At 37.1% G+C, this 288,358-nt stretch overlaps 2 protein-coding genes and 1 long non-coding RNA gene across 5 annotated transcripts; all 3 read right to left on the bottom strand.

Moving 5' to 3' along the window:
* Window positions 1-129,788: 129,788 nt before the first annotated feature.
* LOC149196983 (uncharacterized) lies at window positions 129,789-277,927 on the bottom strand. 2 transcript variants are annotated; one of them, XR_016254698.1, is made up of 3 exons: window positions 277,656-277,927; window positions 277,446-277,531; window positions 129,789-130,199 (listed from the first exon to the last, which is right to left on the bottom strand). It is a non-coding gene; the product is annotated as an uncharacterized LOC149196983 (long non-coding RNA). The 2 variants fall into 2 exon arrangements; XR_016254699.1 differs by lacking the exon at window positions 129,789-130,199 and adding an exon at window positions 276,489-277,292.
* Window positions 151,276-187,790, bottom strand: LOC149196985 (jacalin-related lectin 19-like). The gene is made up of 5 exons (XM_089406191.1): window positions 187,785-187,790; window positions 187,651-187,701; window positions 187,301-187,438; window positions 151,644-151,838; window positions 151,276-151,545 (listed from the first exon to the last, which is right to left on the bottom strand). The coding sequence occupies exons 1-5, from the start codon at window positions 187,788-187,790 to the stop codon at window positions 151,276-151,278; spliced, it is 660 nt and encodes a 219-aa protein (XP_089262317.1).
* Window positions 259,113-259,967, bottom strand: LOC149196984 (uncharacterized). 2 transcript variants are annotated; one of them, XM_089403820.1, is made up of 3 exons: window positions 259,791-259,967; window positions 259,558-259,641; window positions 259,113-259,438 (listed from the first exon to the last, which is right to left on the bottom strand). In XM_089403820.1, the coding sequence occupies exons 1-3, from the start codon at window positions 259,965-259,967 to the stop codon at window positions 259,379-259,381; spliced, it is 321 nt and encodes a 106-aa protein (XP_089259946.1). In that variant the 3' UTR covers window positions 259,113-259,378. The 2 variants fall into 2 exon arrangements, with proteins under 2 accessions (XP_089259946.1, XP_089259945.1); XM_089403819.1 differs by having other exon boundaries at window positions 259,113-259,433.
* Window positions 277,928-288,358: the final 10,431 nt, after the last annotated feature.

The following is a 288,358-nucleotide window of genomic DNA, read 5'->3' as shown; positions in this document are numbered from 1 at the left end:
TTTAATTGAGTGAATAATATATTTTTTTCAATTATTATTTTAATATAATATTTTATGTCATTTTAATTTATTTTTCTTATTAAATTGGAGAGAGCCTCTTTTCCCATAACACCTTTAATACAAAATCCAAGAAATTATTGTAAATTTAAGGTATATTAATATGTGAACCTAATACCTCTAAACCAAAATGTTCAAAAACTTAAGATATGCAATTTTTTATTAATGATATTCCTATATTAATTTACATTTCCTATATTAGTTTACTAATTACAAGAGTTTGTTATGCAATTTTTGGTTAGAAATATCCTAGGATACCTATTTATATATTTCCCTAATTGTAAGAATTAAAATAAATAAATAAATACCTCCATGAATTATTTACCCCTTAAACACACTTAAAAAAGTTGCTAATGTTTGGCACTTCCGATGCTTTGCGGGTACAACATCAACTAATTTGCTCATGACCCTGAGAAAGTTGTTATAATAACATGTAAGCCCGGTGGACATGTATATAACAATCTTCATCTATAATGGTAGTTGATGGGGCTTTCTCTAGACTAGCCATTAATTTCATCCATATGAATGGTTGTCCAGCTGGGAGGGTAGTTTTCACAACAGTGGTTTTTTTGTTAAGTAGAAAAACACTAACAAACTTTATATTAAAAAAATAAGAGGTTGTTTACATATTTGACATGCCATATAATAGGCATCATATGGAAAGAAAAAATAAAATTGTTCTCTCATCACGAGTATTCCAACTAATTATTTCAACATAGCTCCAAATAAAATAGAAATCAATTTTCATCATCAGTTTAATATCGGTCGAACAAGTATTGAAGTAAACCAAAATAACAACCACATAAACAACATAATATAAAAGAAAATAAGTAATTATAAAAATTTTAGTTCCTTGTAAAATAGGCATAGTTGATCTCTTTCAGGTTGAAAATATGTCTTATGTTTTATAATTTATCTGCCATGCCATTTTGCTCCATCTAAATGTGTGTGAAGGGCACTTGGTTGAAGTGTTCAATTAGCTTCCCAGTTTTCCTCATCCAACACAAAAGTGAAGGAGGTGAAAATAAAAAATGCTTTAGTACCAAATCAATCACCATTCTAGAGTCACCAAAAATATCCAACTTTGTGAGAGAAAGCCATTTAGCACAATATAATATACCCCATATTGCAATGACTTCAACCCTAAAATTTGTACCACTGCCACCAAACTAGTTGAAATGGAAGTATTGACGAGGTCTAAGGAAAACGAACACCCCACATCCACAAGAGTTATTGCATGAAGCTCCATTAAAAAAACCCCACACGGAAACTTCCCCAAATGTTCACATGATGGATGTTCCGCATGGAACCTGAAATTGCCACAGGGAAAATTTCATTAAAATATGAAAAGAAGAGTAGTTGAGTGGTAGGGTAGTTGATTTCATTTTTTTTCCTTTCTTTCTTTTTTCCCAATATCCCTAGGTGGGTCCATCCAAAGGGGATTTAATGCTTAGTCGGAGCTCTAATGGTCCTAATGAGAAGTGAACTCGCACCTCATGACATGACAGAGGGAGCTCCTAATGAGAAGTGAACTTGCACCTCATGACATGACAGACGACCAATGACTTGGCAAAGAGGGCTTCAACCAACTGGGCTACCCATCAAGACTAGGGTAGTTGATTTCATGAATGCTCACTTTTGAGTTTTTATCATATTAGTAGTCCCTGCCAAGGTAGAACTCTAGGAATTGATTTGGTTGTAGTCCATTATTAGTTTATCATTGACCAATCCAACTTATAATGTTTAACTTTGAAGAAAAAAAAAATCAACATTATTACAAAAAAAAAATTCAAACATTTGATTGGGCCATAATTTGAAGGTCTTATTCCTTTTCGCTATGTTAATAACTACCTCAGATTTAATTTTTGGATGAAGTTGCAATATTTATGCCATGAATTTTATATATTTATAGAGTACTTTTTCATTGTTAACCTTCATATGAAAACTAACCAAAATTAAAAACTTTGAAAATAGCTCATACTCCAGTAAACATATTTACCATACCATATTTTAAGAAAGTATTTACATAAAAAAATGGATAAGAATAAGATGTAAATTAATATACTTAAGAGTAAAATGTAAATGTGCAGAATTACTAATGGTCACTACCTACCAAATTGATTTTTCCATTTCATATTTAATTTGCAATTTTTATGAAAGCATAATTTCCACTTAAGTGGTAAGAACTAAGCTACCTTGCACCTTATAATTGTTGGTATAGAAGAACAAAACAATGAGGACACATTAGAAATAGTAAAAGAACAATTAAAAACAAAATCTCAAGCTCAAACAACTTATATCATCGAAGCAATTAGGGTAGGAAAGTTACTTGAGAATAAACATAGACTAATACGTATCAACGTAAGTTTCAATGACCACAAATTGCATATACTCAAGAAATCCCTAAGCCTAAAGGGAGCCAGAATCTTTATAAATGAAGCTCTTATTCCAGAATACCAAGTTGAAGTGAGGAAAGAAGTCCAAAAGGTCAGGGACGCAAGAAAAGAAGGGAAATGGGCTATTATTAGTAGTAGGATAGAGTCGAAACTACAAACGATAAATAGGGATTATGATCACTCGGGATCCTCTTCTCGGACTGTTGTGGTTTTCCATGGTGTAAAGGTCTTATGTTAAGTTGGATCCCCTCTGATATTGATCTTATTTTTCTAGTTGAAACTTTGGAGCATGATGAATCTAGGCTTCATCACCTTGACAAATTCATTCTTTGGTCTGCTTGGAATAAGAAATCCTCTCGAAGGGGGCTCAGTGGTATAGAATGCTTTATTAAGAAAAATATTTCTTCTCACATCCATCTTCAAACTATTGATCCCTTCAATCAATATATTTGGATCGAAATCTCTTATTCTTCCTCCAATAGGATTTTTTTTGCAATCTGGTATTTCACTCCTATCAACTCTACGTCCTATAAGAAAAATAAGTTATATAAGAATTGATCTTTCACTACCTTAGAAAAATAAATTCACAACGTGAGGAATGAAGGTAATATCCATTTTATTGGGGACTTCAATCCTAGAACTGCTACCAACCAAGCTATTATGTGAAGTAACCACTCTAGCCTTGACCCCTTGTGGCTTGATGATGATGATGTCATAGCTACTAGACTCAAGAGGACCTCTAGAGACATCACCGAGAACTTATTTGGCATCGAAATCCTCAAGCTTTGTAGTGTTGAGGGTGTGTAATATTATTTCTAAGACTAGTCACACATGCAGGGGGCGATAGCCCCCACTATTCGTTGCGTCGGGCGCAGCGTGGGGGTGACAAGGGGGTGTAGCCTCCCTGACAGGGACGGGGTCTGGGGAAGCGCCTTGGAATTTTTTTTGGATCCTATATTAGGTGGGTAGACCTACCTATGGTTTTGTGCATGGGTTTTGCACATGGTTTTATGCATGATTTTTTTTGTCTGCCCATGGTATTTTGTAGATCCAGTCGAGGGAACTATGGTTATGTTCTAATCCAGGGTTAATGGATTGGGGTTTATGAATGTTTCGGCATGCATATATACGTATTGTAACATTGAAAATAATATAATCAAAAATCAATCTGGTAGTCTCAATTTTGGGATCGAGGGGAAAATCTTTTTGTATATATGTTTTGTGTTTTATGTTCTCGCCATTGTTTATTTTCTATTTTTTAGAACTCGTATGTAGATAATTTATGTACAGGGTTAAAACATACATTTGGTATCGTAGTTTCTTCCACTTCAAGGGGACGCCTTTGCTACTGAGGGGCTTTCCTTGGGCTTGTGGTAGATCCCGTTCAGTGGGAGATCTACAGGATTGATTCTTGTGGTGAAAGAATATGGCGGGCAGTGGAACGATAGAGATCGAGAAATTTAATGGTCATAGTTTTGAGTTGTGGAAGCTCAAGATGGAGGATTTGTTGGTGGATAAAGGTCAGTGGATCGCGGCATATCTAGGTACTAAACCAATGGAAATGTCAGCTGAAGACTGGGCGAAGTTGGATTGGAAAGAAAAGAGAACAATACGGTTGTGTATCTCAGATTCAGTATTGTTGAATGTATCAGGGGAAGCTATTGCGAAGGCTTTGTGAGACAAGTTAGGGACTTTGTACCAATCTAAGTCTCTGGTGAACAAACTTTTCCTATGGAAAAATATGTATAACCTGAGGATGAAGGATGGAGACTCGGTGACAAAGCATTTGAACGCCTTTAATATTGTGGTAAGCCAATTGTTATTTATTGATATTAAAATTTCAGATGAACACAAGTGCATCAATATCATGTTTTCTCTACCCGATTTGTGAGATAATTGTTTGTTGCAATAGGTAGCAATACAACTACCTTGAAGTTTGATGAAATAGTCTCATCCTTTCTATCGGAGGAGATGAGATGGAAAAATATGGAGGGCCGGAATGGAGATGCCTTGTCTATACGAGGACGGTCCCAAAACAGAAACAAAAATAAGTCCTTGAGTGAGAGATCTAAATCTCCAGGAAAACCTGTAAAGGTGTGCTAGAAATGCGAAAAGGAAGGACACATCAAAAAGGACTGTAGATTTAGAACTCCTGAGAAAGGAAAGGGATTTGATGATGCTCTTTCTGCAGAGGTGAAAACCACCTCAAATGAAGGTGGGGATGTGTACCTGGCTTCTTCTTCAAGTACACATGTAGATCATGAGGCATGGTTGATTGACTCAGTTGCATCCTTTCATTTCAGTCCCCATAGGGAGTGTTTCTGCAAGTATGAGAAATGTGATGGTGGTGGTGTCTTCTTAGGGGAAGAAAGGAAGGCTATAATCATTAGAGTGGAAAATTAAACTTGAAGTTGCAAGGTGGAAGGATTAGAACACTTTCTAGGTATTTTGCATATTCCTGCGTTGGCCAAAAATATGATTTATGTAAACAAGATGGATGATGCAGGTGTAAAAATAATGTTCAAGAAAGATACCTGCAAGATCGTTCGGGGAGCACTGGCATTGACGCAGGGAGTTCATATTAGAACTCTATACAATCTTCCAGGTAGTATTGATATTGATGGGTGCAACATTTCTATGGTCTCCGAAAGTGAAGCAAAAAATCTAGTGGTCTCTGGAGAAAAGACCATGTTATAAAATCAAAGGCTTGGACATATTGGAGAGAAGGGCCTTCGAATACTTCATGATAATGGTATGGTAGAAGGTATGTCTAATTTCTCTCTGGATTTCGACTTCTGTCAATGTTGTGTATATGGGAAGCAAAATCGAGTCAGTTTCCCCTCTCATGCTAAGAGGCCGAAAGGGATATTAGAGCTTGTGCACATTGATGTCTTTGGACCCGTGTCGGTTCCATCACTGGGTAATTCTGTGTAATATGTGTCATTTACATATGAATTTTCAAGGAATACATGGATACATTTCCTTAGTTAGATATATGAAGTATTTGACAGGTTTAAAGAATTTAAGGCTTTGGTGGAAAACGAGATAGAGAAGAAGATAAATTTGTTGAGGACAGATAATGGTGGAGAGTTATGCAAGAAGGAATTTGAAGAGTTCTGTAAGAATTGTGGCATAACGCAGTTAAAGACGAATCCTTACGCACCTCAACAAAATGGAGTTGTAGAAAGAATGAATATGACGTTGATGGAAAAGGCATGAAGCATGCTCAGTGGTGCTGGGTTAGGACAGGAATTATGGGCAGAGGCAGTGGAGAGTACATGTTACGTAGTTAATAGGTCACCTTCATCAGCGTTGGAGGATAAGACTCCACATGAGGTATGGACTGGTAAGAAACCCTCTCTTTCACATTTGAGGGTATTTCGTTGTGGTGCATATGTACATGTTCCAAAGGAGAAAAGAACCAAGTGGGATACTAAATCTGAAAGGTTCATCTTTATTGGGTAAAAGGATTTTATCAAATTTATAATCTTTGAAACCCAGAAATAAGGAAGGTTGTGTACAACTGAGATGTGGTGTTTAGAGAGGTGAAAGATGTTATTAAACATGAAGTCCTATAAAAGTAATATGAGAAGATAGATTTTGAGCTAAAGGAGGAAGAATCAAACTCTACAACAGAACATGAATCAGAAGATGAAGATCCATAAACTTCAGCTATGAGAAGATCAATTAGAGAAAGAAGGCATCCTGAAAGGTATAGTCCATTTGCTTTCTATTGAGTATTTTCTTTATCTATTACTAATGATGATCCCAGAACTGTCAGGGAGGCAGTAGATTTAGAGGATCGTAAACTCTCGAAAGAGGCCATGGTTGATGAAATGGCATCTTTGGACAAAAATGATGCTTGGGATCTGGTGGAGTTGCCAAATGGACGAAAACCCATTGGAAGAAAATGGTTGTTTAAGAAGAATATGAATGCAAAAGGCAAGGTGGAGAAATACAAAGCTCGGTTGGTAGCAAAAGGTTATTCCCAAGTGTCAGGAATTGATTTTGGTGATATTTTTTCTCCTATTGCCAAGGTAGCTACTATTAGATTATTGTTATCTGTTGCTGCTTCTTTTGATTTTGAGGTAGAAGAGATGGTTGTGAACACAACGTTTTTTCATGGGGATCTAGAAGAAGAGATCTACATGAAGCAACCTGAAGGATTTGCGATGAAGGGAAAGAAAGAAATGGCATGCAGGTTAAAAAATTCTCTAAATGGGTTAAAACAGTCACCAAGGCTGTGGTATCAAAAATTTAATACATTTATACGGGGACTTGGCTTCACCAGGAGAAAAATGGATCATTCTATGTATTTTAAATTATTTGGTGACCGTGTTATTTATCTCATCTTGTATGTGGATGATATGTTGCTGATTGGAAATGACAAAGAAATTATCAAGGATTTGAAGACCCAATTGTCTTCCAAATTTGGCATGAAAGATATTGGTGTTGGAACCTATATTTTGGGCATGGAAATTAAACGAGATTAGGAAAAGAGGAAGCTCTGGTTAAACCAAAGGAAGTATGTTGAGACAATACTACAAAGCTTTAATATGCAGCATACTAAACCGGTGAACGTTCCTATTCCTGTAGGTGTACAGTTATTTGTTGAACAGTGTCCCAAGACCCAAGATGATCCAGGTGGATATTGGTGGCCACCCACCTATTCCACTTGGACCCCCACCACCATCTCTTTTAGGTTTTCAGTTTCCTTAATTGTAGCACATTTTACTATTTTTGGCAGTTTTTCAGGTCCTGAACTTCCAGAGCCGTTTTAAGGCCATAAACAATTTTTTTGGGAAAACCGGGGTGAGCTTGAGGCATTGAATAACTTATTCTACGTGAAATTTGTAGTCCTCAGATATATCTTTCTAACGATCTATTGTGCACGTTAAACGGAGATCGTATGCCAAAGTTACGACCTGAGGAAGTTGATGTACCAATTTACCCAAACGGGGCCTATAGTTTTGGTGTTTCATCTCCTAGGGTTACATTTTTGGATGTTTAGGGTTTTCCATTTTTTGTCAATAATAAATAGGACTTTTAGCCTCATTGTAACACAGTTCAGAGGCTTGTAGCCACCACATCTCTTCTCAGAGATAAGCTACCATCCCCCAAGCTAGTTTATCTCCATTCTGTTTGTAAGCTTATTTCAGTTTTAGATATTAATGAAATGAAGTGTTATTTATATTGAATATCTGTATTTATGGTTATATATGTAATTTTTTGCATCCCTATTTAAGTTTGGATCATTGGTATTAGAGCGATCTGCTCTTTCTCAGTTTTTGTTTTCATGTCCCCAACGAGGTCGAGATATAAGGAGTTAGGGCTTGAATTGGTCGAACTTTTGCAAGACCAACCTCACAAACCACGACGACCTCCCATGGCGAAAGAGAAGAAAGACTAGGGGGTATGATATCCTTTCAAAATGTTTCTCAAAGAAGACCTTGAGCGAAAAAGGAACGCAATGATGGACAACTTTGCCCATATCCTTCAGCGGCTACCCAAAGGCGACGCATCTCCCTCTAGCAGCCACTCTGGAAGCGTCACACCCTTCAAGGTACAATTTAACTTTGACATCCCCATATTTGAAGGTCAAATAGATGCAGATAGAAGGACATTTTTCTGTTCATGATTTTTCCAGTCGGAAAAATATTACCTTTGAGCTTCTCAAAGTCCCCCCCATGTCAAGGACTCGTGGGAAACCTATTATGAGAAGAAGGACGAAATTAGACCCTCACTATTTTCAGCTACACCCACTTGGAATTCATTTCGGGATGCCATCAAGGAGCACTACTACCCTGTCGAGAGCTATGAGGATAAATACATAAAGTGGATCACGCTACGGCAGAGAAGGGCCAAGACGTCCGAGCGTTTACCAATGTTTTGCATACCCTTTGCACAAAGTTGGGTATAAAGGATTCTGAGCAGCATTTCATACTAAAGTACAACTTTTTTCTACACAGGTACATCGAGGACAAGATGGAGTTCTTGGATATCTCCTCGCTCATCATGACGTACCGATACGTTGTTAAGATTGAGCAGAAGTTTAAACACAAAAAATGAGACTTTGGATCTACGAACTTGAAGCAAGGTAAAGGCACCCCCAAACCGCAGAGAAAAGGATAAATCCAAAGCAGGACAACCCAGGATAACCCATCGAATCTGCAAACAAATAACAACACCATGAAGAAAAAGAAGGAAATTGGAAAGTGGTGTGATTTCCATAAGAGCTCCACTCACAACACAAGTGAGTGTGGGGCCAAGCAGTCACTAGTGGACGAGCTGAAGGCTTCCGAATCAGATGCATGTTCCGACTCTGAGGAAGAATCCGATAAGGGGAATGATAAAGGGAAGAAAATCATTGATGTGGATCCCAGTTCCACTTTGTCCACCACCAATATCTAGAAGATTGAGACTGAAGATCCAAATGAGGGGAAACACCTCTTCGACTCACATATGTGGGTGAAGGGTTCTATATTGCAGTTCATTGTAGACAATGAGAGCCAAAAGAACCTCATTTCAACAGAGGTCATGAAGGAGCTAGGACTACCGATTACAACATATCTTCAACCATACACCACTGGGTGGCTTCACCAAGGACGAGATTTTTGCGTCAACCAACATTGTCGCCTTCCCTACAACATCAAGACCTTCATAGATGAGGTACTGTGTGATGTTTCTCCTCTTAAAGTTTGTGATTTATTATTAGGAAAACCATAGATGTGGGAGAGACATGCTATATATGAGTCTAGACCTTGCTATGTTATTATTTCTTTGAGTAATAAGTTATACAAGATACCGAAGGTAGCCCCGCCTACCGCCATCTCTTTGATCTCTGATAAGAAATGCAGTAAGATCATCTTCCAGACTAGGAAATTTGTTTCCCTCCAGATTCGCTCTCAAAGTAAGGGAAATATTGTAGCCACATTCATGGCTCCCGGAAAAGGTTCTCCATGCAACAACACCAGGTGGATACGGTCGTGGAAGAATACGGGGACATCTTCTCCTCACCCACAGGGGTACCCTTGCACTGTCAGGTCAAGCATTCGATCGATTTGACTCCTGAAGAATCTCTATCCAACGGGCCATTATATCGTCACTCCATTTAGAAAAATGAAGAGATCAAGCAGTGAATCCAGGAGTTGTTGTAAAAAGGGCACATCTGACCAAGTTCCTTCCCTTATGGGAGCCCGATTGTACTTGTACAAAAGAACGATGGGACTTGGAGGCTCTGCATTGATTACCGAGCACTAAACAAAATTAATGTCAAGAATAGGTATCCAATATCACGGATTGATGACCTTCGGGACCAACTCAAGGGGGCTAAGTATTTCAGAAAGATCGATCTGAAGTCTGACTAGCACCAGTTTCCAATAGAGACCACAAATATATGGAAGACCACCTTCGAATCCAAGGAAGGCCTTTTTTAATGTTTTATTATGCCCTTTGGGTTGACAAATGCCCCTGCTACTTTTATGAGGCTAATGGATGACATCTTATAGCCTGTTGCCAACTCATTCGTGGTTGTTTATCTGGATGACGTCCTCATCTTCAACAAGAGTTGGGAAGAATACTTGTAACACATTTGGCAGGTCCTTCAAACCCTTTGGAAGAAGAATTTGTGTGCCAACTTGTAGAAATGCACCTTTGGCATGAGGCAGGTCCAATATCTGGGTTACATCATAGATGAGAGTGGCGTGCATGTGGATCCGACTAAGATCAGATTCATTTGAGATTGGCTAGCGCCGACCACTCTAACAGAGATTCACAACCTTTTTGGACTTGTAATTTTTATCGTGTTGGGATTCTCCCATAATACTTGGCCTTTGAGTTGGGTTACTAAGGGAGGGGCGAAAGCAAAGTTTTCTTGGTTTGAGTCCCAATAGAAGGTGTTCGTTGAGTTGAAGCACTGCCTCTGCTCTGCACCGGTACTCACACTTCCAGACCTACAACGGTCATTTTAAATTGAGACAGGCGCCTCCGGCTATGATATTGGTGCAGCCATCACCCAACATGGGCATCTAGTGGCCTATCATAGTGAGACACTTTCCGATACAATTCGGAAGTAACCCACCTATGACAGAGAGATGCATTCCATTGTGCAGGCTTACCGAAAATGGAAAAATTACATTCTGGGGAAGGAGATGGTCAACCACACCGATCACCGACCTCTTCAATTTATACAGACACAAGGGAAGTTGCATAATGATCACCATCATAGATGGTCTTCATATCTGCAACAATTCCATTTGAACATTAAATACAAAAAGGAAAGCACCAATCATGTTGATGCCTGCCTCAGCGAGCCCCCAGTTCCAGCACTGACTACTGTTCTCAACTCTTGTGGCCATGAGTCCTCTGGATGGCCACAACTATACAAAATGATTTAGGGTTCACCTCCACATACCAGATGCTAGTAGATGGGAAGAAAGTTCTTGATTTCCACCTCCAAGACGCATTATTATACCACCCAGGCCACCTTTGTGTTCCTTCAAGCGAGAGTGCCAACCTGATTTGGGAGGCCCACTACAGTCAGGTTGCAGGACACTTTGGTGTGGAGAAAATTGTGGTTGTACTACAAAAGTACTTTGATTGGCCAAAACTCCAATTGGATGTTTAGAAATATATCATATCCTGCACTACCTGCATCATCGCAAATTCAACCATCTGGAAGCAAGGCCTGTACACTCCTTTGCCTACTCCCAACCAATCGTGGGAATCCATACCCATGGACTATATGTCTGGCCTCCCTTCTACCAAGAATGGTAATGACCATGTATTCATGTTCGTGGAAATATTTTCTAAGATGACTATATTTGCGGCCTGCAAGAAGATGTCACAGCAGAGGACACTGCCAAACTCTTCTTTGAACGAGTATGGGTACATTTTGGGAGCTCTCAGACCATTATATCATATCATGATAGCGGGTTCCTGAGCACATTCTGGTCGAACCTTTGGACACTATTGGACACCAAGCTCACCAAGTCGACTGCCTTTCATCCCTTGACGGATGGCCAAATGGAGGTTGTCAATAGGATGACAATGCACATACTCTACATGTACAACTCCAAGAACCCACTAACCCTGGATGAGCTTCTTCCCTATGTGCAACACAATTATAAGAGAGTTCTCCATAGCTGGACTGGTCACATCCCCTTTCAAGTGGGTCTAGGATTTCAACCATTGTGTGTAATTAATGTTGCCATGCCTCATGAGACTACAAAGACAAAATCCACACATGTATTGTCTGAGGATGATAAAGCGACCAGATTTATTCAACACATCCAACACATCCACTAGTAGGTTCAATACATCTCTGAGAAGTCAAATGCTAAGTACAAGCAGTGACACAATCAACATTAGGTGCCACACAAGTTTCAAGTCAGCAACAAAGTTTGGTTGCATTTGTAGAAAGAACGCCTTTTCAGAGCCCATCGTATGCTCAGAACACTCTAATATGGTCATTACATTATTACCAAGGTTGTGGGAGACAATTATTTTGAGCTCAACATCCCCCCATCTCTTAGTCTGCACCAAGTGTTCAATGTGGACCACCTTTGATCATATTTCCCACCATTGCTAGACACATCAGACATTGTAGAACAACTCACACAAATAGAGTTAAATCCAGAATGCATGGAACAATCCAAAACTGATCGGATTATGGAAACGCGTATGAAGAAAACTTTCCAGTAGAAGATACAACTATATCGGGTTGTCAAAGCTGGCCAACTCCTACACCAAGGCAAGTGGCTCACTAGGGACCAAGTTCAACAGAAGTTTCCCCATCTCATGGAGGAACTCAACACAATGGGGACCATTGCATGCTACGGGGGGGACTAATCTAGGAGGATGTTGGTGGCCACCCGCATATTCCAATTGGGCCCCCACCACTATCTCTTTCAGTTTTTCAATTTCCTTAATTGTAGCAAAGTTTACTATTTTTGGTATTTTTTCAGGTCCTGGACTTCCAGAGCTGTTTTGAGGCCCTAAACAACATTTTTGGGGAAAAGTGGGGAAAATGACAAACCTTTAGCAGATGTTTGCCATGAAAAAGTTGTATTCCTCGGATAAATATTTCTAACGAGGTATTGTACATGTCAAATGGAGATCTTATGGCAAAGTTACGACCTTGAGAAGTTGACGTACCAATTTACCTAAACGGGGCCCATATTTTTAGCGCTTCATCTGCTAGGGTTAGTTTTTGTATGTTTAAGGTTTTCCATTGTTTCTTAACAATGAATAGGCCTTCAAGCCTCATTGTAACATAGTTCAGAGGCATGTAGCCGCCACATCTCTTCTCAAAGATAAGCTACCATCACTCGAGCTAGTTTATTTCCATTATGTTTGTAAGCTTATTTCAATATTTGATATTAATGAAATGAAGTGTTATTTTTGTTGCGTCTCTGTATTTATGGTTATATCTGTTAATTTTTTGTGTTCCTATTTAAGTTCATCACAAGAAGAGGAAGAGGGCATGTCCTTTGTTCCATACGCAAGTGTAGCCGGTAGCCTGATGTATGCAATGGTTTGTACTAGACCAGAGATTACACTTGTAGTGGGAGTATTGAGTAGGTTTATGTCAAAACCAGGGAAGGAGCATTGGATAGTAGTGAAGTGTTTTTTTAGGTATTTATGTGGAACTAGTGATTATGGTTTGTGCTACCAAGGAAGATGAGGATTGGACAGAGTTTTGGACGTCTGTGGCTTTGTTGATGCAGAATGGGTTGGAGATCTGGATCGGAGAATATCTACAAGTGGGTATGTGTTTAACTTATTTGGAGGTGCAGTCAATTGGATGAGCAAGAGAGAGTCTGTAGTGGTACTTTCAACTACAGAGGAAAAATACATGGCATCCACTCATGCAAGAAAGGAATCAATTTGGTTACAGAGGTTGTGTTCAAGTATGGGATTAGTGCAACGAGTTATAAGGAGAGACTCTGATAGCCAAAGTGAAGTTTTCTTGGCAAAGAACCCTGCTTTTCATTCAAAGACAAAGCACATTGATGTTCAGTATCACTTTGTGAGGTATATGGTTGACGAAAAAAAGGTGTTGCTCGTAAAGGTGGACACTTTGAAGAATGTTGTAGATGCATTGAGGAAGTCTGTGAGCACTGAGAAGTTTTCTTGGTATATAGAAACAATGGGCATTCCATGGCTAGACCAATGTGTTGATGGTGCTGGACCCACCAACATCCAGGGGATCACCTCGGTGTGAAGTCCCAACTAGACCTCGCATTGTTTGGTGTGGGAGTCCCATCTGGTATGATGGCACGGTTGCCATTATCTTAAGGATTTGCCTCAACTCTTTCTTGTCAGCACATGAGAGTGGTTCATTTTGTCTTCGAGAAGTGAGGTTCACATGCCTCGTGAGTGTAAGTGTACTTGTGTCAATGGTTCTTTCACTGTGAGGGGAAGAAGGTGAAGGTGAGTTCTAGGTTGAAATGGATCAGACCCAACTCGGCTAGGATCACACAACACAAAGGACATACATAGCTTCTGGCGAAGCAGTCCACTCGGATGCGACAGTCACAACATACAATGTAGGATAACACATACAACACTCACGGATCAGTCCGAATGAGTGCAACGGTTGTTACAGCAAGGTTCATGTGAAAGGTCTATCTGATGTCCGACAGAGCAGTCAACACGGATGGGACAACATTAACAACATATACAACACATTTCCATTAATAGATTATGCATTACAACAAATGAATCAGTTCATATATAGAACACTTGGTTAAAGAAGCATGCATTGCAAGTGTTAAAGATCAGTCTTACAACAAATACAATACATGTGTGAAAATGTGATGGCTTGTTGACAGGCTTTTGAATTAAGCGAAAATTCCAAGACACATCGTTACACCATACATCACTAATCCCGTCAGCGGGGCATTGGAGCCACTACTTACTCCTCAAAGAAAAGATTACAAACTCTCTTGGCTATGTGGGAGGAGTTGAGGTGAAAAGTCCTTTCATGTACAAATGAGGGGGTATTTATAGCCATGACCTTTTGACTTACATGACTCTATGTTCAAAAAGTGGGTCTCTTGGACTTCCACGTTACATCACATTGATTGATAACAAGGCCGTAGTGGAGATATGGGCAACATGACTCATGACTTGACTCTACATGACTTGACATGACAATGATGGTACATTCGTGCTGCTGCTGGAGTGCATGTCGAGCTACAGTGTTGCTAAGTGATGGATGTCTTCATGGCGTATCATAGCTTCACCTCCGCATGGCGAAATGCGCAGAGTCTTCGATGGTCCTTGGTTCACTTAATGGAGCTTTAGCATGTTGTTCCTTGCTTTCATGCTAGAAGGCTTGACAGGATCACTTGTTCACGAAGGTGCATGTTCGTCGCGCTCTTCTGCTTCGCATGTTTCATTCGTTCTTCCATTGGTGAACCTGTCCATTTGCATGTGCTCCCTTCCTTCATCTCGTTCATCTTCTTGACATGTTTGTTGGTGTACCTGTACTTGCAGTCACTCATGACGAGATGACATCAAATCCAAAACCTCCTAGTCTACCATGACACATGATCATTCGGATGCAGGTGACCGGGAGAGGCAGCAGGGCTGTGATACGAGATGATGGCTCTGGACAAGTGCTGATGAAAACTGTGCAAGATTCACTAAGAGATGGAGACAGACAATCTGAGTCGACAGTGACTGTCTCCAATGTCTGGCTCGGCTGGGAGACAAAATTGCACAAATTTTGGGAGGGACAGTCAGGGCTTCAAGACGGCAAGGTAGGCATGCTCTGTACTTTTTTTGGAACAAACAATCAGCAGGGGCTGGATAGCCAAATTTGTGCAATTTTCCAGAGGAACGGGTCAGGTTGCATGAAGGGTTAGCAATCCGGGATTGCACAGTTTTTTTGGGGAACTTCCCAGGAGACTGGCAGCCAAAACTGTGCAATTCCTAGAGGGAACTTCCAGTTGGCTGTTGGGGTCACTGGCAGCCAGAACTGTTCAATTCCCAGAGGGAACTGTTAGTTGGCTGGTGGGTCACTGGTAGCCGAAACTACACAATTCCCAGAGGGAACTTCCAGTTGGCTGATGGGTGACTGACAGACAGAACTACTCAATTCCCAGAGGGAATTGGCAGTTGGCTGCTTAGTCACTGGCAACAGAAACTACGCAATCCCTGGAGGGAACAGGTAGTCTACTTCTCGGAGCTGCTAGCTGGGAAAATTGCACTGAGGCTGGGAGGCTAGCCTGCTAATCATCTCTGCACAATTTCTGAGCTAAGCTGACTGATGGGCAGTGGAAGGCCTTCTCATGAGCACTACGCAATTTCTGAGATGAACAGTTTGTCGACTATCTGAATCACTGACTAGGAAAACTACGCAGTTTTCTGAAGGAGACAGGGACGAGCACTTGGTGTCTGTGTGGTCTGTCTATGCAATTTCCTTAGTCAGTTGAATGGGTGAGGTCAATGGCCTCTACGCAAATTTTGAGGGGAGTTAGTCCCGAGGTGACTGTCAGGTCCGACTGTCTGGGTGGCCAGCATGAGAGTTGATTGAGTTGCTTGCGAGCATCACAACTTGAAAGTACTAGCTTGGTGTTTCTGCGATGTTCTGGTTGACATTCAATCGAGTCAAAAGTAGGGTGATGGTCCGGCTATCAGTGAGGAGTCTGGTCGTCAGAACTTTAGAAAAAATGACTAAGTGTGTGAACAGTCGAAAGATGCATAGGTGATCATACGAACACACACTCGCATGACTTGATGACAAAACAACCAAACCATCCAGATACACATGTTCAACATGACTAATCGACAATGAAGGCAACAAGCGTGACACTCATGATTGATTGTTCATGATCAAGATGATGCTTGCGTGATAGTGAATGTGACTCTGTGTGTAAGTGTAACAGATGCTTTCATAGGAAACACAACAAGTACACATGAAGTGAAGACTTTGAGCACAACCAGAACATGGTCTCAAGCATGAATTAGACACCAACATGCAGAAACTTGAATGAAATGAACAAGCAAGGCAGATGTGAGGACTCACACGAGCTCACGAAGTGAAACTGAGTGAGTGCAGTCATTAAGTGAAACTCTCAAGGGAGGCTCCTAAATTGGGTGCAGGCAAAAATTTTGGAGGGTGGTTATAGCCGCTACAACACTTGGCGACACACTGTTAGAACTCCAACTTCTCTGTTTCGGTTCATTGCTAGCACAGGGCCTTGGTATTTCGGGGAGTATTGAAGCGTTGTGTGGGTTACTTCAGCTTCCTCACTTACCGCATGGACATACATGATTTACCCTTTATCCAACTCAGTCAAACACAATCAAAATTTCAGCTTGATCACATTGTTTCGAATTCGGGAAGGGTAGTTTAGCTTGCGAGTTGAAATTTTTCAAAGTATAAGTTTTCATCTCTGGTGTTGCTCCGCTGCCAGTAGGCCTAGACAGTACCCCGATGGATTCACGCAAGAACACACACATTTCTCCACTTCTAGCAAGCCTAGTCAGTACCCCGGTGGAGTTATATGCTTCACCTCTCTGCGTAGGAAGCATTTCTCTTCTTTCACCTTCGTAATTTTTAAGAGGACTGTGCATAGGCGCTTATTTATTTTTGGGGTGGAAGAGGGATCCCCACTTCTTGACACTTCTTGAGAGTAGAAGAGGTTGTTCCTTCAAAGAAGCATGTAAGACCTCTGACATAGGTTTTCTTGTTTAGATTTTCCCCTTCTCCGTTTCTACTAGTTGGATGAGCTTGAACACACAAAGCAGAAAACTGAGTATAGGCATGGGGCTTCCTAGTGTGGACACAGGTTCATGGTTGGGCCAAAAAATCCCTTGCAGACGGTTTGTATTTTCTGTCAAGACTTCATCGGTTGAAGGTTGTAACCAAGCACAAAGAAGACAGACACAAGATTGGCCAAGTGCTGCAGTGTCACAAGTCTCTTCCTATCTCAGCCACATACTCTATTCAAAATCCAGAACGTAGTAGTTGGCAGCACATATTTCCGAAAACAAAAATAGTAATATATCAAGCAAACAAAACAAACGTAAACAATAATAGCAATAAAAACAAACAAAGCAAAGTAGAAGCAAAAGTAAAAGCAAAAGCAAAGTGAGTAAGAAAACATACAAGCAAGTAAACAAACAAATATGCAAAGAAAGAAAGAAAATAAGCATGCAGCAAGCAAACTGAAAGCAAACACTACTCCTACTCCTAAGCTACCGTGCATAGGCCCGATAACGTGAAGTGATATTTCCAATGCAGCCACCAACTTATTGGTTAACCCATGTTGATGAAGGCTTGGTCCGCGAGCAACCTAGTTGTGCGAACCAGTAGGCAAGAAAGATATAACAATGAAGACAAACACACTTCGTATGTCAAAGTCCCCATAGGACATAAGTGAGTAAGTGAAAGAAAGGCAGTCTGTGGACTTGTCATTGTGCTGTGTGACACTATGTGAAACTTTGAAGCATAAGCACACTCTTGACTATGACATGCAAGCAAATGAAACAAACAAAGATAACTTGCATCGCGAACAAGTGCTTGCAATGTAAGATTCCTCCAATTAATGAGAAATGGATCGTGCAGTTCGAGTGGAGAAAGTGTGATCTGTGTGTGAGATGGATATTCAATGCATACATATGGGTGATGAGGAGCCTTGGATGATTGAACAATTTCCTAATTAGAAGTGAAACCAACCTCGGGACAGCAAGAGCCTGACATAACCATCAGCTTAGGCTGAAGTGCCTCAATAGTTTATGGGGTTTCAACTTCGTTGACAAATGGATCTTCGTAGACCAGTGGCTTAAATGGATTAACAACGAGTGAATCAACATCGTGATCGGATGATGAGGTGAAGATATCACGACAACCAAGATCATAAAATTCAGGATGTTGGTCGGCAACCACATGGTTTGATGAATGACACAGAGGGGTAGATGAGAAGGAATGATTTTCACCCTCTTTGTTTCCGAAAAGAGCAGATGAAAGATCAAGTGGATTTTCAATGAATGACTTATCCTCTCTGTTGTCGAATGATGGACTAACATCCGGTGAGTCCTGCAAGTGATCAACAATGGGTGCATCTGTGGATGAAGACACACATGAAAAATCATGGATGGCAAGTTCACCAAAGAGGTTAGGAAAGAACAAAGGGGGCTCGGACGAAAGGGAGTCATCCTTCGTCGAGTGTTGATGCTCAAGCTCCCACTCATACTCTTCATGAATGACAGTGCATGTTGGTTGTGCAAAACCAACTCCGTCAGTGGGTTGTTCCTCGTTCACAACAAGTGAAGAGTCCGGAATGGATGAACACATGACAACATCATCCGGAGGAACACTTGAGTGCGAAGACGAAGGTTGTAGAAAAGGCAGCATATGAGAACTCGAAGGACTTGTTATCACCCCAAGAAACTCTCCTAGGTTGTATCTCGGAGATGCTCGGGAACATTATAAACTCAACAAAAATGTTGGAAATAGGTGGATGAATGAAAGAAATGCTGCATATTCAAGCCAGATAACCACCTCTACTATGCTTGACCCCAGACATGGGTGAGCACCCCCAGACTACAAGGATTTAGACCACCAATTACTCACAATTTTAAGGAAAATGTGATGATGGCGAATACTGATCACGCCAGCAAATGCACAGGACCCTGTGATGGCCGGCTACAACCAGTAAAGAGGTTTGCAAATCTATTTCTTAACACACAGACAAGATGACAACTCTCTGGCATTAAACAAACAGAAACCTGCATACAAATTCAATGATACATACTAGATTATAACACAGAGGTGGGATGACAGCCCCTCTAATGCTAAACATCAAAAGCACATGAAAAATGTATAACAGGCACAGCCTGGAACAAAGAAGAAGTGGAAAGTGAGCAATTAACAACAAAAGAAGCTTGTATTAGCTGAAAATGAAGACCAGACGCTGCAAGTGTCACAGTAGCTATAGTCTCCAGAAGTTGAACTTTACATCAGAATAACATTCATCAACCTCATTACATCTTCTTTGTGGGTATATATGGAGGTTGACTACAAAATTGCTCTGCATAACCTATGCGTGGAGGGGTCATAACTGACCACCAACCACATTTACTATCAGATATGGTCTTTGATACCATCTGTGTGTTTTAATGAACAAAATCGGCCTTTCTGCTGCTCTGTTGTACTTCCTGAGTAGGTGGAATGAACAAAGGATGAAATCCCATGCCTAATAAATGCTCAAACTGCTTGAGGGTGTCCTTTTTGTCCTTGGCCGTGTTGTTCTTTGAATGTGGTAGCTGAGGATTTAATGCACAGAGTGCTGGATCATCTCTTCTTTCTTCGCACGCACAAAACAGGCCGAAGACACTGAAAAATACATTGAAAATGGACGATGAACTGGGCATGAATGCTGACAGTTGGATAGCTCAGATGGACGGCCTAGATCTCTTGGATGGCAGCTTTGGGAGGAAACAAAAGCGCAATGGAATATTAGCCGTTAGATCTGGTAAATCGAATGGTGGAGATTGGATTACGGAACCCATCGGAAGACATATGCGTGAGAAGAATGTGGACCGTTGGATCATGGTTGGGCAGATCCGACGGTTGACGGGCAGCAAAGATACGAGAGAGTTAGCAGGTGGGGACCATACTGGATGAGCGGTAAGCGGTTTCCCCGCACCACTCACGGGAGGTGGGTGGTTTACGTACCGCGGGGTGCGATGTAATCAGGGTGAGGCATGTGGCCGACGGGCAACTACTTCCCCCTGGGCTATCGGACGTGCAGGTTCACGGAGCGAGGGTTGCGAACGCCGTCAGATCTTGTGGCGGATGATCTGACGGTCCGGGTTTAATTCACAGGTTTAGAGTGATGATGTGACAGGTGAGGGCGGTACAGGTGCGTGGTTATATGTGTTAAAGCCTTAGCGCCTCGGGCTAAACAAAAATGAGTTTATTCAGGCTTTAAACAGGTTATCGGGTTTTATAGGTTTTAAACAAAAAGAAGCCGGGAGCCCGAAAAAGGGTTTAGGCAGGGTTTACAAAGGACTATAGAGAAACATGGAAATAATGGGTTAGGGGAGAAATAGGAGAATGGAAGAGGTGGTGGAAACGAAGGTGGTGGGAGTTATAAGGGAATAATGCAAATGAAGGGGAAGGATAAAATAAACAACTGCAAACCCTCTGCAACCCAAACCAGCACTGTCTAACCTGATTTAATCCATCAAATGTTGCAGCATGTAGCAGAGCTAACACTGGCTCCTTCTGGGGATGAGATCCTCCCTGTGAGGTCTTAAGAACCTGCAGATCAATGCCTTTCTGATGAAAAAAAGATTAACAAAATTCCTAGTGTTCCATTGGGCATGGAGTCTGACTGAACCTACACTAAGACTGATGAAACAAAATATCTACAACTTTAAGGCCAAGAGACCCTAAATCACATAAACTTTCAAAAACCGCCCATTAACTGGGCCATCAAAAACTGCTTCTCCCCCCATACTTTTCAGTATGAAGGTGTTGTTCCCTTGAATCTGTGAAATGATGAAAGGCCCTGTCTAGAAAGCATCAAATTTCCCATGATTGCCTTTCTTTTCTTTTAATGCATCCCATTTCAAAACCAAATCACCAACTTGAAAATTATTTGTTTTTGCCTTCTTGTCATAGGCATCCTTGATCTTTTTCTAATGTGCTGCAGCCTTTTCTACCAGCTATTCTCTAATCTGATGTACCTTCGCTAAATCAGTGATCCTCTTTGCCATGTATTCTTCCTCATCCTGCTCTTCTTGAAGGAATTTTTCCACAGGGAGAATTAATTGAATTGGGAATACAACATCAGTGCCATATACCAGCTTGAAAGGAGAATTCCCTGTGGATTTCTTAATGGTTACTCTGTCAGCCCACAGTGCATACTTGAGCTTTGAATCCCAATTCTTTTACTGTCCTCTAACAGCGTCTTAATTTTCCTTATCAGGTTTTTATTAGAGGATTCTGCCAGACCATTTCCTTGAGGATAATACGAGGTGGAATGAACAAGTTTAATACCCATTGAATCACACATTTCCACCAATTCTTTTGCCCTGAAGGCTGCTGCATTATCTGTTATTAATTTATGTGGACAACCAAATCCGCTGAAGATATTTTCTGTCAAAAAGTTCATGACCACATTATGATCAGCCTTCCTTGTAGGGATTGCTTCAATCCACTTTGTAAAATAATCAATGGCTACTAATATCCATTTATGGTGGCCACTGGAATGCGGATTTATTTCACCAATGAAATCCAAACCCCACTGCTGAAAAGGTCCTTTTTCCTGAATTGGTTTTAGAGGCAGGGATTTCAACTGTTGTTTTCCTTCACATCTTTGGCACCTATCACAAGATTTAACAAAAGAAAATACATCAAAAAATAAAGTGGGCCAATAGTACCCAGCTCTGAGAATTTTATGGGCTATAGTTTTCCAATAATGGTGTCCTCCACACATGCTGGAATGAAACTGCTGCATGACCTCTATTGATTGTTCTTTGTCCAGACACCTTAAAAATATTCCAGATGGATCCCTCCAGTAGAGCAGATTTTCCATAATGCAATACTTTGCTGCTCTAAGTTTTAAAGTTCTAGCCTGACTTTGAGTAAATCCTGAAGGGATCTCTAGCTTCAGCAAGAAATTAATTATTTCAAAGTACCAATCACATGAAGCTAGATTCTCGACCACTGACTGTTTTCTGTCTGGTTCAGCTGCTTCCTCTTCTTCTGCCTAACCACTTTCTGCAATTGTGCTCAGGAAATCAATATCCAAAGATCTGCAATTTTCTTCAGCTAACAACTTGGCAAAACCCCGACCTCTGACCAGCTTAGTGGGCTTCAGCTCTATATTAAATTCAATTAACTTTGCAATCCATTTAGCCTTTCTTCCATCAGCATGAGGTTGTGTCAAGACATCGTTTATTGCAGCAGAGGGTACATACACAATTATCTTTGAATGCAAGATATAAACTCTAAAAGCTTTCAAGGATTTGATAAGAGCATATGCCTGTTTTTCAATAATATCATACCTCAGTTCGACATCCCTCAAGTTTTTGCTGAAAAATGCTACCGGATGCTCTGAGCCTTCTTCATCTGGCTACAATAAAACTGCTGCAATAGTGTCTTCAGAGGCAAATGAAAATATATGAAACTCCCTGCTATAATCAAGACTTATTAAAGTGGGAGCCTCCATAATAGCTTTCTTGATGGAATCAAATGATTTTCTTGCTGCATCAGTCCATCTTACCTCTGACCCTTTTCTCAACATGGAGGTAATATGCTTCACATATTCAGCAAAATTCGGAATAAACCTCCTCACAAAATTTATTTTACCCAGAAAGGACTGGATATCTTTCTTTGATCTAGGGACAGACAAAGTCTGTATTGCTTTTACTCTTTCTGGATCAATCTGAACACCTGCAGTAGACACAATATGTCCTAACAGCTTGCCTTCTTCTAAAGAAAATTGTGACTTTTTAAGATTTATTGAAATCCCAAACCTCCTACATTTCAGGAACACCATTTTCAAATGCTGCAAATGATCTTGATGGCTGCTGGAGTAAACTATTATATCATCAAGGTAGATGAGGACAAATTTATCCTTCTCTCCTAAAAATGTTATATCCACAGCTCTCTGAAAGGTTTCTCCAGCATTCTTCAATCCAAAAGGCATCTTGGCATACATAAAAGTGCCCCAAGGAGTGTTGAATGCAGTCTTTTATTGATCATCTGGGTGCAAAACAATCTAATTAAAGCCTGAAAAACCATCCAAGAAAGACATTACTTTGGCTCCTGAGACTTTTTGCAGCAAATGCTCCATCTTTGGTAGGGGATATTTATCTTTCTTTGAGCATTTTTTTAAATTTCTGAAATCAACACACAGTCTAATTTCTCCACTTTTCTTCCTCACCACCACTAGATTGGCTACCCATTTGGAATATCTAAGAGGAACTATAATCTTGGCAGCCAACAATTTTTTAATTTCTTTTTCAATTAGAGGAAGAAGCATAGGATTTATTGGTCTCAGCTTCTGTTTGAAAGGAATGGTGTCTTTCTCTAGAGGGATTTTATGTTGAATAATCTTTTTATCATACGTTTTCAGGTCACTATACTCCCAGGCAAACACATCAGCAAATTTCTTCATTAAATTGTAGTATTCAGCATTTTGGTCAGCAGACAAATGAGAAGACAAATTTATGTATCTAGGCTGACCTGGACTTCTTATATCATGCTTACAGACTGCAGATTGGTCTTCTTTTTGGGCAGCCTTGTAAGGCACATCATTTTGGTCAAACAGTCTTTCAAGAGGAATTAGACCCTTTGGAATATGATTAGTAGGAAGCTGGACAATGCTATTTTTTCCAATTTTGTTTCTAAGCTGGGATTGGGGGCTTTCTTGCAAGGCTTCATTTTCTTGATCAATTTGCATTTTAGAAAACTCATCAATGACTTGAAGGAACCTATTTATCTCATCATCATCATCAAAAACTTTCCAATGCTGGACATTGTCAGGCAAGGATGGTCTATATTTCATTTGGACTTCATACACCAGTCTAGGAGGCATTGGAGGGATAAATAGACTAGCAGAAACAGCAAGGGAATCAGCAAGCTGATTTTGGGCTCTAGGAATGTATGAAATACAAAAATAATCAAAAGAATCTCTGATTCTCCATAAAAAATCTCTGTATGCTTTCAGCCTTGGGTGCTTTGCTTGAAATGTTTTATTTACTTGTTGAATGATCAAATTAGCATCTCCAAACACCTTTATGCTTCTAATTCCTTTGTCTTTTGCTGCATTAAGGCCCAATAGTAAAGCCTCATACTCTGTTATGTTATTTGTAACTTGAAAAGCCAACTTAAAAGATAACTGAATGCTTTCTTGTTTTGGAGATACTAGCACCACCCCTGCTCCTGTAGTCTCCCTGGAACATGCTCCATCAAAGAACATCTCCCAAACCTGACTTCCTTGCTCTTCTTCGACCTAAACTGTTGGTTTTCTGATCTGCATTGAGGCCTTCTGAGATTCTTCTATTTGGAGAATACATGCTCCAAAAATAGGGTCCACTGCATATATGGGATGATTAGTAGGATTCTCCTCATCATTGATGATGTATGCCAGTTGTGCTTCTCTATACAATCTCCTGCTTTCTCCTCCAAAAACTGGGACGGTAGCATAAGATAGGTCATTCTGTAATGTCCCACCTAGTCTCTTAATCCATCCTCTGGACAACAGCATGCCAAACTTAGGAGGGACATCTGCTACCACAATATCCATCATCATACTCTTCATGGGCAGCTGAGTTAGGGTAATGGCCAGATCTTTAATCAATCCTAGGCATTTCACTTTCCTTGAATCAAAATAGAATAAATCATGATATGGTCTAGTGATATCAAGGCCTAACTCTTCCATGATAGCTTTAGGCATCAGATTGTGGCTGGCCCCTGTGTCTAGCAGGCAATTGTGGAGGATTTTGTCATGAATGGTCAAGGAGACATAAAAAGATGGGGAATTACTATCGGCAGGTTCAATCATGGGACTAAGCACAATGGCAGGCTTATCATCTTGCAAATTGACAGAGTCAGTGGAGGTTTGTGTGGTTTCTAGCTCAAGGGCTTCAAGGATAGGCTTTCTAAACACTTCACTCTTTACCAACTCTATCAGAGGCACATATATTTTCAATTTCTGAACTTTTGACTCAAAGCTGAAAGAAGAAGATAACTTATCAGAACCATTTACCTCTTGAACTGGAGCTTTGAGTATGACTGGCTCAGCTGCTGGTCTTCTCTGTTTGATGTTTTGTGGCTCTGTTTGGACACCAACTCTTTGGGCAGGATTCTCCTTGACATTTTTTACATTTGACCTCAAATTATATCTTCGCTGCTGCTCAGTTTGTAGAACAGCTCCTCTGTCCCACTCCTGACTGTTTTGTTCTTGCAGCAAAGATTCTTCATAAGCAGCCAATGTAAAAAATGCAGCGCTGCCTTTATCTTCCATGCAGTGAATTTCATCCTCATCTTCTTCAAATTGTTCCTCCTCCATGACTACATTTTGGAAAGGAGCTTTAACTTTCTATTCTTCTTTTGATTCTTCACCCCTCTGCATAATTTGTAACTACTCATTTGCTCTTCTGAAAGGATTGGGATTTCTTGGAGCAAATGTGTTTTGTTGCCTTGTTTTTCCTGAATTTTGCTCAACCTTTAGCTTAGAAATTTCAGTAGCCAATGACTCTATCATCTTAGTCATTTTGTCTAATTTAGGCTCTGAAGATGATGTAGAGGAGGTAGAAGCCTGGCCTCTCTGCCTCCTTCTGTCAGCATGACTCTTTAGCTTTTCTGCAACCATAATATTGGACTCCACCTCTAGTGCTACATCCTGCATGTCAGCTAGAGTGGCACATCTTCTTTCTCTCAACAATAGTCAGAAATCAAAGTCAAAAGCATTGGCATAAGTGAGTTTGGCAGAGATGGGGGTAGGCCTTACCTCAGCTGGTATCTTACTATACATACGATTGAATCTTTTATTAAAATCAGGCAAAGATTCCCCATTTTCTCTCTTCAGGTTACCAAACTCTATATGGTAATATAGCAAGTCCTTTTTGTCTCCCCATTGCTTCAAAAATGCATCATCTAATGCTTCAATATTTGTTATAGATCTCTGGGGTAATTCTCTGAACCACTTCCTGGCCTCTCCATCAAGGCTCTGGACAAAAACTCTCATCCATACATCATTTTCACTTATATCTAAATTATCAGCATAACTGTAAAAAGCTTCAAGGTGTTATTCTGTTGTTACTCCCTCTGTGCCAGTGAACTTAGGCATATATTTCTGATATTCTCCCATAGGCATAGGATTTAAAGGAACAGGCAAGACTAAAGGTCCATATCTAGCAGCAACAATTCTTTCTATCTTCGTAGGTGCTTGTTGTCTTACCATGACTGGGATATGCAGAGGAACACTAGCAGATTGAGCAGTATGAAACAATGAAATGGATGGCAAAGACAAAGGGATGTTTTGGATTGTATGGGAAATTCTCTTTGGACTGAGATTCAAAGGAGAACTAACTGAACAAGGGGTTGTATCAATCTCTGAAGGAAATTCCTTATTAACAACGTTGGGCTCTAAATCTTCAAACTGAAAATCCTCAGCTATAACTTTATCTTTCAGAGATGCATGAGATTTCTTAGGCTTACCTGATCCTGATTCCCCTTTCTGTAATTCTTTTTTTGATCTGACAGTCCTCTTAGGTTCAGGCACTGGTTCAGCTGGTGATTTCTAAGGATTTCTTCGAGTATGTCTCACAAACTGAGCCAGAACTTCAATGTGGAGTCGCCAAAGGTTGGTCTTCCTCCAATGGAGTCGCCAGATATATGATTACAACCAGAAATGTGTCCAGACCTTGTCTATCATCAAAATCTGGAACTCTGTCGTCTCCCAGGGAAGCTGAGCTACAATCTCCTTCCCGGCAACGACGCCAATTAATGTTATCACCCCAAGAAACTCTCCTAGGTTGTATCTTGGAGATGCTCGGGAACATTATAAACTCAACAAAAATGTTGGAAATAGGTGGATGAGTGAAAGAAATGCTGCATATTCAAGCCAGATAACCACTTCTACTATGCTTGAACCCAGACATGGGTGAGCACCCTCAGACTACAAGGCTTTAGACCACCAATTACTCAGAGTTTTAAGGAAAATGTGATGATGGAGAATACTGATCACGCCAGTAGATGCACAGGACCCTGTGATGGCCAGCTGCAACCAGTAAAGAGGTCGGTAAATCTATTTCTTAACACACAGACAGGATGACAGCTCTCTGGCATTAAACAAACATAAACCTGCATACAAATTCAATGATACATACTAGATTCTAACACAGAGGTGGGATGACAGCCCCTCTAATACTAAACATCAAGAGCACATGAAAATTGTATAACAGGCACAGCCTGGAACAAAGAAGAAGTGGAAAGTGAGCAAGTAACAACAAAAGAAGCTTGTATTAGCTGAAAATGAAGACCAGATGTTGCAGGTTTCACAATAGCTATAGTCTCCAAAAGTTGAACTTTACATCAGAATAACATTCATCAACCTCAGTACATCTTCTTTGTGGGTATATATGGAGGTTGAATACAACATTGCTCTGCATAACCTATGTGTGGAGGGGTCATAATGGACCACCAACCACATTTACTATCAGATATGGTCTTTGATACCATCTGTGTGTTTTAATGAACAAAATCAGCCTTTCTGTTGCTCTGTTGTACTTCCTGAGCAAGTGGAATGAACAAAGGATGAAATTCCATGCCTAATAAATGCTCAAACTGCTTGAGGGTGTCTTTTTTGTCATTGGCCATGCTGTTCTTTGAATGTGGTAGCTGAGGATTTAATGCGCAGAGTGCTGGATCATCTCTTCTTTCTTCGCACGCACAAAACAGGCTGAAGACACTGAAAAATACATTGAAAATGGATGATGAACTGGGCATGAATGCTGACCGTTGGATAGCTCAGATGGACGGCCTAGATCTCTTGGATGGCAGCTTCGGGAGGAAACATAAGCGCGATGGAATATTAGTCGTTAGATCTGGCAAATCGGACGGCAGAGATTGGATTACAGAAGCCATTGGAAGACATATGCGTGAGAAGAATGTGGACCGTCAGATCATGGTTGGGAAAATCCGACAGTTGACGGGCGGCAAAGATACGAGAGAGTTAGCGGGCGGGGACCGTACTGGATGAGCGGTAAGCGGTTTCCGCGCACTGCTCACGGGAGGTGGGTGGTTTACGTACCACGGGGCGCGATGCAATCAGGGGGAGGCACGTGGCCGGCGGGCTATCGGACATGCAGGTTCATGGAGCGGGCGCTGCGAACGCCATCAGATCTTGTGGCGGATGATCGGACGGCCCAGGTTTAATACACAGGTTTAGAGTGATGATGTGACAGGTGAGGGCGTTACAGGTGCGCGGTTATATGTGTTAAAGCCTTAGCGCCTGGGGCTAAACAAAAATGAGTTTATTCGGGGTTTAAACAGGTTATCGGGTTTTATAGGTTTTAAACAAAAAGAAGCCCGGGAGCCCGAAAAAGGGTTTAGGCGGGGTTTACAAAGGACTATAGAGAAACATGGAAATAATGGGTTAGGGGAGAAATAGGAGAATGGAAGAGGAGGTGGAAACGGAGGTGGTGGGAGTTATAAGGGAATAATGCAAATGAAGGGGAAGGATAAAATAAACAACTGCAAACCCTCTGCAACCCAAACCAGCACTGTCTGACCTGATTTAATCCATCAAATGTTGCAGCATGTAGCAGAGCTAACAGGACTCACAACCAAATCTTCGCGAAAGTTGAGTGAAGTGATGTTGGGAGAGTGTGAAAGATGAACCAGTGTGTGAGCATGATCTTCAACATCGATGGGTAGTGGTGGAGTTGTTGAATGAGAGGAAAGTGGAGAGTCAGTTGAGACAGTGTCCACATCCACATGAGATTGCGCAGCTCCATCAATGAAGAATGTTGAGCGAGGCTTGATTTCAAGCTTTCTCTTGGGACGTGAAGATTTCTTAAGGCAATACTTGAACCGGTCCTAAAGATAAGAAAATTTCATTTGGCTCCTCAGAGCTTGAAAATGCAAGTCACGGAAATGCTGCCAAAAATCAATAACTGATTCATGCATAGCCCTCCATTGTTGTAACAGTTTCCGGTCAAGATGGTATGGGTCAAAATGATAAAACTTGTCTTCAATAAGATCACAGAAGTTCTCAAATGAGTGCATGGTGTCATCTGCTAGGCTGAGCACCCAACGAAATGGAGATTCGTTAAGTGTGTATGCAAACAGCAAACCTGCCTATTTGTCAGAAAACTCATCTTCCTCATGAATCATGGAAAGAAAGTTATGTAAGTGCTCAGGCCAGGCCACTTCACCTTCACCATCATACGTGTGAGTGGACAAGAGATTGAAAAGCTTTGTCATGATGGAGACATCTTCACGATACGAAAAACACCACTGGGGAAGAAGAGTGCAAGACTCCATGAAAGATATGCAAAGGTTCAAAACTAGATGAGAGGACACAGCATGCCATCAGGCCCTCCTTCTAGCGCCAGAAATGTTGATGGTTCTGGACCCACCAACATTCAGGGGATCACCCCGGTATGAAGTCCCAACTAGACCTCACACTATTTGGTGTGGGAGTCCCATCCGGTATGATGGCTCGATTGCCATTATCTTAAGGATTTGGCTCAACTCTTGCTTATCAGCACAGGAGAGTGGTTCGCTTTGTATTTGAGAAGTGAAGTTCGCGTGTCTGGTGAGTGTAAGTGTACTTGTGTCAATGGTTCTTTCACTGTGAGGGGAAGAAGGTGAAGGTGAGTTCCAGGTTGAAAGGGATCAGTCCCAACTCGACTAGGAACACACAACACAAAGTACATACACAGTTTCTGATGGAGCAGTCCACTAGGATGCAGGTCACAACATACAAGGTAAGATAACACGTACAACACTCACAGATCAGTCCAAACGAGTGCAACGGTTGTTACAGCAAGGTTCATGTGAAAGGTCTGTTTGATGTCCGGCAGAGTAGTCGAGACAAACGGGACATCAAATGATAGCATATGAGAACTCGAAGGACATACAACACATTTCCATTAATATATTATGCATTACAACAAATGAATCAATTCATATGTAGAATACATGGTTAAAGCAACATGCATTACAAGTGTTAAAGATCATTCTTACAACAAATATAATACATGTGTGAAAACGTGTTGGCCTGTTGACAGGCTTCTGAATTAAGCAAAAGTTCCAAGACACATCGTTACAACATACATCACTAACCCCGTCAGCGGGGCGTTGGAGCCACTAATTACTCCTCAAATAAAAGATTACAGACTCTCTTGGCTATGTGGGAGGAATTGAGGTGAAAAGTCATTTCATGTACAAATGAGGGGGGTATTTATAGGCAAGGGTGAAATTGACCCTTGTAGTTGTTCGAATACCCTCATGACCGTTTGACTTCCATGACTTTTCGACTTACATGACTGCATTTTCAACAAGTGGGTCTCTTGGACTTCCATGTTACATCAGATTGATTGACAACAAGCCCATAGTGGAGATGTGGGCAGCATGACTCATGAATTGACTCGACATGTCTTGACATGACAATGATGGTACCTTCGTGCTATTGCTGGAGTGCATGTCGAGCTACAATGTTGTTGAGTGATGGATGTCTTCATGGTGTATTATATCTTCACCTCCGCATGGTGAAGTGCGTGAAGTCTTGGATGGTCCTTGGTTCGCTTGATGAAGCTTTAGCATGTTGTTCCTTGCTTTCATGCTGGAAGGCTTGACAGGCTCACTTGTTCGCAAAGGTGCATGTTCGTTGCGTTCGTTTGCTTCGCATGCTTCGTTCGTTTGTCCGTTGGTGAACATGTCCATCTACATGTGCTTCGTTCATTCATCTCGTTCTTTGTCTTGACATGTTTGTTGGTGTGCCTGTACCTGCAGCCACTCATGAAGAGACAACATCAAATCCAAAACCTCCTAGTCTACCATGACACATGATCATTCGGATGTAGGTGACTGGGACAGGCAGGAGGGCTATGATGCGGGATGACGGCTCCGGGCAACTGCCCATGAAAACTGCGCAAGAGTCACTGAGAGATGGATATAAACAATCTGAGTCAACAGTGATTGTTTGCAAGGTCTAGCTCGGCTGGGAGGCAAAATTGCGCAAATTTTGGGAGGGACAGTCCGGGCTGCAGGAGGGCAAGGCAGGCATGCTCTGCACATTTTCTGGAACGAACAGTCAGCAGGGGTTGGACAACCAGATTTTCGCAATTTTCCAGAGGAATGGGTCGAGCTACATGAAGGGTTAGCAAGCAGGGATTGTGCAGTTTTTCTGGGGAACTGCCCGGGAGACTGGCAGCGAGAACTACGCAATTCCCAAAGGGAACTGCTAGTTGGCTGCTGGAGTCATTGGCAGCCAGAACTGCGAAATTCCCAAAGGGAACTGCCAGTTGGCTGTTGGGTCACTAGCAGCCAAAACTGTACAATTCCCAAAGGGAACTGGCAGTTGGCTGCTCAGTCACTGGCAGCAGAAACTACACAATTCTTGGAGGGAACAGGCAGTCTGCTGCTAGGAGCTGCTGGCTGGGAAAACTGCATTGAGGTCGGGAGGCTGGCCTGCTGATCATCTCTACGCAATTTCTGAGCTGAGCTGACTAATTGGAAGCGGAAGGCCTGCTCATGAGCACTGCGTAATTTCTAAGATGAACAATCGATCGACTGTCTGGATGACTAACTGGGAAAACTGCGCAATTTTCTGAAGGAGACAAGGACGGGCACTTGGTGTCTGTCCGGCCTGTCTGTGCAATTTCCTCAGTTAGTTGAATGGGTGAGGTCAATGGCCTCTGCACAAATTTTTAGGGGAGTCAGTCCTGGGGTGACTGTCGGGTCCGACTGTCCGGGTGGCCAACATGAGAGTTGATTGAGTTTCTTGCGGGCAACGCAACTTGAAAGGACTAGCTTGGTGCTTCTACGCTGTTCTAGTTGACAGTTGATCGAGTCGAAAGTAGGGTGATGGTCCGGCTATCAGTGAGGAGTCTGGTCGTCAGAACTTCAGCAAAAATGACTAAGTGTGTGAATAGTCAAAAGATGCATAGGTGATCATATGAACACACACTCGCATGACTTGACGATGAAACGACCAAACCATCCAGATACACATGTTCAACATGACTGACCGATGGTGCAAGCGACAAGCGCGACACTCGTGATTGATCGTTCATGATCAAGACGACGCTTGCATGACAATGAATGTGACTCTGTGTGTGAGTGTGACAGATGCTTTCATAACGAATGTTATCACCCTAAAATCTTTGTCTCTAAGCTTTGGAGAGTTGCCTTGTTTCTAGTCATAGTCTTATAATTTTTGAGTCATCTCATCACAATTAGTGTCATTCTCATTTACAAACCCTTCTTCTAGTCATGGTGTTAAAGGGTCTCTAGGTCATTTCATGCTTTAAGGGTTAGGTCATAAGGTTAGAAGTCTTTCAGGGTCATATCTCTTTTCCAAATAAAGTTTGACAGCCTCATTCCATGTCCTAGAAGCCTCACCATGAGTTTAGAAGTCATATCTCACATCATTTTGGAGAAATTTTCAAACTAGCTACGAATCCACGTTTTCATAGCGCAGACAGTGTAAAAATCTTGTTTTGCCCTACGAAATCAGTGTTTTCGTAGCGCGCTACAAAACCCCTGAAGCAGCCTGTTTTAGCAGAAAACTGTTTTTACTAGTTAACTTCCAAAAGCTTTCCTGAGCAGTTGAAAACTCAATTTTGCAAACTGAAAGAGGCTTTTCTTCCTAACATGCTGAACTACTAAAACGTCTTTCAGTTTCTTCAAATCCATTCTGAGGTGGGAGGAATTTATGGTTAAACTTGTGCTACGAAACTGCTGAAAGTCAAGCTTGGTCTTCTAGTTTTAGCAGTCTTTTTCAAGATCAGTTTCTGGTCACATGCAAAGGTATTTTGGAATTTGGAAAGATTTTTATCTTCATCAACTCTCCAGCTACAATAACCTATCTCACTTTCTTCATAAGTGTTTTCAGTTGGAAGATAATAAGCTTTAATTGAGACCCTAATTTCAGAAAATGGATTTTTCCTGTTTGACACGTGTTTTTCAAGGACAGATTTTAGACAGCTGGAGGAATGTTTTAAAAAACCAGGAGAGGTTTTTGTTCTAGACAACATGGGCTACAAAAACCTCCTTCAGTTTTGTAAAATGTGTCATGGGTGAGGAGATAAAGGCTCTGTCCCACGTGCCAATTTTCAAGGATCTAAACCTAAAAACAGGGAAACATGTTCCCTAATTTCTAGGGTTTGTCATCAGCAGTTGGGTGACCACGTGGGAGGCTTCATCAAATTCGACTTCATGAGGTTGAAGCTATCAAAGAATGCATTTAAATGTTTAGATAAGGTTGTTGTAATCATAATAAGGAGTTACACTCCTAGTTGTATTAGGTCTCTAGGACTGCTAGTTAGCTGTCAAATGCATTTAAAGGTTTGTTTTATGGTTAGAATAGGTGTCACTGATGGAAAATTCGAATTCTCTTGATGAGGAATGATGGAAACCTAATTGTAAATGTTATATATAGAGCAAGAGGTCGAATTAGCAAGGGGTTGGAGACTTTTTGGCTCAGCTGCTGCTCTATGTGCAGACTATGTATATTTTTAACCTAATGCAGATTTCTACTTAGACAACTCAAGATTCATGAAGAGTTCTTGTGTTCTTGTTATGATGGCATCTTCCAATACTTACATTGCAGTGGTTTTTACTTATGATACTCAGAACTCATCAATGATGCTCTGACTTCCTTCATAGATAAACTAAATATGTTTCATTGTTTTGTATTTTCATTTCTGCACTTGAACTCTATAATGCCTTGACTTCCATGCTAAGTAGAATGTTTTGGCTTCACTACTCAGGATTCAAAGAGAGTTTTTAATGTAATATTGTCTCATGGCTTTCCTCTTTCACTTACTTGCAGTGGTATGAATACATGTTACTTAGAACTCATCAATCATGCTCTAACTTCCTTCATGTATTTATAAACTGTGTTTCCTTGCATTGTATCTTTGTTTTGTTGATGCATAAAAACTCTCTATGCCCTGACTTCATGTTAAGCTGATCTTGTTGTGATACTGAAACATAATTTGACTCCATCACCCAATGGTAGCCAGCCTTCATCTTTCAACCTATAAACATATACAATTACAAACCATAGAGTTAGCCATCTATTCATGTCTTTAATCTAAATCATTAACCCTTTGAGAGAGCCCTCTGAGGCTGAGGAGGCTAAGTCTCAACCAAAAGTTGGTTTGAAAGAGTTACATAAGGTCTACCTGATCAGCAGCCTATCAGGGGTCTGATTTTGTGATAACATTTTGGTGCCTCTGCCGGGAGTCTGAAGATTATTCATTCCCGAAATCAAGAGGCTAAACTTCTGAAGGTAGCAGGAGCTCAGACATCTTTTTGAGGCTGCAAAACTACCTTGGCGACTCCACACATCAAATAATAAATTGGAAGGTGACTCCACTGCTAGAAGATCAGTAGCTTGATGAAGTTTCAATATGAGTTCCACTACAAGAATGAATGCCAAGTATGTTCCTATGAATCGGTCTCATATCCCTGGTTTTCCAAATCCTATGCCAAAGGTTGATTGGTTAGAGGATCTTCCGATATTCAAAGATGAAAGGAAAGACAATGCTGCTCTTCATTTGGTTAGGTTTCATATGCATGTACGCAATCTTAAGGTTCAGTTTCCTGAGGATTGTCTCATGAGGATGTTTATGACCACTTTAGAAGGAAAAGCATGGTCTTGGTATAAAAGTTTGGAAAATGGTTCAATATATTCGCTTGCTAATTTTCATGATGAATTCTATGAGATGTATAAAGAATGTCATCCTTCCTTATTGTTGCTCAAAGATTGTTGTAGACATTCTTTAAGTCTTATTCAATATTTTGAGGATTGTTATGATGATGATGAATTTATGGATGAAGAAATTTTAGAGGCTCTTCATAACAATGCATTTCAACACCAAGAAGAAAGTATAACATCTCATGAAATGCAGCATGAAGATCAGCAGGGGTTTACTTATGAAAACCATGTTTCATCCTTTGATATAAATGAGAAGATGCAGAAAACTTGCCAAGATTTTGATCACAATGAGTATGAAATTGATTTCAAACACCAAGGAAAAGTACTGGAAGATAGCTTTTATAACCCTCAGGCAGAGGAAAAGGTTGTTCATTTTTGTAATTCCTTGCAGCAGCTTGCATCAAAGAATGATCTTTATAATGAAGAAAATTACATTGTCTATGGGAATCATGCAGCAAGGCAGTTGGATAGCACATCAAAGGAATTTTGTGTGGCTGAGGATCAGTTGTCTGAAGAGATAGAATGTTATGATGATTATCAAAATAACCATGTTTTCTTTGACCCTATAAATGAATACATGGCAAAGTTTTTCACATCAGTATTTCATTTTCATTTGCATTATGAAGATCATATACATTATAAGTTGATTTGGTCATCTCACTATCATGGTTATTTTGAGGTTGAATGCAGTCAAGAGCCTCCAATATTAGAAAGGACAATTGATTGGCTTTATTGGAAATATCATGTTGCTTGACCTAAAGTGGAAATTGCAGCTAGTAGGTAGGTAGGAAAATGCAAATAAGCTCAAGGTTGACTGAGCATCTGTTTCAGTAGGTGCAGTTTGAATTCTTCATTCAGAAATCATTAAAGGCTTGAGGAGCAAATTGGGCAGAGGTTCAGAGTTTTATTCTAGAGGATGGATAGCGGCACTGGAGCTACAAGTTCTTAGTATACCACAAGGGCACACTATCCCTAGTGGAGCCACTGTTATCACCCTAAAATCTTTGTCTCTAAGCTTTGGAGAGTTGCCTTGTTTCTAGTCATAGTCTTATAAGTTTTGAGTCATCTCATCACAATTAGTGTCATTCTCATTTACAAACCCTTCTTCTAGTCATGGTGTTAAAGGGTCTCTAGGTCATTTCATGCTTTAAGGGTTAGGTCATAAGGTTAGAAGTCTTTCAAGGTCATATCTCTTTTCCAAATAAAGTTTGACAGCCTCATTCCATGTCCTAGAAGCCTCACCATGAGTTTAGAAGTCATATCTCACATCATTTTGGAGAAATTTTCAAACTAGCTACGAATCCACGTTTTCGTAGCGCAGACAGTGTAAAAATCCTGTTTTGTGCTACGAAATCAGTGTTTTCGTAGCGCGCTACGAAACCCCTGAAGCAGCCTGTTTTAGCAGAAAAACTGTTTTTACTAGTTAACTTCCAGAAGCTTTCCTGAGCAGTTGAGAACTCAATTTTGCAAACTGAAAGAGGCTTTTCTTCCTAACATGCTGAACTACAAAAACCTCTTTCAGTTTCTTCAAATCCATTCTGAGGTGGGAGGAATTTATGGTTAAACTTGCGCTACGAAACTGCTGAAAGTCAAGCTTGGTCTTCTAGTTTTAGCAGTCTTTTTCAAGATCAGTTTCTGGTCACATGCAAAGGTATTTTGGAATTTGGAAAGAGTTTTATCTTCATCAACTCTCCATCTACAATAACCTATCTCACTTTCTTCATAAGTGTTTTCAGTTGGAAGATAATAAGCTTTAATTGAGACCCTAATTTCAGAAAATGGATTTTTCCTGTTTGACACGTGTTTTTCAAGGACAGATTTTGTACAGCTGGAGGAATGTTTTAAAAAACCAGGAGAGGTTTTTGTTCTAGACAATATGGGCTACAAAAACCTCCTTCTGTTTCGTAAAATGTGTCATGGGTGAGGAGATAAAGTCTATGTCCCACGTGCCAATTTTCAAGGATCTAAACCTAAAAACAGGGAAACATGTTCCCTAATTTCTAGGGTTTGTCATCAGCAGTTGGGTGACCACGTGGGAGGCTTCATCAAATTCGACTTCATGAGGTTGTAGCTGTCAAAGAATGCATTTAAATGTTTAGATAAGGTTGTTGTAATCATAATAAGGAGTTACACTCCTAGTTGTATTAGGTCTCTAGGACTGCTAGTTAGCTGTCAAATGCATTTAAAGGTTTGTTTTATGGTTAGAATAGGTGTCACTGATGGAAAATTCGAATTCTCTTGATGAGGGATGATGGAATCCTAATTTTAAATGTTATATATAGAGCAAGAGGTCGAATTAGCAAGGGTTGGAGACTTTTTGGCTCAGCTACTGCTCTATGTGCAGACTGTGTATATTTTTTTACCTAATGCATATTTCTACTTAGACAACTCAAGATTCATGAAGAGTTCTTGTATGTTCTTGTTATGATGGCATCTTCATATACTTACATTGCAGTGGTGTTTACTTATGATACTCATAACTCATCAATGATGCTTTGACTTCCTTCATAGATAAACTAACTATGTTTCACTGTTTTGTATTTTCATTTCTGCACTTGAACTCTATAATGCCTTGACTTCCATGCTAGGTAGAATGTTTTGGCTTCACTACTCAGGATTCAAAGAGAGTTTTTAATGTAATATTGTCTCATGGCTTTCCTCTTTCACTTACTTGCAGTGGTATGAATACATGTTACTTAGAACTCATCAATCATGCTCTAACTTCCTTCATGTATTTATAAACTGTGTTTCCTTGCATTGTATCTTTGTTTTGTTGATGCATAAAAACTCTCTATGCCCTGACTTCATGTTAAGCTGATCTTGTTGTGGTACTGAAACATACTTTGACTCCATCACCCAATGGTAGCCAGCCTTCATCTTTCAACCTATAAACATATACAATTACAAACCATAGAGTTAGCCATCTATTCATGTCTTTAATCTAAATCATTAACCCTTTGAGAGAGCCCTCTCAGGCTGAGGAGGCTAAGCCTCAACCAAAAGTTGGTTTGAAAGAGTTACACAAGGTCTACCTGATCAGCAGCCTATCATGGGTCTGATTTTGTGATAACAGCGAACATAACAAGTACACACAAAGTAGAGACTTTGAGCACATACAGAACATGATCGCAAGCATGACTTAGACACCAAAATGCAGAAACTTGAATGAAATGAACAAGCAAGGTGGATACGAGGACTCACACGAGCTCATGGAGTGAACATGAGTGCGTGTAGTCATCAAGTGAAACTCTCATGGGAGGCTCCGAAATTGGGTGGAGGCCAAAATTTTGGAGGGTGGTTGTAGCTGCTACAACACAATGACTAAGCTCTCCTGTGGCCCCCTGTGTGGAAAACAAAAAAAGAAGTTGGAGAATGTTGGGTGTGTTTTATATTCCTTCCATGACTAGTCGCACATGCTGGGGGGTTTCAAGGGGGCGGTAGCCCCCATACATAGGGTTTGGGGTAGCACCCCGGGAAATTTTATTTTGGACCCTATATTAGGTGGACAGACCTACGTGTGGTTTTGTGCATGGGTTCTGCACATGGCGTTGGGCATGATGGTTTTCTTCCCATGGTATTTTGTAGATCTGATCAAGGGAATTACGGTTATGTTCTAATCCAGGGATAATGGATTGGGGTTTATGAATGCTTCAACATGCATATATATGTATTGTAACATTGAAAGGAATATAATAAAAAGTCAATCTGGCAGCCCTAATTTTGGGATCCAAGGGAAAGTCTCTCTGTATATTTGTTTTATGTTCTCGCCATTGTTTATTTTCTCTTTTTAGAGTTTGTGTGTAGGTAATTTCTGTATAGGGTTAAAACCTACATGTATTTCCCATGACTTGATTATCTGTAATGGTATTAGGAAGTGGCCTTCCTACAACCAGATGACTTGTTTACATGGTTTGGGCAGTAGTGTTGTGGTCTATGTGATTTAGGCCACCCATGTCCTTAACCATATTACCAACTTTGAGCTTCTTAACGATTTTGAGCCTGACTCTGACCACATACCTTTGTCTTTAACCCTCAATCTAGTTATGCATACCAACCACATGCAGGATACTAATGAAATCCAAAGACACACTCATTTCAATCGTAGTAATATAGACCTTTTCTTAAATGAGTTAAATAGAGATTTAAGTTACCTCACTTATAATAACTATATTGATCAAATTTATCACAATTTTACTACTACCCTTTCCACTACCATTAACAAGTTCTCTATTGAGGTTTCATATAAGAAGATTAATAGAACTTCCAACCCTTGGTATGATGAGGACTGTAAAAGTTCCATGAAAACTATTTGTGGCACTCCTAACGAAATTGTAAAGCTCTGAAATATTAGTATATACAAAGTCGTCATTAAAGAGAAGAAGCAGTCAAATATTAATAAGAGACAAGAGCATCTTCTTCACCTTTCTAAAGTTACACCCAAAAAAAATTTGCCGAATTTGCTTGTTCCTAAATCTAAAGATAATCATTCGATCCCCTTAGAAAAGTGGGACAACTATCTTAAGAAGATGTATGACTCCCTGGACACCATGAACAACATCATTAGCACTCCTATTAAGGAAGATATATTTTCTCTTGAGGACGTTGAGTTTGGGATTAATAAGCTCACTAGGGGGGAAGCTAAAGACATTGAAGGATACCAAGCTGAGATCTTAAAGTTGGGAGGATCTATCCTCATTCCTCATCTCCACAAGCTTCTCAATTTTGCTGTAAAGCATGGCTCCCCTAAGCCTTGAATGCAAATCTTTATTGTGCCTATCTTTAAAAGTGGGGACAAAACCCTCCCCACTAATTACAGGACCATTATGATTAGCCACATCTTAGCTAAGCTTTATGCTCTCATTTTGGAAAAGAAGATTAGCCATTGGCTTGAAAGCCCCGGTAAAAGAGGTAAAGGGCAAGCTGGTTTTAAGAGATACCAGTCAACTATCGACCATCTTGTCACTCTCAGGATCATTGCCAAGGAATGTCGCAATAGTAAAGTTGATCTATTTTGTTGCTTTGTGGACTTTAGAAAAGCCTTTGAAGTTGTTCCTCGGGATAAGCTTTGGAAAAGACTTGATGAGATCATGATTCCTCTTGAGTTGAAGGTTGTTGTGATTCGCCTCTACGAGATGGTTTTTTCCAAGATTAAAACCACCAAAGGGTCATCCAAAGATATTAAATGCAATATCGGGGTTAAGCAAGGGTGTCCCATTTCCCCTACCCTTTTTGGTATTTACATCGATATGTTAGAGGAGTGTTTGGAAATCACGGGGTGCAAAGGCACTGAGCTTGTTTGTATTATCATCACTCTTCTCCTCTACGTCGATGATATCGTTCTTCTTGCTAGAAGCGATGAGGACTTGGACAAGAAACTTAAGAATCTTCATGACTATTGTTCCAAGATGGGTATGATAGTTAATACCGACAAGACTAAAATCATGATAATTAAATCCAAAAATATCAACCATGGAAATTATGCGCTTGAAAACAATTGTAAGGTTGTCGATCTTTGTATTTGGAGTAAAAAAAGGTTCCTCTTTGAGACCCTCGTCACCCCTGTTGTCCTATATGGTTGTGAAGTTTGGGGTTGCAGTATATCCAGAGAGTCTTGGATAAAGATTGAGATGATTCAAAAGTAATTCATAACCTACAACCTCAAGATCAAGGGAAATACCCGTTATCCTATCCTCCTGGTCGAAGTTGGCCTCTCCCCTATTGAAAGTAGGGATATGTTTAAATATCTAATGTATAAGAAGAAGCTTTACAACATGGAATCTAAGAGGCTTCCTAAAATTGCTTCTAACTTTAGTAAAAACCCCCACCTTCACCTCAAGCGTGGATGACATAAGGATGCCCAGTCTTGGCTCAACCACTGGGGGATAAATGAGGAGATCATCCTGGGAAGCAAGGATAGTGTCAAAGATACTATCACCTCCAAATTTAAGGATAAGCTATGGGATGATAAAGAGATGGAGGGTAAAAGGAAGCTAAGATATTATAAGGAGGTGATCAACCCCACCCTTGAGAACCAAAATTATCTTTCTATTTTGACCAGCTCGAAGAAAAAGATGAACATTGCTAAGATTAGAACTAACTCTTATGAACTTTAGAGTGAAACCGAGTGGTGGTTTACTCCCAAGACTCCTTGGGATGATAGAATTTGTCAGCTTTGCGATACTAAGAAAGTGGATGATGAAAAACACTTTCTTTTAGATTGTCTGACCCTTACTCGCATCCGCTCTCATTTGTCTAACATACATGTCACACTTCCAATCCTCTTGACTTACTAAGTCAACTATAGTCATCTTGGTGCGCTTCTTTCCCTTCTTTTTAAGTAGAGAAATAAGATTCTAAAGAATTACAATTAGATTCTCCTTCTTAGACAGACCTTATTTGTCTTAGTGAACCTTAATCATCATCATTATCATCATAAATTTTATTGTAATTATAATTATAATTTATTTTAATTTTTTTAGTTATTGAAATTATAACTAGATAGTTTCAAATAAATTATTACATTTTGTATAATACATAATTAAATATTTTTATTTTTCATTAATTTATAGTGTTTTTAATTTTATTAAAACTATAAAATATCATATATAAAAATTAATTTTAAATAATTTGTTATGTGGTATTTATGATAAAACTGCGTAAGGATAAAGTACTCTGTCGTAAAATGATTATTTATTTGAAATTGAACGTAAATACAAATTGGTATGTCCACACGTGATGTTAAATTTATGAACAAACTAATCAACTAAAATAAATTTTATAATAAAGCTAATTTTATATAATTTTAAATATAAGTACCATATTTAAAAATAATCTAAAATCTAAGATAAAAAAATTCCATCACGATCAATAGCAATATCTATTAATGGTGCCCCTAAATAACTAAATAGGAATCCGTATAAAATTACAAGATATCGATACAGGGGCCGTTGAAAAGTTTACCAACCGTGAGGGTTCAAGTTCCGATACTGACATTGTTTTTCCGGAGAGCCATCAATATCAATATCTATATGTCCTTATTTGGGGAGTAGTCTATACTGCGACTTTTTGAACTTGACGTGACCTCCTTATGGATGGTTATACATGCATTCCATAACATGTGTTCAACATCACATCCAATATCTCCGACGTCTTTGCCTAATTTTCTGATGACCGCGGAAACAGGCCCATACGGTCCACGTCTCCATCGCCGCCAACGTCCTGTCCAGACCGTGCATGCAATTAAAGCATGGATGGACCAGCTACCATGTGAAATCTAAATTTTGAATTTTCAACCTGCCGCGCCATTGGCTTATCGTCCCTTCAGTGTCTCTATTTGAAATTTGAATTTGGATTTTGTGGGCGCGTACATGAATGTCCATGTCTCGGAGGTTGGCTTCCTGGTGTGTTTCTTCCTCTTTTGGGCTGGGTGCTGCTGGACAATGGCCTTGCTTTGCTTTGCTTGTGCAAATCCTCACATCTCATTGAAATTTTTAGTGAGATAGAATTGGCAAGCATCAACAGGAATGTTCCCTCTGGTCATTTCAACGACCCCTATCAACGATGGGATCGCATGAGTGGTAGGATTCATTTGGCAGGTTTCAAAACTCACAAGAATCAAACAATGAAAGAGAGTGTAAAGCTTTGTTTACTCTCCTTAATGTGCAATGAAAAAAAATTGAAAATTTCTTGACTTGCAGGTTTCGAGAGACTTATATCTCACTATGTAGTGGATGAACGATCAAATCCAGGCGACAAACTTTGGCCCTTCTACAAATTGCTCATCAATTAAAACTGGTAGAAAATCAGATTTATCAAATTAGTTTTACTCATTTATTTTTTTGGAATTATATGTTGCTAACTCTCTCTCTCATTTTCCTATAATAATCCTATTCACTAATTTTTTTGTCGTCCAGCAAGATATTTTGATAGAGCAGCAAACACAATGAGCCGTGGATATGGGGTGCACATCGTTCTACAGGTTCACATACATCTTTTCCAAAGAGTTAAGTTCATTTGCGCTCTACAGTTCAGGGAATTGCGATAGATCCAGATCGGTGCAAGTTGTGAACCAATTCCAGTTTCCGGTTAGAACCCACTCGGAAGTGAAGCACCAGCAACAGATGAAACGAATTAGGCAGCGTCTGAGAGGAAGCCGGAGGCAAATGGAATAATTTTTTTTTTTGGTTATTAGACTAATTAATTAATGGATAAGACGCTGGTCTATGAAACCAGAGATTCTGGGTTCCATCCGCAATATGGTCGTTTGTTCCAATTTCACCTTTCCTGTTGTTTAATGGCTTCCGATCTTTCATCGATTGGTAATGCTTATAGTTCCAAATTGACCTTGGAACAATGGTTAATACAAAATATCATTCTGGGTAATCAATTTCAAGACTTTTGAAAGATTCTTGATGATGAGACCAGAGTCTCATTGGAGGAACAAGAAGTTGAGATAAACAAACTATAATTAGTCTTTTCTATTGTGAATTTTCTCCTCATATTTAGTCACATTTTCTTTACTTGAGTAGATGGTGAAGCTCAAATTTCCAATTCAGTACTTTATTTTTTTTATTATTAAATTAAATATACCTTACTTTTTATTATTAGATTAAATTTTTTTCTTAGTTACATTATTTTTACTTGAGTAGATGGTGAATCACATTGAAATTTAATTATATAGTTAATATTTAGTTACATAATTTTTATTTGAGTAGATGGTGAATCACATTGAAATTTAGTTATATAGTTATTTTTGTTTTAAGATTTTACACATTGTATATATAATTAGTTTTCTTATAAACTAGTTATAAAAGAATTTGCTACTAGAGGAAAAATCTCTCAAAGAGAATGCAACTAAATTTTCTAGAAATATAACGAGTGCTACTTTGCCTCTACTCTTGTTTTGCTAGTTCAATTTTTTTTGGTAGCTTTGACAATCTCTCGTTGATCTAGTGATGGATATAGTGTGTATATTGGTTTTGAGGTAAAGAATGTATTCCATTTTCAATTAAGATAGTGATGCAAGTGCAATACACCTAAGGGGTTCATTTTTTAACTAAATAAGTGAGTATATTTTTTTGACAAAAAATATTATGAACTTTAGTAAAAATAAGTATCTGGAATAGATAATGTCAACATTATGTGCTTTCTCTTTAATGACATGCAAAGAGTACGGTTATTGATTTTTCTCAATAATTTCTATGTGCAAAATAATTACATTCAACAATATTGGCATCCATGGTGAGAGTCAATGTTTTTTTTAATTACATTCTTTGTAGGACTCAAGCATTGAGAAGCATCAACATTTTGGTTAAGGTTTTTTAATGACAGAGAAAGGTTATTTCTTTTTCATAATAGCTTTTATGTGAGAAATAATTACATTCGACAATATCAACATTCAATGTGAGAGTCAATGTTTCTTTAATTACATTCTATGTATGATTCAAGTAGTGAGAAGCATCAACATTTTAATTAGAGGTTTTTGACATTGTTTTCTATTTCAATAAAGATTGAAACACATTAAGAATATAGTCAAAGAATTTCTCAAATTATGAATTTAAATGATATTTACAAACATAAACCATTTAAAATTTCAACTATGGGTAACAAATTTACCTATAATATTATGTCTCCTAAATCCAACTCTTTATAAAAAAAATTAGGATTGCTTTCTTTCATGTGAATGGATTTTAAAACATGGAAATAAACTTTGTCAATGCACATGTTAAAAGTATTTACTCATTGTCCAAAAACAAATTCCATAAACATTAATTAATAGGTGTGAAATCATATTAACACACTAAAATTGTGATTATAGACACTTAATGATGTGAATGGATTTTAAAACATGGAAATGAACTTTTTCAATGCACATGTTAAAAGTATTTACTCATTATCCAAAAAAAAATCCATAAACATCTATTAATAGGTGTGAAATTATATTAAGCCCCACGGGGGTAGGCGAGTTGGTAATCACATCGCGGGAAGTCGTTAGAAAGGCGGCTCCGCACTGAAGGTCACGAGTTCAAATCCCCCGGACTAAAACGGAGCTGTGGAGAGGGGCGGGCGCATGCTCCCAGTGGTTATATAGGTAGCGGTCAGAATCGACCCCGTGTAACGCGAGTCGCGAGGCTGCCCCTGTTGCCGATTCCACTGTAAAAAAAAAAAAAAAAAAAAAAAAAAAAATCAATTAAGTGAAATATGTGAAGGGAAAAAATTAAATAAAATAAAATAATCACAATAACCAGTAAAAATTTGCAAATTGCTACAATTTTCATTAACTTTCAATATATATATTGAAATATCAAAAATCCGTCATCAAATGTAGTAATGAGTATATTCAATGTTGATTTTCTTTTTCTCTGAAAATAAAAATTGTCATTCTTTTTTTCCAAAAAAAGTAGTTGATGTAGAATTTCAGTCCCTAAATCCAAAATATGCATGAAGTAGCTCTTACATATAAGTTGTAGAAAATAAGATTATGATTTATTTTTGTATGACATTAGAATGCAAAAGTATTATGATGTAGATTTTTTTTTTAACAAATTCCAATTTATTATAAAACAATTACACTTTAGAAATTCAACCATAAAAGCACAAGGATAGTAGAGATCACAATGCACAAAGAAAACACATTTACCCTAAAAAATCTCACTTGGGGAAGAACCCAACAACATTTAATGTAGTTAGTCAACTATGAGATTAAATTTTCCAACACTTTATGGTCAAACTTGGTCAAAGAACTCTCTATAGTCAAGTCAAACTTTTGCCCTTCAATATTTGACCCCTTTTTACTTGCCTGGGCTGAATTTTGGCCTCCCATAATATGCCTAGAATTTGGACCTCCCTAGAATATGGCACCTGAAAACTTCCTAGAATTATTGCTTATGTGTGTTTGAATGGTGCCTTGATGAGGTCGAATGCTCTTTATATATTGTTTTGCCTTTGTGAATGAGTGTCTCTACATTGGGCTGACTTGACTTGAGGGAGGGTCGACTTGACTAGTTTGAAGCTAAAACTTCAAAATTCGAATTTTGAAATTTCCTTTTAAATCTAACATGAAGAACATGTCTCATGTTAATTCTTCAATGGACTAATCAATGAAAATGAATATTTTTAATTCAATATTCAAAATTTAAGTGCCCATGGCTACACAAATTCAATATATATAAAAAAAACCAATAGACTTTCATATCAATAACACCATTCTCTAGAGAAGACCTTGTGAATAATATAGTCCATGTATCCCATGTAGCATATGTTATAAAGACATTCCAAAACAATAGAAATCACATATATGTTCACTACAACTTAAAGAGAAATATGTTAGTTCTAATTATGGAAATAAAAACAAAAAGGTCCTCATTCTGCAAAAACGTACTCATGGAAATTAGATTTTCCCAGTCGCATGATAATTGTCATTGATGAAAGCAGAGTAGATGATCTTCTCAGGATGATATCTATGGCCAACTTTAGATAGAGCATCAACAATTGCATTATGTTCTTGGAAAATATGGGTGAATGTCAACCCACCAAACAAGCCAATCATGTTCCTAATCATTTTCATCTAATAGGAAAACATAGGAGGATCAAAGGAAATCTTCTCCACATCCCATTTAATAATCTCTTTGGAGACACCAAATACATCGATCACCTTAATGGATAACCATTTAGTGCAATATAATACACCCCAGAGTGCAATGATCTCCACCTTGGTGTTGGAGCCCACCCCACTATTCCAACAAAAATAAAACTATTGACTAGACTTTAAAATAATGTATGCCCCGCTATGACATATATTCATATTTGCAGCGCTGTCGAAAAACCCTTCCGAGTATCTGCGCTAGATATCCACAAGTTTTGCAAACAAACTAGTATTCCATACTAGGCAGTTTATTGAGCCTTCCATACTAGTTTGTTTGTAAAACTCAATAAACTGTCTGTAGTCCTGAAAAGGAAGAGACCCATATTGTGTTATAGTTTTTATCTCGAGCTGCAACCAACGTTCTTTGAGGAAGTGAGCATAAGATTTTGATGGTTTCCTGTGTTAAAAATAACAACAAGTAATCCTAATTTAATTTGTCCTTGAATTAAATTAGGAATTAAATCGAAATTCTATTTTCATAGCAAATAGTTAACTAAGTTAATTTGACCTAGTTGGCTCAGAAAATTCGAGTTGGAAGTCTATCTAGAGTCATGTAGAGTGATTCCTAAATTTGAGGGGTCTAAGTTCAGTTCCTTTGAGTTGTAATGATTTAATTCAGATTAACTGATTTAAATTCAGTTAAACTAGTTCAAAGAGTTGAAGGAACTAGTAGGAGGTCTAGTAGTAGGGATCAACTTCAGTGCAGCTTCACAACTCCACCAATTAACAGCGCAGGCAGAGGAGGTCACCAGAGAGGAACACTAGCTACATGGCTCTGATGAGCGAGAGAGTAGAGATTGAGTCATCCTCTTTTGAGGAAGCAGTGCAACAACTAGTTTGGGTTGATGACATGGTTAAGGAGTATGACTCAATTATCAACAACAATGTTTGGGAAGTGGTCCCAAGACTAACATACAAGTCATTGGTGAGTTCGACATGACTTTACAAGGTAAAACAAGCAGCTGATGGTAGTGTGGAGAAACAAAAGGCCAAGTTTGTGGTGAGAGGATTCTCTCAGGTGGAGGGGATTGATTACGATGATACTTTTGCTCCAATATCAAGGTACTCATCAATCGGATCCATTCTAGCACTGTCAGTGTAGATGGGATGGAAGATACATTAGATGGATTTACAGACAACATTCCTCAACGACATGATTGAGGAAGAGCTGTATATTGAGCAGCATGAAGGATTTGAGACCTTCTGTTATCACTCAGGTTGTCCCTTTTGACTCCTAAAGGGATACGGCCGAGGTAACCACAAACCAACTTTGGACTGCAGGCCCTAGCCTGCCTGCAGTCAGAGAGGGCTCTCTCTTTATGATTTAGCTTTGTTGAAGGGGGTGATTTTAGGCTAGATATGATGCACAGGGGTTTGATTGAGTTTTGGTGGGAAAACTGACACTTTCAGGTAGAGAGGCTGAGTATAGTCTGAATGTTTCAAACCATTGGGCGTGGAGTCGAGGAGGGGAGCTGCTGGTGCGTTTCCTTAATAACAGTGAGGGAACATGGAGCAAGATAACTGAGGTTGAAGCAATTTTCAGGTTTAAGGGATGGAATGAATGCTAAAGAAAGAGAGGCAGTTAAGAATCTCTCCAACAGATTAGCAAAGAAAATAACAAGGCGCTACCTAGGAGCAGTTAAGAATTCCTAGATAATTGGCCAACACAGGTGAATTGGGGTAAACATGAGCCAGAAGGAATTTGATGTTCATAACCTATTCATTCAGAAGAAAACATCAAGAAACAACAGGAATTGAGCATAGAGAGTATTTAAACTAATTCTAGGCTATTCTTTCTTCCTGCTATTTAGATGATGGCAAACACATAAACAGAGATAAGAGGCACTTATTGCTTCAGGCCGCAGCGCAGGAATTCCATCTTCAACTCTTCAACACATTCATCAACAACAGACAGTTCGCTCTCCAAGCTTTAAGCAATCTTTGATTACAGAAAAGTCCAGGTATACACAACGAGTCTCTAGTGAAAATTATCAATTAACCAACCCTTAGAACTATACAGAGGGTGGTATATCTAGGGCAAAAACTCTCTGCAGAGTTCCTTTATTACATCTTGACCTAATTAGGTCATAAAAAATGACTACTTGACCTAATCCTATCCTAAAATAAATACAAAAATATCTCGGGCCGTGCTCAGGGCCGATGTGTCAAAACTGAATAAATGATGCTGTCCTTGGTGGCTTGCTGCAGCGTTTTCTGCAATAAATGAGTATGGGTTTCTGCCTTATTGCTGTCCTGGTGCTTTGAATGCTTTAACGGTGATTTGAAGGCAAGGATGGGCTGATGCTTATCGATTTGACTTTCTAGGGGCTTCATCAATGTTCAGGTGCCTCGAGCCCCTAAAAAATCATGACTGATACTCTCTGGCATCTTTTCTTCCACTGATACTCTCTGACAAAATCTGGACTGCGGATCTGAAGTGCTGCGGGTCTAATCACCAGTAAATGGCCGCTGTTCGACCTCTGTATCATCTGGAATTGTCTTCTGATCCTTTTGATATGCTCTGTGAAGAAAACAGATCATTTTTGTGCCTTTTCGGGCTTCCTGGGGCTGCATGGAGCGAAGATTCCTTAAAGATTCCCTGAAGATTCTCCATTTTGGCCCAAAAAATCCTGCGATGAGGCGCAAATCGCTCATCAAAAAGTGCCTCAGAATTCAATTCCGGGGCTCCGAAGTGCGACTTTTGCGCCTCTGCGCCCAAAAAAAGTGCTGATGACGTCATCACGTACGATCGATGACGTGGCAGGTATGGTGGCGGGGACACGTGGCAGTGACGTGGCAGGGCGCCACGCAGGTAGGTGACTCATCGGGTGACTGGACAGGGGGGTGACGTGGTGGTGACGTCACCTGGCAGAAGGCGGTAAGCGGTATGTGGCGCACCGCTTATGGGGGATGGCGGTTTCGGAGGGAGGGGCTCCGCCACAGCCTGGCGCCTGACGCGTGGCGGGAGTACGGCGGCAAAACCGCCGAACTCCCGGACGTTAAAGGCCGGGCGCGTCGGGGATGAGGATGCCCGCCAGCCGTTGATCTGTGGGGCGGGCGATCGGACGACTGGCGGTGGACGCGAGGGGATAGGGGGTTAACGGGCGGGAATATTCACAGGAATATTCCGAATTTAATATGCGCGGCGGGTTTAGACTTAGGTTTGAGTGGGTTATGGGGTTTATATGCGGCGGGGGTTAATTTTTATGCATAGGAACTTTGGGTTAGGGGCGGAATGTGGGTTTTTACAGCGTTAGGGTGAAGTTTTACAAGGGGGAAGGTGAAAACATGGGTTTCTTGGGGGTTTTTAGGGTTAAGGGAGAGGTTACTAGCTGACCAGGTGTCAAACCAGTTCCTCAATGACGCGGATGGGCTAAAAACAGTCCCAAATGGACTGAGATTTCCCGGACTTAGTAGAATTATGGCTATAGTGCCAGGGAGGGGTATTTACATAGGGGAGTATTATATACATGATTTTAATAGGGGAAGGGAAGCTGATAGGGAGTTATATAATAAAGTTATAAGTTAATATGGAGATGAAGAGAGGGCGCTAAGGTGTGAGACCTTATGCCATTTTGGGGAAAAGAAGGCTCACAGATGATGAGTGAGCAATCCTTGAGTGAAGCAGATGTTCACCAAGGAAAATGTCATGGAGATGGTGAAACTGAGAGGCTCAAGCAGATCTTGACCTCTTGGGGGATGTTAGTGAGTGACTTGGGGGAAATGAGAAGAAGGGGGAGGTTAGTGAATTCCAGCCTGAGTACCTCCAACTGAAAAACTGCCTCAAACCAAAAAATGGATTGCTTATCAAAATTGGAACACAGCAGTGGCACTTGGAGTAGCACAATCCTATGGAGACTTCTTTTGGCCATCTGTAGCAAATATGGAGCATTGCATCATGCATAGCACGACACATTTGGCATGTAAAAATGCCGATCATGAAAGATGATTAACCTGCTGCAGCAGGAGGCTAACAGTGGCTCCACTTGGGGATGGCTTTTCCTTGTGAAAAGTCAAGAACAACAGGTCAGACTGCCTTGTATTCAATTGTTGCTGTGTTTTGCAAATTTCCCTTGGCTGGCTGCCTTATTGATCCTACCTACCTACCTACCCTAACCAGCACTTACTTTGCTATTAGGTGAAGTGAAATAGCCAATGCAGCCACTTAAGCAATAATACCATGAGTGGGCTTTGCTGCTTGTGCTTGCTAGTGAGACCAACTGAGATTTTGCAATTTGTTATGGCTTTGTCAATCTTTGAGAAGATCAGGAAGCTACTGACCTCCTTTGCGGTGTTTAAATACTGTACAAAACTGTCCTGCAACATATATATACAATTTTTTGGCTGAATTAAAGAACTGTACAAAGGTTCAGGATCACTACCATGCCTTGGAGTCGGGAGATCATTGACAACTAGATACTTAGCTTTGCAGCCTGTTGATGGCGACGTGCACTGATCTCTTTCATCATTCTGCCTGCCAGTGGATAGGTCATTTAGTACTTGCAGAGGTGCTTGTAATTTATTACAATCTGGCTCGAATAGGGCCTGACTGATCTGTGCGGGCTGCTGGTCTTCTTCTTCTTTGAACAACTCAGATGGTTGAAAACAAAGAGGCAGGGGATCCACTTGAATCATTTGGTCATATGCTGCTGCTTCTGGGTCCTCCTCAATCTGATATTCAATGGCTCTTTGGGGCTGCAAAACTAGAGGCAATACTTTTGGAACAATATTTTGATTAACCTCCAGACGGTCAATGGCAACATGCGGTGACCTTTGATCATATATAGCATGATAGTTATCCTTGATAAATTGAAAAGATTCAAAACAAAAGGGTAAAGTTCCTTCACTGAAATCAACACACTCTGCGTTTTCTTCCTTTTCTTCATAGCTGAGATGGACACACTGATCATTGGTTTCAGGTTGCTGAACCTGAACACTGCTTCCTGCCAAAATAGGATCTGATTCCTCTGCAAGGCTGATTTGGTCGTTAGGCTCATAATCATCATCATACAGATCATACTTGGGCAGACAGTTGAAAGAAGAGAAGCTATTATATTCACACAGTATATCAGGAGACTGCTCAATCATGTATGGCTGGATGAATATGTCATCTGTTTTGTGGCAGGTTTGTTCGTGAATGTCACTACTTTCCTGTTGTGAAACAGATCTGTTCTGGTGCTCTAAACATTCCACTTTCATTGTGATCAGCTACATCATTTCCTCTGTCTTTTGTAACACACTATGAAGTTTTTCTTCTTGCTCTGCTTTGCGCTGTTCCTCCCTCCTTTTTAGATTTGCTTCTACGTCCACAGCTATGTCCTGCATCTGTTTCAAAGTGGACGGGCATCTTTCTCTCAAACAGAATTCCATCTCTGTGTCAAATGCTCTGGGATATTGCAATAGAGCTAGATCAAGGGGAGGTCTTATATTTAGAGGCATGGCTTGATAAACTTGATTGAATCTGTCTGAAAACTGCTGAACAGATTCATCTGGATGCCTTTCTAAATGATTGTATTATTCGATGAGCAAGAAGAGATTACCTCTGATCATCCATCTATCAATGAAAAGCTTGGCACACTGCTGAAACTTAGAGATGCTCGCCTCAGGCAACGCTTTAAACCAAGTCCTAGCTTCGCTTTGCAAAGAAAGGGAAAATAGTCTAAGACTGACATCTTCATCTTCCACTTCAAATGTATTAAGATAATCTTCAAAAGCCTGGATATGTTTCTGGGCAGTAGTGCCATTCTCTCCATCAAATCTAGGGAGATATTCAGGATGATTTGCCGGAAGAGGACCAAGTACAGGAGGCAAAATGAGCGGCTTATATCTTTCAGGAACTTTACGAGGCACGGGAGTATGTACAGGAACTAGACGACTGGACTCTATTTTTGTTTCCTCCTTGGCTGTATGATGATCTTCCACAGCATTTGAAAGCTGCCGCTCTGATGTGCAAGGAGGCTTTTCAACAACCTTTTCAAAAGGAAAAACACAAAAATCTGACATAAAATCGCTTTTAAAGTACAATATGCACAGCAAAATCTGGTGCAAGAGAAAGAACATGATTTCTTGGATGATAGTCCAAGTCGAGAGCCTGATCTGCTTATATAATTCCTTTGGGTTCATTTCTCCAGCGGAGTCTTTATTATGCGGATGATGTGGAGTCGCCAGGTGGATGAATCAACCTTGAAGTGCCTGATCTCTATCCACCGTCACAGATCAGAGCTGAACATGAAAAACCCTGAAGAAAAGGAACCTTTTCTCCAGAAAACGAGGCGAACTTGTCAAAATTGAGGATTTGCACTAATAAACATATGATTCACTTCCCCAGTGGAGTCGCCATTATGTTATCACTCAGGTTGTCCCTTTTGACTCCTAAAGGGATACGGCCGAGGTAACCACAAACCAACTTTGGACTGCAGGCCCTAGCCTGCCTGCAGTCAGAGAGGGCTCTCTCTTTATGATTTAGCTTTGTTGAAGGGGGTGATTTTAGGCTAGATATGGTACAGGGGTTTGATTGAGTTTTGGTGGGAAAACTGACACTTTCAGGTAGAGAGGCTGAGTATAGTCTGAATGTTTCAAACCATTGGGCGTGGAGTCGAGGAGGGGAACTGCTGGTGCGTTTCCTTAATAACAGTGAGGGAACATGGAGCAAGATAACTGAGGTTGAAGCAATTTTCAGGTTTAAGGGATGGAATGAATGCTAAAGAAAGAGAGGCAGTTAAGAATCTCTCCAACAGATTAGCAGAGAAAATAACAAGGCGCTACCTAGGAGCAGTTAAGAATTCCTAGATAATTGGCCAACACAGGTGAATTGGCGTAAACATGAGCCAGAAGGAATTCGATGTTCATAACCAATTCATTCAGAAGAAAACATCAAGAAACAGCAGGAATTGAGCATAGAGAGTATTTAAACTAATTCTAGGCTATTCTTTCTTCCTGCTATTTAGATGATGGCAAACACATAAACAGAGATAAGAGGCACTTATTGCTTCAGGCCGCAGCACAGGAATTCCATCTTCAACTCTTCAACACATTCATCAACAACAGAAAGTTCGCTCTCCAAGCTTTAAGCAATCTTTGATTACAGAAAAGTTCAGGTATACACAGCGAGTCTCTAGTGAAAATTATCAATTAACCAACCCTTAGAACTATACAGAGGGTGGTATATATAGGGCAAAAACTCTCTGCAGAGTTCCTTGATTACATCTTGACCTAATTAGGTCATAAAAAATGACTACTTGACCTAATCCTATCCTAAAATAAATACAAAAATATCTTGGGCCGTGCGATGTGTCAAAACTGAATAAATGATGTTGTCCTTGGTGGCTTGCTGCAGCGTTTTCTGCAATAAATGAGTATGGGTTTCTGCTTTCTTGCTGTCCTGGTGCTTTGAATGCTTTAACGGTGATTTGAAGGCAAGGATGGGCTAATGCTTATCGATTTGACTTTCTGGGGGCTTCATCAATGTTCAGGTGCCTCGAGCCCCTAAAAAATCATGACTGATACTCTCTGGCGTCTTTTCTTCCACTGATACTCTCTGACAAAATCTGGACTGCGGATCTGATGTGCTGCGGGTCTAATCACCAGTAAATGGCCGCTGTTCGGCCTCTGTATCATCTGGAATTGTCTTCTGATCCTTTTGATATGCTCTGTGAAGAAAACAGATCATTTTTGCGCCTTTTCGGGCTTCCTGGGGCTGCATGGAGCGAAGATTCCTTAAAGATTCCTTGAAGATTCTCCATTCTGGCCCAAAAAATCCTGCGATGAGGCGCAAATTGCTCATCAAAAACTGCCTCAGAATTCGATTCCGGGGCTCCGAAGTGCGACTTTTGTGCCTCTGCGCCCAAAAAAAGTGCTGATGACGTCAGCATTGTACGGCGGGTGACGTCAGCATGACGTCAGCAGGGCGACGTGGCGGGATGACGTCAGCATGACGTCATCACGTACGGTCGATGACATGGCAGGTACGGTGGCGGGGACACGTGGCAGTGACGTGGCAGGGGGCCACGCAGGCAGGTGACTCATCGGGTGACTGGACAGGGGGGTGACGTGGTGGTGACGTCACCTGGCAGAAGGCGGTAAGCGGTATGTGGCGCACCGCTTATGGGGGATGGCGGTTTCGGAGGGAGGGGCTCCGCCACAGCCCGGCGCCTGACGCGTGGCGGGAGTACGGTGACAAAACCGCCGAACTCCCGGACGTTAAAGGCCGGGCGCGTCGGGGATTAGGGTGCCAGCCAGCCGTTGACCTGTGGGGCGGGCGATCGGACGACTGGCGGTGGACGCGAGGGGATAGGGGGTTAACGGGCGGGAATATTCGCAGGAATATTCGAAATTTAATATGCGCGGCGGGTTTAGACTTAGGTTTGAGTGGGTTATGGGGTTTATATGCGGCAGGGGTTAATTTTTATGCACATGAACTTTGGGTTAGGGGCGGAATGTGGGTTTTTACAGCGTTAGGGTGAAGTTTTACAAGGGGGAAGGTGAAAACATGGGTTTCTTGGGGGTTTTTAGGGTTAAGGGAGAGGTTACTAGCTGACCAGGTGTCAAACCAGTTCCTCAATGACGCGGATGGGCTAAAAACAGTCCCAGATGGACTAAGATTTCCCGGACTTAGTAGAATTATGGCTATAGTGCCAGGGAGGGGTATTTACATAGGGGAGTATTATATACATGATTTTAATAGGGGAAGGGAAACTGATAGGGAGTTATATAATAAAGTTATAAGTTAATATGGAGATGAAGAGAGGGCGCTAAGGTGTGAGACCTTATGCCATTTTGGGGAAAAGAAGGCTCACAGACGATGAGCGAGCAATCCTTGAGTGAAGCAGATGTTCACCAAGGCAAATGTCATGGAGATGGTGAAACTGAGAGGCTCAAGCAGATCTTGACCTCTTGGGGGATGTTAGTGAGTGACTTGGGGGAAATGAGAAGAAGGGGGAGGTTAGTGAATTCCAGCCTGAGTACCTCCAACTGAAAAACTGCCTCAAACCAAAAAATGGGTTGCTTATCAAAATTGGAACACAGCAGTGGCACTTGGAGTAGCACAATCCTATGGAGACTTCTTTTGGCCATTTGTAGCAAATATGGAGCATTGCAGCATGCATAGCACGACACATTTGGCATGTAAAAATGTCGATCATGAAAGATGATTAACCTGCTGCAGCAGGAGGCTAACACCTTCAACAGAGAGTCACATGTGTGTAGACTCAAGCGATCATTGTATGGACTGAAATAAGCACCTCGTCCTTGGTACACCAAGATCGATAGCTATTTCACCAGGATAGGCTTCACCAAAAGTGAAGCAGATGCGAACCTTTACCATATTGTGGTTGAAGGTAAATTGTTGATTATTGTTTTATATGTCGACGATTTGATTCTGATAGGTGATGATAAGTTGATCAAGTCTTGCAAAGAGGATCTTGCAAGAGAGTTCGAAATGAAGGACTTGGGTCTCATGCACTACTTTCTAGGGATAGAAGTATGGCAAGGAGATGAGGAAGTGTTTGTCTCTTAGGGAAGGTATTCCAATGAGATACTGAAGAAGTTCCACATGGAGAGCAGTAAACCCATGGAGACTCCTCTAGCTGGTAACTGGAGGAAGGAGGATGCTACTTCAGGTGAAGTAGTGGAGGCTACTATTTATAGACAACTTGTGGGTTCACTCATGTATTTAGTGAACACACGGGCATACATGTTTTATGCTGTTAACCAGCTTAGTCAAGCTATGGTTAAGCCTACCAAATTGTATTGGAAGGTAGCCAAACATGTGTTGAGATACCTCAAAGGCACCACTCAGTTTGGTCTTTGGTAGAGATGCATAGAGGGAGTGAAGCTTCAAGGCTTCACTGATGCAGATTGGGTAGGGAGTCCATTTGACATGAAGAGCACATCAGGGGGGATCTTGAGTATTGGGTCAACAATTGTTTCTTGGTACAAGAAGTAACAAATATCAATTGCACTCAGTTCAACAGAAGAAAAGTACATGGATGCCAGTCAAGCATATTGTGAGGCTATCTAAATGAGGAAGATTCTAGTTGGTTTGTTTTGTCAACAGAGGGTTCCAACATTGATTTATTGTGACAATCAGAGTTGTATCAAACTCCCTGAGAATCCAGTTTTTCATGATCGGTCCAAGCATATTGATATCCAGTATCATCACCTTCGAGATTGTGTGTAGGGGAGAATCATATTGCTGGAGTACATTCCCGCAGAGGAGCGAGATGCATATATTTTGACAAAGACATTGTCAAGATGAAAATTTGATTTTCATGGAGGCATGATCAGGGTAGCAGATAATCCCCTTCTTGTTGAGAGGGAGTGTTAAAAATAGTAACAAGAAATCCTAATTTAATTTTTCCTTGAATTAAATTAGGAATTAAATCTAAATTCTATTCTCATAGCAACTTGTAATAATTAACTATGTTAATTTGACTTAGTTGGATCAATAAGTTCGAGTTTAAATTATATCTAGAGTCATGTAGAGTGATTCCTAAATTTTAGGGGCCTAAGTTGAGTTCTTTTGAGTTGTAATTATTTAATTTAGTTTAACTAAGTTAAATTAAGTTAAACTAGTTCAAACAGTTGGAGGAACTAGTAGGAGGTCTTGTAGTTGGGATCAACATTATTGCAGCTTCACTAATCCACCAGTTAACTGAAGATTCACTCATAAATAACTCATGCATGTTAGTTCAAAGGAAGACCCAGTTGAGATTAGAGTACAGGGAAAACATACTATCAATTGTATAATTTTCTGAGTTGTACATATGGTTCATGCAATCAATAGAAGGCCTATGATGGATTGCAAAGTTGTGGTGAGGCATTTTCCCAATTAAATATGGGCTAGTTCTCTTGGGAATTGCACAAGGAAGCTAGGGATTGGCAGGCAGCAAAATTGGCTAAGTGCTGGCTTGAGCTGGTTTGTGAAGTAGAGAGATAGATTGTACTTGTGTAGGAATTGTTCGGGTTGAAAAAGTATTTTATTTTCTTCTCAAATCTTCTCCTTAATGCAATATATATAGTTGAGGATTTGAGCAGTTGCTTTCCCCAGAAAAATATTGTGTTATGTGTGATTGAAATTATTCCTTTTCTTCTTAGTGTTTTCATCGATCAGTTTTGGTTTCCGCTGATGAGTAGATTACATTATTGTCTTTTATTTTAGCATATCACATAAGCTATTGAATCTACAAGTAAAAATATACATCCTACATTGCAGGGCTTCCATAGAGAGACTCAGCATGGTGGAAAGTTGTGTTTATTTCTCATGCAACCTCTCTCTCAACCTTGTTTTTTATGCCTGTAGATTCTCCTTCATAATAGACTCCCTTTGTCTCAAATCACTCAATTCCTTTCTTATTTCAATGACTTTCTCCTCCATGAGGCCCACATATTTTACATTCTTGGATTTGGCAATTTGCATCCACCTATGGGTTCTGACCCCCTCTCTCTCTAGCTCATAGAGGACTGGGATTGCAAAATTTCCAAGGATAATCCTTCCTCCAATAAATTTGTAGTAGGACACCAAGCTAGGCTGTTGATCAGGCTCTTGGAGCTCTTGGAGGTCCTTTCCAACTGACCTTGAGGTGGCTTCTTCTTTTTGTAGTTCATTTTTCTCCTCTTTTAGCTTCCCATGTTCCTCCTATAGCGAACTATTCCTCTCCTGTAGCAAACCTTATCTCTCATATAGCTTCTCTTCTTTTGCTTGCTAAAAGGCAACATGTATCCTGGGTTTCTTGAAGGTCACTGACCTAGTGGTGGGCCTACCCACATATGCTACACGTGACTTAGTTTTGGTTTTAGGAGAAGTGACCTCCTCAATATTTCCCTCACTGGGTCCTACTTCTTCTTTTTTACTTGGTCATTCATCAATAATGATAGTGTCCCTTGTGGGAGTTTGTGATTTCCCTTGTCTAATTCTGGTGCATTTCCTAGTTCTGAAATACAAGGGACCTTTCCAACTATTGGGCTTGAAAGGTGTGCCCAATGTAGCCAATGTTTCAACTTCTTCTTGTTCAGTGTCCCCTAGATATAGACTTGTTTGATGTGGTTGTTTCTCTACTTCTTGGGGTTTAGAAGTATACTTAGGGCTTACTTTTCCTTATACTTGTTTCTTCCCCTCTTCTCGTTTAATTTATGATTCTCTTTCCTCTGTCTTTGTTTCCTCCTCTTCCTCTTTTTTTCTTTCCTGTTCTTCTATTTTTGCTGCCTCTTCCTCTCTTTTTTCTCCTTCTTCTTCCTCTGTTTTTCCTTCTTTATCACCAGTGCTAGAGGCTGGGGTTTCTCGAGGTGTGATGGCTTGGGTTTTTATGAAAATTTCCCTATCCATGTCCACAAATTTAGTCCATAGAACAAGGTTCCTTAAGTGGCTCAAAAAATCCATCACAATTAACTTGATGAGGCCACGGTGAGCTAAGTGTTAGTGCTTTCCTTCCCTCAACTGACTCATCTCCATGATTAGCTGTAGGACGAAATGGGGAACATTAAGTCTTTGAGGGAGAGGCAATTATGACTTGAATCTCAACTCATGGAGAAATATGAAGTGGTAGGCATAAATCACACTCAATCTTCCTTCACAAGATATATACGAATCAAGGGTCTTGTTTAAGATATTTGGTGCTAGAAACTCTATGTTTATTGATTTTGGTGCTATAAACTCCATGTTTATTGCTTTGATTTCTAAAGTATCATTGGAAAAATCCTTTATGGATTATAGGAAAATTTCACTGTGCAATATTTCCTACAAAATGATCTCGGATTAGTGCAATGTCGCTAAAGGATACCCTGTCAAAATATATTGCACCAGAACAATTTGGGTTCTTAAAAAAATGACAAATACAAGATGTAGTGCTGATTGCACATAAATCTATGCACTCCATTTAGGTGAAAAAGAAGAATTCTTTATTATTAAAATTAGACCTGATTAAAGCTTATGAATGTGTTGACTTGTGTTTTCTACAAGTGATCCTACACAAGATTAGTCTCTGGGTGGAGATAGTCAATTGGATTACGGCTTGTATCACCTTTGTAAACTTTGTAGTATTGATTAGTGGGGTGCCTTATTGGATTTTCAAGGCCTCTAGGGGTTTGAGACAAGGATTTTCTTTATCCCCTCTTTTATTTTTACTAGTTATTGATGGAATGAGCATAATGATTTCTGAGGTTCATCTCCAGGGTTATTTCTCGGGGTTGCAGATCACCAAAAATATTTCCATCACACACTTAATATTTGTGGATGATCTCTTATTTCTTGGGAAGGCTTCTACTGGGGAATGGAAATATTTATACCAGATTATCTCTTCTTTTGGTCATGCCTTTGGATTTTATACAATCCATGTAAAATCTATGTTAATCGATGCAACATTGGAGTTGAACATTGTTGATATATTTGTTGTTGAGGTAGTCCCAATAGATTTGGTATTCAAATACATCGATTTCCATCTGAAATCAAATAATTATGACAATAGAGACTGGGGTTGGCTAATTGAATTTTTTGATTGGAGATTATAAAATTGGTCTCTAAAGTGGTGGACACTAAGTGGCAAGTTGATTCCAGTTCATTCGGTCTTGTAGAGTATCATTTCTTATTAGATGCATATATATTTATTGCCTCGCAATATCATCAAGTGGATTAATTCTATTATTTCTAATTTCATCTAGGTTGGTTCCAACATCATAAAAAAAAATCATATGGTTCAATTGGAAGATATATCCAAGATGAAAGAGGATGGTGGATAGGGTATAATTAATATTGAGAAGTTTAGTTGGGCTTTGGGGGTGAAGAGCATATGGCATGCATTATGCAAAAATGGCATCTGAAAACGTATTATAAAGGAGATATATCAAAGGAATATGTCGATAACTGAGTCGATAAAGGCAGAGGCTCGAGAACCTTGCTCAGTTTCATATATATGGAATGGTTTGATGAAAATTAAACATTGGTTGATTGGGAACTTAAGATGGGAGATTGAATCAGGCACACTATTGGAGATTGGGCTGGAATATCCCGTTCGAGGATTCAATGGTGATCATACATTGCCTATAACACTCATTCGACATATCCATAATACGGGAATATATTATTTAAATCATATCCAAGTGGCATATGATCCTATTTTTCAATATCCATCTTGGATATGCTCTCAAGATTTGGGTCTTTTTGGGGAAATGGTTGTGTGTTGGTACATGTACATACAAAACTTATCTATGGAGTGTATGATCATATTAAGGGACAAGGAAGACATTTTCACGTGGGATAGCAAGATTGAATAGGGGTTGATCTTTGTAAAGGAGGCTTATAGGTATATCACGCATGTTCAATAGTGTCCTATAGATTGCGGGTGGTTTAGAAAATATTGGGATTGGAAACTTTCTCTAAAGCTAAAATGTTTTGGTTGGCCAGTCAGGCGAAATAAATATTAACCTGAGATAATTTATGTCACAGGGTTTTATTGGACTGGGCAGGTGTGTATTATGTAGGGTTGCACTTGAGGGCATGACACATCTTATTGCTAAATTGTCCATTTGCGGTATCCATATGGATTGCAGTGTTGAACATTTTAAATATATTTGTTGGTTGCAATACAACATTTGTGGATTCTTGTATTTAGGACTATAAGATGGGCTACAATTACCATCTATCTCTTACTTTCTATCTTATGTTGGACATTTGGAGGTGTAGAGATGCGTTTTTTAAAATATTTCACTGGACATAAAGTGAATATGCATTATGATTTGTTCATACTTCAACGTGATTGGATCTGTGGCCAACAAGGGATCACTGAGATGCATCAAACTTATGGACATCTAGTGAAAATACTCATAAGGGTTTTTCGATAGTGATGCAAATATGAATATATATCGCAGCGGGGCATACATTATTTTAAAGTCTAGTCAATACTTTTATTTTTGTTGGAATATTGGGGTGGGCTCCAACGCTAGGGCAGAGATCATTGCACTTTGGGGTGTATTATATTGCACTAAATGGTTATCCATTAAGTTGATCGATGTATTTGGTGATGCCAAAGTGATTATTGAATGGCCTACAGAGAATATTCCCTTTGATCCTCCTATGTTTTCCTATTAGATGAAAAGGATTAGGAAGATGATTGGTTTGTTTGGTGGGTTGACATTCACCCATATTTTCCAAGATCATAATGGAATTGTTGATGCTCTATCTAAATTTGGCCATAGATAACATCCTGAGAAGATCATCTACTCTGCTTTCATCAATGACAATTATCATGTGACTGGGAAAATCCACTTTCCATGAGTACTTTTTTTGCTAAATGAGGACCCTTTTGTTTTTATTTCCATAATCAGAACTAACTATTTCACTTTAAGTTGTAGTGAACATATATGTAATTTCTATTATTTTGGAATGTCTTTATAACATATGCTACATGGGATACATGGACTATATTATTAACAAGGTCTTCTCTAGAGAATGGTGTTATTGATATGAAAGTCTATTGGTTTTTTTTTTATATATATATTGAATTTGTGTAGCTATGGTCACCTAAATTTTGAATATTGAATTAAAAATATTCATTTTCATTGATTAGTTCTTGGAAGAATTAATATGAGACATGTTCTTCATGTTAGATTTGAAAGAGAATTTCAAAATTCTAATTTTGAATTTTTAGCTTCAAACTAGTCAAGTCGACCGTCCCTCAAGTCAAGTCGGCCCCAGTGTAGAGACACCTCGCAAAGGCAGAACAATATATAAAGATCATTCGACCTCATCAAGGCATAATTCAACCACACATAAGCAAGAATTCTAGGAAGTTTTCCGGTGGCATATTCAGGGAATGCCCAAATTCTAGGCATATTATGGGAGGCCAAAATTCAACCTAGGCAAATAAAAAATGGTCAAATATTGAAGGGAAATTTTTTGACTTGAGTGGATAGTTCTTTGACCAAGTTTGACCATAACTTGTTGGACAATTTAATCTCATAGTTGACTAACTACATTAAAAGGGTCAAATATTGAAGGGCAGAATTTTGACTTGAGTAGAGAGTTCTTTGACCAAGTTTGACCATAACTTGTTGGACAATTTAATCTCATAGTTGACTAACTACATTAAAAAATTATTGAAGGAAAAAGTTGTTGGGTTTTTCCCCAAATGGTTTTTTTAGGGTAAATGTGTTTTCTTTGTGCATTGTGGTCTCTACTATCCTTGTGCTTTTATGGTTGAATTTCTAAAGTGTAATTATTTAATAATAAATTTGTTAAAAGTTGTTGGGTTTTCCAAATGGCTTTTTTAGGGTAAATGTGTTTTCTTTGTGCATTATGGTCTACATCATAATACTTTTGTATTCTAATGTCATACAAAAATAAATCATAATCTTATTTTCTACAACTTATACAACTTATATGTAATGGCTACTTCATGCATATTTTGGATTTAGGGCCTGAAATTCTACATCAACTACTTTTTTTGGAAAAAAAAGAATTACAATTTTTATTTTAGAGAAAAAATTAGATATTGAATATACTCATTACTACATTTGATTATAGATTTTTGATATTTCAATATATAAAAGTTAATGAAAATTGTAGCAATTTGTAAATTTTTATTGGTTATTGTGATTATTTTATTTTATTTAATTTTTTCCCTTTACAAATTTCGCTTAATTGATATTTCAAGAAAAACATGAGTTAAGAGACATTTAATACATCTCTTAATAAACATTCAATGTTTATAATCACAATTTTAGCATTTAATTTAATTTAATTTTTTCCCTTGACAAATTTCACTTAATTGATATTTTAAGAAAAACACTGGTTAAGAAACAATGAGTGTCTATAATCACAATTTTAGTGTGCTAATATGATACACCTATTAATAGATGTTTATGGAATTTTTTTTGGGCAATGAGTAAATACTTTTATAATGTGGGTTGAAAAAGTTCATTTCCATGTTTTAAAATCCATTCACATCATTCACTGTCTATAATCACAATTTTAGTGTGCTAATATGATTTCACACCTATTAATAGATGTTTATGGATTTTTTTTTTGGACAATGAGTAAATACTTTTAACATGTGCGTTGACAAATTTCATTCCATGTTTTAAAATCCATTCACATGAAAGAAAGCAATCCCAATTTTTTTATAGAGAGTTGGATTTAGGAGACATAATATTATAGGTAAATTTTGTTACCCATGGTCGAAATTTTAAGTGTTTTAAATTTTTAAGTATCATTTAAATTCAGAATTTGTGAAATTATTTGACTATATTCTTAATGTGTTTCAATCTTTGGTGAAATAGAAAACAATGTCAAATAACCCAAATTAAAATGTTGATGCTTCTCACTACTTGAGTCATACATAGAATGTAATTAAAGAAACAATGACTCTCACATTGAATGTTAATATTGTTGAATGTAATTATTCGCAAATAAAAGCCATTGTGAAAAAGAAATAACCTTTCTCTATCATTAAAAAAGCGTAATCAAAGTGTTGATGCTTCTCACTGCTTGAGTCCTACATAGAATTTAATTAAAAAAACATTGACTCTCACCATGGATGCCAATATTGTTGAGTGTAATTATTTTGCACGTAGAAATTATTGAGAAAAATCAATAACCCTACTTTTTGCATGTCGTTAAAGAGAAAGCACATAATGTTGACATTATCTATTCCAGATATTTATTTTTACGAATGTTCATAATATTTTTTTGTCAAAAAAATATACTCAATATTTTAGTTTGAAAAATGAACTCGTTAAGTGTTTGCATCACTATCTTAATTGAAAATGAATACATTGTTTACCTCAAAAACCAATATACACACTATATCCATCATTAGATCAACGATGAATTGTCAAAGCTACCAAAAAAAATTGAACTAGCCAAACAAGAGTAGACACCAAAGTAGTGCTCATTACATTTTTAGAAAGTATAGTTGCATTCTCTTCGAGAGATTATTCCTCTAGTAGCAAATTCGTTTCTAACTAATTTATAAGAAAACTAATTATATATACCATGTGTAAAATCTTAAAACAAAAATAACTATATAACTAAATTTCAATGTGATTTAAAAATAAATTTGCATTTCTCATAGGGTCGACTTGAGTTCCCTTTCTTAAAATTATTTTCAAAGATAAATACTCCATTTTTAGGCCGACTTGGCTAACGAATAGTAACAACCATGACCCAACAAAATATATCAAAGATCACCCAATAAAATATATTAAATATTGTGGCAATCTTTGGACCAAGTCATTAAATAGATTTGGGCACCATGACTAGACATTTTGGGCTTCAAATTTGAGAAGGCATATCTCCTTAACCATGAGGAGTTACATGGCGTGCCACCTATTGTTAGAAATGACATGACAAGTACTATCATCTGATGATGGTCTTGTTAGCATATTCACTGATCTTCCCTTTCATTTACCTCAACAAATGCGGGGCTTCTTCTAGTTGTTTCTTAAGTTGACATCAATGGCAACCAATTTCCAACAAGAAGTTGTTATCCCAAGGATAAAATGTGTTGCGAGGGATGTTGCCCCCAACCCCTTAGACAATCCAAGGAAATTTAGTATTCCCTTGAACAGGTGACCATCCGTAAAGGTTGACTTCCCCATGGATTTGCGAACCCATGACAAACATTTGTGCCCCCAATTATGTGGGAATTGCATGGACCTAATATTAGCATTCCAACCAAAAGGGAACCCAACAATGGGTGTGAATGAATACCAACAGAGGCACTAGGGCCAACAGATGGACGCAAAGACCCATATATAGATATAAGATTTGAACCTCTTGAAGTGGACGTGGGTATACTACTTGTAGTGGGACTAGAGCCTCTGCTAAATTTAAATGGAGGGACCATGGTGGATGATGTTGAGGCACCTATACTTGATAGGTCAAATGGTGGAAAGACTGATCTAGGATGAGTTTTTTAATAGAAGATAGTGTTGAAGAATGTAACTATTATCGGTCTTAATAATTGTACTTGAGTCATGATGTAATATATTTGTCAAAATAAATTTTATTATTATTATTAAATTGACTTATTAAAACATGGGTTTCATGCTTGGGTCAATGGTCAATAGGTCAAAGCACTCATTATGTGCTCTAGGATTTTGTGAGTCAAAGTCAAATTTAATAATGTAAACCCTTCTTGGGATCATTGTATTAAAGAAAGAAAATTGTTTGAATTCTTGTTATCTCCTCCACAATCAAGTCGTCCTCAAGCAAATTTGGCTTCAATATCAAGTCAGCTTCTCCTACTAGACATGTTGGCTCAATGTATAGCGAAAAACCACTATATATACCCCAGTGAAGTCGACCCAAAGAGGTAGTAGTCAACAAGTTCGTATGGACTACAGTCAACAAAGTTACAGTCAGCGAAGTTTTGATCAAATACAGGACAACAAAGTATTGAAGCAAGACATAAATTCAAGATCGAAATTCTTCACAATTACAGAGGTCAAAATTTTCTATCATTGCAGGGCCAAAGTTAAATTGCAGGACCAAAGTTTCTTCTTATAATTGTAGAAGCCGAAGTTGGTTAAAGAAGGACCGAAACTCTTATTCTTGAATATTAGTATTGGAAGAAGACTACTTCAACTGAAAGGATGACTTGATGGATGGAGAGAGGTTTAGGTCAAGAGTCTTGGTTGTCTCACTATGATTTGAATCTACTGAAGAAAGATTTCTTGACTGGGTTTTCCCTTACCTAGGGGTTTTGCCTTGGCTGAGCGCCTATATCTTGTGTTCTCTTGTGTTTTTGTGCTTTGGCAATTGTCTTGATGATAATAATGTAATAACAAAGAAGAAGAAGAAATACCTAATCGCAAGAAATTGTCAAGTAATAGAGAAATCAAATTAATAAGCAACCCTATCAGTATTGCCCTAGATTTCTCAACATGGAATCAAAGCATGGGTCATTTGCATAAGTGTAGGAAAGAGATCACAAAGGCTACAAGTCATGGCAAAGAAGTCTGGTCAACTAAAATAAGTGAATCAAAAATTCTGGGGACTATAAACTAGCCCTAACCACTATAATATGGCTACAGAAAGAGTGAAGGAATAAAAATGTTTTGTTTGGAGGACTGAAAAAGGCCAAGCCATTCAAAAAGGATGAACCAAACTATTTCAACACATATTAGGCATAAAATATGAATCTATACCTCTGCAACTAGGCCACAGAACTGGGTGTTTTGGGCCACAGATAAAAAATTAAAGAAAGGAGTTGATAGGCACTATTTCTAATCACTGAAACGCTAGGCATCTAGCCTAGACAAGGCCAAGTTCTTTGCACAAGAAAGCGAGAGTCTGGGCGTAAAACTTAATATTTGAAATTTCTTGAAATCCGAAGTTATAGTACTTTGTAACATGAGGGTGACCAAATTATACTACTTATGGATTAAAGATAGTTCTTACAACTAGCAAATAGCTTAATTGAAGATAACAACCATAACTAAGCTATATAAAGTTTTAAAGACCTATATGTATGACCTGTTGTGAAGTATTAGTCACTATGGAAGAAGTCGAAACTCTTGGGAAAAAGGTCACAGTCCTACAAATATATATAAGGAGTTTGAGCCCTTACAGTAACAAAAAGAGTCGACCTGGAAGTATCACATATGAAGTTTGATTTAGTAAGATATAGTCAATCTTGCAATTTGTAAAAGGTCTACATATTTATTGGAATTGGTATCTAGCAAAGTGAATGAAGATCTTTGAGCATAGCCTATAATTGAGCAAGCAAAAACAACCAATCTATATCCGTGTGAAGAGGAATATATTTGAAGAACAGTAGCAGCTCATTTGTGGAAGCCTCTACTATAGTCAAGAAAAACATCCAGCATTTTGGAACAACTTGAAGTCCTCATCTAAATCAAGTAAGTATTGATATTACTCTTTGTGTTTTTAGTCATTTAATATATGTTTTTCAAGTTTGCAAGAAAAGGCATCAAGCTCAATAGAACTTCAAGGATGAAGGTATGTAATCTTAAGGTATGAAATGTTTAGTTGCATATGTTGGCAAATACTCATTGTATTAAAAAGTTGTTAATATCTAGGGTTGTAAAACATAGTTAGTATATATATGAAATCCTCATTCGTTTGTTTAAAAACTCTATTTCACATTTGTCTAAGGTTTATAGACAATTCATGATTTATAACAATTCTTGGCAATAGTAAAGGTGTCACGATTTTGTAACTCAAAACCTTAGAAACTCTCTTCAGATTCTAGATAATCATCGCACTATTGTACTTGCATATTTTGGTCGTACTTGATAAGAAATATTGCAAGGACATATCAAGAATGATGACTTGAAAGTACAATTTGACAAATGAAGATGCTATCATATTTAAGAGGGAGCCCTTTTTTTTAAAGGAAAACCTACTAGGTTTGTATAAAGTGTAACTCAAGGTATGTATAAAGATTTATAATTCTTATTCATATTACAAGTTGGGGTCATTTTAAAATTTGTTACTAACTCTTTCATGTCTAGGATTTTTGGACCATAATGATCCTTGATAGGGTGATTAATCATTAGATTGAATCTATTCTCATCATATTATCTTTTGCTATTTTGTTTATGAAACCCTAACCTTTAGGGTTCACTGTAAAACCCTAACCTAAGGGTATGTCGATGAAACCCTAATCTACTTAGGGTTTGCACACTGAAATCCTTGCTTAAGATATGTTAACAATATTGTTGAAACCCTAGTCCTCTTAGGGTTGTTAGTAAAGAACCAATTCTTGTAATGTTTAGGGTTTTGATATTGATATAACAAAATCCTAGACTTTTAGGGTTTGTTGTTGTTGTCCTTAAATCGAAACCTTAGATCATTAAGACTGTGATAAGTTAGGGTTTGCTGCTAATAAGTCAAAACCCTAGACTCTTAGGGTTTGGTGGATTAGGGTTTATAAGCAAGACCCTTGGAATGAAACTCTAAATGTATTCTTCTGCTTAATCAAAACCCTAGCTTGATCAAGATTGTTGTGTATCTATTGATGTCTGTTTCTAGGGTTTACCTAAGTATTGATATAAGTTTCAATGATGAAACCTTAGATATGCATATGCTAGTAAGATAACTTGATTATCAATGTATCTAGGGTTTATAACAAAAACCATAGCAAAATCTATCTTGAAAGTATATTGTAATTGAAGTCTAGGGCTTATGACAAAAACCCTAGCAAGAAGTTGAAGTCTAGAATGTAAAAAGATGAGTCTCCTGCTGATTATGAACCTAACTAGGTTTAGGTATCCAATGTCTTAAGTTTAATTGTTTTGATGCTTCCATTATATTGATATGATTTTGATATAGTTAACTTCATGCTCCCATATATATTTGTATTTTGGTTGTACTTGCTATTAAAGTTTTACAAGTACGTGATCTTCAAGATGTTGAGGATGAGCATGATGAAGGAAGCTATAAGAATGATGATGATCAAGATGACCTTGAGAAAGAAATGAAGCCTTGAAAGATTGTAAGTCTCTTCTATGTTATAAAGGAAGTAAGTTGTTGCATTGAGAGGGAGCTTGGATGAAGGAAAAGAAAAAGTATATCTCCCCAATTGAGAGGGAGGGCATAGCATGAAAAGAATAAAAAGAATGAAGCCGGAGAATGAATGAAAGTACTACTGTTGGCTTTGCAAAAATAAAAAGACTTAAGTAATGAGGCTGTATTTGGTGCTCTTGAAAAAAAAAAGAGAAAGCTTCATACAAGAGGTAGTTCATAGCATGATGATACAAGCAAACCTTGTGTAGTTATCCTTAGAAAGGCTAAACCCCCTAGGAACAACCTTAAAAAACCTGAATTCAAAGCTCTTTAATCCTTGAACAAAAACAAGGACATTGTTGTTCTTAAAGTTGACAAAGGAGGTGCAGTTGTTATCCTTAACAGGGAGGATTACCGCAATAAAATGTTAGATCACCTTTGTAATAGCGGGAGCTATAGGAAGCTGGCTAAAAATCTCTTGAAAATGGTTTCTAAGACAATCGCACTAGCCATAAAATCTAGTTGCACGGTTAGCTCTCTGAGTAAGAAACTTATTGAGAGCAACCCTCTCACTCCTAGGATTTATGGTCTTCCCAAAATCCATAAGGAAGGGGCTCCCCTGCCCCCCATAGTCAACACTATAGGAGGGACGACTTATCTTCTCGCTAAATTTCTTGCTAATAAAGCTTAAGCCTCTTGTTGGTTGGACCAAGTCCTTCGTTAAAGATTCGTCCTCCTTTATTAATGAATTAAAGGATATTAGAATTGATCCAAGTGATATATATGTTAGTTTCGATGTGGTCTCATTATTCACTAATATTCCTATTAATGAGGCCATTGATGTCGTTAGTCCTATCACAGATCCTGATACTACGTTTTTAGTCAAGATTTGCCTTACCTCTACTTTCTTTAGTTTTGAGGGAGAATTTTATGAACAAACCTATGGTGTTGCTATGGGTTCCCCCTTTCCCCTGTGGTTGCTAATCTATTTATGGAATTCTTTGAATCCAAAGCCTTGTCATCGGCACTTTTCCAACCTAAGCTGTGGAAAAGGTTTGTGGATGACATGTGTACCGTTTGGTCTCATGGTAAAGAGAAGTTAGAGTTATTTTTCCATCACCTTAACAATCAGTCAGATTCCATAAAGTTCCCCATGGAAATTGAGGTTGACGGTAGCCTTCCTTTCCTTGACGTTCTCATTTCAAAAAAGGAGGACGGTTATTTCTCTCACCAAGTTTTTCGGAAGAAAACTCACACAGAGCAATATCTTCATGCAAATTCCCATCATTTCCCGGCTCAGAAACTAGGTGTTCTCAACGCCTTAGCCACTAGGGCTTTACGAGTTTCCGATGATAATCATTTTGATGATGAAAAGACCCACCTCCTTAAGGTCTTTAAAAAGAATGGTTATAGCAAATCCCAGGGTCTGAGAGATTTCCATAATGCAGAAAGAGGACCTAAGAAGAGGATCGATCCCAAGGATCGAACTTATGGGGTTCATCTTTCTTTTATTCAGGGGACCACGAACAAAATCACAAAGATCCTGAAGAAATATAATATTCCTTCTTCCTTCAAACCCCTTCACACTATTCGAAGTTCCCTTCGTTCTGTCAAGGACCCGGTTAATGTTGGAAATAATACTGAGAGGGGGGGGTGAATCAGTGTTATCAAGTCAAATATTCCTTTTTCAAATCCAAATGATATACGCTACTTCAGTTAATTAAACCTGCGTATATACGCAACTATGTAGAAGGAAACCCGCGTATACTATGCAAACTTATAATTTACTTTATCTTTCAGATGTTGATTGTTAATCTGTGTATCAGAATCAAATAACCAGTAACCAGAAACAGTAAAACAGAGCAGAAGACAATCACACACAAGAACACAAGATATAAGGTGGAAACCCAATGTGGGTGAAAACCACCTGCTGCAATTCGTCTCTATCTTCTTTTAATTAGAAACTTCTTTTTACAAAGTACTGGTGCAGTCCTTTACAAATATGCAGGCTGCAACCTACAGAGAGCTACAACCCTCTCTCGTTCTCCAGCTTCTCCTGGAAGGGAGCTACAACCCCCTTAGCTCTTGCACTAGCCAAGATACTAGTACGTAGGTGCTGGCCTACAGAAGGCTACAACCTTCTGTTTCTTCCAGAGACCACGTTTCATAAATTTTCAGACTGGATCCATGAACATCAATCAATCATCAAGAATTTCTGCATCAAACAATCTCCTTTTCACCAATTAGCACTGAATCAAGTAGACACTTCTCTGACAGTTGTACCCAAATCACAATAACAGTAACTACATACCAAATTCTGAACCCAGAACACTGCAGCAATAAACAGAAGCAGCAAGATCACAATTCAAAAGATATACGCTACTTTAATGGCCTGAAACCTACGTGCATACGCTTCTGTGTTTGGAACAACCTGCGTATACGTTGTTTGCATTCACTGAACCAGCGTGTATACACACCTTCGCTTCACTGAACCTGCGTACAGATCTATAAAGGATAATTCACTCTTTCAAATATTCAGACACTAAATAACCCAGATTATCAGATTTATAGATCAAGTATGCGCCACATATAACAGGTCAAAATCATAGAAAGATACTACCATTCAAGCCTTAAGATTATGACCCATCAATAGAACTTATCTTTCTCTTTGCGCTAAGGTTCCTCCTTCATTCAGATCCAGATCTGCACCATAACCTCCATCACCAATATTTCAGATCTAGCACATATTAGATATTCAATAATAATTCAGATGATCCTTTGCCAAATGATCTCCTTCCTCTTTTATAGCCTTAGGCCTTTCACAATACCACGGTCCAAAACCATAATAACACAATACCATGGACCCAATACTTGGGATCAACACTTCTGACGAGATACCATGGTCCAAAACCATAGGTTCAAATACCAAGGACTAACTCCCACGGACCAAAGGTAAGTTATCCAACATATACGCACTTTTCCTTGCGTGAAAGTGCGTGTATACGCATACGCGCCTTTGTAACGTCTAACCCGCGTGTATACACGTCTTCGTCTAGATGAACCTGCGTATAAGTTTTTTCCTTCATTCTGAAAGCCTGAACTGAGATCTGTCTCCAAAGTGAGTTGCCATCAAGGACAACACCTGTGCCATAGCTCCAAACCTGTGCCATAATGCCAACAATCTCCCCCTTTGGACTTTATAGCAACCCCAAGATCCTCAAAGTCATTCTCCCCCTTTGTCATCAAGGGAAAAAGGGTTGTGCTCCCCCTGAGTACATGCTGAAATCTCTGCCCTGCTGTGATGACCATGCTCCCCCTAACTGTAGGCAAGATCTGCAAATCTCTGCCCTGCTGTGCTGACCATGCTCCCCCTAACTGTAGGCAAGATCTGTAAAAAGATATCCTTCAAGAAGAACCATGACTTATACATCATAAATTACCTTCCTATCACCAAAAGACTCAATACATACATCCATCACCCAACCAAGTGGGGATCATCCACCCAACCAAGTGGGGATACATAAGAAATTTACATATGTCAACCAAATACATTACATCTTCATCCCAGGCATAGTGGGAAAACCAAAATAGGTCGTTACATGACCTTGACACCATAAAAGAAATACATGACATAGAGACGAAATATCTAGAACAAGACTTATGAAAGTCACCAGCAACATTTGTCAATCACCATTCAGATCAGCAACCATGTTTTCCTTCTGTTCTCCCTCTACATTCGTTCCACCTGAAACCAACAACAGCTATGAACTAGAACCAAAAGCTTCTAAGATAATGCCAACAATGCATCATTAGAAGTTTATCTGCTCCCCCTGAACCTGTGCCAGATGGTCTCTGTCAGACCCAAATCAGACTAACTTCAACCAGAGCCTGTCCCTACAGATATCCATCAAACCTCCATATACGCGACTGTCTCTGCACAAACCGGCGTATGTACGCGGATCCTCCTCAGGAAACTCGCGTACACCACTTTTTCTCTAAAACAGACAAGTTTAACAGCAAGATGATGCATCAACTACTCCCAGCTTCTGTCTGAGGTATTCAAAAGTGTCCCTGGGTAGTGGCTTGGTGAGTATATCAGCAACTTGTTCCTTAGAGGGAACATACTCCAATTTGACCTTTTGTTCCAACACTTGTTCCTGGAGAAAGTGATACTTGATTGGTATGTGCTTGGTCTTTGAATGCATGACTGGGTTCTTTGAAATGCTGATTGCACTTGTATTATCACATAAGATGGAGATAGGTGGAGTACAAGTGATTTGAAAGTCCTGCAAAGTTTGCATCATCCAAAGGAGCTGTGTGCAACAAGATGCAACAGCCACATGTTCTGCTTCAGCTGTAGATAGAGAAATTGAACTTTGTTTCTTGCTGAACCAAGATACTAATCTGGAACCCATAAAGAATGCACCACCACTTGTGCTTTTTCTGTCATCCACGCTTCCAGCCCAATCTGCATCTGTATAAGCATGAAGAGTGAGATCTGTATCTCTTGGATACCATAAGCCATAGTTTTGAGTTCCTTGAAGATACTTGAAAATTCTCTTTACTTCCTGAAGATGGGTTTCCTTAGGATTTGCCTGAAATCTTCCAACTATTCCCACTGCATGCATGATGTCTGGTCGGGTACCTGTCAAATAAAGTAGAATTCCAATCATGGATCTATAGGTTGGTTGATGCACTGTTGTTGATTCATCATTTGCACTGAGACTGCATCCTGTAACCATAGGGGTACATACTGGTTTCGAATCTTCCATGCCATACTTCTTCAGAATCTGCTTGAGGTACTTGGTTTGAGACAAGAAAATACCGCCTTCATTTTGTTGGATTTGTAGACCAAGAAAATATGTCAGCTCTCCAAGTAATGACATTTCGAATTCTTTCTGCATCACCAAGGCAAAGTTTTGACTCATAGCTTCTTCATTGCTGCCAAAGATAATATCATCTACATACACAACAAGTATTAGCAATTTGTCATTTTCAATTTTTATATAAAGATTGCTATCTGCTGATCCTTTTGTAAAACCTTGTTGATGAAGGTATTTGTCCAAACGATAGTACCAAGCCCTTGGAGCTTGTTTAAGACCATAGAGAGCCTTTTTTAGTCTGCATACAAGATTTGGATCATTCCCAAGAATGAAACCATCTGGTTGCTCAATGTACACTTCTTCTTCTAAGTCTCCATTCAGAAAGGCTGATTTCACGTCCATTTGAAATACTTTGAACTTCTGAAAGCTAGAGAGAGCAAGGAACATTCAGATGGCCTCAAGTCTAGCAACGGGATCAAAAGTTTCTTCAAAGTCTATTCCTTCTTGTTGAGCATACCCTTTACAAACAAGTCTGGCCTTGTTTCTAATCACTTCCCCATTTTCATTTAACTTTTTCTTGAAGATCCATTTTGTTCCTATGACATTCTTATCTTTTGGTCTACGGACCAACTCCCAAGTGTTGTTCTTCTCGATCTGCTCAAGTTCTTCATCCATTGCCTTGACCCAGCATTCATCTTTGCATGACTCATTTACATTTTGTGGTTCAGTGGAGAAGGGCAATGCCAAATAGCTTGAGGCTTCTGCAATTGTTCTTCTTGTTTGTATACCTGCCTCTTTCTTCCCCAAAATTTGAGATTCTGGATGATTCTTCTGAACGTACCTGGATGGAGTCTTCTCTTCTATCCTTATCTGTTCCTCTGGTGCCTCTTGAGGTTCCTCTTCATCATCAGTCTGATTTGAAGGATGGTCTTCATCCTCTTCGATATTTTCATAATTTACTTGCCTAGGAATGTTTCCTTCTTCATCAACCACTACATCAATGCTGTCAACAATTCTTCCAAGTCTTTTATTATAACACTTATATGCTTTGCTGTGGGGAGAATAACCAAGGAGAATGCCTTCATCTGCTATAGGTTCAAACTTGCCAAGATGTTCATCATTATTCTTAATATAGCATTTGCTTCCAAAAATTTTAAAATGTTTTACCGAAGGAGTCTCACCATACCAGAGCTCATGAGCAGTTTGAGTGTTGTTCACCCGGACATTTGTTTTGTTGAGAATAACAACCGCAGCAAATGCAGCTTCACCCCAGAAAGTTGCGGGAGTTCCAGACTCATCAAGCATTGCATGAGCCATTTGTTGAACCATTCTGTTCATCCTTTCCACTACTCCATTTTGCTGAGGAGTCCTAGCTGTAGAGAATTCCCTTCTTATTCCATGTTCTTCACAAAAATCGAAAAATTCATTTGAGGTAAACTCCCCACCTCTATCAGACCTGAGGCACTTAATCTTGTGATCTGATTCGTTTTCTACCAAGGCTTTGAAAGATTTGAATTTTTCGAAGGCTTCGTCTTTGTGCTTCATAAGTCCTATCCAAACCATCCTGGAGAAGTCGTCAATGAATAATATAAAGTATTCTTCTCCTCGAGGTGACCTTTTCCTAGATGGACCACATACATCTGTATGGACTAGTTCAAGAGGCCTGCTAGTTGATCCTTCCTTCTCAGGGAAGTTAGTTCTGGTTTGCTTACCAAACTGACATGATTTGCATATTGTATTGTCTGGAATTCTGATGTCTGGAAGACCACGAATTGCCTGGTATTTGCATGCTTTCCTTATCTGTGAAAAGCTTAGATGCCCCAACCTTCGATGCCATAACCAGTGTTCATCATTCTTGCTCAAATAGCATTGTTGTTGTCCTTCTTCAAATATGTATAAATTATTTGGAGTTCTTATGCCTTTGATCACTATTTTTCCTGTATCAAGATCACGAACACTACATCCATTTGATCGAAATATTACCTCAGTTCCTTGATCGCACATCTGACTGACACTCAGTAGATTATGCTTCAAGCCATCAACATACAAAATATTTCCATCTTTGACTTTTTCTTTCAATTGAACATTGCCTTTTCCTTTTATGACTGCAGAGGTATCATTTCCAAAAGAAACTTTCTTTCCTTTTTCTAAAGCACTATATGATTGAAATTTTTCTTTATCACCTGTCATATGCTTCGAACATCCACTGTCGATGTACCATTGATTTTCATGTCCTTCTGCATATAAAGCTATCCCACATATTTCTGGTTGTGGTTCCTTCATTCTCCATGTTCTGACACTTGATGCTTGTTCCTTTTGAGTTGTCTGCCGAAACCTGCTCCTGCATCCAGAATCTTCATGACCGAAATTGTTACAAATAGAACATTTTATTTCATTTTCAAGAGCAGAGAAGTTGTTGTAAGTCCTTTTCATGATCCCAGTCATACTCCTCTGTTTATGAGCTTCTCTAGTCATTGTTGTGGGGAAAAGTGTCTATTCAGAACGACCCTATCCCACTAAGGTGTGACAGTGCCTTAGCAACAAACAGAGAAAACTACTTTTGTATTCTTCTTTATGAACTATAAACGAAGAGGAATAGGATGAACCAACCTGTGTCTTGCGCTAGTCCTTTGATCCAATCTCTCTCCTCTTTGACAGCTTCCAGCTACCTGCTCCTTACTTGCCCAGCTTCACCAAGTTCCTGTAAGATCACAGAAGAAGAAAACTACACAAAGAGATGGATTTATATTCATAAATAGCTTAGGATCAGATTTAAGCTAAACATACAAATGTAACAAACATCAATGATACACAAGCATGTAGGAGAAACTCAAATAGTTTTTATTGATATAACAAGAAGATCCAGGAGGAGTTACAACTGATGATTCCTGATCCAGCATCAACCTCCTAGCAAAGGAAATCCCCTCTTCACCTCCAACAAAGCATAAATCACCCAATACTATGATATCAATCTCAAAACCAACAGCAATTCTCTGCAATGTACAAAATTCCAGCCTTTGGATCTCTGGGATGAGAGATCCATATATAGATGTATGCAAAGAGGATGAATCAGCTTGTCATCTGACTAGTGTCTTCTCTCTGTCAGTTCTTGCTTCCACTTGGAGACTGAGAGCCTCTTACTCATCCTTGGTCAAACTCAGAGAGGCAAGTGTCATAGGGGAAGATTCTGGAAGCTTCCATTGTCTTTCCACCTCGTGGAATGGAACTTCCATTTGTTATTTCCCGCTCAACGCACCCTGGTAGTGCATTTAGGTGCGTTGCAACGCACCTAGCTAGTGTACTTGGGTGCTATGCAACGCAGGTAGCTAGTGGAGCAGCTGAAATGATCCTGATTTGACTGATTCTGAGCAATTTCTGGTGGAGAACTTCTGGGAGAAGCTGTAATTTGTTGACCTTGTTCATTTAGGGGCAGGAACAACACTTTTAGGGACTTAGGATCCCTTGGTTTATGGACATTTCATGCTTAGAGCTGTAAGGCACAAAAATGTCTATAACAGTTGCCCCCTAAAGTATGAGGCCGTTTATCGGGTGAAATGCTTTATTAGGAGGATCCGAAGTTCTTTCAATGTTGGGAGGAGACCTGTAATAAGATACAATACAATACATTATCTTCATATTACTTTTCATGATCTAGCTGAGGCGGGCATTCCCATGCTCAGCTTTATAAATTCATTTTCATGTACATAGGACAGACAATCGTCTGTTGGTAGACTGATGATTCTGATAGAGCCATCATCCTTTTGGTAGGATGATTATCTGTGCTGCAATGATGTACATTTCAATGTCTTTATTTTCCTGAATATATATCGCAGCCCGGATGGATGAAACTAGATCCGGGGTCTTCAATCTCGTCCGATCTTCACTCGAAGTACAAGTCGATCCATGTGAGAAATGTTCTGAAGTCGAACATGGAAAGACATCGCTTGATTACCAGTCAATGATGTAAACTGTTAACAAGCGCGAGAGGAATCACCGATAATGATGATGACCCTCAAGGTACTGCAGTACAATTCACGTGGTGTGAATAAAGGACTTGGCGTCGAACACCACGCAAAATCTTTCGGTCGAAGGTCATTGATGTATACCTGTCGCTAGAAGTGAGAAACTTGCCATTGAGGCATGCAAGCTTCAAAGTACTGAAGGGGGTGTTCCTAGATCAACTTCTTGGATAATGAGCTGATGTCAACAAGAAGCGATCCATCAAAGGAGGGCCTTAATGAATCCCACATCAATGACACGGAATGGAGCAAATGATTTTGATGGAGGTGAAAACGATCTGATGATATATGGTTCAGGATGGCGGTCATGAAAGAATGAAGTATAATGTATGGTAGTGGATGGGACACAGGTGACTTCTCTTGAACATATCGGCGACACTTATGTGATGGATTGGTAGCATTTACACCAAATGTGGATGGTATGGCGTGAACATGGTGATGTGACCAGTGAATGAAACAACCCAACCCGACTCAGGCACGGAGTGGAAGTGTCATGTTCAAGAGCGACTTGCTACCAATAAAGATTCTTTGAGTTTTTCCCAATTTTTCCCCAGTCATTGCTGACCAGTACCTCTTTATTTTTTTCAAGCTTGAGGAGGATAACATATGCTTTTTCTATAATTTTCCCTTCGGGCAAACCCATCGCTATGTTTTAACGAGCCTAGCGATAGTGAAACTCATTCTCGTCTAAAGACAAGTTTGTTGCTATCAATCTTTTTAACGAGTCTAACGACAAAGATAACTCGGTCCTTTTCATTTTTAGAGAGTCTGAAAAGGTATGTAAAGTTAACTCCGAAATTCCTTTTTTGTCATCTAATCCCTTAAGTCCGAAAAAGTATAAAATAATACAGAAGGGATGAATTTTCGATAGTTTTAACGAGCCGAACAACACAAGCGCTCGATCTTTTTATGCAATAATCCCTCAGGTCCAAAAAGATTAAAATCTAGAGGAGGGATAGCACTTCCTATCGCTTTAACGAGCTGGAAGGCCAAAACTCGGCAATCTTTTCATATTTTACGAGTCAGATGAAAAGAGCTTAAAGAAGACTCGTCTTTTGAGGAAGGAGTGATAAAATGGGTAGCAGCTGATTCCAGGTAAGGTTTGGAATTTTCCAATCATGGCAGTGTCACAAGGATGGCTAGTGAAATCACTCTTCGCAGCTGTTCCTCAAAATGGGTAAACAATCAAATGGAGGTGAATGATCGGCCAATGGAAAAGTGGAGGTGACAGTGCAAACACGACCAAGGCTTTAATGGCTGAAGTACTACATTCACGACGGTTATTTACCGGAGAATAGTTCATTTTTTAACGAGCTTAAACGCGGGTTGAAACACTTGCTCATGTCTTATGTTTATTTTTTAACGAGCTTGAACTATGTGCTAAAACTGCTCAATTGAATGGTCTTGTTTTGATTTTACCATAAATAGCTTTGTTCTTTCAAAGATCGTACTGTATTTTCAACTGCTTCATCACACTAGTCAGAAATGAACAATATTTGCTTGAAAATGAGTTTAAAACGCTATTACTTTACTTTGAACTACGTAAAAGTAATGAAAAAGTGTTTTTTACCTCTCATTTTACCATTTCATTTGAACTTGGTGTGTTGGAACTTTGGAGGTGCTTTTCCCCCTCGATTTTCATCAGTTGATTTCGGGAGATTCTGTGGACAATTCTCGGTGCTGTCTAGACCAGGTAGGAGCTAACCCAGAGCTCTTTCATTTTATGGTTTCCATTTTGCTTTTTGACCCTGATTCCCTGCTTTTCTGAGCCCCTTGGGTTTGAGGAACTCGTTTTGTCATCAACGCACCCTTAGTGTATCGAAACCTGCACTGAATGTTGGCCTGTATGAAGGCAGTTTGACATTCAACACACCTAGAACACTGTTGCAGGTGCATTGGGCGCAGAAAGGGAATTTGATGCACAAATTTTAATGGAATTTTTGCCTGTTTCTCACCAAAATTAGGATCTAACTCCTCTCTTGTTTGTTTTTCAGAGGTCTTTGGAGCAAGATGACTCTTACATGGCGAGAACGTGAGCATGAAGAAGAGGACATGATTGCCCTACATGATCCAGTTACAGTTAACGCGCTACGGAATTGTGGCTTGCTGAAGTTCTTCCGCATTTCTAGCATGAGACAGCAGATTAACTTACTGTAGTATTTGCTCGATGCTTGGGATCCTATCAATCAGGTTTTCCGAATTAGGGGCAAATCTATCCCCTTGACTGTAATAGAAATCTATTTCTTGACTGGCTTGTCGAGGCGAGGTGCCCCCATCTCTTTGTCAGGTTCGGCTCGAGGAGGCGATTCTATGAGAGATTATGTCCGCCGGTACTGTAGAGAGGGATCTCAGCCGAGTAAAGACGGCAAGATCATCATCCGTGATGTCACTGACAGGTCCCTTAGGACTATCCTGTTTACTTTTGGTAGGATGGCCGGTAGTGCGTCTCTTCACGTAGCCAACAGATCCTACATGCAGCATGCCTTGGAATGCCTCCAACCGAAAGTGTTCAACTGGTGTGACGCAGTACTTCTTGTGATGAAAGAACAGTTGACCAAGATAAAGAACAGGAGGTTGAAGAACTTTGGGTTCGGTTCTATTTTGACCGCCTTTGCCTTGGAGAAGATACCACTGCAGCCGCAGTACATTGCCCTCGATTTACCTTCTCCTACTGAACCACGTATGCAGAGATGGGTTGACCATATGTCTAGGCATGCTGGTCAGTCTCAGATTGCATTTTCTGATACCTTCTTCAGGTGGTTTGATCGTCAGGAGATGGTTTATTCCGAGTATCCATATGTTGGCATGGACTTCCGCGGTGATCCAGATTTAGTACTGCTGGATGGCAAATAGTGGGGCGCCATAGGTAAAATTTTGACCATATTGTTGTTTATCGTTTTTTGCTTGTAATGTTCTTGTGCTTTATTCTATCAAGACTTTAATCAAACTCATGTGTACATGCAGATGTTGGTCCTGTTCGTCCAGTAGTTCACCTGAGAGTACCATCTGCCACCCCAGCAGGGGAGGCCGTCGGAAGAGCTGTTCTTCGTGACCTTGATGTGGCCGAGACTCTCACAGCTTTGCAGGAGCAGGTTGAGGGCCTCACTCTCGGTATTCCGGATGTGAGGACCGATGAGCTACCTTTGCGGTTACAGCGACATACTACTGGTGTGCCCAGACGATGGACTCGTCTCCTACGCATGATCGCACAGGCTGTGACTTGCTATCACGAGCATCATTAGACTAGGGTGCCACCTAGCATTTTGAGTTTTGGGTCATTTGACCGATTTTGTCTTGGTTACAGAACATTATGTGTAAACCGTAAACAGCTATATATATTTTTGATTTTCGGAGTTTTATTTTGGTTGAGTTACATGATCCTCATACGAAACATTGATGACGTGCTTCTTTTTATAAATGCTGCAAATGTCTATCTAACACATAGTTTTCTAATGAGTCAGTTAATGTGTTTAAGTTTCTGGAAATATGTTGATATTGAATAAGATCAAATTGTCTTTCCAAAATCTTAACCCTTAGGAACATGCGATAAATAGCTGGATTTCAGACAGAATAGATACCAGTGAGTTGTAGTATTACGAGTTGTGAGTCTAGCCTGACAATTAGTCGGCGTATACCATGAGTGATGGCATCAGAGAGAAGTTCTATCAACGCGCTATACTCAGCGATCTTATTCGTTGATCGACCAATACATACACCTCTGAAACTTACTAACTCGCCGCTTGGATCAAAAATGGCCCAGGCTGCGGAGGACAGGTTCCGCGAACTACGACTCGCCCCGTCGGCATATCCAACACATGATTCCAATAGGTTTGACATATGCAACAAATGTAAAAATTGGATTACTTGACCAAAATAAACACTTTAGCGAAAACAAAAACATAACAAAAGCATACAGGTTACTATTAGGCATAGTAACGCTTAAGATACAACCCATTACAAGGTTGCTCCAGTGGAATTTCGTCATAATCCATTAACTCGTAGGCTCCTTTCGCTAACACTCGTTTAACAATATAGGGGCCCATCCATAAAGACTTAAATTTACCAGCTCCCAATTTATCGGATTCTTGGTCGTAAAGCAAGACCAAGTCACCTTCCGAGAAGACACGGGGTTTGACATTTTTGTCGAACTGTGCCTTGACTCGTTTCTTATGGGCTTCGTTAGCCAAAGCGGCGTCACGACGAGTTTCATCCAATTGGATTAATTCCAAGAAACGAGCCTCTTCTTCTGAAGTTCCGGGGAGGAGATCAATTGCGAGTTTGAGAGACGAGATTTCACACTGTATTGGTAAGACTGCTTCGAGGCCATACACCAGTTAGAAGGGTGTGAATCCGGTTGCATTCCTTACCGATGTTCGGTAGGCCCACAAGGCTGAGTACAGGATTAGGTGCCATCTTCTCTTGTGAACTCCAATCATCCTTTGCAACATGCGCTTTAGAACCTTGTTGATCGCTTCAACTTGTCCGTTGGCTTGCGGATAATATGGAGTAGAGCTGTCGTGAGACAACCCTAGTTTGGCAGCTAATTCGACCATCATGTGATTGCGAAAATGCGATCCATGATTTGTGACTATGGCCTGTGGTACACTGAATCTTGCGACTACATGATTGAAAAAGAATAGGGCAGCTGTTTCACCAGTATTATCTAATGTAGGCATCGCCTCAGCCCATTTGGTAAAATAGTCAACTGTGACTATGATATACCCATGCCCCCCGGTCGAGGTGGGGTTGCATGTCATGAAATCGATGCCCCATTTGGCGAATGGCCCAACAACAACTATTGGCTGTAGAGGTGCGGGTGGTCTTCTGGTTTTGCTATCAAAAATTTGACAAGCATGGCAACTTCTGACTGCGGTTATGCAATCTTTTAACATTGTTGGCCATAAGTATCCTGCTCGTAAGATTTTTCGTGCTGTAGCATATCCAGATTGATGCCCCCCACAGGCGCCTGAATGACACTCATTCAGGGCTTTTTCGGCCTCCTCATGGGTGAGGCACCTTCTCAGAACTGTATCGATACCACGACGGTAAAGTGTATCACCGACGATCATGTAGTCTTTTGCTTGGTATCGAATACGTTTTTGTTCGGAGTGGGAGGTGTTTGGCCGAAATTTTTGGGTTTGGAGATAAACGATTATATCTCCATACCACTCATTGCTTGTAGATATCAGAAACAAACTTTCATCCACGATTGATTCTTCGGATGTTTCATCGTTGGACGACGATGGGAGATCGCATAATAATTCTGCGAAAACTAGAGCTTTCTTTGATTTGGATTTTACAAATTCCAGATCAAACTCTTGAAGGATTGCTATCCATTTTGAATATTTTCCCCCCAACAACTTTCGTGACAATATATAAGTCATGGGGTTGCAATCTGATAGAATGGTAGTTTTCCGAAAGAGGACATAGTGTCGAAATCTCTGTATCGCTTGAACAGCCGCGAGTGCTAGCATTTCAACGTAAGAGTATTTGCTTTCTGTATCATTTAAGTTTTTACTTAAATAATATATAGGATGTTCAATTCCATCGACTTCTTGAACTAAAACCATCGCAATGGTCGTATCTGCTGTATCCAGATACAGGTTAAAGTCTTTTTGATAATCAGGGGCATACATTAATGATGCTTTCATTAGGGAATCTTTCAAAGCATCAAAGGAAGCTTGCGCAACCTGATCCCAGACAAAGGGCACTTCCTTTTTCAAAAGACGTGTATAACCTTTAGCAAGTTCTGTGTAATTTGGAATGAACCTCCCATTTTGTTGTGGGGAAAAGTGTCTATTCAGAACGACCCTATCCCACTAAGGTGTGACAGTGTCTTAGCAAAAAACAGAGAAAACTACTTTTGTATTCTTCTTTATGAACTATAAACGAAGAGGAATAGGATGAACCAACCTGTCTCTTGCGCTAGTCCTTTGATCCAATCTCTCTCCTCTTTGACAGCTTCCAGCTATCTGCTCCCTTACTTTCCCAGGTTCACCAAGTTCCTGTAAGATCACAGAAGAAGAAAACTACACAAAGACATGGATTTATATTCATAAATAGCTTAGGATCAGATTTAAGCTAAACATACAAATGTAACAAACATCAATGATACACAAGCATGTAGGAGAAACTCAAATAGTTTTTATTGATATAACAAGAAGATCCAGGAGGAGTTACAACCGATGATTCCTGATCCAGCATCAACCTCCCAGCAAAGGAAATCCCCTCTTCACCTCCAACAAAGCATAAATCACCCAATACTCTGATGTCAATCTCAAAACCAACAACAATTCTCTGCAATGTACAAAATTCCAGCCTTTGGATCTCTGGGATGAGAGATCCATATATAAATGTATGCAAAGAGGATGAGTCATCTTGTCATCTGACTAGTGTCTTCTCTCTGTCAGTTCTTGCTTCCACTTGGAGACTGAGAGCCTCTTACTCATCCTTGGTCGAACTTAGTGAGGCAAGTGTCATAGGGGAAGATTCTGGAAGCTTCCATTGTCTTTCCACCTCGCGGAATGGCACTGCCATTTGTCATTTCCCGCTCAACGCACCCTGGTAGTGCATTTAGGTGCGTTGCAACGCACCTAGCTAGTGTACTTGGGTGCTATGCAACGCAGGTAGCTAGTGGAGCAGCTGAAATGATCCTGATTTGACTGATTCTGAGCAGTTTCTGGTGGAGAACTTCTGGGAGAAGCTGTAATTTGTTGACCTTGTTCCTTTAGGGGCAGGAACAACACTTTTAGGGACTTAGGATCCTTTGGTTTATGGACATTTCATGCTTAGAGCTGTAAGGCACAAAGATGTCTATAACAGTCATGATTGTCTTATAGGCAACACATTGAGCTGCTTTGTGACCAAAGTTATGACAAGAAAAACATTGGCCATTGAAGAAACTCCTATGATTATCAAATCTACCAGTCAAATGATTGTAGTTCCTACTGGCATCCATTCTTGAGGCAAATTGAGAAGGTTTTACCTGTGGCTAGTTGTAGCTTCTATTTGTCCTTAAAGTAGTTTGTCCCCGATTTTCCTGATAGTCTTTGTTCATTCTTGAGGTAAACTGTCCCTGATTTACCTGATGATTTCTATTAGGCCTTTGCTCGCTCCTCCTTGCTGCATCAAGATAACTTTTGGACGTGGATGCTTATGATGCTTCTCCATTATATCCCAGACCTGTCTTGATTAGTGGAGAACGTTGCACATTGATAATCTCATCCAGAGTTTCAGATCCTTTAACAAATTTAAGATTAAGAGATTTTGTTTTCTCAATCTCTTTTCTAAGACCAACAATTTCACATTCCAATTTTTCATGATATTTTACCCTTTTAGCCAATTGACATTGCAGAGAATCAATAATCATATTTTTCTCTTCTAAACAGACTTTGAGTTTAGAAATTTCTTCATAAAAATCTTCTTCATCTATAGCATCCACGTAATCATCACCTTCAAAAGCCATTAAAAGTTTATAATTATTACCTCGTTCATCTTCATCACTATTTGAAAGTCCATCACTATCTTCATGAGTGTAATAGATTTTCTTATTTGCATTCTGTTTCTTGTTCCATCTAACAGGTTCCTTCCCCTTGTCAATCTTATCCTTATGAGGACATTTGGCAGCATAGTGACCGACTCTTCCACAAGCAAAGCATTTGAAAGGTAACTTACCTTGGAATCTTCCAGCACCCCGTTGAAGGTTCTTGACAAAATTTGATTCTTCTTCTTCTTCTGACACGTGTCCTGACTCATAGTAGTCTCCTTTGCCTGAAGCCTTGAAGGCAGCTTCTCTCCTGTCTGATGGTCCTCCTTTCCTCATTTCATAAGCAGTTAGAATTCCGTGTAGCTGTGACATGGTAAGGTTTCGTAGATTCTCTTTTTCTTCTATTGCATAAACTTTAGATTCAAACCTAGGGGACAAAGATCTTAGAACTTTTTCAACTACAACAGCCTCTTTTATTTCTTCACCCAAATTTTTCATACAATCAACAATCTCATCTACACGAAGGAAATAGTTAGCCACACTTTCATCATTGTGCATTCTGAGATTTTCATACTGAATTCTAAGGGTTTGAAGTTTTGCTCGTTTTACCTGATCATCTCCTTCATAGATTAGAACAATCTTGTACCATATTTCTTTTGCGGATTTATACTGCATAACCTTGACGAATTCTAATTGGGATAGACATCCTAATAGAGTGTTGACAGCCTTTGCATTTGTTTCATATTTCTTCTTCTCAGCGGGATCTGCAGGAGTCGCTGATGGAAAAGTGTACCCTGTATCTATGATATCCCAGACTTTTGTACCAAGAGATTGAAGATAGGCAGTAACTCTTACCTTCCAATATACGAAGTTTGTCCCATCAAAAATCGGTGGCCTGATCGATGCTTCTCTCTCATAGTTTCTCATGATGATGGATCTTCCTTCAAGCGATCAAGCTTCTTCAGAAGGACCTGCTCTGATACCAATTGTTGGAAATAATACTGAGAGGGGGGGTGAATCAATATTATCAAGTCAAATATTCCATTTTCAAATCCAAATGATATACGCTACTTCATTTAATTAAACCTGCATATATACGCAACTATGTAGAAGGAAACCCGTGTATACTATGCAAACTTATAATTTACTTTATCTTTCAGATGTTGATTGTTAATCTGTGTATCAAAATCAAATAACCAGTAACCAGAAACAGTAAAATAGAGCAGAAGACAATCACACACAAGAACACAAGATATAAGGTGGAAACCCAATGTGGGTGAAAACCACCTGCTGCAATTCGTCTCTATCTTCTTTTAATTAGAAACTTCTTTTTACAAAGTACTGGTGCAGTCCTTTACAAATATGCAGGCTGCAACCTACAGAGAGCTACAACCCTCTCTCGTTCTCCAGCTTCTCCTGGAAGGGAGCTACAACCCCCTTATATCTTGCACTAGCCAAGATACTAGTACGTAGGTGCTGGCCTACAGAAGGCTACAACCTTCTCTTTCTTCCAGGGACCATGTTTCATAAATTTTCAGACTGGATCCATGAACATCAATCAATCATCAAGAATTTCTGCATCAAACAATCTCCTTTTCACCAATTAGCACTGAATCAAGTAGACACTTCTCTGACAGTTGTACCCAAATCACAGTAACAGTAACTACACACCAAATTCTGAACCCAGAACACTGCAGCAATAAACAGAAGCAGCAAGATCACAACTCAAAAGATATATGCTACTTTAATAGCCTGAAACCTGCGTGCATACGCTTCTGTGTTTGGAACAACCTGCGTATACGCTGTTTGCATTCACTGAACCAGCGTGTATACGCGCCTTCGCTTCACTGAACCTGCGTACAAATCTATAAAGGATAATTCACTCTTTCAAATATTCAGACACTAATTAACCCAAATTATCAGATTTATAGATCAAGTATGCGCCACATATAACAGATCAAAATCATACAAAGATACTATCATTCAAGCCTTAAGATTATGACCCATCAATAGAACTTATCCTTCTCTTTGCGCTAAGGTTCCTCCTTCATTCAGATCCAGATCTGCACCATAACCTCAATCACCAATATTTCAGATCTAACACATATTATATATTCAATAATAATTCAGATGATCCTTTGCCAAATGATCTCCTTCCTCTTTTATAGCCTTAGGCCTTTCACAATACCACGGTCCAAAACCATAATAACACAATAACATGGACCCAGTACTTGGGATCAACACTTCTGACGAGATACCATGGTCCAAAACCATAGGTTCAAATACCAAGGACTAACTACCACAGACCAAAGGTAAGTTCTCCAACATATACGCGCTTTTCCTTTCGTGAAAGTGCGTGTATACACATACGTGCCTTTGTAACGTCTAACCCGCGTGTATACGCGTCTTTGTCTAGATGAACCTGCGTATAAGTCTTTTCCTTCATTCTAAAAGCCTGAACTGAGATCTGTCTCCAAAGTGAGTTGCCATCAAGGACAACACCTGTGCCATAATGCCAACAGTTAACCCCAAGGATGTGAAGGGAGTTTATATTATTCCTTGTTCTTGTCGGACTCCTTACATTGGAGAGACTGGTCGATCAATAAATCAGAGGATTTGTGAACATGCTGCGGACATCAAACATGGGAGGTCTCGCTCCTCAGCCTTGGCAGAACATGCAGAAAAGACCAATCATCACATATGTATAGAAGAGGCTAAAGTCATAGCTCAGGTTGACCATTTTCATCATCGTAAATTCAGAGAGGCCTTAGAAATTGAAAAAATGCCCATTAATCTTAACAGAGACGATGGTTGGAGAATCAATAGGTGTTGGATCCCTGCCCTGATCTCTTATATATATATATATATATATATATATATATATATATATATATATATATATATATATGTTTTGTTGTTGTTGTTTCCTTTAATATCTATATTAAATAATATAGATAGTAATTTAAATTAATATCTATACTATAATAATAAAATTAATAATGTCTACATTATAATTTTATTAAATTAAATAAAATCTATATTATATTAAATTAAATAATATCTGTATTATGATTTTATTAGATAAATAATATCTATATTACAATAATAATTAATATTAATAAAGGGCTAAATTCATTATTTTGTTTTTATAATTATTATTTGTTTTTATACATTTTATTTATTTATTTTATTATAGCATTTTATATATATATATATATATATATATATATATATATATATATATATATATATATATATATATATTAAAATCCTTTTTAATTAAAATTAAACAAATTTAAAAAACAAATAAATAAATATATAGTCATACTAGCTGTTTTTTCTAACTGCTAGTTAGTTGCTCTCTTCATCTATTTATTTCAATGCCTGGATCTGATTCATCATCTTGTCCTGAAGATGAACCACACTGGATGGTTCGAAACGCGTCGACGAAATTGCTCCTATGTGATTGTTTCTGAAAGAATTTGTTATGATTAACATCAAAATGATTGAAGACCCCGAAGGTTTGCGTTTACTTGTATGTATATTTAAAAGTTTATTACTGATTGGGGTTGTGTTTGTACAGGTAAATCTCTCCATAAGAAGTTTTAACACTTTGAAGCATGCTTGGACAAATGGATATATCTAGTTTAGGGAGAGATGAAGCATCTAATGGCGGATGCTTGGGAGGACATCTGGCTGACTTATGTTAATGATGTCTAGATCCCGAAGAGGGAGGGTGGCGTTGGTCATGGAGCTCTAACCTTGGATACACACCTAGATCCCTGGGTTGATGGTTAGTAAGTAAGATTGATGGTACCTAGACTGGCTGAAAGCTTGAGTCCATCGTAGTCCCACCTGAATAGAATACCCTGGTCAGGTATCTGGTCCGCAACACTGAGTGTGTTAGAACTCTTCGTAGTCCATTTCATTTTGAGATCTTCCATAAACCTTCATATATATGTAATTATGAATACCTCCCTCGTTAAGAGGGAGTGTTGAAGAATGTAACTAGTATTGGTCTTCATAATTGTACGAGTCACGATTTAATATATTTGTCAAAAGAAATCTTATTATTATTCTTAATAAATTGACTTATTAAAGCATAGGTTTCATGCTTGGGTCAATAGTCAATAGGTCAAAGCACTCATTATGTGCTCTAGGATTTTGTTGAGTCAAAGTCAAAGTTAACTAGGTAAACCCTACTTGGGATCATTGTATTAAAAAAAGAAAATTGTTTGAGGCATGTTATCACCTCCACCATCAAGTTGGCCTCAATCAAATTTGCCTTCAATCTCAAGTCGACTTCTCCTACTAGACATGTCGGCTCAATGTACAAACAAAAACCACTATATATACCCCAGTGAAGTCGACCCAAAGAGGTAGTAGTCAACAAGTTTGTATGGACTTGATCTGGATTTAAACAGGAACACAACAAATTACATATATAACCATAAATACAGAGATGCAACAGAAATAACACTTCATTTCATTAATATCAAACACTGAAATATGCTTACAAACAAAATGGAAATAAGACTAGCTTGGGCGATAGTAGCTTATCTCTGAGAAGAGATGTGGCGACTACATGCCTCTAAACTGAGTTACAATGAGGCTCAAGGGAATTTTTATTATTGAACAATAAGAGAAAACCCTAAACAACCAAAACCCTAACCCGAGGAGATGTAACACCAAGAGTTTATAGGCCCTGTTGGGGTTAGTTAGGCAACCAACTTCCCAGGGTTGTAACTTGGTCATATTATCTTCGTTTGACGCGTATGATACCTCGTTGGAAATATCTCTCCGAGTACTACAACGATCAATGCAATTTCCATAACAATTGCCTCAAAACAGCTCTGGAAGTTCAGGACCCGAAAAACTGCCAAAAATAGTAAATTGTGCTACAATTAAGGAAATTGAAAAATTGAAAGAGACAGTGGTAGGGGTCCAAGTGGGATAGGCGGGTGGCCACCAACATCCACCTGGATTAGGACTAGAGTTAAGGAAGTTACAATACATAAATTACAGTCAACGAAGTTACAATACAAAAATTATAGTGAGCAAAGTTACAGTACATAAATTACAGTGAGCGAAGTTACAATACAAAAATTGCAGTGAGCGAAGTTACATTCAACAAAGTTTTGATCATATACAGGACAACAAAGTACTGAAGCAAGACATAAATTCGAGATCAAAATTCTCCACAATTACAGAGGTCGAAATTTTATATCATTGCAGGGCTAGAGTTAAATTGCAAGACCAAAGTTCTTCCTATAATTGCAGAAGCCGAGTTGGTTAAAGAAAGATCGAAACTCTTATTCTTGAAGAAAAATACTAGAAGAAGACTACTTCAATTGAAAGGTTAATAGGTCAAGAGTCTTGGTTGTCTCATTGTGATTTGAATCCACTGAAGGAAGAGTTCTTGATTGGGTTTTTGGCTGAGCGCCTATATCTTGTGTTCTCTTGTGTTTTTGTGCTTTGGCAATTGTCCTGATGATAGTAGTGTAATAACAAAGAAGAATAAATACCTAATCACAAGAAATTGTCAAGTAATAGAGAAATCAAATTAATAAGAAGCCCTATTAGTGTTTCCCTAGATTTCTCAACAAATAGGTTGAGTAGGTGTGGTGGAAACAATACCTATGGTAGAGGAAGAAGGTATGGAAGTTGTCTCGAGGGCAACTCTAGTGAGACTCGATGTGGATACAAGGTTTTGCTTGGTGTAAACCAATTGCAGTAGACTCTTGGTAAACTCTGTTTGATTGAAAAGATTAGGTCAAATTTGCGCCCGCACCTAGATTAGATGGGTGAAGAAGTATGTACTATGGGTCATAAGGAGATGAGAACAAAGTGGCAAAGTTTTGTCAACCACTTCTTGAAGTATGGGTTTGATCCTTGGAGAACCAACGATGATTGCCTGTGAGGTAGGTAAGTCTAAGTTGTTAGCGGGGTAAATCTTACATCTACGAATAGGTGGACCCTCCTCTTTGGTTGGAATTCCCTTGAGACGATGAGAATGACGTGGACTATACTCAACCATGGTGATAATAAAAGATGTATGCATTAAAATAAAGCAACATCTCAGGCCAACTAGACTCAACCAAACAACACACATCTAACAAATCTAAGAGATAAGCAAGCAAACCAATTGTATCAAACAGATCTCTCCTTGGTTGGAGTTTGTTTGATTAGGGCCCAATTCAACTGCGAAGATATGGATAGGACAGTTACCTTGGCCTCCTGCTTAACAACTCAATGCCTAGTGAAAATGCCCTTCATTATGCATGGGTACCTTAGGGGATTTGAGTGAGTATAGACCAACATTTTTCCTAGTTACAGTAAGCATGCTCCACTTACTGTCCCCTGTGTAAGGTCCCTAAGATTATGGCCACTATGGTTACCACCTACAACCAGACGACCTGGGGAAACAATTGTGGGTTGGATCCACACATAAAGGAAGGATATCAAGCACACAACCTCTAGAAAGAGATCCTCATATGTGCATAGACCACACCAATGAGACCAAATGAACTGGGGCTATCACTCCATTGATGCTAATGTGACCTAGTGCTTAACCCTTGTGTTAGATGGGCTTCCTAAGCAACATTCGATTGCAAATGGATTTTGCACTCCCCAACTCAAGATTCTAGTGTTTGTTTTATAGGCTAGGAGAATGTCCTCTCCAAACTATTCCAAGGACCTAAAATCTTAAGGTAATGTTGGCGTGCTACTAGGGAAAATAACAATATGTTTTATGAATTTTATTAATGTTGGCTTTTAGTGGCTATTATTAAGTCATGGGTTATGGTATGAAACTTGTATGGTGTGATTGACTTAATTTTATATAAAAGAATGCAAGAGATGAAGGTGAAATTTATCACTTTAAATGAAAACTAACTAAGGTAAGGTGAGATCTTTCCAATGCAAAGACAAATGCAGATCCTTACCACACTTTCCTTTACCGCTTTGAACATTCAGAAGTAGATTTGGTTTGAAATAGATTAACAAGCGAAGAAAATCCAAAAGAAACAACAACGAAAGATGCACCCAAAACTTAAAACCCTACCTACAAGCAAGCGTGCATTAAAAATATGAGTATGATGACTCAACACACTCACTATAGCGGGCACAAACAAAAGGGTTACAAGACCATGGCAATAGAGTTGTGTTCCACTCTAATGTCTTTGTAGTGAATCAAACCCAAGATTGGATTCAAGACCCTTTAAATGAATTCAAACCCCCTTATTTGAAGTGAATTTGAGGGCGACTGACTTAGTAGAATCTTTGGTGGGTAAGACTCCACACTGACCTTAGGAGCTTGCAACAAATATGAAAAAATTATAGGGAAAACCACAAAAAACCCTCTCATAAGTGTTCCAATGCTCTGTCAAAGGCTTGACAAAGAGTTGAACGCTTTGTGATGGTCCGATCAAGGCATTGAACAGGGATCCATTGCTTTGCCATGGCTAGGCAAGAAAGTTGAAGTAATTTTAAACCCAAATACTTAGTTTTCAGGCAGAAATTTTTGAGGCATGATCTTCTCGGAATTCGTAATGAAGACTCAAAAGAAATAAAAACGAAACAAAGCAAAAGAACCAAAAGAAACCTTTTGGGGTACTCCTCGAAATCACTGCCAATTATGTTTAGCCAAACATTCCTCTGTGGCCAGAGTACCAATTCCCACAAGTCTGCCCAAGACTCATGACAAACAATTCCTATGACCTACTTTATCCCTCTAGACATGCATGCACAACAAAATTCAAATGAACAAGAGAAGAGATGGAAGACACGCTTGACATGAAAGCTAGATCACTGATTGCTTTCGGTGGTTGGACCTTGAGATCCAACTTTTTGCTCCTTGCACCATTGACCTACAAAATAGACAATTAAAAGCTACCAAACTCTACTACCTACAACTATGTTAATGTTAGCACATAAAAAACCAAAATGCATATATTCAAAAATCACATGAAATACATGTAAGTGGGCGGGAAGTAGTATTTTCTTATTATGTCAAAGCACTTACATAGATGTAGGTCCTTTTTCCCTTTGTCCTTAGCTCCTTCTCTAACCAAAACTCACAATCAGGTTGATTGCTAACCTTAGTTTATCTCAAGGCGCAAATGGGTTCTCAATTCGACAATATGTACCTATGTTTACTTCTCTCCCTTTTGCTCCATGGAGATCTTTGCTTTCATAGATGAGTTAACAAAGTGATTAAATGAATTTGGACATCTTTTTGATTGAGCTTGATTTGGTCATTTCATCCTTATCTTGAATTTATGGTCATTTTTTACCTTGTCAACCCTTCTCCATGCACTTTAGCAACCTTGGCCGCTTCAGTGCTCTGTGCTAGAGGAATTAGGGCATTCAACTCTCCTTGTTAGGTCATCTGGGGCATTGGAACTCTTTTTGACAATGTTTAGGGGGTGTTGAAGAGGCAAAATTGGACTCTTTTAGGGTTTCTATGAAGCTTTTTCTACATCTCAACCTTCCCCCTGTGTTGCTTCTCTTGTACACTTAAGGGTGTGTCATTTCAAGCTATAGCACTAGGAGCAAATGATAACCACCAAGGTAAAATAAGGAAACAAGTATACATGCCAAGCATCATGGTGATTCATACTAGAATGCCAACAAAGTTAACTGAAATCAATTGCAAGCAATAATGGTCAAAGTACCTCACAAGAGTTGACCCCACCTTCATTAGATGCAAAGGTTAGGCGAATGAATATATTGGCCAAAGAATGGGTGACATACATCTGAGACTGGCTTTCTGTGGATAAGGTAGGGGTTGCTAGCTAACGAGTTGCATTATAGGAGATTTTTTCTCCTAGGATTACCCATGTATGTAAATGGGTAATAGGAACTAAGCAACCTTTCGCAATGAATCTGTTCGTTGTTTACTTGACATTTTTGTTGTTTTTGGATATTGAAGGATTTGGTTTGAACTGTCGAACCTATTCATTGTTGTCTACAATTGTATGCCAACAGTGTGATCTTTAAGATTCATTGAATGTGCTAAAGAACTCCAATGGAGAATACTTGACTCCATAGCACAACAATCATGGTACCAATGCATTGTAGCTTTATTTGTCCAAGGGTTTTATCTTTGGTGTCCATACTTTCATTTCCACTATAGAAACCTTTGTGCTTAATTGCAAATTGAGAGTAAGAGAGTATTCATTGGAAGATCAAATAAATTTTAGGGTTACCATTCTTGGCTTGGAAATGTACTATTCCTAAAATGAGAGTAGACAATATTGAGGTCAGAGTGGGTATTGCTCCATGTAGTATTTTCTTATTATGTCAAAGAACTTACCTAATTGCAGTTCCTTTTGGCCCTTTGTCCTCAGCTCCTTCTCTAACCAAAGCTCACAATCAAGCTCATTGCTAACCTTAGTTTATCTCAAGGCATAACTGGGTTCTCAATTTGGCAGTATGTACTTTTGTTCACTTCTCTCTGTTTTGTTCCATGGAGTTCTTTGCTTTTATAGATGAGTTAACAAAGTGATTAAATGAATTTGGACATCTTTTTGATTGAGTTTGATTTAGTCATTTCATCCTTATCTTGAATTTATGATCATTTTTTACCTTATCAACCCTTCCCCATGCACTTTAGCAACCTTGTCCACTTCAATACTTTGTGCTAGAGGAATTAGGGCATTCAACTCTCCTTGCTAGATCATCTGGGGCATTGGACAATGTTTAGGGGGGTGTTAAAGAGGCAAAATTGGACTTTTTTAGGGTTTCCATGAAGATTTTTTCTGCATCTCAACCTTCCCCCTATGTTGCTTCGCTTGTAGACTTAGGAGAGTGTCATTTTGAGTTATAACACTAGGAGCAAATGATAACCACCAAGGTGAAATGAGGAAACAAGTATACATGCCAAGCATCATGGTGATCCATACTAGAATGCCAATGATCCATACTAGGGGAGTGTCATTTTGAGCAACCTTTTGCAATGAATCTGTTCATTGTTTACTTGACATTTTTGTTGTTATTGGATATTGGAGGATTTGGTTTGAACTTTTGAACCTATTCATGGTTGTCTACAATTGTATGCCAAGAGAGTGATCTTTAAGATTCATTGAATGTGATAAAGAACCCCAATGAAGAATACTTGACTCCATAGCCCAACAGTCATGGTACCAATGCATTTTAGCTTGGTTCCTCCAAGGGTTTTACCTTTGGTGTCCATACTTTCATTTCCACTATAGAAATTTGTGCTTAATCATTAAATTATGTAATAATGGTCAATAATAAATTAGACTTAGGGATTTAACTTTATGTTATATTTTTTCTTTATGTCTTATTGATCAATCCCACATTCATAAAGTGGACTGACTCAGTGTTAATGTAACCTATATAAGAAAGTGTTTGCTCTCTTATTATAAAATTGAATACAAAGAACTCTTTCGAGTTATTTCTTGGCTTTCTCTATGCTTGTGTTTTCTTTATATGGTATCAGAGCGAGGTTATCGAGCCACGAAATTGTAATAGTGTGAAGATTCGAGGGACTGCTGCTGGCAGTGAAGCATCGAGGGATCGCCATCGTAGCACAGTGGAGAACCAAAATCTTTTCGGGTCAATTGAGTGATTTTACGGTTTAAAAACCAGTCGTACGGAATTGTACGGAACATCAGTCAATTCTTGTGCTATTATTTTTTCCGTACAAATAGCTACCATTTTCCCGCTGCTAAAACCAGCTGTCAAACTACTGCCGTATAGCCGTCAAACAACCGCCAAGCAGCGATATGGTTGTATGATCTGTAGTTTTTTAAATTGCTTGTTGTAATTTTCGAAATTAAGGGTCAATTTTCGAAATTGAAGATCAATTTTTGAAATTAAATCTGAATTGAGCTGTTTTTTATTCGAAATTGGACTGTAATCATCAAATTTGGGCCACAATTTTTCCAAATTGGGTGTCAATTTTTTGAAATTTCGCTGTAAATTCTGCAATTTCTCTCAAATTGTGACAAATCAAATTGTTATATAGCAGATTGGATATGATTATACCTGATTTGTGGACCAGATTTGCGGATCTGGTGTTTTTAGTGGCCAGTCTATTATTTTTTAGCATTTTTGAAGCGCTTTTGATTAGTTTGGTGGAAGATTTCCCAAATTTGACTTGCAGAGATGGCTTCATTGAACAATATCATGTTGGAAAACAATTAGAAGTTCTCTAGCAAGAAGTACAACACGTGGAAACAACGGATTTTTGCAATCTTTGAGTACTGTTGCTTGGATGAGGTGGTTCTAAGCAAAACTACCTGACCCACAATTGCGGGTAAATATCAGGACAAGTTTGATGGCTATGATAGAGAGGCCATGATGCTTATAAAACTATAAGTTACTAATGAGATGCTTCCTGAAGTTCAAACAGGGAAAACTTCAACTGCAGTTTGGACGCATTTGAAATATCTTCATGAGACATTTGACAAAGGGCGAACATTCTTTCTGAATAACTTGTTATTGATCACGATGAGTGAAGGTGCCTCATTGCAAGAGCACTTGCTCAAGATCAAAGACATCCGAGATCAGTTGCTAGCCATTGGTCTGAGGATGGAGGAAGAGGACATGGTGGTTATCACGCTAAAAAGCTTACCACAAGCCTATGAGCATTTCATTGAAACCCTCAACATTACTACTACGAATGTTGACCTGAAGTTCGAAGAGATTTGCAATAAACTCTTACAACAAAACAAATGGAAGAAACCATTCAGCAGCAGCACTGAGACAAATGGTTTTGAGCAGGCCTTTGCAGCTAATTACAAAGGCAAAGGAAATGGGGCCAAGAAGAAAGGCCAGCAAAGTGGGGAGGATGGTCCCTAGGGACAGAAGACCATCACTTGTCATTATTGTGGCAACACTGCCCATGTGAAGAAATAATGCAGGAAAAGGTTAGCTGACCAAAAAGCCAACCAGGGAGGGTCTCATCCAAAGGCTCATGTTGTACAGCACATCGAGGAGAAGGAATCAACCTTCTATGCCTTCATAGCCACAACCCAAGCAGACTAGTCCAAATCATCTGCTTGGTATATTTATTTTGGAGCATCCCGACATTTCACCAACATGCAGGAGGAGTTCGGGGCATGTTCATCCAAGGATTCATTAATCTTTGGTGGTGGGGTCGAGTATAAGGTCGTTGGTAAAGGAAATATTCAACTTTCCTTTGGAGAAAAAACATTACTCTTTCTCAATGTCTACCATGTGCCAGGCATGAAACTCAATCTGCTAGCAGTTAGTCAAATTATGTGACATTGTCCAAATCTAGATATCAACTTTAGCAATCATAAATGCTATATAGTTGAAAGGAACACCAAGAAGACTGTTGCTCTTGGTGTAGAAGATCATGATTTGTTTAGGTTGGTAGACATTGGTCAGGTAAAAGAGCATGCATTAGCAGCCAAATCTGCATCAGATATGCGTACACTATGGCATCTGAGGTATGGGGACCTCAATATGACTTACCTCTCTCAGTTGGCTCGAGAGAAACTAGTTAATGGACTTTTAGATGTATCACTGAAGATCCAGGGAGTTTGTGAAGCTTTCCAAGTTGGCAAGCAACATCGATCACCATTTGATGAAGGACAGGCTTGGAGAGCACAAAGGGTCCTTCAGCTGGGTCATGCAGATGTTTTTGGACCAATGAGTAAGACAGCAATCATCGGTGCCAAGTATTTTCTGCTATTTGTTGATGATTTTAGTAGAAAAATGTGGGTGTATTTTCTCAAATTAAAACCTGAAGTGTTTAATGAATTTCAAAAGTTCAAAGCATTAGTAGAAAAATAGTCAGGTTGTCACATAACCACTCTTAGGTCTGATAATGGTGGAGAATTATGTTCCAAAGAATTCCAAAAATTTTGTACTAAGCATGGCATAAAGAGACAATGCACCACACCCTACACTCCACAACACCATGCAGTTGTTGAAAGAAGACACTGCACCATCACGAAGATGGCCAAATGTATGCTGCAGAACAACTCTATTCCACAGAGGTTTGTGCTGAAGTAGTATACACAACAATTTACCTGCAGAATAGATCTCCAACGATGCCGATAAAGAAGAAGACACCAGAGGAAGCATGGTTTGGTGGAAAGCCTAAAGTGAGTCATTTGAAAGTCTAACAATGTAAACTTTGAAACGGGAACTGATACTGTTACCCGTTTCGTAGAGATAGCAAAAAAGTGACCTGATTTTGAAAAGAGGTGATGTAGAACACACATTTTTTTTTTAGAGCATAGTTTTTGGCACTTTAATTTTTTTATGTACATTATGTTTTAGAATGGTAGTGATTTTCATGCTGATTTAAAAAAGTGGGTATTCTGCTTCAAACCCTTTTTTTAAAAGACCTATTTTTTGACTTTAAATTTTATAATGTATGAAATGTAAATAATTATTTTGTAAATTTAATAATTTTTGAAGTTGTCGTTTTCTTCATATTTTCTTATTTTTTATTTTGATTTTAATTTTTTTGTAGTGAGGTTTTTATTGTTTTGCATTTTTAAATTAGAAGGTCGATATTTTGAGTTTTCGATATTCTACATATTTATACATCCTTAATTAATTTTTCAATCCACATGAAATAATTGTTTCTAAAAAACCATATTTTTTAACAATGGACATAAAAATAACCATTTTTAACATAAATATAACTAAAAAACTATACATTTTTAAATTAGAAGGTCGATATTTTGAGTTTTCGATATTCTACATATTTATACATCCTTAATTAATTTTTCAATCCACATGAAATAATTGTTTCTAAAAAACAATATTTTTTAACAATGGACATAAAAATAACCATTTTTAACATAAATATAACTAAAAAACTACAAGTTTTTAAAGATGTATCATGAAATAAGTGTTATGATGCTTATTATAGATTGATCTGCACGATTTAATTTACATAGTTGAGCTAGTAATATATCCAAATTCGCATGTCAACTCATATCTTATTAATTTTGAACTTAATATATATAACTTATACCTAATAGTATTTGTGTCACTCACAAAGTCAATTTTTTAATAAAATCAATAAGGTTAAAGATGTAGTAACAAAAAAACATAAAATGATAAAAAATGTTTATGTTTTTTCAAATGTAGTACCTTAATTTTAAATATATTCATTCATAATATTTTTTTTATACAAGTACCAACTAGCACAACCACATTAATAAAGTGGTTGATATACTTTCATAAATTACATTTTCTATGTCAATTGCCATATGAAAAGTAAGGTGTAAATCAACCACTTTATTAATGTGAGTAAGATTAATAAACTATAATAAATTATGATGAAATATGATCAAACTATACGTAATGACCATTAATCATAACTAACTACAACTAATAAAAATTAAACTATAACAAATTATGGTTAATTACCAATAACTATACTCAATAAAAATTAAATTATAATTAATAAACACTTCTATTTAAATATGACAACTTACTTCTATTTAAATTGATATATCAACTTTTTTTTTCTATTGATCTTAAACTTAATGTATAAAGCATATAAAAATAGTTAAAAAATTATATCTAATAGTAACATGCCATTCACAAAGTTAATCTCCTTACCCAAAAATCAATAAAGTTAAAAACATGATAACTAAAATAAATATATTTAGATATGCCAACTTACTTCTATTTATATTAATATGCCAACTTTTTTTTAATTGATTTTGAACTTAATATATAAGACATATAAAAATAGTTAAAAAATATACCTAATTGTAACAACGCCATTCACAAAGTTAATCTCCTTACACAAAAATCAATAAGGTTAAAATCAATGAAGTTAAAAGCATGATAGCTAAAAATAAATGCATTTTTAAACGAGTGAACATTAATTTTAAAATATACCTTCAAAATATATGTTAATATTTCAGCACAAATATCAACAAGGTTAAAGGCACAATAATGAACGAAAGCAAATAAATTAAACTGTGAAAATTTGGACATTCTTTTCCAGTCGCAAACTACCCTACACTCAAAACATAAATAATGATTCAAGTTTTGGAAGATTTTAAACTAGGTGCAAAATATATTTTAATTTTGTAAACTTAATGTATCTCATACACGAATTGTGCAAGGGCAAAAAAATCCCTTCATGGAACCTTTTGTGAGCAGCACGTATCTCATTTTGGTCGAGGTCACCGACGTCAATGAAAATTTCGTCTATTGTGGCTACATTTCTTGTAAAATGATAGGATCGCTGTTCCGCTTCTGTTTCAACAAAATTAGCATCTGTCATACCAAAGTTGATGTGCTCAAAGTCATTTTCAGGAATGGAATCGTTTACAAATAGGTCACACCATGAATTGAATCATTTGTAATTTCTTGAATATTACATGTTTTGAAGCGGTGACGATCTAGCCGAATAATAAGCTCCTCTTCAATGGGGGTAAGGTTTCTGCGTTTAATGTTGGACGAATACAATGCACCCAAAGTAATCTGCAATTCTATTCACACTGCTTGAGACTTGCAAAACATATTCTCACTGTATTGTTAGTCTATCAATAAATATTTATGTTGGCATTAATACATATCTGTTGAGATTCACCTGATTTTATTTTACTGGAAGATTTCTACATGCAATGTAGCCTTGAAATCTATTCAGACAGAATCATATCTTCTTGGCAGTGCATGACCCGCAGTTGACCCGCAGTTGAGCGCTTCTTTTGAGTAGCAAGGAGATCTACAAATCCTGGATGTTCTCCTTATGTAAACCCTTAAAACTAACTCCAGAGTCCATGCTATCCTCTGCTTGGAACAGATGTAGTATTGGCCTCTTCAATAGTCTTTAGCAGAGTCGTTGAGTACGAAGCGGGAGAAGCTGGAAGCAGGTGGTGGACGGGGCTGCAATGTAGACTGAAATCTAGGCCACACTTGTATTTGCAATTGTTTGCCAAAATGAAAAATCCTGCCCAAGCTTCTGCAATTAAGCCCAAAACATCAAATGCTAGCTCAGAAAGGAAGAAGCATATTGCTGCAAGGTATTGATGTGGCGCGCGGGGTGTTCAAAATTCAAATTTCAAAACAAGCGATATTGAGTTTAGAAGGATTTAATGGCGGAGGAGGAGTGTTGCAGCGTTTGTCTGTGTGGAATGCAGGAAAATGAAGAAGCAAGATTGCTCCCCCGGTGCACCCACTGCTTAATATCGTATTGGATGCCCAGATTCATAGCAGATGGGGCGATTCTGAGAATCGCCAGGTGGTGGGGCGATTCTCAGAATCGCCCCGCCACTGGTGGAAGCTGGAAGCAGGTGCTGGACGGGGCTGCAATGTAGACTGAAATCTAGGCCACACTTGTATTCGCAATTGCTTGCCAAAATGAAAAATACTGCCCAAGCTTCTGCAATTAAGCCCAAAACATCAAATGCTAGCTTAGAAAGGAAAAAGCATATTGCTGCAAGGTATTGATGTGGCGTGTCGGGTGTTCAAATTTCAAATTTCAAAACAAGCGATATTGCATTTAGAAGGATTTAATGGTGGAGGAGAAGTGTTGCAGCGTTTGTTTGTGTGGAATGCAGGAAAATGAAGAAGCAAGATTGCTCCCCCGGTGCACCCACTGCTTCATATCGTATTGGATGCCCAGATTCGTAGCAGATGGGGCGATTCTGAGAATCGCCGGGTGGTGGGGCATCCAATACGATATGAAGCAGTGGGTGCACCGGGGAGCAATCTTGCTTCTTCATTTTCCCGCATTCCACACAAACAAACGCTGCAACACTCCTCCTGCATTCCATTCAAAGTATCAGTTCCCGTTTTATTTCTCGTCAGCGCAATTTTTTTTTTTATCTGAATCTTGGCAATGGGTGTTAACCTTTTATTTCTCGTCAACGCAATTTTTTTTTTTATCTGAATCTTGGCAATGGGTGTTATGGTGCAAAGGCGAGGGGAGGTTATGTAGTTTTATTACAATATTTGATTTTATTCCACCTCACCGTCCACGTCAACTCACCACATATTTCTTGGGCTATTAGAGTATTTGAGCAATCGGGTCATGGGGCGATTCTGAGAATCGCCCCGCCACCACCCCGCCACCACCGATGCTAGTTCTTTAGCAGGAGGTAGTAGTTTTCCATACACGAGCTTCTAAGTAATTCCCCACTATCCATTCCAGGAATCTGATCTCAATGTTGATTAATCACATATATGGGGGTACTCTGTAGTTCGCCTTGCTTCTTCCAACCCTCATGATGTCCCCCTTTCCGTTTGTGCAAAACGTCCACCTATACTTCCTTCGGAGTGACTGTTTCGACCGAACTCATCTCTGCTTTTGAGCTTGCAATGGGGCATGTAAGCAAAAGGGAGAGCCTATTTAAGAGCCAGCACCTCGTAAGCATATTTGCCTTTTTCCATACCCAGTCGTATTTTGTAGTGTCGGCACCGTAAAAATATTGCTCTCAAATGTTGTGGGTGATCAGTCCACTTTCGTGAATGAGTAGGTAAATCATCAAGGTATGGTTGAACAATATGTTTGATGTCATGGAAGGCATAATTCATTTTCCTCTGGAATGTTGCCCTTGCACACTGGTGGCGGGGCGATTCTCAGAATTGTCCCACGACCCGATTGCTCAAATACTCTAATAGCCCAAGCAACGAGAATTTTTTCTACATTCCATAACAAGAATTTTCCCATTCGTACCTTTTATTTCTCGTCAGCGCAATTTTTTTTTGATCTGATTCTTGGCAATGGGTGTTAACCTTTTATTTCTCGTCAATGCAATTTTTTTTTGATCTGATTCTTGGCAATGGGTGTTAACCTTTTATTTCTCGTCAATGCAATTTTTTTTTTATCTGAATCTTGGCAATGGGTGTTATGGTGCAAAGGCGAGGGGAGGTTATGTAGTTTTATTACAATATTTGATTTTATTCCACCTCACCGTCCACGTTGACTCACCACATATTGCTTGGGCTATTAGAGTATTCGAGCAATCGAGTGGTGGGGATTGCTTGAGCTATTAGAGTATTCAAGCAATCGAGTGGTGGGGGCGATTCTGAGAATTGCCCCGCCACTGCCCCGCCACTCGTTGCACACCAGGTTTTATTTCATTAACTTTCATTTCATCTTAGCGCAATGATGGGAGGTGTGAACGTGAATTTTATTGTCTTGGGATGAGAATTTCCCCATCCCGCCCATCGGATTCCATCAGGTCTTGGCACAATGGTTGGATGCAAGTGTGAGCGATGACGATGGGTGTAATATATGTAACCATTATAATCCATAAAATATAGCTTGTGATTTCTGGGTAACAATGTGCTTCTGTCCATTTCTAAATGATTTATGCGCATTCATCCCCATTTAACTTTTCCGTATATATGACATCCCTCCCTGTTATGGAGACACGGAACTGTTTTCGGTAGATATATCGATGATGCTTATTATGAATACGCCGTGTTTCCGCTGCAGTTGCGACTAAAAAAAGCAGGCTCCAAATTTTAAAGCCATAGAAAGGAATTTACAATTGTATAATGATTTAAATAATTTATTTGAATTACACATTTCCAGAATATTTAACAATCTGGACACAAAAAGGGAATTTAAACAAGCTAGCCTCACTTCTGTCTCTCAAATTTAGAAATGTTCAAGTTTCAGTAAAAAATGATACACTCGAAATAGAGGTTTTAAATAGTATGACAGTTATGGTTATTACGTTGACTGATTGCATACTTTTCAATGATAATTTGTACATTACGTATTGTGGGAAGGGGAAGTGATTTTGGCCCCAAAATCCAGTACTTATGAAAAGATAAAAATAAAATCGGTGGTTTAGGTGCCTTTAAATACTATGACAGTTATGACTATTTCTTTGACTGATTGCCTACTTTTCAGTGAGAATTAGCACATTAGGTACCATGGCAAGGATAAGTTAACTGGGCAACAAAATCCAGTTGTTTCCCCCAATTTTTCTGCGGTTCGGTTCGACCAATGCTAGTAAAAATTAACTCAATATTAAAACTTTGAAAAAATAACAAAACCAAAATGAAATTAAAATCAGTTTTGAAAAAATAACACACCAAACTCAAAAATCAAATCGAATGAAACAATATAGAAAATTATATTAAAAAGTCAGCTTTATCCATTCGTTAGTCGTGCGATTTCTTTCTGGAAGTGCCTCCTATTCATCTCCAGCATCTTCAGTCAAAGAGAAAATATTGTGATTCTATCTCGAGTATAGTTCATTCATGACCACTCAAAGTGATTTGCCACCCCACAGTAAATCTTTGACGTATTTTAGTATTTTACACATCGAGTAAGAGTGAAGAGGTTCAGTCGTATTGGTCTTAGCACCAAATTAATGTAAAAGTTAAAAAAGATAAATGTTTTGTACTGGTCAAAATAAACCTTTGACATATTTAAGTGTTATATGATCTTGAAGACAACATATATTTTGTATTTATTAAAAAAAAAATCAAACATTCAGATGCTCCCAAAAGTGATGCATTTCGTATTTATTTCGGAAAAAAAAGATGTTTCACCAAGTATAGATTACTATAGTATTACATAGTATTGTTGGTGACTTATAATAAGAATAATGTAATATTGATAGGAAAAATGTATAATTATTTTTAAATACATTTTAGGTATTAATTTTTAGTTATTATTAAAAATATTATATAAATATTACTTAAATAACTGGTTGCTATTTTATTAACCAGTCACTGGTGGCAGGGCGGTGGCGCCCCACCACCCGATTGCTCAAATACTCTAAAAAGTTTGAAAATTGACCCTAAAAAAAAAAAATCATTGTTCCAGTATCATCACTTTTTCATTTTGAAGCTATATTTTGCACAAAAAATTTATATAAATTTCGTAGTCGCTGCCATTTTTAAAACATGTTCAAAATTGACCCCTAAAAAATAAAATCATCGTTTCAGTATACACACTTTTCGTTTTTAGCACTGTTTTTGATGTTTTTTTGGGATTTTTTGGCCAGAGTTCCCGTTTTGAGTTTATAGTTCCCGTTTCAAAGTTTACATTGTTGTCTTTTGATCTACTGCATATACTTGGATTCCAACTCACAAAAGAACCAAGTTAGATCCAAAGAGCAAGAAACTGATGCTTACAAGGTACAGTGACACTCACAAGGCTTACAGGTTGGTTGATCTAGCCACTCATAAGGTAATCTTCAGTAGAGATGTTGTTGTTGATGAAGATACAAAACCTTTCCAATCTTCTTCTGAGTCCCGAATTACCAAACACCTAGAGGTACCAAAAGATTCAGGAAACTCCCCCTGAAGGGGGGGTGATTTCTACTCTTGACAGTCTGATTCGACAATTAGATGATATTCCTAAAGGAAGCCCAAGTCGTGGTGGCAATACTGATTTGGGTGGGGTAGATCCCAAAACAAGGCCAAAATGGTGGCACAACACCATTGGTGATGTTCAGATAGGAGAAATGATCGGGGGACGATCATCCAGAGGAAAGAGCATTCAACAACCATATATGGTTAACTTTGTTCTTATGGCTAACCTACAGGAAATCTATGAGCCACAACACTTTGAGGAGGCAAAAGGAAGACTTGAATGGGAGAAACCCATGGCATATGAACATGAAAGTTTGATAAAAAATAATTTATCCCCTCATAGGTTAATTAATTAAATTTTCTGGCAAAAAATTAATTAAAATCATAAGCCTGAAATTTAATTAATTCTAGGTCCTAGCTTGCTAAATTTTAAGCCTTTGGTCCCTAGGGGTTAAGTCAAAGTCAAATTTTTGAAGAAATTAACTCAATTTTTTATTTTTATTTTTGAGTTAATTAAAATGCATTTAATTGAAAATTTTGAATTTCCTCAAGAATTTAATATTTCGACGAATGAGATTAAAAGAAATTTTAATCCTCATTAACGATCAAGATTGCTTTGACGAGGATTACTCGAACTAGCTGTTGGAGGATTTATCTTTAAATAGGAAGTCATTCGTTAGTCAATTCGTTCGACCTTAGAGTCTTGTGCTAAGCGAAAAGCTCTCGTGTAATTTTTTTTTTGAATAATAAAGAAAGACTTTGGGATTAATCTTCGTCGGTGTTACTCTTCATGGAAACACTATAAGATGTGTCATTTTTCATGTGTAATTTTTTTTTAGCAATTGATAATAGCTTCTGAAGAGTGATTTGAGTATAGGTATCTTGCTCAGTCGCTAGGGTTTAAGTCATAATTTAAATTTTGAATGTAATAGCAAGTATCTCTATTTATTTGAATTTTATTATCATTTTGTCACTCTATTTTGATGGCTAAATTGAGTTTTGCAAGATAGTTTTGATTTTTTAGGACGAGCCAACTCCTGATCCGTGTTTTCTGAAGACCCTCGCTTAATTTAATCCCGGGCTTATCATAAGATTTTTATTGGTGATGCATGAAGCGTTTTGAGCTAAGCACCCCCTTTAAAATTTATAAATTTAATTTTTTATGTGCGAAATTGATAGATCTGGCTGTTGAGAGCCTTAGACTATCAAATCTGGAAGCGGAGTTGGACTCACACTCCTCAAATCTGATAAATCTTCCATTCCTGTGCATAAATCTGTAAAATTATTTTTGGTTTTCTGACTTGGGTTTTTCTGAGTTTTAGTTTTTATCATTGTATATATTGTTTGGGTGTTTTATTATTGTCGTGCAGCTACAGAGCTGAGGAAGAAACCCGTGTAGAGTCTAAATCTAGGCCCTGGAGGATAAGATCTGGATCTGTGGGGTTTTATTTGCATAATTTTGCAAGGATATTATTCAAAAGATTTTGCAGTCCAAAGTTTTCAAAAGGTTTTAAATTTGGAAAATTTTATAAGGGTTTCAAATAAATCTGAAGCAGAAGGATTTAACATTTTAATAAGAATTTCTGGGGTTTTCTAGCTACCATTTTTCTGAGTTTTTCGATCTGCTGGTTAGGTTTGCGTTTTGCTGCAAAATTTTGATTTTTTTTACAAAGCCCACAACCTTTTGCTGCTACTTGCATTCTCTACAAATCTGCAAACCCCAACCTTGCTGCCATCTCTCCCATCTACGTTTTCTTCAATCATCCCATCACTGCCTTCAAACTCTGCAAACGCATCCCTCTGCCCAACTCCTTTTACCCTTGAAATTCGTCCATCGCCTCATTGCTCTGCCTGCGAATTCCTCTCCTGCTGCGTGTGGTATCTCCTTGCCCTCACAACAGTTTCATCCCACAGCTCTCAACTCTTCACAGCCCGTATCCATTCTTCTCACTCTGTAATCCTCCATCCAACCCGCAGCCATCCTTTCCCACAGTTCTGCCTGCAAACGCCTCTCCTTAGCCCGTGGATCTTCTTTGCACGTTGCTCCATTCACTCTTGCACATCTCTCTTCTGCTCCCTCTGCAGCTCCATTATAACCATCCCTCCCCCTCTGCTCCATTGCCCCTGCGTCCTTCTCGCTGGTTGCAATTCACAGCCTCCTCGCTGCACTTCCATTCCGTCGCCAAAACCTGCATAAGCAACAAGCAAACATTTCGATTTGTTTCTTTTTATTTACTTCTTATGTTTTAGTGGGTTAGGGTTAGCATCGTTCCTTTTTTTTTTCATTTATGAGTTAAGAAAGTTTAAAGTTTGATTTTATTCTTTGCTTTGAGTTAGACCTATCCCATTTCAAAATTTCGATTTTTGTTTATTATTTTCGATTTCCCTTCAGTTTATTTTCTTATTTGATTTATGTTAAACATTTTATCATTTTTTAATGGTTTTTTATTTTTATTTGTTTTCATTTTCATCTAAAACATTTAAAAGCATAAAAAATTTAAAATTTGAAAATTTCTATACCAAAAAAAAAAAGGCTCTTTTTCTTTTTTAAATCTTTGTGACATTTGATTTTGATTTTTTATTTTTTACAAAATTAAAATTCATAAAAATTTCTAATTTTTTTATTTTTATTTTTTTGACTTTGCGATTGAAAATAAAATAAACTAAAAAAAGATTGGCGCTTTCACATTTAATATTTTAATGTGGCTTATGGTCCATTAAAATTTTAATTTTTAACCCTTTAATTCATTTAAATTACGTCACATTAAAAGATCTTGATTTCTTCATTCGACTAATTGCCTAAGGAATAATTAAAATACTAATTTAAAGTTCCTTGGTGTTATTTGATGATTAAATGTATTTTTGTGATTTCTCTATTGTCAAGGTGCGACTAATGTTTTAAAAATTATATTGACTATAGGAGAAAGTTAATTAATTCTAAATCTAGGTCATTAATGAAAATCATTTTAAATCTGGAATCTCTTGCATGATAAATTTTTGGGCATTTGCGTTTAATCGTTCATGATCTTCGCTTTGCCACATTATAATTTGCTCTGGATGACTTGTCATTTATTTAGTCTTTGGTTAATTCAAATTAAAGGCACTAGTCTGTAGTCATTTTTATCTTTTGATTGTGTCTATCTATCTCAATTGACCGAGACTTGTTCCAAATTCATCAAGTTGTTCATCCTTAAAATCTCCTAGAGCTTGTGTTCCATAGGCTACCCTCGTCCATTCACCTTAGAGACTACCCCCCTTGACTTATCTAGGAGGGAGTCTAAACGAAGTGAGTAAGGATTAGAGTGACAAACCTTACTCTGAGCGTTGTCGTGGTGCCTAGACACTTTGTGCAACAACAAGGCCCATTGCTAACCTTAGTTTATCTCAAGGCGCAACTGGGTTTTCAATTCGACAGTATGTACCTATGTTCACTTCTATCTCTTTTGCTCCATGGAGATCTTTGCTTTTATAGATGAGTTAATGAAGTGATTAAACTGATTAACGAAGGACCTCGAACGACTGATCAAAGAGTTGTGTGAAATCTGCTACTGCACTTTCAACTGCCGTTATACTCTCTGTGACAGCGGTTGCATGCTGCTCCTTTACTTTTGGTAGAGTAGAACGCTGGGCCTTCCACTATAATTTTGTGATCTGCAGATTCAACTCCAACTGAACCCTCTCCATTTATGTACCAACGTCGCGCACCCCTGTAGCCAGCTTGTAGACGCACACATCGACTAGTTCTTTCTTAAGAATAGCCAACTCTGGGACCATTCGGCATGCCTCCTCCACGACCTGAAGTATACGCTTGTTTTGGTCGATAGCCTTAGTCATGGTGGCAATGGCAGAGTCTCGTTGTAGTACCATCTACTCATTGTTAATCCTTTGCTCGTTGATCACCTGTAGAGTGTGGTGCTCACGGGCCCTCAACTGCATAATCACACTCCATCCTGTAATAAGTGGAGCACCTCACCAAGGAGCGCTGCCAAATTCAACCCTACTCCCTTGAGGGTGCTGACAGTGGGCCTATAAGCTTCATTCTCTATGGTCAGTGCTCCATCGGGTAGCACTATCGCGCTGGATACCCTCGCGCGCAGCATCTCAGCAGCTTCTAAAGTGCCGATAGCAAGGCTGGTAGACATCGTGCCAGCCTGTGACGCGCGGGTCTGCACCTCCTGCATACTTGTCTAAATAGCCCCCAATACTAGTTGTTGCTACTGTTCAAACTGTTGTAGGGCCTCCACAGTGACATCTCGCACCATGTCTCCAATTTCGTGCAACTCGCCCTCTGTGAGGGTGATTGGGTCCAACGACGTCTTAGTGGCCTTGGACTTCTTCCCCGACCCTCCTTTCTCTTGTTCCCTTGGATGCTTGATGTGGGCGAACGTCGCCTGTGGGTCTGCGTCGTGCTACTTTGTCTGCTCGTCCATCTCTTCTTCTGTCTTAGGTGAAGGCGATCTCGCACCTTTGTCAGAGACCCACTTTGTTCCACCTGTTTTCTTCTCCATCTGCTGAGCGGCATCGTGCTCTGCCTGGGCCTTGTCAACGGCCTCCTTCTTTCTCTTTTCGACCAACTGCGTCATCTTGAGCTTAGCCTCCTCCTTGCGCTGCGTGGAGGACTTGCTCCCTCCCACCGCCAAGTCTGTTGTAGTGCGCCATTCTATCGGCCAGCGATCAAGTACTGCATTAATGGCGTCATCCATTGCAAGGTAAGGCAAGTCATACCATATCTGCGCAGGGTCCTTCCCCGCCCTGATGGACACATGGTGAAAATCTACCTTAAACTCTGCGTAGCCCGGCAGGTTGGAAAACACCGTATGTGACAACCACGGTTTGCGATTGATGGCCATGCGGATGTTCATCTCCATCAATATCCATAAGATCTTGTTGTCCTTGATGCGCTGCGTATCCTTGGTCACCCACAGCAAAGTGTACTTCGCTACTTCTGGTAGGTCTGGCGCAACCAAAGGGAATGGACTGTCCTCTGGTAGCTCCCATGCTACCAGCACAATAGACAGCAAGAGCCACGCATAATGGAACGTCTTGTTGAGCTCCTAGGCCTCTCGGCAGTTCACAAGGAACTCACCACGGAGATAGTCCACCCAATTAAATTGAACTCCTTCCGCGCACTCGACTTCTAGTGTGACAACAGGTGTCGGCACCTCATCAGCGCGACACTTCCTCATCACCTTCCCTGCCAAAATCTATGTAGCCACCTTTACAGCAGGGTCAATGATGCTTGATATGGCATATCCGCGTGGCTTATTCACTTGCTTAAATTTCTCTTTCATGGCCTCCGCAAGGACCTACTCGCCACCTTTTCCGCTAAACATCATGGACGGATTTTCTCCTGTGTAAGGCAACCACATGATCTTGTGGATCAATCTGTCAGTGATGGGTATTGGCTCCTCCAGCCACAGACACCTATCATGCACAAAGCATAGTAGTTGCTTGATGACCAATACTGTAACCGGGGTGCGGTACCCATAGCAAGTTGAGTAGACCTACCTTGTCTACTCCTCTGAACCACCTCCACAGCTCTAATGTGGTCATCTCGATGGTTGTATCGATAATGCGGCGCATTAGTTGCTCGGTTGCCAAGTGTGGGAACTTCTCATGGTCAGCCAAGTCCCAGTCTTTGATTTTTAACAAAGGAACCCGCACCAAGCGCGGTCCTTCAAAAACAATCTCATCTGGCAGCAGAGGGGTTTGCAAAGGGACCTTACTCTTGTTGATATCTTTTGGTACCTTGGTCTTGCCTTTGCACGGAGGGACATACTCAGGAAACCGAGTGATAAGGTCATCACCCTGGATTTCAACTTCCTCCATGTCTATCCCCACATCCTTATCATCCATCGGGATGTCTTTGATTTCTTCCTCCTTCGACTCCATATTGATGGCTTTTCCCTTTTCCTGTGCAGTGCGATTATCCTTCGATGGATTTCTTCTCGGCGATGCGCGCACCGGTGTTGTAGGTTGTTTTCCCTTTTTATCCTTTGCGCTATCCTTGGTTGAGGTGGGCTTTGGTCTCAACGTCCTTGGTGATTTGGGGACTTCTTCTAATACTGCGGAAACCTCTGGAGAATCTTTGGTATCCATAGCTTCTGCGGGTGCCGACGTGATTTTCTTCAATAACTCGTGTCACCTTTGGCAATGTCTCAAATACTGCACTAGCTATCAGAGCTTCGAAGTTCTCGCGGTTCATGTGCGCCTGAGACCTCAACAACTCAATTCTCAAAATGCCAAGTGTTTTTTGCTAGAAAACCACCTGTAATTTATAGGGCATTTTGAATTCAAATCTGACCGTTCCCCCCACATTTGGTTCATTAATGCCGGATTAGCAGCAGATTTTCAAGGATTTCATCCATAAATTCCATCTTAAATGCTGGCTGCTCACTCCATTTAACTGCATTTCTACCGTCAAATCATGAACAATGACTTTAACGATCACTTTCCGGCTGACCTGCATGATTTCTCCCTGGGTAGCGCAGTGCCCTTTGTGTTGTCGTGAACCATGTGACACTTCCTTGCTTCGCATAATCCTTCAATCGCACCGCTCCCCAACCCAAGCAGTGTAGTTTATACTCTCGCACCTCCTTTAAGCTGCTTGGAGCGCTAAGACTATGCTACCTTCATATAGTCACATAGCCGGACCACCGGTGTATGGCTTCAATCGACTTCCATTCACCTTTTCTAGGAAGGGATCTCCGTTCAATCTGACCAATTGAACTGCTCCTCTTTCGGTAATCTCCTTAATTACATAGGGCCCTAACCAGTGCATTCCGAATTTCCCTGGAAATTTATCAAACTTGCTGTCATATAACAAAACCAAGTCATTTACCTTAAAGATGCGCAGCTTAATGTGTAGATCATGCCATGCTTTTCCGCGTTGCTTTTGAACCTGTTGATGAAATCCAGCTATAAATCTTTCTTCTTCAAGCTTAGCCAGTTGCGCAAGCCTTTCTTCCAAGGCTTCGCGATCCGTCATACCCATGAGTTCCGCTATGCGCAGACTAGGCACAACGTATTCCATGGGCATCACTGCTTCAACACCATATACAAGTCTAGAGGGTGTTTGTCCAATCAACTTCTTGCATGTCGTCTGATAGGCTCATAGTACCGTGGGTATGCGCAGGTCCTAATCACTTCGCTTAGCGTTGCAAACCTTGGTCAGTGCGTTCTCCAGCACTTTATTGAATGCTTCCATCATCCCTTTAGCCTGTGGGTGATAAGGCATGCTCTTCTGGTGATATACCTCAAATTCCTCCGTCAACGCACTAATCGTCTCATTTAGAAAGTGCGTACCGCGATCACTCATCAAAATCTTTGGACACCTAAATTGTGTCAGTACATACTCAAAGAGGAACTTTGCAGCGGTCGTGCCTGTACAATCCTTTACAAGTTGTGCCTCCGCCCATCGAGTCAAATACTCCGTCGTAGTGATAATGTACCTCACTACCGTCTTCTTCCCTTGGGACTGAATGGGCCCCACAAGATCTATCACCCATTTCTCAAAGGGTTGCAATGTCATCTGTGGATTCAAAGGCAGCTCATCCCTCTGCGATGGCCTGCTAGTCCTTCGACACACATCACACGCTTTGCAGTAAGCTTTCGAACCCTGATGGAGGGTTGGCCACCACAACCCTACGCGTAGAATCTTCTATGCAGTCACTCTCCCTGCATAATGTCCTCTCGCAGCACCCCCATGAGCGTCCGCAAGGATACTGCTCCTTTCAAACTCCGATACATATCCTCACAATATCTCATCGGACCCCATTTTGTACAGATACCTAGGAATGACAAAAAAGTGTGATGCGTGGACCACTAACTCCTTCTACTGGACGGTGTAACCTTCCAGGCAATTCCTATCATTAGAAAGTGTATGATATCTTCAAAATGACCATCTGTGATGCGCACTGCAAATAGTTACGCGTCAAGCAATCCCTCCTCCAAATTAGTGGGCTCTTCCCTTGTTTCGATGCGCGACAGATGGTCTGGTCCCGTGTTTAGTGGTCCAGGTTTCAGAATAACTTCAAAATCATACTCCTGAAACAATAACAACCATTTGCAGATTCCCCGCCGCCCTCCCCCTTATTGATCAAGTATTTCAATGCAGAATGATCTGTATACATCTTAAAATGGCCACCCAACAAATAGTGTCTAAAGTTCTAGAGTGCATATAACATGGCCAACCCTACGCGCTCAGTGGTGGAATAGTTCTTCTCCACCTTGGTTAACCTTCTGCTTACGAACGCTATAGAATGGTCCAAGTCTCCTCCACCAGCCTGTGTTAGTACTGCTCCCAGCGCTATACATGACGCATCGACATGTACACAAACTCCTCCTTCCAATCCAGGAAGACTAAAATCGGTGCGGTGACCATATTTTCTTTCAATACATCTAATCTTTTCTTACAGTCCTCGTTCCAGCAAAATGTGACATCCTTTTTCAACAACTTCTCCACAGGCGTGGTGATCTGGGCATAGCCCTTGATAAACTTTCTGTAATATCCAATATGTCCTAGTGTAGCGCGTAGTTGTTTCACACTCCTCAGCGCTTCTAAATTAAGTATCACCGTGATCTTTGCGGGATCTACCATCAGTCCCTATCTAAAACCACATGACTCAGTAGGGTCCAAAAAGGAACACAAAACAGGCATTTCTTCAGATTGAGCGCGATCTGGTATCTTCAACAAGTATCTAGCATCAGGTGAAAACTTTCCACATGGCGTTTCACCAGCCCAAACATAGTCTAGTCATCAAATTACACTTCCATAAACTTGTGAATAAATTCCTTGAACACTGCAATGACTACGTGCAAAAAAATCACAGCCGCATTCTTTAATCCGAAAGGCATTATAGTGTACTGAAAATATCCCCACTCAGTCGCGAAGGTCGTCTTGCTCATATCCTCTTGCTTCAATCTGAAACGACTATGCTTCCTGGCCACCTACATTGTCCAACACTTCATCAATGAACGGAGTTGGGAAAGGATCATGTACACAAGTGTCCTTAAACTTCCCGAGATCTATGCATATCCTTATTTCATCCTTCCGCTTCTTTTCCTGTACCACCATTGGGCTTACCCAAGCAGATTCTTTTACGGGCTCAATGATCCCTACCACGAGCATCTTGTCTAGCTCTAAGTGGACCTTCTCCTTATACTTTGGATTGAGACGGTAAGGTCTTTGCTTAACCGGCTTCGCGTCGAGCTTCAATGTGATCTTCATAACACCCAGGTCTCCGATTAACCCTTTTAAATCTGTAAACTTGGTAGGGAACATATCCTGGTATTTGTGGAGCAATTCAGCGACCTTATCCACCATCGCGTCATCCCAGTATTCTCCAATCTTCGTGAATTTGGGTTTTGCCTTTGTACCAATATTTACATATTTCGTTTTCAGTGGTGCGTTCATATTAGGTTCTCAATCTGTGATCCTTCAGCCTCGCGGTGACCCTCTGTTTCAGGGATGTTAATCTTTTGCAAATCCTCATCTTCTTCTTCAACAGTTACATTATAGCATTCCAGCGCGTGACTCAGCTGAGTAGTCCAATCGGGTTGAGCCAGGTCCAAAGGATCCTGCAGTATCCTAAAGATTGTTGCTTTCACTTCTTGTAGTGCCTCATCAATACAGTAAAACTTGTCTTCAAAGATGAATGTCATTATGAGTCCTTCGCGCAGAATATCCCATTCACCTGTACCATGGTGAAGCTCTGTTTCCAAGTACCAGTTCATTGGGATGACATCCAAGGTGTGACAGAACAAGTGCACCCATTCAGATTGGGCCTTCACTCCATAAGCCTCGACCCATTTGGCCAAATGTGCGCGCAGATCATCCTTCCCGTCATACTTGTCCGTTATTCGTACCTTTGGCTTCCCAAAGCGTGTTCTCATCATCCTCCTACACTCGTGCCAATCATCAAAGCTACCCTTGTGCGTAACCCACCACCTTGCGGGTGTAGCTGGAAGCGCTGCTCTTCTAGTACCTCCCTCTCAAATGCGTCCAAAAATACATCTACATCATTCAGGCCATTATAAGAGGGCAGATTTCTTACCTCCGACGACACACAGCACAATGACCGGATCATCATGTTACAGCTTAGCGTGGTTACTTCATGTAACCGACTCTGTCAGCGCTCTAATTCTTCATCAAAGTTCGAGGTGCAGAAACTCTCGCGATCCCATGTAATTCGTACATCCATTATTGGATTCACCCAATCTTGGTCTCGCACTGTTATCTTATATATATCATCCAAATCATCATCGCTTTCATAATCACGGATTGGTTCAGTATAGTGCAATCCTTCAGCAGGATCTAGGGGCACTATTACGCGGAGTGATTTCTTCTCAAATATCATCTTTCGCTTCTTTAGTTTGATTACCCCATTAATATCAGTATCCCAATCGATCCCAAGGAGTGCAGGGTAGGGGTTGCTATCATCCACAATTTCTATTACTTCGAAGTCAGCCAATGTGCTCGTGCCTTCAATATCTACAGTCACCCCATGCAGCGGCTTCATGGGGATGATTTTTTGCTGATTTGCGACCCTTAACTGAATCGGAGACCACTGCAGCGCGGGTCTTCCCGTCCGTTCCCAAGTCTGCTTTGGTAGGATGTTCGCGTCTAACCCCAGATCCAAAATAACCTGATCCATTTCATACTCTCATATCTGCGCGGTCAGTGTCATCTCTCATCATGTCCTTGTTTTATGCTTACCAATCTTTCGTACCACGCACGGTTCACCTAGGGTGTTTCCGACGCATCTATTTATAAGCTCCTGTAATCCCTTCATGGCCTTGCTATCGCGCAGCAACTTCATGTAGGTCTCTAGAAAGGTCGTAAGCATAGAAGGGTCCATTTCCTGAACCGACTTATCCTTGCTCCCTGAGGTGGAAGCCTCGGCGAAGATCTTCTTTGCTTCCATGAATGTTTCGCGTGCACGCTCCAAATCGAATTCAGCCTCCTTCGCGTGAGCTTTGCGAACCCATGCACTATCTTCGAGTTGTTTCCCCTTATCATCCCCTATTGCAGTTCCACTTCGGAGAACTATATTCACATTCGGGTCCTCTTTGCGACGCTCATACCTCATCATCTGCAGGTTCTGAGTCGGCTGAGGTGGTAGCGCCCCTTTGTCGCGTATCCTTGCTATCAGCGTAGAACAACCCTCCGTTTTATGATCAAAGAGAGTGCAATATTTGCACGATGGACACATTGGGTTAGTGCAATTTCGGGCGTAGTGTCTCGGTCCTCCGCAATTGTAGCATATTCACTATCCCCGACCTTTGCCATGTCCTCCTCCGCCTCGGCCACGTTCACGCCGCTGAAATCCTGTTCGCACCATCCTCGCGCTCTGATCAAGAGGTCGCGTTTCTGCCTGAATCTTATAGGAGGGTGTTCTATCCATCATCAATTCATAGCTTTTTCAATTGCGCTAATCATGCCCTACCGACCTACAGAAGTTGCAAAGCAGTTGTTGTGGTGTTTTTACAAACTTCTACAGCAAATGACGGTTATCCGTCGTATGTTTTCCTGCTACCTGACATATAGCGCACCACAATGTAGGCCTCGTGCTCGGTCTTGCTTGAGCTTCCGTCCTCAAAGGCATCAGTCCTCCTCCTGCAATATAGTTCGCAAAGACCAGGCAATGGTCCTTGTCATGCCCCTGACCTTTACATTTCAGGCACCATACCTCTTCACGCACCTCCGGTCGAACTGTTCTGCCCTGCTTCAAACTTTGCATTTCAATACAAAGATTTTGCAACTACGCATGAATCTCGTGAACCCCTAGATTCAGATCCTGCATCGGTGTTTCATGCAATCTCATTGCAATCTCCAAGGGCTCCGCCTAAGTCGTTATCTTCTGTTGTGACAGCGCAACCCTTAAGTGTCACAGGAGCGAAGCCACGAACCACTCGCGGTGCTGTCCATCTGTTACTTTCATATTAGCTTCACGGATTTTACACTTGATCCAGATTTAAACAGGAACGCAACAAATTACAGAGATAACCATATACACAAAGATGCAGCGGAAATAATACTTCACTTCATTAATGGAAAATACTGACATATGCTTACAAACAGAAATGGCAATAAACTAGCTAGGGCGATGGTAGCTTATCTCTGAGAAGAGATGTGATGGCTACATGCCTCTGAACTGTTCTGAACTGTATTACAATGAGGCTCGAAGGCCTATTTATTGTTGAGAAACAATGGAAAACCCTTCACATACCGAAACCTAACCCTAGAAGATGAAACGCCAAATTGTGGGCCCCGTTTGGGTAAATTGGTACATCAATTTCCCGGGGTCGTAACTTTGGCATACGATCTCTGTTTGACGCGTACGATAGATCGTTAGAAAGATCTATCCGAGTACTACCACTTTGGGAGGCAACATAGGGCGCGGTCGCCCCAGAATTCCAAAAAAACGTCATTTAGGGCCTCAAAACGGCTCCGGAAGTTCAGGACCCGAAAAACTGCTAAAAATAGTAAACTGTGCTACAATTAAGGAAACTGAAAATGCTGAGAAAGACAATGGTGGGGGTCCAGGTGGACCTGGCAGGTGGCCACCAATATCCACCTGGATCAACACTTCAACCTCTAATCTAATTCCCAAGGTGTCTCGCCTGGTTTCATCGTGATTTCCTTAATCCCCACAATCAACTGTGCCTCGGATTTAGACCTACTGAATTCTTTATTCAGAGCGGTCTGAATATCCGCCACCCAAGCGTTTGGGTTATCATTAGAGTATTTAATGTACCATGTTAGCGCACGATCCTCCAAAGCACTAACCAATGTTGCCTTCTTCGTGTGATCATCTGTGACGCCCTGAGCTTCCTATACAGCTTTCACAACGAACGAGAACTAGCCCGGGTCCTCATTTCCCATGCCTTTAAACAAACGCAGCTTCACTCAATTTGCTATGCTGAATTGCGGTGGAGGTGGAGGTGGTATGGGTGAAGTTGCAGGTGATGGTGATGAAGTTGGAGGTGGTGTGGATGGAGGTGGCAGTCGTGGGAATCCTTGACCTATTAACTGAATAGCACTTTCCGGAGAAGCCTGCGCTACTCCCTCTTCGTCACCCAATGGAGGTGAAATTAATGGACTATATTCAGGACCCTTTCTCCCTTCGTTCCTGTAAGTTTTTCCGCTTCGCGTGGCTCCGAACATCAAGGTAGCTGCATAATCCGTTTTTCACACAATAATATCTTAATCCAGGTATTCAAAGACTTCAAGTACTTACCTCGCGAGCCTTTGAAAAAGCGTCGCTCCACCTTGCTGTAGCTCACTGAGGTATTGACTGCGAATTCAGTCACAAATCCTCCTATGATGCGATCGAGCCAATGATCGACAACACGTGCGATCTTATCCTCAGATGCTTCCAATATATGTACTAACTCCGGGGTCCAGACAATAAGACCGTCAAATCTCCACCTTCCTTGGCTATTTGCTAGCTTCGTGATCCACTCGTATAGCTCAACTGGAAAAGAACAGAAAAAGATCTCGTGGATCTCTGTATATAGGTACCTGTCCAGCCACTTTTACTTTGTCAGTTGCGGGTTTCTATTCCCCTGCGCTGTGAATTCGTGGATCTTCCTATCCAACTGGTCTCTGATCTCTTTCTTAGTTGGATTCTAGTGATACAACATCACACATCTCTTATGCAAATTCTGGTCTTGGCGACATAACCATTTGTTGGTTGCGTGGGGCCTGACCCAGGTTCAGCGTTAGTTATCCAAACAAATCCCTACACCACTGGCCCTTTCGACATCAGCCCACGAAGCGCGGACCGAAGTCTCACCTGAAGCAGTATGGGGGGATGCTGGAACCAAGTTTCCGCACTTTGAGATGGTCATGATGTTGGTTTATTCCTTTTGTTCTTTCTTTCACGTAGGTCCCCAAGTCCTAGGGCCCTGTCTGTCTAGCCCTCTATTCTGTGCTTCGGTACCTCCGTGAAGGGGTACGATTGACCTTCGCATAGCCCTAACCTTCGGTTCAGGTACTTTCGCGCTGCGAGGCCAACGTATTGTGTAAATTCCCAAATTACCTTAAGTGTCTTACTTATCTTATTAAGCGATCACGGTTAGCGCCGCGTAAACAAATATTCTTTCTTGCGTTCAATTGACCAACGTAATTACATACATTCACACATTACATAAGCATTGTAAATGAAATTCATACACAATATGACAAGATGCATTAACAGGAAACAAAGACACAAAATTTGTAGAATGCTTCTCTTTATTGATATCTTCAGATGATTACAGACTCTATCCGCCCTGCGCACACCGCTGTTGGGGTTCACGCACTCAGCAGCGGACTTCCACCCTAGGCCTCTGCGCAGTCAGTTGTAGAGTCTTTACCTACGCTATGACCCAAAACTTATACTTCTAAAGACTTCCCCCTTATCGCTCAAGACTTATTGCTTCTCTAAACTACTTAAAGCCTACTTACTTAGCTATTTTTATACAATCCCATGGTCCACGGACCATGGGTAGATATTTACAGGCAACTTTACACTTTACAAAATAAGGGTGGACAACCCTTTATGACTCATGACACCTTCACGCTCCATGGCCACAAAATATGGAGACTTTACAACTTTATTACAAAACTTGACCCAAAATTGTCCTTGGGGGATACTGTTCCCAACAATTTATGATCAGTTCTCTTTTCCATTCACAATCATGGCCCTCCTTCTAGCACCAAAATGTTGAAGCCTCGGAATTCCATTGCTACAACATGAAGGTAACCACCTAATCCGGACCTTGGAAGCAGGTCATTTTCCGTTTGGTATGGTGGCTTCCACTGGAGATAATGGGACCAATGTCCCATCAAAAATTGATATGATGATGATGTTGGTTTGATATAAGGTATAATGGGGAAATGCCTTAACTAAAATGGTCTAATTAAACAATCAAACACATGCTTCTATCTATTCTAACATTTATCTTAATATATACCTGGAAATAACTTAACTCATGCGATCTACAAAGATATCTTAGAGCAACAAGTAATAAAGATCATTCAATTGCTATAAGAGAAGAAATTGTTAATGATAATTATTTTGACTAAATAGTTAAGGAAAATAATTGTGGAAACTATATCGCATATATCAATTGTTCATGTACTCAATAAGGTATCACAGCTAAGACATTTTACAAAAGTGAAATAACGTCAAACTATAGCTCAGATTTCATACATAACACAATATAAGAAATATTACTGCCAATTCATAAACAAAACTCAACCATAAAGATAGAAGTACTAGATATGAGAAGTTCTCCTCATGAAGTCAGCGATATTGATTTGCTTCCTTTCAACTAAATATACTCTAGGATTACAAAAGTACAAATTCAGTAGAGTATGCTTCAATCTCGAAGAAAATCATGATCTTATTCCAATTATCTCATCAAGGCAATCACAAAAGTACAGAAATGCAAGCCTTTGCAAAGTGTTTTTGATAAAATTCTGGACCCCTCTCTAAATGCATGAGAGGTTTAAATAATACAACATATGTATCAAAAATAAATTATTACATAAAAATTTGAGGAGGTTTCAAACAAACAAACTTGAAATAAATAAAATAAAAACTAAAATAGAAAATAAAATGATGACAAGCTTTTCAAATTGAATGGTTCTAGTCAGCCATTCAGTCCTTGAGTTCACAGATATCTATCATTGGCTGCATCTAGGGTGGATAGCCAATTCTTGATCTTAATTGTCCTGTGAATACAACATCAAAGAGAGGTGGCACCATCTTTTGTGTGGAATTTGTTAGACAGCGTAGAGTCATCCAATGACTGTGTAGTTTTACTAGAAACTGCCAGTAGGTTTCCCAATCAAGCTTAGATAGTTGTTTGATTTCCTCAACTTGCATTTTGGCAGTCTCTTTCCATTGTTTTTCTAACTGTTTGATGTCTCGGAGAACTTATGGCCTGCATTCTTTGATAATATTGGAACTATGAAGGTTTTGGTTCAGATCTTCAGTTATATTGTTTGTTGTACTAGCTACTCTTGCTCTTGCCTTTTTTACTTGCTTCAACTATATGTCCCAATTTGTGAATAAAACATCCTTGTGGGACTCCTCAATCTTTGGCAGAACAGATTTTCTACCTTCTTCATATTCCTACCAAGAAATAAACTCTGAAATCCTCTTATAGATCTCTTCATATTCTAGTCTCTGACCAACCACTTGGTTGGTTAATGCATCACTTGTTTCACAATAGGGTTTGATCAATGAGATTTTTTGGAAGAATATTTCTTGTTGTGACAACAGAGAGTTTAGTTCGAGTACATCTTTAATGAATTCTTTTGTTTGAGGGTGGTCTTTGAGTTTATTCATTACATTCTGCATTTGATGAATATGTGAGTCCTTCTATGCAATGTTTGTCTGAAGATGTAATCTCATTTGCTCAAAATCTTTTTGAAGTTGTGCCATTTGCATCTGTGCTTGCTTATTGGTGCTTTGTCTTTCTTATTCTAGTTGTTGTTCTAACAGCTGAACTCTTTGTTTTTTTTCTTTAAGAAAAAGTCGAACTTTTTGTTGCCTTATCAATTGTTACATTTGCATAAGCACCTGCAAATTGTGATAGCTTTGTAATATTTTCTAGTGGATCATCGATGGGGGCGTCTTTCCATACTACCTCCATCGATTCATTTTCTAGAATTTTTGTCGCTGATGCATTGAGTTTTCTTTTATTCCTTTTCCTCTTCACTATAGCCTTATGTGTTGGGATGTAGAATATATCCAATGGGGGTAACTCAATCTTTAAAACAATTTCTGAAGTTAGGTAGGCATGGATGATTACAATATCTTGAATAGTTGTAACTCCTTGTATTGTTGTTTCTAGATTTATAACCTGTTGAGCCTGTTTAGGAGTCTGAAATCCATTTGTTCCTTCAAGACCTGTCTCTATCTGCGACACTTGGAGATTTTTATTAAATTGCTCCCATTCTTTATCCTTATCAATGACTTTGATCTTTTCTGTTTGAACCTGTATGGAGCCAGTCTCCATGTGTTCCTTGGCAAAGGCCTTTTTTATTGTTTCTTCAGCGTTTTCCTCTGTGTCCTTCTCGAAATCTTTCTCAGGGCTTTCTTCCTTATTATGAGATTGATGTTCAGAATTTTCTGAACCTTGACCTTACTTCTTTTGAGATTCCTCATCAGAATTGTGCTTGGAACTTTCCTCCAAGCTTACATTGGGAATAGGTTCTCTTATTTCTTCAATTAGTAATAGGTCCAAAGGGGCCTTTTTTAGTCTTTTATTCTTGTATATGTGGAAGCGGTTGAGATCCGATGAGTTCATTTTTATTGATGCTAAATGTAAAACCTGTGAAAATCTCTCAGCTTCCTCAAAGAGATCATCAAACTCATCGTCCTGGTGAATAAATTCCCTGATTTTGACCATATTAGTGGAAGTTTCGGGCAACCTTGTTAGGGTCACTATCTGCCTGACACAGTACCCAGATTCAGAGATGTGATGTTTTGTATCTCTTTTGTCGCGTGCCCAAAATCATGTAATATGAAAGAACCACATTGCACCGAAAAGGTCGGCCAGATGGATTTCTTCATTTCTTTGAGGGTTTTCGTAATACCATCCCCCAGTGTTTGATAGGCAATCTCCCTTGCCAATAATTATTTGGAACATAAAATGGAAGAACATGTGGAGCTATAATACTACCAAAAACTTTGATATAAGTAAATAATTCCTCTCCAAACCATCTTGCCACTGGCAAGATGTCTATCTTTGCTTCCTCTGATAGCCTGAGGGCTTTCTTACCAAAAATGGTATGAGAAATTGGCAACATAACTCCATGACAAATTTTATAAAAATGGGAGCTAAATTGTGATTCCCATAAAACTTTATGATAAGCATGGATAGGAGTAGGGTCATATAGAGTCCATTTCCAACCCATGTTTGGAAAATGTCAACAAAAACATATAGCATCCATGACTTAAGCACTCATGTAAAAGGGAGGGATAACCCGAGTGGAGATAATTATATTGCGCCTATATTTTCTAATGGCCATAGCCAAATTGCCCGACAAAATATTGCTCCAGTTCATAGTTATCGCATTAACAGCCATATCAATCAATGGAACCCATTCAATAGAAAATTTAGTGTTGTTAGCCTTTCCAAATACCCTACACATCATTGCGGCTGCAAAATTATGTGGCATTGACAGAGGTGCGATTGGGTACATACCATATTTCTCTCACTTGAACTTGCTAGAACCAAACCTCCAATTCTACATGACATCCATCAAGTCTTCATTTTCTTTCGTAAAATGCTCAATAAAGGCTTTATCATAGAGCTTCTATGGCTCTGACAGATGGTACATTCGGCGCAAATTGCTTGGAGTAAATGACCCCACGACTTCATGCCTGGAATTTCTGGAATTTCCATCCATATTACCATATCCGTTTATGGTAATATTTTAGGCTTTGCAGCGATCTTGTGCAGGAAAACATGCTACTTCAAAATAGGAAGCATCGGATGAGTCCTCATCATCTGTTGTTATTTAATTTCTAGTACCCTTGGGTTTTCTTCCTCCAGTAAATTATACATTGCCTCCCATGATGTAGTCCCACCATCCTTGTTGCAGGTGGTATCAGAGAAGAGTGGAATCATGTCTGAATCCTTAGATGTAGTAGCCTCTACAGTCCCCTTTCCTTTCTTAACCATTTTTTCAAGCGTTGTTTCCTTAAGAAATTTCCTCAAATTTGGGTAATGGAGAAAACAGAGTGAGAACACAGTGAGACAATAAAAGCGGAAAGACAATAACACAATAAATTTTGAAAGAACGTAAGGACGAAGCTTTTATTTCAAATACAGGTAAAAAATATATCAATCTTCTCAAGCCATTAAAAGAGTAAATGCAATTAAACATTATTAACTATGCATTAAGGCCTACGTGTGATTTCCTTTATAACTCATCAAAACATCACATCGCAAGTTTCTAAATGATATTTCAAATTAGTGCGTTAAGTGTGATACCAATCCTATGATTACATCGCAACATCACAATATCGCAAATCACAATATTGGTGATATCGAGAATACACCAATTCAAAGTCGCTTGTATTTTGTGATTTGTGATGAGCGACTTACTTTTCTATTTTACGAGTGACTTTCCTTAAATGGATAATTATTCCATAAAAACAGTTATTCACGATATGTCAATTTTGCGATTTGTGATGAGCGACTTACTTTTTTATTTTACGAGTGCTTTTCCTTAAACGGATAATTATTCCATAAAAACAGTTATTCACGATATGTCAGACCTGATTCAAGTTATAACAGTTTGCATTATTCTGTTGGGTCCTGGCCACATTGCAATTCACAGTTTTCATGGTTTGCATGTTTGCGCCTTTGTGGAAGCCGCAACGCAATTGCGACAAATACTTTATTTTATAAGGAATGCTTTAAGCCTTCAGTGTTATAAAAGGTTCAATGCTACCTTTGGTCGTTTACAGGGGTTTCTTTTATCACATTTCGTAGATTTTGACTCATAAGTAACCTTTGGTCTTTTACAGGGGTTTCTTTTATCACATTTCGTAGATTTTGACTCATGAATAACCTTTGTTACTTTGGATCCTACGATTTGCGATAAAGCGAAAATTCCTAGTCACAAAGTGACTTGGTTTGATATCTTAAGTTTATCCAAGGTTTTATTCCAAATGGCTTCAAAAGGCAAGCTCTTATTTGCTAGTTTTTTGAAAAGAATTTGAAAAGTCCCCATTTATTAATACAATACTAACTATTTATATAATAAATGTGGGGGGGGGTTGTTGAACAGTACAATAAAGTGGTACACCAAATTACATGCACGATAAATTGAACTCTAGTCATCACATATTAATTATGTATTTGACGTTTGAACCAATCCACACGAATTGAGTTCATGGCATAAACATATTGTTTCTTTAGTTGCTTCCTTAGCTACCATGGATGTACTATGCTTAATAAGAAGATAGAGAAAGAGTTCTCAACTTCTTACTAGACCATGAAAAAATACATGAACCAAGTTGAAAAATGTACCCTATGGTAGCTCATATATCTAAATTGTTTCCTTCCTAATCATAATCTATATAACCAAGAAGAGAAATTGTATCCTTGCTCGAAAAGAAATCAACCCCCATATGCACACTAGATCTTGGTCCCCAAAAACTTTGTATCAAACAAATGACCATACAAATTCTATAAAGACTCGTCCAATTCATGTACAAAGGAGGGAAGAGGCCCAACATATAGACCACCGAAAATGAACTTAAAGAAACCTATTACGAAAGAAACATGCAAACCCATCCATATGTTACTACAAAAACTTCTCAACCCTCTGAGGTCATATAGATATGTACATGCTTGTACAATGTACGAAGATGCGAGAGAGAAGGTTGAATAGCTAAATCACTGTGAAAATAAACCCAACAAAAAAATTCACTAAAAATAAGCTCCTATTGAAAAACAAAATAGCTTCAAGAGAACAATAAGGCTTGGCAGAAAAAAAATAGGAATGGTAAACACCAAACCTAAAATATGCACCAAAAACTTTAGGTTATATTTCTTTTTACCAAGGATAGGTTAAACAAACTAATTGAAAATTAGGAAAGACAGCCAAATTAAATGAACCAATAAGTTGATCCTTGCTTATTCATTATTCTAGAGCCAATGGTGAAGCCAGAAGAAGAAAATATATATATGCACCAAAAACTTCAGGTTATAAAATAAATAAATATACCAAAAATAGGTTGAACAAACTAATTAACAAAATTAAATTTAATGAATCAATAAGTTGATCTAGCTTATTCATTATTATGGAGCCAATGGTGAAGTCGGAATATATATATATATATATATATATATATATATATATATATATATATATATAATCAATCTTGTAGTGAAAATTCCGAGAGAGAAGCCTTAATGGTTAATATACCTATATGGCTCAACTATAAATAATAGTGTTTATCCAATTGAAGAAAATATTGTTACAATTTTTTTTTTATGGAAAAGATAGAAAATAGTAACCAACTCTAACGCCATGTTAGAATATTTGGAACGTGAACAATAATAAAACACGCCAAATTTACAAGGTAAAACTCTAATTGGGCAAACATCCATGGGAAGGAAATAACTTCCATACTATCTTAAAAAATATCCAATCTTACATAGAGCATCTCCACAAATATTTGACAACTTTACACAGATGAAACTTTGATATTCTTTTGTTATGTTTTTCATAGGACTCCATAAACTCTGCTATATCTAAGTAATCGAGGAATTACATCCAAATAATACATATGGGATAATGTAATTTCTCTTTTTTATATAATAAACGATTACAAGGGTAATTTACTCCATGATGAATGTGGGGTGTACCTCTTTTACATAAGGATAAAGTTTCTTTTGACACAACCCAGACATATTATCTTCCAAAGGGGCACATTCTAACAATAATTTTACTTCAACGTATATATTTTTATAAAATTATATTAAGTGATTGTAGTTTCCAATGACTAGGGAGCCATGAGAGAAATATTAGGTAAATGAGGGAATTCATGAATGCATTGCTAGGTATTACAAAAATGTATAGTTGAGGATGAGCTCAATGTTACACAGATGGACTATTTTTAGATAACTTACATTATTCTTCTTTTATTTAATGTATTTCTTTCACTGTAACAAAATATTCCATTAACACCAAGTTTATCTCTAAATTCAATGTATTTCTGTCACTGTAACAAAATATTCCATTAACACCAAGTTTATCTCTAAATTAAATGTATTTTTCCTGTCAACGTAGAACATTTTTTTCATTTTACATTGATTTTGGTACTAATTTTAATGACAAATTTTTCTCACATTACATTTTTCATTAATTGCTTTTCTAAGTTTTATCTATGATCACACTTTTGTGCTAGGTTTAGCATCATGCAATTTAGTAGCACTGTGTATTGTGTTGATTTTTTCTCATAATGTAGCTTCTTCTATACCACTAACTTTACCATATTTTTGTTTTTTACACCAAATGAGCTTTGCTTCCAATATAATTTCTAGAATTTCTTCTACTTTAGCATCTAGTTTAGTTCGTCTATATCTTCTAATATTTGTTTTTATTCATAATAAGTTTTAATTCCATAATGGCTTCCACGTTAGCATTGAGATTCTTCCATTACAACTTTGCTTGTAAATTTTTTTTTCTTCCACTATAACATCCACATTAACATTCCATGTTTCTTCTATTGCTTCCATTTAGAAATTGGCTTTATTTCCACTATAACTTCAACTCTAGCACCATGGTTTTTTTTTTTTTTTTTAACTATAACTTACACTTCAACACCATATTTTCTTCCACTAAGGCTTCCACTTTAACATTGGGTTTTTTCTTCAGCCATAGCTTCTAGTATTTCATCCATTTTAGCATCAAGTTTTTCTTCCAATTTTTCTTTCCCATATTCATTTAGTTCATATATGGTTTTTCACCTAATAAATTTTTATGTTTAATGCTAATGTTATTATACTCATTTTTTAATTCAAATTATTTTAAGAAATACGAAATAAATACAATATTTAACATATATCTCAACTTGAATTAACATTATAAGACGCGTTAAGGTAGTTAAAGTAAAATTAAAGGCATTCATCCTAACTAAAAAAAAATGTGCATCGATAAAATATTCCTTTATACAAACAATATCTCAAGATAATGATTTTTCCATACAAAATTGCAATTAATTAAAATCAACAATGCTCAATAGATATAAGAAAAGTATGTCAATTGGGTTTAACTTGGACGGTTGGGTGGAATGATTGTTATCCTATCCACCTAGTTTTAAATATTGTAAATGAAATGTTACATTCTTGAAAAGAGTAATATATGTGCTCTTAAGCAAAGTATATTATGTGGCTTTGGCATGGCATCAACAACCCTAATGTCCAAACAATTTTTCAATTTGGTTTAGCTCAAATGATTGGGAAAAATAGTTTACAAACAATATCTCAAGATAATGATTTTTCCATACAAAATTGCAATTAATTAAAATCAACAATGCTCAATAGATATAAGAAAAGTATGTCAATTGGGTTTAACTTGGATGGTTGGGTGGAATGATTGTTATCCTATCCACCTAGTTTTAAATATTGTAAATGAAATGTTACATTCTTGAAAAGAGTAATATATGTGCTCTTAAGCAAAGTATATTATGTGGCTTTGGCATGGCATCAACAACCCTAATGTCCAAACAATTTTTCAATTTGGTTTAGCTCAAATGATTGGGAAAAATAGTTTTTTAGCCTCCCCCACGAAGGTTCAAATATTATATGTGAAATATTAAGCTTTTGAAAATAATAATCTATGTGGTGCTCTTAAATGTGTATAACGTGGCATTGGCATGGTATCGACATCCTCCCTCTTGCCTTCAAGATAAGGGGAGGTTGATTTTTTCCCCACCCCATCCCTAGTGCCTGAAATTTTACTCTAGAAAAAAACATAAGGTAGGTAATTTTGTAGCAACATCATCATCTCCATCAAATCAAACATCTCCATCAAATCAATTTGGTTTAGCTCAAATGGTTGGGAAAAATAGTTTTTTAGCCTCCCCCACGAAGGTTCAAATATTATATGTGAAATATTAAGCTTTTGAAAATAATAATCTATGTGGTGCTCTTAAATGTGTATAATGTGGCATTGGCATGGTATCGACATCCTCCCTCTTGCCTTCAAGATAAGGGGGAGGTTGATTTTTTCCCCACCCCATCCCTAGTGCCTAAAATTTTACTCTAGAAAAAAACATAAGGTAGGTAATTTTGTAGCAACATCATCATCTCCATCAAATCAAACAAGTCATTATATATGATTTCAATATAATCACCTCATGATGTCATGGACATCATCATAGAAAACTAAATAATCAATTCAAATAGACATATATATAATATCCTATAAAACAATTTTTTATAAGTCATATTTAAAAAAAATCAAAATGATGATTGTATAGCCATTTCCTAATGCCACTCAATGAAACAAGTCAATATGATGTCCAAACCATAAAGTGAACATATTTACATAAGAGAAGTAAAATATCGACATCCTCCCTCTTGCCTTCAAGATAAGGGGGAGGTTGATTTTTTCCCCACCCCATCCCTAGTGCCTAAGATTTTACTCTGGAAAAAAAATACAAGGTAGGTAATTTTGTAGCAACATCATCATCTCCATCAAATCAAACAAGTCAGTGTATATGATTTCAATATAATCACATCATGATGTCATGGACATCATCATAGAAAACTAAATAGTCAATTCAAATAGACATATATAATATCCTATAAAACAATTTTTTATATTCGTCATATTTAAAAAAAATCAAAATGATGATTGTATAATCATTTCCTAATGCCACTCAATGAAACAAGTCAATATGATGTCCAAACCATAAAGTGAACATATTTTTATATAAGAGAAGTAAAATATACATGTCAATGATATCATGCAAATAACCTATGCATCTACACTAGTAATTGGACTCTCATATTTAGTGAAACCACCACCATCATCATCTCAAATTGATCCAACCGTATCATTGTTTTCATTTCCATCTTCTATGCCTCGGATTTGGAAACCTAAAAATAAAACAAAGGGATGATATAAAATGTTAGTATGAAGTGCATTTCAAATAATTAGACTTATCATTGATACATGTAATTCCATAGAAATAAATAGCTTTCAACATTGTTTTTATGCCTAGCTAACCCTAGCTAACCAACACATTTTCTATGATAGATTTTATAGATTTTGTGCTTATCTAGCAAAGCTCAAATCAATGCTCATTTAATACACGTAAATTTCTGGACAAGGATGAGAAGACATATCATTCACAAAACAAAAATAACCAACATGATACTAGAAGCATGCAAGGAGAATGTAATGATAACAACAATGATCATTGAATTAAATATAAACTAGTCAACATTCAACAACATTAACGCTTTTGTGGTATAGAAGGATTCATCATATGAATTAACAAGGAGGGTTGCGTAGCGGCAAGTCTCTGCCAATGCAAGAAGTTTCAAACATGCTGAGAGACTTGTACAGATATAGACAACCAAAACAGTCAATTTTTCAAACACGCTGAGAGGCTTGTACATGATATAGACAACCAATTCCAAGACCAGTAAAACAGACATCCAGATACAATAACTTCAAGCTCGCCGGGAGATAAGGCCGATAAACAACCCACATTCCTGCCTTTAGTACAGATGAGAAGAGGAAGATACTATTCATTCAAGTTGATCCCACAGTTCGTTTTCAGTAGGTATTTTCGAGATTGTCATGGCTATAAAAATCTTCCCCCCCCAGCACACAAACAATCGTTGAAGATTTCATTTGCAAAGTGCTTCATGGGTACTTTTCAATGCATGTCTGACTTCTAGAACAGACAAGTCAACCGCTAATTTCACTTACCATGTATAATCACTAGAAATCATATACATGTGAAAGATCTGCCAAGCAACCTATACAAATTGATAACTCCAACTCTGCTCAATATTCTATTTGTCAAGAAGAAGGTGCAATATTCTACCCTATCAACAGTTTTATGGGAATCATATTTTTTCCATGATACATTCTATAGACACGATACATTCTATAGACAGAGTCTGAAGTTAGCCAGGTAGCCTTCGAAAAGCATATCGTTTACAAGTGCTGAGTAGATAAAAGTTGCTTCAGTCAATCTCTTAAATAGATTGTAAAAGTTCAACATGGCCAATTTCTTAAGATCCTTTTCAAATATCAAAAAACGATCTGTATCTGAAGTAGATAGTAGATCTCTTGAATCTGACAATGTAGAACATGAAAAGGTTGAAGACCCAGAAAGCTGGAACCCGCCCGTGTTAAGCTCTAAAGAAATTTATCCAGTGCCATCATTGTTCAGACTATCTAAAAGGGTTTTGCTCAAAGAAGTTGAACTAAAAATAAAAATATCATGTCCATTTGTACAAATTGTCCGTCTTAATTTGTTTTTTGAAGATGAAACTAGAAAATTCCGAAAATATATGGCTGAAAAGAGATTCTTCTATTTACATTTTGGGGGAATTAGAATTGGACTAACTCCGTTATTCCGTCATGGTCTCAACACACTCCCTGTATAGCAAAAGTTTTCGACAACAGACATAACATATATGATCATGCCCGAACTGGAACAATACTTGGAAATCTATCCCCGGGATGTCAATATGGCACTATCTATCCAGATTATGCCATTAGTTTCTCTGATAGTCACTTGAAAGATTGTTGGAAAGCTTTAATTGGAGTACAAGGTCTAGAAATGGTTCAAGACAATGAATATTTATCTGTTATAGTCCAAACCTCTTTCCAGCTGACTAGTACAGTACATCCTAAATTAAGACAGCCAGTGTTAAAAGATTGTGTCGCTGTAGGAATAAGCAATGCCCAAGTAGAAGGTGTTCATTATGACAAAAAAGCTTTGCCTAATGACTTGAATAGCCAATATAAATCTCTGGCATCCGCAGATAGTTCTAATAGTTCTATTAAAAGAATGTCTGTATCAGATGGTTGTGTTAGAATTCTTCCAAACAGACCAAAAGTACCAAGGCCCATAGTCATGCCAGAAAAACATGTGTTACCAGCAATCCAAGAAAATGAACAACCTCTTGTCAGTGGAAGAAAATCTTTTTATCGTCATATTCCTTCACCAGATGAAACTAGTTCTTCCACCAGCGTACCGCTGTGTACAAATCAATTGTACATACCAAAAGAAAAACCTTTCTTTGTTGTAAATAAAATGTTTAGAACATAAGTCAATTCTACTCCACCTGTTGAGGAATTCCAGTTTGCAAATCGCAGATTTGTAAAAGGAGGAAAATGGCCACCAAAAACAAAATTCAGTACTTCTTCCATCTAATTCCAGACAACCAGCAGCAAGAGCTGACTGCGCTCCTTTACTAGAACAAAATTCACAAAATCCAAATGACATGGACCAGGTATACCAGATAGGAAACTATTTAACCACCTGGTGTGCTCACGCTAAAGATGTTCTAGATGACTTAGGCAAACAACCTGATTTGATAAATGCTAATCTGAAATTGCTCTATGAAGAGCAACAATCAAAAAAGCTTGAAAAGGAAGAAAGAAGAAGAAGGAGACAGAAGAAAAAGGCAAAAGAAGTTCCTAAGTTTCACATAGATATGAGTGCACCCAATTATTGGGATCAAGAAGAAGAAGAATCAAAAGATGCAGTAACTATGACCAATGCATAAGAGTCCACTTCTAAGAACACTGGAAAACTAACCAGTGAAAGAGAAACATATAAAACAGATAAACCTTTCGTTTCAAAGAAAGAAGTGATGACCCTTGAACAAGCTGCCTCCAAATTTCCTTCTTTTATCTTGCCATCAATAAATAACCAAAACAAGGCTCATATCCTGAAAGAAGTGAATAAGTATCCACATGTTGAAGAAGACCTGTATGCTGCCAATACCAGTGGCTATATTCTAGATTTGGATAATTCTTCAAATCCTGGAGAATCAATCCGGATTTGGATAGGTGCTCTGTATCAGATGCAGGTTACTACTAAATTGGATAATGTATCCATTATGGTCCTAGCAGAAAAACGCATGACTGGTATAGTGTATGATTTGTGAATGGGACCATCCAAAGAAGAGAGAAGAGCCGTCATCGAAGCCGGACTGTCTACATTAGAATTATTGCTAAAGACACAATTCGTCCCAGAACCAGTTGATGAGAAAAAGCAATTGATAACAGATCTTAGTCGAATGGAATTAAAAGATCTGAAATACTTTGATCAATTCAGTAAAGATTTCATGGCTAAGGTTTTCAAAGCTAATCTCTCAAATGATGTGGCTCAAAAAATTTCTTTTTTGTCAAAGTTTCCAGGCAATCTAGGACACCTGATTTTGAAAGATCTAAATGTACATAACAAAAGACTAGATCAAGTTTATTGGGTTGACCTTCTTTTCAGAATTACAAAAAAAGTTAAATACTTATGCTGGCAAAAGAAGGCGCATGACATCACACCCGGTTTAGATGTCTACAAAATCATGCTACCATGGACACCATTCAAAAAGAAGAAGAAAACAAAGAGGTATGGTAGATTTAAACCCAAAAGAGTCTCAAATCAAAGAAAGCCATTCCGCAAATATAAATTTTTGAAGAAAAGAACAAGACCAAGAAACAATAAATGTTGTTTCATTTGTAAAAAAGAGGGACATTTCGCACAAAAGTGCCCGCAAAATTCATCAAGTAAACTTAAAGCTTGTATAGATATAGAAGAGTTTCAAGATGATTTGTCCATTGTAGAATCAGAGGATGATATTTCAGATGTATATATTTTGACTAAAATATCAGATGCAAAAGAGGAAGAAGAATGTGTTCAGAAGATGAATTTTTGCATATCCTGTTCAGATGATGATTTTTCAGAAGAAATCCATTACAGTGAAGAAGAAAATGACATTGAAGTCACCAGCGAAACATCATATGATTTAGAAGATGAATCCGCAAGTTCACAGTCACAACAGTCAGTACAAAAAGGTAAGCAACCTCTGTCACCTTTTCCAGAAGTAAATGCTTTTTGTCCGTTTCAAAAAAGAACTATGGCTCTCAACCAGTCTTCCAAAACCAGAGATTACTAAAACAGAAGGAAATTCTTTGTTAAAAAAGATAGTCAAGACTAATAGCCTTATTTATATCCCGGTTCAAGTTCAAGTAAAAAATGAATGGATATCTGTTGATGCGTTCATCGATACCGGTGGATCGAATAATTTGGCTAGACCATCTTTATTTAAATCTCTGGGGAAACCATTGCAAAATACACTGGTTTCTGAAACAATAGGGGGCACTGTGAGTCTAACTCATTATGTAGACAATATTCCATTAAAAGTTGGGGGGAGTATAGTTAAGATCTCTGCAATACAACACTTTGATCCCTCAGCGAGTTTAATGTTGGGAATGCCATTCTTAAATTCTATGCTTCCAGTAACAATCAGCCAGGATAAGCTGATTATAAATCTGAAAAAAAAAAAAAAGCTATTTGTGTACCTAGATTGTTTATTGCAAATTCAGAAGCAAGACATGAAAATAGCCACAAAAGGGTAGGAGCCAGAAAGCCATTAAAAGATTCTGACAACTGGCAGGAAGTTCTGCAAATTTATGAGTCGAGCAGAATCTAAAGCAAAACAAATGGCATGCATAGATCCCAATTGGTCTACAGAAAAAAATGATATCCATAAAAGACTTCTAAAACGCTGCTCAGAAAATGCACAACAGTTTTGGGACGCAGAAAGTCCAATGCAGGAAATTGTAACCTTGCATGATAATGGAGTCAAAGAGAAAATGATCCCCTGCACTCCTTCAGACGAACAAGAAATAAAGAGACAAATTAAAGAATTGTTAAAAATGCAGCTCATCGAGCCAAGTGAGTCTCATTACTCTTGTTCAGCGTTTCTGGTAAGAAATCATTCTGAGATAGTTAGGGGAAAGCCTAGAATGGTGATAAATTACAAACCCCTAAATGCAATCACTCGGAGTTTTAATTATCCACTGCCAAGGCCAGAAACCATAATGCAGAAAATACAACATAGCAAGGTATTCAACAAATTTGATATGAAATCTAGATATTATCAGATTCAAATACAGAAAGATGACCGGCATAAAACTGCTTTTATTTGTCCAGCCGTATTTTACCAATGGAAAGTTGTTCCATTTGGTCTAAAAAACGCCCCTGCATTCTTCCAGAGAAGAATGGATTTCATTTTTGCCAAGTATGATTTTATTGTTACATATATTGATGACATTCTCACTCATAGTCCAGATGTAAAAACTCATTTAGAGCATTTAGAGATTTTTCTAAAAGAAGTTCAGCAGCATGGCATAGTTTTATCAAAAAGAAAAATGACTTTGTTTCAAGACAGTATAGAAAAGAATTCATGTAGTCAATGGTGCAATTCAAATGCAACCACATGTATTGACCAAATTAACACAATTTCCAGATGAACTGAAAGATACAAACACAATTCAAAGATTCTTAGGAGTCCTAAATTATATTCACAAGTACATCCCAAGATTGACAGAGAAAACAGCTCCTATCAGGAAACATCTCAAAGAGGGATGGTAACCAGAAGCAACAACAGCAGTTAAACAGTCGAAAGCAGAATGTCAGCAATTGCCAAAGCTCCAACCACCAGGTGACGGTTTGCTTATACTCCAAACTGATGTTTCTTTAAATTTTTGGGCAGCCGTTCTTTTTGAACGAAGGGAGAAAGGTGAAGAAAGACTTTGTGCCTATGCATCAGGTGAATTCACACCCAGCCAAAAGAATTATTTTAGAGCAGAAAAAGAAACACTGGCTATATTCAATGGGATACAAAGGTTTGAGTTATACCTTACTCCCGTGAAATTTTTAATACGGACAAACTCCAAGAATTTTAAATACTTCTTGTCTGCCAAAATATCAAGACAGATTGCAAAGGGAAGAATTCTTGCCTGGCAAATTTGGTTCCAACCGTTTGATTTTGAAGTCGAGTGGATCCCAAGTAATTCAAATTATTTGACAGATTCATTAACCAGGGATATGAATAAAGCATTCATGACTTGTCCAGGTTCTTGTTTTACCATCCCAGGTAAAGGACCACAGGACGACAGTTTTTATACATTTGTTGACAGATTCAAGCTACTTGAAGGACATGCAAGCCATCTTGCAGAAGAAATCAAAAAGGTTGTGGGAATGAGACAGAGAAGAAACACTTGGATCCGAAAATGCCAAGCATGGCAATCCAAGAATGTAGGTATGTCTTTAGGCCTAAACGCTGAATTGGTAAAGGTATATCTTTTGCCTAATATGAAGGTAAAATTGTTTTTCAGAAGTCTCTCAGATCTATGGTCTAGTGAATATACTAAACAAATGATATGGACCCTCAAGGTTTTGAATTTTTATCAACTCATTGGAGGAATTGATTTTGCCCTCAGCATTTTCACAGGAGCAAAAATTTTAGATCTTGAAAATATTCCTATTAAGCCTGAATTAGGAAAATATATTTTATCTTTAAAAATCCCAGACATTTTTGAGGAATTAGAAGCATCTTTTCTGCAAAGGATTGACGAGAATTATGCAGCAAACGACACTTTTCCTCAATATGAAATTTTTGAGGGATTTGCTAACTGGGAGATAAAAGATGGTTTCTGCAGGAAAAGGCCAACCACTAGGATATCTCAGTGCATTCAAAGTACGTTGCAATATCTCAAAACTTTCTCATCCCCTTGGGATTACCACAGTCTCAGGTTAAGAGAAAGTATTGACCCTAATCCTTTTGCACAAGTTTTTAGTCATGAGCGGATCGGAGAAATCGAGACTAGCAATAATGAAGAGATGATTAAGCAGCATGCTGGATGGTTCAATGAATTTGGAAATCTAAGGTTGACAGAAAAAATACAGATTCTAAAAAAGATGGATGATTTACAAGGGGAACCCAAGGCATTAACATTTATAATTAATCAAAAGGCTTTGGTAACAATCAGTGTTATTTCACCTAATTGGAATAACAATGTAATCCATATTATTAGTCTGATGATTTCAAACAGAATCTGTACATCAATGATTTTCGAATTAGGCTGGCAAAACAAAGATTTTATGAGTAATAATTGTAGAGAATGGGTTCAACATGCAATCGATAGTTCCACTAATATGTTTCAAATTTTTAAATGGGAACTTTTAAACAGCATCGAATTGGCAATACAGAGGTCACCCACAGTCCGAAATGTCTTTAAAGATTCTTTCGTAGATATCGAGATCAGCGCTTTATCTTTCCTTACAAGTGGGAAAAACAAGCGGCTATGTACACACCTCAGCAACAGGGTCTCCACCGAATAAAGACAAATACGGAAAAGGGAGAATCATCATCATCAAGGAGGACAATAATTTTAGATGAAGATGCCAAAGGAAAAGGAAAAGCAACAGAATCTACTTTACAGGACGCACTAACGGATGCCCAGGACCCCAGCAGATATCGATTGGGACGAAGAGTACTCCAAGCTGATGGAACGTCACTACCAAAAGATGCTCGACGCGTCCAGGCCAGCACATGATTCTTCTTCTGATGAATTTGATCTTGAAAACTATTATGATTCAGATAGGACCATGGTAGAATCTTTTGTACCAGAAAAGTTGAGTAGACACCATCAGCGAAAATATGCCAAAAGGACCCTCAATTATTTATGTTTTGTCATTATAGTTTAGAACAGTAGAGTTAGGGAGTCTATAAAAGAGAGAGATCGGCAAAATCTCAAGACATCGCTTGATAGAGAACTCTGAGATCTCATATTGTATGTTGCTGGCTTGGTTTGAACTTTGGACCACCACTGCACAACAAGTTTCGAGCAGTGTTGTGAGACTTGGTTAAGATCCAGGAGACTTTCTATGTGTCTCCAACTCAATCCTGAAATGGGTAATCAGTATAAGCTTGGCCTGAAACTTGATTGAAAGTGGAAATTGCCAAAACCCATTGAATGCCTAAGCAAATTGAAGTTTCGATATTGTCACTTGTACGAATACTCTGTTAACATGAATTGTAAGGTCTTAGTGACAACATAAATCCAACTTACATTCAACAAGAATGACAATTCTGCTTCCAAAGGGGAAAGGAGGGATAGCATGTTCTCCTTCCAAAGGAAGGCAGGAATAGGCTTAGATGCTCAAAGTTCAAAGCCTGAAGAAGATACCTAGGATGACAGGTATGCTTTAAATTACCAAGGGAGGGTTTTTAAGCATGTATGCTATCCCAAAGTCTTGCATCGTCATCCAAGGAAGGAAGCCCAAATCTGTTACATACTCATCCGAGGAAGGAAGCCCAGAATTTGTTAACAAGAAACAAAAGCAAAATGAAGCAAAGGAAGGGACAAGCTATAACAAGAAACAAAATAATCCACCTGTCTCTTTTTCACACTACATTTCCATGTGACTGTGAAACACTTCTCGGCAGGAAATCCATGACTAAGGAGGCAGAGCAAGTGTTCTAGGAAATTCACATTGATGGTTGACAAAGGTATCGAATCACAGCTCAAAATTGAGAAAACTAATTCAACAACACGACATTGTGCTTTCAAAGAGAAAGATGCAACACGTGGCTTGTTGCCCCATGATGCAAGAGCAAAATCAGAAATAGAGAGCGATTTGCAAATGAATATATGGTAAACTGCAAAAAGAACAATAGGTAAAAACCATTCAACTTCGAAAAACAACGTAAGATGATCATATTACAATCTAAATGGATCTCAAGATACAAGAAGTAGATTAAAATAGGAAATTCAAGATGGCTCAATATTATTTAGCACATCATATTTCTTACAAAATGATGATTGAAAGGGATCTTAAAATGCAAGCAGATTATCTTTTAAGAAGCTAAATGTCCCATATCTGTAGCCTATGGGGCAAGAACTGATCCCATAGAGAGAGATAACTGAATATTAGCCCTTGGGAATATCTTACTGCAATGAATCCAATATTGCAGCTGAATACAATAAGACTGTAAATGAATAGATAAGTTGAAATAAGTCTACAAGATAAATTCCTTACTAAAATTGAGTACTACAAATATGGAGTTGCTGCAGATATCTATCGGTTCTCTCAAATTCATCTTCCAGTGAGATTTCTTGTTCCTAATGAAAATAACTTGACGCTTAGAAGTTAGAACAGACGTTAATTATTTTTATTTATTGGCTTGCAGAGGGCTTTCTGCCATTAAGACTGGAGCGTGATTAAATCTGCTCTGAATACTGCACATATATTTGAGCAATTTCAAGGAGCAAATTCTCAAAATGAGGCACTCCAAGTTGGATTCAGGAATACTGTTATCCATTTGCAATTTTGCACAGTTCATAATTGTTAAGAATAGAACTGTCAATTTCAAGCCCATTGATACAAAGGACTAGAAAGTGACAGAATAATAGCAATTACACCTTTTTTTATTGCCACTGCTTCATTGAACAGACTTTCAAGTGTCTCCCATTGACCTAAAATTGACACAGTTTTTGTTCTCTTTTCACTGCTTAGTCAAGCTACTCAGAATCGATAGACTCTAGAGTACACTTCTGGGCCCTGAAAATAGGTTGAAAACAAATTAACTCCCAACTACCAGAATGAAACACCAACAGGGAAATATTGAATGAAATCAAACTACTCCCAACTACCAGCATAAAATTTCAGTCTTTTAGCCTAAAATGAAAACAATGGTTACTGTTACAAATGACAGTTGATGGCATCAAAAGTAACATCATCTATCTGGTAGACAATAATTAAGGAATGCTTCAGAAGCTACGGCTTTTGCTAACTCACTTTAGGGAGGTTATAAAATATAGCTTTAGTTTGTCATTGTCACTGCTTAGTCAAGCTAATCAGAATAGATAGAGGACACTTACAGATCCTGAAAATAGGCTAGGAACAAATTAACTCAAGCAAGTCATTAAAAACTAGAAGCTCAAGCACGTTACATGATGATGGAGTCATTCTCAAGCAAACACCAACAAGAACATATTGAATGACATCAAACTAGTGCCAACTACCAGCATGAATTCCAGCCGTTTGGTCTAGAATCATAACAATGGTTAATGCTGCAAATGACAGCTCATGGCATTATAAGTAATATCATTAACCCGGCAGACAGTGATTAAAAGATGCTTCATAGGCTACACCTTTTGCTAACTCACTGAAGTTATCGATGAATACCAGAATGAGCTCTAGAAAAGTTTTAAACAACAGTGCACATTCAGGTCATGTGAGTAGTTAATTCTGGATTGGGTGCAAATAAGGCTATCGAAGTTACAGTCCAATTGGTGTGGTTCGAAAGTTTTTACTATAACTGTGTTTACCTTCTATATCATAAATGCTTAGTTTTTGAAATGAAATGAAAAACCAAATGATACCTTCAGATCCAAACTTTCAGCATACCAAAGCAACATGCCCCTAAACAATTCTTTTGAACTGTTCAATTTGAAAAAATTTATGAGGCCATTATTTTATTTTATTTTTACGAGAACCAAAGACATTTATCAGAATATCTAAAACTACACACAAAGCTCCTGACTGACCTTCATCCAAAGAATACAATGCTCCACAAGATTAAGAGGCTCCCCCATCTAAAATCATCAATCCAAAAGAACGTGATTGCAATTGCCGTGCTACAAAGTTTAAAATCTCTACCTTTTGACTAATAAGATAATTAAAATAGGATTAGGAAACAATGGATAGAATGATCAGCAAACAATGAAGCTTTTTCTTTATTCATCCTGTGATAAAGGGTCCAGTTGCCACAAAGAATAAACTCGACAGTCAACAGAACATTGATCCACTGCCGAAGTTGTTATCCACCAGGGTTTCATTTTTGTTATGGTCTGCACTACATGTGCTGCATGAATGGATGAGGGTGGGTGGAATCTCAAGCAAGTTTGGTGGAATAGATACACCTAAGCTAAAGGAAATTCACTCTTTGTGGTGCAGCCCTGAACCACTTTCATAAGATAAAAGGCAAATCAAACTATATCACATTGGTACATGACATGACACCTGTGAGAACAAGATCAACAGCCCTTCCTGCGTAATCTAGACATTGGCATCATTCTTGTTCTTGCCGTCGGTATCTGGGTTTTGTCCAAGTAACCTACTCGGATCTTCATCTCCATCTAAGACCCACCTTCCGAGCCTCCTTTACCTTAAGTGACTGCAATTTCAAATTATTGTAGAAGCAAACCCCCAAGAAAGCCAAGCCATACCCTAACACATTAATACCAGTCACTCTGTCCTTTATAACAGACCATGATAAGGATCAGTACAAGAATTTGGATTTAGGGTCAAATTTGTAAATTGTTGTTCTAGGAATAACTGGATAATGTCTATGTCTATGAATGGACAAAATGCAAGTGTATGATTTGATGAAACTCAATCTTATTAATTTATTCATTTTATGCCCCTAAGACTAGTTTCATTTTTGTCCCTAAAGGGATTTTATCATTGAGTTTTAACTCATCATAAACCCAAAATTAGGTCTCTATTTAATGGATCCTTATATGTCATGGAATTAGTACATTAAATTACATTTAGGGGGGGCTTCTCCATAAACCCCATAGCTAGATCATGTTTTAACAAACATTATCTAGAGCAAAGGTTTCAGTTAATAAGGATTGTCATAAGAATTTGGATCTAAGGATCAATTCTGCAACTTTCCATTATGGAAACTAATGGCTAATGTACCAACCTCAAAATGGATAAAATATATGAGTATTTTCTAATGATATATAATTTTGTTTCTTTGTTCATTTTGTATGTCACAAGGACTAGTTTTACACGAATTCCTAAAGTGTTGTACCCCATGAGTTGCATCTCATCATATACCCCAAAATGCAACTTTATTTAAAGAACCATTAGGTCCAATAGAATTAGTACTCCATAATACCTCTATGGATCCTTCTATCAGGAGTCCCACAACCAAAATATTTTTATCCAATATTCTTCAAAGATAAGGTTCACTCATTGAGAATCATCATAATATTTGGATCCATGTGTCCAATTTGATTTTTTTTTTTGTCTTGGGAACTATTGAATAATTTGTTGGCCTCTAGATTTCTAAAATATGTGTAAGATATGATGGAACAAAGTTCTGTTGTTCCTTTTAATTTTTATAACCGAGGGGATGGTTTCACATCTTACCCAAAATGGCTTTGACCCTTGACTTAAAACTCACCAAAAGTTATTGGTCCTCAAATTGATAATCATCATCTTTAATGGAATTAGAACATCATATTACCTAAATATACACCCATTTAACTGTGATTTCCATTGACAAAACATCTTTTATCAGACATTTTTTAGGCAGTTAGGATTTCACTGAATGAGAATTATTACAAGAATTTTTTCTGAGGGCCAAATTATCAAATTGTCAATCTAGTCATCATCTTAATATTTGATTATCCAAAATATATATTTATGAATTGGTAATATAAAATTTTGTTACTCCGTGTTTTAACACCCTTAGGAACAAATTCACTTATTCCTTTGACATGTAGATCTAAACCTTCAATTATAACTTGCCATAAACCAATAATAAGGCATTAAGGCATTTGTTAAATGCTTCTCTAACATGATTGAATCTAAACATTGGATTTGTTCTAAGAGCCCATTATCCCATGAGTCATATAGCCCTAACTAATTTATTAAGCACTTTCTAAAGCTAAAGATTTTCTTAATGAAAACCATTATGAGAAATTGGATATAAACATTAAATTTCGAAATCACATTCTCCAGAAATATCAAATAACGCAATGGTGTGTGGATGGTCAAAATATTAATGATTATCCTCACCATATAGAATTATGTTTGGCCATTCATTTTATAAGGATCAAAAAACAAGTTTCACATGTCTCATTAAAGGGATTTTCGCCATAATCACAACTTGATATAAACCCTCAAAAGGGCTCTAGTTCAATTAACTATCAACTCCAATGTAATTAAAAAATTATATCACCTTTACGGTACACCTTTTTCCCATTATTTCTATAGCTAAAACATGCTTTATTGGGATTTTTCAAAATTTACGATTTCTTTTATTGCATGAATTTAAATCAGAGAGTCAAATCTCAAATCATCATCCTCTGTCCAATTAAACAATTTCTTGAACTTTATTTGAAAAAGACATAGGGATGGGTTCTAACAACATGCAATTTTGTTGTTTTCTTCATTTTATATTTCCCTTAGGACCAATTTTATATTTTCCTAAAAGTTACATTGCACCATAATACCCAAGCCAAGATTCAACCACACAAACCATTTTCTCTAAAGTAATTGGGAAATTGGAAAACTACTATATTTGGGCACAAATTATCACTTGTAGAAAACTACTATATTTTGGCACAGATTATCACTTTTTTTTCGACGTTGATGGTTGAAATGGTTTGTTTTCATAATTGCTTTGAAATTTTTGAAATGGTTTGTCTTCATAATTGCTTTGAAATTTTTGAAAAATCTAATATTCTTTTTAGGTATCATCACAATGATGTCAGAACTCTAACAACGATACCATTTACACATGTCAATAGAAATTGTATAGTTGTTAATGGTTTTTATGAATCATTTCTATGTATTTGGAATTTTGAAAAAATTACTCTTAAAATTTATATAAATGTGAGTAGTGTTGGAATTCGAAGATATTGAAATGATCAAGTAACGAATAGGTTGTCCCACAACATTCTCCATCGTATTGTCATCATTCCACATTTCCATCAATTGTTTAGGTGCAAAAACATGGTGCAATTTATAGATTACCATGCCCACAACATAAATAAATATGGTTTTATATGAATGCCTATAGATGGTATCACATTCAAGACATGGAGGAAAACTTGTTAGTTTTTAAGGAAGAACCTTTTATTGATAGACTTTTATTGACATATGATATTTATCATCTAAACAAATCCATAAAGAAGATATAAGATATTGTAAAAGAGAAATTCTTTGGTTTATGTGTGAATTGTAAAAGTAATCTTCCTCTATCTGTTTTCAATGCAAAAGAACACTACCTCCATACACAAAGTTGAGGAGATTGAAATATGCAAACTTACACACACAAGATCAATGTTGATGGTGGAGAAAAGGCAGAACAATGGCTTGGAGAGTTTTAATGAAATAGGTTTCCTCTGAAATGTTAAATAATAGATGGGATAGTGAAATTTCCTTTGGACTAGATGTTGATGAAAGGGACCACTTGGGCGAGTAGGAAAGCGAACAACGGAAGAATAGCTAGGGTTGCAGGTTTCTGAGCACCATGGAGGCGCGCAAAGGGGAGTGCCCCACTCCCTCCTACAGGCAAGCAGTTGCCAGCAAAGGCAAGAAACCTTTAGAATCTGTAAGAGTGCCCTCAAGAGACAGGGATAACAATATGGAAGAGAATCAAGATTCCACCGAACCAAGAGAAGGCAACAACATGAAAGATAATGAAGAAGAAGACAAAAAACAGGGAGCAGAAAACAAGGCACAAAGGGGGCCTTGCAAACCCAAAGCTGAGGTCACTCCCAGAGTAGTTTTAAATGATCCTGCCCTACAAGCGCACAGGGAGCACATGCGGAACTATGCTATCATTTGCAAATTCATGGGATTATGGCCCACTGAAAAGGCATTACAAGCATGGATTAAATACCATTGGAAACCGAGGTGGTGTTTGAAAGAGGACCCTACGTCTACGCAGCAGCGGGCATCTACATGCGGCCGTGGATGATGAATTTTGTCCCAGAGAGAAACTTTTACTTATGTTCCGGTCTGGATAAGACTTTACTCCCTACCTCTTGATCATTGGCAAACAGAATCATTATCTGCCATAGGAAATAAACTAGGACGTTTTGTTAAAACCTCTAAGGCAACCACAAGGGGAAAATACACCTCCTTCAGAAGAATGTGTCGAGATGGACCTATGGGGAGCCCTACCAAACGAGGTCATGTTGGAAGTCTTTGATGAAGAATGGGTGGAAACAGTAGAATACAAACATATTCCCTTTAGTGTCATACGTGTCATGAGCATGGGAAACTTTTTAGAGACTGTCCTCTCAGCAAAAGAGAGAACAAAAGTAAAGCAACCCCCATGAAAGACACTACAAGCTTTCACAAAGTGGGACATAGAGGAAAAGGGGGCAAAAGGGGGCCAAAGCAACAACAAACAGAAAGGCAACAGGCCAATCTGAACACGTCAGAGCAACAACAAACAGAAAGGCAATAGGCTAATCATGTTGGAAGTCTTTGATGAAGAATGAGTGGAAACAGTAGATTACAAACATATTCCCTTTAGATGTCATAGGTGCCATGAGCATGGGAAACTTTTTTAGAGACTGTCCTCTCAGCAAAAGAGAGAACAAAAGTAAAGCAACCCCCATGAAAGACATTGCAAGCTTTCACAAAGTGGGACATAGAGGAAAAGGGGGCCAAAGCAACATCAAACAGAAAGGCAACAGGCCAATCTGAATAGGTTCCAAGTTCTCGCAGAAGAGGAAGGAATATTTACCTTCAACCACAATACGGTAAAGGTTCACATCTACTTCACTTTGGTGAAGCCCAACCTGGTGAAATAGCTATCGATCCGGGTGTACCACGCACGGGGCATTTGTTTTAACACATACAATGCTCGCTTGAGTCAGCACACATGCGACTCTCTGCTGAAGGTCTCAAAACCTTTATGTTGCTCAATATACACCTCTTCCTTAATCATGCCATTAAGGAAGGTTGTCTTTACATCCATCTGATGTATCTCCCATCCCATATGCGACGATAGTGCCAAAATGGATCTGATTAATAAGGACCTTGCAACAGGAGCAAAAGTCTCATCATAATCAATCCCCTCTACCTAAGAAAAACCTCTGGCCACAAACCTACCCTTGTGTTTCTCCACACTACCATCCACTACTTGTTTTATACCTTGTAAAGCCATCAAGAACTCACCATTGACTTATCTGTCGGTTTTGGGACCACATCCCAAACATTGTTCCTGACAATGGAGTCATACTCCTCAACCATGGCATCAACCCAAATTGGTTGTTGCACTTCTTGCTCAAAAGAGGATGGCTTAATCTTTGCACATCTTCTCATCAGATCCATGCATCCAGTGTACCTCTCAGCTGACCTCCTTTTCCTGTGTTGTGATGTGGGTGCTCCCACATTCTCTCTAGCATCATGGAATAACCTGTCAGCCTCTCTGGTGCACTTTCTCCCATCTCTAGAAGAATTTCCAAAAGTGGGTGTCTCCACCTCCTGCTCCTCTACATGTGGTTGCTCCAGATCATCCTGAGTCTGCTTCTGAGGCTGCATGTTGGTAATTTACTCTCCCTCTCAACGACCAAGTCTCTAACCTTTGCCTTGCTCCTCAAGGTTTTGCATGCATATTCAACCTCGAGAGCATACATGTTCTTGACTTGCACAGTGATCTTTTTCACCTGTCCCGTGGCGATGTGTCTAAGGAAAACCTTTCCCTTACTATAAATCACATTGTAGCCACGGTCTTCCAATACCACGACGGAAACAAGATTCTTGTTTAGTCTTGTAACATACATCACATATGTGATTGTGAGAGGGGAGCCAGTATCCCTCTGAAAGGTAAATGTACTGATGTCGATCACGCTATACCTCCCATCATCTCCAAACTCTATGTTTTGCTTGAGGTCTTTCTCCTCAAAGTCACTGAAGAGATATCTACTCCCTGTCATATGGAACGAGTTACCGCTGTCGAGATACCACATGCTTCCCATTACAGTGTTGGTCATGCATTAAATGAGAGTGAAATCAAGTTTGAATTGTGAAGCTAGAGCTTCACCTATTGTTAAAACTATGAGCTCCTTCTTGCTTGCTTTCTTCTGTGGGCAATTCATGGCAAAGTGCCCGTACTCGTGACAGTGAAAACACTTGACTTTCGACAAGTCCTTCTTCTTGCTTCCCTCCTCACCTTGGGAATTCTTTCCCTTGGCTTATTTTCTTTGATGACTAATGCAAAGTCCTCTTCCACTTCTTTGGAAGACGTCCCATCTCTGGTGTTCGACCGAATCTCTTCCTGTACCAAATCCGACCACAACCTCTCCCAATCTGGTAGCTTCTCCCTCCCATTAACAAAGTCCTCGTAACTATGCCAGCTCTTGGGAAGTCCTAGAAGATCTAGGCTCACCATATCTTCTTTGGCAACAGTAATCCCGACACTTCTAAGATCATCCTGAAACTTGGTCAAGTACTTCAGAATTGAGTCGCCCTTTTCCATCTTGATCTTTCTGAGTTTGTATTTCAATGCCAAATTCCTATGAACACTGTTATTTTGAAGCAGGTCCATCAATGTCTTCCACATTGAGTATGGAGTGTCCTTACCATGGAGACTCGAGACAATGTGGTCTCGAACTCCTTCCAGGATAATCCTTCTCGCTTTTGCCACACACATTCTCCATTCAGCCAGATCTTTAGCATTAGATGTTGGAGGCTTAGGAATGTCATGATCTATGAATTCCTTGAGGCCATTGTCTTCCAACACTGCCTCCACCCTGTCCTTCCAAGCTATGTAATTTGAGCTTCCCGCCAATGCATACTCAAGTCTCAAACCATAGAAAACCATATTGTTGTTCTTAAGTATGAACTGCAAATTTGATTTCACTTGCACAACAAACTTGAATTATCTTCTTATATATTGTCTTTAGCTCTGACACCATGTATATGTTTACTGTAGATTCAACAGCTTATGTGATATGCTAAAACACAAGGCAAGAATCTACTCTACTCTTCATCGGAAACCAAAATTGATCAATGAAAACAATAAGCAAAAAAGGAAGAATATCAATCGCACATAACACAATATTTCTCTAGGGAAAGCAACTGCTAAAAACCCTGACTGTCTATATTACATTAACCAAAATATCTGAGAATAAAATACAATGATTGTTCAACCCGAACAATTCCTACACAAGTACAATCTATCTCTCTGCTTCACAACCCAGCTCAAGCCAACACTTAGCAAATTTTTTTGCCTACCAAGCCTCTACTTCATTGTGAAATTCCTAAGACTGCACAATCCATCGATAGGCCCTCAACTCATTTCATGCACCATCTGTACAACTCCAAATATTATACAACTGATAGTACATTATCCTTGAACCCTAATCTCATCTAGGTCTTCCTCTAAACTGACATGCATGAGTTATTTTTGAGTGAATTATCAAGTACCTAATTGATCACTGCATGTGAATTATATCCAATTTAATTCACATGACCACTCACTACTTCCTCCTCCAACAGTTAGAACTAGTTTTATTGAATTTAACTCAGTTAAACTGAATTAAATAATTGCAACTCAATAAGAACTCAACATAGGCCCCTAAAATTTAGGGATCATTGTACATGATTCTAGATAGACTTCCAAAAAAGAAATCAATGAAATATTAAGTTTCTTCTACAACCAATGTTTCAAAAGCTTAAAGGAAATCCTACTATTCAATCATCATGGGAGTTGCAAAGAAATTTCAAAAAAGAAATCAACGAAATATTAAGTTTCTTCTACAACCAATGTTTCAAAAGCTTACAGGAAATCCTAGACTCCATCATCATGGGTGTTGCAAAGATGATATTTAAATAGGTCCCAATAACACATCTACTCATTGCAACAAAGGTAACAAAATCCCCCATGGATAATGTGCAACAACTCTTCAAATGAAATATATCCACTTAAATAACATGCTTGAAAAGAGCAATAGCCTAAGTTTCAATTTAAATAGTAAAAATACATATGGTTGACTTTCAAAAGATCCCCCGAAAAAAAGAAATTAATGTTTCATACATTATTATAAGAAAGTTAAGGAATTTTGTATACATATTTTATTATTAAATGTAAATCAACCAATGTTTCAAAAGCTTACAGGAAATCCTACTACTCCATCATCATGGGTGTTGCAAAGATGATATTTAAATAGGTCCCAATAACACATCTACTCATTGCAACAAAGGTAACAAAATCCCCCATGGATAATGTGCAACAACTCTTCAAATGAAATATATCCACTTAAATAACATGCTTGAAAAGAGAAATAGCCTAACTTTCAATTTAAATAGTAAAAAAACATATGGTTGACTTTCAAAGGATCTCTCGAAAAAAAGAAATTAACGTTTCATACACTATTATAAGAAAGTTAAGGAATTTTGTATACATATTTTATTATTAAATGTAAATTTACAATATCTTATCAAGACATATATTTTCTTAATGATTAAATCATTTAAATTATACTTAAATTGTTATAATTTTTTGTCAAATTCAAATCATTTATATATATGTATGGGGTTTCGAAAAAAAATTGTAATATAAAATTTAATAAATTTATATATATGTATGGGGTTTAGAAAAAAAATTGTAATATAAAATTTAAATCTTATTAAATAAGATGTTTAATTTAATATAAATTAAATATAATTTGGGAGTTGCAAAGAAATTTCAAAAAAGAAATCAACGAAATATTAAGTTTCTTCTACAACCAATGTTTCAAAAGCTTACAGGAAATCCTAGACTCCATCATCATGGGTGTTGCAAAGATGATATTTAAATAGGTCCCAATAACACATCTACTCATTGCAACAAAGGTAACAAAATCCCCCATGGATAATGTGCAACAACTCTTCAAATGAAATATATCCACTTAAATAACATGCTTGAAAAGAGCAATAGCCTAAGTTTCAATTTAAATAGTAAAAATACATATGGTTGACTTTCAAAAGATCTCCCGAAAAAAAGAAATTAACGTTTCATACATTATTATAAAAAAGTTAAGGAATTTTGTATACATATTTTATTATTAAATGTAAATCAACCAATGTTTCAAAAGCTTACAGGAAATCCTACTACTCCATCATCATGGGTGTTGCAAAGATGATATTTAAATAGGTCCCAATAACACATCTACTCATTGCAACAAAGGTAACCAAATCCCCCATGGATAATGTGCAACAACTCTTCAAATGAAATATATCCACTTAAATAACATGCTTGAAAAGAGAAATAGCCTAACTTTCAATTTAAATAGTAAAAAAACATATGGTTGACTTTCAAAGGATCTCTCGAAAAAAAGAAATTAACGTTTCATACACTATTATAAGAAAGTTAAGGAATTTTGTATACATATTTTATTATTAAATGTAAATTTACAATATCTTATCAAGACATATATTTTCTTAATGATTAAATCATTTAAATTATACTTAAATTGTTATTATTTTTTATCAAATTCAAATCATTTATATATATGTATGGGGTTTCGAAAAAAAATTGTAATATAAAATTTAATAAATTTATATATATGTATGGGGTTTAGAAAAAAAATTGTAATATAAAATTTAAATCTTATTAAATAAGATGTTTAATTTAATATAAATTAAATATAATTTGGGTAATTGGTAAAAGTTAATTTTTTTAGATATTTTTTTTTGCTATGTTTTTAAAATTTATTATTTAAATATCTATAATTCTAAATATTTTTAAAAGAAAAAAATATATTTATTTTTAATAAATATATTTAAAATTTTATAATATTCTAAAAAATTACTTATTATACTATATTTAAGATAAAAAAAAAAAAATCTGATAAAAAAAATAAAATCAAAATTCTTCGAACTCATAATTGATTTAAATTATACTTTAAATTGTTATATTTTTTAATCAAATTCAAATCATTTATATATATGTATGGGGTTATGAAAAAAATTGTAATATAAAATTTAAATCTTATTAAATAAGATGTTTAATTTAATATAAATTAGATATAATTTGGGTAATTGAGAAAAGTTAATTTTTTTAATATATATTTTTGTAATGTTTTTATAATTTATTATTTAAAAATCCATAATTCTAAATATTTTTAAAAGAAAAAAATATATTTATTTTTAATAAATAAATTAAAATATATTTAAAATTTTATAATATTTTAAAAGACTTACTTATTATACAATATTTAAGATGAAAAAAAATTCTGATAAAAAATTAAAATTAAAATCAAAATTCTTCAAACTTATAATTTAATTAATATTATTATTTAACATACTATGAAACCATATCTAAAATAATAACATTTTGAAAAATCATATTTTTATTAATTAAAAATTAAATTCTACCGCTTCTAATGTAATTAATTTGACATACTATGAAAACATACCTTTCGAGGCACCGCAGTGTGAAACTTTGAGAGATAAACTCCGATACAATCCAAATATAAACCACTCCGACCATGAAAGCCCACTATTTTCCCATAGCTATTGGGGAATGAAAAGTAATTCCCTTTTTCTCTACCATAAGGTCCATATTTCTTCAAGTTGCTTGTAAAAGTCAATGACCTTAAATAAGTGTCGTAATGTCCACTTATTGAAGTGAGAATCTCTTTGGGATAATCCAATTCAATCTGTAAAAAATAAATTATAAATTAATCAATATATAAAAATTAAAACAATATCAATGCATATTATTTATAAAACATATTTATTATTATTCAGTCATCACCTTTCCAACTTTGTTTCCACCGCTTCCTCCATGCTCCAACTGAAAAGGACTTCCATTATTATCATATTTAATTTTAATGGAATGTATGGCATCTCCATAAACTACGATTATTCTGTGAATGCCTGAATACACTCCATCATCCCACTTGTCCCCACCTTGGCCTCCCCATGGACCAACTGATATGGGCTTCAAACTCTACAAACTCTACAATAAGAAGAAAATAAAGACCTCTAATTAATTAATTTTTCCATTTACCACAAAAAAAATTGTACTTCATTAACTTTCACAAAGACTTCAAATTAATTAATTTTCCATTTACCATTAAAAAATTGTACTTCATTAACTTTCACAAAGTTAATTTGTCCATTTACTAGGAAAAAAATCTACTGAACTTTCACAAACACCTCAACTTAATTAATTTCCTAATTGTCTAAGTAACAAATGCTGGTTAATTTTCTTAATTGTGTGAAAGGAAGAACACTTTAACTCTTATATTTAACGAATTTTGGTAAAAATATAATGGATAAATATTTTTAAAAATTTATTAATTTTTTTATATTTTAAATTTATTAAATATTTAATTAAAAAAATGAAAAATGAAATTTTTATAATCTAACAAAAACTTTAGCTAAATCTTAATGAATACAAGAAATAGGAATTAGGACAAATTATACTAATCTATATGGACTATGGTGCATTATGAGCTAAATCTTAATGAATACAAGAAATAGGAATTAGGACAAATTATACTAATCTATATGACTATGGTGCATTATGAATAGAGGTTTAAGAGAGTTGACAATTCAATTTTGAGGTTTGTTATTATGAAAATATGAATTAAAGAAATTTTCACAAGTGATGTAATTTAGACATTTGAATTTGAAATATGAAGGAAAATTAAGAATTTTAATTAGTCACTAGAAGAGTGTTCATTAAATTTATCAATAAGTGTTTTAGTAATCGATGTAAGACAAAGAACTTATGAATCGATTAATGTGAAAAACCAATTGTCTTGATGAACACTTATTTTAATTGATTTTGATTACTTATCAAACATCATCCAAAGAATATTTATAATCATAATATTTCACATGAAGCTTTTTGCTAAGTTTAAGGTATCATCAATTAATTTTAGAGTCTTAAAAGATGGTGAAGAGCAATAAAGTCATCAAATCTTTCATGACTCCCAATGGCTACCAATGTCTTAGCTCAACATTACAATCATGGAACATCCATTGGAATACAATGTTTCAACCAATTAGAGATGTGATTTGAATAAACTAATGAAGGTGTGAACTTATATGGTGATTATGAAGTTAGTTCCCACGTATGTTTATCCAAATAAGAGACAATTAGATTTTTGCAGCAAGAAGCAGGCACTTTTTAACATTAAGAGAGCCTATTTAGAGGTTTTCCAGCCTTCTAGTTTCATCTGCAATAGTTGTTACTTCAGCAGAGCAACTATTTTCAGTCTTTTCTCAATGTTCTCATGAGAGAAGCTCTTTTCAACACTTCATTGTGGAGTTGTCGTATGTTTATGTGCTTGGATTTCAAGTGGAGTACAAGGACCTGTTGTGAGAGTGTCATTTTTCTGTTGACATCATGACTTGTTATAGGGAGTCATATTTTTGAGTGATAATTATTTGTAGGAGAATGTTTCTTGGTAGGAGAAACAAGCCACTCTTGTGTCAACAATTTTTTATGTACTCATTTGCTGCTGAAATCAATATAGCAAGCCTAGTCAATGGAGCAGGGCCCGAAGACGTAGCCCAGGAGGGGTGAACTTTTTTATCAAATCACGTTCCATTTAGTCAACTTAACACAAGGAAATGTAATAGTTTGAGATACTACATGATGTATCTAAGATATTCAAATGTAAGAATATCCATCATCATCTCGATCTTCCTCTTACATGGGCTTAACAAATGCTTCAAGCCATGTTTATTCTCTAAACATTCTAAACAATTCCCCCCATTAAGAGGCATGTTGTAAACTATTATGACTAGAACTACCCAAGTTGTTCTCGTGAGCTCCTTGGGTAGAGCCTCTATATATGTTCATTTTTTATTGATATTTTCATGTTTTGTTACATATTTCTTATTTTTCAAATCCACAAAAATTGTCCCAAAACTCACCATTTCAATAACAAAATGCGCCAAAGGAATTACAAATATTACATTTCAAAATGTCTCTTGAAATTGGAATAGGCTTAGTCTGTCTACAAGAAAGAAGTTAAATACTAAAATATTTGGTTTTGTTTGAGGTTCATAATAAGTATAATGAAGTTGGAAAATAGGGTCACACCCCAATTTTAGTAGTATATTCCTTTAAAGGATAAATAGGAGCATTCCCTAGTATATTTTAATACAAAATTCAATTGCATAATTTAACATTTGAATCTAAGAGCAAATGTAGAACAATTTTCTAATATAATGATTAAGCTTTTTGACAAGTTAGCTTTGTTCTTGTATCACGACATAATAATTTGAATGTAGAGGTAACTTGACCCTTCCACAAAGAAATGCCATGAGAGGGACTTATTTAATGAAGGATCGTAATCATTTAGTCATATTGAATACTTATTTGAAAGGAATAAATAAAAGAATGCATGCATTCAATCAACAGAAATAAGATCATGCTTGGGATGAGAAATTTGAATTTTGTTTCTATTAAATATGGTCAACAAAATTGGCAGATCCTTATAAATATGGTCAACAAAATTTTGCAAGGACCACCTTCAAGCAAAGTGAGCAACAGTTAGAGAATGGCGAGTCGGCTAGAACTTATTGAAATCCGGCTCTCTTCCCACAGAGCAGTCAATCTCAGGCACATATGTCGAGATGGAAATAAAGTGGCTTACCTATTGGCTAATATAGGAGTGGAAAGTGGGAGGGATCTCTATACAAGTTCGCTTTCTACGCTAGCCACTGAAAACCAGTTATTGGAATACAAGGAACTAGTGAAGAGTGAAATGGCACAGGAAGAAGAAGCGCACCCAGATGCGGGTGAACACCGAGAGCCTTAATGACGAGCCGACGAATTGACAGCATTCGGACCAGCCAGATGGTGGCCAGCGCATCATCCCAAGCTCACTTGAGGCAAACGCAAGCTCGCCTGCATGAAGCATTTAATGGCCGCTCAGGCCGAGAACCAAAAGCAGTATGCATTAACATGGAACCCTTCAATCCCTCAGTTTGCCCTCCCTCCCTCAAACATTTGCCGCTCCACGCTGGAAATCCCTGCAGCAAAACTGTTACCGGGAGCCGTTGTTGGCTTTTGTGCTGTATTGGCCTTGGAAATAGGCATCATTACTCCCATTCCAAGCACTGCCCTTTGAATCCTACCCAGGCGCCCTCTGTTTAATCTCTGCTATCCTTCCCGGCTTCCTATTCTTTTGAACTCCACTCCCACCACATTGCTATGGTCCATCACCGTATGAGGAGCCACAGAGAAGGTACCCTAGGTGGTAGCGCCCGCCAACAGGCATCGCAAAGCTCCGAACCACCACTTGCCTCAACACCTCCTTCCCAGGAAAATTCTCCCCCTCCCAGCTCGCCCCGCAGACATTATCCTCATACTCGCAATGGTCGGGGTCATGTGCATGCTTCAATGGCCGAGCACAAATATTCTAAGCTTCAAACTGCCACTTTTCCTTTGCACCCCAATTCGGTTCCTCACTCGACTCAAATCAGGTTCCAAAGCAACCTGAACAAGCCCATCATAACTACTAATGTTACCATAGTTTTCTCAGAAGAAAATGATCAGAACAGTGCTCTTGTGCGAAACTCTGAAGAGCATCCTCAGGAGGATCGCAGCCTTCGAGTTGGTCGTGGTTCTGAGCAGCTCCCGACGGAAGAAGGCAGGGGAACTCAACATGGCGGACTGCATGCGAAAGGTGAAAACGCTGGCGACACTCGGCAACTAGGTGGCAGCTCAGTCAGAGCTTCAATCTTGATGGCAATTGCAGGCAGTTCAAGCGACACCCTTCCAGCGAAGGAATTGCCAGGTGGCAAGGTGGAAGGCGACGTGGCGAAGGAGGACGACGATTGGGACTAGTATGCTTAACCCAAGTAATGCCACGTGGCCACCCACGCGCCAACTCAGGCTTCTACTGCTGACGAGTTGGGTCCGGTCTCCTGTTGTTTTGATTTTTATCCATCAGATGGTGTTGTATCAAAACTTTCTTCTGGTTTTGTCGGTGTTGGGTCAAGATCATATGTTTGGCTTTTTGCTATGTTAAACTGGTTCCCCAAATATGGGGCAGTTATGATTCTCAAGATGAACTCCGCTGATATCGGTTGAGGCTAAGGCCTCTTTGTAATATTATTTTTTTGTTCCTTCTAATAGAATTAGCCTTGCACAAAATTCAGCGACCAAAAAAAAAAAAAAAATTGGTAATGCTTAAAATTAAAAGAGAGGAAATCATACCTAAATTAACCAATTTGATGTAGAATTCCAAGGTTGGAGTACAAAAGAAGCTTCACAAGTCTACAAGTAGACTACTACAATCATCAAATGCACTCAACATAGACATTTTTTACTAGCCATAGGAGGTGGCAAGGGTGGCATGGGGGGGAATCATTGAAAATTTGAATATTGGATTTTTTTTTATGCTCCTCCTTTGAAGGAAGGCTTCAAAAAAAATGTGACATTTGACTATAGACATTCTTTTATAAACTTTGGCCTCCTCCTAACATATTATATTCAAACATATTTGTAAGATTTTATGTTTCTCTGAAATATTGTGTGTATTAATCAACATTAATTTGGGAGGGTTGGTACAAATGCACCATCAATGCTAAACATCAAGGAGATCATGTGTTAAATGAACAAGTTCAAATTTCTTTAAGGCCTTATTGGAACATTAATGGAAATTTTTGAAATACATAATTTAAAGCTTAAATGTGTCTCAACGAGCCATAAATAACTTCAAAATATTATTCTTTAAATGAACATAAAAATATATAACTTAATGCATTATAGGGCTCATTCAAATGATGCATTGAGGAAGTTGACAATCACTCAAAGAAATATAGAAATACTTTTGAAAATGTTCAATCATATTTTCAAAATTCATTTAACCAACATTGCAAATGTAGATTGATTAATTGTTAGGAAAACAAAAATGAAGATGAAATCCTCTTAGAAATCCTCTTAATAAACCATCTAGGAAAATGAAAAAATATTCATTTAAAATTTGACAATGGCTCATCGAACCATAGAGTAAGTATAAAAGATAAACCGTTTGAATTATGTGGAAATAATCCATTGACACACCATCAACACTCAAAATATGAAACCTAAAAAGTGATCCATGAAGTATTAGGGATCCTTGTGCTGAACTAGTTCAAGTGCTATGAATTTTACAATGAAGCATCAGTGCCTTTCAAAAAGTTCAAAATTCAAATGCAAATAAGGGTATTGGGAACACGTGAAATTGGATTGAAATAAACTTAAATATGAGCATTCAAATCTAAAAATAAGGCCAATACATTATTGAGGAACTCCGAAAGATGCATTAAGATAAAACACGTGGAATGATTTGATGAACATCATCATAGGGTTTTGAAAAATAAAATTAAAAGAGAGATTGATGGGTCACCTTGAAATGGGATTCAAACATGTAATAAGTCTAATGATTTAGTAAGAATTTTCTTCATTTGAAAATGGTAAACTCAAGCATTCTCAATTAATCATCTAGAACTTCAAAGAAAAATCAAAATAAGAAATTTCAAAAAAGAAATCAATGAAATATTAAGTTTCTTCTACAACCAATGTTTCAAAAGCTTAAAGGAAATCCTACTACTCCATCATCATGGCCGTTGCAAAGAAATTTCAAAAAAGAAATCAACGAAATATTAAGTTTCTTCTACAACCAATGTTTCAAAAGCTTACAGGAAATCCTACTACTCCATCATCATGGGTGTTGCAAAGATTATATTTAAATAGGTCCCAATAAAACATCTACTCATTGCAACAAAGGTAACAAAATCCCCCATGGATAATGTGCAACAGCTCTTCAAATGAAATATATCCACTTAAATAACATTCTTGAAAAGATCAATAGCCTAAGTTTCAATTTAAATAGTAAAAAAACATATGGCTGACTTTCAAAGGATCTCGCGAAAAAAAAAGGGTCAGGCAAGTGATTACTACTATGTATGTAAACATTGAAGCACGTCAAGGTATATGCACAGTTATTCACCTAATCATCATCTCAATCAAATAGAGAATGAAAATAAAAAAGGGAAAAATGTATGCTATGAATTAGAAGGTGAATAACTTGCAAATTTAATAAAATAGGAGGTCTTTAAATATGAGAACAAAAGATATGTCAGGGTCACAATTAGTGGCCAAGAGATTTACATATGAGCATCAACATCTTTTACAAGTTTAGAGAATGATTGGATGATATGAGTAACATGGTGTCTATTGATGACCTTAGCCCCCTAGGAAAGAAAAACAAGTCAACATTTCTCATAAAAATTGTCTTTCGAAATTGCAACTAATATTAAAAGCCAACATAATGTTTAAAAATTTAATTGTTCAAATCAACAATCAGTAAGGAAGATGGACGGCATGCTAATGAACTAGTGGTAAATGCTAACATACCACTTAGTAATATTAGTAAAATAACCACACATATTTATGAAAATTATGTCATATTTATAAAATATGATAAATTAGTAATAAAATGTTGAAATCGTATATTTGAAAAAATTTACATAGAAAAAAATAGAGGCAAATTTTTTTATGAATATATATGGGCAAGGCAATAATAACTTTTTATATTACAAATTTTTCAATAATAATTAAAACGTTTTATATTATGATTAATATCATTAATATTTTCTAATTAAATTTATAATTGCGAGTGTGAATTTTTATAACAATGTTAGTGGGTATAAGATAATTGGATGTGTAGTATACACTATCATATCAAAAAATAAGCTACAAAAAAATTTAGATATTTGATTTTTTAATAATAACAAGTGCTGCATGCAGCCGGTAGTCCCTGCCTATATAACCGAAAAATTAGCAAGTTATCTGAAAAGAAATTCTCGTGGGTTACAATTGTTGCAAGTGTGTGACAATTGTTGCCGTTGGCAAACACTAACTGGAACGAATTGTCCACTCCATTACTGGCCGATGCCAACGTTGTTGCAAGTGTGTGACAATTGTTGCCGTTGGCAAGCACTAATTGGAACGAATTGTCCACTCCATTACTCGCCGATGCCAATTCCCCATTTCATTTCTTCTGTTGTCCACTCCATTACTCGCCGATGCCAATTCCCCATTTCATTTCTTCTGTTACGCATATGGCCGCCTTGCGCTTTGGACAAATAAACTGCTTTCTAAAATTTATATTATTAAATTTATTTTATAAGTATGAAAAAAATAATTATGAAGAAATGTATTTAACAATAATATATATATATATAAAAATTATGTAAATTTTTATTGTGTATGATTAAAAGAATTTAAAATGAATATAAATTTAATAAAATTAATGTAAATTGTTCATGTGGTTTTTGATAGATGATTATTGCGTGTTCTGTTAAGGTACTCTTTGATGTGAAGTTATTGGTTCAATTCCCCTTGGATGTGATGATATGTTGAATATTATGAAGATATAGTCCTGCGAAACGTGAAAAAGAAAATTAATATAAATTAAAATAAAATAATTGTGTTTCAAATTAGTGCAAATTAAAACAGAATAATTATGTCTTTTAGCCTACTTCAATCGGTCATTGCGATTCAAATTTCTCTATTTAGGATTTCACTTCAATTCCCCCTCAATCTAAGTGATATATTGAACTATTGGAATCCTATTGAATACTCAAGAAAAAAAATTATAATATAATTAAAATTACTTAAACCCACATTAATGTTCATATTAAATATTTTTATAATATAATTATATGAATGATTTGTCGATATAATTTTTTTTATCATGATAATATAAGTTTAACTAGTGATATAAATCTTTTAACAATAAATTAATTAATTGGAAATCAACCTAGATTTAACAGATTCTTATTGATTTACAACGGGAATCCCGATGGAATCAATAATCATACATAAAACATCTCAGAATTATATATGAACCCATATAACTAGCACCCCAAAAAAACAATATAGCAGAAATCATTTAAACCTTGTAATATAAACAAGAGAAATTAATGAAGATTGAACTTCATACAACGATCTACATAAAAGTGTATTTAAATTTGTTCTTAGAGAGTAACACATGTTTATATCGTTAACTTTAGCGATTATAACCAATCCATAAACTATACTAGACCTACTAGACCTTAACTTTAGCGATTACAACCAATCCATAAACTATACTAGACTTACTAGACCTTCTGTATTACAAATGGAAATAAATAAATAAATAGGTATTTTAAGACTCCAAGAAAGAAAAACTGAACAGATAAATATAATATTAAAAACAGAACAACACGACACCCAATTATTCCATTGCAGAAATATTTCTTATTAACCGTGACCAACACCAAAGCACGACACCCAATTATTCCATTGCAGAAACATTTCTTATTAACTGTGACCAACACCAAAACAAGATCCAGATAACAGCAGTCTAGTTGCCCTGATTTATAACGGAAACCATTTCAACCTTATAATATAAACAATGAAAATGAATGAAAATTGTACTTCATGCAAGGATCCATATAAAATTGTACTTCATACAACGATCTATATAAATGTATGTATTTAAAATTATTTGAAGTGTAATGTATAGGTCATATGGATTGTTATACTACACAGGTTTATATACTATATAAATCGTTGGTTTAAAGCGAATTATAATCAGTCCATAAAGTATACCAATCCTTCTTTGTGTTTGTATTTTAGGAAACTTATTTAGACCCTTTAGAAACAATTACCATATTATGAAATTAAAGGGAGCGATGATGACGGGAAGCCGTAATAAAAACAGTATGACGCCCGATTATTACATTGCAGAAATGTTTCTTATTGACCGTGACCAAGAAAGCTTGCATAAGACTTACATCTATTTTAATAAATTAAAAATTAAAACACAACTAAATGAACCAATGGCACTGTAATTTCAATCTAAATTAAAAATAATATACATTTTAATTTAAATTAACGGTATTTCACTTTAAGTCTATTTGTGTTCCAAATTCGTGATTTACAGGTTGCGCACTTACTCGAGGAACAACGCACTAAACCAACAAACTCCACAAACAACGCACTAAACCAACAATGCGGTAAATGCCTCCAACAACCACAGATAAAATAAGTAAACACATACGAAAATCAATCTAGTAAAACTGGTTAAAAATCACACATTAAGAGCATACCACAATAAAGTGGTTAAAACTGGTTTTATTTTCATTTTCACAGGAGTCCTCAATACACAATAAAAACTGGTTAAAAATCACACATTAAGAGCATACCACAATAAAGTGGTTAAAACTGGTTTTATTTTCATTTTCACAGGAGTCCTCAATACACAATAAAAACCCGACACTCATAAGTGAATCTTACTGAGCAGAAGAATTGGAACATACAAATATTTTATAAAAAGGGTTTTCTCAGCTACCTTTTCAACTACTCCGTGCATTGGAAATCAACCATGAAAATCTCTTAATATTACTCAGGGAAATCTCAATAAGAATTTGGAGCATGAACAAGCGCCACCGCCAAATATTTAAAGGGGGTTTACTCCTCTCTGCAATGCGAGTCAACAACAAAAACCCTGTCAATATAAACCTGACAAATTCTAATTGCATGTTAAAATTTTTAACAGACTTATGATTTGAAAAGAATCGAACGAAAATAAAACAATACCTGGCCAGAAAGGTAATGCACTCCATTGTTGCTTATGTAGGACATCTCACTGAATAACATTACCTGAGATTACATTAGCTGAAGATGGGAAGCGCAAATCAAAGGAGTCTCCATTTCTGCCACTCCTCCATTGATGCATCAAACTATTTTACAATATCATGTAAAATTAATTAATATTTTTACACATACATCAATTTTTACAGAGTTGTATATCATGTGAAATTAATTAATATTTTTACAAATACATCATTAATTAATACTGTATTACAACAATTTACATTAATGAGATTCATAATGTATTACAACAATTTACATTAATGAGATTCATAACCAGAAATTGCAATTGAGGATGTCAAACTAAGAAAATGGGCATATATTTCTGCAATTCCTTTTTTTTACTAAAACTTTCTCCCAGAGCTTTTTTTAGCCTAACCTAATTTGGAATCTAATTTTAATAACTGAAAAAACTAGCAGCAGATATATGCAACCTGGAAACTAATACATCTGAAACTAATATGGCACTACTAATACATCTGAAACTAATATGGCACTAATAGTAGTAAACAACAGGGAAAATAAGCGGTAACAGCAATAAGTTCAGTAATAACAGCAGCAATTGAAACAATATTCCAGCACTGGCACTGATAGCAGATATCAGTGAACAGATCCAGCTTTATTTTTCAAATTGTCACCAACTCAGGATCGTACTTGGCCAACAATAGTTTCTTACAGACTACCTATAATAACACATTCCCAAAATGACTACTCTAATACCTAAAAGCCTGTTTATAGGTAATGGTCCGCCTTTGGCTTCTGTCTTTTGCATGTGGGATAACTAGGACTTTACGTAAAAATCCATTAACTAACATAAAAGCACAACTGACTGACATAAACTTGATCTTAATATAAAGTCTGTCAACTAACAGAAAATTATAAATGAGTAATAAACTTCTAGTCACCCATAAATAACACCAATAACCAATGCTGAAGCGAGTTACCTTTAGACATTGTAAGAGTAAATAGGTGACAAAATCCTTACCAAATCAAAAAATTCTATCAATTGAGGATGTAAACTTGGAAAATGAGGAAATATTTTCGTTTCTTTTACAAGGATTTCTCTCCCAAAGCATGTGGTAGGAATTTGGGTTTGGCATAACCCTTCAAAAGGTTTAGCAAGGAGAACAAAATAGTATGGCAATTTAAGTTTGTCGACATTCACGTTTGTCTAAGATTAGAGTGAGGCAAGTTTTAGTCAGAATGCATTTTACATGTTAAATAATCACCTCCAGAAAGAGTACGTCCCACTTTTGGAATGCCTTTTGTAAATATATGGCTCTTAAAGATTTCAGGATAACTGTTGAAATTCCAACGGTCCAAACCTTAGAATTTTAACTCTCGGATTCCAAAATGGACCTCTGTATATTCAAGTTTGGTACCACTCAGGGAAATATGAATGAATTATGAAATTTGATTTCTCTTGAATAACAATGTTTCTCCATTGCATTTCATCGACACATGAAATATGAGTCTTAAACACACAAGAATGGATTTGGAAGGTATAAATTTGATTTCTCTTGAATAACACTGCTGCTCTGTTTCATTTCATTCACCCAGATAATATGGAAGTCTTACCAACAAGAGAATCGATTTAGAAGGTGGTTCGTTTACAGATACAAAGTTTTCAAGGTTCTAGAAATTGTATGTAATATGTAGCTCTTTGGAGCTAAAATTCTTATAGTAATCATGTAGCTATTTTCATGGGTCACCGTAAATTGATCTAAATAGTGACTAGAGATCTCTACTAGCTGTTTTTTTGCAGCTCACAGACAGTTTTTCAACAATTGATGAACACAAAATTAGACTCTCAAATTTAGAAAATGTATGCTATGATTGAGGGAATACTCTTAATCATCATGCGCAGATTGCAAAAACTCAAAAAAGCAGTAGGTACTCTTGATCATCATGCGCAGATTGCAAAAACTCAAAAAAACAGTAGGTACCTGCAAGTATTGCAGGATTGTGTCCAAAAACAAAGCTGTTATCTAGAAAACATGAGGGAAGATTACATACCTGCATTTACTCCAAAGAATGTATTGTGAACTGAATTTGACCACCACTGACACCACACCAGTGAGACTGCCATGTTTTTTCAATCACAATTTCTAAAGTAAAGGTTCACGCTTAATCAGCATACAGATTGCAAAAACACTCACAGTAGGTGCGCCTACAAATAGTTGCAGCACTACCTCAATTTATCAAGAAAACATACAAGGGCATATTACAAATCTGCGTGATTGAGCACCATTGAAAAAGCAGCAGTAATAATGCCATACAATTTCCCATGAAAATAAAGGAAAAGAACATTTCTGCACCTCTAGAAAGATCAATCAGAAATTGGGAACAAACCATGATTAAAAAAACAGCCACAATCCAACTCTAGCAATTGCGAGAAAACTCAGAACACAGTCTTGGCCTCATGGTCGAAACCCTGGTCCAGAACCTAGAGATTATACTTCATATTATGGAAGTACCTCGCTTATAAAAAAAACCAGTTCCAAAAAAAGGGCGCGGCCTACCTGATAACAATGACTCGTAATGAGAAATCAACTTGCTCGCCTACAGATATCACCAGAGCTGCTGCATGCAGAAAGCCCACTAGAGCTTCCCCATGCAGATAGCCATGTGGCAAAGTTCGTGTCAGTGAATTATATGTAGTTTGGATATAAAAATCTTCAGTGAATTATAATTAGTTTGGATATAAAAATCTTTTGCACCAGAATATTTAGTTTGGATATAAAAATCTTTTGCACGAGAAAACTTTGGATAGCAGAAAAGTTGAATATCTTTTGCACCTGAAAACTTTGGATATCAGAAAAGTTTGCAGCAAGGACACGCAGAAGAGCTACCAAAAACTTAGGATATCTTACTTTTACCCGTCTTGAAAGCTGCAAAGCCGGCAATAAGACCTTCAATTTTGTTGGCCAATCAGCAATTACATAATAAATTTTATATTATTTTTTAACATGAAAACTTTGGTTAAAATTGTGATACACATCAATATTTTTGGTCAAACAGAAAATTAATACCCCGTCAACGCTGAATCGATCGCTATTAGTCCCAGGCAGGGACTAATAATTGGTCTTCTTAAATAAAATTAAAAACTTATACATAAAGAGTTTTCTTGTATAGAGTTCAATATTTATAAATTTTTATTGTACACGGTTCGATCTTTATAAAATTTTAAAAATTAAAATTAAAAACTTACACATAAAGAGTATAAATATATAGTGTTAGATATTTATAAAAATTTTATGTATATCGTTGGATATTTATAAACTTTTCAAAATTGAAGTTATATAAGAAATTTTAATTTGCATATTTACAACTTATGTTGTAATTTTTTATATATTCTATAAAATATTAAAATTCTATTAAGAAAACAATTTAAATATATAAATATTTTATTATGCCATAATATGAAGAAAAAAAATATTGTTTATATAAAATTAACGTTTCATACACATTATAAGGAAGTTAAGGAATTTTGTATAAATATTTTATTATTAAATGTAAATTTACAATATCTTATCAAAAAATATATTTTCTTAATGATTAAATCATTTAAATTATACTTAAAATTGTTATAATTTTTAATCAAATTCAAATCATATATATGTATGTATGGGGTTTAGAAAAAAAATTGTAATATAAAATTTAAATCTTTTTAAATTAGATGTTTAATTTAATATAAATTAGATATAATTTGGGTAATTGGTAAAAGTTAATTTTTTTAAATATATTTTTTGCTATGTTTTTAAAATTTATTATTTAAAAATCTATAATTCTAAATATTTTTAAAAGAAAAAAATATATATATTTATTTTTAATAAATATATTTAAAATTTTATAATATTTTTAAAAAAATTACTTATACTATATCTAAGATAAAAAACTCTGATATAACAAAAAAAAATAAAAAAATCGAAAAATAAAATCAAAATTCTTAGAACTTATAATTGATTTAAATTATACTTAAAATTGTTATATTTTTTAATCAAATTCAAATCATTTATATATATGTATGGGGTTATGAAAAAAATTGTAATACAAAATTTAAATGTTATTAAATAAAATGTTTAATTTAATATAAATTAGATATAATTTGGGTAATTGAGAAAGGTTAATTTTTTTTAATATATTTTTTTGTAATGTTTTTACAATTTATTATTTAAAAATCTATAATTCTAAATATTTTTAAAAGAAAAAAATATACAATCCAAATATAAACCACTCTGACCATGATCATAAGGTCCATCCTTATCATATTTAATTTTAATGGAATGTATGGCATCTCCATAAACTACGATTATTCTGTGAATACCTGAATACACTCCATCATCCCACTTGTGCCCACCTTGGCCTCCCCATGGACCAACTGATTTGGGCTTCAAACTCTACAATAAGAAGAAAATAAAGACCTTGAATTAATTAATTTTTCCATTTACCACAAAAATATTGTACTTAATTAACTTTCACAAAGACTTCAAATTAGTTAATTTGTCCATTTACTAGGAAAAAAATCTACTTAACTTTCACAAAGACCTCAATTTAATTTATTTTTCCATTTACTAGAAAAAATAATCGTACTCAACTTTCACAAAGACCTCAAATTAATTAATTTTTCAACCATGAGCATAAGGTCCATCCTTATCATATTTAATTTTAATGGAATGTATGGCATCTCCATAAACTACGATTATTCTGTGAATGCCTGAATACACTCCATCATCCCACTTGTCCCCACCTTCGCCTCCCCATGGACCAACTGATATGGGCTTCAAACTCTACAATAAGAAGAAAATAAAGACCTTGAATTAATTAATTTTTCCATTTACCACAAAAAAATTGTACTTAATTAACTTTCACAAAGACTTCAAATTAGTTAATTTGTCCATTTACTAGGAAAAAAATCTACTTAACTTTCACAAAGACCTCAATTTAATTTATTTTTCCATTTACTAGAAAAAATAATCGTACTCAACTTTCACAAAGACCTCAAATTAATTAATTTTTCAACTTAATAGAAAAAAAATGTACTTAATTAACTTTTAAGTTTATTTTAAATGAATGAAATATAAAGGAAATTATATAGACACCAATTTTAATATTTTCAAATATTAGTGTATAAACCTAAGTTTTTATTTTGTTTTTAAATAAAAGACTGGTATTATCCTCTAACATCTTCAGGTTTGAATTTATTATAATTCTTTTTTTTGGTCGTAGAAAATTATAAAATTATCTTTTAAACGCATCACAAAAGCAATTTGACAAGTTAAATATTGATTAATCGATATTAAGGTTTTAAAGGATTAATGTAACTACTCTTCATTATTAGAAGAGGGACGTCTTCGCCCGTGCAAAGAGCAAAATGGCACTATTATTTTGCCTTGGCAAAGCTTTTATCTTTTACTAGATTGAGGTATAAAGTATAACGCTTAGGAAATCAGATTCCTAATTATCTAAGTAATAAATGCTGGTTAATTCTCTTAATTGTGTGAAAGGAAGAACGCTTTAACTCTTGTATTTAACGAATTTTGGTAAAAATATAATTGATATATTTTAAAAAAAAAATATTTATTTTTTTATGTTTTAAATTTATTAAATATTTAATAAAAAATGAAAAATGATTTTTTTATAATCTAACAAAAACTTCAGCTAAATCTCAGTGAATACAGGAAATAGGGATTGGGAGAAATTATACTAATCTATACGGATTATGGTGCATTAAAAATAGAGATTTAAGAGAGTTGACAATTCAATTTTGAGCTTTGTCATTATGAAAATATGAATGTCTAAGAGAGTTGACAATTCAAATTTGAGGTTTGTCATTATGAAAATATGAATTTAGACATTTGAATTTGAAATATGAAGGAAAATTAAGAATTTTAATTAGTCACTAGGAGAGTGTTCATTAAATTTATGAATAAGAATTTTAGTAATCGATGTAAGACAAAGAACTTATGAATCGATTAATGTGAAAAACCAATTGTCTTGATGAACACTTATTTTAATTTAAGGTATCATCAATTAATTTTGAAGTCTTAAAAGATAGTGAAGAGCAATAAAGTCATCAAATCTTTCATGACTCCCAATGGCTACCAATGTCTTAGCTCAACATTACAATCATCGAACATCCATTGGAATACAATGTTTCAACCAATTAGAGATGTAATTTGAATAAAGTAATGAAGGTGTGAACTTATATGTGGATTATGAAGTTAGTTCCCATGTATGTTTATCCAAATAAAATATGAAATCACTCACTTGGGAAGCTTGTTGGATTCTCAAGCCAATGATTCACCACATGGAGGTAAAATTGGTAGGCATGAAGGTCATTAAGACTCTAGGGTGAGTAATTCATCCATAATTCTAAAGGTGGGTGAAGTTTTCCTTCTAGGATAGACAAAATGACAAAAATATTGTAATACCCCTAATTTGATTCCTAGACATTAATATGTTAATGTCCACATTTTTTATAGGTTAGACAGCTGGTTTGTGACAGATTGCGCTTTGATTGTCACAACCTAACATTACAAATTATGATATAGCCAAAATACTTTAACACAATCTCTAACCATACAAATTCCTTACTTGCATGAGTGGTTTCCATGTATTTAACACAATCTCTATAACCATACAAATTCCTTACTTGCATGAGTGGTTTCCATGTATTTATATTTTGTAGTTATATTTCTTTCTCATCAAACTGATTTCTCTGCCAAATAGGTTAAAAATATAATCACTTGTATATCTTCTACAATCTAGATCTCCTACCCGATATGTATTAACAAATCCATGTACATCTAATAATCTATCTACTTAGGTCTTCCTTGATAGAAAATTCCGTAATATATAGTGTCAATGCAAATATCTAAAAACCCTCTTTACAATTGTTCAAATCTTCTTTCCTATTTTTGATATATTCATGCTAAAAACTCCCATTGCATGTGCAATTTCTGACCTAGTACAAATAGTTTCTATTGGAGGGGCTAGTCAACTTAGTTGGGTAGCTCAGTCGAGTTGACATAATAAATACATATTGTAGAGTCGGTCGACTTGCTAGTCGAATTGACTGTTTGAGTTGGTTAAGGATATTTGATTCCAACAGCTGCACTGTCGTAACTGTCGACACATGATATTTATATATATGAATGTATGCACATCAATGGAATGGTTTGATTTTCTCATTAAGAGAATATAATAAAAAGTATTTCTTTGTTGGTTCTCTGCTACCTTGTCTCTTTTACATTACTTTTATTTCATGTGATTATGTGAGTTTTTGTTTTCCTTTCTATTTATAACTAACGTGCACTTTCTACTAGACTACAGCATTCGCTTCGTTGTCGGTAGTATTGGACTTGTACTTGTAACATGCAAACGTAAATTTTAACTTTACAAGATATACGCCAATGGTGGAAGAAGAAGATTAATAATTATTTAAATAACTACGTGAGGAGAAATAAATTGTTAATTACAAAGGCTAGGGCACATTTTTTTACAAAAGCACATGAACTATTCATCGAAGCAACGCCAACCAAGATTAAGAAATTCCTTCATCAAACCACTAATGCGATGGAAAGAAGATGAGGGAAATTGACATTAAAACTTACAAATGGTGGTCGAGCCAATCTACATGAGTGGGTCGAAAAGATATTGGACAAATTTTGTGAGGAGCAAGCAATACAAGAATGAACTTATATTGATCGAATTAAAACAAGGCTTTTCAATGATTTTTACAATAATTTTTTTGTACCATACCGACCTTATTACACATGTTTCTCCTAGACAAAGGAGACGGCCATATGGTAGAATTCCAACCACCTCTTCAATAACCACTAAACTACGACCATCGTTAGAAGCAGATCAACTGGGAGAAATTTCTGGACGCTCATTGTAAAAGCACAAAAAAAGTGTGTGATTATTTCTTGAGCAAATAAAAAATGGATGTTGATTTTTCCCTCGTCGACTGACAATAAGTTTTCTCAGCATGGGGGGTAATTATCTGTGAATAATAAATTAGAAAAAGCAAAAGAAGGAAAAGGAGAAGTATTAATATATTAAAATGGGAGGAAAGTGGTCAGCTGCAAAGAAATGACAAGATGAAGATAGCATATGAAAGACTTTAGATGGATTTTGATTGTATAAACAGTTGACCAACATTAAAAAGCAGGACAAGAGGCAAAAGATACGAGAATAAATAAGAGAAGAATACCATAGAAAGAAAATTCAAACTCAGGAGCGTCAAACCGAAGATGCACAAGACTCCTCTCATGCTCAGCATCAATGAGTTGAGCGGTGTAGCACTTCCCGTTCCAAAAAATACTATTAATCTATAAGTCTTGGAAGGCAATTAGACAAGATGGAAATGAACAACTCTGGTCCAACATTACCATAATCACTAGTTGCATCAATACCAAGTCTCTGCATTCAAGAATTCCTTCAACAATGACTGCATTTTAATTCAAAATCATCCACCATTGGGTATAGGAGTGATGAACAAGATAATTTAAGTGATTGACTAAAAATTGAAATTCTTGTTGTAAATCAAACATGTATTCATAATCAAGAAAATGAATACATACTTCTCCACATTAGAGATATCGCGAACATACCCCACCCCATCGCAATTATTATCTGTCGAGGAATATGAAGATACAAACCCAGCCATTGAAGAGTCACGACTCGGGACAAGTCGGTAAGTTGGTTCATGGAATATATAGAAAAAGGTTTTCAAACCAACAAAATACTAATAAATGATGTCGAAGTCAAAGTAAAATAAAAATAAAGCATTCCACACTAGCCAGAAGTTAAAGTTGATAAGACCGACTAGTCAAATAGTCCGAAAGATATTAGGACCCCTAAAGGATGCACGAAGTATAGACACGCGAAAAATCCCTTAAATTTTCTCAACATACTGAAACAAATGATGTGGAGTAGTCACACACCTCGACGACTGACAATACACTAGAAGAAAAGATTGAAAAATTATAACGCTCTTTATTGGCATTATCCCTCCAAAAAAACAAAAGAAATCGTGCATTAACTGTAGAAGTGAAGGGAATAACAAATATAATTGTAAATTTGTTGATTATTTTGATCAATATGTTCAACGAGTTCAGTCAGATACATATTGGGATATATGTTGAATTGCGTCAAACCACAGTACTAAAGAGTGTTAGTATAATTTACATAATACTAAGCCTAAATGGTGTTCCATATATGAGGATAATAGCCCCTCAATGCAAGAAGGTCATTCAAATGTGGAGAACAATCCTAAATATCATGTTGTTTACCATACTCAGGCTTCGAATCAATATAATGAGCCACCTATCCAAGGAGGAAGAGAAAACGAAAGAGGAGGATATGGTGGTTGAAGGGGAGGACACAATGGTCAAGGTCATGGTAGAGGTTGAGAGTGAGGAAGATTTATTATTTTAGATGCTACCAAGAGGGTCCCGCGGCACCTAGATGCCCACTAAAAGACAAGACCAACTTATGTTCTTATAATATGTGTGGTTTTGGTGAGCACTCAGTGGAGGATTTCCCTAAAATTCTTCAAAATATATTAAATAAAAGGGTCGTCAATTTGTTAGTCCTTTTCAAAGGAAGATATTATAAATCCGAAAAACCTCCATGTCTTTACTAGGTCTAGCACGAGTCAAGAAAATACTTCTTGGAATCAACGAATCCTCTGGAACTATTAAAGGAATAATAATCATTTGGTCGCCTTGTTGAACTTGTAAATATATTAAAAGATTGCAATGTAGGAAGAAATCAACGCAAAAACGTGTGCCATCTTCATAAAGTGGATTTTCAGACGATGACAACCCTCGGGTAAATCTGCAAGTAAATGGATATATGATGAAACAAGTCATGGTCAAATTTGGATCTCAAGTAAATATACTTTCAAGAGAAACATGGATTAATTTTGGGAAACCATCACTTCAGAAGACTAATAACTATCTTCAACTAGTTTACCAAAGGTTCAATGAGCCAATTGGAACACTATGACAACTTAAGCCATCAATTATGGGAATTTCGACCTTTGTTGACTTCGAATCCATGGACTTAGTCGATGGAATTCCGGCTTATCCAAATTTAGTCAGGAGACCATGGGGTCGAAGGATGAATGCCACCATATCTTTAGAAAAAGACATAATTAAACTAGAAGGTAATAATAATAAGATAATTATTTGCCTAAACCCTCGCGAAGGAAATCCTTTGGTTGAACCATGGGAAAAAAAAAATCAGAGACAAGAAGGCTATATCAAGTCCTGCAAGAAGATAAAGGAAATTTCGAGCCTAATGTATTCAGAGAGATATTAATCGGCTCCCCACTTTCTATTGGACAAAATTCTGACACCAAGATCTATGAATGTAAAATCGACAATTATGAATCTAAAGTGAAAAAACGTTAGACAATTGAAGAAATACCAATGAAGAATGTTTGGTCATGTTTCACCATAAAATCTATTGCCCATAATCTAAGAAAGGAAAAGCAAAGGAGTGTCATCATTGTTACAGTTCGATTTAAATGAAGACTCCAGTAATATACTTAGATTCAAGAAATGGGCTTCTCCTATGAATCACGTTGAGCAAGTGACCAAATATATTGGAGATCAAGGGAGAATGTAGAGCTTGCTTCATACTTTCCTTGGTCAAGCAGCTCCTTGGTGGGATACTCATTCGACCCAAATCCAAACGTGGACAATAACAACAACATATTTTGTTGAAAGTTCTGGAGGGCATATGTTATCAATAAAAGAAAATATCCCAATATTCAAGCCCGTACAAGATCTCGTTCTTCATATACAAAATTGTGAGTCATAATGGTGAAGAATTAGATATAGGGATGAAAAGGTTTTGCCTCGTATGTTTCCCAACACTTTGGATAATTTTCCTAATAAATGGTACAAACTGGAGGAAGCTCGTGATCAGTCATTACAAGGGAAAGAACTAAAGATAATTTTATTAAGGACTTTGAATTCTAGCCAAAAGAGTAGGAATTGGTCAAGGAAACTCACTATATTAAATAATTTTTGAAAGAAAAATCCTTCAATAAGTGGAAATAAGAAGTAGAAATTGACATCTCATCAAATCCTATATGCAATCATGTGTCATGCTTATCAAATGATAAAATTTCTAGTCATTTGTAGATGGAAGATACTCATACTACTGGTCAAATTTTTTGTTGGAAGAAGGAACATTCCAAAAATCTCAGAAAAATTAAATCAACGTTTAAAGCGGAAAAGAAAGAAAATGAAAAGCTTGATCAATTATACTACATTCCGAAAATCTCAGAAAAAATAAATCAACGTTTAAAGCGGAGAAGAAAGAAAATGAAAAGCTTTGATCAATTACACTTTCCACCCACATATCAACAGGTAAAAGTCAGACATGTCAGAGACTCGACAAGTCAACGGCCCCTGAATAGATGGATGTAGAGATTAAAACAAAGGAAGTTGATATATCAAATGACAACCAACCTAAGCTAGCCCAAATAGGTGACTACTAGTCAGACAAACAAACAACAAAATTTATCAACTTACTAAAAGAGTACCAAGAATTGTTTTCCCATAAGGAAATGGGGGAAACGAAAATTGACCTCATTTCAGGAGCAAAACCTATAAATAAAATACCATACAAACTTGAACATAAATATAAACCCATCGTAAAAAAAGAGATAGAAGGGATGCTAGTTGTTGGCATCATCTACCCTCTCAATAAGTCAGAATAGGAAATTCCCATGGTTGTGCAACAAAAAGAGCACGCCCCTACAAGATTGGGAATGTGTGTCGATTTTCGTGGACTAAACAAGCCCACAATAACCAATCCATTCCCTACTCCATTCACATATGAAATAATAAATGAAGTAGTGAGCCATGAGTGTTATTGTTTTACAGATGGATTCTCAACGTACAATCAAGTGCCTATTGTGGAGGAATACTAGGAGAAAACCACATTTGTTACTAAATTTGGGCCTTTTGCATTCACAGTAATTCCCTTTGGTTTAAGGGATGCACCTGCAGTGTTTTCAAGGATTGTATTCAAATCCTTTCAAGGATACATCTATAATACAATGGAATTATACTTTGATGATTAGACAATCTATTCATTATTAAAATATCATATTCAATGGCTATGTTTAAAGCTCGAAAGATGCAAACATATTTAGTTATCTTTAAACATCAAAAATGTATTTTTTCTACACCAATTGGAATACTGCTATGTTATGTAGCATCCAAACGGATGGAATAAAGGTAGACATGGCAAAGATCAAAGTAATTTTCGATTTAAAGCCCCCGATTAATAAAAAAGCAGATCAAAATATTTTTTGGGCACACACGATACTACAAGATTTTGATAAGGCATTATTACTTTTCCAATGGAAGAATTACTGAAAAAAGAATGTTCCATATGTATGGACGACATAATGCAAGGAATCGTTCCAACTATTAAAGAAGAAGTTGGTTGAGGCACCTATCTTAAAATTCCCCGACTATCATAAAAAAATTCATGCTCATGTTGATGCTTCTAATATGGTAGTCGAGGTCATTTTAGCACAACCATACAATGAGTCTATACATTATCCCAATGCTTATTCTAGCCAGAAGATAAATAAAGCTGAAAAAATTACTCGAAAACTAAAAGAGAATACTCTCCATTATCCTTGCGAATCTACACATTTAGCTCAATTTTTTACCTTCAGCTCAGTTTTGTACCTTCGCTAGAACTTCAAATGTGATGATCGGATTTTTCTTGGTTGAATACTCAAATAGGTCAAATGCACTGCTTATAAATAGTATTTTTGTGTGGTTGAATTCCCTTTATGAGGCCAACTTGGTGGAGGAGTAATACATGACCAATTTACATAAAATAAATTTTCTTTCTTTGACATAACAAGCCCAAGAAGGGTCTAGTACTTAATGACAAGGACAGTGACTTATGACACAAATCCTAGAAGCACTCAATGGGTGCTTTGACCTAGAAACAAAATAAAATGAGCATGAAACCCATGCTTATAAAAATAATTTTCCTTTTGATTTTTACAATAATTTTATTTTAACAAATACATATGAATTACATGATTTCATGAGCTAGACAACAATCATGAAGACCGATACTAGCTACATTTTCAACATAAAGTACTTGCCAAGTGATGACCCACCTTCCTTCAAGAGGAATGTTGGATGGTGAGAGGTGTTTCTCTGTTGCAAATGGCAGAGGAATGTGGTATATCATTGTATAGGGAGTAAATGTAGGGTTGTTGGCTGGCTAGTTGTCCAAAGTAGGAGACAAAATTTCTCCTATAGGATTACCCACTTTTGGTGGGTAACAGGTCTTGTAATTAACAATGTAGGAGGATATAATGCTAAGAGATTTTTCCCAAAGGTGAAGCATCTCATAAAGGAGTAAGAGGATAGATCTCTAGTCTTTGCACTATGCGAAAATCCTCAAGGAACCATGAGAGTCTTTGAACAAGCAATTATAACGACCATAAATTTCATAATGATAGGGGACTTCAAGAATCCACTACTCTGATGCTCCCTTTGAGAAGTTGGCATACGTAACTCATGGGAACATGCCATACACTAGGCTAGAGGGACCCTTAGGCTATATGGTACCTATAATCTGGTATAACCAAGAGTATAGATGACATTGTCTTTGAAGTGCACGTACATGTCAAAGTAGTGACAAAGTTTTGGAGTTTACAGGCCTGTTGACCACACTTTGTCAACAGCCCAAGAAGCAAAGTACAAAGCAACAAATCATTTTTTTTCAAATCAATGTCATCATTTAGTTTCCATTTATATCATTGTAAACTCAATTTCTGCGAAGTTTATTGTAAATTATGCTAGTATGACCATCGAGTCATGTAATTGCACCTAGGTAAGCCTATGATTTTTCTCAAAGGATTTCATCCTAGGAAGTTTTTTAATCTCCCCAAATTATGTGTGCTTGTAAACACGGATAATCAACAGAGCTTTTCTTCTAGCTATAACCCCAAAGCTAGGGTGGAATTCTTTGGCAATGTCTTAGGTGAGTCCTCGTGTTTATCGAGTCTATTTTAAAAGTGTGTTTAGAAATAATTTTAATGAATAGCCCTCATAATTAGACACCAATACCATGGTAACCTCACCGGCCTGCTAAGCACGCGCTCGAAGAGGAGACATCTGACTTACAAAAAAAAATTAGAACCATGGCTAAATTATTTTATTATAATCACACTTGGTTTCATACTAGATCATATTGTGTCACAGAATTGGGTAATGTCTTGAGGGTCTATGTCTAAATGTGTTTTCCCCTTCTAAGGATTGATATTGTAATAATTTGATGTAAAAAATATTTTAGTGCATGGTTACTCATAATTAGACACCATGGCTTAAATATTTGAGGGTGGAAAAATAATTAATCCCCTCTAGAACCAATTAATTAATTTTTCTGGCAAAATTAAAATAAAAATTCTTAGCCAAAAAATTAATTAACTTTGAGTCAAAAATAATTTGAGAAGAATTAAATACTCTACAAGTAAAAAATAATCAAAAACTCGTGGGTCAAAAAGAAATTAATTTTTGGAGGTCTTCCACCAAGGGAAAATGGATATTTAAAAAAAAAAATTGACCCCTTGGACCTCGGTGGTTAAGCAAAGTCAAATTTTTTAGGAAATTAATCCAAAATATTAATTTTTGGACTAATAAAAAATGGTTTTTAAGAGAAATTCGAATTTTTCCTCAAAAGTAAAAAAATCAATGGTGGAGATCAAAAGAAGATCAGATATTTTCGACGGATGAGATTATTTTGACAAGGATCAAGCCAACTAGTTGTTATTTCCACTTGGAGTGGTTTATTTCTCTCTCATTCTCTATAAGGAAACTATCAAGCTCCGATTTCTCATTTGATGATGGTCTTTGGATGATGTAATTTTGTAATGCATGTGCTAAGCCTTTCTCTGTTGGAATTATTTTTCGCATAATAAAAAGACTTTGGGGTTTCAGTTCATGGTGTTCTTCTATTTTCTAATCTGTGGTATGTGTCAATATTTTATTCTTTTATGCTCTATATTTTGCTAAAATTCATAATTGTTATTTCAATTGTCAGTGATAAGAACATTCTATTGGTACGGTTATCTTTACCTTAGGTGATCTGATTCACCCCATGATCTAACAGTGATTTTTAAGATTAAATAGAGATCTACAAATACACTAGCCCTTGGACTCCAAGTTCACAGATTGTGGAGAAGGATCAACCTTGTTTTAGCTATGGACTTTCATTTTGACGAATTGTTTCGCAGGAGGGTTTTCGCCAGTAATTTTTCAAAATTATTCATCCATATTATCTACTCTAAAATCTCAAAATTTTATTTATTTTGTGCTATAAAGATTTAATCGGCTAAGGAGAGAAAATATTTAAATTTTGTAAATATTGTGAATATTTCTAAAATAATTTGAAATCTGACCCTTCTTTTATTTTTGTAGCACTTGGGGTTTTGGGATTTTTGTCTTTTTGTCTTTTTTGTATATAATGGGGTTTTGAGAATTTTTCTTCATTTGTACAGGTGATTTTCTCAAGCCATCACAGGATATCGAATTCTTTTGTGAAGAAGCTAGCCCTATGGTTATGGTTTTAAGGGTTTCTCAACCCAAGAGAAGTCATGCAACCTTTTTGTCCAATTCGTTCAAGTAAGGAAGGTTGAATCAAGCCCTAGAGGCCTAGATCTAGCCTCCTAAGGCCCTAGAACCTCAATGCTCAGCCATGGAAAGACGACTGCAGGCCCTACAAGGTAAGTTTGGTGGTTTTTCATGGTAAATTTTTTGAGTTTTTGTAGCATTCTTGTGTTTTTGCAAGGGTCTAAATTTTTTGAGGCCTCTAAGGCTTAGCTGAGGGATATTCTACCCTTGCCACAACCCTATTCTCCTCATATGGTGAAGTTGCAGCCATGTTTCCCCTTCTTCCTTGGTATCACAGGCCCATAGACCCCTCTCCTTCCTCTTTTCAGTGTGTCGCAGGCCTTTTGGCCCCTGAACCCTTGAGTCGAACCCTCTTTTCCCCTACTGTGACCCCTTTTCAGGCTTATCTCCTTTTCAGCAACCTCTAGGAGGCTTCTCTTTGAGTGTCGTAGGCCAATAGGCCTTTCCTTCCTTGACTACAGGCCTCTCCCCTTGCCTTCACAGACCCTTCCAAGCCTTGTTTCCTTGAGTCGTGGCATTTTTCCTATCACCGCTGCCCCTCTTCCAGCCCTAATCTATCACTCCTTGCCTCATCTTAATCATAAGCATTGGTATTTTGGGACTGACATTTTGTTTTGCAATGATTTTGAGCTAACATTGGTGGTTGCAAGTAGACATATTCATTGGAGGATTCCTACAAGCCTAACCAGTCACCAACAAGGCCACTAGGCCTAGTGGTTTGCCTCCTTAACCCTCTAATTCTCATCACTATTTCATTACAGCCTTAAGATATAACATAACAGTGGCATAAAACGTAATTAATAGTCATATCATCTCATTAGAAAACCATTTGCATTATTGGGCATTCATTTTTAGCATCCCTTGCATTTTTTGGTAATAATCTTGTTTTTGGCAAAGTGATTTGATTTACTATTGTGATCATTGGTCTCTTGCAGCCATCTATTGCATTCATACGTAGTTCACTGTTAGCAATCTCATCTAATTGACAAGAGATATGTGCACTCATTAATCCTCTAAAAGATAATTGGTATCCTTAGACTATTTTGGCATTTTTTACATAAGATAAGCTTGCTGCTCTCAAGTTTGCTCTTGCTCTCTTAATGACATAAGCATCAATTAAAGAATAACACCATTGAGCGTTTCTAATTGCAAGTATTCATACATGTCATTGGTTATCAAATTAATGAATGTTATGCTCTCCTCCTTTTCATTGACATTGAAAAGCATTAGTACATTGTGTTGAGGATTGCTAGCATTTCTTGTGACACTGGTTTTAAAAGGAATACTAATACTTGTGGTTGTCATTGTTATCATTGCCTAAAGAAATTGGCTATTGGATAAGTGGCTACATTGCTATTGTATAATTAGCATTTCTTGTGAGTTTACCTTTTTTTGTAACAAGTGCACTAACACATTTTTTGCAAGTGAGCTTCACATCTAAGAATCATAATTGAAGTCAACTCACTCTTAAAGCACTTGATTGATCACCATATTTATATTGTGATAAGAGTAATCTTGAATTCATATAAGTAATCTCAAGAATTGCTAATTGTGTTAATATCTTGTTGAAGGATTGACATTGTCTAATTGGCACATTAATATTGTTAAGAGGAAAATTGGACTTGTGCATTTTACATTTATTGTTATTTGATCAAGTAATTGTGCATTGTGAGATTTCTAATCTCGAATTGCTTTGCACTCTCCACTTGTCATTGAATAATATTTTCAAAGAGTTCACTAAGCATTGCTTTTGGTGAAGATTGTCTTTGCAATTAAGTACTTTCCTTGATTGCTATAACTCAAATATTATTTGGATAATTTGTCTCGAAGTACTTGAGACATTTAACAATCTCACCTAAAGCTAATCACTCATTTTGCGCTTACATTTTAGGAATAGTAGTGCATTAATTAATTTACCTCCAGCCATAAGCTTGGTTGAAAGACGATAGGACCACCTTTCTCACCCATCTTGCGAAGTTTAGACCCCCACTTCTGGTTAATATGATGACCTTGCAGTGGTCAAAGCCATAGTCTCTGTGACACCGGAAGCATTTGAGTGGTTAGAAACTTAGAACTCTAGAGGAGGTATCGTTAATATAGCCATTGCTATCTTCCCCTAGGTTTCTCTCCACAACCGACACTTGAGACTAGCTTCAAAACAGTTGAAAGAAAAGACCCACTTAGATAGGCATCTAATCTAAAATTAACCAAGAGTTTGTATTTCACTTAGTTCTAGGTGTCGCATCTCATATAGGATAGTGTGCATTCTAAGTAGCAATTGTTCATCTAGTAACTTGATAACTAATTTATATTGTGCAAGTGATTTGACTCCATAAGGAACTGGTCTCTCAAATAATCCAATTAAATCGTGCTAATATTTGAACTTGTTATTCATCATTAACCAAGTTGCAAGGCCATTCAGTTTTGTCTCTCGAATTTGTTGGTTCCCAACAAGTCTTTCATCCGCATATTTCATAGGGACTACCCCCGTAGCCTACTATATGGAGATAGCTAGAAAGGAGAGGGCGGGGATCAGAGTGACAACCCCTGTCCTGAGTCATTGTCACATCTACCTGTACAATTTGGGTGACAACAGGGCCCTTCTAGTTCAATCCATGTGGCTTCCAAGCAAGCCTTAATGATCTTTGATCTAGTACCTTTATTAATATCCATCTTAGCATCTTGGCAAGCTAGGGAGCATTGATGGAGACATGTTGACCCAAATATTGGTTTAGTACACTTGCATTCATCAACAAAGTTAAAGTTGCCTACAATCACAAAAAATTACTTGAACAACGAATGAAATAATATGTTTACAAATGGGGCATGAATTGTCTATGCATACACAATTCATAAGGTGAAGTGCCTTCCCCCATGAGGGGGTTATTGCACCACATTTATAAATGTCAACCTTAGCATCCCAGAAAGATATAAAATAGAGTTGACCAGTGTTAAAATTGGCAACTAGGGCCAAATTCCATGTGGGTCATCTTATGGCAACTGATATTTTTCTTGGATCCCTCTCATCGAGAGCTGTAGGATTGATCTAAAGATCATCTGATTCCGATAAGCATTCATGGAGTTGTGAATTTATTTGTGTTATAAGACAATTTGTCAAGGTCGGCCTGCAACCAAATAAACCCCACATGTGCTCAACATTTTAGTATAAAAAGAGATGACTTGAGAGTCATTCCACACACACTTCTATCTTGATTTCCCTCCACTTGTCTTGGGTTTTAGTGGAAGAGAAATCTAGGTGTGGAAGCCCTAGAAACTGGAATAAAAGAGGCCGCCCTAGCCACAGTCAAGAAGAAGGAATACACTGCCCTAATCTAGAGGACGCAGTGATGAAAGAGAAGCGCTAATGCTATCTAGAAGGAAGCCTGCAACCCTATATGTTGGTCCCTACCAAAACGCAGTGAAGGAGGACATTACCATGCCCTAGCCGCAGCATTAGGAGGCTGCCCTAGACAGTGTGGAAGGGCTGTGTGGACAGCATATTAAGCAGGAGTCTTAGCCCCTGTTTGGAGGGGTCTGAAGTGTTGGAGAAGGGGTTGAGTTCCCTTGTTATCATGCCACAGCAATAAAGGACTGTTGGAAGGGCAGCCGCAGTCATAGGACTGATTTGTGGGCAATTTTAGTGACACATTTATAGGGCCACAGTGAGGAACTGCTAACAGCAATTGGGAGATGAAACTTGGATGGCCGAGAGACCTAGAATGGACCTCCTAACCAAGCCGCAATCACCTATAATGATAGCAAGGCAAATAGGGGTACTTTCCCTATACGTTAGGCTATTTGGTGTGCCCTAACCAGACTAGTACATGCACAGAACCCTAGGCAGAAATCAGCAGTAGCATGCAGAAGAATTGAGGGTTGTTTGTGGACTGGTGGATAGATGCATGGGACAACAAGGCAACTAGTAGAACAGTGCTAATATATATGGGACAGTTGGGCTACATGGTGCTGCCCAGAATGTTGGGACAGCACAATGATGGGGCAACAATGTCATTATGGACAGCAACTATGATGGGACAGCCCTATGACATAGGACAGTTGTGGCATTGTGCAGTAGCTGCAGAGTGGGACAGCAGCTATGACATGGCAGCAAAGTGGGACAGCAGCTGTGACATGACAACAGCTATGACATGGCAGCAAAGTCGGACAGCAGCTGTGACATGACAGCAGCAAAAGCATGGTGCAGCGTGGCAAGCATGGACAGCATGGCAAGCATGGCAAGCATGGAAAGCGTGCACAACATGAATAGTTGTGGCAACCATGGTGCAGCATGGCAGCATGGCAAGCATCGTGCAGCATGGCAAGCGTGGACAACATGGATAGTTGTGGCAAGCATGGTGCTGCAAGCACATGAGACATGTTGTATGACAACATGGTTCAACAATGGTACATGGGACAGCAGTGCAGCAGTCATGAGGTCCAGCAGTGTGATGATGGGTGCAATATGGTGCAGCACGGTGAGGTGCAGCATGATGACGAGATCCAGCACGATGATGGATGAAGGAGTCATCTTGGAGAATCAACTGAAGCAGCATGTCTTCAACTAATCTCATGTATCATCTTTTTAGAGATGATCTATGCTCTTATCTAGATAAGTCAAAGTGTTGACTTCTGCTGTAAATGTACTATCTCTCTCTCTCTCTCTCTGTGCTGAACTATTGAAGAACATATAAGAAGAATTGATCAAGGGTTTCCCCACATTGGAGTTTGTCCCTGGCTAGTGCCACATCTTGTATCCTCTTGTCTTGGCTTGTCTTCTATGATTTATGTTTATGTTCTATCTGCAGTTTACTTTAATCCTGATGTGATTGCTAATCTGGAAAAGATATTGAGCTAACTGTGAAAATTGAAATAAATTGCTCTAAGCATAGAACATACCTAAACTTAACAACCAGACCAAATCTTAAGCAATAACCAAGAGATACAATAATGTGCACACTTTGCCATAAATGACCACAAGTGAAGTGTACCATCATTTCAACAATTTCTTGTATCTTAATACAAATATGAGGCATTTTTTCAAAACAAATTCTAGTGAAAGCTTGAAACTCAATTCATGAATTTTATTTGTCTTGACTCTTATTGCAGCTTATTGGTGGAAAAAATTTGGTGGTCTGCACCCTAAATTGCAAAAGTTTGCAATTTGAATTTTGAGTCACACATATAATGCCTCTGGGTGTGAATGCAACTAGAGTATCATTGCACATATTACAAGCTAGGAAGAGAACTTGTTCAGAACAGAAAATGGTTGCATAATTTGGTCTTTGTTCAATACAACCTTTGATCGAGATGCAACCCATTCTTGAAATACCCCTAATTTAGAAACCAAAGTCTTATAGGGTATTAATCCCTCCTAAAAATGGGTTGCGGACAGTCAACCAACAGCATTTGCAATCAATGACTTACCGTAGATGGACTTCAAGGCACTTCCACTGCCACAGAATCTAAACATTGGTGTTGGACGTTCAAGGGCATCAACTAGTGATTTAGAGATCAACTAATGGCAAACCTATATAGAGATTGTAAAGGAAGAGGATTTAGAATTGTTTGTTTACATAGTATGCTTTGATTGCAGACTCTAGTATGAAGTTCTCTGGACTCTAGAGGTGATTTAGAGCCTCAATGTTTATGTATTTTAGCTTATATTGTATTGCAATTGGTGCCATTTTTCTATATACAACCTTCATTCTACATATATGAGAAAAATTGCATTCGTTGTCTATAATGGTTTGGATCTGCATTCATGTACATAAATAGAATTTCTTATATCAAAATTTAAATAATTTATGTATATTTTGGTTGGCTGAATTTTTTCCTGATTCTGGTCTGGTTAATGGTTTTCTACTCTACTAGTTCAGTTCCAGTTCTACTTCTGAAAACTATGCCTTAAGGTTTTGTTCTTCTTGTGGTCTAACCAACCCAAATGTCACTTTAAAAAAGGGATGAGGTTGGGTGTAGTTCCCAGGTGAATATGATAGAACAGCTACCCCTTAGACTTAGCATCTAAGCTGAAAGGACTTATTATGCAAGGTAGCCCCTTTGGGTGTATCATTGGAAGCAACTTCCAACCAAAATAAAAATAAAAATAAAAACAAAAAAATATGGAGAAATACAACTCCAGACTACAAAATTTGATGATGTAACAATTGATCATTGCATATAGGTCCATCTTCATCCACCAAGGCATTTGGGTAAACTATAAATGACACTCATTGGTTCTCTATCATGGTAATTTAGTTATAAACTTATATGTCATCTGCAGACAACAATTGTGTCTCTAAAACCCACCACTGGTGCTCCATTGGATGGCCATCACCTCATGTTGAAGGGTAGAACTGCACTATTTGTTGTTCATTAGATAATCACCAGATTAAGCACCCCTCTATCTCAAGATTTCCATCAGACTCTACAAGCAAGTTGTCTAAGGATGCCACTGAATTTCCTATGTCAACCTTTATGTTTGTTATCTCATTCTTGGAAATGCTGTCAGATTTAACATTTTCTTAGGGTTTATAATATTTGAATGGGCATCATCCCTCTCTCTTTTTTTAAGTCTTCCAAGGGTATATGCATATTGTCTCGTTTCATTTTTTAATATGAAATAGTATCTTACTTTATGCTGGAACAACGAGTTCCAACAAGGACAACATCATTATAGAATTAATACCAAGCCCAATAACACATTTTGATTTTATCAACTAGACCTTCCATCTTTTTCCTTTAACTTTTTTATGCAACCAAACCAAATACTTACAAACATTCAGGACCTAGAGTCAATTCGCACTTCACAACAAGGTCATCTTCTTGTTCTGGGAATGTCTTGTGACTCTTGTGCACCTGACCCATTCCAACTTTCCTAATTCTTTTCTTGGTCCCTTTATTTTAAATGTAATCATCATTGCAATATTTTAAACATTTATGTCTTCACACGAAGAAAAGAAAATACCTTTGTTCCAATTGATTGAAAGAAATAATATTGGGCATCCACATTTGCAGTTTTTCTTACTGCATCTACCACGTCTGTCACTAATTTCTGTACTTGTCTTTCTTGTCTGCAACATCTACATTTCTGGGTTCTCACATCCTGGTCTGGACAAATTTCCTCTATTCTTAGTTTATGCCCTCTCTGGTCAATCTGCTTGGATTCTGGAAACATTTATCTATCTGGTTCGTGGGTACTGGTTGATTTTCTCTTGGGCATTTGTCTGCCCTCATAGTTCTACTTCTACTCAAGTTTTTGTGGAGTTTGCAACATATCTATCTTATTTCTTTTGTCCCCACTTCTCTATTGTAGGTTGTTCAATTTCTGTGGACATTGTAGACATCATTTTTGTCTTCAATAACACTAGTATGTTCCTCCCAATTCTATTTTTTCTATGGTGAAAATTTTATAAACCTTGTAGAGAAATTAATATGCAACCTTGCAGACATCTTCTCTGGGTATTTTTATTTCAACTGTTAACAAGATTATTTCCTTTTTTAGCATCTTTAGCTCTACTGTAATGGTGTGGCTTCTCTTCTTAGTCTGGCATCCACATTCATCACATATGTCTGACTTATGTCTACAATTTTGCTTGCGTTATGCTTCTGGCATGCCCTTACCACAATGTTTAAATGTTCTTTCCTGCTCTCAATATTGCGACAAAGTTTTCCTGCCCCTTTCTGTCTGGATCTGCAACTGCATTTCTGTGACTTTTTGTAACTTTTTGTGACTTCACAATTCTCTGCCACTGACAATTCTTCCAGTCTTACCTTAGTTGTTTATTTTCAAATACTGGAACCGACTTCACATTCTTGGACCACTCGTGGGAAGACACAGAGGGAAACGTTTCCCCAATGTAGGGGACGCATCTCCCCAAAAGAGGTGCTTTTGGGTGCACCCCCCTCAAAAGGGGGACACCCACAAGCACCCCTTTTGAATTTCAAGAATTTTTGTATCGGGAAGCCTAATATTTAAGCTTGTGGCCCTATTATTGCTATGCAATTCATGGAAATGTTAAATTCTTAAAGTAAAAGTGCGTCCTTCTACTTAAATTTTTAACATTACCATGAAATGACTCGGGATGTTTGAGAGTGGTTTCGACCTCATTGGATTTCATATGGAGAAAGTTTAATTTTAGATTTCACTCAAAATCCAGCAAACTTAACATTTTTTCGGGATTTTAGGATCAGGGGGATTGCAACATTTCCATTTGGCTTTTGTCATGTACGAGGGTATAGAACTAGTATTTAATAAAGAGCACCAAGCCCTTTGTGTAAATTGATGTTAGTGGCATTGGTTGTCGAACTCCTCTATCATGACCCTACTAAAATTGTACCCATCACTCAAACAAAATCTTGACTTGACATGCTACGTTTTTTCTATCTTATTTTTAATGCTTAGAGGGTGATATTGATGACGAAGATCCCAATATAGGTAATGATATTGATGATATGTAGGTAGTTGTTGTAGCATGATTTTTTTGGATGCTAGAGGTCATCTAGAGCCTGTTTGTTGATGTATTTTCGGTTCAGAGATGGATTGCACTCAGTGCTATTTTGGTTATGTGCACCCTTACATGCTATATAAATGAAAACTTTTGCTTATTTATGTATAAATGGTTTGGATTTATATGGATGCACATGAATCTATATATTTGAAATTTGAATATTTTAGGTGTTTTTGGTCAACTAGTTTTTTGGTCTGGTATTTTTACCAGTTCCAGTCTAGTTCGAATCAGTTCTCAACTTCTCAGTTCAGATGGTTTTCCAGTTTAATCACCAGTTTCATCATTGAATCTCGTGGTGTATGGATGAATGATGTATGTACCAATATGAACAATGAAGATGGATCAGTGTATTTCATTATTTAATTCAATTATGTATGGATCAATATATTTATGCTTTCATTATTGAATATATATTTTAAATATGTATAGGAAACTTAGGGGGGACGGGGAGATGTCAGGGTATATATATATATATATATATATATATATATATGTCAGGGTATCCCACCACATCCTCCCTGTGTGTCTCCCCACACTCGCATCTCCCTGTCCCAGAGTCTTGGTGGAACATTGATTTGACCTGAATCAATGCAATCACCATACAAACTTGTTTGTAGGTAATTAATTTCTTCAATGAGGTTATTGCAGTATTACGCAATAGAAATGTGCTAAGTCATTCAGAACCATAGCTGCATAAGAAAATTGTACGGTTGCAAGAAATCCAATTTATTAGTTCATAAATAATTAAACCAAAGATATCAGATAAGTGTAACAATTATATTAGGACATACGTGTGATTGGTAAATCAGTCGAATGAACAAAATCTGCCTAACTGTTAAAATAAACCCTTATAACAGCACTGTGGATAGGTATTCATAGATATTAAATACAGAGGAAATAAACCCCTATCACAGCACTCTGTGTATTCATAAATATTAAAACAAAATATGAAGTAATTTCTATAAAACTGACTTGGAGACTCCAAACTCTGGATAGATTGGGCAAATCAGTTATGCATAATTGAAAATTTATGTCTAATGCCAATTAAGAACAGGGTACAGGAGGTGATAAGTACTTTGGATATCATTTCTTTCTCACATGTATAAAGAGAGTTTAATACTAATGCCAATTAATTGTCTTAAGAAGATTTACTCTTGCAGGAGGGTGCCTTAACTGAAGATGAATTCAGAGAGGAGACTCTCCTTTCAGTCTCAGAAAGACAGTTGTATTAATCCTTAGTTGCTGACAGAAAAGGCTGGATGTGTCAATTAGACCTTGTTTTTGTTTTAGCTGGTGATAATATAGGGTCATTGAGTCCTGATTTTGTTTAGTGGCTTGCCAAGGTGTCCTTGTGGAAACTAAGAAGACTGTACTTATGTAATCATAGGACTGCGTTTACACTGTACAGACAGTGAAATGCTAGTTCTGAGGCTACGTCTCTTGAGTCTGAACAAGACAGCTGAATGTATATTTTGATTTCAAACTCTGAAATATCAAATACAGTGATCTTGGGAAAAAAATACTTCTATAAAATTGGAGTTTTTAGGACTAAACAGACCTTGATATTTGGATCTTTGCCTTTTAAATATTGACCAACATCAGTAACTGTCCCTCCAGTTCCTATCCCAGCAACCAAAATGCCAACCTTCCCCTTTGTGTCTTCCGAAATTTCAGGTCCAGTGGTCTCATAATGGACCTACAAAAACAATTGAAAGGTGATATATTAAGTGGTCATTAAGCTTAACTGTACTAAAAGACAATAAAGTTGTTTTAATGTACAGTCATGACTAGAGAAAAGTATAGACTCTATGCAACTGGAGAGTAAAAAAAAGCACAAATAGCGAAATAAAGAGTGCCTAGCGCATCTCTTAAAACAGTAACAAATATCCCAGCGACCAAAATGCCAACCTTCCCCTTTGTGTCTTCCAAAATTTCAGGTCCAGTGGTCTCATAATGGACCTACAAAAACAATTGAAAGGTGATACATTAAGTGGTCATTAAGCTTAACTGTACTAAAAGACAATAAAGTTGTTTTAATGTACAGTCATGACTAGAGAAAAGTATAGACTCTATGCAACTGGAGAGTAAAAAAAAGCACAAATAGCGAAATAAAGAGTGCCTAGCGCATCTCTTAAAACAGTAACAAATATAGGCTAGAAAGTTGTAATATAATTTATTTTATATTTTCCACTATTATTTTATAATATTCTTTAGGAGGCCCATTTTAGACCTCAAAATTTCTCTAATGATGAAGTGGGTAAAAGTAGATCTAGTCAAATCATGTACGAAATAAGTAATAGCTAAATTCATTTATGAGAATAGAGTAACACTATTTGGCTATCCCCTAATAATAATCAATGATAGGGGAACTTATTTTATCAATGTTACAATCCAAACTTTGATTCAAATTTTCATGATTGGTCACATAAAAACCATTGCTCAACATCCCCAGGCAAATGGCATTGTAATATCATTTAATAAAACATTGCATAGAGGGCTAACCAAGATATGGAACCTCGATATAGATGATTGGGATGATAAATTCTCAGTTGTCTTGTGGGAATATCGCACAACATATAAGCAATCGACTGGGTTTGCATCATTCAAAATTGTTTATGGGAAAGAGGCAGATGTACCACTCCACTATACCTCAAATGTTGCAAGTGTGTAAACTATCCTAAAATATAATAAAAAAGCAAAAAAGGGATGAACTCGTTAAATACAACGCTTAGAAGAAGATAGACTCTATGCAACTCACTAGCAACAAGTTATCAAGGGTCAGCAAAAAACATGGCATGATAGAAATCTGCAGGCCAAGAACTTAAAATTCATAGACTTAGCTATGTTTTATGATAGTTGGGTGAAGGAAGAGCCTAGAAAGTTAGAAATTGCATGGTTTGGACCCTTTGTTATTGAAGATATGTGTTCTTCAAGGGTTGTACAGTAAAAGAAATTACAAGGGCACTTATTTAAATCACTTTTCGATGGTTTCCAACTCAAAAAATATATCTCTTGATAAGTATTGGCATGTGGCTGGTGAAAACCTCTACGAGGCACTAGTCACATGGGCTAGTCTAAAAAACACATTGGTAGGCTAAGCTAACATTTTAAATGTATATTAGTATATTTCTATTTAATATTGTCATTTAATGGATTAAGTTAGTAAGTTAGTAGAAATACTATTACAAAATCTTGGGAAAAAAATATTTGTACCATCAAAACAAAAGGTTGTTAAGGAAATGGGGCAAGGATCATATTTGATAAATTATCTAAACAAGGAGGCACAACAAAGGAACTGACATCATCATAAAGGAAGAGAAGAATGTTGCAGGGAATTCAGAGAACATCATTACAGAGAAATTGACTAGACTAGACCGAATAAAGCAAAAATCAGAAGCACAGGGGTTTCACTTAGGGAACCTTTGACATATCACGTGCATTCGTGGCATATTAGACAATACCCTCAATTTGATTACATATTGGAAAATCCATCTAAAAATCACATTATTTAACCCCCTACAAATATGAACCCAATATAGCTTCCCAAATTAAAAAACCCCTATTTCCCTAGAGATTGTAAGTATCCATTTTTCCATTGGCATTTTTTATACCCCTTTATATTTTTTTCATTAACTTTAAGCTCCATTTTTTATATTTGCCAGTATAAAAGCCCTTTACCCCGTATATATCTGCCAATATATTATGTCATTCTTTCCTCAATCTATATCCCCAGTGAAGCCCCCGTGATCAAAAGTTGGACCAACCAACTGACCGACTCGAATGAAAGGACCGATATTATACATCAAGTTGGTGATATCGACCAAAGGAGGTCATTTTACTTGGCTGATTCGATATTATACATCAAGTTGGTGATATCGACCAAAGGAGGTCATTTTACTTGGCTGGAATCATTAGGGTTTGCCAAAGGATGAATTATTTCCTATAGAATCTTTTTGAAGCAAAGAAAATCCATATAGATAAGTGTTGCACTATGATTGCAAATTTATTTTCGAATACATGATTAATTTCATATTTGAGAATATATGAAGAATAAAGTAATGAATTGAGTACCCAGAGAATATATGAAGAATAAAGAAATGAATTGAGTACCCAGAAATAAGAACACTAGGAGATGGTTTATAACTTTATTCTAAAGCAAAAAGGAATGAAATACCAATGACAATTAAAATGAAATAAATCTTAAGAACAAAATAATATGACAAGTTAACAAAATAATATGATAAGTTAAGTCCAATAGACATATTACAAAACACAAGAAGAGAGGTGAGAGCTAGAAGATGGAATGTGGGAGGCATACTTGTAGATATTTCAAAAATTTTGAGGCTTTGTTTGTGAAGGCAGAGTTCTTATAGGCACAACTCTTAGACTTCCTATCTAGCTTGTAATGGATCCATGGAAGGGAAGTGGGACAAACTTAGTGATTGTAAAGTAAAGAAGGGGGTATAGTTCCTTGGGTTGTGTAGGGTAATGAGAATGAGAGATTAATGGTTGGAATTGTTACAAGGGTCATTAAACTATGAAATTGTTGAGTTGTTTTTACATATAGTTTATGTATATTTGTATATAGTGTACCAAGGACAATTCAAGAATAATGAAAGTGGAATGTACTACCCAAAACTTGATTCTCAAGTTGTAATATGTTCATGTGCATATCAATTATAGGATAGTGACCTAGCTTGATGTTGGGATAGAGTGTCCATAATATTTTGGGCCAAAAATCCTACACTAATAAAATGTTGAATAGCCTAATTATGTAATTTTACATAATTTTCTATTAATAAAATGCATCTTGGTTGCAAATCAAGTTAGAATAGAGAGTTTGGAAAAGGTAGTAGGACACCACAAGAGAAAAAGGGGGATAAGGTTTTAATAGAAATCACTAACAAAAAGAAATAATATAATATCCCCAAGTCTTATGTCATAATTCATATATTATTTCCTAAGTTCACAAGTGTAGGAATGAGTTCCCAAGTCACGGGCATATGATCCTTGATGACAACTTTCCAATAGAGAGATACATATTTAAAGCATGGAAATAGTGAAAAATAAATTCATTTTCATTGTTATTCTTTTCCTTTATAGTCTAGGTATGGTGTGCCTTATCTTATAAAGGAATAAGGCCCTACTTCCCTATGAAACTTGTGAATCATAGGTAGGATTCTATTGCCAATACTCCTTCCATTTATTAGGGGAAGGTTGGAGCACTCGAGGGGGAATTGGGTCAATACGAATAACCAAAATGTGTCATAATTCATATATTATTTCGTAATTTCATAAGTATATGAATGAGTTCCCAAGTCACAGGCATATGATCCTTGATGAGAGCTTTCCAATAGAGAGATACATATTTAAAGCATGGAAATAGTGAAAAATACATTCATTTTCATTGTTATTCTTTTCCTTTATAGTCTAGGTATGGTGTGCCTTATCTTATAAATGAATGAGGCCCTATTCCCCTATGAAACTTGTGAATCATAGGTGGCTTTCTATTGCCAATACTCCTTCCATTTATTAGGGTAAGGTTGGATCACTAGAGGGGGAATTGGGTCAATACGAACAACCAAAATGTGAGGCTTGGAGGGAACCTAAGAGTCCATTATTCTAGTTATAGTTCCTAGAACCACAACTCTAAGACATCTTAGTTGGTCTATGTTAGATCCCTAGATGTGAAGTTGGACAAATTGAGGGACTTTGAAGTAGAGAAGTGTGTACAATTCCTTGAGTTACCTTTATAGTCTAGGTATGGTGTGCCTTATCTTATAAATGAATGAGGCCCTATTCCCCTATGAAACTTGTGAATCATAGGTGGCTTTCTATTGCCAATACTCCTTCCATTTATTAGGGTAAGGTTGGATCACTAGAGGGGGAATTGGGTCAATACGAACAACCAAAATGTGAGGCTTGGAGGGAACCTAAGAGTCCATTATTCTAGTTATAGTTCCTAGAACCACAACTCTAAGACATCTTAGTTGGTCTATGTTAGATCCCTAGATGTGAAGTTGGACAAATTGAGGGACTTTGAAGTAGAGAAGTGTGTACAATTCCTTGAGTTATGTAGTTTGATTGGAATGAGAGTGTGGTTGGAATTGTTATTAGAGTTTCATACCTTATCCTAGACATTATTGTACTGACTATGAGACTCGATTGGATTAGATAGTCATTTATCATAGTCCGAACTCTCAGGTGACCTACTATTGATACAGCTAGAGTAACAAGGTTTATGGATAGATGGAATGTCGAAGGTAGCTAATTAGTGTCATTTGCACAAGGTAAGTGTTAGAAATATGGTTCCATGTGCTTAATGTTGTGTTACATCTTCTGTGTGTGTGTGGTTTATATGTGCTTATGCATGTTGATATTGTTGCTATTGTTATTTTATGTGTTTAATATAATGATAGTATATATCATATTGCATTATATGGAATCATTATGGTATCGAGGGTACCCTAATGAAGGAATTATACCTAGTAGAGTGACCACAATGTTAAATTCAGGTATTAAAGTATAGAATCTAGTTGTAAGAGCCTCTAGAAAAGTGAAATTTGTATAATTAATGGTATAAAAGTTGTTAATTTATGGAAACTATGAGCTAAGTTGAAATAACTTTGAAATATACAATCTGTATAAAGTTGGAATTATGGCTCATATAGGAGTATATGCACATTACAAACTTTACTATTTTCTTATATTTTCCCTAATAAAAGGTAAATGGTTGGTTGGGTAATCTAGTACTACATCAATGCCATTGAGTCAATCTTCTTGCTACTTGATGTTAGTGGTTCACCCTCAAAATTCAAATCAACCATCATGGAGTGTTTCTTATCTTCCAAAGCTGATAATTGTGCTTACTGACTATCAAACTTAGAAATTTTCCTCTCTTTGGAAAATCACTCACCTATTACCATTATCTACCTCACTTGATGATTTTTCTCTTAGCATTCAAAATTATTAAATTTAATTATGTTTTGGGATATGTGATTAGTATACTTCCATTCTTGACTACAATATGAAACACTAAACATTCTCATGGTTAAATGCTACCACTTTTCCCCTAATTTCGCATTCCCTCGTTTTTTTGTTCCTCCTTCCTTGATATTTTTTTCTCTCCTTTTCCCAATTATTTTTCACGACTAAGCTCATATGAAGCCAATATGACAAGAAAGAACTATGTTTTCTAATCTCTAGAGTGTTGCATAATGTCAAAATCCATGAGTTCTTCCAGTGTTGTTAAAAGCGCGTTTAAATCGCGCTTTTCTCTAGAGTGTTGCATAATGTCAAAATCCATGAGTTCTTCCAGTGTTGTTAAAAGCGCGTTTAAATCACGCTTTTTTCAAAAAAGCGCGATTTTTTCCATACGCCGATTTAAACCCGCTTTTTATAGGTAAAAAGTGGCATTTTTATACCGCTTTTTTCCGAAAAAAGCATGTTTTTTTTAAAAAGCGCGCTTTTTTCGAAAAAAGCGCGATTTTTATGGAAAAAAGCGGCGAGGGCGGCGGCAGCGGGTTTATAACAACGAATTGCGTTTTTTTTTTGGTCATTTCTGACTGTGGCCGCGCGTTGGAGGAGGAGAAGTGTTGGAGAGAGGAGCTGAAAGGTTTGGGAGCAAATCCAAGTGCTTGTTGGAGAATTTCAAGAGGAGATCACCAATTTCTCCATAAAAACGGTATGTAGATTAATTTTTTTTTGTTTTCCTTGTTTAAAAACTTTGTTTTTCATTGTTTTTGGTTGGGAAACTTCATATGGGCACCATTTTCCTTTTGTTTTCATTGTTTTTAAAGAATTTTTTGTATTTTTTCATTGATTTGGGATGGGTAACTTGGTATGAGTATGGGAACCAATTTTTCTTCTTTTTCTTTTTTTTTAAAACATTGTTTATGTTTTTTCATTATTTTTTGGCATTTGCCATTTGGTTGGGTAACTTGGGTTTGGAACTTTGGATTTTGGAAATTTGTATTTTGTAATTTTGTAAATGCTAAATTGTAATTTGTAATCCTAAATTCCTATTTCCTAATCCTTATTTTTCCATAGGTTTGCGAATTCAAAATTCAAAAACAAACATGCCTAGGAAATTGGATCCTTTCTGGGAATATGGTGAACCTAAAGCTCCGAATGATAGACAAAACTTGTATTGCAAGTTGTGTGGAAAGGAGATACGCGGGGGGGTGTACAGGTTGAAGTATCACCTTGCACAAATCCCTCGACATGATGTGGGGCCCTGTATAAATACAAATCCTGAACTTATCCAAAGAGCCATGAGAGCATTGGGAGAATTAGAGCACGCTAGAGAGGCCAAAGAAAAACTCAAAAGGCAACTAAAAAGGTCAGCTGAAGGAAGTGGGCCAAGTGGCACTGGTTCTACTGCAGCGTCAGTCAATCCGGTAGCTGCATCATCATTTTTTGTTTCTCGAACCACACCTGGTTCACAACCAACTATCGGTTCAATGCTAAAAAGAACTGAAAAAGAACAAGCTGATAGGTTGATGGCAAAATTTCTCCTCTGGAGTGATATTCCTTTCAACATTGTAAGGAATAATCCATTTTTCCAACCTGTTGTTGATGTTATTGTCAGTGTTGGCCCGGTGTACAACATCCCTTCTTATCATGATTTCAGAGGCCAGATTCTTCAAGATGAAAAGCGTGACTGCACCCAAAGATTAGAGGATTTTAGGGCATCATGGGCACAAACAGGATGCACTGTTATGTCAGATGGTTGGACTGAACAAAAGGGGAGAACCCTTATAAAATTCTTGGTTAGTTGTCCCAAGGGGACTATGTTTATCAAATCTATTGATGCAACTCATCAAATCAAAGATGCAAGAACTTTATGTGATTTGCTGGATGTGTTTATTTTGGAGGTGGGTGGAGAAAATGTTGTCCAAGTCATAACTGACAATGCTGCAAATTATGTTGCTACTGGTAGAATGCTTATGGACAGGCATCCTACTTTATTTTGGAAACCTTGTGCTGCCCATTGTATTGATTTGATGTTATAGGACATAGGGAAAATTCCCTTTGTCAAAGATATTGACTCATCAAAAAGCATCACAAAATTTATTTACAATCATACATCTGTGCTTAGTTTGATGAGAAAATGCACCAACAACAAAGAGTTGGTGCACCCCGCCATTACACGGTTTGCGACGAGTTTCATATCTCTTCAATCCCTCTTGAATTCTATGTGGGATTTGAAGAGAATGTTTCTTTCAGAGGAGTGGTGTGCTTCGTCAATGAGCCGCAAACCAGAAGGAGAGGTCGTATGCAGACTAGTTTCATACCAGGAAGACTTCTGGGCGGGAGTGCAGGAGGTGTGCGCCGTTACTGAACCTTTGGTAAAGGTTCTTCGGTTGGTTGATGGTGAGAAGCCCACAATGGGCTATTTGTATGAAACCATGGACAGAGCCAAAGAAGCCATTCGGTCCTACTATGATGATAAGAGAGATGATGGGTTTCAGAAACAACTCCTTCTATGGGAAGTGATTGATGAGCGATGGAACAACACACTCCATCATCCCATTCATGCTGCTGGGCTTTTCCTGAACCCTGCATTTTCTTATGCATGTGGGTTTGATTTTGATGCTGAGATCATGGATGGATTATTATCCTGTGTCCAGAAGATGGTGAGATCTCCAGAACAACGTATAGAGATCTCTAAACAAATTGAGACATATAAGATGGCAGGTGGCACATTTGGCTTTGAGATGGCTGTCACTGATAGGCGATTAAAATGCCAAGTATTTTTTAATTTGTACTTTGTAACTTTGTTTCAAATTTCATTGTCTCTTCAAATTCCATTTTTTTCTTATGTTTATTTAAAATTTTATTTGTAATTTTGTTGTCGACGCATGGTGGAAGATGTATGGTGGCAGAGTACCCCTTTTGCAAAAGCTTGTCGTACGCATCCTCAGCCAAACATGCAGCTCCTCAGGATGTGAGCGCAATTGGAGTGTATTTGAAAAAATACACAACAAGAAGCACAATAGGTTAACACTTAAACATTTAAAATATTGCAAATTTCCAAATAAATTTTTGAATTCATTAAACAATTTTTTTTTTATAATATTAATTATTAATTATTATTTCATGAACTTTGTACAGGTTGGAGTCCCATAGACTTAATGACATGGTCTATGTCTATTACAATCTTGGATTGTGGGTGAGGCAACTAGAGAGGACACCTGCTATGGATGCCATCTCATTAGATGGGATTGACACCACTGCTAAATGGGGGGTTGAGACCGAGAGGCCTCTCATGGATCCCACTGATGATTGGTTAGTGCAGGATGAGGGGGAGGAGGAGGAGCAAGAGGAGCAGGAGCAGGAGGAGCAGTGGGTGGAGGAGGAGGAGCAGGAGGAGGAGGTGACACCGCCTACCCGGGCTACCACTACCACCAGTAGAGGACGTGGTCTCCGTCTACCTCCTGTAGCTGCTACTACTAGTTCTTCAGCTTCTAGAGCACGTCAGACTCCACTGCCATTTCCACCAGCACAGGCACCAACATCTACATCTAGAGGGAAAGAGAAAGCTGTGACATTTTCTCGCAAGAGGGGCAGAGGAAATCAATAGGATTAGACTTTCATTTTATTGTATATGACATTATGACATGATGAGATACATTATCATATTTTTTGTTGATATTTTGAGGCTGAGTTGGGACTCAGGACTTACTATTCACGACATGATTCAATGTTATGTGTGATTTTAGCGCTAGAAATGATATTAAACATCTTATATATTAGTTTTTTTATCATATTTATGTGTCAATGTATTTATTTTATCTCGTAGATGGTTTAGATATTAAAAAAATTGAAAAAAAATGAAAAAAATGAATATTTTTGTGCCAAACGCTTTTTTCCCGCTTTTTTCCCGCTTTTGCCGATTTTTCTGCTTTATTCCCGGTGCCGATTTAATCCCGCTCGCGCCTTTAACAACATTGAGAAGAACATGCCATTTTTTAAACTTAATTTTGTATGCATTGGGACTTTGAGGCTATTATTTTAGTTTTGATGAAAATTAATAGATTAGTGTGTGAAAAAATTATGAAGAAAATGTTAGATAATCCAAAAATACAATTCTAATAGGTTAGTGTGTGATAAAATTGTATTTTTGGATCATCTAACATTCCCCCCCAGGCCTAGAATTTGACGTCCCACAGGACGTATTTTTGATTTTAGAACGTATTTGACGGCATGGAGAAAATCTTTCACGTCAGGTTAGACGCGTGGTATACCTTCCCAACCCGTCGTTTTGACGTTTAATTTCATTAAAAAAACGTAAAAATCTATAATATCTGTAATAACTATTATGACTCTGAGCCTATCTCTTGAAGTCTATCACTACTGTCAGTGAGTACTAGGTTGAGTCATACCGGCCTATGGCTTAATTAATTCCTTGTGTGCATACCAGCCTGGAGTATACGATGTGTTCTCCAAATCAATTGTTTTTTCTTTTCGCCGTTCAGCTTTTATCCTCGATTCGGCCACGTTTACTGAAATTAAGTGCCTCAGGTTTCATCACTGTAAAATTCTGCATTTCTTTTCAAGTCAAGGGTACGTTGTGAGATATTCCTTTAATTTCGTTGTGCCGTGAGAGTTAATCTTATCTACAGTGTTCTCAAATTCGAAAAAGTTTTTAATTTTTCATTACTTTCATTGCTTGGTTTGCGTTTGGGTTGTAACTTGCGGGCCGCGGCCATACTGGTATATGTCTTCCAGCAGATGGTATTTTTGTGTTTGTTTTTGAACTTCCCCACACTATATTATACTGGTCTGTGGATGCTCCTTACTGCGTTGATGCTCCTTACTCTGTTGTTATTATTTTAGATGAGCTGTTTCGATATAGTTACTGTTTGGACGCGACCCAGAAGCTGCTACCGGTCACTATCTGCAGGTATGTCAATTATTTACTGGCTTTTTTTATTGGTAGTGGTATGTTCGAACGTCACAGGTCCCTTGAAGGTTGTTGCTTATTTGTCTAGGAAGCAATTGTTTTGCCGATTGTTTAACAACTATACTGTTTTTATGCCTTGTTTTGGAAATGTTCCTTAAATTCTGTGAGTGGTTTTTGTGGTCTGAGATTGTCCATATTCTGGTGCTTACTGTTATATGCATCTATATTTCATGCTGTATTTTTACTATCCATTTCTGGACCACTCAACGACGCTCACATGCATCCGGATATTGAGTACTTTCTCTGCCATTGTTTTTCTTCCTCACTTGAAGGTTGTTATGGTCTGGTGTCTGGAGGGAATTCACCCTGTTCATAATTAATTAATCCTTTCTATATCACACAACAGTGCTCGCAGTTTAGATTTCGTCAGGGGAACTTTTCGTGGACCTGCAAGGGCTGTTTTTGCCTTTGCTGTTGTGATGGTGTAGTATTTAACAAGTATGATCTCTCTGCACTGGATACTTTGGTAATTTTCTTCATTTCTGAGCAGCGGCACTCGGCCAGCCACCCATGTCATTATGGTGGATTTGATAGTTTAAGATTGTTTGACAGTTTAAGGACAGAGGCTCTCCTGAACAGTGCACTGTGACTCTTCATAAGCGTATACCTCTATTGATCCAGATTCTTGTATCTGTCGAAGAAATTAAAAAGAATTTCTGTATCCAGTTTTAGCATTAGGTGGATCTGAAAATTTTATGATTAAGAAGGAACCCACCTATACAATTTAATTGCATTGTTTTCCATCATAGTTAAGCTCATTTCCTGAACCCAATTTTAGCATTACATGTTATTAAGAAGGAACCTACCTATATAATTTACTAGTAGCATTTTCCATGGTAGTTAAAGCTCGTTTACCAGTTCAGGAACTTTAGGAGAAACCAGCCACTTAGGTGTCAGCTTTCAGGGATATAATTTTTGGAAATTGTTTTAATTAGTCAAAATTTATGCATTTTTGGAAATTGTTTTAATTAGTCAAAATTTATGCACCTTAATGTGACTGTGTAGCAGACTCTCCAAGTCAATATGAGGTGCAGTAAACAGTAAAATCGCATTAAACGAAATAAAAATTGCACTAAGGTTTAACCTCTACTGATTGTGATTTCTGACAGCACTTGACTATGGGAACTGGATTAGTGATCTACCACATAATTTACATTCAACAGCATAGAAACAGGTGTTCTGGATGTTGACGAGCTATAACAGCGTTGAAGTGCCTATATTAATTCAGCTATAAATGCATTACAGCATTGAAGTGCCTATATTAATTGAGCTATAAATACATTACGTTGATTCCACACTCAGATGATTTTGGATGAGACTTTTTTCTTTTTAAAAAAATGTTTTCAAGCGTTTCTTGGTTCCCTAAAATATTGCAAGTCGGAATGAGAGGAGATGATATGACAGTTAAAGCTCAGTGTTTTTTTCCTGAAAAAAACCCAATTCTGAACATGATACAGTGCAAAATCCAATGAAAGCAGTGATAAAGCTAACGGAATGCACTTTCTCCCCTGTTTCTTGTTTTCAATTTTTTTGGAATACAACTGGATTTTTCATAACTGGGATGGTGAAATTCATTGTTGAGATTACCTACTGCTGAGTTTTCAATGCCTTCTACATCAATCTATAACACCTAATTTAACTCCTTTCATGTGTGTTGGGCTTCTACAGCCTATATCAATCACCTTTCAAGCTTTTTGCACTGAATTTGACTTGTCCAGTTGCAGCAAGGCCTCATGAAAAATGATGCATTCTGTGGGCTAGTCATCCTGCTCCCTTTGACAGGAATGAGCTGATATACTGCTTATCATTCCTAACCATTAATTGTGTTACAATTTCCCTGATCTAGTGCTAGACCACAGCCCAGGAGTTGTGTTAAACATTCACAGATCTGTTAGTAGACCACAGCCTAGTTTAAAATCCTGCAGGTCTACAACTAGATGACGGCCCATCAGAACAAACAGGGAAGCTCAGTATGCAGGCCAGATAGAGTACAAATCTGCAATTTCAATCTAACAAGAATCATTATAAATAACAGTCATTATCCGCCTCCATTTGATGACTTATTGTGTGTTGTAGAATAAATTTACAAAAATTATTAAAATAGAGTTTTCCGTGACACTCACATATCTAGTTAAAACGTAAAATGAAAGGTAAAAAAAATACAAAAACGTCGTCAAATTCGGCCCACCAGAACAAACAGGGAAGCTCAGTATGCAGGCCAGATAGAGTACAAATCTGCAATTTCAATCTAACAAGAATCATTACAAATAACAGTGATTATCCGCCTCCATTTGATGACTTATTGTGTGTTGTAGAATAAATTTACAAAAATTATTAAAATAGAGTTTTCCGTGACACTCACATATCTAGTTAAAACGTAAAATGAAAGGTAAAAAAAATACAAAAACGTCGTCAAATTTTAAAGAATTTGAAATTCCAGGCCTCCCGTATAGCTGGAACTTTAAAACAGGAAGTGGTGCTCGCTGTCAGAGAAATATTTAAGATATATCTTTCTAGTGATCAAATGAGAAATATTTAAGATATATCTTTCTAGTGATCAAATTTGAAGGGCAGATCTTAATTTCATTTAGAAGGGCACACATCTAGGTCGCACTTCTATAATGAAAAGCATAAAAAAAAGGCAATTCAATTGACAATTGTAAATTATTTTCAAATTTCTTTTTATTTTTTCACAAACAAAAAATACCACTACGTCAAAGGCTGCATTAGTAAATTAATTACTCTTACACATGTGATTGAGAAATGTAACCACATAAGATCATATTGCGCAGGGCTTGAACTCAGCCACAATTGCCAACTATAGGGACAAAATCATAGTTCGGAAACTGCATATGAGTATATCATGACCAAAAACTTGTGTTTCTACTCTAAAATATAGCATTTTAAATTTCTTTGTTTAATTTAAAAAGATATAAAAAAAATTATTTTCTTGCTTCTTGATTTATAAAATTGAAATCCATATTACATTTAGTAAAAAAGATGATTGACATTGAAAAATAAAAAAACAAAAAAAATTGTTGTTAAATCCTTTCCACTTACATCTTATTATTCTCTTTCTACTCATTATTCTTCTATGTTCATTTCATTAACTAAACTTTTATCTTCAAAATAAGTTATTATGAGAGACAATTGATTGTAAATCACTTTACCCTTAACTTTATTGGCAATGAAATTGATAATCTTTCAATTTTTGTTCCCCTTAAATATTTTATATTGTGCTATTATTAAATCAATCTATGTATCACTTTGGTCTAGCTTCATGAATTAGAGTTTGGGATACATAATTCATTTGGGATACAATGTTAATGAAATTGATAATCTTTCAATGTTTGGTCCCTTTAAATCTCTTATATTGCGCTATTATTAAATCAATCAATGTATCGCTTTGGTCCCCGTTCACCAATTAGATTTTGGGATATTATGTTTTGGAGCATACATTCATAGTCAACACAAATGTATGAGCAAAATTAATGGCCACTCATTTGAAATTATTATTAATTCTTATAAATTGAATAAATTAAGCTTAATTGCAACTAGGAGAATGAGGTGTTTTTGCATTTAAATTGAATTAACTAAATGTATGAATTATGTGTTTAAATTAAAATGAGTATGGAAATTTTAAAGATGGAAAATTTTCTTCAAATTGAACATGGAAAATTTGAAGGATGGAAAATAATTTCCAAGTTTAAAAATGTTAGAAAATCTTATTAATCCTCAATATTAAGCTAAAAAATGTTTAGCAATATTCTTGTAAGAATACTAAAATTTTTAATTATTTTATAGTCTCTAATCCTCAATATTAAGCTAAAAAATGTTTAGCAATATTCTTGTAAGAATACTAAAATTTTTAATTATTTTATAGTCTCTAAATTAGTATAAAATTTAGGTGAACCATTTTTAGAATAAACGAAAATTGGTAATTTTTTTTTTAGAAAACAATGGAAAATTAGCTCACTTGGAAACATTGGCCCCTATAACTTTCCTTGAAAAACAAAAAAAATTCATCTGCCTTTAATGTCAATATTACAATAATAAAAAAAATCACTTGAATACATTAAAAATATATCATAGATTCATCTTAACCTAGTCCAAAATTATATCATAGATTCATCTTAACTTAGTCCAAAATTATCACCAATATATTATTAGGCATTAAGCTAATTTTATAATATAACAAATATTCATATAAAAAATAAATAAATAAAAAATTCACAAAATTAAAAAAAAAACCTCTGTAATTTTTTAAAATAATTAATTTATAACCAATATTTAATAAAACTAAAATTAAACAAAACATTTAGTCTCATTTACATATTTTTATTTTAACTTATATTTTTTTATTAATTATATATTAATAACATAGAAATATATATTAATAAAATATTTGTAACATTCCGTTAAAAAAAATTCACATAAAATTCGGACCAAATCTTTATAAATATAAACCATTTTTATTTTTTAAATCTAATATCTCTTTAGTCCAACTTTTTCTAATTTCTTATCTAGGTATATCAATCTTATAATTGTGTGCTTTTAGACCACTAGTACATATAAAAGGAATAATGTTTGCACAACACGTGTATATCCTATTTATTTTTACAATTTTATTTATCTTTACCATTTGTAATTTTGAAAAATACATTTTCTTAGCAAAAGGTTTAATTATACATGTTAAAGTTATTAATAAATGGTTATTTTTATTTAAATTATAGTTTTTTAGAAAACCAATCAAATTATTCATTTTTTTTCTTGTCCATAAATAAAGAAACTAACAATAAATTGACCTCTTTCTTATTTATCCAATTTTAAAATACTCCTTGAATCAAAATAAAAATAAATAAATTAGAAATTAAGAGTAAATATGATGAATAATGAGTCTGGAGTATGCCGTAAAACTGCTCCTGTTTGAGTAAGAACTGGTCTTCTTCGGACGTAAGGAAAGAGGTTAACTGCTCCTGTTTGAGTAAGAACTCGTTTTCTTTGGACCTAAGGATAGAGGTTAATGACCCCAGACCGAGAGGCATCTGGCAAGGGTGAAAGCCTACACCCAGCGGGTTATTTTAGGTGGTGTGGTTTTCCTTAAATAACTGTGATGAGTCCTTTGAGAATTGCAGCCAGACCTAGCTATCTTGGCTTTTGATTTGACAACTAAATTATGATAAATTTTCCCACCTTGTATAAAACTGTATTATTTATAAAACTATATTATAATAAATACATATACCATTTATCTTGATTTTTCAAAATAGATTAAGATAGAAATAACCTGACACGTCCTCCTCCCTGTTAAAAAGTTTAGATTAATATAGAAATAACGTGCTCCCGTTAAAAAATTATGTTGGACCACTTATCAACCCCTTTTTTTGTCTGTAACATAAATGGAAAACCTATGGCATTATGGAAGTTGATTTGGATTGTATCACCAAATATTCCTGCCCTGCTTAAAATCTCTAATCCTAATTCATTATTTTCCTAGATGCTCAGTTGGGTTACTAATACTTATAGTGGTGGGAGTTGCAAACTATTTGGTCCATAGAAATTGTTCGTCACACATGCATCATCATACTTTCACCGTATGTTTGTCATAGCTCTTTTGTTTAGAACTACGACTTTGTAACGCTATTTGTGATGTCTTCTTGTTCTGGTAACTCTCTATTGATATATTGCGAAAATTTTATATAATATTTCTGAGTGAAAGGAGATGAATAAACTAATGGGCATATATCAAACTATGATTTTAACTAAATTCCGTCTCACTATATTGTTACAATCTCAATTTATTAGAACAGATTGAAATCACCCCTATTCAGAGATTATGCCAGATGCACGATATAGTCATTGTAAATGGCCAGTTACCAGGACCAACTATTTTTTAAGCAACAGAGACATGTGGGATTCCACTATTCACTGGTTTGTCTCTGCTCTCATTTTTTGGACATCCCTTAATTGGAATATGGTGATTCAATCTTTGGTGAAGTTAATTTAATTCAAATTCACAATTCAAATTCACCGGGCAGATTTTTGGAGATTCAATTTCTTATATTAATTGCACATTTCTGAAATATTTTATTCAATTTAAATTTACTATTTACCATTATTATAGTGGAGATTCAATTTCTTATATTAATTGCACATTTCTGAAATATTTTATTCAATTTAAATTTACTATTTACCACTATTACAGATTCCTGGAATATCCACTTCAATTAAAATCTACCATCTATTAACTTATATGCATTTAGTTAATATGCATTACAGATTCCTGGAATATGAGATTCAATTCAAATCTACCATCTCTTAAAATCAGAGATATTTATAGTAAAAAAGAATCTAGCCATTTGGGAAGTCCCTATTGCCTTTGATATGTGCAATCTTAGATTATGCATAAATAAGTCTTGCGTATAATTTCAATGAACAAAAATAATTTCAGCAAACAAGAATACTTTATGCTGTATATCCCTTGAAATCGACTTCTTAACCTCTCAGTATTTTAAACTTGTGGAAAAGGGTAATTCGTTGGGATGTTAACCTACCTCTTTGACTATATGAAAGAAATAATGTAAAGCTGAGAGTGATAGATGTTTCAATCATGGCAGGCATGGAATACACCAATTACATACAGGTTGGGCCGATGGACGCAAGTATATTACACAGTGCCCAATTCAACCGGGTGGAAGTTACACATACAGATTCATCAATGTTGATCAGGAAGGAACCTTGTGGTGGCACGCTCATGTCTCATGGCTCCGAGCTAGGGTCCTTGGAGCAATCGTGATCTATCTGAAGAAGGGCAGTTCATATCCTTTTCCTAAACCCAAAGACAAACCTACAATCGTTTTAGGTGAGTGCAATAGGTTTATATGGTTCACAAAATCATTTTTGATGCCCTTAATTTTTTTTATGGACATAGTATAAAGTATACGGGTCGGTTTGTGGGGATACTCCTCATTAGTCTCCCTTCTACATGCAGCAAAAGGAGACCTGTCTACGTAGCAAGAAGAGGATCATTATATGCTAGGAAGAGGAGGCCTTAACCAGCCCTAGACACAGTCTGTAATATGCAATTAAGGGTGACACTTACACGCTATCAAAGGAGCCCTAACGAAGCCTACTAATCTATTGTTTGATGATGCCCTAATCCACAGTTATGATGAAGCCCTATTCGCAACGAAGGAGAGTTGATCAGTAGTGAACCTATACACTGTAATAAGTGCAGCTTAGAAGGGCTTCTATTTGTTGTCATCTAGCTGCAGCAAAGTAGCCATCATACAGAATGAAACTGGAATAAGTTAAGGGACGGTTTGAGCCTCCCTCTTGCAACTGTGTGAGGATGGTTCCTTCTTGTAAGGACGCCGAGTTAAAAGAAGCAGTGGATCAACCCTGTTGGGATATCATTGGAAGATCAAGAATAATGTTTATGCTGCTATAGGAAAACTATGTGTTAGGCTATAGGCCATAACACCAAACTCAAATATTTCTTATGGCAATTTGAGGGTTCATATCATTAGCTTAATCTAACAAGGTGTTGTGTATAATGCTATTGAGATATAAGGCTAATTTTGGTGGCTATATGATGTTGCCTAGAGAAAATGGACTAATTGCTAGATGCGGGGTAATAAGAACCACTGGTATTTCAAATCTCATGTTTGTGGATGACCTGTTGTTTTCTAGAAAAATAAGTTAAATAAGTTAAGCAAACTACAAGCATTCTGTAACATACTTTCCAGATTTGGGGTGGCATCTAGAATTATTATGAACAAAGATAAATCTGTTCTTTGATTACTAGTATCTTGCCTCCAAGTCACTAGCACATTTACTAACACTGATACAAGTAACTCATTCAGAAATTGGGAATATGAAAACATACCAGGAATTGGGAATCCTCAAACAAATAAAATCCAGTACGTTAGGAAGCCTTTGGAATGCGCTCCTCTCCAAGCATAAATTGTGCTTAAACCTTGCTTGATAGGTGTTTGCTGAATCATGAATCTATGCTCCTCTCCAGCTTAAATCGTTGTCAAACCTTGCTTTGGGCAGCCTTCAGGTACAACCCAGTAATCGTTGTCAAACCTTGCTTTGGGCAGCCTTCAGGCACAACCCAGTAAAATTACAGACCCAATACATGACCCATATTGACATCTAGTGGCTCTCAATTGAAACTACCAAATGAAATGGTATCAAAGGGTAATTGTGAAATAATAATTAATAAGAACTTGGATCATATGCACAATTAGAAAAAACAACTCAAAAAGAAACTATTGTTTTTTAAATGAGAGCAACTTAGAAACTGCCAAATGTAATGGTATGAAAAGGTAATTTTGACATAATAAGTAATAAGAAATTGCATCATATGCACAATTAGAAAAAACAACCCAAAAAGAAATTGTTGTTTTTGAAATGGGAGTTTCTCAAATGGAATTTAAGTTTGACTCTGACATGTTCAATTATTTATATTGATACATCGTGAATCAATAAATAAACTAATTCATTTTAACTATAAAATATTTTAATGATAACATGTCAAGTAAATAAAAGTTGTTAATGACATATCTATATTCATAGTTATTGAATAAACAAATCATTATTCTGTATATTGATACATCATTAGTTGTTAAATAAATCATTATTTATTTATGTTTCCTTAATAGATACACTCTTCTCCTATAAAATAATTATTAAATCAATGGAATTTAAGTTTGACTCTGACATGTTCAATTATTTATATTGATACATCGTGAATCAATAAATAAACTAATTCATTTTAACTATAAAATATTTTAATGATAACATGTCAAGTAAATAAAAGTTGTTAATGACATATCTATATTCATAGTTATTGAATAAACAAATCATTATTCCGTATATTGATACATCATTAGTTGTTAAATAAATCATTATTTATTTATGTTTCCTTAATAGATACACTTTTCTCCTATAAAATAATTATTAAATCAATATGTAGTAATTGTTTCTAACTTACCTTGGCTATAACTCCTTAAAATAATTAATAAATTATTTTTGTTTATTAACTTATTAATTTATTTTACCCACTTTTCTTCATTAACTCAATTAATCATTATTCTTTGAGTTATTTCACTAAATAAATATTTTTGACCATATCATTACTCTTTTCCTCTCCTAATTATAATCAAATATGAATCATCAGAGATTACATCATGATTAAGTTGTGGCTTGATAAACTGCTTCTGAGGGGCATCTAAGGCGTCAAAATCACATGGGGATCTCACCACACCAAGCCTTAGCATGTATGGCCTTAGCATGTATGGATTTTTTCCCACAAAGTTCCAAACCAGTGAACTTCACATCACAAAGCGACTTAATAGTACACCAAGTCACCATCTATTCCACACCCCATGGGCATAATAATATATCTTATACTGAAATTATTTCGATAAAAATTACATGAGAATTTTGGAGCCTACTCATTTTGAATCATCTAGTGTGTTTCATCATCAGGATAAAGATGGAGAATCTCATCCTAAAAAGAGATTAAATAATGAAAATGATGCAAAGAGAATTTCAATGAATGGAATAAAATAATCATTTTTTTTATTTAGTAACGTTCAAAAATATATTATTTGATTCAAAATAAATAATAGATTTACATAAAGATTGAAATTAAAAATAAAATAAACAAAGAAAAGAAAAATATTTTTCCATTAAAAGTCAAAGTTAACACTCCTAATCATATGGTTCATGTCTTCGCGGTTGTGTGGAGTATTCTTTGCTTCTTTATCCATATCTATCTTTCGAAGGGTTATGTTTGAAAGTTTCATCCTGAAAATACGATACATAAAGCGGGCCATCTTTCCAAGGGCATGTTTCAACGCGTTTTCCTTGGCATCAAAACCAACCCATCTCTGTGCCTCCGGAGGCAGTGACTATGCTGTACAACTTGACACCATCGGAAAAAGTGTACACCGGGTGGGGCCCGCATAGCTGAACCATGTGGACAACGACAAATCTGCTTTGGTGAAAATATCCTATAATGTGGCATCAGTACTCCGTGTAAAGGATAATGAATTGCATGGGCAACACAGAGCCAACGACGAAAAAGGTGTACTCCGTGTAAAGGATAATGAATTGCATGGGCAACACAGAGCCAACGACGAAAAAGGTGTACTGGTGGACGATTTAAACAACGATGGGTTCCGGCTTCTTGTCCTCACGTATAATTGTAGGGGTAGGAATTTTTCCTTTTCATATCAACCCGTAGGATTTCATGGTTTTCACTTTTACGGGCAGGAATTCGTTTTTCTTTGGTTGGTTGTCTTTTATGCAACCCCAAATGATAAAAGTGTGTTCATTTCATTTAACATTCAAGGTATGCACCATATAACACCAGTTGTATTTGTAGGATTTCATTGTTTTCATTTGTAGGGGTAGGAATTCTTTCTTTTCATATCAACCCATAGGATTACATGGTTTTCACTTTTAGGGGCAGGAATTTGTTTTTTCTTTGGTTGGTTGAGAGGCCTTTTATGCAAACCCCAAATGATAAAGATGTGTTCATTTCATTTAACATTCAAGGTGTGCAATATCTAACACTAGTTTTGTAAGATCTGTTTTTTTTAAAGGTAAGAATCTGTTTTTTTGAAAGGTAAGACTCTGTTTTTTCCATTGGTTTGGTTTTTTTTTTTTGAACGATAGGAATCTGTTTTGTTCCCATTGGAGTGACTTTCGAAGTGTAGGAATCTGTTTTTTTCTATTGGAGAGACTTTTGAAGAGTAGGAATATACTTTTTTCCATTGGAGTGACCTGACAATTGTTAGTATGGAAAATATGTATAATTGATTTGAGATGATCATACATTAAACTAAAGTAGAATTGATTAATGCCATTAGTGAAATGAATGTTAACTTAAGGTGCTTTAACCGTGAAAACCATATCAACCATTGACATTACCAGACAACCATAAAATCACGGTCAAAGATGAAGATACCAGACACTGAATGTTGATGATGAATACTAGCGAACTTGAAAAAGTTCAAGACCTCATCGACTATGATCATTTTAAGACCACTTCGACTTGAATCACTGAAGACTCTGCTCATACTGGACTGACAGGATCCTCCTGAATCAATAATTCAATGTTTAATATGTATATACAATTTAGGTATAATGTTTAAAAGATATATTAATTAAAAATTTCAAAGTTAATTATAAAACGAATATTTAATATCCATCTTAAATTATATATATAAAATAAAGTAATTAAAAATATAAAATTGTTAATTTTGTAAATAAATATTTAAAAGTAAGAAATAAAAATATTTGATAAATTGTTTGTTTTGTTATTCTCATTTGGCTGACACGAATAGTATAGCCATTATTTTTCTAAAGTGTGGGAATATATTTTTCTAATTTAATTGACTTGGAAATTGTTAGTGTGAGAAATATGTATAATTTGGTGGTGTTTAATATGTATATATAATTTATATATAATGTTTAAAATGTATATTAATTAAAAAATTCATCCTTAATTATAAATTAAATATTTTTATTTTTATTGAATTTATTTATTTCATAAATAAGTATTTAAAAATAAGAAACAAAAAGAAAAAAATAATAAAAATATTTATTATATCAATACCATGTTAAGTATGAAAGGACCTGCATATATCCCTCCATCATATTCAATAACACACAATTGAAATGATTTAACTCTAATGTGGGTAGGGAAATATTGTATTTGAAATACTTTTTTGTTGTTGATAATTTGCTTTTAAGTACAATGAATTCAATTATACATTTCTTTCATATTGGAATCTAGAGAGCACTTATGAGTGTAATGAGAAATTTTCTATTTCAATTGCTCTGTATATATTATACATAATTAATTTTGAAATATTTTTACTTGCTTTAAATATTTTATTTATGACCCATATATAAATATATTTTGTTATTAATATTGTTTTAAATGTTAGGTATCAATTCCAAATTAAACATCAAATTGTCGGCATTATGGCTAGTTTGTTCTCCTTCATGTCAACATGGATTGGTAGCGGAATCTTAGTTGGATGCAGAGGTGTATCCCAGGGTGATGTGTGCCTAACAAAGTGATGATTTTCTCTAGTCTCTATAACGTGGCCTTTTTTCTCAACAACACACATTGTAACATGGGTCACGGTGATGTGTGCCTAACAAAGTGATCATCTTCTCTAGCCTCTATAAGGTGCCCTTTGTTCTCAGCAACACATATTGTAACATAGGTCACTTACTTTGTAGAACATGTTATAAAGCACTACTTTTGCCTAGGTGACCCTCTATAATACTAGTGTAACAATGATTCAAGAGGAGAGTGATTTTGATTTATCTTTAAAAAGGTTAAGGCAGAGATTAAATGTAAAAGGTAGTGTAACAATGATTCAAGAGGAGAGTGATTTTGATTTATCTTTAAAAAGGTTAAGGCAGAGATTAAATGTAAAAGGTAGGTTAGGATAATGATTTTTTCTTACGAGAGATAGAATAAGGAAAGTATTAATCAAGATAAATATCTATGTGAGGTAGAATTTAAAGAGGTAGCTCAATTTTAAGGAGGGTCAGAATGGGCTACAACATTCAACTCCTACTAGGGATGGAGCCTCCTTGTGAGGTAGCTAGAATTGTAGAGCATACACCTTTAAACTTTGGGCACAAAGTCTGTATGTTTTTGAAAATCTAGAATTCCTAAAGAATATCTACCAACGAACAAGTAAATGCATTACAAATCTGTCTTATCAACAATTTTACCTATAAATGTTCTTTTTTTTAATCAGGTAAGAGTAGGACCTTCTATTAATCTAGTCAATAATACATAATTTACAAGTTGCCGCACCAGCTCCGTGAGAGTTCAACAGGCAGCTGTGCAAACAAAGTACCGAAACACGCATCCAAAACCATGCAAAGTCCTAACAAGACAACCAGGGGGTTACATCCGTTTACTCTGGACAATAGGCAAGCAGTAGACCATCTGGTCATGCTGTCTAGCACTAAAAGAGTTCGAGCCCTCAATAGAAGTCACAAGCGAGGGTTCACCAGACTTCCAAAAAGTATACCAACTAGAACCTTCATTGAGCTTGTACAGTCGCACACCTGCCGAACCGACCTGTCAGTATCCACTAGACACGCACTGATCGCGGGCCCACAACAACCCACACCAAACCTTTCTTACGGACCCGACGTAAACTTTATTCCAGCCCTCTAAACTTTTTTTGGGTTCGAGACACCAAGCTAACTTGCACAATCAAACATACACCATTGATCTCCCGCCGAGGATCCAACGGTTTACGGAGATATCAGGTGGATAAGTCGCATGAGGGATAACCATCCGATAAGAGCAGTATTCTTTCACCTCTCCCTGCTACGTGTCACACGACGAGTGGAATCAGAGCCTTTCTCAAAAAAACCCGATACCACTTAGACCTCGCCCGATAAACCTCTTGTGGTTTTAGAAAACAACGCCTCGCAGAATAACTACCGCGCTCTTTCGCCAAATGGTAGCCATTGATCTCATGCATCGGACGGTTCTTGTGCCGTCCTCCCAAAATCATTGTCCTTGCATAGCAGGTCCGAAGGAATACTGAGCTGTGGATAGTGGCCCATACCCAAAGAGGGCTGACAGTTTAGGGTACCCTATCCTCCCTCCTGTCTTCTGTACCATCTCAGTCCTTCCTGTGAATCCATAGCTCTATATCTTTGTCTGCCAAATAGAGACAGTCCTCCAACAGTTTGCCTGGGGGTACTAGATCCCATTCATACCGAGAATCCCTATCCATGTTGGTGACTCCCTCGTTCACCAGGCGATCCACTAACATGTTAGCTTTCCTCTTCACATGGACAAAGCTAACAGTGTTTAAGGTTTGCACGTGGGAGTGGATATGGTGAAAGACTTGCAAAAGCCTCCAGTGCTTTGATACTTTATCTGGAGAAGTACCATTACATATTTTATTGGCCGCTCTAATAATCAATTCTGAATCTGCTTCAATGATGACATTATGCAAATTAGAATCTAACAAAATTTCCAAGCCTTGTTCTAGTGCCATGAGCTCCACCATGTTGTTAGTAGCCTTGCCCAAGTGTCCATGGAAGATCTTCTTTATCTAACCCTTTTCATCTCTTATATTCCCTCCAAAGCCAGCTAACCCTAGATTGCCTTTAGAAGCTCCGTCTATATTAACCTTTAGAAAGCCATGAGGAGGAGGCTTCCAAATATTAATATTTGCATTAATTTGGCTTACTCCCTTGATTAAGCCCTGTGGGTTTATGGATTGGAGACCCAAATGCGTAATAATGCTCACCTCTTAGGGTAGAGGAGGATCCTTAGGAAGATTCCGCAAAAGGCTTCTTATTGTGTCTTTGAGCTGCCTCAAAATTTTGGCAATTATGTGTTGGGGCTCTCTTGCTCTGTTTTTAAAGATCTGATTGTTGCGTTCTTTCCAAACATTCCAGATAACAAAGCCTGGTACCAGAATCCAAGCTTTATTAATGATTTCATTCCCTGAGAAATTTGCCCGCCAGTTCTTCAAAGTATTGGATATGCTAAGACTATCCCTATCTATTTGCCTAAAGATTAAGGCCACACAGTTCCATACGTTCGATGTGAAAGGACAGAGGTTGAGAAGGTGATCCACCGTCTCCTCTTGAGAGCCATAGAGGTAACATTGGGAGGGGCCAATAAAGCCTTCTTTTCAGATTCTCCCATGTTAAGATTTTCCATTGATACACTAACCAGATGAACAACTTTATCTTCATTCAGTGGGGGCTTTGCCATAGTTTCTTCCAGACTAGATTAGGATTCGGATAGTTAAATTTTGTTACTTCCTGTTTAGCTTCTTTGAGGTTAAAGTTGCCTTCGGTGTTCTTTCCCCATCTTAATTGGTCAGGTAAGGAGGATACCAGAATCCTTCTATGCTCTAACTCCTAGGTGAGTATTCTTGCCAGGACCTTGAAAGGACTGTCATCACTGTGGCCCAGATCCTTCCAATTCCTCCATTTTCCATTATCCCTATCCTGGTCCCACAAATATTTAACCATAATCAGCCCTTTGTTATCTGTGTCTCTCTTGAGACCTGCTAATTCATCCTTATAAAGGTTGGGTTCCTATTTCCAGCTGTCCTCCCACAATCTTGCTAGGTTCCCTGCTCGAATTTCCTAAAAGCTATGTTCCTGAACAATACTTTTATTCTCCCAGTCCAGATTCCAGATATGGGAGCCCTTGATTTGCCCTGACATTCTAATGTGATCCTTCTCCTACCATACTTAGCATATTTTTGTTTCCACAGCTTAGCCCAGGGAGCTACCGATTCCTTAATCCATCTCCACCAAAGTTTGGCCCCCGAAACTCTACTAAGGGTTTTAGGGTCATGAATCCCCAAGCCACCATGGTTTTTGGGCTTGCAAATCTTGTCCCAAGCTACTAAAGCCCACTTCTTTTTCTCTTCACCTCTACCCCACAAAAAATCCCTTTGTATACTCCTGATCTATTGCTTAATGCCTTTAGGAGCAGGAAGAGATGAGAACATGAAAATGGGAATTTCCTGCAAGACTTCTTGTGTGAGCACCAGGCACCCTGCCAAATTTAGTGACCTGTGTGTCCATTTTCTGACCTTGTCCTGAAGTTTGTTAATTGTTGCCTCCCACACACTCTTGCTCAAAGGTTTATCTGTAAGAGGTATGCCTAGATACTTGGAAGGTAGTTATTCCCTTTGAAACCCAAGAATTCTGATAATATTTCTCTAAATAACAATATCGGTGTTAAAGAAAAAAACTTTGGATTTGTTGAGGCTTACCTTTGTGCCTGCTGCCATAGCAAAGTCATTCAATATATGTTTGATCTCTTTGGCTTCCCTGACTGTGGGTATACCCTGTAGCATAGTATCATCCACAAATTTTTGATGTGTATTTTCCGCTCCATCTTCGGTGAGTTTGATACCATGGATTCTTCCTTTAGCATTTGCCACTTTGAACGCTCTACCTAGCCCTTCCATCATGAGAATGAAGAGGAAAGGTGAGAGTGGATCTCCCTGTCTGAGACATCTGGATGGTGTGAAGGTTCTTGATGGAGCTCCATTGAGTAGTATAGAGAAATTGGTCATCGTGACGAGTGCCATAACCCATCTTATCCAATTTTGGTCGAAGCCATAGGCCCTTAGAATTTCTCTTATTTAAGACCAACTTATCTTGTCATAGGCTTTCGCTAAGTCCAACTGAATGATCATACCAGATTGTTTGTTGCCTTTGAGAGAGTGTACCACCTCATGTGCTTGGATGATGTTGTTGAGGATTTGTCTTCCTTCCACATAGCCCGTTTGCTCGTTCGAGATGAGAGATGGTAGAAGGGGCTTGAGTCTATTGGCTATCACTTTGGAAATGATTTTGTATACCACATTACATAAGGCTATGGGTCTGAAACCATCTGAAGTCATGGCATTTTCCTGTTTTGGGATCAGAGTTATGAAGGAAGCATTAAGAGCCTTCAAAACCTTTTTAGAATCCCCCCAGCCAAGTTGTTTGCTTCAACCTCTATATACTCATATCTGATTAGCCACTTATTATGAATTTCTCTGATCTTCTCCATTGCACATTTTGTCTCCTGAATGAAAATCATATATGGTTTTTCTTCTTTAATTCTATTACTGAGAGTCCTTTGTTTCCTTTTATTTCCTATGCCTCTGATATTCCAAGTTGTGAGCTTCATTAAGAAAGGTTATTAAAAGAGTAACTTGTAAGATCTTTCATCTTACCTTAGTTAATCAATAGTATCCCACATTCGTTGAGCAACTCATTCTGTCTTCAAAGATTGTGCCTGTACATTTTCCATCATTATGACCCCATTGAGCTCTTGACTTTCATGGTTTCTTTTGACTCCAGCTCCCTTTTCTTGTCATCTCCATAGAAAGAGCTGTTGTACCCTGTCATAGTCCTCTTTTGGCAAGGAGTCATTTCCTAGTCCCTACTTATCTCCATGCAGCTTGGTAGATCATCCTTTTGCTGGTTATCTACCGTGATATCCTCCATGCCATCTTCCTTTTCCTTTTCATTGATTATGTTCTCCATATCTTGGACTGTTTCCTTGTTCCCCTCTTCTTCCTCTAATATTTTGAACCGATTGTGTCTTGAATGTCTATCCCCATTCATCTTCTTTTGTGGACGTTTACCACCTTTCCCTTTGCTCCCAACCTTGGTGAAAACCTCATGATTCTTATCCTCAGCAGTTTTCTCATTTCCTTCCATATTGTTTGCTGGGTAGTCTCTGAATAAATGCCCATGTTCATGGCATTTGCGACACCTAAATGGGATGTGCTCATAGTCCACAGTCTGAACCCATTCTTCATCATACACCTCTAGAATTATTGCTTCCGGAAGAGCTCTAGATAAGTCCATTTCCACACAGATCCGGGCAAAGGAGGTATATTTTCCTTTCAGAGTCACCTCTGAGATATTTAGAAAATGCCCCAGCTTATTGCCTATTGTTTTCAGAGATTCTGGTAGCCAATAATCCAGAGGGAGGGAGTAAATTCTAATCCATACCGGTACTGATGTGAAGGTTTCGTGCTCCAGGACAAAGTTCATCATCCATGGCCGCATGTAGAGTCCTGCCGCAGCATAGAAATATGGACCTCCTTCGAACACTCTATCCTTATCCTCTAGGCTCGTGAACACCACTATGAAGAAGCCCTTAGAGCCTAGATTTAGGTGTATTTCCTCCTTTGGCTTCCAATGGCTCCTTATCCAGATACGTAGCACCCTTTCTGTCTGCCATAACCCCATAAATTTGCATATGATTGCATGTTCCGTCATATGATCCCTATGTGCTTGAAGCGCAGGATCACTCAATATGACCTGTGGAATGGTACTCGACTTGGGTTTGCAGACCCCCGTTGTCCTTATGGAAGGATGTTTTCCATAGCTACCTTCATTCTCCTTCCCCTTATTTACTTCCGGCTTGTCCCCTTCTTGTTCATGAAGTCCATTTCTTTCCAATGTTCCTTTGCCTCTCGCTTCTACTACCTTTTCCAAAGGTTTTTAACGTGTTGCTTTCCTACTTCCTAATTTTTGCATGTAACTACCTAAATATAGGAGGGAGACACACTCCCCCCTTGTGCGTCCCTCCATGGTTCCCGAAGTCAAAACCCTAGCACCAACTTCAACCCTAGCTCCAGTTGCAGACCCCCCTTGTAAGTATCATTATTCCCTACCTATAAATATTCATATGCATGTTATAGAGATCATTTCTATTATAAAATTTCTTAAATACTATCAAAGACTATTATTTGAGTGTAATAATAAGGCTTGGAGATTTACCGATTTCATAACTCAATTTATCTTTTATCCCTGTCTTCGAAATGTACTATGTGTAACCAAATATTTAACTCTAACTATCATGCATGTTGCGATATGATGTGATTCATGATCGTTTGATGGAACCAATGTTATTGATATGATCTCATCAGATGGTTCAAAGGTCATTAACGAGGGCCCACTTAAGGGGAATTTTAAGTATGGAAATTTATATTAAAGTATTTAACTCTAACTATCATGCATGTTGCGATATGATGTGATTCATGATCGTTTGATGGAACCAATGTTATTGATATGATCTCATCAGATGGTTCAAAGGTCATTAACGAGGGCCCACTCAAGGGGAATTTTAAGTATGGAAATTTATCTTAAAGTTTAGAAACCTTGGCATATCCCACTAGTCCATAATATGAAATCTATAAAATGTTTGGAGATATTTTTGTAAAATATTCAAATTTATAATATCTTTATATAGTTTATATATAATTTTTTGGCAATTTTCGGGGTAAAATAATTTCATTCTATAAAATTTGGGCGAACCATTTTCACAAAAAAATGGAAATTAACGTATCTTTTTTTATGGAAAAAGTATAGAAAATTAGCCCATGGGCGAATATTAGCCCCTAAAATTTTCCCTGGCCCACTCTGCCATTCCATATGACCTAAAGTCATTGTATCAAAATGTCATTAACCATTGGATTGTAGTTATATAATTATGCCATAAGGAATTCCTTCAGTGCAATCTACCCACTAATTTGACTGATGCATTATCCTAGTCGTTGAATATTATAAAGGACCAACTAACCTGGCTAGGATATCCACTTATTGGATTGAGATCCCCATCCTTTCCCTCCATCACATTGGTACACCAAACCACAGAGACAAAGCTTTATTTATCCATATTGTACAATTCCTTCATTTGAATGGTAGTAGTTAAGGTGATTAACTTCTTTACATGGAGCTACCTTCCACCCTTACAAACAAATAATTTTATCATGGTAAAATGTAATGGCATACCAAACATGAATACCATTATGTTGACGGTGCTGGACCGGCCAACATTCGGGGTACCTCCCTGGTATGAATTCTCAAATAGGCCTCACATCGTTTGGTGTAGGACTCCCATCTGGTATGATGGCCTGATTGCCATTATCTTAAATATTTCCTTAGATCTTTTTTGTCAACACATGAGAGTGGTTTACTTTGTATTTGAACAACGAGGTTAAAAGTGAGTCTCGAGTTGAAAGGGAATAGTCCCAACTCTGCTAAAGACACATAACAAAATAGGACATGCACAGTTTTCGGCAGAGTAGTCCACAGGGATGCGGCAGTCACAAACACAAGGTGAACAGATAACACATACAACACCGAACGAAATAGTCTACACGAATGTGACGGGCGTTATAACAAGTTTACAAGAATGAATCTATTGAGTGTCCGGCGGGATAAACCACACGGGCGAAACAACGTTAGCAACTAATACAACACATTTCCAACAACATATGTACTAAAACAACCGAAATGGTTCAACTATCTTAATGCAAGTTACAGCAACATGCATTACAAGCATCCAAATAATAGTCCTACCAATGAATAAAATACATGTGTGAAAGTTCCAAGACACATCCGTCACACCATTACATCACTAACCCCGATAGTGGGGTGTTGGATCCACTGCTTGCTCCTCAAAGAAGATATTACAGACTCTCAAGGCTATGTGGGAGGAGCCAAGGTGAAAATTCCCTTGCATGTACAACTGAGGGGTATATATAGCAAATGGTGAAACTGACCCTTGTGACTGTTCGACTTCCCTCATGATTGTTTGACTTACATGACTCTTAAACTTTACATGTGGATCTCTTGGACTTCCACATTACATTACATTGATTACAACAATATGACCCACAGTAGCGATGTGGTCGAGATGACTCATGACATGACTCGACACGACAATGCTGGTATGTTCATGCTGATGGTGGTGTCCATGTCGACTTGCAGTGTTTTTGAGTGATGAGCGTGCTCTTGGTGTATCATAGCTTCACCTTTGTATGGAAAGGTGTGCAAATTCTTCGACGGTCTTGGTGTTCGCTTGATAGTTCATCCATGCGCATGTGTCTCCTTTGCTTGCTACTAGGTACGCTTCGTGTGTTGGTCCATTCGCGAACAAGTCTCCTAGCATGTGCTCCTTGTTCATCTCATTCGTCGTCACCTCGTGTCTCACCCATGCACCTGTATCTGCAATCACTCATGACGAGAGGACATCAAATCCATAAATCTCCTAGTCTACCATGATGCATCATCTTTCGCTTTAGGCTGCAGGTGACTGGGAGAGAGGATAAGGTTCTGAGACTACGCAGAGCACATTTCAGGTCGGGATGCGGGCTCTAGGGCATTGCCAATGAAAATTGTGCAGAGGTCACTCGGAGGCTGAGATAGGCAGTATAGATCAGCAGTGATTGTCTGCAGGATCTAGCTCGACTGGAGGGCAGATCTGCGCATTTTTTCTAGGGAGACAGTGTGGGCAATAAGGGGACATTGGGAGTGAACACTACATAGATTCTTCAGGGAGGATCGTAGCGGGCTGCGGGAGGCTGTTGGCCAAAATTGCGCAGAGCTAGGAGGTTGGCCTACAAGACATCCCTGCACAGTTTCTGGGTTGAGTGGGATGTTGGGAAACTTGGCAGAAAACCATGTAAACTTCAAAGTTTTTAGGAGGAGCAGCAGGTTGGGTGACAGAGTGGCTAGCTAAGAAAACTACGCATTCTTTTAGGACAATGCAGTGACAGGAAGAGGGTTTTTGTCTAGCATGTATATGAAATTTCTTTAGTTAGTGAAAGCGTGCATGTTGGCAGCTTCTGTGCAAGTTTTTGGAGGAGTGAAGTCTGGGGTCTCTGCCTGACCAAACTCTTTGGTTGACCAATGGGAGGCTTGGTAGATTTTCTTGGCAGCAACGTGTTACAGATCCATTTGGGCACATAAAATCCCAACATTCAGATCAGTCTTTTAGGGCTCATCAAACCCTAAATTTAGTTATTTCATGCCCTAAACAAGTCAACCCTTTGAATGCCTCCTTCCCAGACAGTTTCATGACTTGAAGACATCCAAAAATTGCCTCTAGAGGGACCAGCACAGGTAAGCCCTTATGAAGGTGCGTTGCAAAGCAATTAAGTCCACTGCCAGGGTGATATATAGAGCACTTAGGCTTCCTTTCACCTGCACTGGGCGAGAATGAGCGAAATTCACATAGGGTTTGCGGAATATTCTTATCTTTTGGAGTCATCTATAAGTTTCCCTATCTTATCAACTCTTATGAGCTCGAAAATGGATAAGGAATGAGTTAAGGAGCATCCTATCCTCTCATCCTTTCCTCCATGGAACTAATTCTAAGTATGGAAGGCCATTTAATGTCACCATTAATGATAAAACCTCCTACATCTTCCTATAAATTGACCACTCATCTAAGTGATCAGTGGCTGGATTATGTTGAATTATAAGGAGATAATGCTGCTATGAGACTTGACCTTGGAGCAAATGATGTGATGCCACAAGCTTGTCTTACTTTTGATATGATGTGGATGGGATCCAAGTTGGAGGAATGACTTTGAATCAGACATTAATGGTTGTAATTCCTTCTTCTATCTAATAAAGCGTTTGAACCTTTTTCCATATGTTGTGTTCTTTCATAATGCTTATATGTATGAATTGCTTCTAATTCTTTTCATTTATATTCAATGGATCGTATGCTTTGATCGGTTTTTGTCTTCTGTTGTGTTTACAGGGTACTTCTCAAGCATATTAGGTACAGGAAGAAGCAACGGAATCGATACAAGGGAGACGAGAGGAAAGCGGAACTACAGGTAGTCCTTCTATTTTCTCATCTTATCTATTGTTTATAGGAAAAGTCTAAAACACTTTAAACTATTGTTCTCGGCACAACTACTTGTCTAGTGAATTAGTGTTTATCCGTAGATGCTAAATTCTCCAAAACAAATTGGCGACTCCACTGGGGAAGAATCCTCTTTCCTAGTAGCTTATCCACCTCCTAAGACATCCTTGTAGGCTTTATTTGTGTTCATCGATTGTAATTCAGTTTTTTACATTGAAAAATTGGTCAAAACTGTGTCGAAATGCCTCTTGAAATGGCTTACTGTCACCAGCGCAGGCTTGTGAGGGACACAGTGCACTGCAGAGCATCCCTGGCTTAGGGACAGTGCTCTGAAGCGCACTGTCTCCTACTCTGAGCTGCGTTGATCCTCCTAGGATTAGTTTCCCACCTTTGGAAAGAGTTTTTTGCCAAATTTTCTCTGTTTGACTGTTTGTTGATTGATCAATGAACGTTATGTCTTAGAAAATGAGTTTTTATCTCCTGGTCTAGCCCAACTTTGATAGGATTGATTAATGTTTCTTCATGTTTTCTTTGTCATTATCGATCAATAGTCAAAGTTAGGATATAATTGATTAATCTTCATTCGAAAGAAAGTGTTGTAAAGTCTTCTCTTCCTTCGAATTTGAGCTGCAGTAAAAGTCTTCGTTCATATGAAAGATTGATTGATTGTGTGTGCATATTTTCTTTTTGTTCATATTCACATTAAGGGAATCGAAAAGAAATACATGCATGTTGCATTGAAAAAGTTTGAGTGTGCTGATAGGAATAGTGTAGGGAAATTGCATTTAGATTGTGCTCTTTCCTCTTTGATCAAAAGAAATTTGATTTCTGTATCCCTAAGTAGCTAGGATTTTCATTGTTAAATTGAATGGAAAGAATGCTTATCATGATAGTTGCATTCCTAGGAATTTCAGAATACATCACGTGGCGAACTTGAAAGGCAAATTTCTAAGCAAGATCAACTTAAAATTAACATCAATTTAACTAATGGAGCATTGTCATTAATGAGAACATTTAGTGGTTCTAGGTTAGAAACATGTTCCAGCGTCATAAAACAAAGCAGTTGTCGCTAACTTGTCTGCAATACATCCCAAGCGTGATACCTCATTCCACGTATGTGAGTATATCGTAGCTCGTCCACGTACCTTCGGGTATATAGGGTAGTGTTACAGTACATAAAGTATATGGGAATGCTCTCATTGTGTGGTTTTCCATTAGACAATGCTTATACAGACTCGACCTCCACGTACCTTCGGGTATATATGGGAGGACAGCTATAGGTTGCTATCCATCCTTAAGTAACCGAGTCGGCTGCCTTGTAAACTGTGATACACCAAACACAGCATTCGGGGAGATTGTCTACCCGTACTTCTTGGTTCGCCAAAAGGTATTCTGCAGTTCACAGTTGCTTGGTAAACCTTTTGCCTAGTATACCCCTTTTTTTTAATTTCCTTTTTGATAATAAAATTAATCAGCAATCATGGAGGAACATCAACCCCTATCCCATTGTTCGTGGAGAACAACGATAAGACCGCCTTTGCCTCCCGAAGCGACACTAATTCGGACTAAGCGGTCTCGCTTAACTGAGTCTAGTACATCAAAAAATCCTAGTTCTTCATCTGAATTAGCTTAATCATCTAATTTCGGAAAGTACCGAGACTCCAGTTACTCCAACTATTTCTGGCCCATCTATTTCTAAAAAAGTTTCACAATTACCTGAGGACATTAGCAATGATCCTAGTGAAAGAGTAACCAACATTGTTCAACAACAAGTTGATCCTCAACTTGAAGTTGCTCAGCAAGAAATTACTTTTGAACTTGAATTAGTTCAACCAGAAGTTAATCCAGAATCTATCCCAATTCAAACAGAAGTTACATCTGAACCTGGAGTTGTTCAGGAACCTCTTTCTGAAACTATTGTTTATTTACGCAAACATCTGCACTTCGAATTTGAACATTCAGAAGTTGTTAATTTACTAGAAAATGATCAACCGGTTACCCCCTCAGAGATCAGTAACTATTGAAACTTCAACTTTATCAACACCAGAAATCTTTTACGAACCTGACGGTGAAGTTCTCCCACCAAGTTTAATTGCTATAGAGGAGGAATTGGAAGAAGATTCCACCAAGAGGTCGACCCTTACGACCAAGAGGTCAACCCACCAGCTTCACCGGATCTGGAAGAAGAGAAAGTCCCAAGCAACCAAGGAGATACTAAGATCCTTGGAGATAATCCGGAAAAAGAGATGCACAACATATCATTCGACGAGTCGCAACATAGATTTGTGCAATTGCACAGAGTGTCTACTCTGGATGTCCACACATCTCCTGTGTAGTTTGAGGAATAAGTGATCATATTCGATGTTCACAAGCATCAAGCAAAATAGGTTGATGCTACCAGAGCATATGCCGAAGCCACTAGCTCGAGTGTTCGCTTCTTAATAGTAGAGAACGAGTGAATAGCTAAGGAGTTATAGACGGCGAAGAAGGGAGGAGAACTTGTTACAGCGTCCGCCAAAGTGGAGATAAAGAAGGCAATACTGGATGAAGTATTGTCCCTTGAGACAGTCATGCAGACGTTGTATTACATATTTGGTATCGTGCATAAGGCAATTGTCCATCTCAATAGTTTGCAATAGTGTTGTGCTAGGAGAGCATATATCTTGTCAAACTTGCATATTGATGTCAACCGCATGCAAACATGGAAAATTAGATACTAGGGAGCCCGGTTATACTTGCCCAAGATGATGAAGCCCATGGTGGTTGAGTTAAAGGCATGCATCTAGAGTTAGATCTGACACTATGAGGAACTCCCACAACTCATCACTAGTTTGTAGGCTTTTTGTGCACGGTTGTTCAGAAGCTTGGATTTTGTTGTGTGTGCACATGTGATTCCATCTATTGGGACACTCACCAATGCAAAGACAAAGGGTCAAGTTTGATAGGAGTTGAACTTGCACTTTGACGAGTTGATGTGCATAGCAACCAGCGCAGATTTGACGATCAATACATACACCATGCATTAGTATGTCATTGGTCCAGCCGCACTCAAGACAATGATGTGCATGCAATCAAACAAGTTGGACAGAGGAGCCAAGTTAGTGTACCCAGATGCAACAGAGGCAAGAGTTCATTTCCATAAAGATGTCACCTCATAGTACATGGACACCATCGCGGACTACCAAGCTTGGCATGAGTTTGCCACTGTCAACCGTCGTGAGGATTTTGAAGAGTTGGTCTTCCCACACTTGTCTGATTCATAGTGATGTCTTGCATGGCTCGCTGAAGCCTATTTTGTCTCACATGGGTACATGTGCATATTGTATGTAACATCTTGTAAAGTGGAACTTCAAGTGTCGATAGTTGAATGTAACAGTCTTAGAGTAATTGAAGAGTCATGTGTGTAGATGGATAGTCACAAAGGGGAATGTCAAGGGTCACCCTACCCTTTGCTATTTATAGTAACTTATAACTTATTGTACGGATTTTTAGTAAGCCAAGCTTCCGATAGGTGTATCTTAAAGAAATCTTGGAGAGTATTGTAATGAGCCTTGGCTTCTCCACAGTGCAGAGCTAGTACATCTATTTGGAGAAGTAGGTAGCAGTAACTGTAATGTTCAATTATCGGGACTAGTGGTTGGTCATTTTTGTATTGTATGATTGGAACTTCCACTTATTAATATAATAGAGCCAGCACGTTTCATGAATATGTTGTTATTTTATTTCATTTAACTTGTTGGACTGTTGGTTCTCCTTCCTTCTAGCTTGTGATGCATCTTTTCTCATGTGTTCCGTTCCAAGCTACATGTTAAAACAGGTTTCCAAGGGGAGCACTCATTACACCTCCCATGTGTTAGAACCATTCATGCACCTTCCTTGGCTTGCTGCGCATATCACACCTTTGCTACCAACAAAGACATCTTACTTACCTCTGTGCACAACCACGGTCAACGTGATATATGATACCTTTTACAGAGGATTAATTTTTTATTATAAAAAGAAATGATCAAATAATTGAACATACTAGCAGTATATAAAAGCTATTTTTAACATTTTATATATTAAAAACACTAAGAAAATAAATCAATAAAATATTTTGGCCCAACACATTTATGATATAAGATTCATCTACATTCTATATGTTATCAAGTTTAGTTGTATATTTTATATAGTGAAAACATAATTACATGCTTTATACATTAAAATAGTGATGTGTATAACAACACTAATACTGTAAATTTTTAAAACATAAAAGAATCAATATAAAATTGATTAGTCACTTTTTACGCCAAAAAAACAGTACTAAATAACAAAATTACATATAATACTTATTTAAAATCTAATGGTTTTCGATGTTTTATTTATGCCACTCCACAAAATTATATATATAGACACTGTGTTCAATTTATTGACGTGACATAGTCATGGGAATTAAAGCCTGGCCAGCGAGTAAATTGTTAAAAGGATATATACATTGAACATTTACTTTTGGCTTGAAGTGTTTGGTGTGTTTGTTTTTCTTCCTCTCCTTAGAAACATGATACCATCCGGCGAAAAATGAATGAAAATTGGCAAAAATCAATTTTGAACGCTGAATGGTAATTTTTTTACTGCTGAATGGGATTCCCTCTCTTCTTATATTTCAGGATGAAGGTTTTGAAGTGTCAAGGATATTGTAGTATACGAGATAACATAGCTCCTCAAACAATGATTAAGCATAACGTTGACAAGGTATAGCTTAGAAGCTGCTTGTAAATCCTGCAACTGTGGGGGTAGGTTTATACCTGTTCATGGCATGGTATTTGTCATCGCTTCAACTCGTGTAGGAAAACCAACGTCCACCAACATATATAATGAGATTATTAGTTTTTTTAAAATATACTTACATTTTTATAATAATTTATTTTATTTTATATATTTATGAAAGTGATTTTTGAAAAATTATAGGATATTGTTTTTTAAAATTGTTATATTTTTCTTACGGTTAATATTATATAATTTTTTTTTAATATTGCACAGTTCATTTAAGTATTAGCACTACTTAAATGTATTTGCATTAAAAATATCACAACTATATGTTTTAAAAATATTATAATTATTTTTTAATTTTTTATATGTAAATATTAAATAATAATTATTTTACAATCTACATATTAATGATATTTACTTAATTTTTGAAACTATATTAAAAATTTAATTTAATTTTATATATACATATTCAAATAACGTCATAAAAAATAAAAATAATCTTATACAACACCCACAACAATAACACCCCAAGACAATTGCAACATAGGAAGAAAATGACCTATGTTGTTGAGACTCAATAAGATAAATGTAAACTCAACCAGATAAATATAAACTCATTCATAATATTTATTTGAACTGATTAGAAAAATCTCTATCTCTATCTCGACTTAAAGAACACAGTATTGCACTCGACACATTTCCGCTTAAATCGTTAGGATTAAAACATGAAGCTTAAATCTGGAGGATTAAAATATAAAACTTAAAAATTAAAAATTGAGATTTACTAATTTCCTTATAAAACATAATTTACGATAGTATAATGTATAATAATCAAACTAAAATATTTGAAGTTCTCCAATAAATATAATAAAACTAACATTTTTTTTATTGTATGAAAGAGATAATAATTTTTTGCTTATTTTTATTGTTTTTTGTTGGTATAAATGAATTTTTTTAATTTTTTAATTTCATTTTCTTATATAAGTATAATAAATTTATTTATATATGGTTTATATGAATGAGTTGAAAACATTTTATTTTATTTTCAGAATTTGTATGTAATTTTTTGAAGCGTTAATATTACAATGATAACTCTAAATTTTATAATATAATTTTGTTAATAATTTCTGGCAAATTTGTAACCAATATACACGAATATAGCTAGTACATACTTGTATTATATTAATGTTTTTTCACAGAAAATATTTAGAAGTGGAGAATACTAAACAAACACTACGAAATTATGTGAATAATATTCGGTCAGATACATCATCTGACAAGTTCGATACATACTATGGCCAACCTGAACCAAGCTCAAATTACTTAATCTATCTACAAAGCTCCCTATCTTAAACCAACTAAGTACACTTCGCTTAAACCAACCAAGTACACTTCTTTTTTTCAGAGAGAAAATCATAATGGATTATATTAAGAAAATATAAAGATCTAAATACATGTTGAATGCTGAGTGAGAACTGTTGGGAACAGTCCATCAAAATATTGGTCCATATGAAAATGAGGAGCATGAAAAGCATAAGAAACCACATAAAATGTATAATTCCAGCTGAAAGCCAATTGAGGATCCCGGATAGCTGAAAAGCCCGAAACGACCAATTGGAGGGATCATATTGCAGAGAAAAAAATTGCTCTTCATATGGCAGATATGAAGGAAAAGCCCCTGAGCTTAAACCAAGGGGGGCAAGTAGCCCATTATAGAAGTCAAAATGGAGGCCAAAGGCCTGTCAAAATTCTTGAAAATACTATCGTTCCTCCACGACCATAGGAACCAACAGGTAAGAACAAAAAGGGAGCGTCGGGAGGAACATTGGAGTACACTTCGCTTAAACCAACTAGAACTAGGATGGTGATACATCTGATCCAAATTGCAAATCATCAACCGACTATAAATCACACATCTATTTCGAAGAAAAAAACAGCAAAGAGGCTACTTCTTAAGTTCTGATTTAATTGTTAAGATTGTTTGAACAATGGTGAGACCCAGTATAGAAATTGCCCCCACCGTTGCTAAAGCTTTCCAGTACAATGATAAATGGTCCCGGACAAGCTCTGCAAAATGGACCCTAATTTTATCTCTGTAGTTCTTATTCACACTTTCTTTCAATGGGACAAAGAGATCCGCCATATTCGCGATCCCAACATCCTTGCATAAACCGTTGAATAAGTCGGCAACCTCTTTGTCACTCCCAATAAGTTTTGTAAGGATTCTCATCGATTTGAATAATGCCACGTCTTCTCGCGAGTCGATCAAGTCGTCCATGAGATTCACGTAACTACTCACGAAATTGCGTTCTGATGGCTTGCACATCTCCCAAGCGATTAAGTTACGGAATAGCACCTCTGTGCCGTATGTGATATAGACCACAAGAAGATAAATTATGGCCCTCTTCTGGTCGAACGTAATCCCACTTATGCCTCCATTGCATGGTCGAAATTTGATCCCAGCATTTTTTAGTTCTACTGCAGTAGGGATGCTTTCGCAGTCAGCATCCAGTGCTTTATGTTTGCCTTGGAGCATTAGAAGGCAATAGCCAATACAACTTTTAATTGAGAGGGGATGCTCAGCGTGATATGGCTCAACATCGGAAAATTGATATATAATGGCCTCGTGCAAGAAATCTAAAATATGAACAACTTCTCTCTTAGTCATCCTATCCATTAGAGAATCTTTATCCTTCCAGGAAATTTTGAACAAACCCGATGTTCCATTCTACAGCAGACTCAAGCTTCCACTTGACAGGGTCTTCCCCGACTTCCTCCGATCTGCTTTCCCCCACTTTCTTCAATCTTAGTAACTCTAGGAGAACGATCCAAGGTATCTGATTCTCAAGCATCACAATGTCCTTCAGTATATTGGATGCAAGGAGCTTCTTTTCCAAAATCATAAGGTTATTCCTGTGAGCCGGGTCACACTTGTGCCCACCCAGAGTTCTCAATACTTCTAGAATGCAAAAACCGTCCAAACATAGCATCCAAGCAAGGGTCTTTCCATCGTAACTGATATTTTTTTCGTAGATGGCCCTCATTTTGTACTCCACGCTGAGGGTCGCAGTGGGGAAAGCCATATCATCTCGCTTGATCTTCATCTTGTTCATCATTCTATGCAGGGCTCTTTTTTTGTGATTGTTCATAGGAGCAAGCTCTTCACTTTTGTGATGAAGTGGACCCAAGGAAACTGTTTGAGGGACATATGCTTTCCTTTTTGTGTCTTTCAGGAACTCTGGAACTCTGAATATCGAAACTCTGACATGAGAATTCTCGAAATTTGTGTTGTGCCACATTCGCGGCCTTTCACCGCCCACTGATTGTCCTCGTAGCCTCTGCTGCCCGTCATCACTCTCGGCATCTGCCTGGATCTCATCACTCTCCTGGATCTCACCACTTTGGGCTGCCAACTCCACAGACACAGCGCTTGCATGGCCACTGCTAGACATTTTATTATCACAATTCTGGCGCAGAGAATACTTTGTCTCTCTCTTATTACAACTATGTCTCCGCTCCAGCGGAGTTTCTAAAAACTTTCTCCACCTTATATCTCATTACACACTCAAGCAAAACTCTAGCAATCAACACAGTTATAAAGAAACAAAGAATACTCCACACAACAGCGAACACATGAGTCGTCAAAGGCGAGAAACGAATGGGAGAAACCAAACATTAGAAAGGGATAAAACTGAAAAATCAGGAATCACATGACTCAGAAAACAGCCTACTTCATAATAATTGTTGGAAGATTACATAAGCACACTTATAAAGAAGCAAAATCATATGGTTTATGGTTTATAATCATATGGTTTATGGTTTATAATCCACAGTTTATGGTTTATAATCATATGGTTTATAATCCACAGATCATATGGTTTATGGTTTATAATCCACAGTTTATGGTTTATGGTTTATAAATCATATGGTTTATGGTTTATAACCCAATCATATGGTTTATGCTTTATAAATCATATGGTTTATGGTTTATAATCCACAGTTTATGGTTTATAAATCATATGGTCTATGGTTTATAATCCATAGATCATATGGTTTATGGTTTATAATCATATGGTTTATGGTTTATAAATCATATGGTTTATGGTTTATAATCCATAGTTTATGGTTTATAAATCATATGGTTTATGGTTTATAATCCACAGATGTATTCTTTGCTTCTTTATAAGTGTTCTTATGTAATCTTCCAACAATTATTATGAAGTAGGCTGTTTTCTGAGTCATGGGATTCTTGATTTTTCAGTTTTATCCCTTTCTAATGTTTGGTTTCTCCCATACGTTTCTCGCCTATGACGACTCATGTGTTCGTTGTTGTGTGGAATATTCTTTGTTTCTTTATAACTGTGTTGATTACTAGAGCTTTGCTTGAGTGTGTAATGAGATATAAGGTGGAGAAGTTTTTAGAAACTCCACTGGAGCGAAGACATAGTTGTAACATATGGTTTATGGTTTATAATCATATGGTTTATGGTTTATAAATCATATGGGTTTATGGTTTATAATCATATGGTTTATGGTTTATAATCCACAGTTTATGGTTTATAATCATATGGTTTATGGTTTATAAATCATATGGTTTATGGTTTATAATCCAATCATATGGTTTATGGTTTATAAATCATATGGTTTATGGTTTATAATCCACAGATCATATGGTTTATAATCATATGGTTTATGGTTTAAAAATCATATGGTTTATGGTTTATAATCCACAGTTTATGGTTTAAAAATCATATGGTTTATGGTTTATAATCCACAGAAGTATTCTTTGCTTCTTTATAAGTGTGCTTATGTAATCTTCCAACAATTATTATGAAGTAGACGGTTTTCTGAGTCATGCGATTCTTGATTTTTCAGTTTTATCCCTTTCTAATGTTTGGTTTCTCCCATACGTTTCTCGCCTATGACGACTCATGTGTTCGTTGTTGTGTGGAGTATTCTTTGTTTCTTTATAACTGTGTTGATTGCTAGAGCTTTGCTTGAGTGTGTAATGAAATATAAGGTGGAGAAGTTTTTAGAAACTCCACTGGAGCGAAGACATAGTTGTAATAAGAGATACACAAAGTATTCTCTGCACCGGAATTGTGATAATAAAATGTCTAGCAGTGGCCATGCAAGTGTTGTCTATAGAGTTGGCAGCCCAGAGTGGTGAGATCCAGGAGAGTGATGAGATCCAGGGAGATGCCGAGACTGATGACGGGCAGCAGAGGCTACGGGGACAATCAGTGGGCGGTGAAAGGCCGCGAATGTGGCACAACACAAATGTCGATAACTGTGTTGATTGCTAGAGCTTTGCTTGAGTGTGTAATGAAATATAAGGTGGAGAAGTTTTTAGAAACTCCACTGGAGCGAAGACATAGTTGTAATAAGAGATACACAAAGTATTCTCTGCACCGGAATTGTGATAATAAAATGTCTAGCAGTGGCCATGCAAGTGTTGTCTATAGAGTTGGCAGCCCAGAGTGGTGAGATCCAGGAGAGTGATGAGATCCAGGGAGATGCCGAGAGTGATGACGGGCAGCAGAGGCTACGGGGACAATCAGTGGGCGGTGAAAGGCCGCGAATGTGGCACAACAAGGAAAGCATATGTCTCTAAAACAGTTTCCTTGGGTCCACTTCATCACAAAAGTGAAGAGCTTGCTCCTATGAACAATCACAAAGAAAAAGCCCTGCGTAGAATGATGAACAAGATGAAGATCAAGCGAGATGATATGGCTTTCTCCACGAATGCAACGGATGCGACCCTCAGCGTGGAGTACAAAATGAGGGCCATCTACGAAAAAATTATCGGTTACGATGGAAATACCCTTGCTTGGATGCTATGTTTGGACGGTTTCTGCATTCTAGAAGTATTGAGAACTCTGGGTGGGCACAGGTGTGACCCGACTCACAGGAATGACCTTATGATTTTGGAAAACAAGCTCCTTGCATCCAATATACTGAAGGACATTGTGATGCTTGAGAATCAGATACCTTGGATCGTTCTCCTAGTTACTAAGATTGGAGAAAGTGGGGGAAAGCAGATCGGAGGAAGTCGGGGAAGACCCGGTCAAGTGGGAGCTTATGAATCTGCTGCAGAATGGAACATCGGGTTTGTTCAAAATTTCCTGGAAGGATAAAGATTCTCTAATGGATAGGATGACTAAAAGAGAGGTTGATCATATTTTAGATTTCTTGCACGAGGCCATTATATATCAGTTTTCCGATGTTGAGCCATATCAAGCTGAGCATCCCCTCTCAATTAAAAGTTGTATTGGCTATTGCCTTCTAATGCTCCAAGGCAAACATAAAGCACTGGATGCTGACTGCGAAAGCATCCCTACTGCAGTAGAACTAAAAAATGTTGGGATCAAATTTCGACCATGCAATGGAGGCATAAGTGGGATTACGTTCGACCAGAAGAGGGCCATAATTTATCTTCCTGTGGTCTATATCACATACGGCACAGAGGTATTATTCCGTAACTTAATCGCTTGGGAGATGTACAAGCCATCAGAAAGCAATTTCGTGAGTAGTTACGTGAATCTCATGGACGAGTTGATCGACTTGCGAGAAGACCTGGCATTGCTCAGATCAATGGGAATCCTTACAAAACTGATTGGGAGTAACAAAGAGGTTGCCGACCTATTCAACGGTTTATGCAAAGATGTTGGGATCGCGAATATGGCGGATCTCTTTGTCCCATTGAAAGAAAGTGTGAATAAGCACTACAGAGATAAAATTAGGGTCCAGTTTGCAGAGCTTGTGCGGGACCATTTCTCATCGTACTGGAAAGCTTTAGCAACGGTGGGGGCAATTGCTATACTGGGTCTCGCCATTGTTCAAACAATCTTCACAATTAAATCAGCACTTAAGAAGTAGCCTCTTTATAGTATATTAAATGGTATATGTATTTATTATAATATAGTTTTATAAATAATACAGTTTTATACAAGGTGGGAAAATTTATCATAATTTAGTTGTCAAATCAAAAGCCAGGATAGCTAGGTCTGGCTGCAATTCTCAAAGGACTCATCAAAGTTAGTTAAGGAAAACCACACCACCTAAAATAACCCGCTGGGGGTAGGCTTTCACCTCCTAAGGCTCAAAAGAATTCCATGATAGGGTATTAACCCTGATTCTATTGGGAGGGGTGGAGGTGTTGCCCACCGTTTATCCTTCGAACCTGGAGTCATGGGAGGACTGTGCGAGTCACGCTCCCCTAGACGTGTGATGATGACTGCCAGATGCCTACTAGGGATCAGGTCAGTATAGCCAACGCTGTTACCCTTGGAGTTTATGAATGGTAAGGTCAGTATAACTGACACCATGGCATACTCCAGTGGAGGACAGATAGGATGGGCGCGGAAGAGATTAGGAAGGATAGGATGATGTAGTGATAGCCTGGGGGGGCCTGATGAAGTAAAACATGATCATTAAAGTTATAGACCTAAAAATATTCAAAACACCAATTTTATAGCGGCCTCACATTAAGTAAGAGTTTAACCTCTGTTGGAAATAATACTGAGAGGGGGGTGAATCAGTATTATCTAGCAATTTACCAAATCTTCTTTATTTGATCTTTTGAAATATTCTTGCATATCAGTACCATAAAACAATGAGCATGAATAAAGAAAATAGACAGTCACACCAAAGAACACAAGATGTAAGGTGGAAACCCAATGCGGGAGAAAAACCACCTGCTGCAATAATGTCTCTATCTTCTTTCAAGAAATTCTTTTTACAATGATTTTGTACTGGTGCAGTCCTTTACCAGCACGCAGGCTGCAACCTGCAAAGAGCTACAACTCTTTCTCGTTTTCCAGACTCTCCTGGAAGGGAGCTACAACCCCCTACTTCTTTTCATGAAGAATCAAATGATCAACAAGTATACAACAGATACAGTCTACTACAGATATCAGATCAGTAATTACAGAAACAACCCAGAACACCTTATGAACAGAAATATACAGTCAACAGATCATCTTAAGACAGGGACGCATATTTTCTTTCTGTGGCCTGCGACTGGACGCAGTATACCTTATGTTGTTCTGCGTGCAGACGCACTGTTCCTCTTTGCTTGTCTGCGAGCGACGCACACATAAACACTATCGCGCCGCGTCTTTCGCTTCAGAGACGCACCCAATACCACAGACGCGCCGCGTCCTTCGCTTCAGAGACGCACCCAATACCACAGTCGCGCCGCGTCCTTCACTTCAGAGACGCACCTGATCTTTTACTGTACTGCGTCCCGGCGCACTTTCCCTTCACTGAATCTGCGTCCCTTCAGATATAGAAGATAAGAGGACTTCAGAGCCAACCCAAACACTCAGATCCACAGATTTGATCATGCGCCATATAGATCGTAGTCCATTAGAAGATTCGCCCTTATAGATTTGGACTAGATCTCACCAAGAGATATTCAACCAAGATGATACTTAATCCAAATGAACTCCTTTGCTTTATATAGGCAAGCTTCTCCCCAAAACGTGGAACAATACCACGAGCCGACACCATAGAAACACAAAACCGTCGGCTAGATACCACACAAGAAACCCCCTCGTGCTTTTCTCTGCCTTGAAATGAGTGCACTGGGCGGACGCACCTCCTGAACGGCTGGCCTGCGTCCCTGGACGCGGGTTCTGTAGGGTATACCTGCGGGGACGCACTTGCTGAACATATTTCCTGCGTCCTTCTTGATTTACCACCTGAATGAGTTTGCCATCAAGGACAACACCTGAATCATAATGCCAACAAACTCCCCCTTTGGACTTGATGGCAACCACATAATCTTCAGCTTCATCATTCCACATAATCTTCAGCTTCATCATTCTCCCCCTTTGACATCAAGGGCAAAGGGTATGCTCCCCCTATGCTCATGCTTCTCCAGATCTGTAACCAGAAATCCATCATGAAGGAGACAGAGACATATTGCAGCTTACTTCCAAGATCTCCTTCTCCATAATGCCAACAATGCATTATGTGCTCCCCCTGAGCCTATACCATCAATAGGAAGATGATCAACAGTGAGATAATGCATCAACAACCCCCAGCTTTTGCCTGAGGTATTCAAAAGTGTCCCTGGGCAATGGTTTGGTGAAAATATCAGCAACTTGTTCCTTAGAAGGAACATACTCCAACTTGACCTTCTGTTCAAGTACTTGTTCCCGGAGAAAATGGTACTTGATTGGTATGTGCTTGGTTTTTGAATGCATAACCGGATTCTTTGAGATGCTGATTGCACTTGTGTTGTCACATAAGATAGGAATAGGAGGAGTACAAGTGATTTGATAATCCTGCAAAGTCTGCATCATCCAAAGAAGTTGGGTGCAACAAGATGCAGCAGCAACATATTCCGCTTCAGCTGTAGACAAGGCAATTGAACTCTGTTTCTTGCTGAACCAAGATACCAGTCTGGGACCCATAAAGAATGCACCACCACTTGTGCTTTTCCTGTCATCCACGCTTCCGGCCCAATCTGCATCTGTATAAGCATGAAGAGTGAGATCTGTATCTCTAGGATACCATAGGCCATAATTTTGAGTCCCTTGAAGATATTTGAAGATTCTCTTCACTGCTTGAAGATGAGTCTCCTTTGGATTTGCCTGAAACCTTCCAACTATTCCAACTGCATGCATGATGTCTGGTCGGGTACCTGTCAAATATAGTAGACTTCCAATCATAGATCTGTAGGTTGGTTGATGTACTGCTGCAGATTCATCATTTGCACTGAGACTACATCCTGTGACCATGGGTGTACATACTGGTTTTGCATCTTCCATGCCATATTTCTTCAAAATCTGCTTGAGATACTTGGTTTGAGATAAAAGGATTCCTCCTTTCTTTTGTTGGATTTGCAAACCAAGGAAGTATGTCAGTTCTCCTAGCAAGGACATCTCAAATTCTTTCTGCATGACCGAGGCAAAGCTTTGACTCATAGCTTCTTCATTACTGCCAAAAATAATGTCATCTACATAAACAACAAGTATTAGTAATTTGTCATTTTCAACTTTTATATAAAGATTGTTATCTGCTGAACCTTTTGAAAAACCTTGTTGATGAAGATATTTGTCCAATCGGTAGTACCAAGCCCTTGGAGCTTGTTTGAGACCATAGAGAGCCTTTTTTAATCGGCATACAAGATTTGGATCGTTTCCAAGAATGAAACCATCTAGCTGTTCAATGTACACTTCTTCATCCAAGTCTCCATTCAGAAAGGCTGATTTCACATCCATTTGAAATACTTTGAAGTTCTGACAACTTGAGAGAGCAAGAAACATTCGGATGGCCTCAAGTCTTGCAACAGGAGCAAAAGTTTCTTCAAAGTCTATTCCTTCTTGCTGTGCATACCCTTTACAAACAAGTCTGGCTTTGTTTCTAATTACTTCTCCATTTTCATTCAATTTATTTTTGAAAACCCATTTTGTTCCGATAACATTCTTATCCTTTGGTCTAGGAACCAGCTCCCAAGTGTTGTTCTTTTCGATTTGCTCAAGTTCTTCATCCATTGCTTTCACCCAACATTCATCTTTGCATGCCTCTTTCACATTTTGTGGTTCAGTAGAGGAGAGTAATGCCAAATAACTTGAAGCTTCTGCAACTGTTCTTCTAGTTTGTATACCTGCTTCTTTTTGTCCCATGATCTGAGATTCTGGATGGTTCTTTTGAACATATCTGGATGGAGTCTTTTCTTCTATTCTTGTTCTTTCTTCTGCTTCTTCGTGAGGTCCGTCTTGAAATTGTTCTTGCGGTTCTTCTTCTTCATCATTCTGTCTTTGAGGGTAGCTTTCATCTTCTTCAATGTCTTCACGATGTATTTGCCTAGGAATGTATCCTTTCTCATCAACCACTACATCAATGCTGTCAACAATTCTGCCAAGTCTTTTATTGTAGCATTTGTATGCTTTGCTATGTGGAGAGTAGCCAAGAAGAATTCCTTCATCTGCTCTAGGATCAAGTTTGCCAAGCTGCTCCTCAGTATTCTTGATATAGCATTTGCTCCCAAAGATTTTGAAGTGCTTTACCGAAGGAGTTTTACCACTCCAGAGCTCATGAGGAGTTTGAGTGCTGTTCACTCGGACATTTGTCTTGTTGAGAATAATAACTGCCGCATGTGCAGCTTCACCCCAGAAGGTTGCAGGAGTTCCTGATTCATCAAGCATAGCACGAGCCATCTGCTGGATTGTTCTGTTCATTCTTTCCACTACTCCATTTTGCTGAGGAGTTCTAGCTGTAGAAAATTCTCTCCTTATTCCATGTTCATCACAGAAATCGAAAAATTCATTTGAAGTAAATTCTCCACCTCTGTCGGATCTGAGGCACTTAATCTTGTGACCTGATTCATTTTCAGCCAAGGCTTTGAAGGATTTGAATTTTTCGAAAGCTTCATCTTTGTGCTTCATAAGTCCTAACCAAACAAACCTGGAGAAATCGTCAATAAATAATATCAAGTATTCCTCTCCTCTAGGTGTTCTTTTTCTGAATGGTCCACATACATCTGTATGTACTAGCTCAAGAGGCATGCTGGCTGATCCTTCTTTCTCTGGAAAGTTAGTTCTGGTCTGTTTTCCAAACTGACATGATCTGCATATGGTGTTGTCAGGAATTTTGATATCTGGAAGATCGCGAACTGCCTGATATTTGCAAGCTTTCCTTATTTGTGAGAAGCTTAGATGTCCCAACCTTCGATGCCATAACCAGTGCTCTTCATCCTTGCTTAGATAGCATTGTTGTTGTTCTTCATCAAAAATGTATAGATTATTTGGAGTTCTTTTTCCTTTGAGAACTGTTTTACCTGTATCAAGATCACGAACAAGACATCCATTCGATCTGAATATAACCTCGGTTCTTTGATCACACATTTGGCTTACACTTAGAAGATTATGCTTTAGTCCATCAACAAACAAAACATTTCCAGCCTTAACATCTTCTTTTAAAGGAGCAATACCTTTTCCTTTTATAGTTGCAGGAGTATCATTTCCAAAAGAGACTTTCTTTCCCTTTTCTAAATTAGAATAAGATTCAAGTTTTTCTTTATCACCTGTCATATGCTTTGAACATCCACTGTCAATGTACCATAGATTTTCTTGTCCTTCTGCATAGAATGCTATCCCACATCTTTCTGTTTGAGGTTCCTTTATTTTCCATGTTTTGGTGCCTGAGGTTTGTTCCCTTTTTTTGTTCTTGTACCTTTCTTTCAGGAAACCTGCTTCTGCATTCAAAATCTTCATGTCCAAAATTATTGCAAATAGAGCATTCAACTTCATTTTCAAGAGCTGAAAAATTGTTATAGGTCCTTTTTGTAATCCCTGTCATACTTCTTTGTTTTTGAGCTTCCCTAGTCATGATTGTTTTATACGCAACACATTGAGCTGCTTTGTGACCAAAGTTATGGCAAGAAAAGCATTGTCCATTGAAGAAGTTTCTGCGATTATTGAATCTACCAGCCAACTGATTGTAATTTCTATTTTCATCTATTCTTGAACCAAATTGAGAAGATTTTACCTGTGGCTGGTTGTGGCTTTTATTCACCCTTAAGCTGGATTGCCCCTGATAGTCTCTGTTTGACGTTTGTCCCTGCTTTACCTGATGATCTTCCTTGTGCTCTTGCTCATTTCTTCTCGCTGCATCAAGATAACTTTTTGAAGTGGATGCTTGAGAAGTTTCTCCATTATAGCCCAGACCTGTCTTATTTAGAGGAGATCGCTGCACACTGATAATCTCATTCAATGTTTCAGATCCTTTGACAAACTTGAGATTAATAGTTTTTGTTTTCTCAATTTCTTTTCTAAGACCAACAATTTCACCTTCTAATTTTTCAAGATGTTTTTCCTTTTCATCAATCTGAAACTGTAGAGTATCAATAATCATGTTCTTTTCTTCTATACATCTCTTGAGTCTAGTAATTTCATCATAAAGATTATCCACATCTACAGCATCCTCATAATCATCATCTTCAAATGCCATTAACAATCTATATTTGTTACCTTGTTCATCTTCATCACTGTTTGATAAGCCATCACTATCTTCATGGGTGTAGTAGCTTTTCTTATTTGTACCCTGTTTCTTGTTCCATCTAACTGGTTCCTTTCCTTTATCCTTATAAGAGCATTTTGCAGCATAATGACCTACTCTTCCACAAGCAAAACATTTGAAAGGTAGCTTACCTCTGAACCTTCCAGAACCCCTTTGAAGATTTCTGACAAAATTTGATTCTTCTTCCTCTTCTTCTGGAACATGACTTGCTTCATAGTGATCTTCTTTGCCTGATGCTTTAAAAGCAGCTTCCCTTCTGTCTGATGGACCTCCCTTTCTCATTTCATAAGCAGTTAGAATTCCATGCAGCTGAGACATAGTGAGAACACGGAGATTTTCCTTTTCTTCTACTGCAGATACTTTAGATTCAAACTTGGGGATAAAGATCTTAGAATCTTTTGAACTACTATAGTCTCTTTTATTTCTTCACCCAAATTTTTCATACAATTAACAATCTCATCTACCCGAAGAAAATAATTAGCCACACTTTCATCATTATACATCTTGAGAGTCTCATATTGAATCCTGAGAGTTTGAAGTTTAGCTTCTTTTACCTGTTCATCTCCTTCATAGCTAGTGATCATTTTGTCCCATATCTCTTTTGCTGATTTGAAGTGCATGACCTTCATGAACTCTGTTTGAGATATACTTCCTAATAGAGTATTGACTGCTTTTGCATTTGTTTCATACTGCTTTTTCTCAGCTGGATCTGTAGGAGTAACTGAAGGAAAGGCATAGCCTGATTCTACAATGTTCCAAACTTCTGTACCAAGAGATTGAAGATATGCAATAACTCTTACCTTCCAATAATTGAAGTTTGTCCCATCGAAGACGGGTGGCCTGATTGATGCTTCTCTCTCGTAGTTGCTCATGATGAACGATCTACCTTCAAGCGATCAAGCTGTTCTGAAGGACCTGCTCTGATACCAATTGTTGGAAATAATACTGAGAGGGGGGTGAATCAGTATTATCTAGCAATTTACCAAATCTTCCTTATTTGATCTTTTGAAATATTCTTGCATATCAGTACCATAAAACAATGAGCATGAATAAAGAAAATAGACAGTCACACCAAAGAACACAAGATGTAAGGTGGAAACCCAATGCGGGAGAAAAACCACCTGCTGCAATAATGTCTCTATCTTCTTTCAAGAAATTCTTTTTACAATGATTTTGTACTGGTGCAGTCCTTTACCAGCACGCAGGCTGCAACCTGCAAAGAGCTACAACTCTTTCTCGTTTTCCAGACTCTCCTGGAAGGGAGCTACAACCCCCTACTTCTTTTCATGAAGAATCAAATGATCAACAAGTATACAACAGATACAGTCTACTACAGATATCAGATCAGTAATTACAGAAACAACCCAGAACACCTTATGAACAGAAATATACAGTCAACAGATCATCTTAAGACAGGGACGCATATTTTCTTTCTGTGGCCTGCGACTGGTCGCAGTATACCTTATGTTGTTCTGCGTGCAGACGCACTGTTCCTCTTTGCTTGTCTGCGAGCGACACACACATAAACACTATCGCGCCGCGTCTTTCGCTTCAGAGGCGCACCCAATACCACAGACGCGCCGCGTCCTTCGCTTCAGAGACGCACCCAATACCACAGTCGCGCCGCGTCCTTCGCTTCAGAGACGCACCTGATCTTTTACTGTACTGCGTCCCGGCACTTTCCCTTCACTGAATCTGCGTCCCTTCAGATATAGAAGATAAGAGGACTTCAGAGCCAACCCAAACACTCAGATCCACAGATCTGATCATGCGCCATATAGATCGTAGTCCATTAGAAGATTCGCCCTTATAGATTTGGACTAGATCTCACCAAGAGATATTCAACCAAGATGATACTTAATCCAAATGAACTCCTTTGCTTTATATAGGCAAGCTTCTCCCCAAAACGTGGAACAATACCACGAGCCGACACCATAGAAACACAAAACCGTCGGCTAGATACCACACAAGAAACCCCCTCGTGCTTTTCTCTGCCTTGAAATGAGTGCACTGGGCGGACGCACCTCCTGAACGGCTGGCCTGCGTCCCTGGACGCGGGTTCTGTAGGGTATACCTGCGGGGACGCACTTGCTGAACATATTTCCTGCGTCCTTCTTGATTTACCACCTGAATGAGTTTGCCATCAAGGACAACACCTGAATCATAATGCCAACAACCTCAATACACAATCCGAGCAAGAATATACTAATCACTATTATAAGTATTGAACTCTAACTTCGGGACGAAGTTTTCTGAAGGAGGGGTGTATGTAATGACCCATCATTAATATAGAGAGCACGATAATATTAGCATGCATACGATGCATGCATATGATAGCTACATATGCATGTATCGCATGCACTGCACTAGTAGCTATATTCTAAATTACTTAAAATATTAAACATCCTGACACTCCTTCATATAGAAAAGTCGCATTCAGCCATTAGCACATATTACTTAATGCCTCATGATTAATGAGCGATTACCAATGATATTAAGTTTAAAAGTATAAAGTAAAAGGGTTATAAAGAAAATAAATGTAAAGAATTATGTAAATCCTTAAAAATCAAGTTATATAATTATCTATTGAGAAATTTTAATAAAGTATGTGGATGAATTATTAAAGGAATAAATTAAATCAAATGAAGCTCCTAGGTATGAACTTAGGACCCTTTAAATTAAATATATAAAAATTTTAATCAAAGTAAAATGACTCATATCAAAATATCCTTAAGGAAAGATACGACTCTGCATGTTGAGGAGGTGTCGTTGCGAAGGGAAGCGGTGGGCTCATAGGTGGAGAGAGAACCACCGCTAATAAACGGTACATAAGAAGAGGCCGAGGAGGAAGAAGGGGGGGGACTCTGTGTTCTTGGCCTGAGATTGTATTGCTGGAAGTGGAAAAACTGATCCAGGTGCTGTTGGAGGAGGAAGGAGAGGAAATTTATACACACTGCCTATAATTCGGAACTATTGAGCCTTACTTGTTTTGAAGTCTCTGGGCACGGGGGAACGGTATGCATCGGTTGAGAAGCATACTGGATCGAGTATCTAGGTATATTCGATTTGGCTGGGTGGTTTTGGTCATTCGGTAACGAGAGCGCTGGAGCAGTTCTGAAGCATCCGCTTCACCGCAACATCCGTAGCAGACCAGGTAAGTACTTCATCAAATCCATTAATACGGTTTCACAGTTTCAGTAATCTTTACAGTTTCGGTAATGACTCTTTTAACTTAGCACAGTATTTACATAATGATACCATATGTAATGGCTGTGCTAAGTTAGAGAGTCATTACCGAAACTGTAAAGATTACTGAAACTGTGAAACCGTATTAATTGATTTGATGAAGTACTTACCTGGTCTGCTACAGATGTTGCGGTGAGGATGCTTCAGAACTGCTCCAGCGCTCTCGTTACCGAATGACCAAAACCACCCAGCCAAATCGAATATACCTAGATACTCGATCCAGTATGCTTCTCAACCGATGCATACCGTTCCCCCGTGCCCAGAAACTTCCAAAACAAGCAAGGCTCAATAGTTCCAAATCATGACCAGTATGTATAAATTTCTCCTTCCTCCTCCAACAGCACCCGAATCAGTTTTTCCCACTCACAGCAAATAGCCTCTCAGGCAATGAACACGGACCCCATCTCCTCCCTTTCGGCCTCTCCTTATGTACCATTTATTAGCGGTGGTTGCTCTCTCCACCTATGAGCCCACCGCTTCCCTTCTCAACGACACCTCTCAACATGCAGAGTCGTATCTTTTCTTAAGGATATTTTGACATGTGCCATTTCACTTTGATTAAGATTTTTATATGTTTAATTAAAAAGTCCTAAGTTCATACATAGGGGCTTTATTTTGATTTAATTTATCTCTTTAATAATTCATTCACATACTTTATTTAAAAATTGCTCAAATAGATAATTATATAGCCTGATTTTTAAGAATTTACATAATTCTTTACATTTATTTTCTTTATAACCCTTTTACTTTATACTTTTAAACTTAATATCATCGGTAATCGCTCATTAATCATGAGGCATTAAGTAATATGTGTTAATGGGTGAATGCGACTTTTCTATATGAAGGAGTTTCAGGATATTTAAAATTTTTAAGTAATTCAGAATATAGCTACTAGTGCAGTGCATGCGATACATGCATATGTAGCTATCATATGCATGCATCGTATGCATGCTAATATTTTCGTGCTCTCTATATTAATGATGGGCCATTACATACACCCCTCCTTCAGAAAACTTCGTCCCGAAGTTAGAGTTCAATACTTATAATAGTGATTAGTACATTCTTGTTCGGATTGTGTATTGAGGTTAAACTCTTACTTAATGTGAGGCCGCTATAAAATTGGTGTTTTGAATATTTTTAGGTCTATAACTTTAATGATCATGTTTTACTTCATCAGGCCCCCCCCAGGCTATCACTACATCATCCTATCCTTCCTAATCTCTTCCGCGCCCATCCTATCCGTCCTCTACGGGAGTATGCCATGGTGTCAGTTATACTGACCTTACCATTCATAAACTCCAAGGGTGACAGCGTTGGCTATACCGACCTGATCCCTAGTAGGCATCTGGCAGTCATCATCACACGTCTAGGGGAGCGTGACTCGCACAGTCCTCCCATGACTCCAGGGTTCGGAGGATAAACAGTGGGCAACACCTCCACCCCTCCCAGTAGAATCAGGGTTAATACCCTATCATGGAATTCTTTTGAGCCTTAATTGTTCTGAAGTTTCTATCATCACGTGGTCATTTTGGTAACGGATTTTATCTGCAATCATAAACACTTGTCCATGCATTTATAACATGTGCATTAATATTTTCAAAAACACATAGCTTATGTATATTTCATACATGTCATCTAAAGTATAACATACCTTGCCATAATCTATTCATGTCATTAGCTTTCATATATAAAATATAATCATTCTTTTGTGTATTGTTTGTGCATAAAACTCATGACTTTAAATTGCTAACTGACACTTGATATTTGATCTTACGAGCACATATCATTATGTTCCAACTTTCATTGATCTGAATGTGTTTGCTCCAGTAACAACTAACTGGGTTATTGTCTTACCTGGTAACAAAATGCATCATATGGATAGTCATTAGCAAAGACAAATCTCAATTCCGTCTTTTTAACAATACTGTTACTTGTTGTGTCCTGTTATATATAAATTGATTGAAATAACTAGCTCAAGTATGGTATGCAACCCATTTGGGGACATATTTTGAACTCAACATTTCCTTTAACAATAATACACCGAACATTGTTCTATGTTTAAATGGTAGTACTCTTTCAATACCTTGGCCCTATGGGTTGAATTTATGCTCATGGAACCTTTGCTCAGGTTGTATTCATCACTTATCTTATTGCTAAATTAGGTCTGAATGTTGCGTAGTATCCGATCCTATTGACTGTTTCACTACCAAGGAGTTGATATTCATGCCAAGTGAACTACTGTTTCCAGATCTTTTGCCAGCGCACATTCCAGGGTCCGAACTTAAGTTCTATGCATTATACCAGTTATTTATATGCCTCTATATGAATGAGTTAATGGCTGTTTGCAATTCTGAGTTAGTTCCTCATCACATGGTGTTTAATAGCAGTGTATTCCTTGTTGAATAATTGTGAATGGTATATATAACCGCTTGAGCTCAATTGTCTGGTTCTGTTATCATTTAACTGGAAGTATAGTGGAAAAATTGTTCATCAGAGTTCAATTGAAAGCTGAGACACGTCACTTTAGATTGTCTGAATGCAACAAATCAAAAATGGAAATAAAACCTGTTTGCATCCTAATATTCCTGATATTAACCTTCTATTATATATCTGACCACTGTGTTGCAAAATATTAAAATGCAGAATAAAAAGGGCATGATATGGCTTTAACGTCCTTGAAAACTATTTGAATATCGATAGATATAGATATGACATTCTTCGAACCCACACCTCAGTCACAATCTGAACCTGATACAGAGGAAAAAGGACTAACCAGTCCGGTGAAACAGAATAACCATCAAAATTTGCAAAACATGCGCTTCCATCAACATTCCAAAATATGGCAATCGTTGCAACATGACCATTGGAAGGCCAACAAGGTTTGCACGTTCTTGAGAAGCCTACTTTTTATTTTACTGACAATATCTCTAGGAGCATCAGACACTTGTCGATGTCAGTTGACCAGATAAGCACATAATCATGTCCTGCTAAAAAAAAATTTAATGCCAGTCCACTGTGCTCTACAATATCAAGAACCCTAGAAAAATAATAACCCGACTCCTGCGATTTAAGCACAATTCCTATTCTCAATTTTGTATAATTTACATCTCTGGACTTGGTATAAATAATTGGATCACAGTGCAAGTATATTAGAATGTTATTTGGTTCGAGAATATCGTCAGCAGCACCTATGATTGTACTTGTTCATGACTTTACTTCAGATAAGTTTAGACCTTTTTGTGGTAGGCCTACTAACCAGATGGAAAACTTCATGTTTTGGCACACTCCTATGAAGGCATATGTCAACTCTGGACAAGTTACACAACACCATATTTCGCAAATTTTATAATTTGGGGAGCTGATTCTACTTTCTTTCAAAGAATGCCACCTTTGACAAAGGCAGATCAAGAAATATGAAATTGGTGATTTTGCTTCATCTATCATAACATTAGATATATCTGGTTTTTTTTTTTTTTTTTTTTCAACCCTACCCATATTCCAGTAGCTTTAACAGGGTTAAATGACTGGCCTTTGAAATTGTTTAAGGACTCAAACAATTTAAAACACAATAGGAACCAATATGGTTTTGTAACAAAGATTATCTTTATCAACCTTTATTTCCATTTTCGTTTCAAGCAATGCCATGATACACGAACTACAGCTTACAGATAACAACCGATGTGCAAAAAGGGATCACTGTAACCTTCACACAAAACTCAGAAATTTATTAGAAACTAAGAGAATATACAGGAGGGAATCCTACATCTTTTACTGTGGTATTGATAATAATATGGCTAAATTATGTATAACAGCTGGGGGTAATTTTGAGTAAGGAATATATTATATGTGACTCTTTAGAGGCCTCATTGAATGTTATTTGTCCACAGTATATATATATTTTCTGAAGTAAAACTATTTAAGGAAACACCTACAGAAGTTTTCATACGAACTTGAAGAAAGGTCTCATAGAAGAACTTTATACAAACTCAATTATCAAGGAGGAACTGTATTAATTGATTTGATGGAGTACTTACCTGATCTGCTCTGTATTAATTGATTTGATGCAGTACTTACCTGATCTGCTAAGGCTGTTGCGATGATCTGCTGCAGAACTTCTCTCGTTACCGAATGACCAAACCACCCAGCCGAACCGAGTATACCTGGATACTCAATCCAGTATGCCTCTCAACCGAAGCATACCGTTCCCCCGTGCCCAGAGACTTCAAAACAAGTAAGGCTCTAGTTCCGAATTATAAACAGTATGGATAAATTCCTCTCCTCCTTCCTTCAACAGCACTCTCCTTCTCCATTCAACAGCCCTCGGTTCAGTTTTTCCCTTCACAGTCCATACCACCTCCTTTCTCCCAAACATTAAGCACCCCCCTCGTTTTTATAGCAGAGGTTCCTCCCTCTCTACGCACCAGCTCACCGCCTTTATGAAAGGATAAGATTTTGTTAGGCGGTGACCGCTTTGTCAAGATATTTGCCTTCAATAGAATCAGATCTTCACACATCGGATGGTGTCACTTTAATTTAAGGCAGATGGTACTTTAATTTAAATAGTATAAAACCATGATGATTTAAATATTACATATTATTTTATGTCTTATAAAATATCAAGTCTAATCATAAGGTTTTATGGGTTTAGTTTTATTAGTACACCGTTTGGGTTATATATATGTAACCATATGAATAAACTCAACTATATTTCTTAGTGAGTGGATATATTTCTTCTGTTTACGAGAATTAGGTATTTAGTTACACCTTTGATAATTAATTCATTTATCTTATATTTTAGACATTCTCCATGAATAGTCGATATATCGTCGATGTATATATATACATATATATATATACATATATATATATATATATATATATATATATATATACTAGTGCAACATATATGATGCATGCATATGTAGCTATCATATGCATGCCTCACATGCATGCTAATATTGCTATGTTGTTCGGGATTTGAGATGGGTTGTTACATACACCCCTCCTTCAAAAGAACTTCGTCCCGAAGTTAAGGGTTTATAAAGTATATTGATAATTCCTTTAAGGTATGTAAGGATTGTATTATGTGATTGAATTTTCATTTATGATCGAGAACACTTTAGAATTTGAGATTTTGAACGCTGGTAGATTTCTAATTTTAATGGTCATGCCTTGCCCAAACCAGGTTCCCAAGCTATTCTAAAATCATCCTATCATTCATAATCTCTTCCACTCCCATCCTATCCCGAAGTTAAGGGTTTATAAAGTATATTGATAATTCCTTTAAGGTATGTAAGGATTGTATTATGTGATTGAATTTTCATTTATGATCGAGGACACTTTAGAATTTGAGATTTTGAACGCTGGTAGATTTCTAATTTTAATGGTCATGCCTTGCCCAAACCAGGTTCCCAAGCTATTCTAAAATCATCCTATCCTTCCTAATCTCTTCCACTCCCATCCTATCCGTCCTCTATTGGAGTATGCCATGGCGTCATCTATACTGACCTAACCATGCATAAACTCTAAGGATGCCAGCGTCGACTATATCGACCTGATTTCCCAGTAGGCATCCGGCAATCATCATCACACGTCTAGGGGAGCGTGACTCGCACAATCCTCCCATGACCCCAGGTTTTTAGAGGATAACGGTGGGCAACACCTCCACCCCTCCCAGTAGAATCAGGGTTAATACCCTATCATGGAATCTCTTTGAGCCTTAATTGTTCTGAAGTTTCTGTCATCACGTGGTCATTTGGTAACGGATTTTATCTGCAATCATAAACACTTGTCCATGCATTTATAACATGTGCATTAATATTTTCAAAAAAACACATAGCTTATGTATATTTCATACATGTCATCTAAAGTATAACATACCTTGCCATAATCTATTCATGTCATTAGCTTTCATATTTACAATATAATCATTCTTTCGTGTATTGTTTGTGCATAAACTCTTGGCTTTAAATTGCTAACTGACACTTGATATTGATCTTACGAACACATATCGTTATGTTCCAAACTTTCATTGATCTGTATGTGTTTGCTCAGTAACAACTAACTGGGTTATTGTCTTACTTGGTAACAAAATGCATCATATGGACAGTCATTAGCAAGGACAATTCTCAATTCCTTCTTTTAACAATACTGTTATTTGTTGTGTTCTTTTATATATAAATTGATTGAAATACCTAGCTCAAAGTATGGTATGCAACATATTTGGGATCATATTTTGAACTCAACATTTCCTTTAACAATAATACACCGAACATTGCTCTATGTTTAAATGGTAGTACTCTTTCAATACCTTGGCCCTTTAGGTTGAATTTATGCTCGTGGAACCTTTGCTCAGGTTGTATTCATCACTTATATTATTGCTAAATTAGGTCGGAATGTTGCGTAGTATCCGATCCTATTGACTGCTTCACTACCAAGGACTTGATATTCATGCCAAGTGAACTACTGTTTCGAGATCTTTTGCCAGCGCACATTCTAGGGTCCGAACTTAAGTTCTATGCATTATACCAATTATTTTTATGCCTCTATATAAATGAGTTAATCACTGATGCAATTCTTAGTTAGTTCCTCATCACACGGTGTTTAATAGCAGTGTCTTCCTTGTTGAATAATTGTGAATGGTATATATATATTTTCTGAAGTAAAACTATTAAGAAAACAGCTTACAGAAGTTTTCATACGAACTTGAAGAAAGGTCTCATAGAGGAACTTTATACAAACTCAATTATCAAGGAGGAATATCTACGTGGTTGTAGTAGAGTAGAATTATCATCATATCTCAGCAAAATATCTTAGAGATTGAAATGTCCCGAACATTAACTACAGGAGCCAATAACAAAAGACTGTATTAACTGTAATCAAATGCTCCAGCAGTAGAATGTGTGAGGTTTAAGGTTTATGTGATGGTTCTGCTCATGCATGAGGTAGGCATGTAACAACAGAACTAGCCTTCAAACAATTTGTTAAAGATGTTCCTAAATTGCATCAATCCAACAGTGAAGAATATATCATTACAGAGCACTATTGATTATAAAAGGCAAGAGCAGATTCTAACCATTCAACAACTTGTGGTTTCTATGCAAGATAGAAGAAGACAGGTTGAGGAGTGAGTCCCCTAGTAATTATAAAGGAGGGTGACTAAACAAAATGAATATCTAGAAGTTTGTAAGAATATAAACATCATTACCACTTGTTTGTTACTGGAGCATAAATAATAATAAAACGAATTCATCTAAGCAAAATTTACAATTACAAGAGACTAATAATAATTAAAAGCATAATATCAAAATATTCGAGAAAGTACTTATCTCTAGAGAATACGTCAACTCCTTTTCGTTCAACTCTTCAAGGAGTTAATCTCGTCCATATTATCAAGGAATTTCACAGCATCAAGGGAGTCCATATCATCATCGGCAGGAAAGGCCAGTTTGTATCATCAGGTGGAATATCCTTCAACCACTCTAGGTCAATGGTGCCAATGTCTGTGTGAAGCATCTCAAGAAACCGTTTTATTCTCCCTGCAAGAACATTGTTCATCCCTCGGTCCTTGATGGCATCTGCAGTATCTTCAAGATCCGCATATCTGACTGCATCCCAATTCACAGCATTCTTCGTTATAGTTTCCCAATCAAATTTGTTCTTTCTACAGTTTCCGTCAATGTGATAATGGTTTATGTGATTGCTTTTGCAAATGAAATGGAACTGTTAATTGGGATAATATGGAACATCGAAGTAATTGTCCTAACAAAGAACATAACTAAAATTAACAGAATGCCTATCATAGAGATATGTTATAACTTGGATCATCACTAATATAGTTGAAATTGAGGTATATAAGAGGAAAGGTCGAACTCGTCATATAAACTTCAGAATGATAGAAGTTTCATGGTAGCATGATCTTGATTGCAAACCTACAGAGATGACCTTGCCAACCAATAGATCTTTCAAGAAAATGCCTCAGATTTAAAATGCCACAAAGATTATGATGAATGATATCAACAAGAAAACACTGCTGCCCAGTAACAGATGCCTTTTCACGATTAAAAGCACAGTTTTGCAAGCTTCTCTTAACATCCCTTACTGTGATGTAAGGCAGATATTATATGTGACTCTTTAGAGGCCTCATTGAATGTTATTTGTCCACAGTATATATATATTTTCTGAAGTAAAACTATTTAAGGAAACACCTACAGAAGTTTTCACACGAACTTGAAGAAAGGTCTCATAGAAGAACTTTATACAAACTCAATTATCAAGGAGGAACTGTCTTAATTGATTTGATGGAGTACTTACCTCATCTGCTCTGTATTAATTGATTTGATGGAGTACTTACCTGATCTGCTACGGCTGTTGCGATGATCTGCTGCAGAACTTCTCTCGTTACCGAATGACCAAACCACCCAGCCGAACCGAGTATACCTGGATACTCAATCCAGTATGCCTCTCAACCGAAGCATACCGTTCCCCCGTGCCCAGAGACTTCAAAACAAGTAAGGCTCAATAGTTCCGAATTATAAGCAGTATGGATAATTTCCTCTCCTTCAGCACTCTCCTTCGTCCTTCAACAGCCCCCGGTTCAGTTTTCCCACTCACAGTCAATACAACCTCCTCCCCTGAGACATAGAACACCCCCCCTTTTATAGCAGAGGTTCCTCCCTCTCTACGCATCAGTTCACCGCCTTTATGAAAGGATAAGATTTTGTTAGGCGGTGACTGCTTTGTCAAGATATTTGCCTTTAATAGAATCAGATTTGATATTTGCCTTTAATAGAATCAGATTTGATATTTGCCTTTAATAGAATCAGATTTTCACAACATCGGATGGTGTCACTTTAATTTATGACAGATGGTACTTTAATTTAAATAGTATAAAACCATGATGATTTAAATATTACATATTATTTTATGTCTTATAAAATATCCAGTTTAATCATAAGGTTTATGGGTTTAGTTTTATTAGTACACCTTTTGGGTTATATATATGTAACCATATGAATAAACTCAACTATATTTCTTAGTGAGTGTATATTTCTTCTATTTACGAGAATTAGGTATTTAGTTACACCTTTGATAATTAATTCATTTATCTTGTAGACATTCTCCATGAATAGTCGATGTATATATATATATATATATATACTAGTGCATTGTATATGATGCATGCATATGTAGCTATCACATGCATGCCTCACATGCATGCTAATATTGCTATGTTGTTCGGGATTTGAGATGGGTTGTTACATACACCCCTCCTTCAAAAGAACTTCGTCCCGAAGTTAAGGGTTTATAAAGTATATTGATAATTCCTTTAAGGTATGTAAGGATTGTATTATGTGATTGAATTTTCATTTATGTTCTTGAGGACACTTTAAAATTTGAGATTTTGAACGCTGATAGATTTCCAATTTTAATAGTCATGCATTTCCCAAACCAGGTTCCCAAGCTATTCTAAAATCATCCTATCCTTCCTAATCTCTTCCGCTCCCATTCTATCCGTCCTCTACTGGAGTATGCCATGGCGTCAGCTATACTGACCTAACCATGCATAAACTCTAAGGATGGCAACGTCGACTATATCGACCTGATTTCCCAGTAGGCATCCGGCAATCATCATCACACGTCTAGGGGAGCGCACAATCCTCCCATAACCCCAGGTTTTAGAGGATAAACGGTGGGCAACACCTCCACCCCTCCCAGTAGAATCAGGGTTAATACCATATGTAGTGACTGACCTAAGTTAAAGAGTCCTTACCGAAACTGTAAAGATTACTGAAGCTATGAAACTGTATTAATTGATTTAATGGAGTACTAACCATGCATAAACTCTAAGGATGGCAACGTCGACTATATCGACCTGATTTCCCAGTAGGCATCCGGCAATCATCATCACACGTCTAGGGGAGCGCACAATCCTCCCATAACCCCAGGTTTTAGAGGATAAACGGTGGGCAACACCTCCACCCCTCCCAGTAGAATCAGGGTTAATACCATATGTAGTGACTGACCTAAGTTAAAGAGTCCTTACCGAAACTGTAAAGATTACTGAAGCTATGAAACTGTATTAATTGATTTAATGGAGTACTTACTTGATCTGCTACGGCTGTTGCGATGATCTGCTGCAGAACTTCTCTCGTTACCGAATGACCAAACCACCCAGCCAAACCGAGTATACCTGGATACTCAATCCAGTATGCCTCTCAACCGAAGCATACCGTTCCCCCGTGCCCAGAGACTTCAAAACAAGTAAGGCTCAATAGTTCCGAATTACAAGCAGTATGGATAAATTCCTCTCCTTCTTCCTTCAACAGCACCCTGTTCAGTTTTTCCACTCACAGTAAATACCACCTTCCCCCTCCACAGGCATCCATCCCCCCCCGAGACATAGAACACCCCCCCTTTTATAGCAGAGGTTCCTCCCTCTCTACGCATCAGTCCACCGCCTTTATGAAAGGATAAGATTTTGTAAGGCGGTGACCGCTTTGTCAAGATATTTGCCTTTAATAGAATCAGATTTGATATTTGCCTTTAATAGAATCAGATTTTCACAACATCGGATGGTGTCACTTTAATTTATGACAGATGGTACTTTAATTTAAATAGTATAAAACCATGATGATTTTAAATATTACATATTATTTTGTCTTATAACTATCAAGTTTAATCATAAGGTTTATGGGTTTAGTTTTATTAGTACACATTTTGGGTTATATATGTAGACATATGAATAAACTCAACTATATTTCTTACTGAGTGTATATTTCTTCTATTTACGAGAATTAGGTATTTAATTTACACCTTTGATAATTAATTCATTTATCTTATATCTAGACATTCTCCATGAATAGTCGATATATAGTCGATGTATATCTATATATATACATATACTAGTGCAATGTATATGATGCATGCATATGTAGCTATCATATGCATGCCTCACATGCATGCTAATATTGCTATATTGCTCGTGATTTGAGATGGGTTGTTACATACACCCCTCCTTCAAAAGAATTTCGTCCCGAAGTTAAGGGTTTATAAAGTATATTGATAATTCCTTTAGAGTATGTAAGGATTGCATTATGTGATTGAATTTTCATTTATGATCGTGAGGACACTTTAAAATTTGAGATTTTGAACGCTGATAGATTTCTAATTTTAATGGTCATGCCTTGCCCAAACCAGGTTCCCAAGCTATTCTAAAATCATCCTATCCTTCCTAATCTCTTCCGCTCCCATCCTATCCGTCCTCTACTGGAGTATGCCATGGCGTCAGCTATACTGGCCTAATCATGCATAAACTCTAAGGATGGCAGCGTCGACTATATCGACCTGATTTCCCAGTAGGCATCCGGCAATCATCATCACACGTCTAGGGGAGCGTGACTCGCACAATCCTCCCATGACCCCAGGTTTTAGAGGATAAACGGTGGGCAACACCTCCACCCCTCCCAGTAGAATCAGGGTTAATACCCTTTCATGGAATCTCTTTGAGCCTTAATTGTTCTGAAGTTTTTGTCATCATGTGGTCATTTGGTAACGGATTTTATCTGCAATCATAAACACTTGTCCATGCATTTATAACATGTGCATTAATATTTTCAAACAACACACCTAGCATATGTATATTTCATACGTGTCATTTAAGGTATAACATATCTTGCCATAATCTATTCATGTCATTAGCTTTCATATTTACCATATAATCATTCTTTCGTGTATTGCTTGTGCATAAAACTCATGACTTTAAATTGCTAACTGACACTTGATATTGATCTTACGAGCACATATCGTTATGTTCCAAACTTTCATTGATCTGCATGTGTTTGCTCAGTAACAACTAACTGGGTTATTGTCTTACTTGGTAACGAAATGCATCATATGGACAGTCATTAGCAAGGACAAATCTCAATTCCTTCTTTTACAATAATGTTATTTGGTGTATTCTTTTATATATAACTGTTTGAAATACCTAGCTCAAAGTATGGTATGCAACACATTTTGGGAACATATTTTGTACTCAACATTTCTTTTAACAATAATACACCGAACACTGCTCTATGTTTAAATGGTAGTACTCTTTCAACACCTTGGCCCTATAGGTTGAATTTATGCTCATGGAACCTTTGCTCAGGTTGTATTCATCACTTATCTTATTGCTAAATTAGGTCTGAATGTTGCGTAGTATCCGATCCTATTGACTGTTCTACTACCAAGGACTTGATATTCATGCCAAGTAAACTATTGTTTCCAGATCTTTTGCCAGCGCACATTCTAGGGTCCGAACTTAAGTTCTATGCATTATACCAGTTATTTTTATGCCTCTATATAAATGAGTTAATGACTGTTGCAATTCTTAGTTAGTTCCTCATCACACGGTGTTTAATAGTAGTGTATTCCTGGTTGAATAATTGTGAATGGTATATATAACCGCTTGAGCTCAATTGGCTGGTACTGTTATCATTTAACTGGGAGTATAGTGGAAAACTGTTTACCTACAGCTAACAGATAATAACTGATGTGAAAAAAAAGATCACTGTAACCTTCACACAAACTCAGAAATTTATTAGAAACTAAGAGAATATACAAGAGGGAATTCTACATCTTTTACTGTGGTATAGTGATAATAATATGGCTAAATTATGTATAACAGCTGGGGCGATTTTGAGTAAGGAAGATATTATATGTGACTCTTTAGAGACCTCATTGAATGTTATTTGTCCACAGTATATACATATATTTTCTGAGGTAAAAACTATTATGAAGACATCTACAGAAGTTTTCAATTTTATCACTATACCACAGTGAAAGATGTAGAATTCCCTCCTGTATATTCTCTTAATTTCTGACAAATTTCTGAGTTTGTGTGGAGGATACGATGATCCCCTTTTTCACATCAGTTATTATCTGTTAGCTGTAGGTAAACAGTTTTCCACTATACTCCCAGTTAAATGATAACAGTACCAGTGAATTGAGCTCAAGCGGTTCTAACTACCATTCTCAATTATTCAACAAGGAATACACTACTATTAAACACCGTGTGATGAGGAACTAACTAAGAATTGCAACAGTCATTAACTCATTTATATAGAGGCATAAAAAAAAACTGGTATAATGCATAGAACTTAAGTTCGGACCCTGGAATGTGCGCTGGCAAAAGATCTGGAAACAGTAGTTCACTTGGCATGAATATCAAGTCCTTGGTAGTGGAACAGTCAATAGGATCGGATACTACGCAACATTCAGACCTAATTTAGCAATAAGATAAGTGATGAATACAACCTGAGCAAAGGTTCCATGAGCATAAATTCAACCCATAGGGCCAAGGTATTGAAAGAGTACTACCATTTAAACATAGAGCAATGTTCGGTGTATTATTGTTAAAGGAAATGTTGAGTTCAAAATATGTTCCCCAAATATGTTGCATACCATACTTTGAGCTAGGTATTTCAATCAATTTATATATAAAAGAACACAACAATTAACAGTATTGTTAAAAAGAAGGAATTGAGAATTGTCCTTGCTAATGACTGTCCATATGATGCATTTTGTTACCAAGTAAGACAATAACCCAGTTAGTTGTTACTGAGCAAACACATACAGATCAATGAAAGTTTGGAACATAACGATATGTGCTCGTAAGATCAATATCAAGTGTCAGTTAGCAATCTAAAGTCATAAGTTTTATGCACAAGCAATACACAAAAGAATGATTATCTTGTAAATATGAAAGCTAATGACATGAATAGATTATGGCAAGGTATGTTATACTTTAAAAGACATGTATGAAATATACATAAGCTATGTGTTTTTTTGAAAATATTAATGCACATGTTATAAATGCTGGACAAGTGTTTATGATTGCAGGTAAAATCCGTTACCAAATGACCACGTGATGACAGAAACTTCAGAACAATTAAGGCTCAAAGAGATTCCATGAAAGGGTATTAACCCTGATTCTATTGGGAGGGGTGGAGGTGTTGCCCACCGTTTATCCTCTAAAACCTGGGGTCATGGGAGGATTGTGTGAATCACGCTCCCCTAGACGTGTGATGATGATTGCCGGATGCCTACTGGGAAATCAGGTCGATATAGCCGACGCTGCCATCCTTAGAGTTTATGCATGGTTAGGTCAGTATAGCTGACGCCATGGCATACTCCAATAGAGGATGGATAGGATGGGAGCGGAAGAGATTAGAAAGGATAGGATGATTTTAGAATAGCTTGGGAACCTGGTTTGGGCAAGGCATGACTATTAAAATTGGAAATCTATCAGCGTTCAAAATCTCAAATTTTAAAGTGTCCTCACGATCATAAATGAAAATTCAATCACATAATACAATCCTTTCATACCTTAAAGGAATTATCAATATACTTTATAAACCCTTAACTTCGGGGCGAAGTTCTTTTGAAGGAGGGGTGTATGTAACAACCCATCTCAAATCCCGAACAGCATAGCAATATTAGCATGCATGTGAGGCATGCATATGATAGCTACATATGCATGCATCATTTACATTGCACTAGTATAAGTATATATATATATATATATATACACACATCGACTATATATCGACTATTCATGGAGAATGTCTAAAATATAAGATAAATGAATTAATTATCAAAGGTGTAACTAAATACCTAATTCTCGTAAATAGAAGAAATATACACTCACTGAGAAATATAGTTGAGTTTATTCATATGGTTACATATATATAACCCAAAAGGTGTACTAATAAAGCTAAACCCATAAACCTTATGATTAGACTTAATATTTTATAAGACATAAAATAATATGTAATATTTAAATCATCATGGTTTTATACTATTTAAATTAAAGTACCATCTGTCATAAATTAAAGTGACACCATCCGATGTGTGAAGATCGGATTCTATTAAAGGCAAATATCTTGACAAAGCGGTCACCGCCTAACAAAATCTTATCCTTTCATAAAGGCGGTGAACTGGTGCGTAGAGAGGGAGACCTCTGCTATAAAAAGGGGGGTGTTCTATGTCTCGGAGGAAGGTTGGATTGACTGAGTGGAAAAACTGAACCGGGGGTTGTTGAAGGACGAAGGAGAGTGCTGAAGGAGAGGAAATTATCCATACTGCTTATAATTCGGAACTATTGAGCCTTACTTGTTTTGAAGTCTCTGGGCACGGGGGAACAGTATGCTTCGGTTGAGAGACATACTGGATTGAGTATCCAGGTATACTCGGTTCGGCTGGGTGGTTTGGTCATTCGGTAACGAGAGAAGTTCTGCAGCAGATCATCACATCATCGCAACAGCCGTAGCAGATCAGGTAAGTACTCCATCAAATCAATTAATACAGTTTCAGTAATCTTTACAGTTTCGGTAAGGACTCTTTAACTTATGACAGTCATTACATATGGTATCGGAGCTTCGTTCAAACCCTGCGACCTCACAGTCCCTACGCTTGTGTAAATTTTGTGGTTAAAATCTGCTGGGTAAAATTGGCCGTTGTGAAGCTTGATTTTGTGAAATTTCTAACCTATTTGGTACTGGTATTGCTCCCGTGATGCAATTTCAAACCCCTGCCCTTGTGACCAGGGAAATTTTATTAAATAAGCATAAAGGTTTAGTAATCGAAGCCTCTCGAAGGCTAAACATGCTGTAAAATGCAGAGCTTTGAGGAATTTATGAAACGCAGGCAGAAGGAATTGCAGCGTAGTGTGGTTCTTTGACAGTTACTGTGCTTTATTTGAAGAAAATTAGTATTATTTTGAAGTTTTATAAACCTAGGGTCCGGAAAATGGCCGCAGAGGAAGTTTGCTGCAACGCAAAGTTCTGGATTTATATTCTCATAATTCTGCTGCTGGTTCTTTTCGCGGGTATGATGTCCGGCTTGACTCTCGGTCTCATGTCGCTCAGCTTGATGGATTTGGAGGTTCTGTCCTTAGGTCCAAAGAAAACGAGTTCTTACTCAAACAGGAGCAGTTAACCTCTTTCCTTACGTCCGAAGAAGACCAGTTCTTACTCAAACAGGAGCAGTTTTATGGCATACTCCAAACTCATTATTCATCATATTTACTCTTAATTTCTAATTTATTTATTTTTATTTTGATTCAAGGAGTATTTTAAAATTGGATAAATAAGAAAGAGGTCAATTTATTGTTAGTTTCTTTATTTATGGACAAGAAAAAAAATGAATAATTTGATTGGTTTTCTAAAAAACTATAATTTAAATAAAAATAACCATTTATTAATAACTTTAACATGTATAATTAAACCTTTTGCCAACAAAATGCATTTTTCAAAATTACAAATGGTAAAGATCAATAAAATTGTAAAAATAAATAGGATATACATGCTTTGTGCAAACATTATTCCTTATTCCTTTTATATGTACTAGTGGTCTAAAAGCACACAATTATAAGATTGATATACCTAGATAAGAAATTAGAGAAAGTTGGACTAAAGAGACATTAGATTTAAAAAATAAAAATGGTTTATATTTATAAAGATTTGTTAATTATGATTTTTGAATAGTTCACTTAGCACTCATTACATCAGGGGATGCTCACAGGGGTGAAGAAGTGAGATTGAAACTAGTGAAATGAATCACATAGCATCAATCATTACTTCTGGGGCTTGCACCCCGTAACCAGGACTTCCCGGGAGGTCACCCATCCCAAAACTCCTCTGGCTCAAGCGCGCTTAACTGTGGAGTTTTCCCCACAATCAACAGACATCGGGACGATGTCCAATTTCAGGAGGGGGAGATGTAATGCCCCAGGAAAATGTAAATATTTGATTTCACTTTGGTTAAAAACTGAATATGACATTTCTAACTGTTTTGGGAATTCAATAATATTTTTAGTATTTCTTTAATAAATAAGAAATGTTTTCTTGGAAAAAAAGTTTGCAACTTCTGAGAGGGAAGTTGGGGAAACAGTTGCAGTGAACTGCAACCCTAACCACCTCCCCTAACTGGGAAGGGTTCCTGAGGAAAAGGGGAGGAAAAAAGATGGGTCTGCCCTGTAGTGACAGGCAGTGGAAAAAAGGGAAAAATTTCCAAGCAGGAAAAGCTAGAAGGCTAAGACTGGTGAGGACCAGATAGCCCTGCTCGCTGTATGAGCGAATTGCGGAAGACAGCGGTCTAGCAAGTAGCAAGGGGGGAGGTTTTGGTCTTGAAAGACAAACCTCAAGGTAGGGCGGATTGAATTGAACCAGACCCCAGTTTGGTTGACTATCTGAAATATTCCAACTAGTCAGCAATTACAGGTATGAACAGAACTCTCTTGAAACAATCTAGCTGGAAGACTTATTTTTTAATTCTAGAAAAAAAACATGTTTGTGTTTCAGGAGGGTTACTTCCTCCACAGCAACTGTAGAATGATGTTATAGTCTTCCTGTAGAAATATTAGCTACTGTGGTACAATTAGTGGGAAGGTCGAGCCTGTAATGTACTATTAATAACCCTTAAAAAAAACCTATCTGGTAGACAGATGATAGGCGTATTAGGGACTGCCACCTAAGCTTAAATAGGTCATGAGAACTTAGAAGGAGTATTAGAAAGGGTAACAGTTCAGAACTATTGTTTACCTCATCGTGTGTTACGGGGGGGGGGGGGGGGGGGGGGGGGGTTTAGTTATTAAAAAACAAAATACAGAAAATTATGTCTAACATTCGACTGTAGATAAACCATGGCGAAGTTGAAAGTAAACCATTATATATCTATATCCATGAGAATGACAACAGAAATAAGAACTTGTATAAAATCAAAGAAAACACGATGAAAGGCATTCATGCTACAGTAATAGTAAGCTTTACTTTGACATCTGAGTAGTGGTATTAAGATCCAGTAAAGACAATACAATGAGTAAACGTGGTACCATTCATTTGGTAGGACGGCCGACTCCTAGGGTTAGCTGTGCAAGAGAACGCCCTCAAGCATCGTAGAGACAGCCATCCTATTTCCATTTGGGTGTGGCTTAAACTAAATGCCACCAGAACAATTCAGCTAGTGAAATTAATCTTAAACAAAGAAAGACAATATCAGGAGACCGCCATTGAACCGATAGAATAATTAAACCCCGTTGCTATCATCCAAACTCTGGAGGGCGATGTTAAACAGAAAAGATTTAACGATTAAGCAACACATAGTAGATAATGTTCCAACTCCATTGAAGGTAACCATAACTCTATAAATGGAAAAATTAATAGCTGTGCATTGCAACGATAATCTTAACAAAAAAACTGCAGAAGTCAACCACTAGGGTAAAACCCTGTTCTGTACCCATACATCAAATTTAGTTACAGAGATTTCAATTATAGCCCGAAGGCGTAATCATATTATAACACCAAGAAACTCAGGCCACAGATGGGCAAGCTACACCGGGAATAGGCTACCCGGAAGCCTGACGAGTGCAGTGAGTGTTGGTGAGGTGTGAGTTACTCGCCATGTCTCAGTGGCAGCAAGGAGGAGGGGAACGTAAGGTCGGGCCACCTGGCCTTCGTCCAAAAAAAAAAATTACAGAGAGAAAGAGACCCCCTGCTCACCATTCAAAGAATAATCGCTAACATTCAAACCTGAGTGTAACTCTACCAGAAAACTGCCAATTGGTACATACCTGTGTGCGATTTGGAACCCGAAAGAACTCGAGGGAATGAACAGCACCGAGCAAACCTGATGAGCGGTTGCTGCAAGTGGATAGCTTCATCCTCGGCCATGTAGAGTAAACAAATAACATGAGAATGCATTAGGAGGATTGAGCGATTATTCAAACTCAAAGGAACTGTGAGCAGCAGCTAAAAAACTAAAACATAAAACCGAAAAAGAGTTACAGTAGGGTGCATTTAGTACCAGAAAACTTGAGCTGAATGAATAATGACGGGGTTCCGTATTGAGCTCAGCAGGATGTAGCCGGTGGCCTCCATGAAAGGCAGAAGAGTCTGGCGGTGTGCGTACCAGGCTAGCCGGAGCTATGGCACAGCCTCGGCAAAATGAATCCTGAGATATCTCTCGTCTCCGCATAAACATTGGAAAATGCCCTACAACACAGCTCAACCCTTAGATGCGTAGAAAACCATTCCAGTCGTCGATGGAGGGGGGGTGCCGGCGATGAGTTCGAGGGTGCACATCCCTAGAGTACGGGACCTCACTCCATCACGTGACTGAGCCGGCGTTATTAAATGCCATTGCTAAGTGTTGGAAGTTGGTGGAACCCGTGGAGAAGAGCAGGCATATTCACAACCACCGGAAAGTATTTTCCGATAACACCAAGGGAAGAATGTTACACTCCAATTTTCAGGTCGAAATACAGGAAGCAGAATATTAATTACCAAACAGAAGTAATCTATCCACATGCACGATTATCGCTAGAACCATCCTGGGGTAAAAAGGTTAAAAAAAAAACTTATGACCGGGCTGGGTGTATGACACCAATGTTGTTTAAACATGAGTTCCAAATTTAAGTGATGTTGTCATAATAAAAATTCCAATCAATAACATTGATGTATAAATTATTGATTTGGAAAATAATAGTGTTATTACTAGTCAAGAAATCCGAAAAAAACCAAAGTATAATCGTATCATAATTTTAATAAAATTAAAATAAATATAAACTCTTTTTTTAACTAAAGTAATAACACTATTACTTGTGGAGAAATCCCAAAAAAAAAACCAAAATATAATCTTATGATAATTTTCATAAAATTAAAATAAATATAAATTCCTCCTTTTTTAACTATTAATTTTATATTATAACCCAACGTTAAGAAACTAAAAAAACATACTAAACTTACAGAGTTGAAAAATCAAATTAATAAACATAAAAATACGTTTAGCTTTTTATACCTAAAGACATATAATCTAGATTGTCTTTTACCTCTCTCCTCAACCTTATGTCATCTCACCACATAAACAAAGAGGCCTGTTATTTTTCACCTCTCCCCCAACCTTATGTCAACTCAATGCATAAACAAAGAGGCATGTTATTTTTCACCTCTCCCCTCAAACTTAAGTCAGGTCAACATATACCTTTCTTCACAACATTTAGTAAAGTCAATCAACATATACCTTTCTCCCCAGCATTTAGTAAAGTCAACACAACAAAGATGCCAGCTAAAAAAAATCTTTAACCTCTCTCCTCTTGATTAAATCCAGTCAGCACATTTTCTATAAATTATATTTTCTTTACCTCCTCTCTCAAGTTTCACAGCAGACAGCAACATAAGAGAGTCTTAAGGGCTATTTTGCTTTAGCAGGTTGATATCATTACTGCCAAGGAGAACATCTTGCATAAAATTAATGACAAAATGCGTACTCTATTCCCTTACGTTGCTTAGAGTGGCGCGAATGTGACCAACACTAAACCTAAAATATTGACCAGAACAATGGCTCTCTGTAACTGCCTAATTTTATACGTCTCAAGTGGCATACAACAATACGGGTTATACTAATTTCCTCTCAAGCTTCTCCTGGAAGACAGGCGCTGTCTTTGCTGAAACCTATTCTTTAACGAAAAAGGCGGCCAAAAGTGTGGGCTCTGACGGTTTCGTAATACTGGAAGATTCGTTAGTTTTTTAGTGGCCGAATACAAATTCTGGTACATCCTGAAATGTTCCTGTGACTAGGATTTAAGATGTTTGATAAGGAAAGTTAGTTCGTTAGTAGGGTTTAATCATTATCTGATGATCGGTTCAAATCCTTTGAATTTTTTTCTGTCACATATCAACACTTTGTGATTGATTCTCTTCTTAAAATATTTCAAAGTTTAATAAAAAATGGCTAAAATTATGGACTGTGAAGATTTCGTGACACTCCAAGATAAGTTAGGTTTTTGAAGTGGCTGGCCGAATATTTTTATACAGTAGGATTCAGCCTATTAATTATAAAGAAACTCATGAAATGTGCCAGCTTCTGTGACACATCAGTAGTTGAGTCCCTTCTTAACCATCTTGAAAGTTTTGTTTAATATATTTCTCACCCAATCATCTTTATTTAATATATTTCTCACCCTTTCATCTTTATCAAGATCAGAACGTTTGTACCAAATTCAATCCTGAATCCGATAAATCATATTGCCATGAATGTTCCCACTCGTAGCAGTACGCATATTCTGATGAAGAAATATAGGTTTTAAGTGAAAAACGAAACAAAAGAGAACGGAAGAAGAGGAGCATCGAATGAAATGGCCATCGGATGTCTGAGTGGTTCGCCAGAGATCATCCAGGGAATTATCGAACAGGCACAGGATTCAATCCTTTACATTCCTTTCTCTTTCTCTCCTTTCTTATGGGCAGTAGAAATTAGAAACCGATATTTTTATCGTAGGTTTCCTAATAAAGAATTTTAACTCTGATTAATAAGAGCTAATTTCATTTTTAACTCTTATACATCCCAATTTTCTACAATCAAAATGGGCATTAAGGCTGCAAAATTTGACTTCCTTCTTTTTCCCACGATGAATCTGTGCATTTATTAATACGACAGATTCCTATATTTTTTTAAATTTCGTATACTATGCTTTGGTATGCAATGTCTAGATTGGGATTTGAAGTCATGTGGGAAATTGCCCACTTAGTACTCAATAAATTTGAACTTCAGATAAACCTAGGCTCGTGCTTCGTGTCAGAAGGGTATGGATGTTTAGATTGGGATTTAGGTAAGCATTAATGTTCCTACAAACAATGCTAAAAGCTGCGTTATATTCTGTGAAAGCTTTCCAACTTACCTGTAAAATGAAGTTTATCTGATTTCGCTGAGAGTTTCCAGTGGGCTGCAGCGTCACAATAGAGGTATTCTGTATTGAAAATCGCAGTCAACCATGCATGCCAACTCCAAGTGCTCTGGGAAATCTTCTAATTAACGACCAAAGCCGAGTCATGTAAACGGCTATTTTTCTGCATTTGGAGAGAACCATTTTCATATCATTCGGATATTGCAAACCCTGCGTAAAATTTTATGCCTCCCTATCGTTAAGAGTATAGTGGAATTTTGGAAACAGGGATTCCGTATTATACCTGGCCAGATATCTTTGATCTCATTTCTCTCCTAAAGCTGTGTATACTGTACAATTACTAATGTAGAGAAGGAGAACGTACTCATATACCCAGGTAGCATTCAGAGTTGGTATTCATATAACTATGTAGATATATATATGTTTGTTTATTTTGAAATAGGGTTTTTATAATTTGTATTTTAGAGTTGGTATATATATATATATATATATATATATATATATATATATATATATATATATATATATATATATAGAAATAGCTTTTTTATAATTTGTATATGAAGTATTTTTAATGATATAAATGTAGTTTATTTAGAAATAAGAAGCATTATATTACCAAGTGTCCAATGTTTACAATTGTTGTGTCAATAGACGGCAACGCATATTGTTGTGTCAATAGACAGCAACGCATCATATAACTGTGGGTAGAACCTGGGTGGGGAGGTTAATAGTGTGCCATCCCAACCGCGAGGTTAATAACGTATAATTCGTGGGTTGAACCTGGGTGGGGAGGTTAATAATGTGCCATTCCAACCACGAGGTTAATAACGTGCCATCCCAACCACCCAGAATACCAACCACGAGATTAATAACGTGCCATCCCAACCACGCAGAATACCGCTGTGAGGAAGCTTTATTTATTCATTTATTCTAAATATTACACATGGAAAATAAGTATTTTGATGACTATAATGCCTATTTATTAGCTACACTAATTGATTCTAAAAGTTACAAATGAAAAATACATATTTTAATGGCTTTAAACTTTTATAACCATTTATTAACTATTCTATATCATTAAGGATGAGTATTCAGATTTATTTCAAAAGTAATTCACTTTATTAATTTGTTGAATCTAACCCTGTTTGAAAATGAAAACCGAAAGGTCTTCATCCTACCATGTTTTCATGAGTGGGGAGTTGAGTGGCTGGCTTGTACTAACAATGATTTATCAGTTCCTTTCCTGCTGTGATTCTGTGCGGGACACATTCGGATCAGCCTGGGGTTGAGCAGCCTGGCCTGGTTGTGGCAAACAATGCACATCACATCTTTCTTCTATCTGGACCACATATCAGTGGAGCTCCTTGTAGTAGCCATCTGGTTTTTGTCCCTTCTTGTTCTGGTTATAATCACTGTAATTTACTCCTTCAAATGCATATCGTACATCCAGGCCGTTAAGGAAGAATTCATGCACAGAGTACGGGTTAACTACTTCATCCCGGGATATCTTGCATGTTGTTAGCATTAGAAGTACCCCTCTCGGTGGCCACAAGCAGACACCCCTCATTATTATTTCTCTTCATGACTCCTGTGCCGGTGTTGGAAATCAAAATATACGGCCAGTGATTCATCGTAGGAAAAACACGGTTGTTATCTAGAGTTGCGAATTCAGCAACACATATTACAATTGTTGGGAATTTTGTGGGAGCAATGCTAGAAGCTGCAACGGGATGGGGAGAAGTGGCCACTTTCTTCTTCTCTGTAGGGTTGGCACACTATATTGTACTGTTCATCACGCTTTATCAAAGACTTCTTTTAAAGGCTTCACTTCCGAAACAACTTCATCGAGTGTTTTTCTTTTTCGTCGCTGCTCCAAGCACAACCAACGTGTCCTACAAAATTATGTCGCGAAAATTCGATTACATGTCAAAGAATAACATATGTCCTCGTACTTTTTCTGTTCATGGCCCTGGTAAGTAGCTAAAATGACATATTTTAACATAGACCCATTTTCAACTCCATATATGTTAATGGGTTCATGAATACCCATTAAAAAAACCGTTTTAATTGAGTCTAAAATATAAAAAGATTTAATTTATGATTAAATTTTGTCAATCACTTTTAAGATAATAGATAGATATTAAGGGTGTTCAGAAATCCCTATAAAAAACAATTTTAATTGAATCTAACATTAAAAATGGATAGCATAAACACAAAATTGGTCTAAGAGATTTTTTAAGATGTTAATGTTTGCATAGTAATTTCAAAACAATTTAATTAGGATCTCTTATAAAAAAGAACTTGTTACTCATCGGAATTATAATTATACTTTTGTAATAAATTTAAATTTAATAATAATAAAATTTTATTTATATAATTAAATTCTAAATTTTAAATTAGTTAATATCAAAATTGTGTGATAAATGAAAAAAAATTAAAAGAAAAAGAACGAAAACACTAAGAACTTTTCTCGTGAAATTCTATTTAGTAACTTAAATATCTTTAATCACAATTTATACATTAAAATCACATACATGAATATATAAAATGAACGTGTATTATATTAAAATAACATAAAATCTAAATTTATTAAATCATATGAGAAATTGAATTATTTTTATTAAATTCAAATTCAAAATAAATTTATTTTAAAATTAGTTTATTTTTGAAATATATTAATTTTTAACTAATAATTTTTTATTGATATTTTAATTATATATAATAAAAATAAAAAATTAAATATAATAATAATAAAGAAGTTTACTATATTTTAGGCAATTTGAAAATCAAAACACTTAGAAACCTAGCCTGTTAATCATCAAAACATTAATATTAATCACTTCCCAAAAAATACACTTACAAAAAAATCCTTATACTTTTAATAGCCAGATCATTAAATGAATTTAGAATTCAAAGTTGTGAAGGGTTTGGAGGAATCTAGTATTTCCGCTACATTTCGTTCCCAATTAAAATCTCATTGAGATTGCAAGGAGACATTAAGAAGACTTCAACCTGTTGAACAATGGTGTGACTCAGACATATTTTTAAATAGTTTTGATTATTTAAATAATTATAAATTAGTCTCCCAGCCCCTCCGCCGAAATCTATGATGAATATGAATTTAAAATCGAAGTACAATGGAATAATTTAAATGATGCATAAAAGTGATTTTGAAATCCAAATATTTGAATCGCGTTTGGGAGTCAAAAGCTGTATAACTACTGCTGTAAATTATTAAGATGAATATAGAAACCAAACCGGTTAAAAGATGGAAGAATAAAAGATGTTCATTGTATTCTTGATACTTTAAGAGTAATAAATTTATAAGCTGAAATTAAATATTTTTTAATTTGATGGACATTATGTCCAAAAATGAGAGCTGAAATTTATAATTTGGAACTCGCAGTTTGCAAGTGAGAAAATTGCGTTGGCAGACTGTCTAAGTACAGGAGACTTTGTTTTATTAATAATAAAAATAAAAAATATATAAGTTTACATTATTTTAGGGAGATTAAAATTGACTTTCGAAAATAGGAACTAATCTTAATTTAGGACATGCATACAATCAGAAAACAATGTCTCTCCAATAATACAATATTCTCCATTATTTATAACCCTTCCCCGTAATGTAGAAAGGGTTCACTCTTATTCCTAACATCTCCCTAAACATTGCAAATTTAATCATCCCAATGAGGCTTAGTAAAAATATCTACTCCATTTTCGCAAGTTTTACAATATTCAATAAAAATTTCTTTAAACTAAACCTTCTATCTAACAAAGTGAAAATGAGTATCTTTATGTTTTGTTTTTTTGTGAAACAAAAGGTTGTTTTCCAGCTTGATTGAGATTTGGTTGTCACATTTGATTACTGTAGCATCTTTTTGTTCTTCTCCGGCATCATGGAGAAGTATCCTCAACCAAATTGCCTCACACATGGCTACACACACTGCTTGATACTTTGCTTCTACAGAAGATAAAGATACAATACTTTGTTTCTTGCTTCTCCAAGCAATTACCCCGAACCCGACATTGAAAGCATAAGCTTTTATGGATCTTCTGTCATCTAGGTTTCTTGCCTAGTCTGAATCTAAAAACCATGTCAAATTAACATCAAAAGAGTTGGTGTACTTAATAACAAAATCAATGGTTCCTTGAAGGTATCTCAAGACACCTTTTCTTGCCACCCAGTGGTTCTCAAGAGGTTTTGACGTGAATTGACTTAAAAAACTAATTGAGAATGCTAAGTCAAGTCTATTTGTAGTCAAATAAATCAGACTCTCAACTAGCTGTCTATACAATGTGGCATCCACCTCTTTAGAATCATCATCATTCCAAATTTTAAGATTCTGTTGTAAAGTTACTGAGGCAACTTTGCACTGTTCCATTCTGAATTTTTTCAATAATCCTCTAACATACTTTCCTTGAGTGAGAAAAGTCTGGCCAGAGTCCCTTCAAACTTCCAGACCCAAACAATAATGTAATTCTCCAAGGTATTTCATTTCAAAAACTTACAACATCTACACTTTGATTTCTTTAATCAATTCATCAACATTTCCAGTGATAATTAGATCATCTACATATAAATAAATCAAAACAATTTTTCCCTTTTCATCAAACACAATATACATATTTGGGTCATTTTTTCTCCTCTTATAACTATGCTGCAAGAAAAAAGAGTCAATTTTTTCATACCATGACTTCGGTCCCTGTTTCAATCCATATAATGCCTTCTTTAATTTGGAGACTAACTTGTTTGATAAACCCTTCAAGTTGTTTTAAATATACCTCTTCTTTCAATTCTCCATTAAGAAAAACAGATTTCACATCTAGCTGGTGTAGACTCCATTGATGCTTTGTAGCTGAAGCTATTAACATTCTAATAGTGTTTAACGTAGCTACAGGAGAAAAGGTCTCCTCATAATCAATCCATTCTTTTTGTGAGTAACCTTTAGCTACCAACCTAATTTTATATTTTTCTACACTACCATATGCTTTGAACTCAGGTTTATATAACCATTTACAACCTTTAGGTTCTTTCCCTTCTGACATTTTAACTAAATCCCAGGTTTTGTTTTTAATTATTGGCTCATATTCTTTTTTCATGGCTGCCCTATATTCTTCATACCGATTTGCTTCATTATAATTTAAGGGCTCAAAAACATTTAAAATATTGGTCCTAATAGCATAGTATCTATACCTTGCTGGTAATTGAGTCTACCTACCTGATCTCCTTGGTAGCGAAGTTGCCTCAAATTTGTCTTGCTCACTCCTTAGTGGACTTGGATTGATGATTGTACCTGAATCACTTGATTCTTCTTTTTGCTATTGTTGTTGCACATGGTTGTCTTTAATTTCCTCATTGTTGTCTTCAATCAGCAAAGACATGTGCACTCCTCATAGCCTTTGTCTTTGTTCCCTTCATCAACTTGCTCATGGAATATAACATCTCTATTCGCAAATACCTTGTGAGGAGATGAATTAAACAATTTTTATTCTTTAAAATCATAACAATACCCTACAAATATGCATTTTATGGCCTTAGCATCCAATTTATTTGTATCCTCCTTAGGAATATGTGAAAATTCTTTCGAAGAAAACACCATTAAATGAATAACTTCAGGCTTAAAACCATATAAAGTCTCGAATGGAGTCTTAAGATCAAAGCTCTTCATTGGACTCCTATTCTTTAAATAGATTGTAGTATTAAAAGCTTCTTCCCAAATACCATTAGATAGGTTCTTACTTTTCAACATGTTGTGTGCACACTCCACCAATGTTCTATTCTTTCTCTTTGCAACCCCATTCTGTTGTGGAGTGTGGAGTATTGTAAATTGCTGAATTATTCCATGGTCCTTGCAATATTTGATGAAGTTACCAAGCTTGTATTCTTCCCCTTGATATGAGTGGAGAATTTTGTGATGATATTCCCTATCTTTTTTCAACCATACTTCTAAATTCTTTAAGATATTCAAAAGTATGACTTTTATTTTTGATCAAATTTACCCAGGTATATCTTGTGCAATCATCAATGAATAATAAAAGGTAATATGTTCCTCCTAATGATATTGTCAGCATCAGTCCCAATATATCAGTATGCACAAGTTCGAGGATATCTCTTTTTCTTCTATTTAAACTTGAGGGAAATTCATCCCTGTGCATCTCTCCAAGTGCACATCCTTTAGAATCAACATGTGCATTTTTTAAAACAGGGAGTCCATTAATCATACCTTGTTTTTGTAGCAGCATTAAGTCATGAATACTGACATGTTTGAATCTTTGGTGCCAAAGGTTCTCTGTTGTCATCGTTGTTGAAGTCAAAGCTTGGTGTGGAACGCTTGTAACATTCACCTTGTACAAGCCTCCAACTCGTATTCCAGATGCAACCGATTTATGTTTATCTAGAAAATCATTTACGACACAATAGGTTTTAGAAAACTCTACCTCCAGGTTCTGATCTGCAATCGTAGAGACAAATATCAAATTATTTTTAATGACTAGTATATACATCACATTCTAGATGCGCCCGATATTTCCATCATGCAATATCACAGGAATTCCTTAATACCCTTTAATCTGGTAAACTCTGTCATCACCAACATAGATATTGGCACCACTGTTGGTCTCTTTAAAACTTTAAAACTAGTTCTTATTACCTGTCATGTCAGTGGATGCTCCAAAATCCACAAACCAAGTTTTAGCCTCGTCAATCTCAGTAGAAAGAGAAGAATCATACACAAACAATTTGAGGTCATGATTATAATATTCATGAGCAAAGTGCCTTGCATGCTTCTTCTATTTATGTCTAGCTTCATCAAACTTCTTTTTATAACAATGTTTAGCAATGTGACCATATTTACCACAGTGAAAACACTTGATTCCTGAATCAATTCTAGTCAAATACATACCTTGAAATGGATTTCTTTGGAGTGTACCATTGCCTTTTTGTCTTGCTCCTCATTTCCCTCTAAAAGGTTTTTTCTTCACCATTAAGGCAAGATCTTCATTGTGAGGTTTTAAATTCATCTACCTCTCTTCTTCTTGCATCAAGATGTCTGTCAATTCTTTAAAAGTGGGGGTTTTCTCCCTCGTTGTCAGCCCTGTAATGAAGTTCTAATAATCTTCAGTCATACCATTTAAGGTAATCGTGACAAGATCCATGTTAGACACTTTCTATCCTCTATCACGCAACTTATTTATCAGCTCTTTGATCTGAGAGATGAATGCAACAATTGATTTATTCTCCTCCATTTTGATGGAGAGAATGTTACTCTTCAGGAACAATAAGTGATTTGTATTCTTTATCTCATACAGGTCCCTGAGAGTCACCCAAATATCATTTGCAAATTTGCACTCTCTGATGTGAGGGATGGTGCAGTCTTTCATTGATAATTTCAACAACACCTTTGCTTTTTTCTCCCTCTTCTCCCAATCATGAATTGCAGTAGTTGTTCCACCTTCGGCTATTGTTAACTTCCCTTCATCCCTATTTGTAATCGCCCACGCACTTTGTCACTCGCACAATGTTTGCAATTTGAATTTCCACTTTGTGTAATTTGACCCATCAAACTTATTTCTCTCATTCAGGTACGCTTATGCCATATGGTTATTCTTTGTGACATGATCAATTTATGGATCTACCTCAATATCCTCAATCTCTGACAATTGATCTAGCCAACGATAAAAGACTACACCAACAAAGAGGATCTCAAGAAAAATAGAAAAACGTACCAAAAGGGGGCAATATCTGAGGCAATCTCCAAGACTCTGCTTATGATCTGATCCTCAACAGGATCTTGACCAATCAATAAGATCTACGCGTCCACGTTTCACATGATCTACATGACTGATCTAGAGCCTGATCCACTACACCAGAGCCTGATCCACTGCACCAACATGGGTTTACAGTGTCATATCCATGCTTTCTGCCCACACTGTTGGAGATTTCTCTAAGGAAAGGCTGATTAACATGTTTTTCGACCCCAAATTCTACATTGCTCCCTTCTTTAGCTAACACAGAGAATTGGGAAAAATTTCGCGTTGCCCCAATTTTGTACGAGAGAAAAATGACGCTTCTCTTGAGTCACTGAGGCTCCATGCTTCAACCACCAGGGCTTTCAAATTAATCTGCCACTAAGGTTCTCTAGCTACCAAGGCTCCACTGGTGCCACTAAGGCTCTCGAATTGCCACTAACATACTCCAGCCATCAAGGCTCTCAATTCTACCACTAAAGTACTGAAACCACTAAGGCACTGAGTTAAGCCACGAAAACTCACTTGCTCCAATACCATGTAAAAAATGGAACCTAAAACTTAGAATTTGAAGCTAGAGCTCACAAGTGAGCAAGTTGCACCACTCTTTTCAATTAATCATAAAAATCACAAATATATAAATTTACATCATTTTAGGGAGATTAAAACTAACTCTTAGAAAATAGGATCTAATCCTAATCTAAGAAATATGTACAACCATAAAACAAATTATTTTCAATAATACAATATTCTCCATTATTTTCAACTCTATAACCATTCGTTGTCAACTTACTCGCTGCAACCTTTTTTATAAAACTACAAACATAAAAATTATAAAACTCCAAACATCTGCAGAGCTATAAGGAATCATTCAATAGTTTAGTCTAGTCCGAATTGATCGCGTTATATATACGTCATCAATCTTATTGTATATACATCATTGTGCAGGTTGTTTGCATCAATTTATTTCGTGGAATCAGGTTTGCTTCCCTACATTAGTTTCGACTTGTTCAATCAAATCATGTGAAAGATTACAATTGTTATGACAAAGTTGTGGCGACCGTGGACGCAGATTCTCTCTAGTTTTGTGGGTGTGTGCATACTCTAGCAATTCAATCACGATAACAACAATCAAGTATGCAGATGAAGTGGCAGCTCCGTTTGCAAGGATTATTGCTTGTAATTTCAACGATCACCTTTTTATGTCTCATTGCGCTGACCATTATTCCTTAGGAATTATTTAGCAATAGGATGTTTCGTGATTTGGATGTAAGACAGCATAAACAAATTAGTCGTGGGAAGGGTAACCAGAGAAGTTGAAAGACCATTTCTGTATGCAATGAGCATTGGTGTAATCGATCTCCTATTCACGGCAGTCATTTAACATTATGAAATTAATTTTATATTGGTATCTTTATGTCAATGGCATATTTTGGGAAATTCTTTAATTTAATAGTCAAAAGGTTAATTGTTTGATTTTTTTTTTACTTTCAGATTCAGGGATATTTTCGGAATCTCTAGTGAGGGTTTTATATTTAGTAAGAATTAACATGTGAGTTATTAACAACAATATATTTAATATATGACATTTAAAGTGTAAAAGGTGCAGTGTATTTAATTTGGCTAGAATTTAGTGAAAAAATGTAGTTAAATTTTCAATTTTTTATATATATTTAACTAAGTTTTTACATGCATAATTGTTGGTCCACTTGGATTGTGGAGAGTTCACAACTTAAACTTTCTATTCCAACAAATCCCTACTAAATTTTATGGATTGATTGAGAAATGTTAAAAAAATATCCATCCAAAAAATCTTATTTTATTGGATTGATTGAGAAATGTTCAAAAAATACCAGTCCAAAAATTCTTATTTTATTTTATTTTTTCCGAAATAAAAAAAACAAATTTTTCATTAATAATGAAGAAATTATAAAAATCATGACTCTGAAATGAAGTAAGGTTACCAAGTGACAGCAAGAACTGAATCCTACATCCCTTAAAGAAATACCAACCTAGACCAATAAATTACCGCCTAATTATCAATGTTACCAGCCACCAATACACAAACCAAATAAAAAACAGAGGCTACATTGTGATTCAAAAAAAATGAAACCCAACAAGTCATACAAGAGATCAAAACCTCCAAACAATGCATAAAAACTGACAAAAATGGAAGGGCCCATCAAATGTTAAGGTGGTCATGTACAACAGAGTGCCAAATGGGAAACACTCCAACATCTAACAAATATATATATTTTTTGACACACAAAGTTCAAATGTTAAAAAGTAATTTTTCCATGTCATGTATAATTGTCATTCTGAGTCTTTAAATGTCAATACAGTAATTGTTGGTTTCATTTATGCTAATTGTAATCAAAATTTAAATATATCAAAATCAATGTGTTGTGTCTTATATATATAGCTATTGTGATAAATAAAATCAAAATGTGATTTGTAATTTATGTGAAAACTTTCTCGATCTCTTTGGATTTCTAACCTGGAATCTAATATAATCCAATCAAATAACACATTGACTTCTCCTACTCTCTTTTTTTATTGTATGTGTTGTAGTGGCTTCGCGGTTCGTGCTCCTGATTGTATGTTGTCAATGCATTTTTCAATACACAGTGTATCCGCTGCGTTGCTAATTTGAACAATTTCGTGAAGTTCTCCACAATCAGCACATTTTGTGCTGAATGCATTGAACGCACCAAAAGTGCTTTTTCAAAAGCAACGGATAGCTAGCTTGCTAGCGTGTAGCGTTGCCCCATCATAATTAAATATATATATATATATATATATATATATATTCCTTTCAACAGTACAATCGTTCAATTCACGCCCAGTTCAAGACTTCTTTCACATATGCTCGTTCATGCTCTTTGTTTCTCCCTTAAGGAGATTTACAGATTGAGTTCAGGTTAAATATGAAAAAAAAGAAGAATGCAGAGTGGAGATAGTTTTTTTCAATATTGAGAATCAATTAAATAAGATTATATTATAAACATCGATAATAAATTATTATAATAAAACTCAATTAAAATTTACTTTAATCAAAATAAATTTTAATTAATTATAATATTTAGATAGATAATTATAATACCTAGCAAGTAGTTGGAATTAAATTTTTTATCATTTATTATGTTTTAAAATATATACAATATAACAAGATCTTTTTGTTCCTGTTTTTTTGCGGCTTTCAGGGTCCATTACATGTATTTTCTTTACACTAATCTGGACTCATATATGGTTTATCGATCTGGCAGTATCACCACTCTGATAAGATCAATGATGACCCAGGTTCATGTTTTTTGCGGCCTCCGGGGTCCTTCATATGTGATTTTCTCGGTCCACTTTATGGAGACACTATATGTTTTTAAAATCTCCTGTCTATCTGAAAAATGTCTCCACTGAGACACCTGTAATACTGATCATTATATCATCTTAATATAATCTATTTTGATTTTTTTCCTCTCAAAAAAACCCATACATCTCAAAAAAACCCATACATCGTAAACTTTATCATCGTAATAAAAATCCGCACATATGATAATAACAATAGCCCCCAATTCATATATTTTTCAATGCTTATGCTATTATGCTTTAGTGGGCTTGTATTTTCTGAGCTTTTTAACTGAAAAGGTATCGATGTTTACATTGGGATTTGGTTAAGCGAATTTTTCGTTAAAAAAACTGAAAACGGTAATATGTTCTATGAACTTTTTCCACCGTAATCACGAAATTAAGTCTATCTAATTTCTTTGTGAGTTTCCAGCAAGCTGCAACATCAGAATAAAGCTATGTTGCAGGGGAACCGTTTTTGAGAGTTGTGAAATCCGTTCCGGTGGTTCTCACGCTCTCTGGAATTTTGGAATTGCACAGGAACGTTCTTTTTTCTATGAAAACGGAAAATGAAACTTCGGACGGTTTCCGAAACTGTTCAAGCTTAAATTTGCAACGTAGCGTTCCCATATGGAAATTGGAATTGGTGGCGGTCTTTCTGCTATGATGGCAAGCTTAGATTCTTGATATGGTTTTAGTGGACAGTGGCGTGTGATATGACAATGGAGTAGTTTATAATGTGACTTTTCGGAAATTCTGATCATCCGAAAAGCATATTATTTGGCCAGCCACCCCTCCACTTTTCCGTCACCTCCATCTCCGTTACCTCGCCAGAACCCTACTCCGTTACTTCCGTCTCTGTCACCTCACACGCCCATTTCCTCCTTTAACTTCAGCAACACCGCCAATGCATTAACGAGCTTATCTCAACCGCGCCAACTTGAAATTATTTTTCATGTGAATTGCTGCATCCCCTGCTACCCCGCTCTTTCCCAGAGCCTGACTGTAAGGACCTGCGGTCGGTGCGACAGGCAAGGCGACTCCACCGTGCGAAGGAAACATGAACGAATGCGTGTGAAGTGTCTTGGAGATGAGTTTATACGATGTTGGGCTAGTTGAGACGGCGGTCCCACGAGTTGGGCAGGCCGACCCTCCACTCGGGCGAAGGCAACATGTTGAACGAGTCGGCTTGGGCGTTGGGCGTGGGTCGGCCCAGTGACATAACCCACCACCCACCCGTATATATTGGAGGGCATTTGGAGGCAAACGACCATCATTCGATCAATCATTCGATCAACACGAGTTCGATCAGGGAGTTCTGCGGTTGTGGATGAACTCGCACGATGGGTAGAACTCGGGTGAGAAATTCGTTCAGGAAAGTCGGGTGATTGGGCGAAAAACTCGTGCAAAAAACTCGGGTGAGGGCGAACTCGGGGAGGTCGAACTCGAGCGAAGTCGTTTAGGCAGAACTCGGACAAGGTCATCGGGCAGAAAACTCGGGCAAAGTTGTTTAGGCAGAACTCGGACGAGGTCGTCGAGCAGAAAACTTGGGCGAGGTCGTCGGGCAGAAAACTCGGGTGAGGTCGTTCGTGCGAACTGGGCAAGGTCGTCGGGCGACCTGGGTGAAGTCGTTCGGGCAAGCCAGGTGAGGTCGTCGGGCGACCCGAGTGAAGTCGTTCGGGTGAGCCGGGTGAGGTCGTCGAGCGACTAGAGTGAAGTCATTCAGGCGAACCGGGTGAGGTAGTCAGGCGACCCGGGTGAAGTCGTGTGACGACTCGGGTGAACGAGTTCGGGTGAACAGGTGAATGAGTTTCCATGTTACCTGCTCCTTATAAAAGTTAAATTCTTATTCCATAAATCTTCTTTGTGGGCTGCCATAGTTTACCCACGCAAGCACCGTGACGAAAGTCACAGGACGTAAGATTGTGGGTGTCACAAAAGAAGGCCAACACAATGTTTAGATGTAAAAAAATTATGTACTGTAGAATTTGAAATATTCTGGAGAAATTTTTGGTTTACAAAAATGTTGTAAATATGTAAAGTTCTATTTTGATTTTTCTGGACTCATGACAATGTGTTTACAACCGCACTAACAGTTAGGGCAAACCCTGAAGCGCCCATAGTTGCATTCACAGTGAACGGCAAAGCTCCACACAACCCTTCTTCCTCCGTGACATCTGCAAATGGTAGAAACCAGCTAGCCACACCCTCCTTGCGTGACTGAAGCCACGGCCTATCATCGTCCTCTGTTCGTGTGCAGCTAAAATTCGAGGAAGCGCCAAAAGGTACCGTCTTGATGCTAGATTATTAATCTCCTATTTCACATATTCCGGGTTCATATAGTATGCTATTTTCTTGATATGCCACAAATTCTTAAAATAGATTGCAGCAGGGCAAATTTGAGTCATAAGAGTTTTCTTTTGGCAGTGCATATAGTGTTTTTTGTTTTCTCTGTAATGGCGTATTCATTTTCCCCATGTTTTTTTTAATTATCGGATTTGAAACTGTATCTATGATATTTCCACTGAATTGCTCGTTTGTTAAGGTGCGTGGCCAATGCAATATTGAGGGTATGTACTGAAGACAGTCTGTGGGAGGACTCATGTTGGTCACCGTATCCCACTGCAGCAGAGACTACATAATCTGTAGGAAGTTGTGCAACCCTTATACACGAACGTTCATCGACATTCAGAAATAGATTAGACAATATTCTTATTAAAAAAAACAGGGTCAAAATGCGGTGGAACAGGGAAATATTTTCCTAAAGACCAGGGTCTGGTCATGACTCTGCAATAGAGAATTAAGCTAGTTCTTTTAAAGGAAAGTACGCAACCAGAGGCAAGTCCAAGACCCTGAATGTGAGGACTCAGGCCTAAACCCTTTCGCTCGACGTAACAGAATTAAACTCAGAGGGATTACTCGTTTAAATTCTTTAAAGAAAAACATGGTTCGACCCCGTTTCCGGGTGGACGAGTTTCCAAACCCCAACTGTAATCAAACCCAACAAATATCAACGGAGATAATTCCGGCTCAAAGCACACATCAAGAAATAGCGAATAAGTATATTGTCCGATAACCTAGACGATTTACCAAACCAAACCAAACCCTCTGCAGAATAGCGTAACCAGAAGGACACAAAGAAAATAATAGTCGATAAGCCAGCAACGTATGGCAGCATCGCATAAGTTTAGAAAACGTTCTCTGTGGAACATAACCCATGAAGAGTAACTCAAGATAATACAAAAGCGAGGCCAGTCCAAGACCCTGAATGTGAGGATTCAGGCCTAAACCCTGTCGCTCGACGTAACAGAATTAAATTCAGATGGATTACTCGTTTAAATTCTTTAAAGAAAAACATGGTTCGACCCCGTTTCCGGGTAGACGTGCTTCCAAACCCCGACTGTAACCAAACCCCAACTGTAATCAAACCCAACAAATATCAACGGAGATAATTCCAGCTAAAAGCACATCAAGAAATAGCGAATAGGTATACTGTCCGGTAACCGAGACGATTTACCAAACCAAACGCTCTGCAGAATAGCATAACCAAAAGGACATAACGAAAATAATAGTCGATAAGCCAGCAACGTATGGCAGCATCGCATAACTTTAAAAAATGTTCTCTGTGGAACATAACCCAGGAAGAGTAACTCAAGATAATACAAAATCGGAAACCCTCATACCTGGTGGAAACCCTCGGAGTCATCTCAGTTCCTGGAAGGCTCCGCTGCCATCTGGTAGCAAACTCGAAAACGAGAACAAGGTGTACCTACAAGCAAACCACCACAAATAGATTAAGTATTCGAAGATTTCCTTAGAAAAGAGCTTAGTCTGCTGTGAAGAAAGGTGTAAACATGTTTGCAGGAAAGAAAAACGAAAACAGGAAAACCAACCAACTGCTAACTTAGCCGGAATGCCAACTCTGGCAGTGAGGACAAGGATTGGCACTTCGAAAGCCTTTCAAAAACCTCAACAGAGCTCTGGTTCGAAGCTGGAATGAGACCAAGCAGGAGTCATGAGCACTGACGGAAGAATGAGACCTCAATGCGACGCCAAGGGTATTGAAAGTTGAAGGAGCCAACCCTGGCCGTTGGATCGCTCAACAGGCCTCAATACCGTCGATACAAGAGGAATCCCGAGGCGGTAGATGGGGCTGGTCAGTGTCGTACGTCCTTCCCATCTTTACTTTCCACATGCGAAGAGACTGTGTTGCTTTAAGTCGTGGGTCAATTACTCGATGCTCAGTGTCAACCGCCCCCATTCGTCTTGTGTCCTTCCCATCTTTACTTTACATCCTTTCCATGCCACCTGCTCCCCTTTCAAATTTAAATTTTAGAGGCGAAGAGACTGTGTCGCCGGTCAGTGTCACACATCCTCTCAATCTGTCCATCATCCTCACCCACTCCATGCGTCCTTCCCATCTTTACTTTCCACATGCGAAGAGACTGTGTTGCTTTAAGTCGTGGTCAATTACTCAATTCGTCTTTTGTCCTTCCCATCTTTTTACTTTACGTCCTTTCCATGCCACCTGCTCCCCATCAAATTAGAGAAAATAAGAATAAATGGGACCAATGACCAGACCTTCATGTATATTATACAATCCAGTTTATTTATAATTTTAGATTAAAATGTAAGATAATTATAATATATATGGAAATGATTATGGTTATTAAATTTTTTATATGAATTATACAATCTAATTTATTTATAATTTTAGATTAAGATTATTTATAATTTTAGATTAAAATATAAGATAACTATTATATATAGAAATGATTATGGTTATTAAAGTTTTTTTATATTAATACAAAGAAAAATAATATATATATTTTTATGATAGGCAACAATAAAGTTATATATATATATATATATATATTTTGAAATAATATATTACATTACAATATGTATATATGAATTATACAATCAAATTTATTTATAATTTTAGAATAAAATGTAAGATAACTATTATGTATAGAAATGGTTATGGTTATTAAGGTTTTTTATATTAATATAAAAAATATTACAATAAAAAGGTTTTTTACTTATGATTTTGATAGGTAACAATAAAGTATTTTATAATTTATTTTGGTTGACAAAGATTTTATAGCATGTTTTCAATTTAGAAGAAAATAATAATAATATTTTTACTTCCTACAATATGATTATCTATAAATTTATAATTTATATTATTTTTTTAAATTATTATCAATATTTTTTAAAATGGAATGTATTAATTCTATTTAAAAATTAAATAAAATAGAATTTTTTTATTAAAAAATAATTAATTCTATTAACTAAAATTTTGATTTTCTTGTAGGATATCAATATATATACATATATATAGTTGTGTAGTGATAAAATGGTATTTTCACCAGACAACAATCTGAAACAAGAGTGTGATTTTTTGTTGTTTAAAAAACATTTTTGGATGCTTAGACGGATTTAGTACTTGTTTAAAACACATTTTTGAATACATAAAGGGAGAAAGTACTATCAAAAACCCCAGGGGCACTAGAATTCTACAGATTAGACAAGTTCAACTCAAGTTTTTAAAAATCTCTACCAAATTATGAAAAAATTCATTTTGTCTATAAGTTAGACTACAACTATCCTTATGCTTGGGGACTTCAATGCTAGAACTGCTACCAACCAAGACACTCTACTAAGTAATAACACTAACCCTAATTCCTTATGATTTATTGAGGATTATGACTTAGCTAGTAAATTCAAAAGATATAACCAATAACTTATTTGGTATCGAGTTAATCAAGCTTTGCAACTCCCAAGACTTGATTATTTGTAACAAGATTAATAAGTGGCCCACATTTGGCCAAATGAATTATATTCATGGGCTTGGAAGCAATGTTATGGACTATGCAATATCTTATACATGGGTTCTCAACTGTATTGTTAATTTTGACCTCCTAGATGACCATGAGCATGATTCTGACCACAAACCTTTATTCTTGACCCTAAATATTGATATGCACACCAACCACATGCAAAATAAAGGTGAGAGCCAAACGAACACTCATTTTGACAAAAGTAAAATGGATCTATTCTTAAAATATTTAATAAGGGATTTAGGTCTCTTAACATATAATGATAATATGATCACATCTACCACAATTTTACTACAACCCTCCCCACTACCATTAACAAATTCTCTATCGAGGTATCATATAAAAGAACGATAAAACTTCCAATCCTTGGTATGATAAGGATTGTAAGTTTGTCAAGAAAGTGATTAGAGATGCTCCTAATGAGAGTATAGAACTTGAAAAAATAAGAGTGTATAAAGCTCTTATGAAAAGGAAGAAAATGTGTTATATGAATAAGAGGCATGAGTGTCTTCTTCACCTCTCTAAAGTTGAGCCCATAAAGTTTTGGAGGAATATTCTTGTTTGTAAAATGAAAGAAGATAACTCGATCCTCTTGAAGGATCGGAATATCTATATTAAGAATCTTTATGACTCCTCGGACACCATGGGAAACATTACAAATACGCCTATAAAGTGTTATGCTCTTAACCTGCAAAAAGATACCCAAATACAGAATATGCGAAGAAAGATACCCAGAACATAGAATAGTGAGAGACAACAGCAAATATTTTATTATTCAGAAAGCAATGTTCACTGGCCTCTTCAAGGGGGCAACCTCTAATAGAGCAGAGCTCGATTCCAAAATAAGACATGATGCTCCTCGCAGGGAGTCTCTATCCTTTATATATGACTCATACATGCAAAACCATGGGTCAATACCATGGGTTTTATTAATACCATCTATCTAATACCATGGCCAATTTGCAACTAACTGTGGTCCCGTCATTAGTTGCGGGTTAACCACTTACAATTATTAATATGGGCTTTATTGACTCTTTACTATGACTCGATCTCACTACATAAATAAGGGGGTTAGGGTGGGACCCTAACATGCCCTCCCCGTTAAGAATAGCCTTGTCCTCAAGGCTGAAGCTGCGGAAACTGCTAAAGAATAGTGGCTGGTTCCCAAGTTGCATCTTCCGGAGAGGTGTCTTTCCACTTGACGAGAACTTCCTTAATCGTGGCCACGCAGGTGCCTTTCTCGTGTGTCTAGGACCTGTTCAGGTTGGAGCTAGATTGACCCTTCCTCGTCCAATTAAGGTAGATTGGTTTGAATTCTGCAATTGTTTCCAATCACTTTCTTGAGGCATGAGACATGGAAAACGGGATGGATTTTTGCAGTAGGCGGCAAAGCCAACTTGTAGGCTACTTCTCCAATGCGCTAAAGTACTTGATATGGCCCGTAGAATTTTGGAGATAGTTTTTGACAACCTTTGTCTTTGAGTGATGTTTGCTTATATGGTTGCAGCCTCAAAAAGGCCTGATCCCCTTCTTGAAATTGGCGCTCTGAGTGATGATGGTCTACCTATTGCTTCATGCGGTTTTGAGCTTGATGAAGATTCTCTCTAAGATGGGCGAGCATGGTTGTGCCGTTTTGTAGGAGTTGATCCACTGCTGATACCTTTGAGCACCCCTTGATATAAGAAGTAGGGGAAGGAGGGATTTGACCATATACTACTTCATAGGGAGTCACTTTGGTGGTGGCATGATAGTTGGTGTTATACCACCATTCAGCGAGAGGTAACCACTGTACCCAAACATGTTGCTTTTCTGAAGTGGAACACCTAAGGTAGGTTTCCAGACATTTGTTGACGGCTTCAGTTTGACCATCCGTTTGTGGATGATAAGCAGTATTGAGTTTCAGTTGGGTGCCTTGTAGCCTGAAGAGTTCCTGCCAAAAATTACTGGTGAAGATTGGGTCGCGATCGGACACAATAGGAGTAACCCGACTACCCTATTGTACGAGCGAGTAATCTCTCCGAGTGTTGTTCTCGGTGTATTGTAGCAGCAAGACGGCCAACTGTTTATCTATGGCGAGGTTGCAGAGGAGCTAAGGGGCTTCCGATATACCCAAAAGGTACTTGGAAGACAGTCTGTATGCGGTTCTGTCTAATGCGCTACTACTCGAAGGGGTACCCACAGGGGTTACAAGGGAGTCCAACAAGCGTGACCACCTCTTGTATTTCCTGCGTGCATGCCTCCCCAAATCCGCAGGTTTATGCACTCAACGACAGATCCCGTGGTTTAAAGACGCTGGAACACGTCTCTAGCCAAAAAAAAAAATTGCTAAGAAATGGAGATCCCACCGGCCCTGGAAAGTGCTCTGATACCACTTGTTATGCTCTTAACCTGCAAAAAGATACCCAAATACAGAATATGCGAAGAAAGATACCCAGAACATAGAATAGTGAGAGACAACAGCAAATATTTTATTATTCAGAAAGCAATGTTCACTGGCCTCTTCAAGGGGGCAACCTCCAATAGAGCAGAGCTCGATTCTAAAATAAGACACGATGCTCCTCGCAGGGAGTCTTTATCCTTTATATATGACTCATACATGCAATACCATGGACCAATACCATGGGTTTTATTAATACCATCTATCTAATACCATGGCCCATTTGTAACTAACTGTGGTCCCGTCATTAATTGCGGGTTAACCACTTATAATTATTAATATGGGCTTTATTGACTCTTTACTATGACTCGATCCCACTAGATAAATAAGGGGGTTAGGGTGGGACCCTAACATAAAGGAAGATATTTTTTCTTTAGAAGATGTCGAGTTCAGGATTAAGAAGCTCGCTAATAGGAAATCTAGGAATATTAAATGGTACTGATCTAGGTGGATCCCTAATGGCACAAAAATAAAGGTTCTCATATTGCAATGAAATTAAGACTAGATTGGAGAACTTGTCGTAATTTTTCCAATACTGCAAAAGAAGCATCAATTTGGGTTCGTATGTAGAATTTATGTTCAACCAAAATTGCACTCCAGCCAACTTAACAGCTAAAGTTGGCATAGTCTCGCTAAATGTGGTGAAGGTATTAGTTAGGGTTAAAGTTAGGAGCACCAGAAAATATGGTGGCACCTCGCTAAATTTAGTGGCATTAAGTAGCCCAATAATAAGAAGCCATGTGGCCCAATCAGATGGTCCCACTTAGCACCCCGTTGGTGGCCTATTGGTCCAATCCAACAAAATAAACTTTGTGGCAGTTATGTACTTGGTGGACAGTTTTAAATTAAATGGCAAACAAATCTAACCAATGGCCCACAATTTAAATTAAATGGAAAATGTTATAACAAAACACATATACTTAAACTCGTTCGGTGGTTAGTTGTTTAGTGGTTAGCAATTGGCTAACCACTAACGGTTATACATATATATATATAACGGTTATACAAATGGTTGGCAATTAGATCAACAAAAAGTGACAAAATTTCGGCCAAAAATGGCACGACAATTTGACTAATTTAATATGGAAGTCTATCAATAGTTTTTATATGTGGTCACAATTATAGGAAATGATTACAATGAATGTCGACAACTAGTTTATGGTGTAACGATGATATAATATAACCAAAAATAAATAGTTCGACGACAACATGACGAAATGCGTAGTTCCAACCCAACTATAACAGTCAACGATTATATTTTGTTTTAACAAAATTTATTAATATAACACATGATTGTTAGCATTGCAATAGACATATGACATGTTGTAAAGGTCGTTACAATAGACAATCCAATTGTATGTTGTTTGTGTTATAAATATGGGGTCGGAAAGGTTGGAAGCCCCGACCTCCCAACCAACCAATGACTTTATTTAACCATGTCAACCAATGTGCTAAGTGGGGTGGATGTTAGAATATCCACCGACATAGTGGTATATAAACTTGTAATTTCATTAATCAACGGACCGATGGAGGGGTCACAGAGCGAAGCTGTGAGCAGAGGCTAACAGGCAGAATTCAAAGGTAATGGAACCATGACCAGGTGGGTGGAACTTTGCCATGGCCACGCATGTTGAAAAATCATATTATGGTGGAATATTCCCAAAAATATTCTTAGAATATTATTTTTAAATGCTATTGAGGAATCTTAAAGATTCTCAGTGGGGTCCAGGTATGACAATGGCAGAATATAGATGAGTTGATACTCATTTTAACTATAATTTCACAAGGATTTCAATGGAATGGTTTATTTTTGCATATGAGCAGTGGATATCCAGACTCATGGCAGAAGCTCACATTTTTTATTAATTCCTGGACATGACGTTCGAGACAACAATGCACCTTTCAAAAGTGGCTTATGTTTATAGTCAAAAGTCTTAAAAGGATGAGACATACCTGCTAGTGTTGTGATTATTATGTTTTGAGCAATGAAACTTCAAGGAAATCCCAAGATTGGAGGTATAATGATGTATTTTTCCATGTAATCATTTTAATTTTTGTTGAGATGAATGAAGTGACCTCCCCTTGTATTGAAGTAGGGCTCGGAGATGAAGTCCACATTGGATGAACTCTATTGTCAAATTTATGTGTGTGTTGTCTTTATGGTATCCTTTATATTTCTTTTTATTTAAGTATTTCGTACATGTCTTTTACATTATCTTGCATGCAATTCTGCTAAAATCAACCAAAGAAAAGATCTTGGATCTTGCTGGTATCAGAGGCATACTAGATCAAGTTTGGTATCAAAGTGATTTTCTTGCTGATGTGAATTACGAGTATGAATAAGGCTAAGCTCAAAAAGGGTGAAGGAAAACTTAAGTCTTTTGACCCAGATATTGGACATGCAAAATGAATAAGGAAAATGGTAGATGATGATGCTTCTAGTGGGAATGAGAAAGATTTTGTAAATTCCTTCTACAACATGGAAAATAAGGTAGATAAGTTGTTTGTAGAATATGAGAAGAGAGTGGCAAAAAAAGGAAAAGAAGAAAGAGAAAGTAGAGGACAATGCTTCAGTAAATCAACGAAATGGAGGAGAACCTCTTGAGCCTCCATCTCCACCTTCAAGTGAATGTTCCACTTCTTCATCTTATTTCCACCATTCTACTAATCAGCATAGCGATTCTTCTAAAAATCCTTTTTTTAAAAGTTGGATGTAAAATTTGATTTCCCCATGTTTAACGAAGAACCTAATGCAGAAAAGATAAACAATTGGATAAGACAGATTGAAGTATATTGCAGAATACAATAGATTGAAGAGGATGAGGCAAAGATCCATTTTGTATCTCTTTGACTGGGAGGCACAACTCTTGTACTATCAGATTTCCCCTCTATAAAGAAACATAACCAATTTTTTTTCCAATTCATAACTTAATTTATTCGCATTAACATTCTAGACTAAATGAACTTATCTATAACAATAACTCCTTTATTGTCATAAATACACCCATCCTCTTCCAGAATTACTGCAACTATCTCAGGTTTGACCTATATGCCTTATGGAAGTAAGATCGACTCCACTTTATGTGTTTTTATAATTGGTTCACAATTATCCTAATGTTGCTACCGCGATCTGACACCTACCATGATTACTCCTAGGTTCACACACCTCTTTGCTAAGGTTAGATTTCAGTGTGGATATAATTCGATGGTTTCACATATTGCAATGTTTTTTTTATGATATACACGTTATAATTTTTGGTTAACCCCTCAAACGATATATGGTCGTACTTAGGACCTCATTAATTAGCGCTAATGTTTATGTTTCTTAAAATATATGTCTACGCACCCCCTCCATGGACATTTGGCTTACTCGAGATACCTGGCACTCTTGGTTTACTTGCGGACCCCTTTGTCCCACCTATAGATTATCAACCGAGCTAGTAGGGGTTTTCCATGACACCCTCTTCATGTGATGAGGCAGGGCACCCATGTGATGCATCAGGGTTTTCTTGGTAATTGTTCAATGGTGGCGATGTGCTCCAATAGCAATCAATGGTGTAGCTAAACTTGCAACCCTGATTCATTTTGTTACTGTAACCCTGCCTCACATTCCACCATTCTGCCACCACGTTTAGGGTGAGGAATTGCATAGCTACTCTGCATAGTTTATGGAAAAACCCCAAACTGATACCCTTGTTTCATTTGCCCTAGGCTACTGTATGGATGCCATTGTATCTCTCTCTATCATACTCAACCGCTTACAGTAAATTTCCCTCCCTTTTCACTGGATATCTGATTACATGTTCACACAATTTGCTTAGTAGGTTCCATGGCGGCATAAGGTTGAGAACGACAAATATTATAGTTATTTCATTTTCCTTTGGTTTCTACTTGCTTTGCATTAAGCCCTTTAGATTTTTATAATGACAATTCTCTTTTCTGTTACATTCTTTGGGTTCTGGTTTCCATGGATGTGATTTACACAGTGTCTATAAATTGTAAGGGAATGCAACTAGTGGCCCATGCTCGTGTGGCCTCATCGCTGGTGTTTGCAAATGGGTCAAGAATTTCTTTACACCAGGCACCCAGGTACCAATTTGTATTCTTTGGCTCCATAGTTTTCGTATAAGAATAGTTTCCTAGTGCATGGTTTTCATAATAACCCTTTCTTTTCTTATTTTGGGCATGTCCAAAGACAACTCCAAGCGTTATCTCCTCTTCTTGTATTTTCCAACAGGTAACGTGGTTACAAATTCTTATTTTAGTTACTTTAATGATTTATTTAATTACTAGACCTTACCCCTTCTTCATTCGGGGACTTTGCTCTTATTGTGTTTTTTTTGTATGCTCTCTAACACAAGTACCCATATCTCAATAGCCTATAATTTAAATGCACTGTTAATAGGGCTCATTCCTCAGTTACGTATGTGTCATCCTGAATTCTTCTCCAGGTCGGTGGAACCTTCTTCGTCTTGCTAAAATATTGGGACCACAAATTTCTATAAAAAACTTTTTGTTTACATTCGCTACCAGTAGTAGGGTTTAACATTTACGTTGACAACCCTCATGGCCAGATGTGGCCACTGCCTATGCTGCTACCGAAATTTTCCCAGTTTACGCTTTTCTATTATATTCGCATGTCGGTTCATGACCAACCTTTTCTTGTAATTTGGAAATATGCTTCCATGACTAGTTCCACTCTATTTTTGGTAATTGAGTTTAGCTGATTGGTCGATTTTGTGAGGATTGAATGTAAGCCCTTGGGCCTATGTTAACTCAACAGAACTTTTTATAATACATTCATTTCATATGATGTTGTTAATGGGACTGCATTAACATCGATATAATATATTTCCTTCATGCTCTGTCCATATTTCTATGATGATATATTATGTCTGTGGTGTCCTAATTATTCCAGAATAATTCAATTTATATTACATACTGGTTCACTATTAGTTTCCCCCTCTTCTAGTTTCGCACATGGACAACTATTTTCTTCTTTTTCCTGAGTTAAAAAAAGTAAGGAAAATAAACAAATTATTTTCGTTCTTTTTATCATGCTATAATGTTGGGGTTAACAACGTCCCTTAGATGTTAAATTACCACATCTATATTTTAACACAATTTATAATTCACGTCCTCAAGCATAAGTTATCTCTTGTATTCCTGTATTTTTTGCAAATTCCATTTGTCGATTGTTTTGAGAGGAGCATGACTCCTCAACCACCAGATCTAGTTGTTGTGTTTTCTCCTGTTCTCCAAAGTGGTTCAATTGATTGACTATGGGAGGTGCCTCAATCCCTCCTTTAGGCAACCAATGGACCTGTAATAATTTTATTATATTTTCCTCTATTACTATAGTCAATGCTCAGAAAAAGGGCATTTATACTAGTTTTCTAACCTCAATAGGGAACCTCAATTGAAATTATTGTCCTGTTTGATACGTTTTCATAACATGGTAAGGTCCATACCTCAGACCCTGTTAGGTCCCTATACTTCTAGTGTAGACCCTTATTGTTATTAGTGCAACCCCCTTATTGTATTGTTGTTCCCATGTAGTCCCAATATTGTTATTATTGTGCCCCATAGAAGCCCACTATTGTTATTGTTGTGCCCTTACAATATTATTGTTATGTCTACTCCGATTATATTGTGACCCCTTAGACTCCTATATATAGAAAGGAGGTCTTCTCATTTGTATCATCGAATTATTATTCATTTGTGTAATGTAAAGGAGGTCTCACCCTCGAAGAGGCTTATTTTGAAGTCGTTGATCTATGTTTTCTTCTATTTTGTGAGCTGGTTGCATAACATTTGGTATCAGAGCTTTGGATTCTAGGGTTTTGCTGCTTCAAACAGGTCATCGTGGAATATTCGCTATCAAATTTTTTCTACGAGGCATAATAATCTGAAATTAAAACCCATTTGAGATAAAATCATGATGAACCTCGTGACTGAATTTCAGATCTTTTTGCACTATATTTTTGGAGATGTGAATTGAGGAAGTTAGGATTTTTGCAGGCTCACGAATTCCATATCAAAGAGGTGACTGTGGAAACATCGGCGTAGATTTCTCTCTGAGCATCAGATTCAAATTTTGTAAAAATTAACAGAAATAGAATGGACTATAGTTTGTTGGATATCGTTTTTAGGGTCGAAGGTCAAAATAGTGACACGTGGTATGTCGTACAAGTTCGCTCTACTAAACTAGTCTATAATCAAGTCATTGTGGGAGATTGGGCATAAGTATTTCTTGGACAATCCAATCTCGATCAAACTTGAGGGGTTGGAAAGAAGACTCAGAGAGATATCACAG

This window comes from Pinus tabuliformis, chromosome 2_2, assembly GCF_031772625.1.
Source record: "Pinus tabuliformis cultivar Carrire ecotype Pingquan chromosome 2_2, CPIR1, whole genome shotgun sequence".
In the NCBI taxonomy this organism is placed as follows: domain Eukaryota; kingdom Viridiplantae; phylum Streptophyta; class Pinopsida; order Pinales; family Pinaceae; genus Pinus; species Pinus tabuliformis.
The sequence above is the reverse complement of the archived record's forward strand: the minus strand, read 5'-3'. Positions and strand labels throughout refer to the sequence as shown.

Excerpts from the sequence above, each read along its gene's own strand:
- LOC149196985 (XM_089406191.1), bottom strand. Across the intron at positions 187,439-187,650 it reads TGGAAGACACAAAGGGGAAG|GTCCATTATGAGACCACTGG; the intron begins GTTGGCATTTTG and ends TTGTTTTTGTAG. Across the intron at positions 151,546-151,643 it reads GTGGAAACAAAGTTGGAAAG|ATTGAATTGGATTATCCCAA; the intron begins GTGATGACTGAA and ends TATTTTTTACAG.
- LOC149196984 (XM_089403819.1), bottom strand. The coding sequence starts at position 259,967 with ATGTTTATGCGGAGACGAGAGATATCTCAGGATTCATTTTGCCGAGGC. Across the intron at positions 259,642-259,790 it reads CATTCAGCTCAAGTTTTCTG|CTATCCACTTGCAGCAACCG; the intron begins GTACTAAATGCA and ends CCGAGGATGAAG. Across the intron at positions 259,434-259,557 it reads GGGTTCCAAATCGCACACAG|GTGGCCCGACCTTACGTTCC; the intron begins GTATGTACCAAT and ends GACGAAGGCCAG.